Source organism: Polypterus senegalus, chromosome 10, assembly GCF_016835505.1.
Source record: "Polypterus senegalus isolate Bchr_013 chromosome 10, ASM1683550v1, whole genome shotgun sequence".
Lineage (NCBI taxonomy): Eukaryota > Metazoa > Chordata > Cladistia > Polypteriformes > Polypteridae > Polypterus > Polypterus senegalus.
Window position 1 is genome coordinate 63,297,637 of NC_053163.1, and position 288,358 is coordinate 63,585,994.

General features: G+C 38.2%; 3 protein-coding genes, 1 long non-coding RNA gene and 1 other non-coding gene across 8 annotated transcripts; 2 read left to right on the forward strand and 3 right to left on the reverse strand.

Annotated features, from left to right (window-relative positions):
- Window positions 1–30,239: 30,239 nt before the first annotated feature.
- Window positions 30,240–120,274, reverse strand: LOC120538180. The gene is made up of 3 exons (XM_039767626.1): window positions 120,250–120,274; window positions 111,654–111,710; window positions 30,240–32,404 (listed from the first exon to the last, which is right to left on the reverse strand). The coding sequence occupies exons 1-3, from the start codon at window positions 120,272–120,274 to the stop codon at window positions 31,821–31,823; spliced, it is 666 nt and encodes a 221-aa protein (XP_039623560.1). The 3' UTR covers window positions 30,240–31,820.
- Window positions 120,275–124,312: 4,038 nt separating this feature from the next.
- On the reverse strand, window positions 124,313–126,331 carry LOC120537147 (BTB/POZ domain-containing protein KCTD12-like). Its single transcript, XM_039765851.1, has 2 exons — window positions 126,283–126,331; window positions 124,313–126,177 (listed from the first exon to the last, which is right to left on the reverse strand). Exon 2 carries the CDS (start codon window positions 125,412–125,414, stop codon window positions 124,557–124,559), a length of 858 nt encoding a protein of 285 aa, XP_039621785.1. The 5' UTR covers window positions 125,415–126,177; window positions 126,283–126,331; the 3' UTR covers window positions 124,313–124,556.
- Window positions 126,332–141,959: 15,628 nt separating this feature from the next.
- On the forward strand, window positions 141,960–233,440 carry LOC120537148 (exocyst complex component 1-like). Of its 4 annotated transcripts, none has more exons than XM_039765853.1 (17): window positions 141,961–142,339; window positions 146,759–146,886; window positions 161,673–161,832; window positions 172,150–172,349; window positions 183,360–183,575; window positions 185,604–185,736; window positions 188,751–188,860; window positions 194,333–194,482; window positions 194,998–195,100; window positions 195,352–195,473; window positions 195,683–195,784; window positions 204,504–204,562; window positions 207,370–207,601; window positions 208,271–208,454; window positions 224,672–224,796; window positions 229,953–230,144; window positions 232,665–233,440. In XM_039765853.1, the coding sequence occupies exons 1-17, from the start codon at window positions 142,216–142,218 to the stop codon at window positions 232,821–232,823; spliced, it is 2,499 nt and encodes an 832-aa protein (XP_039621787.1). In that variant the 5' UTR covers window positions 141,961–142,215; the 3' UTR covers window positions 232,824–233,440. The 4 variants fall into 4 exon arrangements, with proteins under 4 accessions (XP_039621788.1, XP_039621787.1, XP_039621786.1 ...); XM_039765852.1 differs by having other exon boundaries at window positions 141,965–142,339; window positions 224,672–224,871; XM_039765854.1 differs by lacking the exon at window positions 232,665–233,440 and having other exon boundaries at window positions 141,960–142,339; window positions 224,672–224,933; window positions 229,953–230,138.
- A 7,396-nt stretch (window positions 233,441–240,836) lies between these two features.
- On the reverse strand, window positions 240,837–241,024 carry LOC120538413. Its single transcript, XR_005635457.1, has one exon. It is a non-coding gene; the product is annotated as a U2 spliceosomal RNA (small nuclear RNA).
- Window positions 241,025–252,992: 11,968 nt separating this feature from the next.
- On the forward strand, window positions 252,993–263,330 carry LOC120536230. Its single transcript, XR_005635074.1, has 3 exons — window positions 252,993–253,107; window positions 261,840–261,948; window positions 262,799–263,330. It is a non-coding gene; the product is annotated as an uncharacterized LOC120536230 (long non-coding RNA).
- The last annotated feature ends 25,028 nt before the right edge of the window (window positions 263,331–288,358 follow it).

The window sequence follows — 288,358 nt, forward strand, 5'->3', positions numbered from 1 at the left end:
TACCTTAATATATTCATCCAATCAGCTTATTGTTCCTGGCAGAGCTGTTTAAACTGAAATTTCAATCAGATTTTTGGAGCTTAATAATCCTGCAAATGTACACACCAGCTACTGGGATTAGTCTGGTGTGTGGCTTTTCTTTGTTGGTATATGCATGTTTGCAGCATATTTCTATGCATGCAGAGAGATGTGGGAGGAGGGGACTGTAATGTTGAGGTGGGGGTGGGGGGAGTGAGATTCCTGCATCAAGTTCATTTTTGCATATCGTGCTTCCCATCCCTTTATAGATTATGACAATTCTCAATTCTCAACCCAAGTAGATGTGATGTACAGGTTACAAAGGCAGCACTTGAAACATTTTATTTATTCAGATATTAATTTAAATCAATAAATGCAATGCTGACTCAAGCAACATTTAAAAACTGATTTGAATAATAAAATTCTTTTAACCTCTTGGGGCAGTGTAAGGAAATATTAATGACATAAATAAAAATGTTTGCATAAATAGCAAAAGAATCAAAATCAATTATTGTTTGTTAATCTTCTACACACAGAACCCATGTGGACTATGGATTTGTTTTGAAATCAGACAATTTAACTATTAGTTTCCACTAATACTTACCAACATGGTCATGCACTCCACAAAAAGAATGAATGCCATCATACACATGCGTATGGGAGGCAGCTTAAGGGCTCAAAAGAAGGCAGTTCCATGCCAAACCAGGGGATGGCAGAGTGCACTAATTCTTTCTCTTTTGTCCCTACAGACCAATCACGGGAAATTCTGCCTGGACTCGATGACATCACTTTCCAGTTCCGGGCCAGATGAGGCCACTTCTGGCTCGGGGCCCAATGATGTCACTTCCGGTTCCTGTCCAGATGACGTCATTTCCCCTGTCTGACTTTAAAAACTGCCATATTCCTTCTGCCAAAAAGTTCTGTTTTGGACAACCTTTCATTTACTTTATGGAACTACTGACAGCAGTCACACAATAAATTCTGAGGTGTATAGAAACATCTTATCTACTCAAGTTCCAGTGAATTCCTCCAAATTCATTGGGCAATGTTTCATCGAAAAAGATAATAATCCCAAACATACTGCTAAGGCAATACAGGAGTTTTACAAGATGTTTCTGTAATCCTCAGAATTCATTGTGTGACTGCTGTCAGCAGTTCCATCATCAATAAAGATAACTGCTTCAGTACCTGTGGCAGCCATACATGCCAAAGCCATAATACCCCCACCACCATGATGAACAGATGAGGTGGTATGCTTTGGATCTTGGGCAGTTCTTTTTCATCTTCACACATTGCTCTTGCCATCACTCTGATAGAGGTTCATTTTTGTCCCATCTGTCCACAATCCATATCTGCCTCCTGAAGACTGTTTCTGATCTGTCGGACAGCCATTTCGGTTCTTCTTTACCATAGTGAGGATTCTTTGGTCATCAACAATGGAGGTCTTCTTTGACCTACCATTCTCTTTGAGATTACTGAGCTCACCCGTGTGTTTTTTCTTCTTAATGATATTCTAATGATTTAGGCAAACCTAAGGTTTTTATGAGGTCTAATAGTTTCATTCTTGTTTTTAGTCTAACAATGGCTTCTCTGACTTTCATTGGCACAGCTCTTGTCCTCATGTTGAACAATGGAAATTTCATTCACTAAGGGTAGAAGCAAGCCTAGATATCTTATGAAGCAATGAAACACAACTGAGGAGTTGGAATCACATGTGATGCCAATTGGCCCAAACAATATGGAATGGGAGAACCATGTAGAAAAAGTGTTCTTATTTCTACATGCTGTGACCAAAATGTATGCAAATACCCATAAATGAAAGTCTGCATCACATCTGAATTGCTTGATTTGTAATTTCAAACTGTGGAGCAAAGGGGTAAATCAAGACAAAATGTGTCTTTATTCCAAACATTCTGGAGGGCACAGTAGCTACTGTAGAGCCACTCAGGCAAAGTCACTTTAGAGATGCTAGTCAACCTAACACAAGCATGTCTTTTAGATGTACAAGGAAAGTAGAGAGCCATACTTGGATAATGAAACAACATGAGAGCCCAAACCAACTGTGACTGGGCTAAGGGTCAGACCTCGGTCTCTGGACCGGCATTAACACTAATAGAGAGGCAGATTAGATAGATAAGGTACTGCATCATAGATAGATAGATAGATAGATAGATAGATAGATAGATAGATAGATAGATAGATAGATAGATAGATAGATAGATAGATAGATCTGTTTGCTAATTCAAAATATTTTTTTTCAAATACATTTTCTCAGATGCTTATTTTTTACAAGGGCAACCTGGTGTTAAGTTGATCAATTTTATTTTTGCAAAATAAATTAATTATATAACAACACATGTTTATTTTAATTAAATTTAAACTGGTTTTATATACAGTACATCATATCACATTATACTTTCAAATCATGACATTCTGGGTTTTTTTTTGTAATTTATGTCCTCCACCTTCAACACATTTTTATAGAGAAAATAATTTGTTAAGTATAATAGATCACTTTCTCATTAATATTTAAAAAATATTTAAAACTGAGTACTTTCTTATGTTTTTTAATTTAATTTTACATTTTTATTGAATGTCCAAATCTGTTCTGCCTATAACAAAAACTAAATCTCTTTGGTATAATAAAACAAGTATGAAAACTTTGTAAAATTCACAAATAGTGTAACAGCTTAACATAAAAAATGAGCCGAGTCAGCAATGGGTTTTCTTTGGAGAACAATGCCAACACTTTAAAACACAACAGTCCTCCCTCACTGATGGTTAGGCAGCCTGTCTTACTGTGCTCAGAATGTCTAATGAATGTTAAGGACATATTTTCATTAGAAATGAAATGTGACAAAAATATATTCATAAACATAACTGAATTTATATTTCTGTCATGGATACTGCATAAATACATTTTATAGCAAAATGAACAGGGCTTACAGTACACTGGAAAAAATACTGGAATCCCTCATCCCATATTAATTTTCACTTCACATGCATGTAAGATTTTGTCTTTCATAATTAACCTTTAGCCCAAGCTTCCCCATTGTAAACTGGCCATATCGGATTTGCTTCCTCACGACTAGTTCAGGTAAGTCACATTGAAGTGGCTCTATTCTATGCCAGGCATACACTGAAATTCTATCTCTATTGTATGATAGAGTCACCAGTTGCCTATGTGCTCAAACTGTATGAACACATTCAGTCTGATTGACACACCACAATGTAAGTGCATAGACTATACATTTAAATGGCTGAAACAGACAACTTTGACCATTGACATTTTGCAACTGAGCTTTACCCATTCGACAAAATAAATAAATAAAATATGCTCACAGGCTTCTCAAGATTTGCTGAACTGTGCTCTGAAACTACAAAGAAAAGAAAAACGTGTAACTGGACAAATGGCTGGTTAGGAAGGTGTGAACAATACGTTTTGTCCATTTTATGAAGAGAATTGGAGGTACGTCATCTATGTACAGTAATTCACCATTGTTTGTGTTTATTTCAGGTCCTACTAATAAATGTTTTCTAAGATTCTTTTGTCATTGGCCATGTAGTTACAGTATACTGTGTGTGTTTTCATATAAGGTGAACATAAGCATTAATTACAAGAGCAGTACCCAATGTACAATGTCCAACAACTATACCACAGTATACTGAAATACAATACTAATCATTTCGTTCTGATGCTAATAGCTGATCTCATCAAAGTTAAATTCAATATGCCAACTGGCTGACCTGTTGAAGCAATTGTCATACAGATGAATGATATGAAAGGGTTTCTTGAACTTCTACACATGTGGTTATTATTGTTTGTTGGCACAGGTACATTTGCAGCGGTGGTTTAATAATGAATTTTGAGAAATCTGATGTATACATTATGACGGGAAGATATGTCCCCCAAAGTAAATGGCATGACTCTTAGTATACAGTAGTACAACAAGGCATTTAAACAGCACATTTCCAGTAACTGGGAAAAGCAAAGAGTGAAGGCATTTACATTAAAGGACTTTCTATCGGGCGTCTTTTTTCCAGTCACCCCTTTGCAAATAAAGGCATGTGCATTAATCAAAATGCCATTTTAAATGAGGCGCTTTGATTTGGCACACGCGCAGTGCTAAGGAAGCTGAAAAGACAGCCAAGAGAAGGAAGGCATTTTAAAGGGAATTGAGTTTATTTAGGTGGTGTTAGGTTTAATTAGGTTTTGACTTATACAGGTTGTTTTCCCCTTTAAGGAAATACAGTTAGTTTCATCTAGAAGCAAGGTAGCCCAAGGGGGAAAGGACATCGTCTTTATAAGGGTTGAGACATCGTCCACTAGGGGTCAGTTAACCTGACATAGGGAGAGAAGAAAATTCAAAGAAAAGGTGTGGTGTTTACTGTAGGGAAGTGCTGATGAGCCCTCAGTAGTGAGAAAGTGGCTCAGTGTCTGGCTTCTTGAGTGGAGTGTGACAGACTACAATCAGTCAGTTCAGGGTCCTGATTTTTCTGTAGGTTGAAGAGCTGAATTTTGAAAGACTGCATCAGAGCCTTATTTTTAAATAATGTTCAGGCAGGTGTTTTTAATATAATTTCATTGATTTTATTAAAATCAAATAACACTCCATACAAATAAACTCAAGATTTACAAAAAAAAAAAGGTTTGAAACAAATCAACCCCACCCCCGAGAAAGAGAGCTAGGCCAGCAGAGTAAAACTTTATTCTAGTAAAAATAAGTAAATAGATAAATTAATAAGTAAATAAAGATAAATGGAGTAAAAGAGGAGCGAGAACCAGCTTCCTCAATTTAAATGCTTATTCTAAAATGTTATTGATTAGATTCTGCCAGGTTTTGAAAAAGTTTTGCACAGATCCTCTAAGTGTGAATTTGATTTTTTACAGTTTCAAATAGTATATAACATCAGTTACCCACTGACTTAAAAGGGGAGAGTTAGGAGTCTTCCAGTTGAGCAAGATAAGTCTGTGTGCCAGTAGTGTAGTAAAGACAATTACAGTTTGTTTGTCCTTCTCCACTTTAAGTCCATCTGGAAATACACCAAACACAGCTGTTAGTGGGTTAGGAGGGATTGTGACACCAAGGCTGTCTGAGAGGCATTTAAAGACTTTGGTCCAGAATGATGTTAATTTGGTGCAGGCCCAAAACATGTGACCCAGTGAGGCTGGAACTTGATTGCAGTGTTTGCAGGTTGGATCATGCCCTGGAAACATTGTGGACAATTTCAAGTGAGAGGGATGTGCTCAATGTATAGTTTTGAGTTGAATAATTGTATGCTTTGTGCATATGAAGCTTGATTGAATTCTGTGCATTGATACTTTCCACTCCTTTTCTGAGATGTTGAGTGAGAGATCCTTTTCCTACTGTTTTTTTGGATATTTGAAAAGTAGGGACTGTATAATGGTTTTACATATTATGGAAATGCTGTCTGAGTCCCCGAGACTGATCAATACTTTTTTCCGGCAAAGAGGTAAGTGGGAGGTGTGGAAAATTGGGCAGGTTCTGTTTAACAAAGTTTTTAATTTGAAGGTAGTGAAAGAAATTTGTTGCTGGAAAGTTAAATTTGCAGTGTAATTGTTTGTAAGATGCAAAGACGTTGTCTTATGTACAGATCTCTAAGTGATTTAATCCCAAATGTTTTCCAGGCATTAAAAACTGCATATGTTTGAGAGGGTGGAAAAAGGTAGTTCTTGTGCAGAGATGCCACAGGTAAAAGCTTCTCTGTCTTAAAATACTTCCTACATTGGTTCCATATTCTGAGTGAGTGAAGCATAATTGGGTTGATTATATATTGGTGATAACTTGCATTTATTAGGGTGCATAGCAAGGAATATAAAGAAGTACTACAGGATTTTATTTCTGTTGCAGACCAAGCCTGTTTATGTTCATCTACAGTGGTGTGAAAACTATTTGCCCCCTTCCTGATTTCTTATTCTTTTGCATGTTTGTCACACAAAATGTTTCTGATCATCAACACATTTAACCATTAGTCAAATATAACACAAGTAAACACAAAATGCAGTTTTTAAATGATGGTTTTTATTATTTAGGGAGAAAAGAAATCCAAACCTACATGGCCCTGTGTGAAAAAGTAATTGCCCCCTTGTTCAAAAATAACCTAACTGTGGTGTATCACACCTGAGTTCAATTTCCGTAGCCACCCCCAGGCCTGATTACTGCCACACCTGTTTCAATCAAGAAATCACTTAAATAGGAGCTGCCTGACACAGAGAAGTAGACCAAAAGCACCTCAAAAGCTAGACATCATGCCAAGATCCAAAGAAATTCAGGAACAAATGAGAACAGAAGTAATTGAGATCTATCAGTCTGGTAAAGGTTATAAAGCCATTTCTAAAGCTCTGGGACTCCAGCGAACCACAGTGAGAGCCATTATCCACAAATGGCAAAAACATGGAACAGTGGTGAACCTTCCCAGGAGTGGCCGGCTGACCAAAATTACCCCAAGAACGCAAAGACGACTCATCCGAGAGGTCACAAAAGACCCCAGGACAACGTCTAAAGAACTGCAGGCCTCACTTGTCTCAATTAAGGTCAGTGTTCACGACTCCACCATAAGAAAGAGACTGGGCAAAAACGGCCTGTATGGCAGATTTCCAAGACGCAAACCACTGTTAAGCAAAAAGAACATTAGGGCTCGTCTCAATTTTGCTAAGAAACATCTCAATGATTACCAAGACTTTTGGGAAAATATCTTGTGGACTGATGAGACAAAAGTTGAACTTTTTGGAAGGCAAAAGTCCCGTTACATCTGGCGTAAAAGGAACACAGCATTTCAGAAAAAGAACATCATACCAACAGTAAAATATGGTGGTGGTAGTGTGATGGTCTGGGGTTGTTTTGCTGCTTCAGGACCTGAAAGGCTTGCTGTGATAGATGGAACCATGAATTCTACTGTCTACCAAAAAATCCTGAAGGAGAATGTCCGGCCATCTGTTTGTCAACTCAAGCTGAAGCGATCTTGGGTGCTGCAACAGGACAATGACCCAAAACACACCAGCAAATCCACCTCTGAATGGCTGAAGAAAAACAAAATGAAGACTTTGGAGTGGCCTAGTCAAAGTCCTGACCTGAATCCAATTGAGATGCTATGGCATGACCTTAAAAAGGCAGTTCATGCTAGAAAACCCTCAAATAAAGCTGAATGACAACAATTCTGCAAAGATGAGTGGGCCAAAATTCCTCCAGAGTGCTGTAAAAGACTCATTGCAAGTTATCACAAACGCTTGATTGCAGTTATTACTGCTAAGGGTGGCCCAACCAGTTATTAGGTTCAGGGGGCAATTACTTTTTCACACAGGGCCATGTAGGTTTGGTTTTTTTTTTCTCCCTAAATAATAAAAACCATCATTTAAAAACTGCATTTTGTGTTTACTTGTGTTATATTTGACTAATGGTTAAATGTGTTTGATGATCAGAAACATTTTGTGTGACAAACATGCAAAAGAATAAGAAATCAGGAAGGGGGCAAATAGTTTTTCACACCACTGTATTTGTGTCCATGTCAAGGTTTTTATAGTTTGTATGTTTGCTGCCCAGTAATAAAACTGAAAGTTAGGTAGAGCCATGTCACCTTCTGCCTTAGGTCTTTGTTGGGTTTGGATACGTGGATGTTTTGAATTCTAAATAAATGAGGTTATGGTTGAATGTAATTCCTTAAAAAATATCTATTGATGTATATTGGAAAGCTTGGAAATAAAAAGAGAAGCTTAGGAAGGATTTTCATCTTTGCAATGTTAATTCTTCCAGCTAAAGTGATGAAGGATTGACCATCTTTGCAAGTCTTGCTTAATTTTTTCCATGATGGCAAAGTTTTGTTGATAAAAAGCTTTAAGTTTACTCGTGATGTTTACCCCTAGATATTTAAACTGATCTGCAATGATTAAAGGGAAGGTGTCCAATCTAATATTGTGTGCTTGAAAATTCACTGGGAAGAGCACACTTTTATTCATATTGATTCTGAGACCAGAATTCTTTTGAAATTCTGTTAGTTCTATTAGGATTGCAGACACAGTGTATTGTGGATCTTATATATACAGTACCGTATCATCTGCATATAGAGAATAGGCAATCCATTACCGGGAGCCGGGGATTCTTGGACATTCTTCATTCCCACATTCCCGGGAATTAAACTGCTGTAATTCCCGGGAAACTGGGAACAGCCAAGCTTGCATATATAGCATGTAAAAGTGTAAAAATCGATCAAGAAATAACAGAGTTATAGTTGAAAATAATTAAGTGGCACAGTTTTATGGCCCACGGTGTAGTGTTTTGCAGATTGATTCTGTCAGCCAGCAGCAGTCGTCAGTCACCCGGCTCCGACTAAGACTGAGTACAGTGGACTGGGAGGAGTCTGCACTCTGCAGCTCACGAATGCCGGGACGGAGCAAACTTCAATTACATCTGTCAGACAACAGCTTTGAACAGCAACTTGAAATTGCAATGCGTCAGTCTGTTGCATCCGCATTATCTGTGCCAAGAAACTTGCCATCACAGAATGATGACAAGAAACTGGATGCATCAGTAAAAGCTGAAATGGCAGTGTTTCAGAGCAACGCAAGCACGGGCATTGTTTAGAACAAGTGCGTCAGTATCTGATCAGGTAGATCGCGTTGCATCCAAAAAAATTTTTTTTAAACGTTAGTCTATCATATATCTTCCCTATGGCATTTGCCACTTGATTGACATACAGGGCAGCCAGTCTGAGATCTCTTTCCTTCTAACACACTGGTCATCCCACATGCACCCATACAATCAGATTGTGATTCAGACTACGAATGCCATGAATGTAATTACCCCGATCTACATGCTGTCAAATAAACGAACCACACGCTGTGGCGCAATGTAAAGGGCGAAGCACGTGTCGTGTACTCTTTGCATTATTTGACAGTAAAACTATGCAATATATATATTGTCATGCACGCGCGAGTAGGGGGCCACGGACGGAACTTAATACGTTCGGGAAGACATATGCCAGCAGGGAGTGGCGGAGTACTAACCTTTCTCCTTTTTTTTCTTTCAGAAGAGAAGACGCACTGCCGCCATGAGCCTCCCTCCTACAACTTCCCGCAGTATGCTACTTCCCCCCCTCCTCTGTCCACTACTCATGACGTCATCAATCCCATCTTCCACCACGGCTCCTTCCCAGAATTCCTCCACTTCCGGCCCCTACTACATAAATGTCTGCCAACGGCATCTTTGTTTGTTAACCCGCTAGAAATATTGTTTTCTTGCACACTGACCTGTTTTTTGTCTGACTGTGGATCATTTTTCAGTATATGGGGCCGGAAACCCCAAACCTTTATGTTGTATTTTGATTTCTCTTTTACAATACATATATACAGTAATATATATATATATATATATATATATATATATATATATAGCATTTTAATGTAGGTAGATCATTTCGACCTGGTCATTTTAAAAGTAGCTCGCAAGCCGAAAAAGTGTGGGCACCCCTGAACTAGATACATGTACTTATATGACAGCATGAACTGCTTGTAGATAAGGTTAGTCTTTTATTGGTGTCAACATATTGCAGTTGTTGTTTTAAAAATAAGTGTCGGTCGTTCTAAAACTGTTCACATGTGAGATGCCCCTGCACTGTGTCATCCCCGGGCGCCCGGGATTCCCGGGAATAACATGCGGGATTCCTGAATTCCCACGAATGGATAAACCTGTCCGGGAATGGATTCCCTAATAGAGAACCTTTCTGTTCCAGTCCTTCTCTGATAATTCCCTTTGTCTCATAAACATTTCGACAATGAATTACCAGTGGCTCAATGAAGGATTGCAAAAAGCTGTGGTGACAAGGGGCATCCTTGTCTAGTACCACATTCTAGTTTAAAGTAGTCTGAATTAATGTTGTTAATACAAACTGAAGCTTTTGGATTGGTATACAGCAGTTTGATCCATGCATAAATGTAGGTAGTTCCATTCAACCATGTCAAATGCTTCTTTAGTGGAGTGTTACAGACTCTAATCAGCCAGTTCAGGGTCCTGATTTCTCTGTAGGTTGAAGAGCTGATTTTTTTAAGACTGCATCAGAACCTTATTTTTAAATAGTGTTCAGGCAGGTGTTTTTTTTTTTTTTTTTTTTTTCAGGACTGGGAAAATTGCCTTTGGGGATAAAGCCTTATTTTTGGGTATTTTGTGTTTCTCTGCTTTATTTTTTTAGAATGATTTGTCTGCTTGAAGACATTTGTGGATTATTTGTTTTCTTCTAATTTGTTTTTTTGTGCACTGTATAAATTCCTGCACCAGATTTTTTTTTTCAAGAGACTGTGATAAATATCTATTTTACTTTTATCCTCTCTGCCATAATATTTTATTTTGATTCTGCCTGTGTCAACTCCCAGTCCTGGTCAGTCCCGAACTGCTAACAGGAAACCTACCCCTGTAGGCAGCCTGTGACGGACATCAGAACATTGGCTCGGGACTGCTCACACTGTAACACAGTCAATTGAAATATCTGACATGACAGAAATTCTTCCGATTGTATTGACAGACCAGTCATAAGATGCAATGGGGCATTGCAACCCCTCTCATACTGAACATGAAATGACAGCTTAAGCTGATGAAAATAAAATTTGGTGACTGTAAAACGGGATTAGAATTGTACAGAAATTACACAGTGTTTGCCCTGCCTTACTGTTTAATGTAGTTTCTTTGTTCATATATGGCAATGAAAGTTTGAGCAATTTATTATTGGAGTATAGCTGTAAATTTGTGCAAGAGTTCTGAGCCTGTCCTCAATGAAGAACATGATACATAAATAAACTAAATGTGAGGCTTACCCATACACTAAAGCAGAAATAAAAGAGATACCTAATAAAAAGAAGTAATAGTATACTTTAAAATATGGTACCTGTTGCCATGCATGTGTGTCAGAGGATCTCCTTACAGGCTCTGTCAATGTACGTGATAACCCACCGAGATGAAATGTGGTACTATCACTAACATTGTCTAGTCCTTCTGTTCCCACTGCACTGAGTAATCACCCACTAATTTTTTTGTCAGTAAGGCTTTGACATCATGGATCAGAAGGTTCATACTAATTCAGTGTGAGCAGGAACACCCAAGAATAAAACTGAATAAAAAAAATTCAAAGTCAAGCGCAACACTCACATCCACTTTCACAGTTTTCCCAGTCTCGTTCGTGCACAAGATCTGACACGGTTTTAAAATAAAGAGGGGGTGTAACACAAAAAGTTTGTACCACGTCTTTATCTGAAAACGGGGTCAGATCGGAAGGGTGGAGGTGTGTATCTGGAAGCTTGAACGTGAGTCAGACAATAAAACCCCCCTCGCTTCTCCTGATATGACTCTAAGTAGCAGCGCCAGCGTAAATTCACAACCGATCTGACGCTGTTCATTTTCAAATAATATTACATTAGTGTGATGATGTTTTCTGATTAATTGTCTACCCAATGTCCCATATATTTGTCTCTTAGGTTTTTTTCTCTGTGCTGCATCAACATCGTGCACCAGAAGGGGTGAGCTTATTCAGTGCAGCAGGAAAACTCAATAAAAAAGAATAAAAAAAAATAAAGTGATGTTGAGATACGAAGAAGGCAGATTCACCAGCATTTGTATGTCAGCTTTTATCCCTCCAGATCAGAGAATGTCCAGTTCCATTGCTTCAAAACACTACTCGCATCTACAGTTATTCCCAGTTTCAAATAAAAACCAACAGTGTCAGATCCCTAGGGCAGTGTATGTATGGTGATCGTGACTGAGAGAATAAAAGTGAAAAAAAAAGGTAAAGTACGGTACTATAAATGTATATGGTCTGTTACAGAGGCAAACCAAATGTGTGTGTGTACAGTATAATATTAACAATAAGAGCAGCTCACTACTGAAAACAGCAAATACAGGAGACAGTCAGGATCGAGCCGGAAACTCTTGATTACAAGTCAGCAAATCTTACCGCTACTCCACAGAAGCTGTTGCATCATCCTTGAACCTTTTGTGAAAGTGTTTATTTGATCTTTAGACTTTAGGCTTCACACATTCTATAGTTTATGCCTACATTTTGTAACATTTATTACTAAAATATGAAAATGTTTCTGTTTTAACAATGTGTTTACACAGATTACTGTAGAAACAGAACACACATGAAATGCATGTGTTCCAAATAACAATCTATTATTTCCACTTTAAAACTCCAGCAGTTCACTCACTCGCACATAATCAAACACGGCATGAGCTGGGAGAATTTTGTGAACTTTCTGCGACGGTGGGGGGATGGAATAGCCGGCTGCTTGCTGCTTGTCTTAATCGGCACATTTACAGGACAAAAGACGCTGACGGAGAGGTGCAAACAGATTTAAGGTGGGCAGGATTTACAAGTTTTCTCATAGGCTCTGGTAATTCTAATGTTACATGCATTCATATTATATACTAGCAGAATACCCACGCTTCGCAGCGGAGAAGTAGTGTGTTAAAGAAGTTATGAAAAAGAAAAGGAAAAATTTTTAAAATAACGTAACATGATTGTTAATGTAATTGTTTTGTCATTGATATGAGTGTTGTTGTCATATCTATATATATATATATATATATACATATATCTATATCTATATATATATATATATATATCTGTATAAGTTCTATTTAAATTTTAAATATAAATAATTTTTATTTAGTCGACAGAAATATGTTTGGTAGGAATGAAAGGTAAATTTAGTCAGCATTGCATAAATTTTTCTTCACCATAGAAATTTAAAGAGTAAATTCAACTTACATTCCTACCAAAGATATTTCTGTCGACTAAATAGAACCTACTTATATCCAAATTCGAGCTATTGAGCTGTCGCCTGCCTGATTGGATATGTCACCCTCGCTTCGCTCTTACTTTTTTACCGTTCATGTAATCATGGCTAGTCGCGAAAAAATTAGAACATGGAAGGAGGATCACACTGAGTATGGCTTTACCAAAATAATTATTAATAGCGAATAAAGCATCCATTATTCATAAAGCTTTAATTGGTGATCTTTTTTTCTGTGTTAACCTCATATTTTTTCATACTTCTTCTCAAAGCAAGGGCGTGTGAGGGTAAAATGAATCGGGAAGCGCTGATTAATATATATTGAATATACTGAAATAGTTTTACTGTCAAATAATGTAAACAAAACGCGGCACGTGTTTCGCCCTAATTCTGGGCTCATCAGGCGTACACACTCACTGCACCCCTCTCGGGAATTGAACCTCGGACGTCAGCGCTAGAGGCGAAGCCTCTCGTGTTGCACCACGGCATGTGTTTCGTTTATTTGACAGTATGTAGATCGGGGTGTATATATATATGCTGTTGTGTTAAAGTGTAGAAGGCTGCATGCGTAAAATTTTTCTTGTATTTTGGGGCTCGAGGAGCGTGACAAACATCAGGTTTTCATGGTCTTGAAATCTGGTCTGTGTCCGGCAAATAATATTGTCCAGAATCTTGGCATGGAGTTGTTCATAGTGCATTATGGTGCGTTCAATGGCGTCGTAGACTTCCTCATATCGGCTTCTATTCAATCAATGGGTCTGAATACGGTGACGTTGCCGTACGCCTGCTAAAGGGCCGTACTGACTTCAACTCAAAATCTGATTGGTTGAAGTCCGTCCTTTCTCTTTGCTTTGCGGTTCTCTACTGTTTTATTGTTTGTTTATTACGATTGTTATAGTTATTGTGTAGCTATTTTAGACTTAGTTTACTGTTCAGATTCCTTTATTTAATCAGCAGGCTCTCCGCTATTTTTTTGTTCCCTTATTACGATTATAGTTATTTATTGATTCCCTTCTTTGGCTGACTGCCTGCCTATATAAGGCATTCTGCTGTGTTTTTGTGAGGCAGCCTTTACACAGCTTCTCCACTGTTTTATAAACAAATGCCATATAAGGCCGTTGTTTTTTCTTGCTTCGCCAACTAAGCAGCCTTTTTATTTAATCCACAGGTTCTCCGCTGTTTTATTGTTGGGAGCGCTTCCTTCTTTTCTACGTACTGCGGTCAAAGTCAGTTCACGTGATTACGTAGGAGGCGTGATGATGTCACATGCAGCTCCGCCTCCCCACGGCCATTGGGCTAACGTCCATTACAGTATATGGAGAAAAATAGGTTCCAGTTATGATCATTACGCGTAGAATTTCGAAATTAAACCTACCCAACTTTTGTAAGTAAGGTGTAAGGAATGAGCCTGCCAAATTTCAGCCTTCTACCTACACGGGAAGTTGGAGAATTAGTGATGAGTGAGTGAGTGAGTCAGTCAGTCAGTGAGTGAGGGCTTTGCCTTTTATTAGTATAGATACAACTTATGGACTAACAAAGACATTTTAATCGGACTGACACAAAGACAGACACACAGACACTCTTTTATTAAGGTGGATATTTAAAGTGTAAAGTCATTGCAAACTATGTTATTCTTTATATTGTGTTATATTTTAAAACCATTTTCTCTGTTTTTTCTTTATTAAGAAGGTGGACAAGTAAGTATATTGAAATTTCCATTTTAAAATAGCCAAAAAACTGTCACTTAAATGTGAACAATTATAGCAGCAATGCTTACTTTAGCAGTATGTTCAGAATAATTATTGTTTCATATGGTACTCATACTACATACCTCCTTTAGTCAGATGTTTGAAGTGAGCTTTTCTGGAAGGATGTAACTCTTTGATGTGACAGAAGCTGTAATTCTAAATTTAAAGACTGTTTATATTGTATTACAAATCAAATAAACCACATAGCATCTATTATTTTCCCATAAGTACAGGTAAAAAAACTAACTGCAACAATTATATTTTATAAGCTAATAAAAGCCAAATGTTGCTTCTCTATATGGCTCCCTTGAATCACTAAAAGCAGATAATCATGTCAATTCTACACCAGCAACAGCCAGTAGTTAAACAAACACACTATAAACAAAATTTCTGAAACAGACTTAATCTCCTAATTGTGAAGACAAATGCAGAGCTTAGATTTGACTCATGTTTGCTAATCTGAGATCTTATTGCTTCACCACTAGTATGCACTACAGAAGTGTCACAGGATCGAATATACATTTAAACAGTTAAAGATAATAACAAATAATTAATACAGCTCACAGCCAATGGTATTTCTTCTTTAAGGGTTACAGGTGAACATCCCTTCCTGAATTTGTGCAATATAATGTTTAGCTTCCATTAGTCATTTAAATTATAATAACCTAAACTTAAGTTTTTTTGACAATTTTTTATTTTATGCCTAATGTAATTACTTGTCTACAAAAAATACTGTTTTGTTTGTAGTATGTGAAATTGCCTTGCTGCCTAGTGCTTAAGCTTGTTCTTTATACCATTAAATATATGTCCATATGTGCAACCTAAACTTTCAGGTTTAGTAAAGGGGCTTGAAGATCACCGCAGTATTAAAATTAAAGTGAACATTTCCATTTTATGTTTTTTCCACTTAAAGGTATGCAACACATGCCAGCAAAGAGGTGGGAAAAGTTCAGTACCATTTCCAACCTTTAAAGCACTCAGAATAATTAATAAAGAAAGGAAATAGCAGGCTTAAGTAAATCGTAAGATATTACTCTGCATCTTGATTTTCATCCACTGCTGAGGAAGACCATGCTAAAGTTGAAAAAGCAAAGTAAGCTTACCTGTATACATGCACTGTCCACTTACTTTTGAAAGAAACCAGTATACTGATGCTCTTGCTTAAAAAAGAGTGCAGAGTCCCATAGCAGAAAGAGCAGGTTGTGCGTAGAAAATTGTATTTTTGTTTTCAGTTATTTTCTGGTCTTACATTGACCAGCCTGCATGATGATAAGTGTTGCTACTGGATGTGCAGTGTGCAGTTCAAGCATGCAGTGTGTGTTGTCTGTACGTCATGTCTATGTTTTTGTGTCTTATCCTTTTTAACCTCAGAGTCACTTGATTGTAAAGTAGACGTGTTGTTGTTTCATTTCAGGCAGTTCCTAGCCAGTCGACTTTCCAGTGTAGTGAGTAATTATGCGGCTCTTAGTTTGCTTAATGTTTAAATTTATATTTCTATATTTTGTCAGATGATGATAATGTCAGAGCGTATTACAATGATTTCATGGCAAATGAGCAAGACCAGGCCCCATCCTTCCATTGTTGGACTGATTTTTGGTGACCTGAAAGGTGTGTGAGTTTGTATGTCTTGCTAGCTTTAATATATGAGGGACTAAAACGATTAGCCAGGTAAGTTCATGTTTATGTTTATGAGGCGTCTGTATACATTCAGAAAAATGTTAGTATGGCTTACCATGCCAAAAAATGTCACTGTCACCAAGTCACTGTGTGTCTTGAGGTTTTTATTGTTATGTTCCCTAAACTCAGATCTGAAGTATGAGTATGGGTTAATGATGAACGTTGTAAATTTAGCTGCTATCTTGATAACTTGAAAAGGGTTTTTTAGTACTATTTTAGTTTCTACGGTATGTTTAAAATTTTTATGTGTATGTACATTAAAATTCATTTGATATATAGTATATGCTAATGTCAGGGTCTTTATTTTGGGGGCATTTTTAGGGTTTTACTTACCCTATAACATCAACCACATTTGTAGTTTGATGAGCTGTATCTCTTCTGTACCATAACCAAGAAGTTTTAAAATCAAATGTTTTTGTTGCATCTACATAAACTTTCAGCATTCTGGTAAAATATAATCTACACTGTCTAAACACACACTGATTGTTGACTCTTCAGTACTGGTCACGTGACTGTGACAGTGCTACTTAACCTAATTAGCTTTACATTTTTTCTCAAAAAACATGTAAAAATTTTTGCATTTTTTGGCTTGAAAAATTACATTTTTATTAAATCTCATCTTTCTACTGTAAAATGTGCAACATGCTAAAAGTACAAAGTCAAAAGTGTAGAAAGTATAATAATGATATAAATAATAATAATAATAATAATAATAATATGAACAGTACACTGCACATATGTCACTTTCAGAATTAGTAGAACCACTTCGGTTTCACTGACCATTTCAATTTCACTGCTCAAAGACGAATTCACCTTGTCATCACTGGTGATGAGAAGCGTTTCTTACAAGACATCATCATCAGGCTAGGAGAAGGTGCATCTGCACCGTTGCCCTGATCACACTTGGCCCTGACGCTTATGCAAGATATGCTTATACCATTGCCTGAGTAACACTCGGCATTAACACTGCTGGCACTTTTACAGCAAGAGTATAACTTCGAGTCTTACGTGAGATGCATCTACAGTAATCCCTCCTCGATCCCGGGGGTTGTGTTCCAGAACCCCCCGCGATAGGTGAAAATCCGCGAAGTAGAAACCATATGTTTGTATGGTTATTTTTATATATTTTAAGCCCTTAGAAACTCTCCCACACTGTGTATAAATATTCTCCACACAGTTATACAGTAAACCCTCGTTTATAGCGGTTAATCCGCTCCAGACAGATAAGTAGTATTCTTTATTTATCAATCTAGTATTTTCGCAGTTAGAGCATAGAAAATCTGTTTACAACCTTCTAAATATGTTTGTTAACATTATTAGAGCCCTCTAGACATGAAAGAACACCCTTTAGTCAAAAGTTTAAACTGTGCTCCATGACAAGACAGAGATAACAGTTCTTTCTCACAATTAAAAGAATGCAAACATATCTTCCTCTTCAAAGGAGTGCCGTCAGGAGCAGAGAATGTCAGAGGGAGAGAGAAATGTAAACAATCAAAAATCAGTAGGGCTTTTAAGTAAATGAAGCACCACGATAAATCGGCCGCAATGAAGGGATCAATGTGAAGGTAGTCTTTCAGCATTTTTTACAGGAGCGTCCGTATCTTTTAAGCAAACAGCCTCTGTGCAAACAGCCCCTCTGCTCACACCCCCTCCATCAGGAGCAGAGAATGTCAGAGAGAGTGAGAGAGACAGAGAAAAGCAAACAATCAAAAATCAATATGGGCTGTTAGAGCTTTGAAGTGTGCAAAGCACCACGCGGGAAGCATATCATATATCATTGAGTTTTATTTAATACGTAATACGTGCTCTGATTGGGTAGCTTCTCAGCCATCTGCCAATAGTGTCCCTTGTATGAAATCAACTGGGCAAAAAAACTGAGAAAGCATGTACCATAATTTAAAAGACCCATTGTCCGCAGAAATCCGCGAACCAGCAAAAAATCTGTGATATATATTTAAATATGCTTACATTTAAAATATGCGATGGAGTGAAGCCACGAAAGTCGAAGCGCGATATAGCGAGGGATCACTGTATACCGTTGCCCAAGTGACAATTAGGACTAATGCTTGTAGTACTGTTTTTACTAAGAAGAATAAAAATTGCCTGTAACTACCAGCAGCCTCTGCAGTATTACACCATTGGGCAGATTCAGATGGCACAAAGGTTGCTGGGAGGAAGGATAATTAAATTTGTTCTTTAAAAAGGAGCCAAAAAGTTGCAGAGGGGATTGTGATCAATAGTCTGTATTTGACTCTACACATCACACACACTATTAGATCATAACTTTAACTACCAGCTTCTTCTGAATGTACGTGCTGTCCTGTGCCTCCTTGTCCGTGTGGTTTCATCTTGGTTGGAAATGTCTTTGTCTGGGGAGCACTCCAAATCATGCCATATCTTTATGCTGCAAAGGAAACCTGGTAGGACAAAACTTTATATTTCCTTTAGATGGCCATTCACAGGTTTTTATTCCACACATCTTTGTCATATGCAACTACTGTACTGGACATTGTTGGTCTTTATTGCTGGTGTTAATTGTTTAAAGAGTAGTGTCTGCTGTTTAATTTGGTTTCATGTATATAGTGTATGTAAATAACTATTGCCTATGGGAACTGCAGAGGGCTTTTATGCATGCATTTTTTGTGTATTATTGTTTTTTTCTCTTCATTATTTGATTAATATATTCATTATTATTTATTGATTCATTGAGCTGTTTATCAGTGTCTCTGTGTGTGAGTGTGTGCATGTCAGGTCAAGTACATAGGGTCCACCACTATCACACTGTTACAGAGAAAAACGTTTTCAGACAAAATGTTGAGATTGGCTTTTTAATTATTGTGTCCATCCATTCAAGCATGGTCGCACAGTGGCAGCACTGCTGCCTTACAGTAACGAGACCAGAGTTCATGCCCCAGGTCCTCCCTGTATGGAGTTTGCATATTCTCCCCGTTTTTGTATGGGTTTTCTCCTACAGTCTGAAAACATGCAGGTTAGGTGGCTTGGCAACACTAATTTGAACCTAGTATGTGTTGTGTGTGTGTGTGTGTGTGTGTGTGTGTGTGTGTGTGTGTGTGTAAAAGACACTGGTGCCCTGTCCTGGGTTTCTTCCTGCCGTGTGCCCTATGCTTGCTAGAATAGACTCCAGCATTCTCCATGCGTCTAGTTTCCATTTAGCAGGTTAGAAAATAACATCATGACCAAGTTGTTTTGTTTCCAAGGACAATTTACCGTGAGAACAGTATATCATTAAGAAGAATAGAGTTTTACAGTTAGCCTTTTAAAGGTGCACCTGTATGAATGTCTTGTGCCAGGTTATTTTATAGAATCAGACAGTGTTCCATGTAATGATCTGGGTGAAAGTTGTGTATTAAATGGGTGCCAGTTTATAGAAAGATAAGCTATTTATGAACATGGTTAAACCACATAAGCACAAAAAGAGCATAACAGAATTTTGTGACATTGTGTGTGCAAAATTTATGCTGACTTTTTACTGTTTTATCACACCTTTTACCAAGATTCTAAATTTGATTTACATTTGAAACCCCTCTAAAAGCAGTGATTAAAAAAGAACGTGGTCAGGAAGTATGTTGAATTTGTGCAGCTTGAGAAAAAGCAGCATGGTCTTCAACATTATTTATCACAATTTTGTTTAGACAATTTGGAAATTTTGTAAATAAGAATCTTTGTATACATATTTCACAATACAAGGTACCTGTTCTTTCTTGAGATTTTATTTCCTGATGTACAGTGCAAGAAGGACTGAAGCACAATGAGTTATGCCTGAGTCAATGAGGACTGATGTCCTACAGTATGTGTGACTTAAGCAGAGCACAGTGCCCTTTGAGGTTGAGAGTTAAAACTGCTGGTGTCAGCTTTCTTTCCCAACAATATTTCCCTTATTTCTTTAGTTAGGAGCATACAGAGAATGTCACTAAAGAAAGTTCATTTTTGCTTTTGTTATACATTTGACACAAACTAACTGGTGTGTTTGACTAGCATATATGAAATGACCTGGACATTTTTAATCACTTTAATATATTAAAGTGGCTTAAAAATAATTTTATAATAAATCAATTAAAAATCTTTATTTTTTTGTCCTTTGTATAAAAGCTTTTATTAAATTCACATACACTGCAAGTTTTTTGGAAGTGAATGGTCTGTGCATGACTGCAGCTATCAACAGATTTTCCCTGATAAGACATGGTATTTGAACGAGTCTGTTTACTTTAAACATCCATTTTCATTAATGTTATCAAATTCTCCTGAGCCAAGTTAATGAGCCCCAAATGGTTTGATGACATACCGTACATCTCACTAATCAAACAAAGTATCACCGGCTTCATTCAAGGGTTTGACAATTGACAAGTCTTTACCTGTTGTCACAGATGGCCAGGGTCCTTATCCGGCAGGCTGAGGGGACTGGGGGAGCAAGCACGGACAGAACAGCACCTCCCCCAGGACGCTAGATGGCAGCCTCCATGGGTGGTAGTGGTGCCTCAGATTCCCACAGGGCTCCATGGGAGATGGAGTTCTCTACAACCCTGTTGGAATCCAGGGGTGCTGCCAGGGGATGCTGCAGTTGTTCCCGAGCCCATGTGGCTGGTTCTTCCACCACACCCAGAAGTGCAGCTGGAAATAGGTCATCAAGCACCTGGAGCACTTCCAGGTGGGATATAAAAGGAGCCAGCAGTCACCATTCTGGGAGCCAGAGTCGGGAGGAGGGGACTAAGCTTCCTGGAGAGGAGTGGAGGAGAAAGAAGGAGAAAGTAAAGTATTGTTTAGAGGTGATTTGTGCTTTGGACTGTGTTTTGGGCTCGTGGGGATGGGGGAAGACGTTCCACATGACCGACGAAAAATAAAAACCATTTGTTGTTTTTATAAGTGTGCTTCCCGCGTCTGTCTGTGTCGGGTTAAGCACTGGTAGAGTGGCATTGTCACACTGTGAAACCTTCAGAGACCTGCGAAAAAATGTTCAGCCTTCAGCAAAACATTTATAGAGCATCATTAACCGAAGAACACATAATGGGCAAATCTTCTTCGGCTGCTCCATAAACCTTCTATTAGGCCTTCCTCTTTTCCTCTTCCCTGGCAGCTCTATCCTTAGCATCCTTCGTCCCAATATACTCAGCATCTCTCCTTTGCTCATGTCCAAACCACGTATTCTCACCTCTCTGACTTTGTCTCCCAACTGTCCAACTCGAGCTGTCCCTCTAATGTACTTGTTTCTAATCCTATCCATCCTCGTCACACCCAGTGCAAATCTTAGCATCTTTAACTCTGCTACCTCCAGCTCTGTCTGCTGCTTTCTGGTCAGTGCCACCATCTCCAACCCATATAACATAGCTGGTCTCATTACTGTCCTGTAGACCTTCCCTTTCACTCTTGCTGATACCCGTCTGTCACAAATTACTCCTGTCACACTTCTCCACTCATTCCACCCTGCCTGCACTCTCTTTTTCACCTCTCTTCCACAATCCTATGTACTGTTGATCCCAAGTATTACAACTCCCTCACCTTCACCAACTCTACACCTTGCATCCTCACCATTCCACTGACCTCCCTCTCATTTACAAACATGTATTCTGTCTTGTTCCTACTGACCTTCATTCCTCTCCTCTCTAGAGCATATCTCCACCTCTCCAGGGTCTCCTCAACCTGCTCCCTACTGTCACTGCAGATCAGAATGTCATCAGCAAACATCATAGTCCAGGGGAACTACTGTCTAATCTCGTCTGTCAACCTGTCCATCACCACTGCAAATAAGAAAGGGCTCAGAGCCAATCCCTGATGTAATCCCACCTCCACCTTCAATGCATCTGTCACTTCTAATGCAGACCTCATCACTTCCCTCGTACATATCCTGTACAACTCTTACGTACTTCTCTGCCACTCCCAACTTACTTATATAATACCACAGCTCCACTCCAGGCACCCTGACATATGCTTTCTCCAGGTCCACAAAGACGCAATGCAACTCCTTCTAGCGTTCTCTATACTTCTCCATCAACATCCTCAGAGCAAACATCACATCTGTGGTCCTCTTTCTTGGCATGAAAATGAGTTACCATAATTATAAGTTAACTGTAAAATTTAGAAAAAGTTTCTTCTTTATCCTCCCTTTCTTATTTGTATTTATACAACTTGCATCTAGCAGCTTACCATTCCTTTTTCATTTTTTTATTCCAAAGTTATACAGTATATTTGAAACCTATAGTATTAGTTTGTCATTTTGGTTTTATGTTTAAAGAACTTTAAACGTCTTTAAGCAATAAGATTGTTGGTTTACATCTCACATGCATCATTAATAGAACTATGTAATATGTATTTTTATTCTGCAACTTGTTAAATAAATGTAGAGGTGCAAGTAAAGCTCTGTTATCTTAAAATTGTATGATTACTGAAAGTCCAATTTAAATTTTGCATGCAATGCTGACCAAGAAAATGAAATGTATTCTCTTGGGTTAACTGACTTTTATTGTTCCCTTTACACATTAAGTGTAGCATGTTTCTGGTTTAATTTAGGATGAACTAATTGCGAACTAATAATGTCTCTCTTTCTCACAGTAGCACCTTCTCAATATCACTCTTAGGTATTTAATAGTGTAACCAGTAGGGGATGGACCGAACACCTAACCCCAAGACACAATCACACCCAACACAGTCATGGTTTCAAATATTGTTCCTTTTATTAATCATAGTACCTTAATAAACAAATCAAAGTAGCACAAATGCAGATACGTATAGTTCCTCCTCACTCCTTCCACTTCTCCAAAGAGCTTCATCCTCTGCCTCCTAGTGTTGACTCCCTGATCAATGTGAGTTTACTTCTTTTATGCTGGATCCAGGAATACTTCCAATGCCATAGCTTTCCATGGCGGAAGCCCTTCTGGGTCATGAGGAAGCTCCTCAAAATAAGGAGGTCTTCTGCCGGAAAATAAGGAACCCAGCAGGGCTGCTCTTCAGAACTACAGGTCACACGCAACCCTACAAGTGTCCAACTTGGTTAAACTACATAAGCACAAAAACAGCCTAAAATAATTTTGTGCCATTGTCCATGCAAAACAATTTAATACAAACATCACATTTCAAAATTTGCTTTGACTTTTTAAGATTTTATTAACCTTTCACCAAGGTTTATAAATTGATTTATATTTTAATTATTGTATCAATTATTATATTTGACATTATCAGTGAGTCCTTGGCATTTTTGCAACTTGTGAAAGAGCTGTATGGTCTTCAACATTATTTATCCCATTATTTTAGACTAGGTACCTGTTCTTTCTTGAGGTTTTCTTTCCTGATATACAGTGCAGGAAGGACTGAAGTACAATGACTGATGTCCTGTGTGTGACTTAAGCACAGCACAATTTGAGGTAAGCTTGAAACAATCTGTTGTACTTCCACAGAGAGCAGCCAATGACAACTTCTAAGCTAAAACTACTAGTGTCAGTTTTCCTTCCCCAATACATTTCCCATATTTTTTATGTCAGCAGCATACAGAGAATGGACAATGCCAGAGAAATACTGCCACCTATCATACTGGGGGATGATTTGTCTTTGATAGAAGGACTCCCCTAGTCCTTACATTAGTCTTCCTTCCTAAATGGGTTTAGAATTAGAAATCGTGTTTACCTCGCTGTACCTTCATCCATGCTGTCTGTTATTCCATTTGGCCTCCAAGCTAGGTGAAATGTTCTTCATCTCAGTCAAGATGCCTGTCCATCCATTTTGGCATCTACAGTAGGAACAGATTGCATACAAACAGTATATACATACTTACATACACACACACACATATATTGTCCTCAATTTGACATAGAGCAAAAGACTTGCATTTTGAAAGGGAGTGTTGGCTTTGCATTTCAACTTTCTATATCCAAAAAATCAGTGGTTGGCCGTCAGGGCCTGCAAGGCCTTCTCTGCTGGCTTAAAAAAATATCTGAATCACAAACTGATGTTAATTATATTTTGTCCATGAATACTTATTAAATAATTCCAAATAGTCTGTCCGCTTCCTTTCATAGCTTTTCCGATGGAGTCAAAGTCAAAGAAGCCTTCACAATCCGTTCTGCAGGCCCTCTAACACGAAATAAATGTCGATTAAACTGTTGCTTCAACCAATCAGATTTTGAGTTGGTGTCAGTAGGGCCCTCTAGCAGGCGTATGGCAAGGTCACCGTATTCAGACCCATTGATTGAATAGGATGGTGTAATAGCTATTTTGTCACCTCGCAATGGCTGAAGGAGAAGAAGAAATAGATTTGGTGGCAGATTTACTTTTAAGGCCAATTTCAAGATGGACTTTGCAAGAAAAGCTGTTAAGAAAGGTCGGACAACTCCGAAGCTAGCTAGCCTGTCACAACCAGGAAGAGGCTTTGTCCGCAACTTTCAGGTTACCAACTACGAGCGGTACCCCTGGCTCACAAGGTCCGAGGAACACTGCAAATTGTATTGCTGGGAGTGCTTGTTATTTGCCACTGATCGACATGGTGTTTGGAGCCACACTGGGTTTGTAAATTTGACTTGCCTAACCAAGGCAGCAACGAGACTTCAAAGCACTGCCGGACACTTACAAGCAACAGTGCTTTCCAAAACTTTTGGGGAAACCAGCTGAACGAGCAAGTGTGCAGGGAAATGGAGCTCCACAATGAAAAGGTGAAGAAAAACAGAGAAATCTTAAAAAGACTGATAGACTGTGTCATTTTTTTGGGCAAACAGCAACTTTCATTTCGGGGACACGATGAAAGCGCGGGATCGATAACAGAGGGAACTATGTGGAGTTTCTTTCTCTCATTGCTGACAGCAACACGGATTTACATTACCACCTGTCCACCAATAAAGTGTTTAGTGGGACGTCGGGTAAAATACAAAACGACCTGATCACTGCTATTGCTTAAGTGATGGGAGAAGAGATAAGAAGTGACGTTAAAAAAGCACCGTTCGTCTCTATAATGGTGGATGAGACGACAGACGCGAGAAACGCAGCGCAGCTAGCACTGGCCCTGCGTTACATAACGGGCACAGGTGTCAAGGAGCAATTTGTCAGATTTGAAGATGTTATCAGTGGGAAGCGAGCCAATGACATTGCAGGTCTTATCATCAGATTTTTGTTGGAAAATGAATGTCTGGGTAAAGTTGTGGCACAGTGTTTTGATGGCGCAGCGGTCATGTCTTCTGGATTAAATGGGGTGCAGGCTAAAGTTAAAGAGAGAGCACCTTTGGCTTTATTCATACACTGCTGTGCACATCGGCTCAATTTAGTACTTACTCAAGGGTCCTCAAAGCTTAAAGAATCCAAAATTTTTTTCTAGATTGCCTCGGCACACACAACTACTGGACGAAATCTGCCAGCGGCACCAACATGGTGGCAGTACACATCCAGAGTGGTCAATACGGTCTTTGAGAAGAGAGATGCTCTAAAGGAACTGTTTCATCACATTCTGGAGCATCATGACGAGTATGATGAGGACACAGTGCGCTGATGGATTTAAAGCACGTCTGGATGATTTTGAGTTTTGTTTTTTGCTTTACACATTCAATGGCATTTTTGAGTATTCAGATGTGCTCTTTTCAGTACTACAGGACAAAAAACTGGATGTGCAGTTTTGTCTGGCTAAGGTAAAGGAGTTCTGTGACACCGTTGAGTGAGATAGAAGCCGATATGAGGAACTCTACGAGGCCACTGAATGCACCACAGGCGCTCCGAGCGCACGAAGAGGTCAAGTGCAAGATCCTCGTGTGCACTACCGCCAACTCCATGACAGGATTCTGGACAATATTATTTGCCAGACACAGACCAGATTTCAAGACCATGAAAAACTGATGTTTGTCACGCTTCTCAAAGCCCCAGAAGTTTCGGGAATACAAGAAAAATTTCCCGCATGCAGCCTTCTCCAGTTTAACACAGAGCCACGGTGCACTTTTTGATTTGTCTCACTCTGAAAACATAACTGACTGTAATGGTTGCCATGGATGATTTTGCAGGAAAATCTCCCACTGATCTCCTTGACTTCCTTCATCAGAAAAATCTGAATGAGAGCATGGGGTAGCTGTACACATTGGTATGTTTGGCAGTGACCATTCCCTTGTCCACTGCTTCTGTCGAGCGGACATTTTCAGCCCTAAAGCGAACTAAAACTTATGCCAGAAATATGACAGGGCAGGTTCGACTTTCAGCATTAGCTTCGATGACGATAGAAAGGGACTTTTTGATGGAACTGAAGCGCACAGATAATCTGTACGACAGAGTAATTGAACTGTTTTTGAGGAAAGAGAGGAGGATGGATTTTGTTTACAAATAATCTACATTTTTGGTGAGTAAAATGTTGCAATTTTCCTAAATAATATTGCAAGTTTATGAGTTATTATTGATGTTTTTTATGTGTGTCGCAGCTGTAGCTGCAGTAGAAAGGAACTTTGTTCACCCCTGGTTTGTCTATTTAATAAAGGCATTTATTATCCGCGATGCAACGGCTCTTTATAGTGTACTTCTGCATATTAAGATGTTTTTTATAACCATAAATTAGTTTTTGAGGGGCCGGTTGAATCAGACGGAGCACTACTGAAGGCCTAGGTGTGAAATGCACGGTCCGCCACTGCAAAAAATATATTAACTCACACAGTTAGTCCTAATGCAACAGAGTACGCTGCAGAATATTTAACCTGTGCATATGTCTTATATGAATAATGCATCTGAAAAACCTAAATGGTAAAATGTAACTGAGCTCCAAATTTAGACATATTATCATCATATCAGTTTGAACAGCCCTCTGAGTCATTCTTATTATCAAAGCCTATCATCAGCAGAATTTTATTCAGTGTTCACGAGCTCCTGCTCTTGATTCAGCATTTCGGCAGCCCAAGCCCCTAATGAAATACTGTTGCTTATTTTATACCTGTCTGCAAAAATAAGGTTCAGTGTACTTCAAAGCATTTATTGTTGCATTTTCTGTAGCCGCTTCTGTATAAATATGTCCAATTGCCTTGCCAAAGCACTTATGCTCCTGCGCAGTTTTTCTGCATCATTACTTTCATGCTTTCATTTCTAATCCTTAGAATGAGTAATATTTCAGATGAATACAATCTACATCACACATATGCATAGAAAAGCAAAAGAAAAGTAAACAGGATACTTAAAATGAAATAAACATGATAAAATGTTGATTGCATCAATATTAAGTTCCTGTGTCTGGCAGTTTTATATTAATTCAGGGCAAAAACAAACAAAAAAACATAACACCACCACCGATCTTTGTGTGGATTATTTTTTTACGTAGTTACCTGAAAAGAAACTCATAAAATAATAACCCTTGAGCTTTAGTGGAAAAGTCATTAAAAAAAATATCAAAAAGAATAGATCTTAAAAGCTTTTCAAATGCCACTAAGACTGCTGACTCAATACGTAAGAAGTGGAAGCTTCATCATGCTGCCCTGACTGTCCCTAGAAACAAGGAGACTACTGTGAGGAGAGTGAATGCATTTAAAGAGATTCAGGGTTTTGTGACTGAGAGTGGAATAATAGGGTATCATTCACCAGTGTCAAAAGCAATACATAGAATACTGTCAGAAGGGCAGAAAGGAAGCCATTACTTCACAAATATTTAAAAGATTCACTGTAAGTTGTTACATAGCTCACTACTGATCAGCCTCTTAGAGTGAAGCACCACAGAGGTATCTTTTATGCCACATGGATGGTCCTTTGCAGCAAGAGTGAGGAGAAAGGTTGAAATATAAATTAAATATGGGCAGATCAAGCTGCAAGCAGCTATCACAGTCTTGTAAATATACAAGTTACTTAAAACATAAAAAATACTGCTCTTACCCTTATATATATATATATATATATATATATATATATATATATATATATATATATATATATATATATATATATATATATATATATATATATATATATATATGTTTTGTAACTTGCAGGTAATGGTAATGCAGATAATGGTAATGATTCTGTATATTGCCCCTGTGCACACTCTTGTGGCCTCTGGGAGATGTCATCCATATTCAGAAGAGGCAGATATGGTTTATTTGCGTTCATGTGTTTAACCATCTGGTGATCACAATGTATGTTTATGGATATTTCTATGCCAGAAGATGTTCCCTTCAACCTTGAGGTCATTCATCATACACAAGGTGACGAGTCCTGCACCACTGTTGGCCTTTATTCCTACTGCCTCTGAACTAATGACTTACTGCCCTTTTTTATCTTCTTCTCCTATTCAACACTTGTGAGCATTAAAATCAAACATGAATAGCTTCCATGGTACACTGTTGAGGACAGTTTTAAGCCGATCATTGCTTGCACTGATGGCAGGTACATACTGTGCCCTCCATATGTTTGTGACAAAGACATTTTTTTGATTTCCCCCTCTGCTCCACAGTTTAAAAATCAAACAATTACAAATCAAACAATTAAGGCATAATTAAAGTGTACATTGTAGACTGTCATTTAAGGGTATTTCCATATATTTTGATCACACCATGTAGAAATGACAATGGCAGTCATAGTTAGTGTTTTATTGCATATTCCTTGAATTCAATGACTGCTTGAAGTTTGCGATTCATAGACATCATCAGGTGAGAATTTTCTCTGGTGATGCTCTGCCATAGGGAAGACAGGGTTCAAGACTTGATGAGGAAGACCCAGAGAGACAGAAGTATTTTATCTTTTTATTTACTTTCATACTATGTGTATCTCTTCATTGTGTTTATTTAGTACTCCTTAGCAATGTTTAACCCAGGAAAAAAAAGACAAGAACTTTGTATTTTTGTCAACAAGAAAAAAATTCTATTATGTATAACAGAAACATGTAAATATAAAAATGTCTACATAAATAAATCATAAAATGTTTGTCAAATGTTCATTGCTTTACTGATGCAGATTTAGTATTTTTTCTTATTGTGATTTTTCGAAACAGTCATCAACACACAGCTTGATGTTTCAATCGGGACAGTAGAAGAGAGTTTCTTCGCACACTTTTTATATTTTTTCTATTGCCTTTGCATGAGAGATAAGAATGTCAGTGCCTGATCCACACGATGGACATGCCACTTGTGTTATTGCAAGGCTTAGGGACCTCCACATTGGCCCTGACATGAAAATTCACAGTTGTCAAATTATGAAGTGTACTTTGGGGACTAACGTCTTGCACTTCATTGCGATTATTTTACCTTTATGCTGTGCAGGTACTGTTGCACCAGAGTGAAGCTTCATGCTACTGAATTCACCAGGCATATGACAGCGATTCAATCGTACAGTGTCATATCATGTGTCACTTTCACTTTCTGTGTCAATGTATAATGACCAATTCACTTCATCATTACTATCACTCAATTCAAGGAATGGTTCAATTTTACTTCATTCTAAAACTGCCTTTATGGTTTTTTCCTTGTCACTGTGTTTTATTCTGAAGGCTCCGCCCCATTCATAAATATTGATGAGTTACCTTGGAGTTACCATAAAGTGGCAGGAAGCAGCAAATTAATTATTTTGGTCACTAGATTGAAGCAGAGTACTGTCCTGAGAGTTATTCAGGCTTAATACTATAAAGTGTATCAATCCACCTCACCACGAGCCTGACTGTAATTGCATAGAAGTCCGAGTAATGCTCGTGGTTGAGGCTAAGAAAGTTAATGAATAAACCATGTGGTATATTTTGCACCTTTGGAAAGGTCCCAATTATCACATACATTATTAATAAAGCACATTATACAGTATGTTTGTTTGATATTACATTTTAACTTTAGGGTACTTTAATAAAATTCCCTTGACTGGTTGGTAAACATATACACTGCCTATAAAATGTAGTCAACCCAAATGAAGTATTCACATTTTAAAACATTGAATCACGGGGCATTTAATTTGCCATTTCTGACATTAACAGAAAAAGACTCTTTAATGTGAAAGTGAAAACAGATTTTTGCAAAGGGATCTAGATTAATTACAAATATAAAACACAAAATAATTGATCACAGAGGAATTCAACCCCTTCAAGTCAGTATTTAGTTTAGATGCACCTTTGGCTGTCATAACAGTCTTAAATCTTTGTGGACAGGTTTCTATCAGCTTGCATATCTGGATATTGCAGTTTTTTTTTTCTGTTATGTTACTTGGAGATCATAAGTGAGCAGCCTTTTACAAATCCAGTCACAATTTCCCAGTGAGACTGAGATCTGGACTCTAAATTGGCCATCTCAAGATATTAGTATTGTTGTTTTTTTTAGCCATTTCTTTGTAGCTTTGGCTTAATGCTTAGGGTCATTGTCTTGTTGGAAAACAAATCTCCCAAGGCACAGGTATCTTGCAGACTGTATCAGGTTCTCCTCCAGGATTTCGCTGTATTTTGCTGCATTCATTTTACCTTCTACAATCACAAGCCTTCCAGGACCTGCTGCAAAGAAGCATTCTCACAGCCTGATGCTGCCACCACCACCATGTAGTGATGTTGTGTTTTTGATAATGTGCAATATTCGACTTAGGCCAAATATGGAATTTAGTCAGATTGTAAAAAAAAAACTCAATTTTGGTCTCATAGCCCTTATTATGCTTCCTCAAATATAATATCATTATTCCAAAGTTGGAAGAAGTGGCCGGGGAGAGGGAAGTCTGGGCTTCTCTACTTAAGCTGCTACCCCCGCGACCCGACCTTGGATAAGCGGAAGAGGATGGATGGATGGATAGATATTCCAAAGTTTCTACGTCACCTGTTTTTTAAAGCTTATCCAATATGCTCTATAATATTTCAGCTGTACAGTTTATATGCATATTTTTTTCTGCCAGGATCTATAGGATATTTTTGGTTAACCATAAGGTTAAGGTTTGGTTTCCATAAGGAAAATGCATTTTCTAAATACACTTTATTATAAAAATATTCTACAAAAGTTGTGTCTTAATATCTTATTTATTTGGAAAATGTATTCAATATTAATACATGTTAATATTGTAAGAGATAACTAATTGCAGGAGCAATCAATCAATTAAAAATTATTTTTAACAAATATTATGCATGGCATTATTGTGCAAGCTTGGATATGCTAAAGGCCTTGTCTTACCTGCTTTCATTTAGTACCTGTAGTATATTTATTTTCCACATTCAATAGAGTATTTATACTTAGAAAATACCAATGCATGTCTTTATTTTTTTCTAGAAGCATATATTGACCTTATTGTTTCTGTGTCATAATGCTGACTCTTATGTGTTTTACTTACACACTACTAACTCCAGTTTGCATGTCAAGTGCACTAGTGTAATGTGTGAATGCATACAGTATATGCTTTACATTACTTACATTCAATACTTTTAAAAAGGCTATAATGACAATTCTTTCAAATGTAATTTGTAATATCCTTGATTCCTTTGTAACAGAATATTTTTGCTACAGCTTTTGATGAACTGAGGTATTTCCATTAAACAGCTAAACTATTTCCTGAACATTTTATTTGGTTAAGAAGAGGGTTTTATTTCCCCTGCAAAGTTTGAAAACAACTGTTTTTTATAATACATTTTATAATAAATGACGCACAATGTATGTAAATTGTGTTTAAATTTTGCATTTCCTGTCACCTTAGGCATTATACTTTTTGAGCAGGTCACTCTGCCAGTGCCGTTTTCGGTCTGGAAAAAGTGTTGGTATTTTGATCCTCTTGAAATCCTCAATGCATTTTTTTAATTCCTCCTCCAAAATCCTTTTCTCATCAGCCTCAGGTTCATCGGACCTTGCCCCATTCTCACAATTCTGATGACGTTGGCTTGATTCCTGAAGGTCTGCTATACCCTTTTCTTGTCGACTGTTACAAAGTTGATTCAGTGGAAGAGTAGTAGGCCTGATTGGATTTCCTTGCAAAGAGGATACTGTCTCTCCAGCTCTCCTGGCCATTGTATTTGTTTCTGAATGTGACTCTTGTTTAACTGGGGATGCAGGTGGAGGGAAAGGGGATGAAAGCTCTTCCAAGTTTTCCATTTTCAAGTTGGGAGAAGTTGCTAAATTTTCAGGGCTTGGTGGTGGCGGCATCCCTAAAGGGCAATCATTCCAGACATCCTGCACCACGCTGATCTCACACTGGCTCTCTAGGCTTGAAATGGAATTCTCATTATAGCCAGTAGTGCCAGTATCCAAGCTCTTCTGAGATGCAGTGATTGCATTACCTCCTGCAGAATAAAAAAAAAGAATAAACATTTGTTTTAATCCTTTCTTGCTCTTGCAAAAATTTAAGATACAAAAGTCTGGTTCATATTTGCAAGCTTTATTTCATTTGTGGACATTTCAAAACCTTGAGGCAACCATAAGGCCAGGTAAATCAGCATGTCTGTTAACAAAGTTTTTACAGCCTTGACTGGACAATCTTCATGAAAACCTTGTTTGACAATGAAGAGGAGGCTAATGTCGTGATAGTTCTTGCATTCCTGGTTGTCACTCTTCTTGTGGATGGGCGCAACGATAATTTTTCTCCATATGAGTAGTACTTGTTGCGTGTGCCAGATTGTTTGAAAGAGTGAGTGAAGTCATCACAGCAAGCAATCTCCCTTGGGCTTGGTCACTTCTGCAGTGACTTGGTCCTCTCCTGGCGCCTTATGTATAAACAGTGCATACACACAAAAATGTTGCATATGCCTATTTCCACGCTCATTTCAAGATGTACAGTATAAAAACTAAACTTGGCATAAAGCCACACACATTTTCACAGCAGCCTCACACCATGTGTACACACTTTTGTGTTCAGTTTTACAAATTGCTGGCACCCAGCATCAAAGCAGTGTTTCTGTGGCCTTTTTTTTCTAGATTCACATTCATGACGTGTGATTTATCAAATACACTGAAATTAATTGCATATTGTTTTCTAATTTAAGGCACTTGATTGTAATCTGTAACAATATAATACCATATTCTACTATATAATATAATAGTGCACAGAATGACCAAACTATTCCAAATACCATAGCTGCTTTAGTGTTGTTACTCTCATTGCACCATTTTTATTTGTGTGTGGTATCAGAACTGCAAAGGTTGTTTTGAGAGCACAGAGGATTACAGCTTACAGCAGAGGATACAGCTTCCAGCCCTGTGATACATTTATAGCACACTCTGCTTCAGGAAAGCCACCAGCATAGATTCCACTCACCCATGCCACAGTCTATTTGAACTTCTCACATCCGGCAAACGCTTCAGAGCCTTTCCTGCATAGACCTTGAGGCTCAGAAACAGTTTCATTCCAAGACCTATAAACGCACTCAATCAGTCCATCAAGTGCTCCCGGTAGAACTGTTTGTACTTACAATTATATCATTGTAACCTTAACTGTAATATTGCACAACCAGAATCACTTTTTGAACCACTTGTACTATTTGTACATGTATATTGTACTTATGCTTTCACATTTTTATCATACTATTATTATTTATCATTTTATAGGAAAATAAGTTTATGGAGGAGTTCCATATTGAATCTCATTGTTCCCTACAATGACAATAAAGGAATTCAATTCAAATCGAGTGTGCATATTAACAGATGATGATGACTGGCTTTTAAGTTGATTTAGATATCCAATAGCTAGGCCCTGATGGCTACCCTGCAGAGTTTTACAAGAAATTCTCCGCTCAGCTAGCTCCCCTCCTATTAGCAACATTTACAGAAGCCAGAGATAACCAATTTCTTCCACAAACCTTTTGCCAAGCATTAATCACTGTCTTTCCAAAACAAAATAAGGACTTATTACAATGTGCATCATACAGACCAATTTCACTTCTGAATAACAACGTTAAAATACTCTCTAAAATCATAGCCAGAAGGATTGAGAAAGTGCTCCCCTCGGCAATTTCATAAGACCAAACTGGATTTATTAGGGGCCGACACTTATCTTCAAATCTTCGACGCCTGTTTAATGTAATATACTCACCAACTAAATCAAACACCCCAGAAATATTATTATCATTGGATGCAGAAAAAGCATTCGACATGATTGAATGGAAATACCTTTTTACTACATTGGAGAAGTTTGGGTTTGGCCCGAACATTAGTGCATCAGTTTGCATCAATAACATTTGCTCAGACTACTTTAAACTAGAACGTGGCACAAGACAAGGATGCCCTTTGTCACCACTGCTGTTTGCAATTGCCATTGAACCACTGGCAATACATTGTTGAAATACTGATCAGATAAAGGGGATTAGCAGAGAAGGACTGGAACAGAAAATCTCATTATATGCAGATGACATGGTACTGTATATATCGGACCCAGAAAATTCTGTGCCTGCAGTCTTAGCAGCACTCACAGAATTTCAAAAGATCTCTGGTCTCAGAATTAATCTGAATAAAAGTGTACTCTTTCCAGTGAATTCTCAAGCATATAATATTAGATTAGATACCCTACCTTTTATCATTGCAGAACAGTTTAAATACCTAGGGGTAAACATCACAAGTAAACATAAAGCTCTTTATCAACAAAATTTCGCGTCTGCATGGAAAAAATTAAACAAGACTTGCATAGATGGTCAACCCTTCATCTCACACTAGCTGGAAGAATTAACACTGTTAAGATGAATATTCTTCCTAAGCTCCTTTTTTTATTTCAAAACATCCCAATATACATTAATAAATCATTCTTTAAGCAATTAGATTCAACAATAACCTCATTTATTTGGAATTCAAAACATCCACGCATCAAAAGAGCGACCCTACAAAGACAAAAGGCAGAAGGCGGCATGGCTCTACCTAACTTCCAGTTTTATTACTGGGCAGCAAATATACAGGCATAAGAACCTGGACACAAATAGAAGAACATACACAGGCTTGGACCGCAATAGAAGTAAAATCCTGCAGTACTTCTTTGTATTCCTTGCTCTGTGCTCCAATAAACACACGTTATCGGCAATACACTAATAACCCAATTGTGCTCCACTCACTTAGAATCTGGAACCAATGTAGAAAGCATTTTAAGACGGAGAAGCTTCTATCTGTGGCACCTCTGCAAGAGAACCACCTCTTTCAACCTTCACAAACATATGCAGTTTTAATATCTGGAAAAATTTGGAATCAACTTGCTTAGAGATCTTTATATAGACAACGTCTTTGCATCCTATGAACAATTACATTCCAAATTTAACATTCCAGGCACATTTCTTTCACTATCTTCAAATCAGGAACTTTGTTAAACAGAACCTTCCAGATTTTCCTCATCTTGCACCCTCATCCATGCTGGAAAAATATTGCTCAATCTCAAGGAATTAGACTCCATCTCTACAATATATAAAATCATTTTACAATCCCTTCCTTTCAAAGATCCAAGAGGACACTGGGAAAAGATCTCTCAATTAATATATCAGAAAAGGAGTGGAAAGTAGCAATGCAGAGAATTCACTCGAGCTCCATATGCAAAGCATACAATTATACAACTCAAAATTATATATCGAGCACATCTGTCTCGACTAAAACTCTCCAAAATGTTTCCAGGGCATGATCCAACCTGCGAACGTTGCAACCAAGTCCCAGCCTCACTGGGTCACATGTTCTGGGCCTGCACCAAATTAACATTATTCTGGACAAAAATTTTTAATTACCTTCAGACAGCCTTGGACTCACAATCCCTCCTAACCCATTAACAGCTGTGTTTGGGGTTCTTCCAGATGGGTTTAAAGTGGAGAAAGACAAACAAATTGTGATTGCATACACTACACTGTTGGCACGCAGACTCATTCTGATAAACTGGAAGAACCCAAACTCTCCTCTTTTAAGTCAGTGGGAAACTGATGTGTTATATTATTTAAAATTGGAAAAAATCAAATACTCAGAGGATCCGTAGAGACTTTTTTCAAAACATGGCAGGATCTAATCAGTAATATTTTAAAATAAGTTCATAAAGCACAGATAATTTATTAATTTAGGTATGTTTACAAGCCTTACATTTTACGCTGTTTGGCTTGCTCTCTCTCTCAGTGGTGGGGATCGATCTGTTCTTAACTCAATTTTTCTTTTTGTAAAAACTCGATTGCTTTGTATGGATTGTAATAAAATTAATAAAAATAAAAAAGAGCTATACTCTTGGAGCTGTGTGCTGTTAGAATACTAGAATGTATATTTGATATCATTTTTATGATGAACTGCATTAAAGTATGTATATTACATTTTACAGATAAATTGTTAACTTCTTTTAAATAAAGTATACTGTTAATAATTAAACATGTGGGGGTCTGGGTCCTGAATGCTGGCACTTAGCTCTCCCGGATGCGGTAGCACGAGGGAATGAATTTCATCCAATTTCCATATGGTTTCCCCAGTTTCCTGGTTCTGGTCACCTCTGCTGTAAGGACCACTCTCCCCCTTTTACTGCCTGGCGTGGGACCATCCTTGGCAGAGATTACTGTTGTCAAGTTTTGAACATGCAAAATTGCATTTGATTGATTCTACTGTTGTCATAAGGTTTTGAGCATGCAAAATTGTTTCCCTGCTCTCTTGCCCTCCTGCCTAGCTATTATTTACATATAATTCAACTTCATCTGGGAGAAATCAACAATCATCAATCCAATTATTAACTAACCAATTAAATGAAATAGCCCTTAAACAAAAAAAGCACAACCATTCAATACAATAATGAACTCATTGTGCAGGAAAAAGAAAAAATCTAGTTCAAACAAATGTGAGTAATAATATTATAACAAAGTAAATAATTAAAATTATAATTAACAAACAAGAATCATTCTGTTTAACACAAGTATCAAAAATATTCAAACAGGTGACAGTAATTACCAGTGATGAGTGAAACAATTCACATGAAGTTAAATTAACAGATAAACCCCAAGTTTTGCTTTGCATTTCAAGCTATTGCCATAAGAAGTGTTTTCATACATTAATTCTGCATGTATCTCCCTGTTAATTATTATTTAAATCAGGCATGTCAAACTCACTACCATTGGTGGGTCGCTTCGTTTGCCATACATGCGTCAGCGGGCCGCACTGTAACAAATACTATTATACTATTATACAAAGTTACTGTAGCTTTCTTTCCAATACTGAAAACTTAAAAAAATGTAACACTTAAAGTTCAAAGAAAAGCAATTTATTTCTATACACTCTCCGTACAACAGCGTGCAATTAGAGTCTTAGCCTCTTAGCTAGGTCCTTATATTATTATGTTATATTATTATATTATATTCATTGCTTATATAGGAGTCTTACAGTGTGAGATCTATTTCTTTTGTCCCGACACTTGGCATCTCTTGTTAGTAACCAGTTCGCCAATATCAGGCTTGAAATCTTGTGCAGCTGCAACTTTTATGAGGGATGAAAGGTGCTCGACAATAAGTCTTGAGCGTTGTGGGGTTTTGGTAGCTTTCATTAACGAAAACAATTTCTCACAAAGGTAAGTGCTTTTGAACATAGACAGTACTCTCAATGCCAACTTATGGATCTGCATATATGAGGGTGGCAGATAAGCATACAAGCCTGGCTCACCAACTTCGTTGTATATTGCCTTCAGAATAGAATCTGACTGCAGTTCAATTCCATTTGGATATTCTCAGGCGCATTCTCAATGTTGTAAGAAAACAGCGCAAAGTCCTGTTCGTGTGAACTAAAATCACGAAAACGCTCACTGAATTCATTGCTCAGTAATTCAAGTTGGAAAAGAAATCCTCCAAAAATCTAATTTTACTTTACTAAGTTTACTTCAAAGTTTATATTGTAAAATAAGCCGATATGCAAAAAGACACCTGACCTACACTAATTTTACAAACTCAAAATTACAAAAATATGTTAATAAAGAACTCACCAACTTCTCATGTCCACTTCAGATCTTCAGCTATAGTCTGCACAAACTGTTCGTTACAATACTAGCACAAAATTACATAAAACTAGAGCAAAAAAAACGTGAAAATATGCGAGCTATTACTACTAGTGATGGTCAGTTCCTCTCAGTGGCCAGTCTCAGCAGCCCAGCCAGTAATGTAGCCTAGCAGGTACGGCTCTGTCTCATGACGTCCCTGGGCAGAGAAAGAATCGGTGGCCCCTTCCCCCGCCAATGTCAATATGGTACCTTATGCACGGTGGATGGCCTCGTCCGTTGCGGACACTGCATAGCCGCCTCATACTCATGACACGCTTCTATATGTGCGTATCCATAACTTGAAAACCAAGTGCCGGCCAATGATATTCTCATTACGGCAGAACGTTATAATCTATACTAATAAAAGGCAAAGCCCTCACTCACTCACTGACTGACTGACTGACTCACTCACTGACTCATCACTAATTCTCCAACTTCCCGTGTAGGTAGAAGGCTGAAATTTGGCAGGCTCATTCCTTACAGCTTACTTACAAAAGTTGGACAGATTTCATTTCAAAATTCTACGCGTAATGGTCATAACTGGAAGCTATTTTTCTCCATATACTGTAATGGAGTTGAGCTGGATGGCCGTGGGGGACGGAGTTTCGTGTGACATCATCACGCCTCCCACGTAATCACGTGAACTGACTATCAACGCAGTACGTAGAAAACCTGAAAGAGCTCAAAAAAGCGCTGAAGAAAATATGCATTATATAATTGAGAAGGCAGCGAAACAATAAGAAGTGAGCGACTGACATAAACAACCATATTCATGAGTGCTGCTACTTCGGAAACAAAGCACGGTGTAAACCTAAAGTTTAAATTAAGTTCATAGACAGGCTGCCGCTGGTGTTTGTAATTTAGTGCCTGCCCATATAAGGCTGTCCGTCAGCGGCAATCCAATAGAAACACTGCCGCTAAATATTCACGGGTGAAGGACTGTGCTTATGCAGAGGAAGATGAGATGGTCAGGGTGGTGTTTGGCACAAACTCAGCGAAACTGCGAGAGAAACTTTTAAGTGCCGGGTCTTAGGTAACTTTAAATACAGCCGTGGACATCACACGAGATGGCACCAGCACAGCTGGGAACCTTTGATGCAAGAACACCAAGCGGCTCACGTGAACTGACGCAGTGCACAGACAAAAAGCAACAGTTCCAAAGAGTGCTGAACAAAAACCGAATTACACAATTGAGAAGGCAGCAAAAAAATATGAAGCGTCTGATACATACAAGCATATTCATAAGTGCAGCTACTGCGGAAACAAAGCACACGGTGGAAAAAGTCAATGTCCCGCTAAAGGAAGACAGTATAAAAAAAAAACCCGTGCATGCAGTGTGTCACATCACAGATAAAGAGGAAGACGAGCTGTTTATTGATGCAGTAAGAAACGAATCGATGAATGAAACCTCTTATCTTTACAACGATTGACAAACACGAAATGTAACTTGAACACAACACATCGTACAAATACGACCCTGATTGAAACAAATAATGATGACAGCAATACTCAATAACACTCACAAAAAAATTACTGTATATTGACAATCATTTTACGTTATTTTTAAAATTTTCCCTTTGCTTTTTCATAACTTCTTTAACACACTACTTTTCCGCTGCGAATATATATATATATATATACCCCGATCTAAATACTCTCAAATAGACAAGCCACATGCCGTGGCGCAATTTTAGTGGCTTTGCCTCTAGCGCCGACATCCGAGGTTCGATTCCCGAGAGGGGATGCACTGAGTATGTACGCGCACTTCCCGATTCATTTTACCCTCGCATCTCCTTGGTTTGGGACATATGAAAAATTATGTGGTTAACGCAGAATCATGTTACGTTATTTTTAAAATGTTTCCTTTTCTTAGCACAAGCACAGCTGAGAAGCTTCGATGCATGTACTCTATAACAAAAAATAACGCATTTAATCACACTTTCAATTCCAAGCAAAGGGGAACTTTTGTCAATGCATGATTTCCTGGTACATGGATTACACTGATGCACACATCACAGCTACAAAAATGTTAGAGTCGGAATAAAGCGCGTTCCTACGACTGATCGGAGGAAAATTTCATTTCAAAAGACTACCCGAGCGAATCCTTGATAAAAGGATGGTTTTGTGCACATTGAAAAGCAAGCAAAATTAGATGCATTACAGAAAGCGGACTTTGTGGCTCTTACTGGGGATCATTGGACTTCCGTGACCGTTAGTAATTCTAATTACATCTAATTACAAAATGTTCAATGATCACACTGTTTTAGCCTAATGTACAAAATAATTTTGGCTAAGGTTACTCAGAGTTTAAAGATTAAGTTGGTCAAATTACCTTTTATGTTTCTGACTTATTTTTTTAAGAAGAAAAACTGCACTTTATGTTGAAATTTTGGTTAATATTATTTAAAGAAAATAGCATTCTGAAAATGTACTTAAAGTACTTAAACTACCACTTTATTTTTAAGTCTGCCCAATTTTAACCAGGGATGATATTTTTGTTTCTGTTTTGAATTCATATGCAGTTTAAAAACATTTTTTTTCAGAAATTAAAAGAGCTTGAGTTTACAATATTCATGTCCATGTCTATTATTTGATTCTGTCGCCCACTAAAACCCTTTTAAATTAAAAAAAACATTTGCGATTTGGGGCAAATTTACGTGTGCGATTACATACGATTAATCAAGATTAATTATTACACAGCCTCTAATTAATTGGATTAATTTTTTTAATCGAGTCCCACTCCTAATATATATATGTAGATATGCTGTATGTATATGTGTATATATATGTATATATATGTGTGTGTGTATATATATGTGTATATATATGTATATATATATATTTATATGTCTATGTATATATATATATATGTATATGTGTACATGTATGTATGTGTGTATATGTATATATATATATGATGTATATATATATGTTTATATGTGTGTGTGTGTCTGTGTGTATATATATATAAATATATATATATATACTGTATATATATATATATATATAGTATCAATAGGAAAGCAAGGTGTAAAGCTTAAGTTTAAATTAAGTTCATAGACACGCTACCGCTAAATATTCGCAGGCAAATCCACAACTTAATACCAGGAATGCCTGTTAAACATCTTAGATTCACGAGTAACCATTTGGGTAGTGAACACTTCGATGAATGAAACCCGTTATCTTTACAACGGTTGACAAACACGGAACTAGTGATATATAAAATCCACCAAAAGTGCATACATTCCTAACTGAAGAAAGTGAGGTGGAGGGTTTAGAAGTACTGCCTTTACGTGTAGTTAGTTTACCCGTTGAAAAAAAAACAATAATGTGCATTACAGTGGGCTTAAGTGTGTCTTTGTGCGAAAATTAAACAGGAAAGGTAAGACCAGCAGTGAATCAAAACCAGAAAAGCAGTTCTATCTTTTAAGTACGCCACATTATTAATCTAGAAGTCATAGTGAAGAAAACCAAAACAAAAGTCAAGAACCAGAAAGTTGGAATAGCAAAAGTTATGTTTGCATGAAGTTACTTTTTTGAGGATCTGAAAACTCGAATAATGATGTTCCTGATGCCCATCTCTTTATATTATCTTGTCAATTATATTAAGCTTGTCCTAAAACAACACATCGTAATGATGGTAACTGAACATGGCAGCACTCACAAAGAAACAATGTTGTGGCAAGAACGGTACAATTATTTTCATTATTATGATTATTTTCAGCGATTAATAAAAATGAGTACAGAGAATCACAACACACAATGTCTAATTCATTGTTAATCATCTCAAATTCCTCAAAAAATGTAAATAAATCATGAGTAAACATAAAAGCAAGGGTGCCAGATGAGAGTAAGCTTTTGCTCTTCTTTACGTGTGAGTTTGGTCCCTTAAAACTTGAAAAGCAGTAAACATTTAAAAAGGTAAATAGATGGGATCGTAGTGGTATCAACATTACATGCAATGTCTAAGAAACTCTGCCAGGGCAAATTATTTGATGTTCTAGATAACCTTTTGCAAAGATAAGCAAAAAGTGACCTTTTGGTTTCTTGTTTGCTTTTAATTATTTACAGAAAGTTGGATGCATTTATTATTAATGTGTGTTTCAGTTAATTAGTTTGTGATATTTACGTATATATGATGGATAAAAGGACAGAGTTGTTTCCTGCTGGATTTTTAAGAGTCCAAGAATTGTTATGTGTTTGGTGAGTTTGCACTTATTTTACTTTAATCATACTCTCCAGGATTTTCTTAATAGCATAAGAGTAGACTTACCTTGCAACAGTATATAGAATTCTGTCCATAGGGCTATATCTTTAGCTGATTTGGAGAAAACTAAGAGATGGTAGTAGTTTGCACTCTTCTGTCTAAAGCTGACTCCATGATACCTACGACTTCAGGGACTCGTCTGACAAAATTTTTAGTAGCTATTCAGTGGATCTTAAACTAGATTGCTTAGGAATGAAAATGCTAAAATGCTAAAATGTTGTAATGTACATTATAAGCTTACTTGTTGATGCCTTATTCAGGGATGATTCATACCTGAAGTAAGTAGCCCTGCCATGTTTATAATTGTGGATGGTTCAGTGTTCTCCTGTCTCATTATGTGATTCGCTCAAGTCATTTAATTTCACAATTTTTCATTTACAAATCAGAATATGTTACCAAAAAGCTTGTAATTCATTTTGGGATAATGGTCACAGTAGGAAAAAAAAAAGGATGACAGGCTACCTTTTAATTGTTTCCTTTTTCATTTTGAAGAATGGAAATGTACTTTTGTTTAATATGACTAATGAAGAGAGTAGTTCATCTTCCACACTCACTCATATTCTTTCTGGAAACCTTCTCACTTTCTAAGCATGCAATTCTGTATCATAAATCTTTTTTAATGTCATTATGCTTATGCTACACATTAGTTTCCTTCAGTAAGTTTAGTAGACCTGAGGATAATGTACTCTTCATCGCCTATTCTGAAAAGGCATTTTTGGTTGAAATTAGCAGACATTCAGACTTACCAACAGATATGCATTCAGTAACAAAAAAAGTTGTTCTAACTAATAGTGAATTTGTATTCAAATTGGCACACAAAACTTTTGAAATGTAAGAAATATAATTTGGAGCTAAGTTTGAATTTATTGGTGCAGATGATTTATTTGGCATAATTATAATTGGGGAAATCCACATTACTGGTAACACATGTTTCTCAATTGATAGCGCAAAGTCATAGAATGCCAAATAGTGTACTGTAGTACGCCAAGTCTTTGTACAACTGCCTTACTAGAAGATGCAGAATCCTGGAATATCCCACAAGCCTCTATCAGAAACAGGTAAGCCCGTCTAGGAAACTGAGCTGAGATAGCATATGTAAGACTGTAGCGGGGCCACATAGTTAGTGTTTAAATGTCAGTTCTGAGTGCGTCTCTTTTCATTGTCCCGTTTGCTGTTTGTATGTGTATCAGTTAATGCCGTCCCCGTAAAGGAGGACGGATGATGGAAGGAGACCACAGCCGCAAACCTGGAAAACACCTGTTCTTAATTAATCAATCACAGCCGTCACAGACTATTTAAGTAATCAGGTGGGAGGAGAAGAAAAAAAAAGACCGTTTTGTTTCAACAACGTTTCAACTTGCTTGCTGTTTCTTCACATCGCGCCTTTCACCAGTTTGCTTTTCATTTTCCGGACTGTCTTTCAACCTGCATCTGCTGAGACCCCGGGGTCGATTCACCATCCACCATACGCCGAGGAATCACGGTGAGGTTGCTTCAATCGCCGGGAAAATCAAACACCACAATTGCCGCTAGTTCAGTCATCCGTATTCAGGACATTTTTTATATTCGGACTCAAGTTCACAATCATTCTGTTTATTAGTCATTTTGTTGTTCGTGTTGTGTGTTATATGTTACAGGGACAAGGGAGGGTTTTTGTATTTATATTTGGTGCTGTCTTGTTGTTGCTGGGGTGGAGGGATATTTATATTTATATCTGTTTTGTGGCATGTCTTGTTTCATTTAATACATTTAATCCATTTAATTTTACATCCTGCTTTTGTGTACTTCCATTTATACCGTCGATTGTGGGGAAAAGTTTAATTGTGTAGAAGTACGGCTTTATAGTTAGATTTCTCAGTAAATTATCCAGGCCACAGATCTTGGAGGTGTGGATGGTTGTGTCCAAAATATGAATAGAAGGTTACATAGAAAAGAAATAAGTGAAATTATTTTTACTATACTGGTTTTTCCCTAGTGTGTGCTTGGTGTGTGTGTGTGTGTGTGTGTGCCCTGCCCAGGGTTTGTTTCCTGCCTTGCGCTCTGTGTTGGCCGGGATTGGCTCTGGCAGACCCCCGTGACCCCGTAGTTAGGATATAGCGGGTTGGATAATGGATGGATGAATGGTTCTGTTACTATATTTGTTGCTTTTTTCATTGTTATTGTTCATTTTAGAGAACTATTCATTGAGAGTTAACCTTGGAATTTGATTAACTTAATCATGTACTTGTTGCATAATAGGCTGAAGAGGGCTTAAATAATGAGATGTTAAAATAAATACATAAAATATTATTCATAGTATAATCTGTATCCAACAACTAAAGATTAAAATATTTTAATCTTACCAAGTTCCATGTATAACCAATGTTAATAAATCGCCTAAATCTAAAAGGGTTTTGTGGATTTTCAGTATAGCTTTTACATTTAAAGAAAGTTCTAAACTATAAAATGTTTAAAATAATGTTTAACAATAAAACAGAACATCAGTTTTTAGTTGAATGCATTTTCATTTCAACAGTTTTTACCATAAAAAGTGCATAGTGTAAGGTAACTTGTTTTTAAAATGAAATTAACTGTTACAATGAGTTTACATAATATGATTTCCACATATTCACAAAAGCAAACTTGAATATATTCATCTTATGAATCCACTTATTCCACAGCGTGAAATTAAAACCTATCAAAGAAGTATTGGGTACAAGACAGGATCCAGCTATTACAGTCCAATCACATACAAACACTCGCACTAAAGCAGTTTAGAGTAAACCTGCATTCCTTTAAAATGTAGGAGAACATGCTGACTCCTCATGAACTGTGCCAAATCCAGGTATTAATGGGATGGGTCCATCATCACTAGGGAGGGCGGGGATCCAGGAGAGAGAGGTCTAGTCATCTTAGACAAGTCAATTTTGTAGTTGTCATGTTAATAAATGGAGACGGAATGACGACATCTAAGCTAAGTCTACAATACAGAGCACTTGTACACTTAACAAAATTGAATGTGATCACAAAATATGTTGGAAACTTGGCAATTAAACAGTCCCTCACCTAATGTTTCCAATTACACTTGATTATGACCCATCAATAATAATTCCAGCACAGGCTACCAAACATGGAAAAACTGATATAAGAGTACAGCCTGGAAGATTATATAATGACTGAGTCATTTTACATTTGCTGTTGCTCACAAAACATCCAAACAGTGACACAGCAAATTTAGATTCACTATTTAACCTAGTAGAGATGTCTTTGTGTTTTGGGTGAAAAACCAAAGCACCATTGTGTCCAGCAGCCATACCACATGCACTTTAGAAGGGGTCATCTACCTGAAGCTAAGCATATTCTTCACTCTTCACTGGACGGGAGACTATCTAGGAAAAGCTTGAGTTGCCTGCTAGTTGAGGTGTTGGTGAGGCCATCACGGGGCACTTACCTTATTGTCTGAACGTGGATCCCAATGTCCCAGTGCAATGATGGGGACATGGTGCTGTAAAAATGGTGCCATCCTTCAGATGAGACATAAGACCAAGGTCCTGACTCTCTGTGGTCATAAAAGCATCCTGATGTCCAGGCTAAATATCCTGTCATGGCCTATTCATTCTACCCCCCTAACCATCCCCTATCTCTAATTGTCTATTTCTCTCTCACCACTTCACCAACTAATAGTTAAGATGTGGTGAGCATACTGGAGCCAAAATGGCTGCCGTTGGTTCATCCAGGTAGGTGCTACACATTAGTGGCTCCCCATTCACTATGAAAAGGGCTTTGAGTAGTGCATTATATTATTATAATGCTCATAAGGTGCTTTATAAGATTTAAGCAGTCCATGAAAAACACACTCTGCTAGTGATTGTTATTGATTGTTTTCTTATGTGTTGCTAGGTTGTAAGTGTAAATCAATTTTGATATTACATGGATCTTTTTAGGAAAAAAATAAGCAACACAGTTTAATGAGGAAGCACAGTTTAATGGTGGGCATTATATGCGTTATGACTTCTGCCCTATAGGTCCAATGACCTTGGTTATATCCCAGTAAGGTTACTTTCTGTTTAGAGCTGATGTGTTCTTCTCAAGTGTGCTTGGGTTTTGTTTTAGTATTCTTGTTTTCCCTACATTTCAAATATGGTCATTTCATTTCTCACCACTGGCTCTACACTCTTCCTGATTTGTGAGTGTGGGTGTGTGTGCATGACTGTGTCCTCTGGGTCACTTACGTACTGCCCTGATTTGTTCTAGCCATATCTCACATGATGCCAGGACAGACTCTGGCTATCTGGGACCCTGTATTGATTTAACTACTTTATCAGACTGATATTCTATCAAGAATCTGCTTATTGCTAACTGCTAACTGTTAGCTGATTTAACAATTTTCAGATTAGTATTAGACAGAGAAATGTTTGTTTTCAGTTTAATTTGCAGCCTTCATTAACTACAATATTTCCTTTATTTTCTCAGTTGTTTTGTACCATAGAGAGTGTTCATCAGCCTGCCCTATGAAAGTTTATAAAGCAAACTATCTTTTAACTCCAGTAGAAAGAAACTTTACTTTACAATAGTAAACAGTACAATATTTTCACAAAATAATTTCTGGAATAAATCTTGCAGTTTTAACAAATCAAAATCCCTTCTTGTCACTTTAATGATCTAAAAGAGGTATTTACACATGGAACCTCCACATAGACTCTAACTCCTGGGACACATTAAAGAAAAATCATGCACAATCTGGACAGTATTATGGCAACATAGCCAATTTTACCTGCTTATCTTATCTACAAATGCCTGCTTTTTGATTTAGTAATGTCCTTGGCCATACAGGACTATTGGTTCATAATTTTAAGCTAGTTATTGGAAAGTATCAAGGTTGGCATAAATTGTCAGCCTTTATTAACTCTTGTATGGGTTTGAATGCCATTGCTTATTGACTACTCCAAAGTTCAATTATCTACCTCGCTTTCAAACCTTGTTCAGATAAAGGCATCCTAATCTGCCTGCTATAGAAATATATGTGCTTACAATAAATAACTATACACCAGTCAGCAACTACATTAAAATCTCTGACAGGTGAAGTGAATAACTTTGATTATCTCCTTACAATGGCACCTGTCAAGGGATATGAAAAATTTGGCAGCCAGTGAACATTCAGGCGATGTTTTAGACACAGGAAAAATAGACACGAGTAAGGATCTGAGTGACTTCAACAAGGGCCAAATTTTATTTGCTAAACAACTGGGTCAGAGTATCTCCAAAACAGTGGGTCTTTTAAGGTTTTCCCAGTATATAGTGGGTAGTACCTACGAGAAGTGGTCCAAGGAAGGACAACTGGTGAATCAGCAACAGAATCATGGGTATCATTAGGCCATATTCTACTGGGAAAGCTTGGGACCTGGCATTTATATGGATGTTAGTTTGACATAAACCACCTATCTAAAGATAGTTGCAGATCATGTACACCCCATCATAGTAATGGTATCCCCTGATGGCAGTGGCCTCATTCAGCAGGATGATACGCCTGCCACACTTAAATAAAAATTGCTCAGGAATAGTTTGAGGAACATTACAAAGAGCTCAAGGTGTTGAATTCCCCAGATCTCAATCCTGTTGACCATTTGTGAAATGTGCTACAAAACCAAGTTAGATTCAGAAAGACCCCACCTCGCAACTTACAGGATTTAAAATACTTTCTGCTTATAACCATATGATAGATGACCCCTTCAGAGATGTTTCAGAGTCCATGCCTTGACACGACAGAGCTGTGTTGGCAGAACGAGGGAGACCTGCACAATACAGGGGGTCCTCGGGTTACAACACAGTTCCATTCCTACAACAGTGATGTAACGTGAATTTTGGTCTAAGCTGAAACACACTCTAGCCTAAGTCACTTACCTATCCTAACACACTGGCAAAATCACAATCTAGAACATAAAAACTCAACTAAGCCACAGAAAAAGGAAAAGGACATAAATATACTGTACACTGTACTGTAGTAACAGTATCTATTCCTTCTGATTTCTTTACAATGTCTAATTTCACTTCCATCATGATGGCTTTCCTCTTCTTCAAAGCACTACCACCTGAAGACTCTGACTTTCATTTAGAAGCCATGATAAGGGCCAAAAAGTCACTAAACAGAGCAACACAAACAGAACACTTGCATGCAACCAAACAAGTTTGCCAATTCCCACACTCAAATGGCATGTATGTCTGCTGCGCGCAACCAAACTAGTTCGCCCACGTAGACTGCAATTACAATGCTAACGGCATAAGTCAAAACAGTCACGCCTCAATTTTTTTTAAGTTTTTATGGGAGTGAGCGTTGTAAACTCGAAATGTCGTATGTCGAGATGTTGTAACCCGAAGACCCCTTGTATTTGCTGCTGATGTTCTGCCTGATTGGTGTATATTATATAATGATTTACTCAATGAGAAACTACTTCAACATTTTTATTGACCATGTTTATCAACACCATATTTAGCTAGCACTGGCCACAATGAACTGCTGTAAACCTTCCAACTATTTTGGTAATCTTCTGCTGTCTGCTTTCTGGTTTTTTTTTCTTCATTTTTTCAAACTTACACTTTCCCTTTTCTCTAGAAGCTTTTACCACTTCGATTGCTGTGGAAAAGGGACCTGAATTTGGATATTGGATTATATATTTAGTATCTCAGTATATCCAATATATTAATTTGGAATCTGTGTACTGTACTGCTACAAATCTAAAAAAAAATGGCAATGTCAAAAACCATCAATAATTCAAGAGAAAAGGAAACTTTTTTTTTGCAAATATCATACTTGTGGCAGCAGTACAAGTAAAGAAATTGACAAGTAAAGGCAGAGTTCTCTCTAGAGTCTGGCCGTTAAACTCATTCCTCGGTAGCAGCCAATTCCATAATTAGGGATCATGTATTAATATTATTGGAAAACACATTTCTACATAATTCTGATGTGCTCTCACCTGTTAAGATTCAGAATACGTGGTTGCTAATTTTAACTTTATTTTTAATTTCTTATTTTTTATTTTTTTCAGCAGGCATCATTTCACTGAGACATAAATAAATACACCAGCAAACAGGGTCCCATTTGTACTTGTTGGCAATCATCTTAAAATATCTGCTTTAATAAAGGCTTTAAAGGAAATGAGGCGAAAAAATAAACAACTGAGAAACTATTTGATGTTTTGAAAATGCTCAATATAAGAAATGTCCATTTTAAAATCTAAAAATTGGATTCTAATTAAAAATGATTAGGGAGAAATCCTATAGCCAGTGCACCTCTGGAAGAACTAAGTGATAACACTCCTGCTTTCAGTAGGCTCAAACCTTAATTAAATGTTACTTCCTTCTCTCAGTATAGGAATTCACATTAGGGTTTACTCATTTAACAGGAGTTTAATTGCCATTAACTATGTTTTCCTGAACTTACTTATTATAATTTTTTTATCGTTTGGTTATTTAGGGTATTATTTGATAGTAATTACACAACTGGAAATCACTAGGGACAAATCCTAAGTACCACACACCCCCATACCTGACAAAACTTTGGGTCCCACAGCCTCAACTCCTGCCACCAGACAGAACCAGCCTAGAGACAGAGACATACTGAATTAAAGCATCTTACTTAACCAACTGCTGATGTTTATTTGTGTTTATTGGACATCCAATCAAATCTAATAACTTCATTACACTAGCCGAGTAGAGAGCACATACTATCCATCCATTATCCAACCCGCTATATCCGAACTACAGGGATACGGAGGTCTGCTGAAGCCAATCCCAGCCAACGCAGGGCGCAAGGCAGGAAACACACACACTAGGGACAATTTAGGATCGCCAATGCACCTAACCTGCATGAAACAAAAGCAGACACGGGGAGAACATGCAAACTGTGTCTCCTAACTGCGAGGCAGCAGCGCTACCCATTGCGCCACCATGCCGCCCGACAGCACATACGACATCAGTAATTTTCATTTGGATTTACACGAAGAGCTGGCGAATGGGGACAAACACAATGTAGCGGATCGGTTCTGTAGAGCTACAAACCTCTCTTTAATATCATAACTCGACCAACTAGTGTCAGCCAATCGGGTCAGAAAACACAATAAGAGGAGAAATACAGGAGAATAATAATTAATAAATCAGCTGTCCTTCTTTACAGATGATCCTGTCTTGCTTTTCTCTACACAGATTCATTAACAATATCAAGCTAACCATGAAGCTAATATAGTTAGTTCACTATGTATGGGCAATCGAGATAGCAATATGAGGTGTATAGCTGGTTTAATTTCATGAATCCTCTGGGCCTGGGCACAATAGGCACATTCAGGGATTTATATATGGAAATGACACTGAAGTACCTTTCCTGTATAGTACTGTTCATGCCCCTGCTCTTTCTTAATTGTTACTGTTAAGATACAGATAAGAATTACTCCTATTAATTTTTTTTTCAAATGATCTGGCCTTTTTCTGTTTCCATTCTGGAGTCAGAATGACAATGAAATGCATTTCTGTCATACACTTTAAAACATTAGTCTAACTTTTCAATTCCTTCATTTTAATTCACTGTTTTCCATGAAGTGTTCTCTGTAAAGTACGTACAATTTGTGATTTTTATAGGAGCCGAGTGCTACAAAGTTGACATACCTTTACCAACCAAAATCTTAAGTCACTATGAGATATTAAAAGATAAGAGAACCCAATCACAAGATGATTGAAAATATATTAAGATTTTTTTTAATTTCCATTAAGAAATCAATGCACCCTGCTGCTAATTCAAATTAGCACCATATAGGACAAAAACGATGGAATCCAAATAAAAGGAAAGCTCTGACTGGAATGAAGCCATGAGCTCATACTATGGAGTAAGAGGACACTAAATCTAAGGATAACAGTCAAGATGGAAAGAATATGGTAACTTGGGGCCATAGAAAACAAGAAAGAATTAACTGAATGTGCAGAATGAAGGTACATTATAGGGCTTATTTGTAATAATTGCTACCGTATTACTTGTAAACTAGTTAAAACAAGTATCAATTGCCTTATTACACAGACAACTACTGTATAAGTGGTAGATGGAAAAAGTTATCAAGCTGTGTACCTTGTTGAGAAAAAGATGAGTACAGCTATTTTGAGTTAAATGGTAAAGTTGCATCAAAACTGTTCAGTTTTACTGATTTTGCTACTGACAATCTGCTTCTGATATTAACAACACCCACCTCTGCTCCTTCACAGAGTTTGCTTGTTTTAGCATTGCAGTGGTCTCAATCGCGGCTCCTCATGCAATGATCAAGACAAACACTGCACATAATCTATGAGTGGCCAAGTATCACAATGGTTAGTGCTGCTACCTCATATCAATTTGTTAAAAATGGTTTCTTTTTACATACAGAGGTGCATGCAGACATGTACAATAAATGGATTTGGGTAGTTCATGCTTAGAAATGCTATTTTTAGTAAAGCAAATATACATACAAGTTAAGGCATACATACATGCATTTCAGGAACTACATAGCTTCATTAGTAGGTTTTAATTCCATTTTACAGTAAGCCAGTTAATCTAGGTTTCATATAGTGTGCTGCTTTGCAAGGTAAGCCCTGAATTTGATTTTCTGCTTCTCCAACATCAGTTAGGAATTTCTGCATATATATATGTGTGTGGATATTCAGATTTTCTCCCACATTCAAATCCAATGCTTTATTATCCAATAGGTGACTCTAAATTCACTTTGCATATGTGTACCCTACACTGTAACTAATCAAGCTCCAAGTATGCATAAAACGTGCAAATTCTAGAGTTATACAGAGGTGTCTGAAAATTCCAAAGAATTACCCAGCAGAGAAGATGTGGCCCTCAAGTTAAGAAGGTGCTATTTTGGAAAAAATTACTGCTTCTTCCCCATTTATTGTTGCTGTGTAATTACTACTGACTACTGATTGATTGTTGTAAGCAGTGCAGAAACCATGTTGATTGTATACAAATGAATTTTTTCACACTAATGTTCACTTCAAGTGCAAGTACTGCACTGCATAATGCATTTGCTCTTTAAGGTTACATAAAGTCAAGATACAAAATACAACATAAACAATGCATATCAAGTAGTAGTGAGATAACACATATAATGTACAGTGCTCAGTATCTGACTGATATGGAGGTACTGAACATACATACTTACCAACCTGGTGTAACTCTGGCATAAAGGAATATATACCTACTACTAAAGGAATACTAATATGCACTTAGTTAATTCAGAAAGAACTTTTCAAGGTATTTATATATTGTAAGTATATTTAGTTAAGATTGCAGTGCAAGTAATATATGACACTTACAGAGGAAGTGCAACAAGTATGGAGCAGTGAATCAGTATGAATCTGGAGTAACTTTAAAGCTATAGGACACCATAATCATCCAGCCGTCTAGAATAGACTATTTATAATAAACATCTATCCATCTTTAACTCTCCTTAATCTAATTTAGGTCTTCTGAGGGATGGAATCTGTACAATGCAGCATGTGTCGTAAGGTAGGAAACAGCCATAGATGGGTACATCACTCGGCTACACTTGTGCATACATCTCTATTCACCTGGCACTTTCCTAGATGCCAATTCACCTAACACACATATCTTTGAGATGTGGAAACAAAAAATAGACTACCTGAAGTAAAATGTATAGTGACAGAGAAAAAACATGCAGACTCCACATAGATAGTAATTGTGATACACCAGTAATACACATCATAATGCCAACTTATTAAACTTTTTTAATCAGTGATGTGAAACAAACTTTCCTTTATGGGTGTAGTCTTATTAAATATTAACATAAACGTGTCTAAAGAATAATATCTGTCTCTCTTTTGCTAATGACTAATGAAATATTCGAATTTATTCATATTTCATTAAAGTGCTTGATTGATTTACAGGTTTTTAAAAAATTAAGTGGCACTGATTTAAACATTAAGTAAACTGAGAGCATAGCAACCACCCACTTCTCAGGAAAACATTTTGGCTAACTGCCTAAAGTTTAGATTTACAGTAAATGCCTTTGAAGTGAAAAGGGACAAACCGTGAAAGTGTCTGGTGCTGTCCACTAGCAGCACTAACCACCACACAGCTAGACAAAACAGAGGCATCATGTAGCTGGTAAAAAAAAAAATTCTGAAGTGATGTAAGGTCTCTCAGGTGGCGGTGAGCACTATGAAGTGGTTGTCCTCAATGACGTCTGATAGTCAAGATGCTGTTCACCCCCCTCAGCATAATGTATTGTGATTCATGCATTACTGATATTGAACTGCTTTTAATTATTCTGGCTACCTTTAAGGGATTAAATGATAGGGGATGTTTTAATATTTCTTTGTTAGACATGCATTGCATAGGTTGGACTGGAAAAATCTCAGATTTGAAGTGCAAGTATGTGATATAAGAAAATAAAAGAAATAAAAAGGTGGTCCTTATTGTAGTGTTGAGATCTCCAATTACAAAACTGGAAAGATCAAGCTACAGTGTGCACATACACAGAATACTGCCCCACCAATCACAAACAGGCTTGCAATTTCACATAAAGCAAAAAAAAAACCCAATGCTTTTCTGGATAAGAAATTAAAGCACATGTTAAAAAATTGGAAAAAAATGAGTGTTGTACCTGTATAAACAATCTTATATATAAACGTCTACGCGTGGAAATGTGTGTGTCGCTTAGCCACTAACATCGGCAAAACAGTATCCATTTTACTTTTCCTCCCTCCGCTAATGTACAACCGATGCGGCAAAACGAATCCTCCTTGGAAAAAGATGCCCAGAGTAGTTCATTTCAATTACCTGACACATCTACATGTCAATTTTTTTTTCTGACAATTTCAATAGTTTTTAGTACCCCAGGCTTTTTACAACACAGGCTTACACAGCTTGTTCAATAATAAGTTAAATTACTCAGGGAGGCGTATTACTTTTCACAAGATCTGGTGAGGCTCTGCCCCACTAGGTCTTTAATGCAGAAACACTGCTATGTACAATAGAAAAATAATGTGAAACATGTTCTTATCTTTAGAAGGATAGTCACATTAGTCAATCTTGAAAAGTAGAAAACATAAAGGGACAATTAACTGGAAGTCAGAAAGTATTGCCATTTCAAATTAATCTTAATCAAAAAAACTCAATGTGCCTCTTCAAAATTATACCCACAACATAAATAAAAAAGACACATTTCTTTAATATAAACTGCTCAAAAAAATTAAAGGAACACTTTGAAAACACATCAGATCTCAATGGGAAAAAGAAATCCTCCTGGAAATCTATACTCATATAGACTGGGTAATGTGTTAGGAACGAAAGGATGCCACATCGTTTGATGGAAATGAAAATGATCAACAGAGCCCTGAATTCAAAGACGCGCCAAAAATCAGAGTGAAAAAATTATGTGGCAGGCTAGTCCATTTTGCCAAAATTTAATTGCAGCAACTCCAAATTGTACGCAGCACTTTGTATGGCCCCTGTGTTCTTGTATACATGCCTGACAACATCGGTGCATGCTTCCAATGAGATGACAGATGGTGTTGTGGGGGATCTCCTCCCAGATCTGGACCAGGGCATCACTAAGCTCCTGGACAGTCTGAGGTGCAACCTGGTGGCATTGGATGGACCAAAACATAATGTCCCAGAGGTGTTCTATTGGATTTAGGTCAGGAAAGTGTGGTGGCCAGTCAATGGTATCAATTCCTTCATCCTCCAGGAACTGCCTGCATACTCTCACCACATGAGGCCAGGAATTGTCGTGCACCAGGAGCCACTGTACCAGCATAGGGTCTGACAATGGGTCCAAGGATTTCATCCTGATACCTAATGGCAGCCAAGGTGCCTTTGTCAAGCCTGTAGCGGTCTGTGTGACCCTCCATGGATATGCCTCCCCAGACAATCATTAACCCACCACCAAACTGCTCATGCTGAATGATGTTACAGGCAGCATAATGTTCTCCATGGCTTCTCCAGACCCTTTCACTTCTGCTCAGGGTGAACCTGCTCTCATCTGTAAAAAGCACAGGGCACCAGTGGTGCATCTGCCAATTCTGGTATTCTATGGCGAATGCCAATCGAGCTGCATGCTGCTGGGCAGTGAGCTCAGGGCCCATTAGAGGACATGGGGCCCTTGGGTCACCCTCATGAAGTCTTTCTGGTTGTTTGGTCAGAGACATTCACACCAGTGGCCTGCTGGAGGTCATTTTGTAGGGCTCTGGCAGTGCTCATCCTGTTCCTCCTTGCCCAAAGGAGCAGATACTGGTCCTGCTGATGGGTGATGGACCTTCTATGGCCCTCTCCAGCTCTCCTAGAGTAACTGCTTGTCTCCTAGAATCTCCTCCATGCCCTTGAGACTGTGCAGGGAGACACAGCAAACCTTCTGGCAATGACACGTATTGATGTGCCATCCTGGAGAAGTTGGACTACCTGTGCAACCTCTGTAGGGCCCAGGTATCGCCTCATGCTACCAGTAGTGACACTGACTGTAGCCAAATGCAAAACTAGTGAAGAAACAGTCAGAAAAGATGAGGAGGGAAAAATGTCAGTGGCCTCCACTTGTTAAACCATTCCTGTTTTGGGGGTCATCTCATTGTTGCCCCTCTAGTGCATCTGTTGTTAATTTCATTAACACCACAGCAGCTGAAACTGATTAACAACCCCCTCTGCTACTTAACTGACCAGATTAATATCCCATAAGTTTCATTGACTTTATGCTATACTCTGATTAAAAAGTGTTCCTTTAATTCTTTTGAGCAGTATAGAATGATGAATATACTGTAAGTACTGAATAGTTTCATAATTGTTTAATCTTTGTTTAAACTTGAGAAGGATTTAGTATGTAAATCAAAGCAGAACATCCCAAAATTAAGACATGCTTATCTTTTTCTCCAGGTTTTGTTTGAATCAGGGTAAAGTAAGTCATGCTTTAAATTCTATCCAGTTATTTAGATTAACTCGACTTTGTCAATAATTCATGACTTGCTATCTTACAGAACTTAATTGGCAAGCTACTGCAGATAACTTTCACATGATGCATCAGCAGCAAAGTGCAGAGCTTGAAATGAGCCTGTCAGGTATGAATGTAGCGAATTGGATGTGAGAGATGTTCTTGAACAGTAGGTCCTTTCCTCATGTACTAAATCATTGATTTCTGTAAAGCACATTTTGCACTATACATAGCACACTTTTGTTTCATCTTGGAATATTTATTTAAACATAATTTATGTAGATGACAAAAACACTGTAAATGATAAAATTGCAAATTACTCTGAAACGGGTTAAGATTACAATTACAGATAATCATGCAAACTTGGAAAATTATTTGAATACATCAATGAATATGACAGTTTACAATAAACATGGGAAAATCATCTTTTTAAATACAGTGCTATTCAAATGAAAGAGCAGATTTCAAAAAATTATTAAAAAAAAAGTATAAGATAGAAACACATCCTGCACATCACAGGATAGAGGAAACTTCAAAGTTTGGTCCTATGGTCCATGAGGTTGCATGCAACCAACATGAGCACTACTGTATGTGCAGTACAACAAACCTCAAAATGGTAGACCATTTCTTGCCACACACAAGTCAACTGGTACCTAGTTACTGAATTCACTGCTTCCTCAAATCAATGTCGCAAATCTTGAAGATTAGAAGGCATAGGTGGAACAAACACTCTTTCTTTAATGTACCCCCATAGATAAAAATCGCAAGGGGTAAGATCTGGAGACCAGGGTGTCCATAGACGATGAGCATTGTTCTGGAATGGTGTCGCTCAGGTAACGCCAGACCTCCAAGTGGAAAGGAGGCGGAGCACCATCTTTCATGAAAATGAAGTCATTCGAATCTTCTTGAAGTTTAATTCTTAAACTTTGAACTTTCCTCTATCCAGTGATGTGCAGAATTTGTTTCTGTCTTATGCAGTTTCTTTGAAATATTTTTGAAATCTGCTCTTTCATTTTGAATAGCCCTGTATAAGCAGCACCAAGGTATATTTTTTTGCAGTTTTAGTTTGAAATTAGAAAAAGATATAATTAATTTAATTTTGAACTTGCCATGAAAGTCATTTAAAGACTAGCGATCATAATAATTTTTTTTTTTTTTCCAAGTTTAGCTCAGAGTCTTGAACTATAAAATGTATTCCATATGGAGAACACAGATAGTGATATGTCTGGGTGAAAATTTATTTTAAACTTATACAAGCCAGTAGCTTTACTATCATAGCCGAGCAAGTTACAAAAAATATGCCAGTGTAACTTACTTAATCTTTCTGTCACTTTTGTAATGTTATAAGTGCAGTACACCATCTCAGAAAACACACCTTTGTTCTATTGTAGTTTAGCCCCTTTAATAGACAGTTGAATCTTAAAAATGTGACTCATGGCATCCATGCAGCATGCATCCATAGGATGACAGCATAATGAATATGCCAAATTCTTTTTGGATCAAACTGATTTTAAAAGTAAACTTTTCACTTGTTACCATTAAAAAGGTCACCAGTTTGCAGGTATAAATTTGATATCACGTGTTATATTTAAATCTTATGAATTCTTATGGTCCAAATCAGTGGTTGTCAGACTTGCTCGTGGGGACTCACAGTAGCTGCAGATTTTTGTTTCACTCAGCTTCTGTTTTGAAGTGGACTCCTAGCCTAATTAAATGTTTTCTCAGTTTCAAGGGTTTGGGTTCAATGTTGAAATTACAAAAATAAGTTTGCTAAATATTTATTTAAAATGTACTAAGCAATAATATAGGGATAATGGAGTTTATTGATTTTTTTAACTTCTTAATATTTTCATCCTGATTTTCATTCTGCTTTTCCAGATGTTCTGGTTATTTAACACATTATTTACTAATTACACTAAAGTAGTGTAATCATTCAGTGTTGTTTGCCAGAGTATCGGCTCTATTTGTTTTTAATTATCATTATTAGGATAAAATGAAAGAAGCAAATGATATAGGGTAGAATAATAGGAAAACAACAAAAGAGTTAAGCATTTAGAGCTATACAGAAAATACAAATATTTATCATATCATACTGCTGTGCTTTTCTGAATGCAGAATAACAGAAGAGAAACAGCTAATTAAATGAGGTCAGTTATTATCAGGGATTTGGGTACCACTGGTCCAAAGGGATAAAACATGTTTATTAAATTGTTAATCTTACAGAATGTGATATATTAATTTTCTTTAGGTCATTACAGTGTTATGTTATGACTTTTCTTTATATTCATTGCCTTTGTTTGAATAAACAACATATCACAATACAGTCAAGGCGTATAGAATATTATGTATTATTGACCTCATTAGACCATAATGTTTGATGCACACGGACTGGTTTGCAGATAACTGTGATGAGAATTAGCCCCTCTAAATCTAAGATCGTAGTCCTTTCCTGGAAAAAATGGCTTGTTTTCTGCAAGACAAAGAATGAGGAGCTGCCCTTTGTGGAGGAGTTCAAGTACCTTGGGGTCATATTTACAAGTCTGTATAGAGATGATCATAATACTGACCATTCTGCAGGCTGTGTTGGTGACGTGAAAGTTACTCTGGTAATAACTCCATCGCGTATTTTAAATGTAAGCATATCTAAATATATATCACAGATTTTTCTCTGGTTCGTAGATTTCTGCGGACAATGGGTCTTTTAATTTATGGTACATGCTTCCTCAGTTTGTTTACCCAATTGATTTCATACAAGGGACGCTATTGGCGGATGGCTTAGAAGCTACCCAATCAGAGCATGTATTACGTATTAAATAAAACTCCTCAATGATATACGATATGCTTCCCAAGCGGTGCTTGAATGTTTGCTTTTCTCTGTCTCTCTCACTCTCTCTGACATTCTCTGGTCCTGACGGAGGGGGTGTGAGCAGAGGGGCTGTTTGCACAGAGGCTGTTTGCCTAGAGGATACGGACGCTCCTCTAAAAAATGCCGGTTTATCACGGTGCTTCTGCATACTTAAAAGCCCAAAAGCACATATTGATTTTTTGATTGTTTGCTTTTCACTCGCGCTGCTCCCTCTCTCTCTCTCTCTCTGACGTTCTCTGCTCCTGACATGCATTCCTTTGAAGAGAAGATATATTTGCATTCTTTTAATTGTAAGAAAGAACTGTCATCTCTGTCTTATCATGGAGCACAGTTTAAACTTTTAACTAAGGGGTGTTATTTCATGTCTAGAGGGCTCTAATAATGTTAACAGTGTGGAAGAGTTTATAAGGGCTTAAAATATATAAAAATAACCATACAAACATATGGTTTCTACTTCGCGGATTTTCATCTATCGTGGGGGGATCTGGAACGCAACCCCCGCGATCGAGGAGGGATTACTGTATCTAAATTATAAGTTACAATGAAACTAACTGGTCATTTTAAAGGCCAAACTAGTTAAATGTGGCTGATAGAAACAATGTTAATTTAAGCCAAAGTTTTAACAATAATAATAATAATACATTTTATTTTTCTATTTTACTGTTCCCATGCTAAATAATCATGCCTTAGTGATTAATGGTTAGACAGTTCATAAAACATAAATCCCAAAACATGTAACAATATTCCAAATGAATACAATAATTTCAAAATAAAGAATAAAAATCAAAAGAAATATAAGCTAAATACCAAAACTAAATAAATAAAGTCAACCCAAATAAAGATCCAGTCTAAATTTGCGTAACTATTGATCAACTCAGAAAGCAAGAGTACGATTTGATGAAATAAAAGAAGTCAAAACAAAAAATGACAAAAATAATAAACTTACAAAGAGTAACAGAATAAATGGGGCAGATAAATAATATGAGCATGGAATACTAATCCATCAGCACTCACGCCTTATATATGCCATATTACAGGAAGCCTGAATTGCTACATCATCAGAATACCTTTCACTGCTGTCTGCAGAACAGGAAGGAGCTGGATGTTTGGGGAGGAGTTGGATGTTAGGGGGCAGTGGATGTTTGGGGAGGAGTTGGATGTTAGGGGGCAGTGGATGTTTGGCGCTTTGCTGAATGTTGGTGTCAGGTAGATGCTTATTTGCAATATTGCACAGAATCTATGCTCAATTTTTTCCACACATTTACTTTATCATATCTAACCTACACAACTATAATATCACTGTCTAGACAATGTAGGAAACAACAGCTAAAGTATCAACCAACAGCTAAAGCATCAAATGAAACCCTATTTTACTCAGAAAGATAATCATGGAGTTATTAGGAAATTTTCAAACCACAACTGTAGTTATGTCGACTTACAAAGCTGGGGTAATATATATTAGGCAACTGTTGTTTAACATGTACGATCTGTCTGCATAACAGGTGTCTACATAATGTGTGTTCTCTTTATCAAATCAAGTATTTGTGTTATAATCTGGAAAGTAGCTACAAATAATAAAGTGTACAGCATGCTACATCTTATACCATTGCTAATGAAGCATGTACAAAATTAATGATATATAAGCTGTTTAAATTAATTTTAAAAATCACGTCATCTTTGCTAGTGATCACATTGCAATCCTAATAGTTTATAAGAAACTGTCCATCCATCCATTTTCCAACCCGCTGAATCCGAACACATGGTCACGGGGGTCTGCTGGAGCCAATCCCAGCCAATACAGGGCACAAGGCAGGAACCAATCCCGGGGAGGGTGCCAACCCACCACAGTTATAAGAAACTGGTGATAAAAAAAAAATTATAATTACAATTATAAATATATTCTTTACATTTTTGCTAACATATAATGATCACCCTTACACTCAAATGGAGACATTCATATCTCACAGCAAACAAGACCATTTATTTCTTATAAGATAAATATTAGGTGACAGGTGAACTCGTTATTGAGAAACACTTGAAAAGAGCCAGGAGAAGGACAACAAGACTAACAGAAATAAAGTACATGCTGTATGATATTTGATTGATTTGAACAGTTGTAACTGTATTACTTTAAAAATAAAAGAAACACAATTAATGACATGTTTAAATGTTTAGTACCACTGTAGGTTTCAGGAAGAAAAAAACAAACATAATTTGTTCGGACAATTACTTTATTATCTTGCCTGAAACTTTTGGGGCTCCACAGGATTTTTTTCATCATCTTATCTTCTCACATGCTTTTCTTGTTGAGAGTTGCAGTGGCAGCAGGCCAAGCAGGTGTTCCTAGACTTCCCTGTTTCGAAGTACATATTTCTCTTCCTGGGGAACTCCCAGGCATTCCCAAGACAGCCAAGAGATAAAATTCATCCAGTGGGGTATGCTTGGAGTAGCTCTAGGGGCCCAGCGCACCTCAATTGGCTCTTCTTGGTGCCGAGGAGCAGTGACTCTACTCTAAGGCTCTCCTGAATTGCTAAGCTTCTTACACTGTTACTCAGTGTAAGCCCAGCCACCCTGTGAAGAAACCTAATTTCTGATGCTTTTACTTGCAGTCTAATTCTTTCAGTCATTACCCACAGCTTATAGGTAGTTATCATAGGTGAAGACAGAGATGTAGATCAGCTGGTAAAGTAAGAGCTTTGTCTTTAGACTCAGCTCCTGCTTCCCCGCAATGGACCTGTGCAGCACCTGAAAAACAGCTGCCTTCACTCCAATCTTCTTGTTGATCTCAAGATCCTTTTTCTGTCACTCATGAACAAGATCCATAAATACTTGAACTTCTCAACTAAGGGCAGTTGTTACCACTTCACCTGGAGAGAGCAATCACCTCTTTTCTGATAAAGAATCTTAACCTGAGACTTGGATATTCTGATTTTCATTGTAGCCACTTCACACTCAGCAGCAAATTGCAAATGCAAGACAAAGATCACAGTCAGAAGAGGCAAAGAGTACATCAACATCTGCATAAAGCAAATAATGCTACCCCTAGCCTCCCCACCTACAAACTTTTATATTTGTCGCTCCGCCTTGATGTCTTGCCAATGAAAACCACAAACAGGAATGGAGATAAGACACAGTCTTAACTGAGTCCAGCACCCACAGTGAATGAACCAAACTTAATGCCAAATATTCAGACACAGCTCTCGACGCATTCAAATAGGGAACATACAAGAACGACCTTGTTACCACATACTTCTGCAGCACCTTCCACAACACATGCTGAAAGACATGGTTATATAAGTTTTCCAAATAAATCAACGAAAAACATATAGACTGGCTATCACTCTCCTGTACCCATCAGCAACTGAAACAGGAAGAAGAATTGTCTTCCACAGAATTCACATTATTCCTCCTGCATCATTGGCTCAACATTGGACAGAATCTTCCCTCCAGCACCCTTGCATATGCCTTAAGTTCAAGGCTGAATACTATGATCCCTCTGTAGTTTGAACACACACCCTGATTCCCTTTCTTAAATATGGGAACCACCACAGTTGTCCACTATTCCAAGGCTGTTTTACCCACCTTCCACTCAATGTTAAACAGACAAGGTAACTATACTTTAAGCATAATGTTGCTTTCAACTTTGCTGGTTGAAATTCATTTACCCCAGCAGCCTCACCGTTATGGAGTCCTTAGACCACCATAGTAACTTCAGTAACAGTAAAGAGATCTCCCCCACAAGACATGTCCAATGTTGCCTCCTGGTAGGACAGCATGTCCAGTGGGTTGAGGAGTTTCTGCAAATGTTCCCTACACTGCTTGACAATTTCTCCTAAAGAAGTCAGTACCTCCCAATCCCTGCTTAATACAGTCTGAGTAAGGTCATGCCTTCCTCTCCTGAGGTGTTGAAATGTTTGCCAGAACAATCTCAAGGCTATCTGATAGTCTTTCTTCATGGCCTCTTCAAACTTTTAACATACTAAAACTTTTGCTTCCACACCCACTTTTGCAGCAGTGCTCTTAACCTGTCAGTATCTGTTAAACGAATCAGGACATCCCAGAGATTTCCCAGATGGCCACCCTCTTCTCTCTGATAGCTTCACTCACCTCACTTGTCCACAATCAGGTCATAGGGTTGCTGTCATGAGATACTCGGACTCTTTCAAGACTACAATTTTTAGCAGACTTTTCCACAACTGAGGTTTTAAACAGAGTCCATTCAGACTCAATATCCCTGACCTCACTCTGTATATGGGATAAGTACTTTCAGAGGTAGGAGTTTAACTCATCTATCTATCTATCTAAAAGAAGACTCAGCCAGACATTCACAGAAAGCCCTGCTTGTCTAGACTTCCCTGGTCTATCTAGCCTAGGTCATTTCAATTCCAACTCACTGACAAATGGTGCTCATTTGACAGCACTGCCCCTCTCTTCGCCCGAGTGTATAAAACATTTGTATAAAACACGACACAGCTACAAACTATGTCCTCAACCTGAAGCCAAGGTTCTCTGGTACCAGGTACACTTATCAGCCACATTATGTGCAAATGTGATGTTTGTTATGGACAGTCCATGACTAGCACAGAAATTCAATCACAACTCCCTAATCTGAGTCAGATCCAGCAGGCCAATTATCCCTAACACTCTCCTGCAGGTATCTATGTCAACCCCAACTTAAGCCTTGAAGTCATACATTACAAGTCAGTGGTCACCACCATTTCAATTACTTCATCAACCTTCTGTAAGAAGACTGAATACTCTGAAAAGTTGTTTGGTGCATACACACAAACAACCCTCTCATCCACTGGAGAGAAATCGAATTTCACAACCCTTGGCCTGGGGCTTGTGTGTATCCGCAAACTTGCCCAAACGTCTTTCACACAGGAGAACTCCAGATTAGGAAAGTACCACCCTCGAACAAGAAGCTTGTTTCCAGAATTCATGCTATGTATGGTGGTGATACCAACTATATCTAGCTGGAACATTTTCACCTCCTGCAGCAGCTCAGACTAATTTCCCACCATGCAGGTAATATTCCAAGTTTCCAAAGCCAGTCTCCATTACCAGGGTCTAGTCTGTCTAAGTCTTTCCTTCCTGTGCCTGCCAGTAAGCTGGCATCACACCCTATTACCACCGTTCGTCAAGCAGGTGGTGTGCCCACAAGAAGGCAACCCTTCAACAAGTTATATAGGTTGCCTGACCACCAGATATTCACTGGAAAACAACATCTCCAAGTCTAGCTCCAAAAACGATACTCGATAACCCTATCTGGGGAGGAGTACACTGTTTTTTAATTCATACCTACGTGAGGGTCATTATGAACTATTCTTTGCCTGACCTTTCAGTCAAAACCTGTTCTCCAAGGGAGACCCTTACAGGGGCACAAAGCTGCAGATGACCTAGCTCTGAGCATCACTAAGCACTGATGGTGTATCACCAACATTCAGCTCCTTCCCATGAATCAGACTACAAAAATCACCAACATCCAGTTCCTTCCTAAAGATCCAGCTCCTTCCCATTATGCAGGGTGCAGTGAGGGCAGTCTCACATAAGGCAAAAACCATAGTCAAAATACAAAGAAATTCTGTTAGGAACATAATCAAAACCAAGGGTCAAAAATGGAGCAAAATCAAAGTAGTTCAGCGTAGTTTAAAAAGTTCAAAAGCCAAAAATGATACTTAATGCTAGACCTAGCTTGAAAAAAAAAAACAAACACCAAGAAGTTGCTTTCTTTATCCAAATGAGGGATAATTCACAACAGAACTGCTAGCATATTTATATCCCACTTCCGGTAATGTTAGGAAGGTGACAACCATGGTCACATGATACGGTACTATCATTATGTAAACAGAATGAAATGAAAATTAAAACTTTACCAAAACAAAACAACAAGAAGGGAAAAATACGTCATAATTAATTGTCTGTTAACAAAAATCACAAAATAAGTCAAAACAGATGTATAAAAATATTTCAATATGACAGGCTCAACATACAAATAACAACACAAACTAAATTAACTATAAATGAAGGCTAAAAGATTATTAAAGAGGAAAAAACTTAATTAAAATGATGTGATGAAAAAAATCAACAAAAATATTTTTAGTAACAAAACTTACAAAATAATTCGCAAAACGGTACAGAATAAACAAAACAGAAGAAAAAGCCAAGGATGAAACCATGGCCAAACCAATTACACTCAGACTGTTTCAAGTTTAGTTGCTGTCCGTAAGCATTCCATAAAGGGGTTGGCACCAAAAAGCACATATGATTGTCATGGTCATGAGCTGAGATGGCCATGTGATTTGGCATGCAATGTTATAGTGGGCATTAACCCACATATGAAAGCAGGCCAGGAATGGCAATCTGTCTTATGCAAGAAATAGCACTGCATGATTCATCTGTATTGTTGTGGATAACATAAGGAAGAATTTCAGAAAGAAATTTAAGGATATTTTTAAAAAATCTGTAGCAGCCAAATAGCTATTGTTTTCAACAACATATTTATGTCAATGAGACAATATATAGTCTCTGCCTGCATGAAAAATACGCCAATAATCTTTAGCTAAAGAAAACAAAAGTGAACCATCTCAGTTGTTATGTCTGCCCAAAGCAGGAATCAGGAAAACACAAACAGAGCAATGAAACTGAGTAGCACACATGCAAGTAGATAGTCAGGGAGAGATAGAAGTCCAAAGTACAGAAAAATAAATTCAAAATTCAAACTTGAATGTACTAACACTGAGATCTGCTTCGAAGTGCCGTATAGCTTCTGCTACAGTAAAGAGAAATATACAAAATAGTCAGAGATTCAATACTTAAATATCTCCATTCCCTAACCACCATCTTATATAAAGAAAATGTGATGACACCACATGCTGTGGTTCCCTTTAGGGAAATAATGATTCAATATGAGCTAGTTAAAGGTTGTTCTAAGAACAGTAAAAAAAATAAATAAACAAAATTGGTTGAAATGACTCGTAACAATCAAATAATTTAATTCACTATATCAATGACTACATTTTCATTTTGTTAAATGCTTTGGGAGACTGAAACATTAAACCTATGTCATGCATGTGTGTCTGTGGATCACCCTCCTGACTTATTCTGGGTAAGCAGTACCTTTTCGTCCTGAAGATGAGAAAGGGATCTTACAATGTCCTGGAGTGAAAAGGGCTGGTCAGCTATTTAATCTACTAGCCCATTTGATGTCCGAAACAATGCATATACTTTGTCATCTTCCACAAGCCCGGGCATGACAGAGAGGAAAGTGGCTACTCCCGGCGCTGTCTTTGAGCATCGAAGAGCTTAACTTTGGGTACACAACCTTCACATCCAGACAGAGTAGTGAACTGGGAGCCGCCATCACTTCCATTAGGGTTGTTGTTGACCTGAAGCCAGGCCAGACAAAATTTAATTGCACACGACAAAGTGACTTCATCTGAAGTGTTAGATTGGGAGTGGCCACACTACCACCTGTAGGCTAAGAGGTATAAATGGAAATTCAGAGAGATGTTAGATCTGGGAGTCATAGATGAATAGCATAGTGCCTAGTCCAGCCCCATAGTGTTAGGCCCTCAGCTTGATGACAGTTGGAATTAGTAACATCTTCTGTCGGCTTAATCAAGTCTCCCGTTTCAATGTCTACCCATGTCTAGGGTAAACAAACCCCTGGAACATCTGGTAATCACCAAGTTTCTGTCCACCCTTGACATGAGGAAGTGCTATGGGCAAGTGCCAGTGATAGAATCAGCAAAGAAAAAACAGCACTTACCATATCCAGTGGCAACTGACAAAACTGCGTCCTTCCTTTTGGATTGCTTGGGGCTCCAGTGACCTTCCAATGTCTGAGAGACAGATTGTTAATGCCCCATAATGCAAATTGTACTTCCTACCTAAATTACTTGGTAATCTATTCAGTGGTAGAAAGGAGCACCTGCAACACATCTTCAGCATCCTCCATACTATTGGTGACACTGGCCTGCATGATCAATCCCAAAAAAAAATATTTCAGGCTGGGTGAAGCTAATTAACTGAGCTACATGGATGGTGGAGGTGTGTCAAGCCACTGTACTCAAGGTTTCTGCCATTCATGACTGCCTCAACTGAAAACTAAAAGGCAGGTACAGGCTTTTCTAGGACTCACGGGTATTACTGGAGTTTCGTACCCCAGTTTCATGAAAGAGGCAAGCCTTTGACTCTTCTGATGAAGAAAACAGCACACAATAATGTCATATGGACTCTTAATACTGAGGCTACATTCTGTGATCTTAAAATGACCTTTACGTCAGCTCCTATATTACTCTCTCCTAAATTCTCTTTATTTTATATCCTCCAGACTGACACCTAAGACATGGCCTTGGTGCTGTGTTAGGACAGGTTGTAGATGGAACTGAACACTTGATTATGTACTCCAGCCATAAACTCTTGTACAGGGAGACAAGGTACATGGTGATTGAATGGAAGGCCTTCGCAATCAAGTGGTCAGTGACCCAGCTCCAGTACTAACTCCTGGGAAATGAGTTGTGTTATGCTTGCACAAGGACTCTAACCATTGGGTTACCCGCAGGTTCCTAAGTCCCCAACCCTTCATGTTCAATGTACAACATAGATGTAGGACCTGCCATGCCAATCCTGATGCCTTCTCCTATACCCACGACCTCACAGCTAGGTGTGTGTCTGTGGATCACCCTCCTGACTCATCTTGGGCAAGCAGTCCCACCCCAGGACAAGAGGAGATGCTGTTACTAATGGTATTGTCTCTTTTTCTTCCAGCAGCCAGGAGAAGACACTGAGTGTGGGCAATTGACTCTACTCCTTCTGGATAAGAAGGTGGAGTCTCATTCTGGACCACCACTCGTGGGAGAAGAAACTCTAAACCAGACCTGATCTGACAAAAATACTATGGGCATTTCTGTTTTGTTATTGCGCCATTGTGCACCATTTTTGTTTATTCCAACAATTAGTATTAAATCGGGTGACCCGGTTGGCACCCCAACATTTCTTCAGTCCAATTTTTTCACGTTACCACACCTAATATTTCAGGTAGTTTGGACCACCTTCAGTTTGCATAGTGTGGCATTCATGGATGTGCACTGAAATGGCTTGTGTCCTACTTAAAAAATAGATCTATGTTGGTTAATATAGGTGATGATTTCTCCTGCCCAGATCTGCACCTACAAGGTGTACCAGAAGGCTCTATTCTGGCCCCCTTATTATTTGGCTTATATCTGCTGCCTTTGGGGTTTATCAAAAACGTGGTGTCAATTACAATTGCCATACTGATGATACCCAGCTTTATCTTAAAGTTAGCCCGGACATTGCTTCATCTGTAAAAAAGCTGATGGAGTGTATTGATGATATTAAATTTTGGATGACGCAAACCTTTCTCCAACGGAATGAAAGCAAAACTGTGGTTATGATCTTTGGCCCTACTTCTTTCCCTAATTAAACTGGTACTCAGGCTCACTGACAGCAAAAAATCATAATGATGTCAGGAACCAGAGTGTAATCTCTGAGTCATTACTAAATCTCAACAAACAAATCTCCACGATGGTAAAATCCAGCTTTTACCAACTGAGGAAAATTTCAAAATTAAAATCCTTTCTTTCACAGAAGGATTTGGAAATAATGATTCATGTTTTTATTACACCTCAGCTAGATTATTGCAATTCCCTATATGTGGGATTGCCCAAATCTGCCATGTTATGCCGTCAACTGGTTCAAAATGCAGTAGCCATATTTCTAACCAACACCAGAAAAAGAAAACAAATCTCACCTGTACTGGCCTCACTACACTGGCTGCCAGTGATATTTTGGATTCATTTTAAAATGTAATTGTTTGTTTTTAAGGTCTTGCCCCAAAATACATCTCCAGTCTCCTTCATCCCCTCTTGGGAAGGAGGGCTTTGAGGTCATCTGCTCAACTACTTTTTACAGTTCCAAGATCACGACTCTTTGCAGTTGTTGCTCTTAGGCTTTGGAACTATCTGCCGCTCCACATCAGTCTTCTCCTATTGAGGTTTTTAAGTCTCGGTTAAAAAACTACTTTTTTCTCTTCTGCCTTTCTCTATAGGTAAGGTCATTGGGATGGGAATGATGAAAATTAAATAGTCATTAACAAACTGCTTTACATAATTGTTTGCTTTACAATTTATGTGTCTTATATGTTCCTTTGTACAGCACTTTGGTAGAACTGTTGTTTTTAAATGTACTTTTAAAAATATATTTGACTTTGACTTTAACTTTGACACTGCTTGTTCCAGCAATGTGGTACAGCAGTCCGGAAAATAAGCAACGAGTAGGAAAGCAGACAGAGAAACATGTCTATTAACTAACAAAAGACTGAAACCAAAGCAAAACATGCTAACCAAACATATAGCCAACAACAGAGAGCGAAGATCTGATTCCTTGTAAACAATTACAGTTATCACATCAGATATCTGAATTGTGAGGTATCCACAAACATGGATACAGGTAGAGAGCAAACACACATAAGCTATAACAATAGCATAACAATAGTGAGCCACGGCTATAAGAAAACACACATAGTGGTGCTGATGAAAACTAAACACAAAATGGCAACATGAATAATATGTCATAATAATGCCATAATAAAAAATTATCAACCAGGTATATAGTCTGAAATTGTATTTAATGTATGGTGTTGTATTTATTGTTTGTTGCTAATATTATTCTATTGTCTTTGCTCTGTGGGAACTGTGAGATTAGGAATTTTCTTGTACTGTGCACACATGGCCATACATTTCAACATGAATTTCCCCTTACCTTTGAAAAGTAACACTAACAGCACTAAATTAAGGCAAAAAGTTTGTTTTTTTTTTCATTTCTACTTTGGGATGATTTATTATCCCACATATTCTGTTTGGGAGTACAGGGACTGAAATGCAGTTCATGACACACCTCAACATGGTTGCCATCCTATATAAAAACTAATACTGGCCATTGGAATATGTAGAGAATGTCACTATCAACATTAAAGGAGCAGTCTCCTTCTTATATACTTCTTTTGTGTTAAGAGTTCATTCAGTACAGCCTGACATTATTGTGGACACCCAAGTACTTGAGGCATTGCACTACCTCCATATCAACTACCTAAATATTGCTGGTTAAAAAAAATAGAATGATGGGCTATAACAACTGTTACTTGATACTTATTGCACTCTAAGATTTTCAACAAATGTACTTTATTATGAGTTATAATTTACCAGGATACATTATTATGAGTTATAATTTACTGGCAACAGCTAATCACAGTTTTGAAATGAAGGAATATAAGATACTCTTTGTATATAAAATTCTATAGTTTGCAGAATTTAATGTCACAGTGGCTGAAAACCATACACTATGCTAATTTTACATAAAGGTAGCTGTTTATTTAGCACTGTTACTGTATGTTGTATAGAAACATTTTATTTGATTGCTATCAAGGCTGTCAGAGGTGTCATTAAATTTTAACAACATGTAGCTGACTTGTATTTGTCATGCATTTTGCTTAAATCAGCAATGGTTATGGTATAATAAATACTGAACACTGATTAATGCATTACATATAATCAACAGTGACTGTTATAAACTGTGATTCTAAAGAGAATTAAATAAAATATTAATGTCAATAAATAAAACAATGTGGCAGCAGTAAAAAGCATAAACTGAGTCAAATCCATGCAACTTCTCTGTCACAGATGTTTTTTATTCAGCAGTCATGGTGCACATCAGAACGAATAAAATTGTTGAAGACAGGCTGACAGTTAGGAAATTTCTAAATGAAATGCAACGAATTAGATGGAAAGTGAGAGGTCCAAAAAATATTACGGTCTTCTGTCATTTAGGACAGATAGTGCAAGGAATTAAGACAAACAAATGTGCACTTAAAATCTCATACAATATAAAGTGGTCTAATTTACATGAGGCCCGATGAATTATTTTGAAGCTGATTATATATTTAATTTGGTTAAAAGGATGAAAACTACTACTATTACTACTATGTATTACTGCATATATGTATACAGTATAAATATATATATATATACATTGTGTGTAGATATGATATATACATACTGTATATCATACACTGTGTATATATACTGTATGTATAAAATGTGCCCACCATATGTACTTTTTTCTCATAATTTTTGGCAAGTAATTGTTTATTGATTTTCTATTACAAATAAGAATTAAGAAAGTACTCAAACTGTAGGTCTAAAGTTCATATATCAATGAAAACCATTTCAAAATATGATACCCCTTCTCAAATAACACAGTATGCAGTCACAAACCTTTCAAAGTACTGTATTTACTACTGTCTTTTTAAAAATCACACTCAATATGGCCTTTTCAGAGACACATGTAGAGGTCTAATGAAGTAGCATTTTCAGTTGTGGGAAAAAAACTACTCAGCAAAAATCCTGAAAGAATTGACTGTTTGGAAAGTCAACAGTGCGTTTTAACTATTAAGTACGTAGTAGATACACTATAAATAGTGTCACAGATGTCTGGGGTTCTTACCCGGCTGGGAGGCCTGAAAGGACCGGAAGGAGGCTTTAATAGCTTCCGGGTCATGAGGGGACAACCGCCCTGGATTAGGAGAAGACCATGGGAGAAGAAAGAAAAGCTTCTAACCCATTGGGATCTATGGCCACCGCCAGGGGGCGATGTAAGCCTCGTGGGACTTGGAAAACTGTCACTTCCGCCACACCAGGCAAGATGTGGCCGTCATCAGCCACCTGGAACACATCCGGGCGGGAATAAAAGGGGCCACCCTCTTACACTCGAGGAGCTCGAGTCAGGAGCGGGATCAGGACGAAGCTCCCAGGAGGACATTGGCGGCCAAGGACTGAGGAAGAGAAGGATTATTGTGGTGATTTAATAGCTGTGTGCATTGTGTGTTGTTCGGGGCTTTATTCCTGTGATTATTTGATGGAAAATAAACGTGTGACTTTTATAAAGATGTGGTTTCTGACTGGTGGTGTCCGGGCTAGTCTCACAATAATTACTATTGTGCATTGTCATTTATACTATGTACAATTCCCCAAATCTTCAATTTATTTTGACTTTTATTTTATTACAGACAGTATGAACCAAAATATTTCATGTTTTGTCTGATTAACCTCATTTCATTTGTTTATATTCATCCATTCCTGCATTTCAGGCTGGCCACACATTCCAAAAAACGTTGGAATGGGGGCAAATTACGGCCAGTAACAAGGTAAAAAAATTAAATAAGGATGTGATTTCAAACAGATGTCAACATAAAATGTTCATTATACAACAACAACAACATTTATTTATATAGCACATTTTCATAGATTTAATGGAGCTCAAAGTGCATTATATGATGAAGAAAGAGACAAAATAAATAAGAATTAAAATAAGGGAACACCAATTAACATAGAATAAAAGTAAGGTCTGATGGCCAGGGAGGACAGAAAAAACAAAAAAAACTCCAGACGGCTGGAGAAAAAAATAAAATCTGCAGGGGTTCCAGGCCACAATACCACCCAGCCCCCTCTAGGCATTCTACCTAACATAAAAGATCAGTCCACATTGTATTCAGGGTTCTCATGGAAGAACTTGATGATACTGCCTTTGAATAATAGAATGGCATACAAAGCCACACTTCTGGTGAAGTGAAGGTTTGCATTGTATTTTTGCTTTGCTCTTGTTAAGTCTACCATGAACACAGGAGTCTTCCAGAAAAAAAAATGTGAGTCCATAAATGTATTATTTAAATGTAAACTATCAGGCAATTTGTGACAACAGGCCAGGTAGCCCAACACAGCTATGCATTTCTAGGCACCTAACTTTACCCATATTTATCAAGAATCTCAGAATTACTGCTATAAATTGCAGTAAAAGTCTAAGGTAAGAATCTTTCCTACCTGAGAGTAGGGCATTCAAACTATTTATGTATCCTACACCTACTTCGAAGTAGAAGTTTATGTTTGAGAATGAATGACAACCTCACACGGGCACTGATGAAGGCGTTTTGTAGTTTTCTTGGATATCATGATGATGCTTTGTAATTTTCTGATACTAACGCTAACGCTTTACCACAATAATAATATTCAAGTAATATTTAAATAATATAATAATAATAATATTCAAAGTAGTAGGAGAAAAAGAATGTAGAATAAAATAGGATATTGCACTATGCTGAATGTAATTGTTGCCACATCACAGCAACATTAAGAACAAAACTGCATATATCTATAGTCCTCAGGAGGGTTGGTGGTTGTGATTTTGTTAATTTTTTTTTATGGTGTAATTTCTCTGTTTTGGGTGGTTATTACCAGTACCAGTATGCACTGGTGTTTTGTTTTTTCTTTTTTACTACATTGCTACAGTGATATTTCAGTTCTGATATTAATTGTAGTTTTAGTTTTTATTTTATTTTATAAAATTAATTTTTAGTTTTATTTCATTCTAGTTTTCAGTGGAGTTAACAATTTGTATTTAGCTCTGCGTTTAAAATTTTAGTTTTTATTTTATTTAGTTCTGGTCTTTTTACATAATATTAGTAATATTTTAGTTTTTTTTTTCTGTTGCAAGACCACAAATACTGGCCTACACATATTCCAATGCAAGTTATGTTTCAGTCAACAAAATACAGTCACAGTTCATAATGCCGTTAAACACAGCTTGACTATCAATAATTAAACAGATTATGTGGCCTAATGAGTATAGTCAGCAAGATCAAATGTTTCAACCCAAGAAACCTAATGTGCAAGCACGTTACTGTTAAGCTTTAAACAAGCATGCACTTTGAGAGATTTCTTAATTTTACAACGACACAGATAAGTCGCACAGTTAAAATACTCACTTGACCAGCATCTGTAATGCAGGTACATAGACGAGGTCCTCGGGCATTGGCACCAGCGGACTGTATGGCGATGATTTCTGCTACCAGTACTCAAGCTGGTGAGACACTGACTCCTTCAGAGTCAGATTTACAAATACATGAACCCAAAAGAGTAGCTTATTCACTGTTCACCTGGTAGCATGCAAATTGACTACTGGTTATGTGTCAAATCTCGTCAGCATTCTTTACAGACAGATAGGTAAGGTACATAGTTGGCTAAGAAAGAACGTTTATAGCGGTGAGAGAGCGCATTTGTTCCGCACACTCCATGTATTCTAAATTTGCCATTGCAATTCCTCAATTCATACTTATTCAATACAAATGAAAGTACAGAGTGGTGAACAAAAAAACACGGATTTCAATTTTGACCTTAATTGAAATATTTAGTTGTTTTAAAAAGCTTTTATTTCTGATGCTTTAATCATTTTTAACACAGACTGTTCAATAAAGGATAACAAGAAAAAACAAAATAATATTTTAACGTCAATATTTAGCTTTTAAATATTGTTTTTTTTTTCTTAGTCTGATCCCACTTTTTATAAAACTGAAAACCGTTTATGGTCTTACCTTTATTTGTAAGTGGAGTCCATGATCCTTTCCTTCTCCACGAAAATCTCCGTCACTTTCTTGTAAAAGTCCTTGTTTTCCTTTAGTTTTAAAAGTCTTAATGTTCCATTTTGGCAGTCAGTTTGAACAAAAAATAAAAATAAATGGAACGCTGCAGTGCACTTGACTTTCTGATATTGCTAACTTATTGGCGCCAAGCAGCAGCAACAAGCACCTGTTGGTCTCACATGCGCCCCCTTCAGTGCAGCACGGTACTGTCTGCTTCACCTTGTGCTTTCTCACTGTGGTTTTACATCCGATCATCAAGACTAACTATGTCACACGCATTCATTAAAGACTGTGAAAAGTCAGGGTGTATAATACATACAGAGAGACAGCCAATTGCATGCATCAACTCAGTGTGTGAGAGGAAGCGCAGTCTGAGTTGAGGTGAGGCTCGTCGGTGCTACATCTCGCGTTTCACCACTGTATTTGAACAGGAAATGTTCCAATTCAACGATTTTGACTACAAAAATTATCAAAATTATAGCACAGACCAGTGGATACATTTATTTTATGTTATCATTATTAGTTTTTTTTTGCTTTTCATGATGGCCCCTGACCGCATGTCCCTGGCGTGCAGTCATGGTGCCAGAGAAGTGCTGAGACTTCAACTAAGCACTAATCCAGCTGGTCCTGCACTGAAACTCAGATACTCTTATTTTTTTTTTTTTTTTGCTATATTTGTATCTATTATTATCTATTTTCACGCATTACTTCCTCGCTTTCTACCCGCAAATATCTGTGCAAAACTCGCCATCATCAACCACACATGCTTACTGCTTCAACCCGACAAGCCAAATGCGCACAACAAACAAATAACAGTCCTTTACGGAAGTTGCACCACGTGACTCTAGTAAGCCCAAGTCACAAGATCACCGCATAGTGAACAGCACAACTGAACGCTCAGGGTGACTGAACCGGATTGAACGAAAATGCGATTGCTGTTTTTTTTTTTTTTTTCGTTTTTACTCAGTTTTCATTCTCATTTTAGTTTGTTCACATATCACTAATTTTTATTTTTATTTAGTTTTAGTTTCTCTGTTTTTTTATTTTTTATTTTTAGTTCTAGTTCTCGTTTTTGATTTGAACATATCACTGCATTGCTATCACATTTGTTATTTGAAACTTTTGACTGTTTATTTTTATTGATGGTAAGTAAAAATTTGATCACACAAAAAAAGAATAAAACTACAATGATCACTAAAACGGAAAGAAAGAGACAAACACAGCAAATGAGAGTAAAGCTCATTTATTTAAAAATGAATGTACTTTCAGAAGACTCTCCTTTACGCTGTTGAAGCCACAGGAAATGCCTTGTAAACCAACAGTTACTGAAACTAGCCATGGCTTGAGCTATTTCTGAAATTACATTCACTTTTTCAGTGTCCCTGATCATCTTCCAGATTTGCACAATGTAGATATGTGCTATGAGGCAGGCAGAAGGTTTAATAAGAACAATTTCTTAGGTTACAGGCTCATATTAAGACATTCACAATAACCATCAAGATCTTTCAAATGCACACACAATTTTGATAATCTAGTAAGACTATACAGGAACTGTAGAGGGACAAACTTAATAATAAATAACATTACAAAAAAACAGAGATATCTCTATCCCCCTTTTCCAACTTCATTATGCTCACAGTTATGAACTTCAAGATTTAAACTTACTAACCGTTATCGACATATACAATTGTTATATTTCACCAATTGCTCCCAAGACATTAACTCTTAATATCAATTACAATGCTGAAATAACTAAAATGGAGTGTAACAGCAAAATGTTACTTCTCTATTTAAAACATGTTTGATTATAATTATAATTATGTTTGAAACAACATGGAAATGTTATGACATAAATTATAAAATGACTGAAAAATAAACATATTTAGTTCAAATATCTAATTTCTGGTTTCCAGGTTCTCCCATATCTGGTGTGGAATACAGATGTTGAGCTCTGAGCTTTGTCGGTCTCTAGCATTAGTGTTTGTGGTGGTGGTATGTCTGGGGTTTGCTGTGTGTCAGTATGTTGATCCATAGCTTGATCTTAGTTGAGAACTGGCTGTTGCTGAAGAGCTAATACTGACATTTTGCTGTTGTTCTGGTTCTGATATTGGTAATAAGTGTTGGTGATTTTGTTTATATTCTTTACCTTCACAATCCACGATGTAAGAACAATGTATGTCTTTCATGTGACATGGTGCTGATACATCACAAGTGAGACTTACTAGCTCGATCACGCCGTAATATTGTAGTACTGGTGGGCTTGTAATAAGCGCTTTCAGTTTGTGAAAAGTTTTCTGCTAGTGCTGTGCCCAGTTCCAGGAGAGCTGATAAAAAGATGCAGCAATCTCACTGAAACTGGAAATTAATTTGCCTAGATAATTTGTCATGCCCAGAAATCACTGCAGGGAAAGCTTATCCTCTGGCGTGGGCATTTCACTGATGGCTATGATTTTCATGGGGTCACATCTTGGTGGTCAAACAACAGAAGAGTCGACTTTCATAGAACAAATAATACGCAAATTGGCAATTTTATCAGTGAACAGTTCTGCAAATTCTGAATAAATGTCTTTGGGGAAACTATTGCTCTCTGCTAAATCAACGTGGTATGCTTCTTTGCTATATGTGACCATCCTCATTTTTAAACCGTCAGTAAGTCCTAAAATTAATTGAACAGGTTCATGTGCCACCACAAATTTCAATGAGCTTGACTTCTTCTCAGTCTGGCAGGTAAGTGTTACACTACCAATGGGGACAATTTCTGCACCCCAATAAGCAACAAGTCTAACTCTCTTTTTCTCTCTTTATCAGTTTTAAGTTTCTTTCATTCACTTTCACAGTGCAGTATGCCTCATCACTGACTTTCTGCTTTATATTAAGAGAGTCTAAGGGTATATCATCATCAGGTTATTAATGGTGAATGTTTCTTCAGTGTCACTGCCAGTGTTTGATTCAGACATCTCTGTGTTTACTTGCTTATGTGGACATCAATGCTTTAAAGATTTACATAGTTTTTTAACATGATTTAATTTTTTGTAATTGTGGCACTGCTGTCCACATGCTGGACACTATTCACGTTTAGCTTGGTGGCTACCTTCTCAGTTTCTGCAGTTCACTATTATATTTATTAATGAGTTAGTATGCTGCTTCACATCTCATTTCACATAACGTTTAGTTTTTCTTCTATTTTTTATCTGCACTGAGTCCACCTTGGCAGTTGCTGTATTTCTGGGAATGGAGAGTAGTTTGTTATGTTGCTCCATAATCTCACTAATCGGGCAGATTCTGATTTCCTTGGATAGTCTTGGGATGCTGTCTCTTAACATGTCTCTTAAGAGTTCTACCCACCTGTGTTGGCACTAAAAAAGAAGGCAGAACACACAACAACGCCTCTGAATTTTCACCACTCACAGGAAAGACTATGCTAGTAGTTAAGTAGTTAAGGATAGAACATCTAGCATTGAGTCACATTTCATTCTGTGCCTTTGATTTTGACTCAGTCCTTGTCAGGTGTAGAGAAATGTATTAGATTTCAGAATGCCAACTTTGCTGGCATTACTAAGCTTCTGTCTATTCCCAAACAAAAGATCTTTGTAATCTCTGCCTCTCGCAAAATACATTGTCCCCTTGGACAATACGTGATGTTTAGAGATTTCTCTCAGATCCACACATCTCTTGAGCTAAATGCTGAATAAGGCTTAGAGTTGTGATCTCCATATCAAAAAGAATTCAAAATACAAAACAAGTCCAAGCTTCAATGTTATAACAAACTACAGCAGAGAGTGAAAACACTGAATCTAAACATTAAGGCTGAAAAAATAAACTACACATATTTTCAGTGCTGCAGTGGGCTGGTGCCCTGCCTGGGGTTTGTTTCCTGCCTTACGCCCAGTGTTGGCTGGGATTGGCTCCAGCGGACCCCCAAGACCCTGTAGTTAGGATATAGCGGGTTAGATAATGGATGGGTGGATATTTTCAGTGATTTCACAATGAGAACAGGCATTAAGTGTTGATTTAATATTATAAAATATTCACTTTAAAATGCAGAGGCACAATAGGAAGCTTGTTAAAAACTTCACAGACATACACAAGCTACTTGTATTATAAAACCAGTGCATATTAGCACGCTGTGGTTTCCATTCTCATCTTAATTATATTTCAGAATATAAATTTATAATGTGTTAACTGGCCTTTTCTTTTCATGATTATTCTGAATGTGGTTTTGGTGGTAAAACAAATTATCACCTTAGCATGGCTTTTAGGAAATTGACGTGTCATTACCATTTCTTTGGTAATGGCAATTTCAAAATATTTTTCTACCATTTCATTTCTTTACCTATATTGGATCCTAGATTAGGAAGACTTTAAGTTCATAATGTATTGATGCCACAGCCTCTTAATAAGCTGTCTATCTAGCTAAACATTAGTGTACATTAATAAACCTTTGAGCACAAAATAATGGCGCAATATTGTTTAAATATTTATACTATGTCCACTGACACCAATAAACAGCAACACATTTGCTAGGAAATGCATTTCAGCATTTAAATGAAGTGTCTTAAACTTGGTGTATCACCCTCCTGAGTTGAAGTTCCGGATCTTCTAAAACTTAATACCAGTGGAACTGATGTTGTTTAATTTAATGATACCTACAAATAATCCCTGACATCCACCTTTTGTATCCACAGAGGAATAGTAAACATTAAGAAAATGCTACTGAACCCATAAAAGCTCTCTCTGTTTTGGTTTTTGTCTAAACAACCTTTGGAACAGAACTTAAAATGAAAAGGAATGTAACTATCAAAACGATTACTTTCTTAACATTATCATAAAATATACAAATAAAGCTTTTTTAAAAAAATTCAATTCAACATGGTGGTGTATTTGTAAAATGCGTACATATTACCATTTATTTCTGAACTATTGAAAATAATATCAACAACAACAACATTCTTGAGCCAATATAGGATAATTGCAGGGTGCCCAGGCAATACCACAGGCAAGATGGAACCACCATGGATATGCTACCAGTCCATCATAGGGCCCACTAATGTATAAGGACAAACCCACAAAAGGACAATTTAGAATAGACAATTAAACTAATATACAGTACTTATTTTATATAGGGATATGTGAGAAGACATTGAGTAGCTGGGGGAAAAACCCACACAGACAATTGGAGAAAGACCAAACTCTACACAGACTACAAGCTGGGCACATGTCTCAAAGCTAAGACACTGGATCCATGAGAAAGCACTATTAACTTTGATTGAACATTTTCTTTCATGTGACAAATTACTATTCTGAAGTGATGTATCATGTCAAAAAAATGATATACAATTTATGTAATAAAAATGTCCAGTTGCCATCAGTTATTACTTATTGTGCAATTAGACATGCACATTTAATTTTTTTTTTTTTACTGTGCATCTAAATCTAGCAGGCATAGCTCATGCATTTGTGAATGGAATAAGCAGTCTCAGAATTTTAATTGATAGAGAAACAGTATTTATTGTCTATATAAGAATGAATTATCATATTAGTATTGTATTATTTAATTGCGTTAACAATAATGAACTATAAAGCTTGCTGAGTGGGTTGGTGAGACAAGAATGATTCTTCACTTTCCAATGAAAGGTGGATTGAAGAATTTAAAGAATATATACTACATGATACAACTATACCTAAGAGTAACACAACTGCAAAAATTCAGGCTCTAAAAATAACAGGGACAGGTAAGTAGATATGAGAACTCCTCTGCAGAAAGGCTCCTGGCAAATATTGCTCCAAAGTATGGTTAATCTTTACTTTATTTTATCATTTTTTGTGTATGGTGTTTCCTCCCAATTTGCAAAGGTGGTGGACAGGTTGACAGACAAGATTAGGCAGTAGTCCCTGAGGACTATGATGTCTGCTGATGACATTGTGATCTCTAGCGAGACTAGGGAGCAGGTTGAGGAGACCCTGGAGAGGTGGAGATATGCTCTAAAGAGGAGAGGAATGAAGGTCAGTAGGAAGAAGACAGAATACATGTGTGTAAATGAGAGGGAGGTCAGTGGAATGGTGAGGATGCAGGGAGTAGAATTGGTGACGGTGGATGAGTTTAAATACTTGAGATCAACAGTACAGAGTAATGGGGATTCTGGAAGAGAGGTGAAGAAGAGAGTGCAGGCAGGGTGGAATGGGTGGAGAAGAGTGACAGGAGTAATTTGTGACAGACATATATCAGCAAGAGCGACAGGGAAGGTCTACAGGACGGTAGTGAGACGAGCTACGTTATATGGGTTGGAGACGGTGGCACTGACCAGAAAGCAGGAGACAGAGCTGGAGGTAGCAGAGTTAAAGATACTAAGATTTGCACTGGGTGTGACGAGGATGGATAGGATTAGAGATGAGTACATTAGAGGGTCAGCTCAAGTTGGACAGTTGGGAGTCAAAGTCAGATAGGCGAGATTGCATTGGTTTGGACATGTGCAGAGGAGAGATGCTGGGTATATTGAGAGAATGATGCTAAGGATAGAGCTGACAGGGAAGGGGAAAAGAGGAAGGCCTAAGTGAAGGTTTATTGATGTGGTCAGAGCGGACATGCAGGTGATGGGTGTAACAGAACAAGATGCAGAGGACAGAAAGATATGGAAGAAGATGATCTGCTGTGGCAACCCCTAATGGGAGCAACCGAAAGAAAAAGAAGAATATATATATATATTTTTTTTAAGCCTGAATCACAATCTGATTATTAGATGGTTACCTACCAGGTAACGCTTGTGGTTGGTCGGCCAGTTGGCAAAAATATACAACGTCCTCTCAGTTGCAAGAAGCAGCTCATTGATATGTGATACAAAATCTGCCAAATAATACAAAGAGTACACAACACGTGTTTCACCCTTATTGGGACTCATCTGGTGTAGGGTCCAACACATGTCATGTACTCTTTGTATTCTTTGGTAGATACTGTATCATATATATTGTGACTGATTAAGGGCCTCTCGCTCCTTTGAACCCTCAGACCACACGTCAGACACCAGGTAAAAGTCCAAAGATGAATATTTATTATAATAATAAAGTGCACAAAGCACCCTCCTCTCCACAATACTCCAATAACAATAACCAGTAATCAAATAAACAATAACCAATCCTCCACTCTCCCAGACGCTTAGCCACCCTGCCTCCTAACTCAGCTCGTCCACCTGGGATTTCCCAGAGTTTTTTATAGTCCATGACCCAGAATTGTATGCCCCTCAGTCCATGTACCTTTCTATTACTTCCGGGTCAGGTAAAAACTCCTTTTCTTCATCCCGGAAGCACGTCATTTCTTCTGTCCATGTGACACGGACGTACTTCCGGGGTGTAGGGAAAATAGTCCCTGGGCCTCCCTGCAGCGACTGTTGGAGGCCCCCATGGTATCCAGCAGGGCTGTGCATTAAAAGTCCACTGTCCATAGTTCCCTCCTGGCATTCGGGGCATCTCCTTGCTGCAAGGAGGGCTCCATCTGGCGGCCTGAGGGTATTGGCCAGGATGAACGGCTGGCCATGTACCACAATATATATAAACATAGATAGATAGATATCAAAGCCAAAAGTCAAAGTGAACTTTATTGCCATCTCAACCATATACAAGTATACAGTGTCAGGGATGCCAGGGGCCATGACCCGGCCGGGACGCCATGAGGGACCGGATGTGGGTCTGTGCCCACCCTGGATCACGTGGGGGTCGCCTTCCCGGTTGCTTTGGGGGCCACAGGTACAGGGCATAGATGCTCCACCCTGTAGGGGCCCGTGGTCACCGCCAGGAGGCGCCCCAATGCCTAGTTACCCCAGCACTTCCGCCACACCAGGAAGTGCTGGGGGGAAGAATTAGGACGCCGCCCGGAGAGCTGTCGGGAGGACAGCTGGGGCTCATCCGGGGACTCTATAAAAGGGGCCATCTCCCATCATTCGAGGCTGGAGTCGGGAGGCGGAAGGACAAAGCTCAGAGGAGCTGTGGAGGCGGCCCGAAAAAAGGCATTGTGGCCAGGACTGTGTGTGATTGGGGTAATTGTGCACGTGACTGGGGTCTGAGTGACCAATGAACTGGGGTCTTTGTGACCATATCATTTGTATATAGTGTAAATAAATGTGTGGTGGTTTGATAAACAACATGTACGCCTGTCTGTGTCCGGGCCGGGTTCACAACAGATAGACGAAATTGCGAAGCTCAGGGTCCACAGTTTAACAACATGATGTGCAGATAATAAATTAAAATAGAATTAAAATTTAAAAATTAAAACACAAACAAGACAAGACATTGTGCAAAGATAGGACAAAGAAGTAGCAGCAATATTGATATGTAAGATATGTAATATAATAAATAAATAAATAATAAATAATAGATATAGATAATACAGAAATTATTAGTGTATGATAATAGTTGTTTAAAACGTGTGTAAACAATGACAGGTCAGAATGTTTCACAGCAGAAGGATATCAAGAGTGTCAAAATACTTAAAGGTCAGTATGAGATTTTCAGTTCTATTCTACATGCACAATCATCTTTGCAGGACAGTGGTTTTCATGTATAAAAGTTCTGTTTTTAAAGGTGGTTGAGGCTGTGTGCAAGGTCCCGGGGGCAGCCTGGTGTTAAGGAGTCTAACAGCTTGGAGGTAAAAACTCTTCTGCAGCCTGGTGGATTTGGCTTTGATGCTGCAGTATCTTCTCTTGGATGGCTGAAGTGTGAAAAGTCCATGTGAGTGGTGTAAGGGGTCCTGCACAATGCTGCAAGCCTTGCGGACACTGCGTAAAATATGTCCTGTAGTGAAGGGAGAGGCACCCCAATAATGTTCTCTGCTGTCTTCACTATCCTTTGCAGGTGCTTGCGGTCGGATATGTTGCAGTTTCCATACCAGACAGTGATGCAGCTGGTCAGGACACTCTCCATGGTGCCTCTGTAGAACATGGTGAGGATGGAAGGGGGAAGATGTGCTCGCTTCAGCCGCCTCAGGAAGTGTAGTCTCTGCTGGGCTTTCTTGATTAGTGATGAGGTGTTATGTGTCTACATAAGTTCCTCAGTTATGTGTACACCGAGGAACTTGGTACTCCTAACAATCTCCACATCTAAACCATTGATGCTGAGTGGGATGTGGGCAGGACGGGATTTTCTGAAGATATACTATATATATATATATAGTGGTCCAGATCTAATTATGCAATTTTCATTATGCTATAACTTATTAAGTTTATTACATAGAAAATCACCCGAAAAATCCCTGAGCATCGAGAAGTGTGCGAACTGAAGACGTGAAGAATTGTCTTTGCGCCGAACTGGAATCTACCCTGCATAAATCAAAGTCATCCAGACGATCTGGATCTACAAAATTAGATCTGAACCACCCTATATATATTGAATTGACCAGGTGCAGAGTGTAATGGAAGAAGGCACTTGCACCAAGGTAAAAAAAAGTGCAATGTAACATACAAATGAAATAATACAAAAAATGATAATGAAACAAAACTCTCAGGACAGATGGTCTATTTATTTACTCCCCCAATGTTACTGGCCAAGGTGGACCCCCTATTTATCTCCAATTGTGGCTTCAGTGGACACCATCATAGACTAATGACTGTAACTGAACATTCTGGACAGTTCTGAAACACGCTGCATTCCTGCATTCGCCACACCACAGCTATTCTCTACACTCCTGCAAAATTTGGAGGTGCAGAAACTAAAGAAACATAGTGTGAATATGTAAATTGCACAGAGAAGGCACTCTAATCGTAAATCTATGTGGAAGCTTAACATACCACTAAATCTGTCGTCTTCCTTCAAGCTGGTTTCATTGGTATTTTGTCTGTACCTTTTCTTTTGCTTTTATTAAAACCATTTGTGGAGGTTAGCTAAACAGTGTTGCTCAGTGCATGACTTTATAAAGCTTCACGTCTAGCTTCAGATTGCCCACTCTTCCTAGTTTGGAAACACAATACATCTTTTTTATTTTTTTCTTATGATCTTCTTAAACACAATACTGGAAGAACCTTTTACCAGTTGTGGTCTGCTGTGCCGCAGTTGAGTAGATTCCTGTAAACAGGATCTTTACATAAACACCAATCGAATTCACACTGCCAGTCACAGCTGTTTAACTGATTGTTGGACTCACCAAAATCTTTCCAAGAACACTGTGTTTTACATGCAAATCAGTGGAGAGTGGTATCTAGTTTGTGCTCATTGCTGTTGGGATGAGATCTGACTCCCTGCTGCCATGGCCATCAAAATGCAAGCACAGAAAAAAGAGAGATGGAAGAATAAGTAGTATTTATAATAGAAACATTTTCGTGGGTAATCTTAGAACTAGCTTGCTTGATGTCTGAAAATGTTGCTGACTAAATGGTTACAAAGAAAAAGGTGTTGATAATTTTTTCTACTTACCTCGTTAAATGGCTTTAGCCTCCATTTAAATGAAATCGATAAGTGTTATGCTTCCCCATGGCTGCTTTCATAGAACATATAGTTATGCAATTACTTGTCCGTTTTATTATAATTTGCAGCAATCATGACAGTTTTATAGCTCCTGAACTGCTGAAACTGAATAATTTGAATTATTCAGGTCATCTCCATCACTCAGATTTTAAACATCTTTCAAAAGATGATTGATACTTCTTGAGGACAAAATCTCTTAGTTTTTAGTCATGCAGAAGCTCTTTTCTTATTTTGGAGTGCATGGTAAGCATGCACAGCTTCACAAGCTATTTTCAAATACCAGACCTGTTACTCTGTGTATAGATTTTGCGCATTTTACCTGTGTTTATTCGTGTTTTCTCCAGATATTTTAGTTTTTTTTCTACATCCCAAACATATACATTAATAATTTATTTGTTGACTTTAAACTAGCCTGGTGTGAGTCAGAATGGCTGTAGTCACAAGTAGGCCATGTGATAGACTGGCATCCCATTCAAAGCTGGATTCTGGTTCTTACGTAAAGCTGCAAGGATAGACTCCATGTTGTACAACCTTGTATGTGAGTTCAGAAAACTAATGGGTGAATGTTTCTTGTACTTAATAAAGTGGAAAGAAATAATTCTTTATAGGCCATGTTTTATTATTTTCATAATAAAACTCAAATCACTGATGCCAAACCCACCCTGCTGTCGTGTACTATATTCAGTTATGATCTTATGAAACTCACTTCCACACTATTTCATAGTTTTATTACACTCCACTCCACTGCACAAAAAGATTAACTTTGTTTTTTGAAGTCCCTTATTCGATTGTAAAGTCTGTCCATATTTTGTAAAGTCTATCCAGATCTCGATGCCAATAAAGCCCTCATCAACCCTGCCCTGCCAATAACAGCATTCAAGCTGGGGGAGCCACGTCTGAAGGAGGTTGAGGAGGTCATCAAGGCAGCCCGATCAGCTTCCACTCTAGGCCTGAGCGGCGTTCCCTACCTTGTCTATAAGCGGTGCCCTGCGCTTCTCCAGCACCTATAGAAGAACTTGAAGGTGATCTGGCGAAGAGGGAAAGTCGCTGACCAGTGGAGGTGCGCTGAGGGAGTGTGGGTCCCTAAAGAGGAGAATTCCAGGAACATCGACCAGTTCCGAATGATCTCCCCGCTGAGTGTAGAAGGAAAGGTGTTTTTCAGCATCATTTCCAAAAGACTGACAGAGTTCCTCCTCAAGAATAACTACATCGACCCCTCTGTCCAGAAGGGGGGGATTTCTGGAGTCCCTGGCTGCCTGGAGCACACAGGTGTGGTAACTCAGCTGATCAGAGAGGCTCATGAAAACAGAGGCGACCTTGCTGTGTTGTGGTTGGACCTGGCCAATGCCTTTGGGTCTATACCACACAAGCTGGTTGAGCTTGCACTACATCGCCACCATGTTCCCAGGAAAATCAAGGATTTGATCCTGGATTATTATAAGAACTTCAGGATAAGGGTCACTTCTGGGTCAGAAATATCAGACTGGCATCAGCTTGGCAAGGGGATAATAACAGGGTGCATCATCTCAGTTATTCTCTTTGCCCTTGCCATGAATATGGTGGTCAAGGCAGCCGAGGTAGAATGTAGAGGGCCCCTGACTAAGTCGGGTGTACGACAGCCCCCAATAAGAGCCTATATGGATGATCTAACCAACACGACAACATCAGTCCCAGGGAGCAGGTGGATCCTACAAGGACTTGAGAGACTCATCACATGGTCAAGGATGAGTTTTAAGCCTTCCAAATCAAGGTCCATGGTGCTGAAGATGGGGAAGGTGACTGATAAGTACCGATTTGCTATTGCAGGAACAGTCATCCCATCCATCACAGAGCAGCCGGTCAAGAGTTTGGGGAAAGTCTTTGACTCAAGTCTGAAAGACACAGCTGCCATTCAGAAATTCATGCTTGGGACATGGCTCACCAAAATTGATAGGTCTGGCCTGCCTGGTAGGTTTACAGCCTGGATCTATCAGCATTCAATCCTGCCCCGGGTCCTATGGCCTCTGCTGGTATATGCAGTCCCATTTTCAACAATTGAGTCCCTTGAAAAGAAGATCAGCAGCTTTCTTCGGAGGTGGTTTGGACAGCCTCACCAGCGCAGCACTGTATGGAACTAGGAACATCCTGTAGCTACCATTTAGTGGCCTCATGGAAGAATTCATGGTAGCACGCACCAAAGAAGTCCTTCAGTACAGGGACTCCAAGGATTGTAAGGTGTCAGCAGCTGGCATTGAGGTGAGGACAGGCAGGAAGTGGAGGGTGGAGAAAGCTGTGGAGGTGGCAGATTTACACCTGAGACAGAAGGCTCTGGATGGCACTGTGGCAACAGGTAGAGCAGGTCTGGGCTACTTCCCAAAGACCCAGGTCGGCAAGGCCCAGGGCAAGGAGAGAATCCATCTATTCCAGGAAGAGGTCTGAGCAGGGTTGGAGGAAGAGAGCGTGAGCAGGGCAATAGAACTCCGGCAACAGGGTACGTGGACAAGGTGGAAGAGTACTCTCCAGCGAAGGATCACATCGTCAGACATCATGCAGGGAGATTTCTTTCATGTCCAGTTCCTGGTGCAGGTGGTCTACGATGTCCTGCCAAGTCCAGCAAACCTTCACGTCTGGGGAAAGAGCGAGAAATCATCCTGCCCACTTTGTTCAGGATGAGGCTCTCTAGAACATCTACTCAGCAGCTGCCCTAAGGCATTGGCAGTTGGACGCTACCTGTGGTGCAATGACAAGGTGCTCAAGGCAGTTGTTGAAAACCTGGCTGCAGCCATCAAAACAAGCAAACTCCTCCACGGCCCTAAGAAGTCAGTTACCATCGTTAAAGCGGGAGAGCAATCCCAGGCAAAGGCAGTAACAACAGGCCTCTTTCACACAGCCTCTGACTGGCAGCTGCAGGCTGACTTGGGAAACCAACTAAAGTTCCCGCAGCAAATTATAACAACAACACTCCGGCCAGACATGATCATTACATCTGAGGCCTCAAAACCGCTGATCATGCTGGAACTGACAGTGCCCTGGGAAGAACATATTGAGGAAGCTAGTGAGAGGAAACGCGCCAAGTACCAGGAGCTGGTACAGGAGTGCAGGGGCAGAGGCTGGAGGGTACTCTATGAGCCCATAAAAATTGGTTGCAGAGGGTTTGCAGGACGCTCACTCTGTAGAGTCCTCACACAGTTGGGCATAACAGGAGCGGCCAAGAAGAGGGCCATTATATCCGCAAGTGAAGCCTCAGAGAAAGCCTCAAGGTGGCTTTGGATGAAGAGGGCCGATCCGCGGATTGCTACTGGGACAGAAGTTGGGGAGTGATCAACCCCGGCTGGGTCGCCTGAGTGAGGGTGTATGATGTTGCAAGACCCAAAACGCCCGATGACCTCAGGATACATCACTGATGATGTGTCCCAGTGCATCCAGGTGATGTTTCTTATATAGTCCATGAATATATTTATTTATATTATTTATTATATTTATTTGAGAAATTCCAGTCTGGCTTTCGCACTGGTCATAGTACAGAAACGGCACTAACACGGGTTGTAAATGACATTCTGATATCCTCTGATGAAGGAAATTCCACTGTAATTATGTTGTTGGACTTAAGTGCAGCATTTGACACCATTGACCATTCTATTTTACTGCACAGGCTAGAAAACGATGTTGGGCTTACAGGCCCCGTGCTCGCTTGGTTCAGTTCTTATTTATCAAATCGATTCCAGTATGTACAGAAATGTGCAGACAGTACTCCATCATTATACACAGAAGTTGAATATGGTGTCCCCAGGGCTCAGTACTGGGACCTTTACTGTTTTCACTTTACATGCTTCCACTGGGATCTCTCATTAGGAAACATAATGTTAATTTTCACTCGTATGCAGATGACACCCAGTTATACCTTTCATTTAAATCAAATGAAGTTTCTCCGATGTTGTCTTTAATTAGTTGTGTTAGTGAATTAAAGGAATGGATGAATGAGAACTACTTGTCTTTAAATACAGATAAAACAGAGATGTTAATTGTTGGAGGGAATGACGCTGATCACAGCAATATTTTGTCGTCATTTAACTCAGTTGGAATCCCAATTAATTTTACTGAATCAGCCCGCAATCTAGGAGTTATCTTTGACTCTAGCATGTCATTTAAAGCGCATATTACAAAGTCGTCCAAAACATGTTTTTCCATCTTAAAAATGTTAGGAAATTAAGGCGCTTTCTAAATAAACAGGATTGTGAGAAATTAATTCATGCATTTATCTCTAGTAGGATTGACTACTGCAATGCGGTGTTCACTGGCTGTTCAAACTGTTCTTTATACAGCCTCCAGTTAATCCAAAATGCTGCTGCAAGAATTATTACAAGAACAAGAAAATATGAACACATAACCCCAGTTCTTAAATCTTTACACTGGCTCCCAGTTAAGTTCAGGGCAGATTTCAAAATCCTCCTTTTAACATATAAAGCATTAAATGGCCAAGGTCCGGCTTACTTGTCTGAACTTATCATGACTTACAAACCTGAGCGCACATTAAGATCTCAAGATGCCGGTCTGCTTAGGATTCCAAGGATTAATAAAATAACAGTGGGAGGTCGAGCTTTTAGTTACAGGGCCCCTAAACTGTGGAATGGTCTTCCTGCTTCCATAAGAGATGCCCCTCGGTCTCAGCCTTTAAATCCCGGCTGAAGACTCACTACTTCAGTTTAGCATATCCTGACTAGAGCTGCTGATTAACTGTACATACTGCATCTCTGTTGTTAGTCATTAGCACTATAACATAAGTAACATGATAATTATATTTGAATACTAACCCTCACCTATTCTGTTTCTTTTCTCGGTACCCAAATGTGGCCATTGGTGCCACGGCCCACCTGCCAAGTTGTTTGCCTGCCTATGGTAAAGTCATCCCTGATGGAGGATCACAGGAATCATGGGAAAGAGGGGTCCTTTCATCGAAGCAACGTTTCAGCCGTGGCATGGCCAAATGGGGAGGCAGCTAGATGGATGAGGTCTCCAGGACTCTAAAAATATCCAAACCTAATTATGTCATATCATCTACTGTTAAACCGTAATTCTAAAATTTTTATTATTATGCTGTCTTAAGGAATTGTTCTGTTCTGTATATTGTATTGTATTGACCCCCTACTTTTGACACCCACAGCACGCCCAACCTACCTGGAAAGGGGTCTCTCTTTGAACTGCCTTTCCCGAGGTTTCTTCCATTTTTCCCTACAAGGTTTTTATTGGGAGTTTTTCCTTGTCTTCTCAGAGAGTCAAGGCTGGGGGGCTGTCAAAAGGCAGGGCCTGTTAAAGCCCATTGCGGCACTTCCTGTGTGATTTTGGGCTATACAAAAATAAACTGTATTGTATACTTATAACGTCCATCCATCCATTTTCAAACCCGCTGAATCCGAATACAGGGTCACGGGGGTCTGCTGGAGCCAATCCCAGCCAACACAGGGCACAAGGCAGGAACCAATCCTGGGCAGGGTGCCAACCCACCACAGGACACACACAAACCCACCCACACACCAAGCACACACTAGGGCCAATGTAGAATCGCCAATCCACCTAGCCTGCATGTCTTTGGGAGGAAACCAGAGCGCCCAGAGGAAACCCACGCAGACACGGGGAGAACATGCAAACTCCACACAGGGAGGACCTGGGAAGCGAACCCGGGTCTCCTAACTGCGAGGCAGCAGCGCTACCACTGCGCCACCGTGCCACCCTATTTATAACATAATTTGGTAAAATATTTGATTACAGCATGTAATATTCCAAAATATTTTTGTCATGTTTATGAAAAACACATGATCAACCAGGTATGATTAACTGATTTACAGTAAAGGCTCCTATGCCATCATTTTTTTTAGATGAAGACAGTAGGAAGACACAGACATAAAAGGGATGCATTCATGAATTAGCGAGGAATCTTATTGTTTTCATATTTTGATATTTGTTTTAAGTTATTTAATCACTTACAGTGAAATATTTTCAAGCATTCCTACCTGTGGCTGAAACACATTTCATAAACAGAATACATTTTTTCTATAAATAAATCATTAATTTTCATGATGTATAATCATATTTGGTAGTGTGCTTTGACATTTCTGTTATAAATAAACTAGAAAAAATGAAAGAAATAATATAGGGTCCAGGGACTTCTTCTTCTTGGTACTGTTGAACCTGGAGTGAAGTATTTTCTGTGCTACTAATAAATAAAACAACAAATGATCTATTGTGCTTTACTCATCAGTCACTTGCTGCATATTTGTTTGTGATGGACGTATTGTATGTAGCATTATTACTGTCCTCTGCAGAGGAGAATGGGAAGGGAATTAAATGGCCAGAACAGTGAAATTACTAATCTGCTTACAATTTTAATGTGCCCAGTTTTGAGAATGTGTCAGTCAGCAGCATTTTCTCGTTCATCACAGTGGTTCACATTTTGCAAAGGAACCTTCTATCAGATCTACAGCTTAAGTCTAAGGAATTCCAGTTCATATCAAGTTAAGGCATTTTCTATGCAATAAAAATGTAATGACTCCATGTAATGCTGGAAATGTAATGACTCCATATTGAAGTCATCTGTAGGATTGTACAGCAATGTTTGTTTTCATTTAAAAGAAGAAAGTTATTTAAATTCTGTGGTGGGTTGGCACCCTGCCCGGGATTGGTTCCTGCCTATTGCCCTGTGTTGGTTGGGATTGGCTCCTGCAGACCCCTGTGACCCTGTGTGCGGTTTTGACGGGTTGGAAAATGGATGGATGGAAGTTATTTAAATTCAAGATATAGTATATCTGCATTATTTTTTATTTCTCTTGAAGTGTGGTAGAGTTAAGTACAGCTTCATTAAGCATTTGAAAGGAATGACTTCTACCACCCAGAGTTAAAAAGTACTGCATTAATAAATTTGCAAGGATTACAAATGAAAGATTTTATTTATGCTTAAGTCCCACTTTCTCCAATTCATATTCAAAATGAGCAGCAGCAACTGACATAAAGCAAGAACTAACTCCAAAAAGGATGCCTTTCCATCACAGAGTACACTAATACATGTACACGCTGTCACTAACACAAGAACAATTTAAAAGCCAGCAAACTATACTACACATCTGCATACAGCAGGGTGAAAAATGCAAATTATTTAATTTTTTTTTTTCTCCCCGAACAAAGTAAAAAATACAAAATAAGAAATAAGTCAGTGCCTGCACACTCAGTCTTCCTAAATACAAGGTTTTGCTTCACTTATCCACTTAAAAGCATTTCAAATACAGCTCTCTTTTCTGTCTCCTCCTTCACACTTCACTGTGCAATTTTCTACCTACCAGCAAAACCCTCCTGAAACTAATCTTGATATACTAGTCTTACTGAGCTCTTGCTATATGCTGCCGCTTTTTGTTTTTCTTCAGTGTGGCATAAGGTTAATGACAGACACAGCATTTGTTATTATAGTGATTGTGGGTGTAATTACAATAGCCTGAATCTGCCAAAATCTGTTGCAGCTCCAGTTATTGCACCCCATTTTAGTTTTTTTGTTATATGTTAAAAGGAGTATCTGTGCAGGAAGCCACTTCAGCTGATTTATGTGGTTACGGACAGAAGAACCAAAAAGTATCTTATGTGGGTGTTATTACTGCTTGGAAAAAGAAAACTGGCTTCTGGTACACTTTATGTGATTATTTGTTCAAGTCAGGTCAAAACATTCTAAAACTTTTTCTGGATTAGAAACCATACAAAATTGTATTGCTGCATGGTACAATTGATCCAATCTTTTGCACAATGCTGCAGGGATAGAATTAGAGGGAGGATGAAAAAATATGAATTAAAATGTAAAGACTCTGACAATTTGCATCATCCAGGGGAAGAGTTACCAACTGAGACATTCCATCATTCAAATCAGCATCTTCAGAGCAAGCTGTAGGGGATCTTATTAAGATGGAAAGCCTGCCAAAAGTATATGAACTGTAAGCCAGCTCTCTAAGGACAGAAAGCTACCTAAAACAGCAATGTAAAGTACAACAACAACAATTTACTTTTTGTATTTGCCTTTATTGACAGCCCCCCGCCCTCCAACCATGACTACATAAAATGACAACTCCCTCAAATAAGTTCGTAGGTACAAAAAATGGAAGAAATCTTGGGAAAGGCACATGCAATGGGTGTCAAAAAATGGGATACACAAAACAAAACAGAACACAAGTAATCCTCTTCACGGGGATAGATGGCCAATCTATCACTGCCACATCAGGAACACAATACAACAGTACCAACTATTCCAAAGTCCATTGGCACTAAGCGCTGGCAAGCACAGCAGCAGCAAGGCGCTACAATATGTTAGCAATTTGTTTAAAAAAAGGTTTAGCCTAATAAGTATACATATACATTATACTAGCATCTACTGAAACCATCAACATTTTTAATTATGCAATGTTGATATTTTATTTTGGCTACTCCTACGGTAGTTATACTTTTCCATAGGCAGAGCATGTGCTCATTGTTATTGGCCCGTATTTCCATATATAATTAATTTGCTCTCCAGGAGGTAGATATGAAAAAAGAAAAAAAAAAAAACTTCAAAGCCTGGGCGCATAGTTCTGAAATTCATTATAATGTATAAGCTAATTAAAATTACAGGTCTTGTAGTTTGAGAATTGCATGTCAAATCATGATTTTATTGTGAAATCAATTAATTGCACTACCCTAATTGCAAATTTAATTTATTTACATAAATGGCACACTCCTTACATGAAATCAAATGAAAACCCTGAAAAAAAGTTGAATACTGAGTATTTTCAGGAACAAATTGGAATAACCAGGCAGGGGTGGGAATTTACATTTTAATAAAGATCTTACTGTACAAAAATATGAAGAAGTAATTTCATGAAGCTGTTTAATGGTTAAAAAAGGACATTGGTAAACAGAAATAAAGTATTGTGAGTGAATGAGTATGGGCCCATGCATGTACAAGAAATATGGAAAGTCTCTGAAAAGACACAGTAGTGGTGTAGTTGGGGGAAGATAATAGTGCTAGGGAATTTTAATTGTCTCCTGGAAAACTCAAAAAAGAATAGATTCGAATTGTGATGATAAATGATTGTGAACTAACATGTACAGAAATAGAGAAAAGAGAGGAAAATAGAAACAAGATAAAGAATTATCAAAAATACATATATTAAGCCAGTTTAAATCTTGTTACTGCCAGAAGGAATCCTGTTCTGTTGGGCCCTGGAGCAAGACCCTTATCCTGAAAATTGCTCCAGGGGTGCTGTAAAATGGCTGACCCAGTTTCCCCTTGGGGATTAACAAAGTATATCAAATTAAAAACCAAATTATGTACATAAAAAATATAATGTAACAAATTGTGAGCTTTACACTGCTGTAAAGTAAGCAAGAAAGAGAACAATAGAGGAAGCATGGAATTTTTAAACCACTAGAGGGTAAAAAAAGTTGTACATGATTGTGAAAGTGAGAGATTTTTTAAGGACTGGTGTCAGCATTGGACAGAATGGAGGTAGCTGATAAAGGACATACCGTATATACTCACAGATAAGTTCTCCTGTGGATAAGTCGGGACTTGATTTCACCATATAATTTCTGGTACAGTGGAACCTCGGTTTACGAGTGTTTTGCAAGACGAGCAAAATTTTTTAATAAATTTTGACTTGATTAACGAATGATGTCTTGCAATACGAGTAGTATGGATACACTTTGTCTGCTGAGCGTCATGTGATCACAACTGAGCTGATGGTTCTTTTCTCTCTTGCGCGCGCGTCTCTCTCTCTCTCTCATCTCTCTCGCTCTAATGCCGTCTCTATCTCTTTATCTCGCTCGTGTGCACGTCTCTCTCCTTATCTCTCTTGCTCGCACTGTGTGTCTGTCTCTCTCTCCTTATCTCTCTCGCTTGCGCGCGTCTCTCTCTCTCTCTCTCTACTCTTGAGGGCAATCGTCTCCTATTCTCCGTCTGAGTCTGTGTGCCTCACTCATATAGTCAACATCCGTATGAGCGTATACTGTTTACTACAGCATTGTGACGACTGTGTGTGTGTTTGTGAGCGCGTGCACGTGTGTGCTGTGAAGTGCGAGTCCCCATCTTGCGCCCCAAAACACGAAGCTGAGTCTCAGTACTTTAACAACACCAGCTTTATTCAGCTTGACACAGCAACAGCGCTGTTATTTATTGTAGCTTATAGCATGTCTGCGATCTTTTTGGATGCGCTTATATGGTGAACTGCTACAGCGCTGGGAGACTGCGATTGCTTTGGGACACTTTTCCGAGTGTCGTCCCGTTGGGTGGAATCCCACATGAGTTTAGAAACTCACTCACACCATTCTTTTTAAAAGGTAAAGTGCAGGTTTGTTGTTTTATGTATTTTTACTTTATATTTTGTATTAATCATTTTTATATGAATAGTTTTGGGTTGTGGAATGAATCATCTGAGTTTCCATTATTTCTTATGGGGAAATTCGCTTTGATATACGAGTGCTTTGGATTGTGAGCACGTTTCCGGAACGAATTATGCTCGCAAACCAAGGTTCCACTGTATTTTATAATGTCGACCGTATAATTTGAATGTGGAAAATTCACACTATTGGTCCAAGAGATTATGATATGCTAACGCCCACCTGAGAGAGCAACCATGGAGCACACTACCTTTTTTTTTGTCATGAGTGCGGCATTGCGCTGCATCAACGCGTGCTCCTAACCTCTCTCTGTTGTGCCTACGTGACTACACGGTAATACCCAAACTATTCCGAAGCACTGTTTCCATTGATTTGTGTTTTTTGCATGTCACACCCTCATACACCTTTATCATAAGATCATCCCTTATTTACGATGGAGCATTTGATCAGAAGAAAATATGAGCTGGTTTTAAATTAAATGTTGTTGAAGTAGTGAAAGAAATTGGTAACTGCACTGTTGCAACAAAATTTGAAGATGTAAAAAAAAAAAAATTAAGTGTTGCATTTTTGAATGGGCGTATAAGTCGGGGTCTGATTTTATGATTTTTCAAGTTTCAAGACTTAATTTTGAATATATACAGTAAATAAAATAAGCAGGTAGATAAAATAAGCAGGATAAAATAAAGCATTAGTGTAATTTAGAGCACCCTTGAACTTGGAAATCATGGTGGGGGCATGGATCAAGAAATTAATTAAATCTATAAATTAGAGAATTTCTTTATAAGGAAGGAAGTTCACATGAAAAAAGTTGTAGAGAACGAAAAATATTCTAATTTTTTCAAGAAAAATACATACATAGGAAAGAACTTTAGTTTAAGGAGATCACAGGAATATTAAATATGAGGAGGAAGAGGACAGGATATGACAAATAAAATATACATTTTATGGAGAGCTATAGTTAGAAAAAAATAAAAAACAAGGAAGAGCTGTATAATCAATAGAGGGGTCTGAAAAAACGGAAGGAAGAGAATCTCAGAGACGGAAATTGAGATTTAAAAATGAAGGAAGCTCTAAAATTATGTGAAAAAGGAAAGCACCAGGTGAAAACTGATTGCCAGTGGAGTTTTTTTCTTTCCTCATATTTTGATGAAAAATTAAATAAGAGCTACTGAAAAATACCATGAACATTATCCTAAACAAACAAAATGAAAATAATTAAAAAAAATTTAAACTTGCTATATTGATTCTTCACTAAGGTTCTAAAATATTGACAAGAATGCTAGAAAATAGTCTGGACAAAGCAGTAGGTGGAGTGATCTACCAGGGTCCAGTATCTGAAGCCCCAGAATGACCAATGGTTGTAAAATGAACAGTATGTTTATCATGTGATAAATTATGTGGAAGACACTGTGGAAAGTAAATGTAGCTGTATTACACTTGGACATTGAAAAAGCTTTAGATAATATTGGCACATGAGTATATTTGACGGGTAATGGAAAACAAATTCCAAACAAACCTTTAAGATGGATAAGGACAACAGAAAACAAACTAAGAGTGAATGGGCAGATGTGTTAAGCAGTAAAGGTAAGCACCGGGTAAGGCAAAGGTGCTCACTATCACAAGTACAATTAATTCTCTTGATCTGTTTGGTAACAGAATAAGAAATTATTCTTATGCAGGAGTAATATCAGAAAGCAGGAGAGAAACATGCACAAAATGTATAGGATATAATATATATATATATATATATATATATATACAGTGGTGTGAAAAACTATTTGCCCCCTTCCTGATTTCTTATTCTTTTGCATGTTTGTCACACAAAATGTTTCTGATCATCAAACACATTTAACCATTAGTCAGATATAACACAAGTAAACACAAAATGCAGTTTTTAAATGATGGTTTTTATTATTTAGGGAGAAAAAAAAATCCAAACCTACATGGCCCTGTGTGAAAAAGTAATTGCCCCCTGAACCTAATAACTGGTTGGGCCACCCTTAGCAGCAATAACTGCAGTCAAGCGTTTGCGATAACTTGCTATGAGTCTTTTACAGCGCTCTGGAGAAATTTTGGCCCACTCATCTTTGCAGAATTGTTGTAATTCAGCTTTATTTGAGGGTTTTCTAGCATGAACCGCCATTTTAAGGTCATGCCATAGCATCTCAATTGGATTCAGGTCAGGACTTTGACTAGGCCACTCCAAAGTCTTCATTTTGTTTTTCTTCAGCCATTCAGAGGTGGATTTGCTGGTGTGTTTTGGGTCATTGTCCTGTTGCAGCACCCAAGATCGCTTCAGCTTGAGTTGTCAAACAGATGGCGGACATTCTCCTTCAGGAATTTTTGGTAGACAGTAGAATTCATGGTTCCATCTATCACAGCAAGCCTTCCAGGTCCTGAAGCAGCAAAACAACCCCAGACCATCACACTACCACCACCATATTTTACTGTTGGTATGATGTTCTTTTTCTGAAATGCTGTGTTCCTTTTACGCCAGATGTAACGGGACATTTGCCTTCCAAAAAGTTCAACTTTTGTCTCATCAGTCCACAAGGCATCTTCCCAAAAGTCTTGGCAATCATTGAGATGTTTCTTAGCAAAATTGAGACGAGCCCTAATGTTCTTTGTGCTTAACAGTGGTTTGCGTCTTGGACATCTGCTATGCAGGCCGTTTTTGCCCAGTCTCTTTCTTATGGTCGAGTCATGAACACTGACCTTAATTGAGGCAAGTGAGGCCGGCAGTTCTTTAGACGTTGTCCTGAGGTGTTTTGTGACCTCTCAGATAAGTCGTCTCTGCGCTCTTGGGGTAATTTTGGTCGGCCGGCCACTCCTGGGAAGGTTCACCACTGTTCCATGTTTTTGCCATTTGTGGATAATGGCTCTCACTGTGGTTCGCTGGAGTCCCAAAGCTTTAGAAATGGCTTTATAACCTTTACCAGACTGATAGATCTCAATGACTTCTGTTCTCATTTGTTCCTGAATTTCTTTGGATCTTGGCATGATGTCTAGCTTTTGAGGTGCTTTTGGTCTACTTCTCTGTGTCAGGCAGCTCCTATTTAAGTGATTTCTTGATTGAAACAGGTGTGGCAGTAATCAGGCCTGGGGGTGGCTACGGAAATTGAACTCAGGTGTGATACACCACAGTTAGGTTATTTTTTAACAAGGGGGCAATTACTTTTTCACACAGGGCCATGTAGGTTTGGATTTTTTTCTCCTAAATAATAAAACCATCATTTAAAACTGCATTTTGTGTTTACTTGTGTTATATTTGACTAATGGTTAAATGTGTTTGATGATCAGAAACATTTTGTGTGACAAACATGCAAAAGAATAAGAAATCAGGAAGGGGGCAAATAGTTTTTCACACCACTGTATATATATATATATATATATATATATAAGAATATAATAACGTTTGAGTAGAGATAGGTGGGGAATAGAGAGAATGAAAGGGAACACAAAAGTTCTTTGGGATAAAAGCTGAAGTTAAATAATGAGTTTATGTTTGTTATTGGGGTAAGGGTGAAAGTAAAAAGAAAGAAATAATAAGATTTCAGGAATTAATTTTGGACACACTAATGGAAAAGAACATTGCATAATATAAAAAAGAGAGCCCAAATGACGACTATGTGAAGCAATGCAATTAACAAGTAGAAGAAAAAATTTTGTCAATGAAAATAATGTCATTTCTAATGGTGTTAAATATGGTATCAGTGATTATATTGGGAAAGAAAATAATAAATAATACAGTAAGAAATGTGTTTTATTACCTATGGCATGGAAGAAAAGTGAAAGGATGAGAGTAAGGGAAAAAATGATGAAAGCACAGATTAATTTTAATGAAATATATGTTTACATTGTAAACATGGTAATAAATGGCAAAGCATATACTGTATATATTGTAAGTGCTATAGTGGACCTTTGCCCAGCCGAGAAGCCATAACTGGGGCTGGATTATTATCGCAGTCAAGGGGAAACATTTAGTGGATGGACGGGGGGAGGTTGTTTATCAAGAGCAGTTCCAACCCCAGTGAGATAAATGGCAGTACTCCGCTGATGTGGACGCAGTGTGGATGCCCACAGGGATCAATGGGATTCGCAGTCCTGTCTGGGTCCTTGGGTGCCATCAGAGGGCACTGCAGGGAGAAGAACTCTGTATTTTGAGGGAATTCCATTTGACCCAGAAGTGCTTCCATCGGGCTATGCCCTGGCACCATAAGTACTCCCAGGTCCAACATAAAAAGAAGCTTTCCTGCCTCCTCCAGTTGAGTCAGAGTCAGTTAGTTAGTTGGATAGTAAATATGACCTCTATATACTCGGATTTGGAATATTACTTTGAATCTGTCCTCACACCTACACACCCACAGTAGCCTTCTCCTCAAAGGCTTTGCTTAGCACATATAAATATCTTTATCACGCAGGTCAGTTTGAAGTCAGCAGGGAACTAGATTTATTTGATGCTGCCAAATGATTTGCACTGCACAGAAAAGTCTCCTAACATTTCAACTGATAATAATATGCTTGCTCTTTCTTGTTGCTCTTTCTTAGATCTTTGGAAAGACATTTTGTTTGTTTATTAAAAAATCATAAGTAGTGGATAAATTCTGAAACAGATATCAATAATTGCACACTTTTTGATTTATACATTTACTAATTATTGTAGAGTAGACTAGTGTATAAGACCTTAAGATATAAAACACAGCATTGTTGGTTCGGTCTACTAATGACTTTATTGTGTAAGTGTGTTCAAGTTGCTTAAATTGTCAGTTTCCAAAAACCTGGACTATAAATCAATTGCACTATATATTTACTTCATGACCATAACAATGTCAGTTGCTTGGAATTTTATTTTGCACTAAGCAGGCTATACAGTATATTGCTATTTACAGAGTCACTGAAAGAAATTTATTTAAGGTTTTCATGATCTATTCACTGTGGTGGGCTGGCGCACTGCCCGGGGTTTGTCCCTGCCTTGCACCCTGTGCTGGCTGTGATTGGCTCCAGCAGACCCCCATGACCCTGTGTTAGGATATAGCAGGTTGGAAGATGACTGACTGACTAACCACTGCAGTATATCAGATACATCTTATAAATAATGTTTTGTAAAGACAAATGATATATCTTAAGAAATTTTTTTTTAATTCTTTGAATACACAAGACTCCAAGTTAGCATGCTGTAGTAATAATAAAAGGGTGCAATATGAACAATCCACAATAAATAACTAATTCCACTATATTGTTGCACAGATAGGCTTCATTTGAGCATTTATTCCTCCCAATATTTTAGTTAAATTTGAAACTACTTCTTAGCCACAGTGACTTAGGAAGAGTACAATCAGCTCAAAGACACTGGTGAGAAACTTTTCTATTACCATTAACATAATATTTTATTTTATTGTTCAAATAAAAGATGTAGGATTTTTTTCTAAAACTGAACTACAGAAAATTAAAAAAAAAAAAGGATTTGATTGGATTGGCTGTGATGGAAAAATGCCATTTCAAGGTGCTGTTTACATCTGCATATATGACTGGCATCCATTCAGCTGTTTATTCCTTCATAGAATGGATCTGCTGACATGGAGTGGGATTGCAAACTGCCAATGGTGAAGCTACACTAAGCCTCCAAACATTATTTACTGGTAAAGTCTATAAATTATAAAATCATTACTAGGATAGCATTTTATTTTATTGCAAATTTATTTTTAGTCAGAATTTCAGATTGTCCCTAGTGTGGGTGTGTGTGTGCGCCCTGTGGTGGGCTGGCACCCTGCCCAGGGTTTGTTTCCTGCCTTACGCTCTAAGTAGGCTGGGATTAGCTCTGGCAGACCCCCGTGACCCTGTAGTTAGGATATAGCGCGTTGGATAATGGATGGATGGACATAACATAAAAAATGAAAAAATACAAAAAAACAACCTTAAAGAAGAAAACTTTTGCCAAGTTTGACAGAATATCCAATTACTGTAGTTTTGAATAGTTCTTGCTTCAGTATTTTCTTTTCTTTCGATTTTGTTATCATCTCACGAACTTCACGAGTTTACTCTATATAGCAGAACCAATGTATTTTTTTCACACTGCTAGCACGGATTAATGGCGAAATCTATTGATAATATCTCCTAGTGTAGAGCACTCTGTATTAAGCCTGACTGGACAGAGTTGGCATGAGTATATTAGGTGATCTCTTGGGTAATCACTTTGGTACTTCTGGCCTGAAATCATTCCTTATTCTTGATTCTCACCTTGCCATTCTTTCCTCTTGCCTTTTCCTCCACCTGCCACTCACTTGCTCAGCTCCAATGGGCTGTTGGGTCTTACTCGTACTGTATTTCCTCTACTTAGTCATCCTGTTTTCTTCAATGGAAGCTCTTGTCCCATTTAATAAAGCAGTTAAAATAAAATCAGTTTTAGTCCTCCAACATACAGTACATGTTCCTCTCATCTTTCTGGGGTCATGGGATCATAATTTATCCTCACTCTATTGCTGGATACCATCTTCAAAAGCATTAGATATTTCCTGATGAACTCTACCTTCCAGCTTAATCAATTTAAATATGTGCATAGGTTTAACCTCTCAGACTACACCTAGTGGACCTTTGACCATATCATCTGTGCCATTTTTGACCCATCAGTGTCTGTGGCACATATATGCTCATGCTTATCCCCTTGTTTTATGTTTCTGATCTATAATTTATAACATAACTTCAGTGATGTTGTCACTTGCAGTTCCTTAGTTAGCACAGTTCTCATATTGTCTTAGATCTTTCACGCCTTACATTCTCTGGACATTGATATATATTAATCTGCTTGGCCACAGTAGCTGATAAACTGGTCTTTGCTCCCAAAAGGAACACTTCTAAAGCAGTCACTTTGAAGGACCAAGTGTCATCGATCAACCCTTCTGTCTTCACTCACAGACCTGGAGGGCTGCAGAGGCTGCAGGTTTTCCTTCCAACTAGTTTTCTAATTAGAAGACAATCCTTGCTGATAATGCAACTTGGTATTTAACTATTTGGTTTCTTAGCACTTTCATTCATCTAAGAGAAATTTAATTTTTCCTTTTCTGAAAATATTATCCATGTGTTTTGAGGACCTAAACAGTCCTTCCAATTCCCCTCTTATTTATTTCTAAACATTTTTTTAAACGGAGATACTCATGGTGCATAAACACAGATTTTAAAGGAAGCATGTTAGCTGGGGAGCTGCTGCTTTATTGGTTATCTGCATTTCATTATTAATTAATGTCTGCTTAAGAAAACAGGCAAAAATGTAAACATAAATGCAGCTGCTAAAAACTAAAAGAGTAGCTAAGCATACTAAAACATAACAGGGAAAAAAACTTAAATTAAGCCCAAAATACTTACTGCTTGGTTGAAGTGAAAACCTGCAGCCACTGCTGACCTCCAGGACTGCAATAGAGGACCTCTGATCTACAATGTAATTAAAATTTGTCTTTGATGAATGAAAGTGTTAACAAGGCTTAGAGTTAAATACCAAGTTGTATTATCAGCCAGGACTGAGTTCTAATTAGGAAACTGGCTAGAATGAAAACCTGTGTCCACTGTAGCCCTCCAGGACAGTAATTGAGGACCCCTGATCTACAGCTATCTGCATAAAAATGAATCATAGTGAGTCTATTCAAATCTTGAGTTCTGTCCTTCCAAAGTAAAATCCTTTATTAATCAAAAATCGTGATGCAATTTACAATACAATTTAATTTTGTTATAGCCCAAAATCACACAAGAAGTGCCGCAATAGGTTTTAATATTCCCTGCCTTTTGACTGTCCCCCAGCCTTGACTCTGTAAGAAGAGAAGTAAAAATTCCCAAAAAAACCCTAGTAGGGAAAAAATGGAAGAAACCTTGGGAAATGCAGTTCAAGGAGAGACCCCTTTCCAGATAGGTTGGGCGTGCAGAAAGTGTCAAAAAGAAAAGGGTCAATACAATACAATACACAGAACAGAACACAAGAAATCCTCAATACAATATAATAGTAAAATAAAAATATTACAAGTGCAGAGCAGAATATGATAGTAGTAGCAGTAGGGTATTTATTTAAATAATAATATGATGTGGTGGTTTCCCTAACTGCATGTTTTGGTGAGGTGACTTTGCATCACCACTGTTACAGGTAGTATGGTGCAGAACTTGGGACAGGAAAGAGATACATATTGGGTGCCATATGGGTTTGTTATTTCAGTAACACTTTTATTTATATACTGTTACATAATAAGACCTCATAAAAGGCTTATTTTGGTCTTCATAACATTCACAAAGAATCAGTAATGTGGTTATTCAACATTGTGCAATGTGGCATTTTTGCAGCTTTTGACAGGTTGGTAAAATTATTTGTGAATATGAAGGATTCATATATATTATACTGAAGTATGCATTAATAAAAGAGATAGGTCTCAATTAAGGCACCTCTGTCCATTCCAAATTGAAGTTATTTTAGTAGTCAAAATTGAACAGATACATAACCACTTCACTGATGCTTTGCAAGTTTTCATAAGTGCAAAAGATGCCTTTGTTAATGTTTTATAACATAACAGCAAATTAGTAATAGATACATTTTGTTACTAACATTGTTTACATACAAACATGTCTTGCTATTGCGTATATGTTGATTATTTTTGAATATGTTAATGAAAATCTGATCACAAAAAAGTTTAGCAAAGTGGTTTGGTGGAACACCATACTGGCTGTTATATAGATAGAACACAATTTCAACTAAGTAGTTTTCTAATTTCTGATGACAGGAACAAGAATAATTGGTCCATAATTACTGGCACTCATTTTCTCTCACTTCCTGTTGATGACTTAAGTGAGATCACATTAGGCTTGAAAGCAAAATTTTAAATTAGTACAACAGACTTAAATACCTCAATCTAGCATCCTCCCATTCTCTGTCTCTGCATGCCTAATTTAGGGATGGGAGAGGCAAAGGAGTGTATCTTGTCAATTTCAAAAACATGGCAAGACCTAAACCTGGAAAACTGACCAGTCAGTCATAGAACACACTTGTTCGCTAAATAATACTCATTAATACCAGGTAATGTTGGAGTCATCAATTAATGTTCCTATCTTAGAGATGTGTGAGAAAACTAAGATATGCACAAAAAAGCCAGACAGACACATGGAGAATGATAAAAAAAAAATATACAGTGTTTTGGCTTGGGATTTGAACCAGGAACTGTGTGGAAGAATGTCTAAACATTGCAATTACATTCAGGGGTCAATCAGTTAGATCTTCAGTAAGGAATTACTTTTGGACTGTTTTTTTTTCATATTTAGTTAAATAGTTCCCTTTTGGGCTTAGTCACACCAAAATGAAAGGCTTGTACATTCTTGTAGCAATCAAATGCTCAATTTTTGTTTCTCTTTTTCTACATGAGACACAATCACAGATAGATAGATAGATAGATAGATAGATAGATAGATAGATAGATAGATAGATAGATAGATAGATAGATAGATAGATAGATAGATAGATAGATAGATAGATAGATAGATAGATAGATTACGAAACACAGTGTAAGATGTTATTATCCTTGGGCAAGAACGTACAATAGGTTCAGTTATGTGTGTCGATAAATGGTGAATGGTAGACTTAGAGAAGTTTGTAGAATATTGGGACACATCATCAGTAGCGTTCCTCTGGCTCATGGGGTGTTTCAGCCTTTCACACTATACACCCTCACTAGAGGTGGCCAGCTATTGGGTGATCAGCCCTAAGCTTGCGTCCCATGCCCAATTAGTCATGAGAGTCATTTTGGTGTCAAATGACTGACATCTCATGGACCTATGTATGTCAGCCTAAGCTTGTTACTTGGAGGACCAGCAGGGGGCATTCCTCTTCATCCAGAGCCACTGGCTACTTCTTTCTGCTGCCTCTGATGCAGCGTTGATGGCTGCGCACTGGCTCTGGCCCCTAATTCCCAGGTCTCTCAGCAGTTTGATGGTAGATGTTGCCATCTGCATCCAACTTCCACTGGGCAAACTTCCACGGTCCAGCCGCGATGTTGCGCTTCAGCAGCTAACTCAGCAGAGCGTAGATATTTCCGTTCGTATGCCTCATCCACGGAATCCTCCCAGGGTACGGTGAGCTTGATAATGTAACCCTTCCTTAAGGAAGGGGACCAGAGCACCATATCAGGTCTCAAGGTAGTAGTGGCAATCTCTGGAGGAAACATCAGCTGTTGGCCAATATCTACCAGCAGTTTCCAGTCGCATGCTAAGCACAGCTGGCCTCTCTCCAATGGTGTGGAGTTGCTCCTGTTAACTGTAGCACCTTCTTGGACAAAGGCAGTCGTCCATGGGTGGTTAGATATTGGTGGGTAAAGGGCATTGATGAAAGATCGTTTTTCCTCCATTGTGGACGCAAGGCTTCTTTAGGACCTGGTTATTGCGCCGAGTGTATCACCCTTGGGTGAGACTGATCTTACACCCAGTGAGTATATGCTGGAGGGAGGCTTGCCTGGAGCAAAGGGGACACCCTGAATCTTCAACGTCATAAGTGGCTCTGATGGTAAAGCTCAGCCTCCTCACCTCCATGACCCACACATCGTTCCAACTAAGCTTCCTCCTTTCGACACTGTCCCACCGTGCCCACTGCTCCTGTTTGCCAAGGCAGACTGCCTTTGCCCACCTTGCAGCCTCCTCCTGACGACGTACTTCCTCCACCACCATCCTCCTCCGTGCTTGAGCAGTGGCTTTATTCCAGGCTGGGTGGCTAGTTGTATGGCCAAAGCCTCCTCATCCATGCTGAACATTCCCCACAATGTCAGCATATTTGAGAGCTGATATTGCCTCCTTCACTGCTGTTGCTGGTCTCCATTGTTGCTCAGTAGCAAAGGTTGGTGCATTGCTCCTCAACAGTTTATCCTGAGAATCATTCAATGTCATCTGCAGTCATGTTTTAGCGCACTTGTACTCTTCTGTGAGGCTTGTGAGGGGCAGCTTGAGGACACCGTCTCCATAGAGGCCTATGGTGGTGAGGCACTGCGGAACTCTGAGCCACTTTTTAATGTAGGTTGTGACTCCTCTTTCCAGCTTCTCTACTATTGAGATGGGGACCTCATAAACTGAAAGGGGCCACAATGCCCGGGGTAGGAGACCAAACTGGAAGCACCAGGACTTTAGTTTCCCAGGTAGCTGGGTGTTGTCGATGGGCCGTAGACCAGTATTAATGTCCTTGCACAGTTGTTTCACCTGTTCTCTGTTTTTCAGGCTTACATTGTAGATGAAGAACCTCTGGTCAGCAAGCACTCCCTTTACCACTGAGAAGCTGCACAACTTAGATGGCTTTACCTTCATCCGGGCCCAAGTGATATTCTCCTCCAGTTTTCCGGGCAATCTCCTGGCACAAGGGATGGTGGTAGTTAGGGTGGTAATGTCATCCATGTAGGCTCTGGGGGGAGGGAGGCGCAGACAAGGGCTGACTCGTTGCCTCCCTACAATAGATACTTTATTCATCCCAAAGGGAAATTCACATGCTAATAGGAAGCTATTGCACAGATGATTCACAAGTGTTATCATCAAGGATTAAGCAAAAAATATACCCAATAGAGCCAAAGTTTCTGATCTGGTTTTCTGTTACCAGGTGGGTTTTTTCTTCATTCCATTCCTTTTACTGAACACTTAGAGCAATTTTCTGTGTCATCAGGAAAGAGACACATAAATGGGACCAAAGGTCATATAAATGGCAAGGTGATACCAAACATCACGGCAACCGTTGTGATAAATGTCATTTGTAACAGTTGCCTTATATGGTATGTCCACAAAATACCACTTCTAGATGTATTTGACTATCTAGTAGGTAAATAAGTTTGGGGCAAATCCTAAACAAGATATAGAGTCCCAAAACACTCACTGTATCACCCCATAGTCACAGAGCTTCCTAGAATACCAAACAGTTAATCTTTCTCAAAACTCTCATATATGCATACACCACAAATATGAAAATAATGAACTTTAAAGGAGCAATGTGCTTGATACAGACTATTTAAGTGGAATTCCAGATGACAAGATGTAGGTTAACTATCAAAAGAGATTAGCGAACAGTCTCAATACTGTAAAACAGAATCTTTTGTCTTACAAATTGCTCTCTTGATTCTCTATTGATTCCAGTCATCACTTAGCTGACCAAGCACCATGTCATGCCTGATAGTTCCATTGTGCTCCTAACAAGCTTTCATTACATTTGTAGTTTTTCTGGAGAGGCATGCTTACAAAATGAACAACTACAAGATTTTCTAGGCCTTATCTAAAATGTTACAATAAACATTTAGCCAGCGTAACTAGTGTTTTCTTTTTCTTTGTTTTGTCTGGATTGATTGTGAAGTAAATGGTGTAATATTTTATTAGTTCCAGCTGTGTTACATTAAGTACTGAAATCAGCCTCAGTTATTATGCTTGTGGTTATTCGTGTTTTTTTGGAATACTATGTAACTAACTAGTATTAGGTACACAATATTTGATTTATTTTTTCTACCAAAGGTTAATTTTATTAACAGGGAGTGTGCTGTAGTGGTTAAGACTTTGGGCTTGAAAACCTCAGGTTAGGGGTTCAAAACCTCCAACTGACACTGTGACTATGAGTAAGTCACTTTACCTGCCTGTGCTTCAATTGGAAAAACAAAAGGAATGTAACCAATTGTACCTCAAATGTTTAAGTAGCCTTGGATAAATGCATCAGTCAAGTAATAAATAATAATAATATTCTTGAACATGCTATACAAAATTGTTTACAAGTAAAACATTTCTGCACAGATGAATTCCTTCTCTTTCTTGCTTTTCCTAATGACTTGGCTTTTGTTGACAGTCATTCCAAAACAAAACTTTACAGTAAAGTGTATTCTTTATAGTTGAAACAGGTAATCAGTAGAAACGATGTGAAATTTGAGTACATATTACTATCACTACTATATGTGTAAGATTTTCATTTGTTTACGTCATTCGCTCACACATAGTATTTCGTTACATTTTTTTTGTCACTTGTATGTGTTCCCCCTTTAAATTCAATAGATATGAATGTATATGTAAAACAGTGTTTGAAGCAGATATGCATAGGTGATAGTTTCCTATGTGTTACACTGATGTATTGATGTGAAAAGGAAGGAGTATGGAGCAGGGGCTTTAACACAAATTCTGTGGCTACTGATTTAGAAATTCAGGTGCTACTGTCTATGTTCGATGCTGGGGTATTGCATGATCTAAGTGCTGTGGTCACAGAGCCTGAGTGGGGTGGGGGACTCCACTGATGTTTGCAGCACTGTGATCAAAGGAGGCCACAAAGTGATCACATTTCTCTTTTCCTGTCAAGGCCATCTTCTTCAGTCATATGTCCATCTTATTGGTTAGTGGTGGTTAGTGGCCTGTCAATCGCTTCTGCTTCATCATGCTCTCAATGCAGCAGAGAGCATGTCAGTTAACATAATATTAATAAATATTGACAAATAAAAGATTATTAAAAAATAAAAAAAATGTTTCAGATAAGGAAGATAAAAGTGTTTGAGGTACGTTAGTTATGCTCCCTAATATGTGGGCAGAGGGTGAAGGCATGTTGCATTGATTGGCACACACAAATAAAAACATCACTGTACTCTTCACACATGACTAGTGCTGATTGGCCACATTCAGCTGTGTTCATCAGTGACCTTGTTCACCAAATATGTTCATGGAAATTCTCAGTGCAGCTAGCTTAGATAAACATTGATTTCCCACAGCCCCTTGATACTTTGCATCATAGAGCTTTTACAAGAAGTTTCTTGTATTCATCCTGTAGGATCACTCCCCAAGCTGCCTTGCGCATGAGTGATGTCATGACCCAATCCAGCCCAATTTGCACCCTGCATTTGTTTAAAAAATGAAAAACTTGCAGTATTCTCATTTAAGTGGTATATTAGCTCAGCATAATGATATTATAAGTACTGCCACTGGATATATAACACTGATCCCTGTGTGCTCCCTCAGTCACTAGCTGCAGGCAGTGACACATGGCTAATTAGGCATGTGATGTTTGGTTTAAGAGGGTTGGTGGAGAAGTACAAAGAAGGTCAGAAGGAATTGTATTGTGTATTTGTGGGTAGGTGCGTGTTAAGAGAGGAGTTATGGTACTGTATGAGGGAGTCTGGAGTAGCAGAAAAGTATGTCAGGGTGGAATAGGATATGTATAAGGACAGTGTGACTGCAGTGAGGTGTGCAGTTGGAATGAAGCTTGATTCAAGGTGAGAGTGGGATTACATCAAGGATCGGCTCTGAGCCGTTTCCTGTTAGCAAATGCTGATGGACATGTTGACAGATGATGTCAGACAGAATAATCCATGGACTATGATGTTTGCAGATGACATTGTGATCTGTAGTGAGAATAGACAGCAGGTTGAGGGGAACCTGGAGAGGTGGAGGTATGCACTAGAGAGAAAAGGAATGAGAGTCAGTAGAAATAAGACAGAGAACATGTGTGTGAATGAGAAGGAAGGAGGTGGTGGAAGTGTGTGAATGCAAGGAGCAGAGATGGTGAAAGAAGATGAATTTAAATACATGTGCTCAACACTCCACAGAAGCGGCATATGCAGCAGAGAGGTGTAGAAGTGAGTGCAGGCAGGGTGGACTGGGAGGAGAAGAATCACAGGAGTGATTTGTGATAGAAGAGTCACTGCAAGAGTGAAAGGAAAGTTCTGTTAAACGGTTGTGAGCCCAGCTATGTTGTATGGTTTGGAGATGGTGACACTGACGAAAAGACAGGAGGCAGAACTGGAAATAGCAGAGTTGCAGATGCTACGATGTATCGATGAGGGTAGATAGGATTAGAAATGTGTAAATTAAAGAAACAACACAAATACGACAGTTTAGTGACCAAGTGAGAGAGGCTAGATTGAAATGGTTTGTGCATGTGCAGATGAGGGATGAAGGGTACATCAGGAAAAGATTGTTGAGAAAGGAACCACCAGGCAAAAGGAAAAGAGGAAGGCCAAAGAGGAGGTCTATGGATGTAATGAGGGAGGAACTGAAGGCAGTCGGTGTGGCAGAAAATGATGAAAAAGACAGGGATAGATGGAGACAGATGATCCGCTGTGGCAACCCCTAAATGGGAGCAGTCGAAAGAGGAAGAGGATGGACTGACACATATTACAACATAAAATGACTTGTCCCAGACCATGCTAGTTATAACTGAACTGATACCCAAGTTATACAATGTTAAATGTGTTCCATGTTTAATAAAATTATTTAGACAGAGTTTAACATTTTATGGCTATTCACATTTCATGACTTCTGAAAAAAAAATGGACTAACTTAATGCTTCAGCTACTTTAACACCACATCTGATACAAATACAAGATATATATATATATATATATATATAATATGTCAGAACACCAATGCTACTTTGTATATAGTCATGTAAGTACCAGACTGCCCGTCTACTGCTGATGCAAACTATCATAGCAGCTGTCATCTTAAGACATAAAATATGTGACATCTCAAATGAAAAAACTAATAAGGATGATGTTTAATTGAAACTGCTACTTCAGAGAGATCTATATATGTTTGACATTTTCTATGGTTTTATCAGCTATGTCTTAAGCAAGACTAAGGGAATATAAAAATATAGAGGACAATACATTTCAAGCTCCAAAATTAGTATTAAACATTCTAACAACAGCAGTCATGACATGCTGACTTGGAAGATCAATAATACTTGATTTCAGATTGTATGCAATAATTTCATATGTGATTTTCTATACATTATTTTTTTTTAAATACATCAAATAAGAATAACTACCATTTAAGGTAACACAGAATGTCAACTTCCTGTCACTTATCACCCTCCTCCCATCTGGGAAGCGACTAAAGTTCATTTGGACACACACCTCCAGGTTCAGGAACAGTTTCTACCCAACTGCAATCAGACTCATGAACAATCGGTAACCTTATGCCACCTCCACTGCTACCTGCACATATACTTCTGCCACTGTCACTATTTATTCATAGGATTCTGGTTTTATTTATTTATTTATTTATTTATTTTCATTTATTTATTGTGTTTGTGTTTTTTTTTGTGTCTATGTTCACTGTCTGCGTGGGCACATGCAAGCAAGCATTTCATTGTACATGGTACTTGTACACATGACAATAAAGAATTGAATTGAAAAAAGAAAACACGATTCAAAAACAATCAAACCCAATTACCTGATATAATAAGGTGCTGGTTGCTATCCTGTAAATCTTGGGAAGCTGTTATTTTACCTGTTTAAGGAAAAGAAGACAGTAATAGCTCTGTAAACAGTGATACCGCTAAAACAGAAGAACAGTTATTATATTAAGGATAGTATTTTTCTGTAATACCATATCACATTTCAGAAGAAAGTACAACACAGTAATAAAACATGTATCTATTTCTTCAACACATTTTTGATTATTGGGTCATAGGAAGATGTAGCTTGCCCTGGCAGCATCATATTAAAGTTTGGAACTAATCATGGATAAGAACACAGTCCCCTGTAGGACACATACTGAGACAATATAATGTCACCTATGATCCTACTGTAAAAAAGCACATATTTTACATTACATGGCATTACCTAGTGAAAACACATGTGGACATGCTGAACATACATATTTCAAGGTAGACTAGGAATTTAATCCTGGAAATACATCAATAAATTAAATGAAATATAATTGTCACAGATAAATGATCCTTCTGTTTATGCTCTAAGTTGTTATTACCATACCAGACGAGCACTTGTATTCATCTATATAGGAACATACTCGCTCACTTCACAGGCCACAACAAACCAGCAGAACATACACAAAACATGTTGTCACTTTTTTTCTTTGTCATGGTAATGACAAAAACAAATAAAACACTATCATCCAGTTCCACTAAAATAGCTCAATGCAAGATTGCTTTCACAAACTATAGTGTAACAGGTCTGATGCTGTATTATTGTTATCACTGTGCTATCTATTCCATAACAGCTTATAGGGCAAATTTCCTCTGTGAATTCCTATTTAATTGTGTATTAGTATAAGAAGATATTACAGGGTGGTCCAGATCTAATTATAGAGATCCAGATCGTCTGGATTACTTTGACTTATGCGGGGACGATTCCAGTTCGGCACGAAGGCGATCCTTCATGTCGTCAGTTCACACATTTCTCAATAGTCCGTGATTTTCTATGTAATAAACTTAATAAGTTATAGCGTAATGAAAATTGCATAATTAGATCTGGACTACCTTATATAATGAGCAAGCAGTAACAAAGATACTACTTTTTCCATATTACTTTAAATGGATGCAAAATTCTGAAAAATATATAGAATTACTAATGTAAAAAGCTATCCTGTTTGGACTACTAGGTGGTGCTGGGCAGACAAATATTTTTTTCACACTGGCCACATACAGTCACAGTGTACAGTGCAATGAGTTCAGTGTCTTTTTAATAATGCATTTAGTTTTGTATGGTGGTGGTGGTGGTGTAGTGACATGAATTGTGAAATCAGGAAAGCATGGTCTCAGATATGAGCCAAACTAAAGAAGAATTTAATAAATGGAGTTAGAATACAGCATGTTGTCCTGTTAAAGCATGAAGAAGAGCAACCCTGAGGGTGGTGTGCTCTGTATGTGTAATGGTCGTCCTTCAAGAGCAATGAGTAGGAGTACCAGAAATGAAGAGCAGACAATTATGACTGATGAAGGGCAGTCCAGAATTCAAAAACAGGGTTACCACTTTAAACATTGTAGATGGTAAGAACTGTACTCTCAAAGCCAATGGCAGGATTGGGGACAGCAGGGGTCATTAGGTGGGCTCTATTCTGATATCATTATTACATATGCAATGGCTCTTGACTCTAGAAGCGATTCAGGGATATGGCCGGGATTTGGGTAGAAAATCACTTTTTAGATAGATAGATAGATAGAAACTGAGAAGAATTTAAGAAGAAATTTAATTTTTTAGTTTAATTAAGTATGAATATGTGAGGAGAAGATGGACACACAGTCAATGGCAGGAAGGATAAGAGGCCACAGGTCAAGAGTCTACAAAAGAAAGAAAGAAAGAAAGAAAGAAAGAAAGAAAGAAAGAAAGAAAGAAAGAAAGAAAGAAAGAAAGAAAGAAAGAAATGGGTACACTACCCTGCTTTGCAAACATGTTCTTCTACAGCAAACCCCAGAGAAGCAGTAGAGGATGCTTTGTAATGTTTTTACTGTCGTATTTCAGCTTTTGTTTATATAATAAATCTCTATTTTTCAACCTTTAGGATTCATTGGTGTTATTCTGGGTTGGTGGGTCTCTACTAAAGCACCTCCACTATTTACACTATATATTCTATAGTTGTCTTTGACTCCAATGAGCACACTGTAAGCAGTGAACATATAGCCAAGCCCAATTAGACCAGTTTTATTTATCTTGTCCAAATAGTGACTTGCCAACTAAGAGATGACCAAGGAATCTCTAATTTTACAGTAGAAAGTTGTTCACATTTAGCCTAATACATTTTTTCAATGATAATATATTGCTTACAGCTCCTTATTGAATGTCTGTAAGTGGTTATTTTTTGGAAACATTTTTTTCATTATTTTGTATGTGACCCCTGACAGATAAAATTTACATAAAGGGATAAAGTTGCAGAAATAGGGTAAATCCATCCATTATCCAACCCGCTATATCCTAACTACAGGGTCATGGGGGTGTCCCAGAGCCAATCCCAGCCAACACAGGGCACAAGGCAGGAAATAAACCCTGGGCAGGGCGCACACACACACATACACCAAGCATGCACTAGGGACAATTTAAAATCGCCAATGCACCTAACCTGCATGTCTTTGGACTGTGAGAGGAAACTGGAGCACGCAGAGGAAACCCATGCAGACACGGGAAGAATATGCAAACTCCATGCAGGGAGGACCAATAGGGTAAATATGGCCTGAAATTGTAAATAGCATTGCAGCTGAGAGTAAAACAAAGTGGTAAATATGGCTATGAAATTTTCACATTTTGCAAACTTCAGTAACATGCGATTTAATATTTTGAATTTGGTGGCTAGTTAAAAACTGAATAAAATAGTTTCCATAATATGTGACCATGGACTGCCGAATTTTGGCTTTTTTATTTTTCAATTCATATCATGGTGAATGTGATGTGATAGAAGATGAGACCAATATGACTAATTGTGGGATTTTATTGCTTATATAGCCTCACACATGCAGTCTTGTAATGTGGTCATTTTTCATTAAAACTGCTTTTACAGCACAATTTGGGAATAGTAGAAATAATTGTGTATGTCAACCATAGCCAACAGAAGGCAAACAGACAGTGATTATGATCATTCTGCATTATATTAACATACTTCATCATAAGAATATCCCTATGATGGGCTGTTAACCCATCCAGCGTTGATTCTTTCCTTGCTTGTTTCCAGTTGTGTCTGGAGAAGGCACTGGCTCTCTACAAGTGATTCTGAACTGAAGATGTAAGAAAGAAGTAAAAAGAAGTAAGAAAATGGATGGATGGATGTTGAAAATAAGAAGAGTTCTATTTTTTCAGTTGCCAATTTACATGTTCACAATCAAAAATAAATAAAATATATTCATATTTATATAGGAAATTAGTCTATTTGACGGAAATGCCAATATTTTTTCATTTTGTATATTAAATATGATTTATTGCTGAAACTTTTGTGGTGTCAATTTAATTTTTTTTACATATTTAATCATATTTAATAATGTCTCCTTAATTTCTGATCTAATATGGAATTTAAAACTTGAATGTGCACAACCAACTGCTGCATTTTTAATATACTATATTATTATATATGTTTAAAAGTAAGCTACAAAAGGACTCTGGTGTGGAGTGCTTTAATAAAATTTTACTGAAGTGAACAACCATTGCGGTTTTCTGGCGCCCTGCCCTGAGTTTGTTTCCTGCCTTGCGCCCTGTTTTGACTGGGATTGGCTCCAGCGGACCCCCCGTGCCCGTAGAGGTTTAGATAATGGATGGATGGATGAAGAACCATTTAGTTCGTCAGTTATTTTTTCCAGACAACATTACTTGTTGCATTGGTTATGATTTATCTGGTACTACATGATTTGTTGCATTATTTTTATGACGTGTGAAAAATAATATTGCCACTTACAGTAATGTTTTATATGAATTGCTGGCTTTTGTATAGCAGCAAGATTACTGTAAAAAAAGATGTTCACTTTGTAAATCACTGTTTATTTGGTATTTTCTTTTTGCCTTATATTGCAAAAAAAACAAAACAAAAAGCTATGTGATGAACTGGTGCTGATTAACTTCCGTGTCTAGACCTCTACTTTCATGGTACAGAAACTGACCGGCCCAGTTATGTCAGCCTGAGATGTGGCACAGCATAAATGTTATAAACAAGGCAATAAAATAAAGTTCAATTTACATGTTGCCATTCCATTCATTCCATTTACATGAAAGTGTTCCATTAAGATAAACAGGCATTTCATAAATGATTATTTTCCACCTTCTTTAGTAAGTAAGACCTTTATGTGCCCAATATTTTGAATCGAAATCTCAAAAGGCTCATGTAAACAGCATGGTGAGTTCTACAGTGCAGTTGATGAAAATGGAGGCAGAACTGTTTGTGAAGTGTGAGCTCTTTTATAAACACTCACATTCCCAAGATCACTGATCCTGTACAGGATCGGAAAGTAATGAGCTGTAAATCTACAAAACATCTTATAAAATAAATAATTAATTTTCCATGATCACTCTATCCCTGGTAAGTTTTGATTGAATGCCAAAAGTCTTTTAACTGACATTTAGAAATCTGATTAAGACAAATTATTTATGCAGTGGATAAAAGACAAGTACAAGTTAGTGTCTTATGTACAGTATAAAAAAAACATTTTACATATGCAAATCATACCTCAATCAGTCTTTTAAATATAATAATATTGGCAATGGCACAATAATTATAATAAACCTCAATAAATCAATTTAATGTATGTCATCAGAAGTAGTCTACTACTAGAATATCCATGACTTGTTACCATAGCATCAAATGTTCTTCCTTATTTTCATACACAGTACCTCGTGTGCAGTACAGTGAGTTCAAAATACAGTAGTAAATCATTTAGGTAGCAGCCACCTCCAAACAGAGGTTTCAATCTGTGAGCAATAAGAAGAAACTTACACCCAAAACTGGACTTCTGGAGTTTTTTTTCATTTTGGAAACACTGTGTGTCCTCTTCATAATTATTTGCAGCAATTTGTTTATTACTTGTTAGTTTTGCCAAATCATTTCATACACTATATAGTAATGTAATTTTTCCATAAGTCAAAAAATGAAATAGTAAATAGTGCAGTAGAAAACAGATAAAGAATAAAATGTTAATTTCAAAAAGAGGAAAAAAAGTTTGATTAGTATTGCACACCATAATAATACGATGTCTTTAGACATACTTCTGTAGAGTAACCATTTTTCACTGTCCAATAAAGTGCATTGCATTTGTCAAACATAGCATAATAATTTTATATGTCATATTGATTTTTAACTTGATCCTAGATTATTGAAAGTTAAAATAAGAAAAATTAAACATTATCACAGAAAATTTTAGCATGTCCACACATGTCCACACAGGTAACTGTCTATTTTGCTTTTCAGATGTGCCATACAAAGTTTATTCAGTGTCATCCACTAATTCCACAGGATGAGAACAGGAGTAATTTTGCTATCAGCAATTTACAGGACTCTGTTTACAATGTTTTAAGCTAAATAAAATTATTCCTTCTGTTTATAAGTTGAAATAATAAGGCTCCTTAAAATCTCACATAGTCTAAAGTCCTGCATCTGAAAATGTACTCAGAATCGAGTCAAGAAAGATATGGTAGTATATGAAGTAAAATCATAACTCTGTTGGCATCTTATTTTATCTAGGCGACCTTTGGAAAATGTTCCATTAGTCAGTTTAGAAACTGGTCATGATGGAGATAATTTGAGTCGTTTTGAGCATTTATTTATTCTTCTTTCATAGTTCTGAGTTTTCTGACTTGGAATGCTGGTTTCCTTCTACAGGCTAAAGAAATTTCATTTGTTTGACTGTCAAATTAAATTAGCCTGGTTAGTGGAATTACCCCTGTTGAGTCAATGTCTGTGTTCTGCTTACTGCTGTTGGTACAAGCCCCTGCAAACCTAACCAGTAAAATGAAGGTACTGGCATTGAACTCATAAATGAATTAGAGATAATAAAAAGTATTACATCTTTATCATATTTAATTGCAAGTAAATCAATAAATAAAGAGAAAAGCATTGCATATAACTAAATGAAATAACCAAGCCAACACATTTGCCAATAAAATGCCAGTTAGTACTAAGACAAGCTGGAAGACGGGAAATGGAATGATGCCTGTTATTAAATGAGTAATAACGTCTGCTTGCATTGTTCATAATCTTCATTAATATAGGTAAGATAAAATACATTAAATTTTAAAGTACTGTTCTCAAATTCTATGCAGGTTAATGTCAACTGAATGTATAAAATTTGTAGTTCAAGTCACAGAAAATAAAACGGATCCCTGCACTGTTTCTAACTAATAAAAGCAGATAAGGTACACAGACAATCCTTTCTTACAGAGGCATCATACACATACTCCTGTAATAAAACCATGTAGAAATTTGATGGAGACCAATATGATTCATCACAAAATAGCTTTATTTTTATTAATTTTTATGCAGGTCACATGAGGTGCACTATGCCGTAAACATCAAACAATGTCCTATTTGACTATTTGGCACACATTCATGCACTTAAGAATTTTTTTAAACAGATATGGTATCTGCAATAGATTTTTAAAAAGGCAAGAATTCCTTGCAGCTGTCAACCTTTGTTTTGGCAGATGTATAAACAAAAATTATATTTAAAAAAATAATAAAAATGTTTCCAACAAAGTCATTTATTCTGTTAAAGCAATATATAATGAAAAAAATACAAATGGCACCAATATAAATAAAATGAACTTGTGCTTTTATGTAGTTTGGCAATACTAATGTATTGTAATTTCTGAAAACATGCTTAAACTTTTATTAAAGACACCTTAATTTTTCGTGGTACTTTTTTAAACACATACACAGATTAAACAAGCAAGATGCCAGTGAAACACAGTCTTCATTATGTACTATTCATCACTGATACACTTCCCTCTAAAAGATATCTTGCGTTTATTGGTGTGTTGAAAAACTTCAATTACTAATTACACTTCCAGAATTTACTGTAAATATTATTATTAAGTAAAGACTTGTGTAGGCACATACAAAGAATATATGATGCATCTATCAGATATGCTGATTTTTGCTTCATTATCTAAAAGACCAAATTATGAGTTAATTTCAAATGGCAAAATCGTGGACTCAGACTTTTTAACTTAACATCAATTAATCAACCAAATATCTATATTTACAGATCTGTAGTTACTGTGCATGCATTTGTTTAACATTCACATTTGAATTTCAAGACTTTGAAAACTAAAGGTTTTAAATTTAAGACTCCAAAAACTGAAGAAGCCTTTAAATCAGTTCAAAACATAGCCTCATAATCAGTGATAAATGAAAATCTAAAATTTTACAATATTTACAAGTAGGCTTATTTTACTCACAGTGTATACGATAAAGATATTGAAAAATATGGCTGAAATATGTATGGGAAATAACCACATTAGTCAGTTTGAAGTAAATCACAGACAATATACCTCCAAAAACACAATAATTGTGATCTTCCCAAATTCCTACTTAATTTTTAACCCTTTGAAATTCCACAACATTCTACAATTGGGTACATTTACATCTAAGGGATATATGCAAGACTACATATGTTTAAAAAAAAACACTTAAGATATTTTGCTCAAAATTTTGTCTTCCTTAACTGGAGGGAACAATAAAAAGCTTAGGCAGCTTTTTAGGAAGACATTTACAATTTAGGTTAACAGACTTAAAATTAGTAACCAAAGAGAACTTACTTTAAATCTGATTTAAAGCGAAGGATAAGAAAAATTCAAAATTCTATTCAAAAATTTAACAAAAAGAATGTGAAAATATGATGCAGGTTTATATAGCTACAAGCTCGTACATACACATACATTCTGGAGATTTTATTTTTCCAAATACGTAATGCTATGCCTTTTTTAGATTCCTTCTACAGATACATTTAATTTTAACATACACGTAAAGGGACATATAAAGTACCCTGTACATATAAGGAGCAAGAACCTCCTCTTTAGTAATTATAAGTCAGGTTTCCTGTGCTGTTTGAAACACCCAGGGAGCGTAACACTTTTAAGAAGCAATTTACAGAGCCCTTTCTGTTTTTCAACTGGTGTGATCACCTATGGCATGAACATAGGGTAACATTGGATAAAATGCCACTTCTTTGACTCTCAACAAACGGTATGAATGTTTAAGTTACATTAGGCAAACAATGGTCAAAAAGATGTCAATAGGTGAACATATATTCTATTAATCAAATGTTTTTCTGTTGCTTTTGTGTAATTTCTCAAGCAAATAATTTCCTCTTTCAAAATGGATTCTAAGTTCAGTCCTGGGTACCCTGCAGCTTTAAGTTTTCATTCCAAACACTTTCTCAAATCAATGGGTCAGTCTTTCTTCTAATTGTTTAACAGGCTAGCATTTCTTCTTCTTCATTTATTTTGCATAACTAAAAATGTATTAGTATTATATTTACTTATAAAATACATTCAGAAACATGTCTTTTTGCCACGACTTAGTGCTTCAATTTTTTTTTACCAGTCTTTTAATTTACCTTTTTCTGTGGAGTTTTCTGCCATGACTGAATCCACATAAAGCCAATGAGTGATGAACAATGCAGACACAGGTGCACTTGAATAGTACAGTTGAGCAGTTTTCTCAGTGCCATATTTACTTATGTGCTTATTAGTATAAAATGGTTTAAATAATCTGAATATTAAAAATGTGAAATCTTAAAAAGAAAGAAAAGCTAAACTGACTTACCACTGTGTAAAACACTTTAAACACTTGCTTGTAATGAAATAAAAAAAATTAAGCAAACCCATTTTGCAATCCTGCAGAAATGTCAGAAACCAAGAAATAACAGCTTGCTTAATAAAACACGTACAGTAGAAGGTTGGAAAAACACCTGCCGTTACAGTGGTCCCCATGACTGAATTTGAGAACCATTGACTTAAGCCTTTTCCTATTAATTGGCACAAAAATGGAACATGACAATAAAGTAGCTGAACCCCTTTAGTATTTAGTAATTTGAAAGCATGTCATTAATTGTTAATATTTTAATATATATAGTATAAATCAGCAAATGCAACAGAAAAAGGAAATCTAAAAAGAAAAAAGTAAAACAATGGTATGTGTTTAAAGGTGCAGCAAAAAAAAATAATTTCTGTTTTTTTTCTAAATGTAAAAATGTAAAAGGTAAGAAGTCAGCTAATTAAATAATTAGATCAATTAGACGTAAAGGTGACTCCTTACTACTATGAATGAAATCCTGCTCCACAGTGGTACTCCAGGACAGAACTTGAGAACTACTGCTGTAGTCTTACATATTTACCATTTTTTTCTATTTTGTAATCATGTTAAAATGCAGACATCAATTTAGTAAATTTAATATATTCCAGCAGCACTTTACATTGTCTCTTATTACCTAGTAATTACCTGTCAAAGAACACTGTAACTAGGCATTATTACTAAATATGTAGTTCATAACTCAAGAAAGGCAACAGAAAATTATGGAATCAAGTATAGAATAAGAATGAGAAATTCATATAATAAAAAGTTATGCAGTAAGTATATAGTAATACTGCCTAGTTATTGTGCAATTAACCAGGGTTGTTTTTATACCACGTATGTGCAGTGCTGGAGCATTTAAAGAAAAGTGTTGCCATTTTTACTATTAATTCTGTGATCTAATGAATTTCATAACTCCTGCATTTAACTGAACTCCATACTGATTCAAGGTTAGACATACAGTATTGTGCTTTTTACAAAACAGATGAAAAACTGTGTTGCTTTCTTTTCAGCATCAATGTTCCAAATTGTTTTTGTCTTAAGTAAACAATTAAAATATTGATTAGCTCAGAAAAAAATTAAATACACTTGACACATGTAAAAGTATATTTTTAGGCAAAAAGGTATTTAAAAAAAAATGTACACAATTATTGCCAATTGCCTGTGCTGTAGAACTGATTTTAAAAGCATATAACCAAAAAAAAAAAAACACAATTCTATGGTCTAAAAGTCACAGCAATTATTAATATCTACGATAAATTTCTCACTATGGCTTAATTTTCAAATCACAGATTAAATATAGTTAGTCAACTGTGACTAGTTTAAGATTCTGGCTAAAATTAAAATCAGTGAAATAATTAAGTATTTTGTTAGAGATGTATCTTTCTTTGAACTAGTTTTATTAATATTTAAAAAACATACAATATAAGACATACTGTAAATTCAGTGCATTCTACTAATTAAATATCAATTTCAAAAACTTGGCTTTAAAGTTACAATGGATAAAATGTTTTTGTGTATCTCAGTCTCATTCAATTGTGAACAGACAGTGTGCTTTAGTGGCTAAGGCACTGGAGTTTAAACTACAAGGTTGCAGTTATATCCCTACCTCCAATTCACAGTGTGACCATAGGTGAGACACTTAACCCACTTGTGTTATGTTTTCCAAATATGTCCTCAAGTGTACTGTAGATGAGGTATGGGGTATTCACTGTTGAAATTATTTTACATAAAAATAATAAATGGAAGCAACACAGATGTGCCTGCCTGCCTTACAAACTGCATGTTTTAAAAGCAATTAACATCCTCAAAAGCTAAGTTTATTTTGGGAACCATTTCATTGTGTAACCATATGGCTTTTCGTTGAACACATTGCCACCATCCATGTGGATACTGAATTTTGCTGTAGAAAGAGGCCACTTCCTTGTGTAATGCAAAATATAAATTGTGTTTTTTCTGCTACCCACTTTGTGCACTGCTAATTTCAGAGATGTAGTTGGTTATAAGTATAATTTAATAACTGCTATTTGGTCTGATTTTTTTCATATGCAAATCAATAGTTCCGTTATCTATTTGTTTTCTACAGTCCTGAGTACTTTTTTTTTTTCTTGGCAATGTACTGTATATGAAAAATGTGTACATAACACATAAATTAATTCAGTTAGAATGTCACTTAACATAACACTGAAAGAACCAACTTTTCATTATCTGTATAGAAATTAAAAAGGAAGGAAGTCAATAATTCTAAAACATACAGTAATTTTACATATTTAAACATGTAACTTAATGATTTCAAAAATCATATAAAAACACATTGTTCCAAAAATAAACATAACTTGTAATACAGTAAATTCTAACTATTGACCATTTTAAAAATATATATATATATATATATTAAAAAACAAACTTTCCATGAGCAAATGGTAAAAATACAGCTACAGGTTGCTCTGGAATAGCCATAATGTCACATAATAAAAATATATTTAAAATGTGCTATTGAATACAGCACTTTCAAACAGATCATTTGTGCTAATATGCTTGCGCAGGAACAGTAAATGAGGTTTTTACAAGAGCATATTCTTTACTTAATAAGGTAACTTTTACTGTTAGTATATTTTGACATTAATCAAAACTGTTCATATGCTACATCTTAACATGTCTTTAAACTATTTCCATTTTAAACATGGCCATTAGAAATACACAGGTGATAAATCACCGCTATCTTTTGCATGTTGTACAAGATTAGATAAGAGAACATCACATGCTATTTATGTCTTCATTCCTTTAGCTTATGAGGTGAAGAGGATAAATCTGTTTAAGATTAGACTTAAATAGCATGGTGAACTAAATTAAAACACACATTTTAAGGTGAATCAGACAAAAGTGAAGAATGCTTAATTCTGTTTTTCAGTTATCATAGCATTACCAGGTCTTTATAAATTGACTAACAGTTTGGATTACATTTTTCAAAATGTAATAAACTCAATAATGTTAGATTTCTTTGCAGCAGATGTTATTCTTTACATATTTTCAGTTCAATTTGTTAAACGAAATCTGGACTTACAAGTGTGAAAATTACAATTCATTTTTGTAATTTAAACATAACAGCTTTGACACCTTTTTTAGCTTTTTAATATATATGAAAAGTCACTATATAGATAGATAGATAGATAGATAGATAGATAGATAGATAGATAGATAGATAGATAGATAGAAAATGAGTAAAATGTTTGTAGAAATATTTTCTTTTGCAAAATTGTCTACACAAATGTGCATTGCTGGCACTGCAAACACTTAACAGGTATTTTCATGGCAGATTATGACAAAAAATTGATGTGTCACAATTACCACAAAATATATGACTTATACCATGTAGTTGGTTCTTGCTTACTTTATGACAGGATGGCAAGATCTAATCAATAATTCTTCACATTTGTCACTAACATGCAATTTTAAAAGGAGTCCTTAACATTCTGTATTCGTAATGGCTTTTAGAGGTTTGCCTACAATTGTCACCTTATATTTTGATCATCTGTATTTCAACCTTTTTGATACCCTTAGTTATAAAAATACAAGATGGTGATTTATTTATCTGCACTTCAAAAGCTGAGTGGTCAGGTTTTTACATAGGTATAATTAAATGTCAAAATATGTACAAGATAATTGCCTTTAGTGTTTGCTGCACTGAAAAAGGTCAGAGGTGAAGACAATACTGGGAAATATGTATGAACAGTCTTTTTTAACTTATCCTCATATCTACAAACATCTTTTATAGCATATATATATATATATATATATATATATATATATATATATATATATATATATATATATATATATATTATAGCATAAAAGAGTCACTTTAAATTCTCTTCACAGGATAGAAGAAGCAGCAGCTGGTCAGTAGTTAGATGGCTGCCAGCAGAGCAAGCTGAGTTTAAGCAGAAGGGTACCACATGGGACTCTGGGATACACAAGGGTAAATGTTCTACTTCTAATGCAATGAAACCACCACAGTAACCACGAAAATCAAGACGGGGTGGGTTGGGTTGGGAAATACAATATTTGTGCTCACTCACGGTAGAAAACATATTCGGTGTAACTGGTCCAGATTTTGTCATCAGTTTGATCATGGGCAAAAGCACAAGTGCCCGTGGAGTTGCAGGCGACCATATGGAAACCAGCATCAGCTAGCTTGTCAAAGGCTTGCTCCAAGAAGGTGAATTTTAGGTAGTAACGGGAAGTATACCTCTCAGGTGGGCGATCTGGGTCACGGCTTTCATTCAAGGTATCGCCAAAAACTTCTTTAGCTAGAGAGGTTTTGCCACAAACCATGATCCGGGCTACACGTCTGAATTTTGCATCAGTCTGACTGTCACGCCCCAAAGTATAGGAGCCACGGTACCCAATAGTGATGAAGCCGGAACGTCGTGATTCAGAACCAACTCCTGGTGTTAAACTTGAACATGCCATGGAACCCAATGATGCAATGTTCCTAGCTGTATCTGCATTGGGTGAAGACTCTTCTGGGTCACTTTGACAGGCATCATCACCAATGGAGTTTTGCTTACTTATTTTAGGGGTAAGCATTTTCACCAGCTCTGGCAGTATAAAATATTCAGCTTCTCTCTGCAAACGACTGCGTTCAGGAAAGTGATCAGGGAGCACCAACTGCTGGTCCCGCATGTAATCTAGAATGTAACGGAACAAGAATCCATCTCGGTCCACAAAGAAACGGCCTTTTGAGTCCCTAGCAAGAGTCTTGATGTTCTTTCGGCTAAACATCTCCCAAAGCAGGGAGTCTGGAACACTTGTAAGAGTGGAGTAACGAGTAATGTACACTTGCCCACCGACATTTAATTCAATTATTTCAGGAAAACCAGATTCTTCTCCTGGCAGGCCACAACTGGCATTATCTGGTAGTGCCATTTTGACTTCACTTTAAAAGAGCAGCTAGGGTTATGTTAAGAAAGCACCTCCAGTATCTCTGACAATATGTTGAAATGAAAACAACAGCAGATAAATTTACCAAGAAAATGACAGTATGAAGTGAAAAAAGAAAATATCCACAATTTTAGCCTACTGGCTGCAAAACAAAATACATGATTAAAAAAAGCAAGTTAAAAAAAAAACCTTTATGTTCGTCATTTTAAATGCCTTGCGGATGAAGGGATAGACAAAGTCACACCTCCTCCCAAATTTAAGATATTACTTTTAGACTTCAGCAGATACGCCTGCTTTCACTGCAGGAAAACTTCAAGCTGAACAAATATCGAGTGTTTTTTTTTTTTTCTCACCTGTAATTTATATGTTCATTTAATAAAGGAATTTACGTTTGTGCAAAAGATCAATTAAAATCCATGTAAAATCTCCCTTTTCTCACAGTATACTGTACTGAGTATTAATGCAAAAAGCCAAAAAAACACATAAAACCTTCCACAGAAGAATATCCTCCTTTTCTGTATGAAAAAAGAAAACACCGCAAATAAAAAAAATGAAACTGCAAAAAATTCTTCCGGCACAGTTCAACGAATACCAGCCTCGAGCAGAAAATGAAACCTGCGAAACAAGGCTGGTACAAAATGTGAAAGGAGACCCACCACCCCCTCCTTCCACTTCTGTAGTCCTCGGATTTCTTTAGCTTTGGGAGCAAAAAGACGAATCCTTTTCATAAAATAATTCACCCTCAGCCCTGAAAAAAATACATAAAAAGAAGAACAAACATTTTCAAAATCAATTGTTAATATTCTTTAAGAGACGATAAGTGCGCTATTTTCCTTTCTTTCAGCGGCTTTACCTCGCAGGTTGCTCTTTCCCTGAGCTCTCCTCTGTTTTCTGCTCAGCTGGGCACTGGAGGGATTTTACACTTCTTATGATCGCTCAACTCCGCCCCCTCACGGCCTCCTAATGACGTCACGTGGCAGCCGTCGCCCGCCTTGACAGACACACACTTGGCTCACAGGAGAAACAGAAGGGGCACATGTTCTTCTGATAGCGGAGCTATATAAGCATTCCCGAAAAAAAGAAAGAAAAAAGAAAGCTAAATTTTGTCATTTCAGGTGCGAGTATGCGGTGATAGTATTTTTTTCCTTCTTATTATTGAGGTAGACACTTAGGTCCCTTGTAGCGACAATTACATTTGACTTCTTAAATGGTTTCACTCTTAATTTCTGCCAGCCATTTACTTATGAGCTGTGAAGAAAATCCTTTTTAATCGATTATGATGGGAAAAAAACAAAAAAAACTTTTCTGTTCGAACGAGTCCAACCAGTAGTTATTACATTCTATAAAGGTTTACATTAATAGAAATTGTTATTGTTATTATTAACAAAAACAGTATTACAATGATAACATATAAAATGTATGACTAGATCATGGAATGCAAATGCAATTTGCTAAACTTTTATTAAAACGAGTAAGTATTGATAAATTGAACTCTTAAACACAATACTGCAAGGCACATAAAAGCCTGTTACAATCTAAATATCACTAATGAAAGAAATCATGTACTGCATTATTCTTATTCTTGTTTTTGCGTGGGTAATGCCTAAAGCTGGCTAAGAATGACCACATTTTCATAAGGTGATAAAGTGTTGTTTATTCTGAAATGCATGAGTAGTACATATATAACCGTCAGTAGAAAGTGATGTATTAAACTGACACTCCTGATGAAGGTATAAAATCTGAAATGTTGTTTCCTGATGTTTTTATCTATATAAATGTTAATAACTTTACCGTTTTTGTACAAAAAAATGTGCTTTGTGGAATATCCAAAATACTTACAATAATGCTGATTATACTAAAAGGTATCAAGAGCGGCGTTTGTGGGTGGTAAGTGGGGCGTCCGCCCCAGGCCCCGCGCCTAAGGGGGCTCCGCTTTTGAGGTCCGCGTGTCCCGCTCGAGCGGATTTGTATGTTAACATTATTTGTATTAAATTTGCGCGCAAGTTTATACAGTCCACACATACCGGTAACTGCGTTTGACGTAACTGGCCCCGCGTGGGGTTGGTCAGCCCCAGGCCCCTTACACCCTAAGGGTACCTCTGGCGTAAATTATGTATAAAACAAGATGGCATGCTATAAGAGACTATAAGAGTGATAAAACGCTGTTGCCCCAGCAGAAAGCTACAGCAGTTTGGAGGGAGCGTTACATCTAGATATCCCTTTGTTATTTTAAACCTGCAACCCCAAGCAGCAGTCTTTCTTTTTTTTTTTTTTTTTAGTTCTTTCTTTTTTACTTTAGTGTTATTTATTAAAAATCGTTTAAGTGTAAGATGGCTCAAGGCAAAACAGAAATATTGTGATTAAAGGCTTTTATCAGAGAAGAGTAATAATAAAAAAAATAAAAAGAAAAGTATATACACCAAATTTGATTTGGATTGTTTTTTCGTGTTATTACAGTGGCCTCTACTGGTTATTTTCAATAGAAAACAAGTAAAGTACCCAGTGTGAAAAGATTAACTTAAAAAGACAGCTTTGATCTAGAATGGTGAATAATAATGATATAGTTACATTTCAGAGTTAGTGTGTAAATTAAACAAGTTAGGCAATATACACATTGCGTGACATTCAGGTGCTTTAGGAGAATAAGTTAACTGATATGAAAGGTGGAGTATTTCACATTTTATTTATCAGTTGTTATATTTTTAAGAAAAAGATATGTAACAACAATTCATATTCAAAAGTAACAGCGCTAGGTAAAAGCAATTACACATTCTTTTTAATAGCTCTTTACATTGTTAAAAACGGAGAACAAACAGGCTTATGGTGGCTCAATAGCTTTCATAAACAACAGATTGCAATTCAAGTGTTGTGAAAATGTCATCGATTGATGTATGTAAGAGGTAGAGGACCTGTGACTAACTGTTGTTCAATTTTTGAAACATTTTTCAAAGTATGCGCAATTGAGTACTATGTAACAATTACCATTTGAAAAATATCTATTAATATAAAATAACCACTAGCATAAAATGTGTATCAGTATTAGCCTATGAAAGGAGAAAAGCAACTGAAATAAGTTTCTAGTTACCAATATTAGTTGAAACATAGTAATTCGTTAAAATTATATAAATAATAAGTTGGAAAGGAACTGAATTAATGCGAATGGACAAGAAGTTCAGGGGCTTGCCCAGGTTTTCCATGTATAAATGGAACTGAAAGACCAGGGGCTTAAGCCATTGATAATTCCCACCTCCTGAAGCCACTGTCCACGTCTAAGCCCGTCTTATGTTTGTATCATTTAGGGCGGCTGCCCCTTTCCTGTAATATTAATAAGTTCAATCAGCATTTAGCCACAGGTTGATAACTTCGGCTATTCACAATAATAATTTGCAGATAATATTGTTAAATAAATTCAGTCGTATATATATATATACAGTATATATATGCTTGTATATTTGCCTTCTACTTTCATTTATTTCCAGAGAACTGACTTTTTTGTGCTTTGTTAACTTAACCTAAAGCAGCAGGAGAAGGGCGATGCTGCAGAAGCTGTTTGCTTGCGTAGGCACGCTTTGCCTGGCGTTGGGCATCCAAGCAGCTGTCAAACGAGTTAAAGAGGAAAATATACAGAATATACAAGTTCAAACAACCGTTTTCTAGGTAAAATCGAAACAGCAGACTAATTCTTATAAGTATCACAGATATTTTCTCCGTTTAAAGTATCTGTTTGCAAATTCACCAAATCTAATCAATTGGAAATGTTTAAATTTTAAAACTTCCTTCATTGTGATATTTTTACTTTTTCTTGCTAAAACTGAACCGTCTAGACAGATTTCTTTAAAGATTAAGTGTGCACACCTCAACAAAACTGGTGAACTATGAGCCTAGTTGTTTAATGCAGACAGACTTACAGACAGACTTTTGCACAGATGGACTTTTGTGTAGATGCTGCCTTCATGCATTATACGCAAACGGGCATTAAACAAAATATACATTTTAAATATCTGGTCAACCTTTCTTTAAACTGTAACCCACGTGCAATATTTGTTTTTATGACACATAAAACTGCGATCCAGAAGTTACTATTTTATGTTGCTTATATTTTTATGCAATGTGATATTTCGGAAAAAAGTGATGAGAAAATAAATAAAAACATAACAATCTAATGAAACATGCACCTTTTCATCACTATATAAACTTCAATATAAGGAGTGAGAAAGGTGTCACTCTCTATTGGGAGATACCTTTCTGGAGCACAGGGCTATTCCTAAGGAAATTATGAAGAACTCCAAATGCCACACAGTATACTCTTCTCTTTTTAGAGGGGAGGCCTAAGAATATCCAGAGGAAGACACTCTCAGCTGAGCTGATGGTAATGCATAAGTGTTTGCCCATTCCATGAAAGTAACTACTATAGTGTGAACTCCTCCTCCTGGTCAGCAATATAAAAGGAAATCAGCACAATATATTAGAAGTTCCAAAATTATACTTTACTCTATTATTTAGAATGGAGAATACTCTTAAATAGTGCATTTTGTGTTCTTTGTATGGACTAACTGATGCAAAATGTTGTGATACAATTGTTGACAAAGTCAAAAGGGAGTATCACTCTTATTCCTTATGTAACTACATTGGTTTCCTATAAAGTCAAAGTCAAAGCGAACTTTATTGTTATCTCAACCATATACAAGTATACAGATAGACGAAATTGCGATGCTCAGGGTCCACAGTGTAATAACATGAAGTGGTTAATAATAAATTGAAAATAGAATTAAAATTTAAATTTAAAATTAAAACACAAACAAGGCAAGATGTGCAAAGACAAGACAAAGAAGTAGCAGCAATATTGATGTGTAGCAAGCAATATGAACATTGATGCAATGTATGGTATTTGCAATCTAGATGCATAAATATAGTCAATAGATATATAATGTAATAAATAAATAATAAAACAAAGATATAGATAATACAGAAATTCTCAATGTATGATAATAGTTGCATAAGACATGTGTAAACAATGACAGGTCAGAATGTTTCACAGCAGAAGGATATCAAGTGTGTCAAAATACTTAAAGGTCAGTAAAAGATTTTCAGTTCTTTTCTACATGCACACTAGTCTTTGCAGGAAAGTGTTTTTAGAGGTGGTTGAGGCAGTGTGGAAGATCCCAGGGGGCAGCATGGTGTTAAGGAGTCTGACAGCTTGGGGATAAAAACTATCCTGCAGCCTGGCAGATCTGGCTTTGATGCTGCAGTATCTTCTCTTGGATGGCAGAAGTGTGAAAAGTCCATGTGAGTGGTGTAAGGGGTCCTGCACAATGTTGCAGGCCTTGTGGACACTGCATTTGTAAAATATGTCCTGTAGTGAAGGGAGAGGCACCCCAATAATGTTCTCTGCTGTCTTCACTATCCTTTGCAGCCGCTTGCGGTCGGATATGTTGCATTTGCCATACCAGACAGTGATGCAGCTGATCAGAACACTCTCAATGGTGCCTGTGTAGGACATGGGTGAGGATGGAAGGGGGAAGACTTGCTCGCTTCAGCCACCTCAGGAAGTTTAGTCTCTGCTGGGCTTTCTTGATTAGTGATGAGGTGTTATGTGTTCACGTAAGTTCCTCAGTTATGTGCACACTGAGGAACCTGGTACTCCTAACAGTCTCCACATCTAAACCATTGATGCTGAGTGGGATGTGGGCAGGATGTGATTTTCTGAAGTCCATGATTATCTCTTTTGTCTTGTAAACATTGAGAGATAGATTGTTGTCTTCACAACATGCAGACAGCTGTTCCACCTCATCTATGTATGCTGTTTCATCATCCCTGCTTATCAGTCCCAGCACTGTCATATCATCCTCAAACTTGATGATGCGGTTGGTTTTGTGCGTGTCTGTGCAGTCATGAATCAGCAGGGTGAAGAGCAGTGGACTAAGCGCATAGCACTGCGGCGCTCCAGTGCTCAGTGTGATGATGCTGGAAGTGTTGCAGCCCATCCAAACTGACTGGGGCCTCTCTGTCAAGAACTCCGGGATCCAGTTGCAGAGGGTGGTGTTCAGGCCCAACCTGCTCAGTTTTACAACCAGATTTTGAGGGATGATTGTGTTGAAGGAGGAGCTAAAGTCTATGAATAGCATCCTGACATATGTGTCTTTTTATCCAGATGTGTCAGGGAGAGGTGAAGGGCAGAGCATATGGCATCCTCAGTTGACCTGTTTGAGCGGTATGCAAACTGAAGAGGGTCAAGGGAGGCAGCGAGATTAGTCTTTGTGTGACATGAGTAACCTTTCGAAGCACTTCGTGATGATTGGTGTGAGTGCAACTGGTCAGTAGTCATTCAAGCATGTCACTGATGACTTCTTCGGCACTGGTATGATGGTGGTGGACTTGAAGCATGCTGGGAATGACAACTGGCTCAGAGATGTGTTGAAGATGTCTGTGAGGACACCAGCCAGTTGACTGGCACATTCTTTGAGCACACGACCAGGTATGTTGTCAAGTCCTGCAGCCTTGTGTGGATTGACTCTGGATAGAGTCCTCTTCATGTCAGTTATGGAGAAACAGAGTACCTGGTTAGTGGAGGGAGGTGTTGCTTTTCTTGCAGGCTCTTTGTTCTGTGCCTCAAACCATGCAAAGAAGTTGTTCAGCTCATCCGGTAGGGAGTCATCACCATCGCTGCTGTGTGGGTTGGGCTTGTAGTTTGTAATTGTCTGAATGACCTGCTACATATGATGTGTATCTCTGGTGCTGCTGAAGTGTTTGTTAATCCTCTGCGCGTATGCCCACTTAACTCTCCTTATAGCGCTAGACAGGTTGGCTCTGGCCACCCTGAGGACGGCCTTGTCTCCAGATCTGAAGGCTGTGTTTCTGATCTTGAGCAGCGTGTGCACTTCTCTTATCATCCAGGGTTTTTGATTGGCTCTTGTGGTAACACCCTTGGTAACAGTAAAATCCTCTATGCATTTGGAGATGTGGGCAGTCACCGAGTCTGTGTACTCCCCCTGATTGATGGAGTCACCATCCACAGCAGCCTCCCTGAAAATGTCCCAGTCTGTCAATTTGAAGCAGTCTTGGAGAGCTGAAACAGCACCAACCTGCCACACTCTGATGTTCTTGCTGGCTGGTTTAGTGCACTTCAGCATGGTCTTGTATGCAGGAATCATAAACACGCTGATATGGTCTGAATAGCCAAGGTGGGGGCGGGGTAGGGCCTTGTAGGCATCAGGAGTGCTCGTGTAAACATTGTCCAGACAGCTTCCCCCTGTAGTAGCAAAGTTCACATTCTGGAAGAATTTTGGGAGAACTGAGTTCAAATTGGCATGATTGTAGTCTCCAGCAATAATGAAAAATGCCTCGGGGTGTGTTGTTTGCAGTTTGCTGATGAGCTCGTACACGCAACTGTATTCCCTCAGCAGATAGAAAGGCCGGCACCTTACCGATAAAATCTCTATCAGTGGGGAACAGTGTTGCGTAACTGAGGCAGTGTTCGTACACCTCTCTCTGTTGACATAAACATACAGTCACCCCCCCCCATGGGTCTTAACGGACAAAGCGGTGTCTCTGTCCGCTCGGAAGATGGTCAGTCTGTCTAGCTGGATGGCTGAGTCTGCAATGTTTTCCTGGAGCCATGTCTCAGTGAAAATAAAGATGCAACAGCCTCTTATTTTCCACTGCTTGGCCCGCTGCAGCTTTATGTAATCCAGCTTGTTGTCTAGCGATTGGACGTTCACAAGCAGAATGGATGCTATCGCAGGTCTGGTGGGGTTAGTATTTAGCCTTGTGTTAACACCACTGCGTTTCCCTCGTTTCTGCTTCCGATCACTGTGCTTACGTTTCCGCCAGCTCAGCTTCTCAGGCTGCCGAAGTAAGCAAAGGCTGCAGAGCGTCTCTGTCACCTCGCTGGATATTTCGGCACAGTTTCTTTGGAAATCAAATATAAGCTTTATTAATGACTTCAATATGCTTTCATTAGTTTATATGTCTCTCTATGATTTAGCTCCTGAATATAATAGAAATTGTTTACCCCTATATCAGCCCGAAGGAATTTCTTTATTCCAGATGTGCTTCATTTTCTCTAGTATCCTCTACTCTTAGAATATACTTTTTAAATTTCATTTAACATATACTGTTATTGTTTGAATTTTTATGATCTGGACCAAAGATATCAGGAGTGCCAAAACACCCCTTTCCAACGACCTCATGACCTCCCATGCTCTCCCAATCTGTCTAGTGACTTCAAAGGAAGAGTCACCAGAGACACGAATGTCACTGCTGAGGTAAGTAAACCCCTCGACAAGGTCAACACTCTCTCTACAGACAGACACAATGCTGATGGCTGTGCCAAAGAGGTCACTAAATACTTGGATGTTGGTTTTTATCCAGGACATTCGCAAGCCCAGATACTCAGACTCCTTGCTCAGTCTCTTGAGAGCCCCAATCAGATCCTCCATTGACTCTGTAAAGATCACAACATCGTCAGTAAAGTCAAGATTAGTGAATCTTTCTTCATCAACAGATGCCCCACAGCCACTGGACTCCACGACTCTGCTACACACCCAGTCCATGCAAGCATTTAACCGAGTAGGAGCACACCCCTCACGAACATTACCTGCATTGTGAGAGAGCGTCAGTTATGGCACTACAGCCATGTGTCACAACTCCCCGATGGTGATCCAGCTCGCAGGATCCTCACTGTTGTGGAAAAATCCTCACAGACAAAGGGATAATGCACAAACTCCACACAGACAGTGCATGAGCTTTGATTTAAACCCATGACTGAAGATGTGAGGCAGCAGCACTAATCACTGCACCATAAAATTATGTGCCACAATACTTAGTGGAATAGAATGAATTTTCATTGGTGGGCAAAAAGTGTGACCTGTTTGTCTGTTCATCTATTTAGACAACCTTTTAACTCCAGTTTAACTTTTGTAATACATATAGAGGAGGAGGCTGGAAGCACACCCACCATACGACAAACCACCTTGACTGGGACCAAAGTGCAATGGGTGACACCTCAGCACCACAGTGGAACAATGTGAGGTTTTTTATGGTGGCTGAAGTGCTGATCCTGCTACCACCCCCAATTTGTAAGTTGGAGGACATGCATGCATTGCTGGTTGCAGATTAACATTATACCCAGGACGAAGCAATTAAAAGTTAAGGGCCTTGCTCAATGGAGTAGAGTCACTTCTAGCGTTTATAGGATTCAAACTGGCAACCTTCTGATTATCGATACAGATCCCTAGCCTCAAAGTCACTACTCCATCTTAATATCTCCATGCATATATACATATATGTATATATTGTGTTGGATGGCGGCCGGCACCATTACGCGGCCAGATGCCTCTGTAATGGAAGGACAGGAAGAGATGACTTATGAAGGGCACGATCTCCCCCAAACTGTTAATTGGCAGCACCCCTGGATTGCAACGACACCTCAGATTTCCACAGGGCTGTATGGGAATTGCTATTTGTTGTCACAAGTCAATTGGGTTCTGTGGATGCCACCAGGGGGAGCTGTGGGAGCCGCATAGCCCTATCTTATCTATCGTAGCCCTATTCCACAACACCTGGGAGTAATTCCAGACCTCTCTAATAAGCCACCTAGAATTCTCCCAGGTGCAGCTTGAAAGGGGCCAGCTGCCTCACAGAGACAAGCCAGAGTTGGGAGGAAGAGGCATGAAGTTTGCCTGTGGAAGAGTGAAGGCAACTTAAAGAGAAAGAAAAGGGGAAGAAGAGTGTTGTGCTGCATTGTGTCATTTGCACTAGTTGTACTGTGCATTCCTCTGGGGAGTGAGAGTGCTTCTCCACTTATAAATAAACGTTTTTGAGCAGAGACTTGTGACTGTTGTGTTGTGTGTTTGGGGAGCTGTGTGCCCCCAGGTCATTACAATATATGTATATATGTATATATTGTCGTGTATAAAAAGACTTCCACAATGGACAAAGAGTTGGGGACTGTCCCCATATAATGTCCAACAGACAAAGTAAAGAAATTAATGCAAAAATAGCAATCAATGTACTTTTTAACAGCAATTGACAACAGAAAATACAGTCATGGCATTTTTATAATGTAGTAAAATGGCAGTTGGAAATGATGTGGCAGGAGATGATGTTGCAACTGCAAGATGGATGTGACATCATCAAAAGGAGACCGGAAGTGATGATATGGCATAAGTGACGTCATCTTCAGGAGACTGAATGTGATGGCATCAAGATAGAGCTGGAAGTGACGTCATCAATGGGAACCTCGGCATATCTGGTCACCCGGTCTAACAGTATCCGGCTTAGGCATATAACGGGGTGTTACGCATTGGCTCAGCCTGTCTCCAAGTCCTGTGTCTGATGCATCAGTCTGGACGATAAAAGGAAAAGAAAAGTTAGGAGATTTTAACACAGGTGCTGACATCAGGGCCATTTTCAACTCACGAAATGCACACTCAGTTTTGTCGTCCAAGACCACTTTAAAGGTTTTCTTTTCTTTGTTGAATCTGTTAAGGGCAAAGCAATCTCAGAGAAATGAGGTAATAAAATGGCGGCAGTAGCTCACTAAAGCCAAGAAAGCATGTACTTGCCTCTTAGTCACCGGACAGGGCCACTTAAAAATGACATCAACTTTGTAGCATTGTGGTTTAACCGTACCTCCTCCCACTAGATAGCTGAAATATTTTGCTTCATTTAATCCAAAAAAACATTTCTTTGGATTAATATGAAGTCCAGTGTCCAGCTTGTGCTAGGGTTGAGAGGACAGTTTTAACCTGCAATACGTGTTCCTTCCAGGTACCAGAATAGATAACAACATCATCCAGATATGCGGCACTATATGAATTGTGGAGCCTTAATAGTGTGTCTACCAGATGTTAGAAAGTTGCTGGTGCCCCGTGCAACCCAAATGAAAGGACCATGTATTGCCAGTGGCCACTAGGAGTACTAAAACGGTTTTCTCTTTGATGGAGGCCTTTAAAGGAATTTGCTAGTACCCCTTAGTCATATCAAGAGTAGTTAGGAATTGGACATTACCTAGTTGTTCAAGGAGATCATCTACTCAAGGCATTGGATAAGCATCAAATTTAGATACTTGACTGAGACATCGGAAGTCATTACAGAACCTCCATGTCCCATTGGGTTTTGGAACCAAAACGATAGAGTTGGACCAGGGGCTGTGGCTTTCTTTAATCACACCCAGTTTCAACATACAGAGCATCCGGAAAGTATTCACAGCGCATCACTTTTTCCAAATTTTGTTATGTTACAGCCTTATTCCAAAATGGATTAAATTCATTTTTCCCTCAGAATTCTACACACAACACCCCATAATGACAACATGAAAAAAGTTTACTTAAGATTTTTGCAAATTTATTAAAAACTAGCAAAATACCCGCACTTTGCAGTGGCGAAGTACTGCCTTAAAATTTTTATTAAGAAGAAAATTAAACCTTTTTAAACTGAGGGAAAATATACCAATAATTATTTGTTAAGGATCTCTTTGTATACCACATTGTGAGGTCGGTTCTCCGGTTGTAATATGACCAAGCTGTGCGCTGAGCTTACTCTTGAGCATGCAACGTACAGTTGGCCATGTGAACAGTAATCTTGTTTCAAATCTCACAGCTTGGATTGCTGCTGTCATAATCGGTTTGAGATTCATGGTTTGTTTCAATTACGACAGTATTTGTAGGACTTGTGTTGAAGTGACATTCGGCATCTATCAAGCGTTGTAAGTATACAACCGGTTTCATCGATAACTTCACATCCAGCTTTTGAGAGTTTAAACATTCATAAACATCAAAGTGTCCACTACTCAAATCGTCACCTGTGAATCTAAGATGATTAAGAGGCATTGGCGGTTGTCGAAAGGTGTAAAATATTTGGCCATTTCAGTACACTTGAAAGCGACAACCGAACAATTCAGCGGCAGCCATCAACTCACATGCAGAACCATAGGTGAAGGGCTTAAGCATTTCACTCTTCTAGTGCTCCTGTGTAGTATAAATATCTCCTGTGCTGTCATCAGTCCACACCTTGAACCTGTCCCAGTCAATCAATACATAAGACACAATGTTCCTCCGGCTATCAAGAGTGAGCCTGATATGGCCGTGCAATATGTAACAAAGAGAATGGAAAAGGTAGGTGCCATCTCCGGGCATGGAAACCACTCGGTAAGTGACAGTTCTTTGATCAATGGTGATCACCTCGATAGACATGTTAATGGGGAATGCGGTTGGAATGATAAAGGAAATGGGTACCTGAACAATGTAAAGTAAGTCTAAAATACCCAAACAATAACTATAATCATAATAAATGAACAATAAAACAGCAGAGAAGCCGTGGATTAAATAAAAAGGCTGTAGTTATCAGCAGGGAGACGTGAATCCCGTGGTGAAGCAAGGAAGGGAATGTAGAGACTGGAGCGACGGACGGCCTTATATAGGGCCCAACGCCGCCTCACATGGTGACCGAGCTGCAGGCTATGGACGTATATATGTAAGTAAGTAGGATTCAGTTAGCGTTGGGAACCCGCATACCAAATTTCTTGAAGATGGGCCCATAAGTAACAAAGACTGTTGAAAAGTTCAATATGGCGGCCGACAGTGGCATCATACCACCGAAATAAGTACGTACATTGGTTTTGGTTAGCGCAGGGAAGCCACCTTCCAAATTTCGTGAAGATGGGGCCATAAATAAGAAAGTTCAACATGGCAGACGTTGTTGACCGTTATGACCGTTACGCGTAGAATTTCAAAATGAAACCTGCTTAACTTTTGTAAGTAAGCTGCAAGGAATGAGCCTGCCAAATTTCAGTCTTCTACCTACACGGGAAGTTGGAGAATTAGTGACATTGGAAACTTCAATATGGCGGCCAACAGTGGCATCATACCACTGAAATAAGTACGTACATCGGTTTTGGTTAGCGCAGGGAAGCCACCTACCAAATTTCGTGAAGATGGGGCCATAAATAAGAAAGTTCAACATGGCGGATGTTGTTGACCATTATGACCGTTTGCGTAGAATTTCGAAATGAAACCTGCTGTTTAAATTTTGTAAGTAAGCTGTAAGGAATGAGCCTGCCAAATTGCAGCCTTCTACCTACACGGGAAGTTGGAGAATTAGTGATGTTGAAAAGTTCAATATGGCGGCTGACAGTTGCGTCATACCACCGAAATAAGTACGTACATCGGTTTTCGGTTAGCGCAGGGAAGCCGCCTACCAAATTCCATGAAGATGGGGCCATAAATAAGAAAGTTCAACATGGCGGACGTTGTCGACAATTAGTGAGAATTAGTGATGAGTGAGTGAGTGAGGGCTTTGCCTTTTATTAGTATAGATAAAAAAATCGAGAAAGCACATGTACATAAGTATTCACAGCCTTTGCAATGAAGTTCAAAATTGAGCTCAGGTGCATCCTGTTTCCCCTGATCATCCTTGAGATGTTTCTGCAGCTTAATTGGAGTCCACCTGTGGTAAATTCAGTTGATTGGACATGATTTGGAAAGGCACACACCTGTCTATATAAGGTCCTACAGTTGACAATTCATGTTAGAGCACAAACCAAGCATGAAGTCAAAGGAATTGTTGGCATTCAGGACATGAAGCACAGAATCGTCGGACCTCCTCATTTACATCAGGCCAATAATATCGAAAATTAATTCTTTCTAGAGTTTTTTTCAGTGCCTAAATGGGGACCTAGGAGGTGGGCATGTGCTAGCTCACATTCTTGCTGCCAATAAGTATGCAGAACTAAGAGCAGTGACCTCATCTCTCCCTCATGTTCTGCCACCCGATACAAGAGTTCATTTTTAATAACAAAGTAGCGCATTCGTGGTATAGGATCGAGAGATGGATGTCCATACTGTAACTGAAGCTACTGAATTCCTTGCAAATTTTAATCATCATTCCATTGCTCCCTTTTAACGGAGGACGGTGTAAGTTTAAACTGACATGATAATACTTGAATTGGATCCCTTCCGACCTCAGTGGAAATAGTTTCAGTCCATACGGGCTCTACAGTCATTGTTTTAGCTTCGGGGGAGCCAGAAGATCCTTCCACTCTGTCACACTGAGTCCTAGTGGCCATCGTACAAGACGTGGAGGCAGTTGTATTATTGTTATTCTCATCTATTACCAATCACAATCTTTTATCAGGGGGAGTTGTGTTCATACCGTTTTTATTATTAGACTAATCACGCCCTAGTATGACTGGAAAGGGAGGATCCGGTAAGACCACCATTTTAATACTCTTCATAGAGTTCTCCACGAAGACAACACAGGATGAAGATTTATAATAACATATCTCCCCATGTACAGTATATATCTCAGCCATTGTTGCGGCAAAACATAACAGTAAGCAAAAATAGATACTGTCTATTACTCCTGGAATCAAACATAGCCATCACCTTATACTCATTGATTATTACTGCCTCTGTGTATTGATGAGACAAAGGATTGAACACAGCACAATACCGCTCCCCCTTGCTGATCGAGCAATCCATGGGCTCACCAGGAAGGGTTCATGCGGTGAAAAGGTGCCCAACCTCCCCACACTTGAAACAGTTGGGGAGGCTGTATTGTTTTCCCTTAGGTTGGACTGGAGACTCTGGAAGTCATCGGTTGAGCTCAGGGACTGCACCAAGTACCTATCGAACTTGGCACAAAGACTGCTCTGACCGCTCCAACTTACAGACCACCCAATGCCTTTCCACTACCTCTATCAAGGCATCCATGTTATCGTAGCTCTGCTTCCAGACCTGTTGGGCAAGATTTTCGGGGAGGCTATTTACAAACTTTTCGTTGGCCAAAATTTCAGCCACCAGTTGGGTGGAGTTGATGTCTGGCCGTAGCCAGCACCAAATCTGGCCCAAACTTCAAAGGCCTGGGTGCAAATCGGCCTCTCTGGGTTGAACTGCCACTCCCTCCAATCCCCTGCCTGCTGTGCCGGAGATACACCGTAACGTTTATATAAACGTTTATATACTTCCACCTTGACGGTATTGTAATCTGTGGCCTGCTCCTCAGTTATGTCATAATAAGCCTTCTGTGCTTCGTCCCTTCAGATAGGGTGCTTGGCCACGCATTCCGCTTCGCAGTGCATTTGAAAATCAAAAAATATTATTCTAAATCATCCCCCTTAGTCAGAAAAGTTAACATAGGAGGAAGAGACCGAGCAGTCTGACTGCTGCCGCAGCCCGGTCTTCCGACTTGCCAACGGAGTCTGGGGTTCTCCCATCGGGACCTTGAGGGTGCGCAGTTCCATCATGATGGTGGTCAAGCTGTATTTAGGTCCTGCTCCTCTTTCCTTCTTGAGCAAAATCCTGCCACCTATGCTAATGATCATGAATAAAAAGACTTCCACAATGGAAAAAGAGTTGGGGACCGTCCCCGTATAATGTTCAACAGACAAGGTAAAGAAATTAATGCAAAAATTGTGATCAATGTACTTTAAGCAGCAATTAACAACAGAAAATACAGTCATGGTGTTTTTGTAAATGAATAAAATGGCGGATGGAAATGATGTGGGAGTAGATGACGTTGTAATGGAAGTGATGTTTGCCGGCCATCTTCCGAACTCGGAAGTGTGTGAGGTAAGTTATTTTTCTTCTTTTGGTCTGATGAGCATTAAGAAAAAGGAATGATAAGAAGCACTGGTGAGCTCAGTAATCACAAAATGATGGGTAGGCCAAGGAAGACCTCCACTGCTGATGACAGAAGAATCCTCACTATGGTAAAGAAAAAGACCCAGACATCTTCAGAAGGCAGATACCTGTATTTACGTGTCAGAGATTACCATCTGCAAAATGCTTCATGAACAGAAGTACAGAGGCCACACTGCAAGATGGAACTCACTAGTTAGCCACAAAAACAGGGTGGCCAGATTACAGTCTGTACTGTACTTAAAGTACTTAAAATAGCCAGCTAAATTCTGGAAAGAGGTTCGCTGGAAAGAGAAGACAAAGATTAACCTGTATCAGAGCGATGGCAAGAGCAAAGTGTGGAGATGAAAAGGAACTGCCAAAAATACAAAGTATACCTCCTCTTCTGTTCATCATGGTGGTGGGGGTGTTAAGGCTTGGGCATGCATGGGTTCCATAGGTACGAGTACACTTCTGTTCATTGAAGATTTGACTGTTGATAGCAGCTACACAATGAATTTTGAGCAGTGGTGTTTGTAATGTGGGGTGCTGGAACGCCATACACCCTACTCAAAAAATTTTAATAACTCAGATTAATTAGGTAATGCAAAATAATCATGAAATAAATGTGTTTATTTACACAGTTTGCCTGGTGTCAGTGCATGTCAACATCCATTAAAAGCTGGTTCTGACTTGAATTTGTATAATTTCTGTGTGAATACCTATATCTCTATTTTCATACAGTACAAACAGGTTTAATGTCAGATGTTATTTTCTTTCACTGCTGTTTACCACTTCCTTAGCATATGTAGTTGCAGTAGAAGAAGCATAAGCTTTTGTTTCACAGAGAGCCTTCAGTGACTTAACCAATAAGAATTAAAGATTTTAAAAACCACTTCCTGGTACTAAAGTTTTGAGGAATGAAAGAAATCTGCTTGAAACTGTGCGAATAATTTGCATGATTTATGGCTTTTTATCTGCTGTGAAAATATTTTTGACCTAAGTAGTAATAATATATATTATTAACTACAATTGTAATCTTACAGCAGGTTTCAAGCAGAAGTGTAACTTAATGAGTGACATGTTAATACATTAAACATTTCTACATTTTTAGTTTCATTTTACTTAATTCATTGTTTGTGATTTTGTGCTTTATCTCCTGTATTCTGATGGCCTCTATTCGGAATTGTCTGCAACGTGAGATATTCACTCCTAAAGAAGAAAGACTTCTTGGAACAATTCAGGTCTGGAAAGCAGGCAAGAGAAGGAAGACATCAATTTTATGTGCAACAGGTGAGAGAATATAATTCTTTGTTAATTTTTTTTCCAAAAGGGTAAGATAAATATTCAATTATGAAAAATAGGCAAATGTTTTTTTAAAATTCATATCTTTATTTTTATGTGTTGTACAGTAAATACTATTTACATTGGCTTAGAAATTAAACCTTGTTAAACTGCATTGAGGTTGAAAGAGCATAACATAACATAACATTTTTTTCTTTAATTTCATGTCAGTATTTTTCATCTGACTTGTCAGGTCACTACTGTCTTATCGATACTCTATTTTTTTTATAACTTTCTCCTCTGCATCCAGTATGTTCTGACAATATGCCTGCCTATCTTTCACTAAAAAAAATCACACATTTTAGCTAATTTTGGTCTCTGCTTCTTCTAAACTTCTGGACATCTTGTTTTCTCTTCTCTTTCACACTGAAGGCAAATTCACCTAAACTAAAAGTAGAGTCTTATAATAGAAGGAAATGTTACCACAGGTACTAGATAGATGTGCTTGGAAACCAGTTTTGCTTGTGCTATAGGGGAATTAGAGGTACCCCTGTAGTTGGTTTGAAAGAGCTAATCAAACATTTGAATTGCTCTAGCAATACTTACTGATGTAATGGAATCTAATATGATGAACATCTGGCAGAATTTAAATGGAAATTACAGATTGTCCCAAGTGTTCATAAAATAACTTATGAAAAAAGTATCACAAAGCAGATACAATTAATACTTTAAAGTGCAATATTGTCACAGTATATAATTATGATACAAATTTATATGTAAGATTAACACTGCTCTAAAGACACTTCAAATTTTCAAATGTGAAATGAGGTATTGGTGGTAATGCTCTGCTTCCTGTTGCTTCAAAGCTTAAATGTCAATGTTTAAAAATAGATGCAGGTCGATCTATCAATGTAATTTTAAGTGTCACATATCACTCTGAAAATAAAAGTTATCTGTAATTACTATGCTGCTGCTAAAAGAAACATTTCAAAAATTGAACAGTAATTCTTGCTATGATGTTTCTTCTTACATTTGGTAAGCGCTATATACTGTAACATAAATGCCTTTAGATTTATAACTGACTTTCTCTTACATTTGCGAATAGTTTAATACAAGTTGGTATGGTGGTGTAGTGGGTAGCTTTTTTGCTTTACAGATCCAACATCATGGGTTCACATTCCACACCCAGCCATGCATGCTGCATGTATATCTTCACTGTGTCAGTGGTAGTTGTCCTCTGGGGTTCTTCAGTTGGTTACCCACCTCTCTAAAATGTGTACGTTATTGTTGATTGGCAATTCAAAACTATCCACGAGTGCATGGTTGAGCCCTGCAGTGAACTGGCACCCTTTATAGATCTGGTTCCTACGTTGCCTTTGAGACTGCCATGATAGCCTGTGACTCACCGAGACCCTGAAATGAATAGAGAAGATTTTGAAATGTTGTCTTATTTTCCTTTTAAATTGGAACATCTAAAGAGGTACCTTTGGTTTAGAAACAAAAACAAAGTTCTACATTAACTTACTTACAAATTTCATAAATAAATATTGTATATTGTTTCATTTTAAATTCTGAAAAAAAGGCTAATCCAGAAATAAAGCTCTTTCTGTCCTTCCATCTATCCATTCATACATGTGTCCCCTTATGAATAACCCATCCAATTATTAATCTTGTAATCTGCTTAATCCAATTGTAAAATGGAAAGGGGACCAGAGCTCATTTCAACAATATCTGATGCAAGGTTGGCACCAGCCATTATAGGGTGCCGGTTTATAGAAAAAAACATACATTGACAAACAAGCATTTTCTCAGGTTGATCAAATGTTCAAATGTTAACTCAAACGTATTTGGTTTGTGAGAGGGACTCCAGAGTTTTTCACATTCAGAACATGCAAACATGGATTGTAGCCAGGGTAGGATTTGAAACCAGTCTTCTAGAGCCATCTATTTACATGACACGTGTGAACTGTAGATCGGAACATAACAGAGAAAGGCAGTTCCAGAAAATATCTGCCAGACATCTTAAATAACCGAACTGTGCATCTTTTGAGAAAACACTAAAAATGTAAAAGATTGGAGAACTTCAAAGTCAAAAAATAGGGCTGAGTCTGAAATTTTAAACATATGGTTCCAATTGCCTAGCTAAGTAGTTAAAAGAAACACCATTGAAAACTAAATTGAATATTTTTCTGGGCTTTATACCTTATTCAATTAAAATTTTTTCTTATATCCTATCTCATCCTTGTCAATACACTCCATTACAGAAGTAATATTTGAAAAATCTGTAAGTGACATGACCTTGTGTTTTTATAGTCTGAAGTATACAGAGTGAACATAAAAGGAAAGAAGACATTCCTTTATGGTGCTCCCATTTTGCTCACCTCCACAAGGTGCAAGCTGCCTGACAGGTAGTCCATTATCTAGGACACCATAAAGCCATACCCTTGCAATTCCCTGTGTTTACTCTTGACAGAAATGCCTGGATGGTATTGAAGGCACTGGAGAAATCAAAAAACATAATCCCCACAGGGCTGTCAGTTTTGTCCAAACGAATAAGCCTCATTTCTCCACTCCAATCTTTATTTAGTAGGCAAACCACAGTGGGCCCAAGAGGTCTTTTCACAAGTGGACCTCATAGAGACATCACAGGTCTTCATGGTATGAGATGTAAGGGCCAACAGTCTGTAATCATGTGAAAAGGCACCTACCTCCTTTGGAACTGAAATAATATAGGATATTTTCTTCAGCAGTGGTACTGTAATTTCTGGAGCTGCAGCATAGTGACAGACTGTACAGGTACAAGAGGACACCACAAAAGTTGGTCAACACGGGCCTGAAGTACTGTATGAATTACTTCATCTGGTCCCGTGACTTTTCTTGTGTGTAGCCTCATTATTTGTTTCATCATTTGTTCACCAGTTATAGAAAGCTTATACTGACAGTCAGATGTAGACTCATAACTGGCCATGCCAGTTGAATTGGCAGGAGTAAAATATGTTACAATGAAACTGATGAATCTGTAGGAATGATTTTGGGTTACTGGCTACAGAAAGAAGGTGGTGATGGGAAGGAAAATCTATTAAGATAGGTTCAGGATGTTGTGTTTCTGTACTTTCCCATCCAGCACTTTCATATCTACATTACAACAACTTTATAATGATTTACTGTAACTATTATATTATCTTACAGCAAAGTCAGAGGTTTTGCTGATGTTGCTTACAGAGGTAGTTTGGAACTCTGTTGGGAGTGATGTAACAGAGGACTATCAATTTTTACAATCTATGCGTTTCAGACTCAGCAGCAACACTGTGAGTTTCCGTGGTCTACCACTCTGTAGCTGAGCTGTTGTTGTTCCTAGACAGTCCCACTTCACAAAAATAGCACGTACAGTTGACTGGGGCAGATCTAACAGAGAAAAAAATTAAAATACAGTACATACTTGTAGGAAAGGTGGTATCCTATGACAGTGCTCCTTTAAAAGTAACTGAGCTCTGTAGCATGAACCATTCTACTTGTTACCGATAGCTATGGCTGAAATATCTGAGCTCAATTAATCTGAATGTCCATATGCTTTTTTGGTTATCTATCTATCTATCTATCTATCTATCTATCTATCTATCTATCTATCTATCTATCTATCTATCTATCTATCTATCTATCTATCTATCTATCTATCTATCTATCTATCTATCTATCTATTGTAAGGGTGGCTGGGTAAGTAGACAACTCGAAAAGTCAAAGAAAGATTGGGGTACCACCCTGGTAACTATCTATGTATCTATGTCATAAAACTTTTACATAGCTTAAATAATATTAACAAAATTGCTACCTGTCCTGTGGTCCTGTGATCCTGTGACTATGCCATATTAATTATCCCATCAAACAGGTAAGAAAAGTTGCACTTTAGTTAGTATAATGCACTCAGCGAATTTATGACATACCTTTTAAGAAAAGTAATGAGTTACCCCCTGAAAATAGCTAGCACTTTTGTTCCAGGGTGATTTTCAATATATCAGGTTTCTTTGAGACATCCATCTGTAGCCTTTCTTGTCCTTTTCACTTTAATGCTATAGTCTGAATGATTGCATTGACCTCAGGTAACAGCAACCTCACATCAATCATTTTGAAAGTGTCCTTCTGAATTTTGTAAAGGTGCTGCAATTTGCTATATATCATCCATATGGTTTAATATTTATAATAGGTGACACATGATTAAAATAGTTTGTATTTTAGATAGAATGTTGCGCTCTGTTTTTGTAATTATTGTAAAGAGTTATGTATATTAAGACCCTTTATATTACTGTATAATAAAGTACTTAATGTTGCGTGTCAATCCTTCATTTGTTAAGAAGCTTGGTAATATGGAAAATTATTTGCTTTTAGTATTTTACAATGTTTGCTTTTATTTATTTGTCTATTTATTTTCAGTCTCATCAGAATGTCCTGTGCAGGTTTCACTGGTAAAGGTGAAGATATCTGATCGAGGGCAGTACAAGCCATGTATTTACTGGACGCTGAGGAATATGCAGCTGGTAGATGGGAAAGATGCTGTCAAGGTCAGGCAAATATATTATATTACTACAAAGATAAGTGAAAAAACATTGATTATGTAGCTTTTGGTCCACAAACAATTACTAAAAATAAAAATGTTATGAAACTATCTTTGAGAAAACAAAATGCTACTTATTTTGTAGGTAATGATAAACCATTTTATCCTTCCCCTTATTTTCAGTAGACTGCTGGTGATACAGTTACTATGCCTAGCTTTGTATGTATTTTTTATATTTGTTGATTTTGATTCATGGTGACCTTTACACATAGCAGAGATAAAAAAAAAATTAATAAAAGCAAATATTAGATAATAACATTCTTTAAACAAAATTGCACAATACTGATTGTTTATGCTTTTATTCAATTCTGACTGTTTTCAATTGCAAAATACTTTATTTTGCAAAGCATACATGAATAGGAGTACTTTTGTTTTAAAATGAACAAACAAAGGCTGCTGGAATAATTAATGCTGGTATATTGAGAAATAGAGGCAATATATGACCAACACCGTACAGCAAATTCTTATTTATTTTAAAGTTAGAGAACACTGAACAGAAAATAATTACACAGAGAAAACAGGAAGCACAAACATTCTACTTTTATTGATGTATATTGATGTATATTTTGACTACAGACTTGCCCATTTCTGATATTTTCTCCACTCTGCTCAGTTTTCATATATTACCCCAACAGTTTGAATTCATTCATTCACTGACTCATTCAGACTTTTACACTTCTTGATTAAATGCATATAATAGGGAATGTTTTCATCAAAAGTCCTGATGCAGCCATACTGTGTTATCTCAAGGCAGGTAGAGCTATAATATCACTGAGGTCCAGTGTTCATAAATACAAATTCAAGGAACTGATCCCAAGAAGCCTCAAATTGGACACCAGCACAACTCATGTCAGAATCAGAATCAGAATCACTTTTATTTGCCAGGACTTAATGTACAGGATTTTGACTTGATAGATGTGCTTATAACAGAACACAACATCAAATACACATAACATAAATAGCATAAATTAAAAGGAAAAACATCATACAAGTTTGCACATGCACACATATAAATGTACACACAAACACCCACTCATACAGTATCTGACATAATGTATGAATATACAAAGAAGTTAGGCTAGGTTACTGGTTTGAGAGGGCTATGGCTCTGAGAAAGAAACTCCTGAGGTGTCTATTAGTTTAAATCAGGGGTTCTCAAACTCGGTCCTGGGGACGCCTGTGGCTGCAGGTTTTTGTTCCAACCAGATTCCTAATCAGTGACAACACCTGATAGCACTGATCTCATTTAATTAGCTGGTATTATTTATCTTTTATTCTACATTCAGAAAAGGATAGTAGCATGATTTTTACATTTACTGTATAAGAAACTTAGAAATATTTCTGTTTTGCTATGGATTTAAATGCTTAACTCTCTTTTTATTATATTTTGCCCTTTCTCTGTGCAGTTTGCTACATTAATTAAATCTTAATAATGACAATTAAAAACAAGCAGAGCAGAAATCCAAGCAAACAACACTCAATCGTGAAAAGCTGCAACTACTTTAGCGTCAGCCCCACAAAGTAGTAAATAACGGATTAATTAAACAATTAGAACACCTAGATAAGTAGAATGACAATCAAGATTAAAATACTGTTAAAAAGAAAAACATACAGAAAACTGCTTAGTACATTTTAATAGTTTTTTCTTTTTTTTTACCAAGCTTAGTTTTCTAATTTGTATATTGTTCCCAAAACAGGGAATCTGGGAAACAACAGTTCACTTAATTAGCCCAGGAGTCCAATTAAAAACACAGGCTGGTTGGAACAAAAACCTGCAGCCACAGGGGTCCTCCAGGACCGAGTTTGAGAACCCCTGTTTTAAATTGACCTGAAATGCTTACCAGAAGGAAGTTTATGGAATAAGTGATGAGCTGGGTGAGATGAGTCAGTGGTGACCCTTATGACATGGTTAGTGACACAAGATGTATACACCTCTGCAACAGATGGAAGGGTACAGCCAATCATCTTCTCAGCAGACAAATAATGTAGGTGGTGTTAAGGTCCCAGCTGAGAGTGTGATAGTTGTGCCCACAAATTTGAAAAACTCCTCCATATTGACTGCAGAATCATTAATTTCTAGTGAGATAGGTTCTAACTGCTGTTTGTGAAAGTCAATCACCATTTCCACTATCTTGGAGGTATTGCACACTAGGTTGTTGGAAGCACAGCAAGATACATAATGAGGCACCTCTTTTTTATAGTGTGTTTTACCGCCATTAGTAATTACACCAATAATGATGGTGGCCTCAGCAAACTTAATGATTTTAACTGGAGGATCAGTGGACCTACCATCATTGGTGTACTAGGAATAAAGTAGGGGGGAAGGTACACAGACTTGAGAGGCACCTGTGCTAATATGGAGACTGTCAGAGAGATGGAATTCCCCATGAACATATTGTTTCCAATTTACCAGAAAACTGCAAATCCATTTACAGATGGAAGGATTCAATTCAGTGTATAGAAATTTAGTTAACAACAGTGCAGGAACAATGGTGTTAAAAGATGAACTGAAGCCAACAAACAGTATTCTGGCATAAGTTCCTTTACAGCCCAGATGCTCCAGTACAAAATGAAGACCCATGCAAACTGAAGAGGGTCAAGAACAGTAGCGGTAACAGACTTCATATGAGTTAGAAAAAGTTGTTCAAATATTTTTATTAGAACTGAAGTAAAAGCAATAGGCCTGTAATCAGAGAGGCAGCTTATTTTATCACTTTTGGGAACATGAACAATAACAGAAGGGTTTGAGCAATCAGGTACAGTACACTGTGCCAGAGAATGGTTAGAGATGTTTGTGAAGAGGGGAGTGAGCTGCCTAGCACAGTGTTTGATTGTTGCAGGTGAGACAGAGTCACAACTAGCTGACTTTTTGCAGTTCTATGTTGAAAACAGCTTCCAGATGTCATATTCTTTTATAGAAAAGGGAGAAGAGGGGTGAGGCTTTTGTAAAGAAGTGGCTGGTGTTAAAACCACTTCAGAGCAGAGCGATTGTAGATATTCAGCACCTTGTTGTTCAAATCTGCTATTAAACTTGTTAAATTTGTCAGGGAGGGATGAATCTGAGTAAGCATTGGGAGACGTCTTTTTCTAATTATAACAGACTGAAGGCTTCTCCATGTAGAGGAGCTATTATTTGCTGAGAACTGAAGCTCCAGTTTATTTTTGTGTTTCCATTCAGCATATCTGAATTTTATGTGCTTTTTCTTTCACTTGACGAAGTTTCCTTAGTTCTTTGGTGAACCATTGTTCTAAATCACAATTGATTCGCTGGGAATGCAAACCTCTTCACAGAAGCTAATATAAGAAGTAACATTGTCAGTCAACTCGTGAATGTTTTCACAAGCATTTTTGAATCTGTACAGTGTAGCCAATCTTGTAATGATTCAACTGATACATCAGTCCCGGAACTGAATCTTTACTGGCTTAGGTAATATTAGCTTTTGTTTATAAGTGGGTAGCAACCATAGCATAACGTGATCAGAATCACCCAGCGGCACGTGAGGCAAAGCCCAGTATGCATCTTTTATGGAGCAGTAGCAGTGATCTAAAGTCTTCCTGTCCCTGCTGGGGCATTTTACAAGATGTTTGTATCTGGGAAGCTTGATGGTTAGGTTTGTGTTATTAAAGTTGAGGATTTTCAGAGGACTTCAACAGAAAATATTACTATATTCAGTTGACATGGTACTATATATATCAGACCCACAACATTCTGTGTCTGCAGACCTAACTGCACTAGTAGAATTTCAAAAGATATCTGGACTCAAAAGTAATTGAACAAAATTGTGTCCTTTCCAGTGAACATTAGATTGGACGCCTTCCATTTTATAGTTGCAAATCAGTTTAAATACCTAGGGGTTAACATCACAAATAAATATAAAGCACTTTTTCAACAAAATGTTCCTGTCTGCTTGGAAAAATGTAAACAAGATGCGCATAGATGATCTACCTTACATTTTGCTTTAGCAGGGTGAATTACCACTCTCAATATGACTATCCTCCCTAAGCTTCTGTTTCTATTTCAAAACATGCCCATATGCATTGCAAATCATTTTTTAAGAAATTAGATTTAATCATAACTTCTTTTATTTGGAATTCAAAATATCCACACAGCCAAAAGGTGACATTACAATGACCTAAAGCAGAAGGTGGCATGGCTCTACCTAATTTTCAGTTTTATTGCTGGGCAGCAAACATACAAACTATAAAAACCCGAACATTGACACAAATAGATGAACACACACTAGCTTGGTCCGCAATAGAAATACAATCCTGCAGTACTACTTTATATTCCCTGTTTTGTACACCAGTAAATAAAAGACATTGTCAATATACTAACAACCCAATTGTTCTTCATTCACTCAGAATATGGAACCAATGTTAGAGAATATTTTATCTGTGGCACCTCCACATGATAACCACCTTTTTCCACCCTCTCAGACTTACACAGTTTTTAATGTATGGAAAATGTATGGGATTAAATCATTTAGAGATTTGTATATAAATGATGTCTTTGCTTTCTATGAACAATTACTCTCCAAATTTATCATCCCATCAACACAATTTTTCCACTATCTCTAAATCAGAAACTTTTCCAATGAAATCTGCCCAATATTCCTCATCTCCCACCTATTTCTATTCCAGAAGAAATATTGATCAGTCTTGAAGATTCAAACAGCATTTCTATAATATATAAAACCATAAATTCCCTTCCTTTTGAAGATCAATGAGAACAGTGGGAAAAGGATCTCTTATTCAACATTTCAGAAATGAAGTGGAAGGCAGCCATGCACAGAATTCACTCTAGCTCCATATGCACAAAGCATTCAATTATTCAAATTATTCTATCAAGCACATCTATCTCATTTAAAATTGTCTAAAATGTTTCCTGGGCAAGATCCGACCTGCAAACAATGCGATCAAGCTCCAGCCTCACTGTACCACGTTTTGGGCCTGCACCAAATTAACATCATTCTGGACAAAACGTTTTAAATGCTTTTCAGAGAGTGTCATAATCTCTCCTATTCCATTAACAGCTATGTTTGGTGTACTTTCAGATGGGCTTAAAGTGGAGAAGAACAAACAAACTGTAATTGTCTTTACTTCACTATTAGCTTGTAGACTTATCTTGCTCAACTGGAAGAATCCTAGCAGTCAGAGGGTTCATAAGTGGTAAATCCGTATGTAAATGTCCTTGATGAGTTGAGGAGAAATTAAGTCCGAGCCCAATAGATAGGAGCTCTTCTTGTGTGTCAGTAATCCTCATATTGTTGCAAAAGGCAAAGTTACAAGACAAAAACAACAGACACATAAGCAACGACCAAACAACCGTGGCTGTCCTGATCGGCGCCATCATCAATGTCAACTAGACAATCCATCCATCCATTATCCAACCCTCTATATCCTAACTACAGGATCACGGGGGTCTGCTGGAGCCAATCCCAGCCAACACAGGGCGCAAAGCAGGAAACAAACCCTGGGCAGGGTGCCAGCCCACCACAGGGCATGCACACACACACACATACCCCCCAAGCACACACTAGGGACAATTTAGAATCACCAATGCACCTAACCTACATGTCTTAGGACTGTGGGAGGAAATCAGAGTACCCAGAGAAAACCCACGCAGACACGGGGAGAACCCTGGAACCTGGGTCTCTGAACTGTGAGGCAGCAGTGCTACAACTGCGCCACCGTGCTGCTCAACTAGACAATAAAAACTGAAAAAAGTCACTCTTACAATCTCTTATATTCTTTCACTATATGGGAGCTTAGTTCATTATTTCACAGAGCATGCAATCAAGTGACAAGACCTGACCGGATGTTATAAGCATCCATCCACTCAGCTTCCTAACCTGCTTATCCATGGAAGCTGAAAAGGGAAGGGAAGCTGAAACCTATGAACAGGGCATCTGGGTATTGCAGGGTGAACACACACAAACACTCGCACACACACTCGGGACACTTTAGCAACACCAATCCACCTAACGTGCATGTGTTTAGAATGTAAAAGGAAGATGGAGCACCCATGAAAAACATGCAAACGCTAAACAAGGAACACCCTGGTCTACTTAATGCAAGGCAGTTGTGCTTATACTGTTCTTTCAAATAATAATTAAAAAAATTAAATAAATAATAATAATAATTCATCCATCCATCCATCCATTTTCCAGACCCATTTATCCAGGCAGGGTTGAACAGGGTGAACACACAGACTAAGGCCACTTTCGCAATGCCAGTTCACCTAAGTTTAAACAGCTTGAAGTTTACTACAGATGTATTAACATAAGCAGAATGGTAGCACGGAGCTGTCATTACTGCCTCACAATGTCAAGTTCTAAATGGAGCTTACATGCTCTCTCCATGTATTTATAGACAGATCGGTAACAGAGAAATATCAGTGAGTTTACTTAGTCAAAAGTGTTGTCCTCAGTTATATTATTACTGCATCTTCTTCAAGAATGACTAATCACGCATTAAAAACTTAAATAATTTGTTTATGGTGCCTCAGATTTCTGATTTTTTTCTTTTTGTATTGTGGGCGCGCATGTCATTCCAATGAAAAGTGAGGCACCGTTTAGGAAAAATAATAATTTGATTTGGGTTTGCATCTATCAGGCCATTGCATAACATAACCAATGAAGAAACAGAATTGCGGGAGTAAAAGTAGGATAACAGGCTCAATGTCAATACTCCATCCATGTTTGGTGCGGCAACAAGAAAAAAGACCAAAAAATGCACACTCACCATTACTTTTGTTGTCACAAACTTGCCTCAGAAATAAAGAAGGCAGATTCTCTTAAATTGAAAACTTTTCTATATGTAAGTGCAAGTTTTCATTAAGTTTTAAGACTTTTCTTCACAATGGGAATCCTGTACCTTCTAGTACATTCTAAAATGTAACAGTGGGCTACTTATTTTTTTAAATGTATAAAATACCCTTCATTTCAGAATGCAATTTCATGTGGGAAACGAATATATACTATGATTATGATAAAATAACTTTGACTTGGAAAAATACCAAACTTATCCTTTGTCACAAGAACGAGACATAAACAGATAAAGGTTTGGGGCAGCCACTCATATAATATGGTATCCTGGCTGCAAAGTCATTTTTTATCAAATCAACAGCACTGATGTGCATCCAACTGAGTCCAGAACGAGACTGAGGGAAAAGGGGAAAAGGGCAGGCTTTTAAAGGGGAAGACAGGAATTGAGGTCATAAGGATCGGGCACGTGTTCTTCAGTCATTGGATCAAACTCGAACGTGACATCCGAGGGGCCGGAGCTGGTAAGGTCTACTTCCATTGGCTCAGTCCGGGAAGTGACGTCAAGAGAGCCAGGTGGAATCTCCCGGGAATGGTCAACAGGAAAGGGAGAAAGAGTCAGTGCACTCTGCCACATCCCGGCGTGCCTCAGAACTGCCTTCACTCAAGCCCTTTAGCTGCCTCCCATGCACACTCCCATGTGTGTGATAAGGACCCCCCCTTAGCCCAGACCCGTCAGGTCGGGCGACCCTAACCAAGAGGTCGTGAACCCAAGAAAGAGCATCAGCGTTGGCATGGAGAGAGCCTCGGCGATGAACGAGCGAAAACTTATATGACTGTAGGTCAAGAAACCACCGGGTGACCCGCGGATTCAACTCCTTGTGCAGGGCCATCCACTGTAGAGGTGCATGGTCCGTGACAAGGGTGAATTCCCGGCCCAACAGGTAGTACCTAAGCTGAGTAATCGCCCATTTTATCGCCAAAGCCTCCCTTTCCACCGCTGCATACCTGGTCTCCCAGTCCAACAGTTTCCGTCTCAGGAACATGATGGGGTGTTCCACACCATCGACAGTTTGGCTCAGCACGGCCCCCAGGCCTGTGTCCAAAGCGTCCTTCTGGAGGATGAAAGGCAAAGAAAAGTTAGGTGCCATCAAAATAGGTGCGGACGTAAGGGTCTGCTTTAAGTCACCAAATGCAGCGCCTGTTTCAGTCCATACCACAATGTTCGGGCCCTCTTCTTTGTTAAATCAGTCAAGGGCGCCACTCCGAGAACCGGGTACAAACCGGTGGTAGTACCCGGCTAACCCGAAAGGCTTGGACCTGCTGCTTGGTTCGCGGACGGGGCCATTTCAAAATGGCATCAACTTTGGAGCACTGTGGCCTTACGGTACCCCGACCCACCAGGTAGCCTAAATATTTGGCCTCGCTCAATCCAAAGAAGCATTTCTTGGGATTAATCCGGAGCCCGGCCTCACCAAGTGTCCGCAATACCGCTTGGACATGCTGTAGGTGTTCCCTCCATGTGCTGGAATAGATGGCCATGTCATCCAAGTAGGCAGCACTGTATGAGTTATGAGGCCAGAGCACTTTGTCCACCAGACACTGGAAGGTTGCTGGAGCCCTGTGTAACCCAAATGGAAGGACACAATACTGCCAGTGTCCGCAAGGGGTACTAAACTCGTTTTTTTCCTTCGTAGAGTCCGTTAAAGGAACCTCTCAGTACCCTTTTGTCATGTCCAGTGTGGTCAAATATCGAGCCTGTCCAAGCCTCTCGAGGAGGTCGTCCACTCGTGGCATTAGATAGGCATCAAATTGGAAGATTTGATTAAGCTGACGGAAGTCATTGCAGAACCTCCAACTCCCGTCAGGCTTACCGACGAGCACAATGGGGCTTGACCAGGGACTATAACTTTCCTCAATCACACTTAGTTCCAGCATGCGCTTGACCTCAAGCTCCACTTCAGCCCTTTTTGCCTCGGGAAGACGAAACGGGCGTTCTTGGACAATAACCCCGGGCTCTGTCACAATGTTGTGCTCAACCAGAGAGGTCTCTCCGGGTTCTCACTGACTACCTCCGAACGGTCCGGATAACTGTTTCCAGCTCCTACCGTTGTATGGGACTTAAGTCCGTACCGAAGTTAAGGCTGTGTGTGTGAGCGGAGAGTGAGCAGGGCTGGCCAGAGGAGGGATCGGGGTCCCTGTCCTTCCACGGTTTCAGCAGGTTCACATGATAAACCCGCTTCGGCCGACGATTGGGTTGACTCAACAAATAGTCAACCAGTCCCTTCCTCTCCTTAACTTCGTAGGGGCCTTGCCAATGGGCAAGCAATTTAGAGTGGGAGGTAGGCACTAGGACCACGACCTGATCTCCCGGGTGGAACTCCCGAAGAGACGTGCCACGGTTGTAGTACCTGGCCTGTGCTGCTTGAGCCTCTTCCATGTGACTTTTAAGGAGAGGCCGAATCTTTCCAAATCTATCACATAACTGCGCGATATACTCTAATACCTTGTATGTTTGTAGAGGGAAGAGCCTCTTCTTCCCATCCTTCTTTTAGAATATCTAATATGCCCCGAGGTTGTCGCCCATACAGTAATTCAAAAGGAGAGAACCCCGTGGAGGCTTGTGGGACTTCCCGATAGGCAAAAAGGATGAGGGGAAGGAGCTGATCCCAGTTCCTTCCATCCTCGCTGACCACCTTATGCAGCATTTGTTTGAGAGTCTGATTAAACCTTTCCACTAATCCGTCAGTTTGAGGATGATACACTGCGGTCTTTAAATGCTTTATTTTCAGTAACTTGGCAGTCTTCTTGAATGTCTCCGAAGTGAAGGGTGTCCCTTGGTCCGTCAAGACTTCCTTGGGGATACCCACGAGCGCAAAGATGTTTAGTAATTCCCGTGTGATGGCTTTAGAGGTAGCTGAGCGCAACGGAACAGCTTCGGGGTACTTTGTAGCATAATCCACGAGGAATAAAATGTACTTGTATCCTCGGGCTGAGGGCTCTAGGGGTCCGACCAAATCGACCCAAATTCTGTGGAAGGTAATGTCAATTAAGGGTATAGGAACAAGAGGAGCACGGTCCCATCTAGGAATTTGTCACAGTTGACACTCCGGGCAGGAAGCGCAAAGCGACAAACCTCCTCATTGATCCCCGGCCAGTAGAAACGGAACTTTATCCGCTCCAGGGTTTTCTTGGTGCCCAAGTGGCCACCTAGGAGGTGGGCGTGTGCTAGCTCTCAAATCTGCCACCGGAAGGTACGCAGAATTAGCAGTAGCTTTCTCTCCTGCCCATCAAACATTGCTACACGATAAAGAAGGTCATTGTCTAACACAAAGTGAGGACCCTGTGGCATGGACTGGTTTGTACGCTGGCCGTTGACTAGGACCCCTGCATTTTTTGTAAATTTCAGGGAGTCGTCACTTCACTGCTTCCTTTTAAAGGAGGCCGGCGTCTCTCTAAATTGGAAGCGTAAAAGGAAGAGAGGTCTGCACCGACCTCAATGGGCATGGTTTTCTCCCGCTCCGCCGCGGCGTTGGTGGATGACGTGTCAGCACGCGACGGCCCGGGAGTTGCCACGTCACCCAGGACGGCCGCTTCGTCTCTCTCTGCCGGTTGATTACACGGCGTGGAGGCAGATTGGGACAGCTCATCTCCATCCATAACGAGGCCCATATTAATCCCGGGAGTGGTATGTGTCTCACCGCTTTTAATTTTAGACAAGTCCTGCCCTAGTATTACCGGGTGTGGAGGATCAGGAAGGACCGCTACCGGTGAGTTTGTGAACTGATCCTCCATAACTGATGACACAAGCGGCGGACCTGTACCAGCGGATTTCTCCGTGGACACAGGTTATACCGGTCTTAAATTTTAGCCACTGTTGCGGTTGCACAAAGCAGCGGGCAACAATGGAAATGTTGCTGCCAGAATCAAACAAAGCTGTGGTCTTGTGTCCGTTGACGATCACCACGCCAGTATGTGGGACCGCCAACTGATTAGCCAGAGCACACCAACCCTTCCTCGCCCTCCACCTGCATTCCTCCTTGCCTCCAAGCGGTTTGCGTGCCTACGGCACCGCGGATGCCAATACAAGCTCTGGGTTGTACAGGGAGGGGCTAGGTCTTGGGACGTACCCCGGCTGAGTTCAACATAAGGACGGTTCTGCTCCCTCAGTGTGCGAGGCCACCCTTTGTGTCTCCAGAAGCTCTATGAGCTCTTTATGGTTCTTAAACTGCTTGCCCCAGACCGGCTGGATGAAGCCATTGGGAGGCGTTTTCAGGAGCAGATAGCAAGCTACCTGCTCTATTATTTGGTAGGGCTTGTTTTCAAATAGCCGTAGCCACTGCCCTACCATTGCCCAGAAGGACCAGGCTTGTTTGATGGTCGGCCGCTCTGGGTCCAACCTCCATTTTTTTATTTACTCACCTGCCAGTCTGGGGCACCCCTAGGTGGTAAACGGGGCTCTGGTTTCACAGGGAGGCAGGCACTCTCCCCCAAGAGAGCATACTGAGCCCCTTTTGCCTCCCCCCTCCGGAGCGGCCCAACTCTGTGAGCCCCACCCGCACACTCCTTGGCCTCTCTAGGTGGCCTAGTTATGCGTGCCAGGAGCGGAGCCCGCACCAGGTCTCGCTGAACCACGGGACACCCTCCCTGCCTGAACACTCGACCCCGGTACGCTCCCACCTGGGTGTATTGCAGGTCCTGTCCGCTTCTCTTCTGAGACTTCTCCATCCTGCCGACTACGCCAATGTCACAAGAACGAGACATAAACAGATAAAGATTTGGGGCAGCCACCCGTATAATATGGTATCCTGGCTGCAAAATCGTTTTTTATCAAATACACAGCGCTGATGTGCATCCAACTGAGTCCAGAATGAGACTGAGGGAAAAGGGAAAAAGGGCAGGCTTTTAAAGGGGAAGACAGGAAGTGAGGTCATAAGGATCGGGCACGTGTTCTTCAGTCATTGGATCAAGCCGAAACGTGACATCCGAGGGACCGGAGCTGGTAAGGTCTACTTCCATTGGCTCCGTCCTGGAAGTGATGTCAAGAGAGCCAGGTGGAATCTCCCGGGAATGGTCTACAGGAAAGGGAGAAAAAGAGTCAGGGCACTCTGCCACATCCCGGCATGCCTCAGAACTGCCTTCACTCAAGCCCTTTAGCTGCCTCCCATGTGCACATGTGTGACACCTTTAATAACACTGATCTTGGACTTTACGTTTTGTCTTATATTACTTATTTTACTTTTTAATGTTCTTAACCCTTTTTGTTTTAGCTTCCACAAGATCTTAATATGCTAACTTTTTCAATATGTTTTAATGCATCAATGAGTTATCAAATGTGCTTAATTCAGCTAAGGGTTACATGTGGGAGACAGCAGTTAACCATACATTCATGTCTGTGGGTGAACCTTGCAAGTAAATGCTGGCTGCCTGAAGTAGTGTTTAAAAGGTGTTTAGAATGATTTATTATTAAATATAGTGTTTTTAGAAAGTTGAGAGGCATTGCTTCATTCATTCATTCACTTGTTGAATTGCAAATATTTGAGATGTTAACTCTTAGGTAAAATGTAATGGCAACATGACTTGATTCTTCAAAGGGAGCAACCAGCATACCTTCCACTTCTGAAGAATAATATGCACCCACGAGATCTATCACTTTTTAAAATGGATTTAATTGATTGTTGGAATCCACAGAAAATACTGTATCTTTATGCTTCCCAATGTCAATATATTTTTCAACACAGGTGATGCTTTTATGAGATTAGGGTCAGAGGCATAATTTCTGTGTGAAAGTTTGCAAATTCATGATGCCAGAAAATATTTCTCAAGAAATAACAAACATACAGCATTTTACACCATAGTTTAGCTTACATTGCAATGAGTTAATGTTTTTTCCTAACTAATTTCTTTCAACCCTTTCTTTAAATTTTACAGTATTGGTAAATCCTGATTAGAAGTTAAATAACTCAGATTTATTATTACAATTTAGAAATAAATCATGCATATTTTATTTGGGTTGAATTCAAGATGTGAAATTCTATTTATTACTCATAAAGCAATGCACGGCTGATAAATTGTCCTGTTATATTTTTGGACTTACCAGAAACGACTGAAATACATTAGGTGTCTTATTTTTGGACTTACCAGAAAGGACTGCAATGCATTAGGCAGTGATTTGCTGTGAACTACATTTTCTGACTGATACTAAATATTCTGTTAAAATGTTTTAATTATAGACTGGCACTCTGGCCCAATAAGTCAGACAAATTATTGGAGATCCTCCCTGGTTCTAAGTTAATATCCTGGCCTTTTCACTACTTTTTTGTATATTCTCTCTTTGTTGGCATTGTAATATTTTGGTCACCTTGATTTTCTCCTACATCACAAACATGTGCACAGAAGGCTGATAGTTGATTATTATTTGTGTTGTGTGTGAGTGTTTGGATTAGGCTATGGAATGGAGTTTTTTTCACAGTTGTACAGCCCAATGCTGTAGAGTTAAGCTGTGGATACCTGAAAATTTATAACAGAAAATTTCATAAAAAAATCATGATTAATACATTTTTAAGAAGAGAACATAGTATTGTAGCTCTTTAGCACACTCCTCCTACAAAAACACCTAATAGTAAAACAGAACCTTTTCATTGTACACACACCTGTCACACAATTGTCAAAATAACATAGTTTAATTTTAGTTACATTTTTTATTTGTATGTCAAAATATAAAATGTAACCTTGTTATTTTTTTCCTGGGCACAATGGTAGCGCTGCTACCTTGCAGTATATGGAATCCTAGGTTCACTTTCAGTGCCCTCCCTGCATGGAGTTCACATGCTTTCCCCATGTTTCCTCCGGGTGCTCCGGTTTCCTCCCTTGTGTGTCTGTGTGCGCGCGTGTATGTGTGTTCACCCTATGATGGACTGGCAGCCTGTACACGGATTATTCCTGCCTTGCACCCTCTGCTAGTTGAGAAAGGTCCAGCATTGCCTAGAACACTGTGCAGGAATAAGCAGGTTAAAAAATGACTGACTGACTGTTCTCTTTTTCTTTTCTGGTGGTAATGGACATCCTGGTCTGGTTCCACATTATAATTCAAAATAATCTGAGGTTATATTATTAGTACAGCCTTGTTGACTAGTAATTTAATCCATTCAGATATATCAGAATCAACATTTATATTTCTTAATTAGGGTAAATAGATATCCCATTTCCATTCAAACACATTTTCTGCATCTATAGATAATAGAACCTCTGGAGATTTAGATTATGTAGGTGAATATATTATATTGAACAAGCACCAAAAACTGGATACTAAATATCTGTCTTTAATAAATCTGGTTTGAAATTACATTATTACTATAAATCATTTTGCATAATACTAAGAGTTTTTACTAGATTCAATATCTGTTTCAAATATCATTTAATATACAGTAGCTTTATATACTGTAGCGACGGACGACACTGGCTTCCCAGGAGACTCTGCTGCGCTGCACCTAGAATTAGACTGTTCATTTTGATTTCTTTCATGTTGGGTTTGAAACAGTAGTGCTTAATGTTGGCGTATACCTTTTGGCAATGGGATTGTTTTATTGAAGTTTAAAGGGGGATTTGAGTTTGCCTACCACCACTAACTGATACTGCCTGGTATTGGGACTAAAGAAAGGGCGTAATTTGAATATTGCCGTTTGTAGTGATTGTATTACAACATTACCAGTATTAAGAAAAGAGTAAAGAAAAAGTGTTTTCTTGATAAATCGAGTGTCTGTTTGGCACAATACAAAGAAAAACAGTTATGAATAAAATTGCCTGCAATACTCCAATGATTTTGTGATCTTTTTTTGCACTGTTGTAATTTCAGAGTTCTCTAATTTACTCTGTGGAAACTAACCTTAACATCACTTGCTAAGAATGTACATACATAAAAAAAAATGTTGTTTATTAAGTTTATTCTGGATATTTTTTATCTTTTTAGGAAACTTGTGAATTTGATCTGCATTTAGACAAGGTGTACAAGTGGGTGACAAATACCTTTAAAGAAAAAAAATCTTTTCTAATTTGCCTCTGGAAGCTTAACCAGCGATACCTACAAAATAAAATAACGTTTGTCAATATCAACCCTGAAATCCTTGAAGGTAAGGAGTTTTTAAGTAGTGGAATAATTCCAAAAATGTTTGTTCCCTCTCTTGTAAACCTTTATCTGTATGCTGTCAAAATAGAAACTTTATTGTCAATTCACACTGTTTTCTAAATCAATTTTATGAGTCCATTTTGTCCAGTGTAGGGTTTTAGCAAGCAGAAGCGAATCCTCTCTCACACCTAAAAAAATTAGGAAATCAGTATAACTGCATGTTCTTGGGCTGTGGAAAAAACCAACTCACATAAAGAACTTACAAATTCCACACAGAAAGCACTCTTGTTTTGACTCACTTCTTGACTACACCAAATAGGCTTATTCGGATCCTGGTTGGCACTCTTTAATTCTTATATAGGTGTTTCTGTGCAAAACTTTGAACTCAGAGGGGTTACCATCCTTTTGCAACAGCGTTGTCATGACAGCGCCATGTCCATATCCATTTTCCTTCTGGCAACCTCTTGTCCACTATACATCCTATTGTAGTGAGCAATAAGGGATCACTCCTGAACCATCCCCAAACTCAAAAAAATGTCATTCAAAGTAAGTGGAAAACATCTTTCCTACATAAAATGAAGTCCACAAGGAGAAATGAATATAGAGAAATCAAACAAAATCCTTTAACCTCTTTGAGCCTTTCTGTGTAGGAAGTTTATCTAACAGTTGGGACTGCTGGTTCAGTTTGCCACCATTGTACTGTTCCATTTCTATTTTCTAACCACCCATTCTTTTCTTTGCTCCTTCCAATCAGCAAAGTGTTTATTTTCAACTTGACTCCTGACAGCACTCTCTCCGTGGCGCTGGTTAATGAGTCAAACTCCTGCCTTGAACATTTCTACTTTACTTTCCCAGCAGGCAGGCTGTGGTGTTATGGGTCCACAGCTGTGCAAAGGCCAGATTTTTTAAAATAAATAATCACTGCTCTCGCGGCGGCTTAGCGAGGGGGGGTTGGGCCATAGCAAGCCACGGGGCGATCTGTGGTGTGGGCGTTTCTCACCGAGTGCACAGGTGAGGGACCGCCCACATACAATACAATACAATAGTTTATTTTTGTATAGCCCAAAATGACACAGGAAGTGCCGCAATGGGCTTTAACAGGCCCTGCCTTTTGACAGCCCCCCAGCCTTGACTCTCTGAGAAGACAAGGAAAAAATCCCAATAAAACCTTGTAGGGAAAAAGGAAGAAACCTCGGGAAAGGCAGTTCAAAGAGAGACCCCTTTCCAGGTAGGTTGGGCGTGCAGTGGGTGTCAAAAGTAGGGGGTCAATACAATACAATATACAGAACAGAACAATTCCTTAAGACAGCATAATAATAAAAATTTTAGAAGTACGGTTTAACAGTAGATGATATGACATAATTAGGTTTGGATATTTTTAGAGTCCTGGAGACCTCATCCATCTAGCTGCCTCCCCATTTGGCCATGCCACGGCTGAAACGTTGCTCCGATGAAAGGACCCCTCTTTCCCATGATTCCTGTGATCCTACATCAGGGATGACTTTACCATAGGCAGGCAAACAATTTGGCAGGTGGGCCGTGGCACCAATTGCCACATTTGGGTACCGAGAAAAGAAACAGAATAGGTGAGGGTTAGTATTCAAATATAATTATCATGTTACTTATGTTATAGTGCTAATGACTAACAACAGAGATGCAGTATGTACAGTTAATCAGCAGCTCTAGTCAGGATATGCTAAACTGAAGTAGTGAGTCTTCAGCCGGGATTTAAAGGCTGAGACTGAAGAGGCATCTGTTATGGAAGCAGGAAGACCATTCCACAGTTTAGGGGCCCTGTAACTAAAAGCTCGACCTCCCACTGTTATTTTATTAATCCTTGGAATCCTAAGCAGACCAGCATCTTGAGATCTTAATGTGCTCAGGTTTGTAAGTCATGATAAGTTCAGACAAGTAAGCCGGACCTTGGCCATTTAATGCTTTATATGTTAAAAGGATGATTTTGAAATCTGCCCTAAACTTAACTGGGAGCCAGTGTAAAGATTTAAGAACTGGGGTTATGTGTTCATATTTTCTTGTTCTTGTAATAATTCTTGCAGCGCATTTTGGATTAACTGGAGGCTGTATAGAGAACAGTTTGAACAGCCAGTGAACACCGCATTGCAGTAGTCAATCCTACTAGAGATAAATGCATGAATTAATTTCTCACAATCCTGTTTATTTAGAAAGCGCCTTAATTTCCTAACATTTTTAAGATGGAAAAACATGTTTTGGACGACTTTGTAATATGCGCTTTAAATGACATGCTAGAGTCAAAGATAACTCCTAGATTGCGGGCTGATTCAGTAAAATTAATTGGGATTCCAACTGAGTTAAATGACGACAAAATATTGCTGTGATCAGCGTCATTCCCTCCAACAATTAACATCTCTGTTTTATCTGTATTTAAAGACAAGTAGTTCTCATTCATCCATTCCTTTAATTCACTAACACAACTAATTAAAGACAACATCGGAGAAACTTCATTTGATTTAAATGAAAGGTATAACTGGGTGTCATCTGCATACGAGTGAAAATTAACATTATGTTTCCTAATGAGAGATCCCAGTGGAAGCATGTAAAGTGAAAACAGTAAAGGTCCCAGTACTGAGCCCTGCGGGACACCATATTGAACTTCTGTGTATAATGATGGAGTACTGTCTCCGCATTTCTGTACATACTGGAATCGATTTGATAAATAAGAACTGAACCAAGCAAGCACGGGGCCTGTAGCCTGTGCAGTAAAATAGAATGGCCAATGGTGTCAAATGCTGCACTTAAGTCCAACAACATAATTACAGTGGAATTTCCTTCATCAGAGGATATCAGAATGTCATTTACAACCCGTGTTAGTGCCGTTTCTGTACTATGACCAGTGCGAAAGCCAGACTGGAATTTCTCAAGTAAATTGTAACGCGTAAGGTGTGACTGAAGCTGACTGGCGACTACTTTTTCTAGTATTTTAGAGAGAAATGGTAAATTTGAAATAGGTCTGACTTTTTAAGTAAAGGTTTAATGACTGACACTTTTAGTGCATCAGGTACGGTGCCATGCAGTAATGAACTATTGATAACGGTTAGAATAGGCGCTGCAAGAACATCCATTGCACTTATTACTAGTTTTGTTGGCACTGGATCTAGGGAACAAGTAGTGAGCTTCATTTTAGTAATTAAAGTTAAGACTTCCTGGTGAGTTACAGGATTAAAATTACTAAAGTGCTGAATGCAATGTGCGGCAGGGTCTGTTGCCATTTGTTAATTTAGCCACTGCTCTAAAAAGTACCCTAGGATTTTTATTATTGCTATCTATTAATGTAGAATAGTATTCTGAGCGAGCTTTAAAGAGGGCTTTTTTTATATTTATTTACACTCTCTGTACATGCAATTTGAAAGACATGTAGCTTTGTTGTTCTCCATCTGCGCTCCAGTTTTCAACACTCTAATTTAAGAGCTCGAGTATTTTCATTAAACCAGGGAGAGTTTCTATGTGCTTTGATCACTTTTGTTTTTAGGGAGCCACTGTGTCCAGAGCATCTCTCAAGGTCACATTATAATGTGATATTAGCTGATCTAAATTGTTTTCCATGTTTACATCTGATGTTAACTGATCTAAATGGTTTTCTACAATTACACTCGACTTACTCAAGGTATCTATAAATTTTGAAGCAGAATTATAATCTACGATGTCACACTGTCTTTGTTTTAATCTGTAAATGCGTTGGCAAGGGCAGGACTAAATCAAATGTAATTAAGAAGTGATCGGAAATAACTACATTTAATGGAGTAATATTTAAATTTAGAATTTCAACTTTGTAAGTTATAATTAAATCTAATGTATGGTTATGATTATGAGTTGGACCTTTGACAATCTGACAAAATCATACTGAATTTAACAAATAAGTAAAACATTTGCTAAAAGTGTCAGTTTCCACATCAATGTGTACATTAAAATCCCCCATCAGAACTACGTGATCATAATTTATAGCCGAATCATACAGAAGGTTGCTAAATTCAGTCATGAACAATGAATATGGCCCTGGTGGTCTGTAGACTAGCACTATAATTGTGTTGGAATCTGTTTTAATATTTACAATGAATGCCTCAAAGGATGTAAAGTTGCCTAAATTTTTAGGAGTGATTTGCAATTTGTTACAATGAATTATTCCAAGGCCTCCTCCTCGACCAGAATCTCTAGACTTATGAAGGAACGAGTATCCATCTGGTGACGCCTCAGCTAGGGGAACAGTGTCATATTTACTAAGCCAGGTTTCAGTAAGAAACATCCGTGATTGTTCCCGTGGCTAATGTGCTGCAGCTGCTATGGCCCCTCGCTATATAAAAAGAAGCGCAAGTCGGATAGAGGGGGAGAAAAAGAAAGATCAAAGGAAGAAGAAAAAAAAAGAAAAAGAAAGATGGAGGTTGCAGAGAAGAAGGCAGGAAGCAGGAGTGAGAAAGCCGGTTGAGAGAAAGAAGGAGAGTAAGCAAGCGCAGGCTCACTCTGTGTACGAGCAGCTGGGAGAGGCGAGCCCAAGTGAGGTGTTTGGCCGGCACCTGAGGGCCGAGGGTAGTGGTCGCTCCTGCTGAGCGATTGTTTGGAGCAGGAGTGACCGAGAGAAGGTTGGCTCGCCACAGCAAAGACAGGTTTCGGAAGGTTGCAAAGCCCAATGGGAGAAGCAGGGGAGCTGCCAGGTAAAAAGACACCGGACTTTGTGTTTTTAAAGGATTGCTTCCAGCGTTGTTTTAACCTCGTTTTAAAGGATTGTTTTTTTCTATTTATTGATTTTATCTCCATGTTCTTTTTATGGATTATTTATTAAACTTTATGAAAGCACTGCAGTTTATTTTGAACACCTGTTTTGTTTGGATTTCATTTTAATAAAAGCACTATGCACCTTTTTGAACCATCCCCTTGCTCAAATGTTGTCTCATTGTCTAGCTCATCTCAGTGACATTATCGACGGTGTTGGGCTTCCAAATATCAGATGGGAGCGTGGAGCCAGAACCCACATCGTCACACAGGCCCATAGTGATAACATTGACACCTAGCAGGTAAACTCAATTTCAAGCTAGTGAGAGTACATCAGTTTGTACTACTATCCTTTTTCATATGCCCCAGATGTTTTACCATGCTGTTTTACTTCTCATTTACACTATGTAAAGATTAACCAGGCCACCCTTTAATTATAGAGGAAATGTTTTTTACTGGTAGTACCTGTTCGTGCCAACATTTTTCCAATCTCCTGTGATCTATTTATTTTCCCAGAACAATTGTCAACTAACTTGAAACTAGACCCTGTTTATAAAATGCGGTGGCCAAAAATACAGTGCACCCAACACTCAATTAACTCTCTCGATTGCTCAACTTACACTCACTTACTTTTTTCTCTACCTCTCTCTTTTTTCTCTTTATCTCTGCCATTTCAGCTCTTACTAAAGCTCACATTCCATCTGTAAGTTCAATAGGCAACTAGCCAAGGGGTGTGCTTATACCTCATACTGAAGCTATTTTTGATTATTGTGACTTATATTCGGATCTTTAACATGAGAGTACAATACTGAGGAAGGAAATGCTACACACTGCTTAAAGAAAACTATAACATTGTGTAAAAGATTGGTTTACATGTCTGGAACAGTCCATAACCATGTTTGTAGAGATGCGATCACCACTTAAAAGAGTAATAATGAAATGCAGGAAATAAGTATACAATTAAGTCACTGTCCCCAATCTACTGCACCTCATCAAGAGAGGCAGATGTGTACAATTGTATATTTTTAACTAAACCAAGAACTGTATTTAAAATGGGCTTTTCTGAGTTTGCCAAATCAAAAAATCCAATCATGATGTATTGCTTTTCATGGAGTGGTTTGAGGCATTTCTGTCAGAGAGATCCATGATCAGGAGTTGGTGGTTAGCCATTTGAAGCAATTGCACAGATTGGACATTTTTTATTAGCATTCTGATACTGAAGAGAAATTAATAATGGTGGTTCAGGTCCCAAAACAGTGTATATGTGATTATATTTACAAATACAGTGGAACCTTGGGTCATGACCGTAATTCATTCCAAAACTTTGGACGTGACCCGAAGTAATTTTTTTTTTAATAAGTTTTAAACACGGGGAAAAAAATGAAAATTTGAAAAATCCATAATTTAATAAACATCCAAGAAAAGTAATATTGCAATAATTCACACTACAAACTGCTTGCTGTAAACACTTTTTTTTAATGAGTTTTAAGCACAGGGGAAAAAATGAACATTTAAAAAATCCGTAATACAAAAACTAACCATAAACAACTATGAAAACTAACCTTGCACGAGTTGAGTTCTGGCATGAAGAAAGTGAGGAGGAACTGGGTGGAGAGGAGGTTACAGTTTTGAGGAAGAGTCTGGCTCTGCGATGGAGGGATGTTCTCCTTCAGGTGTTTTCTCTCTTGTGATTTCTTGGGTTTCTTGTGTTTTTAGCTGTTTATCAGACTTCGCGAAATAGCGGTCTAATGTGACATGCCTTTTCCTATGCATGCAAATTTTTCGGAAATGCGAGACGGCATTGTCGTTCATTATGTTGATCACTCTGTTTGTAACTGCTTTGTTAGGGTGGTTCTTCTCAAAAAAATCCTGGCACTTGTTCCATTTTTCCATGATGGCTTTTATCGCATCACTTTTTATAACCACCCTTTCCTCTTCTTCCTCTGAGGACTGCTCCTCGGTGAGCAACCTATGCTGCTCCTGCTGGAGTTCTGCTGGCGAATAGTCCTTTGGTGTACAGCTTCTTAAAATTTTAAATAACCTGCTGGTCCATGGGCTGCAGAAGAGGAGTCGTGTTGGGGTGAAGGAACATGACCTTAATAAAGTCATACTCCTTGACCATATCGTCAACCAAATTTGGAGGGTGTGCCGGTGCATTGTCCATCAGAAGAAAGCATTTTTTAGGCACATTATTCTCTTCAAGATATCGCTTCATGGCGGGAGTGAAAGCCTCGTGCAGCTATTCCAAAAACAAAGTCCTTGTGACCCAACCCTTCGTGTTTGCCCTCCACATTACGGGCAGTATGGCTTTGTTTATATTGTGCTGCTTGAAAGCATGAGGGTTCTCAAATTGATAAAAGAGTAGCGGCTTGATTTTTACGTCTCCACTAGCGTTAGCGCACAGCAAAATGGTTAAACTGTCCTTCATTGGTTTATGGCCGGGCATAGCCTTCTCTTCCTGGGTAATGTAGATCCTCTTCGGCATCCTCTTCCAGAACAATCTAGTCTCATCGCAGTTGAACACTTGTTGCGGGATGAAGCCTTTGTCCCCCACTAATTTTGTGAAATATTTCACAAATTCTTTTGCAGCTTCAGCATTGGAACAAGCAGCCTCTCCATGCCTTACCACACTATGAATGCCACTTCTCTTGTGAAACTTTTCAAACCATCCTCTACTGGCTTTAAATTCCTCACTTTCACCACTCGTAGAAGGATAGTTTTGCAGCAAATTGCCAGGAATCTTTGCTTACGCTATCCCCTGCAAGTTGCTTCTCACCACACTAGCAACAGTTTTTCCACCTCTTCCAGCACTTGAGGCCTCTGCCTGGTTAACACTGTGACTCCTTTTGCAACATCTGCTGCTTTAATGACCTCTTTCTGCTTTAGAATAGTCGAAATCGTAGATTCTGACTTCTTGTACTCGGCGGCAAGATCAGTAACATGAAGACCACGCTCATACTTTTCAATAATTTTTCTTTAATTCGATTTAAATTTTCTTTGAACCTTTCTTCTCAACACTCTTCACTTGCTTAGAAGCCATGGTTAACTGCAAAATTAATGCAAAAGCACATAAAATACTGTAGAGAACAAAGAGTTCACAGCGAAACAATACACAGGGAGAGACAGAACACTTGAGGAACTTATCGGCGCGTAAGAACTGGAAGGGAAACGAAGTAGAACACAAAGAGTTCACAGCGAAAGCACGCACGTGCCAGCATGCACGTCTGACCGAGAACAATGCAACATGTGCAGAAATCATTGATGCGTACAAACGAGGAAGGGAAACTGGCTTGTTCGTCAACCAAGTGTGTGGTTGTGAACAGATGCAAAAGTTTGGCGAACTTTTTGGTCGTAACCCAATTTGTAAGTGGTCAGAGACGTTCGTGAACCGAGGTTCCACTGTATAGTGCTCTATATCAGTAGTTGTAATTTGGACTTGCCAGAAGAAAAAGAATTTGCAGATATTTTAAATGTATGCAACCTGTGTTGTACAGTGATCTGAGGGGGCAATCATGGCTTCTTTAGGAGACTTTTTAATAAAATATGATCACTGTCAAGTGAGGATTAGGCAGCATCAAAAAGATCACTGGCTTAAAGTTAAACAGGCAAGTAGCAAGAGAAGTAAGTAAATGAAGCTAATGAAAAATGCAGAAAGGCCAACCAGAAGCAATAGTCACAATGTTGTAGAGTAAGCCAACATTCTTGACTGTATCAGTATACCACTACATCAGGTGTTGGTCAGGTGACACAATGATTGACACAGGGATCTTGTACACATTAATGCACCACAGTCTGAGGGAGGAACCGGCATGGTCCAGGGAAAGACAAGCATCAACTAAATACGACAGTGTTTGCATTTACAGATGATTAATATTCATTTTGAAAACAATGGTAAGTTTATTTCAGGCTTTGCTAACATCTCAACTGAACTTTGTCACCTCAATAAGAAAGAGACTGAGTGTAAATGGATCAGGTAATGTCAGGAAAGTATAAATAAGCTTAAACAGATGTTCACATCACTACCTGTCCTCATACAACCTGCCTTTAACTTGCCTTTTCATTTCCATATACTGTACATACAAACAATGTAGGAAAATGGTAATGTTAACTCAAAGGAAGGAAGTTCAGCAACAAGATGTAAGGGTTTTAGGTGATGATGAACTTATTCAGTTTCAAAAAATGAATTTCTATGTGTAGTATGGGCTGTTGAAAAAGTAGACATGTCCAGGAGGGTATGGAGTTTGTAATTTATACTAATCACAGTATATTGATTTTGACTTTAAAGTCCTCCACGTCAGTGTTCCAGTTGAAGAAATGGATCCTAAGATAAAAAAGTTTAAATTTGAAAGTTAAATGCAGAAATAGCTGTAGTAGCATCAAGTCAAATTTTGCTATGAATCCTGGAGGTGAAATGGTGCCTTTAAGTTGGAAAGTATAGACCCACATTTCTTTGTCATTTGGAGATGCAGGTTAAGTGCTAGTATGTCAGAGGTTAAGGACTAACCAAGATACTTCTTGTTAAGGTTGTACCCAGTTCATTGAGAAGCAGGAGGCATTGCTTTAAGGATTTCAGAACAGAAAGGGTAGTTGAAAAGATCTACTGGTCTTATCTGAAATATTTTCCTTTAAAATCCATTTGCAACCCTTTTGGGACAGATGATAACCCTACTGTGCAACACTGAGAACTTCTTTGTGCAGCCCCAAACTCCATATTCAGAATTAGGCATGTTCCTTATGGAAGAAATGATTGGTTTCCTATCAATATAAAGATCCCCTTTGGAAACCATCAGGCTACTTTTTGTCACCAGTGGTAACCAAAGCATTTGAAATGGCCAAATTGAACCTAATGAGGGCTCTGTCAGTCAGCAAAGGCAAAAGTTATTTTTAACGGTATTGGGGAATTATTTTCATTAACTGACACAAAAAATCAGCAATATCTTGTAGACAAGCGTTTATCTATTAGGTGTTATCCAAATATGTTGTTTGAGGTTGAGAACCACAAATTATTAGTAACTCTTTAAAACTCTGTACATTGTTTTGGATATCACTTAAAAACACCACTACAGCTTGTCGTCCATGATGGAGTTATTGAATTGAATTAAAAATGAGTATTGCATCTTTCATAAACACTCAGAATCAAGAGTGAGGCAGAAGACTCTTATGATTTTGATTGTATTGTCTGTATTGGATTCAGACATATCTCTTTATTATAATTTTCAGAGTTTACAAACTCACCCCTTACACCTATGAGCTACTTCCAGAAATTCCATATCTAAACAGAACAGTTAATACAACTAAAACTATATTTATGTGGACAATAAAATAAGTGTTTTTACACAATGAATATGTGCAGAGTTCACCAAAGCCAATCACATGTGACCCAATATAAAAATAGTAAAAATATAAAACCTATACTTTAGTATATTTCTATAAAAAGTACATTTAAAAGTCACTAATTTTGAAGCCATAGAGAATGTTTTAGGATTTTTACTATACCTAACTTTGATAGGTGTTATTAAGAGTAATTGCTATTTTTAGAATATTACAGAATTAATTGTGCTTGAATTAAACATTTCAGACCTTGTACCAGAAACTCAGGATCCAGAAAGTGGAGAAACTGGAGAATCAGACAGGCAAGAAGAATATGAAAGATATCAAGAACTGTTAACTAAAGAGACCACAGATCTTGAGAAGCTCATGGATCAATGTGAGCAGGCAGTGGCTGACTCTGAGGCGTTTGTGCAAATGCTAACGACAGACTTGCAAGTTCTCGATCAGGTATTATATAATCATTGCTAAAGTTTTCTTATTACTTTAAATATTTTGCACACATAGGCTGTTAATGGCACAACTTTCACTAATATTGCATTTTCATCTTCCTTCACAATGTCAATGTTCACCTAGCATTTACAGCAGCCTATGCCTTAATGAAAATTATTTTTAATGAGGTGACAGGTCAATTTCAGATAAGGTTTCAAAAGGCTGATGCTACATACTATAAGAACGGGCCATCTTTTAATCTTAAAGAGGCCACAGATCTTGTGAAGCTTATGGAACAATGTGAGCAGGCAGTGGCAGATGCTGAAGTTGATTAGAGGAAATTTAAAATGGAAGCCCTAGAGCCATGGGGCTTCAAATAAATAATCCATAATAAATTAATGTTCCCATGTTACCTATTATGGGTTGCTTAAATCATTTAGAAAGCATTAGTCCTGAAGCAATATTGAACTCTTGTAGCTTTAGAAGCACCACTCCAAGGTTTCCAGAGGGCATTCCTGACCTCTGAATCTGTGTACAGCTTAAATGTATTCCAATCAGTGCTCCATTGAGCTTACAGTCAGCATGTGGGTGTTACTAGAGCTTGACTGCATGGTGTAATTAAAGTCAGATATTGAAGAAAAAATAAATGATTGAGTATTTGCAGGTCTTTTAGATCTGCAAGCCATCCCACATGCAGACAACAGTTCAAGACCTGTAAAGATAGGCCCAAAGAATAACCAGGATTATGGTTATTTTTTATTCTGTTTCACATTCTTTTTATTTCTTCCCATGTGTATTTTGTCTTGATGATAAAATATTCATTTTCACAGCTTCTTAGTATTACAGCTTTCTGTCTTCTACAATGTGTATGTTATTTTAAAAATCTTTCTTCACCAACTAATAGAGCGGACATGAATGTAATATCATTTAGTACGTATGTTATTGGTTGAATTAGTTCATCTGCTAAATCACATAGTTTGTTCAGTTTGACAAAAACATTATCACGTCTTTAATAGGATATTGCAATCAAATTTTGTGGATACATTAATCCCATATCTAGAGATGATATACACTTTGTGCTCATTGTTTGAGGGGAAGGTTATAATAAATAAATGAAGTAGTACTGTAAAAACCTTACAATTGCATTACGCTGGTTCAGAAGCTGCATGGATGTAATTTTATGAACAACAGATGTGTTGAAGAAAAAATACTTCAGAATAATTAATTTTTATTATTCTTGATATACTGTTCTTTTTCACTTTGAAATATTTTTACAGAAAACATTTAAGTTCGTGAACAGCTCTGAGATGCACATAAGACACACCCTTTGAAAAGAGTTCTGGTATAAAAACACACTATATATGGAGTGTTATACATTACTGAAAAAACACATTTTATTCATTTATGTAAGTTTATTTTAAAATAGTTGTTTCTGTAAAAAAAAAAAAGCTTATCAGAAGTGGAAATGGAAAGAAAAACAGGAAATGAATGTGTATGCTTCTGTTAGAACAAGAGTAAAACCACAAACCTACAGCAGTAAATAAGAACAGGATTTAAACCGGGGGTCAGGTTTACTTTTTCATGAAAACAGTATTCTTTACACCACATTTAATCACATTTTGTAAATGAAGCCTGTCTCTAGTTTTTAATTTTTATTTTATAATTGTACGTCAAAAATGTACCTCTAATTTTAGAGATATTTTTTTAATCCAAAATTGTATTTTCTTTTAAATTCATATTGTTTCTTCAGAATATTTTTTTTCTATTATTGGAGTGCTCTGATAAATCTCATACAGACACAGGGAGTTTATGAAAATCCACATAAAGATGAAGAGTATTGTTTTGTTCATCATACATTTCCTCATCACAAGAATACAGCTATTTTCCCTATGGCTGTGAGGCACCACCACTGTACCACTGTGATTCTCAAACCAAGTGCCATTTCAAAATAACTTTCTTCCATTCATCTGTTTTTTGCAAACAGTTTTTTCCAGTAGAGTGCTGTGGAGAGGCGGAGGAATTTACCAGCATGTATAAAGAAATAAACATGCCTGTATTTGGGCCTATGCCCATGACAGGGCACGCTCAAGTACACTTACGCACTTAATTCTCCAGTCAGTCTAACTGCGCTTCTTTGTGCTTTAGGAGGAAAAGCAGTTCTCCCAAAACTCTCTCTCTCTCTTTAACTCTCAGAATAAAAACACACAATATGCAAAACAGTATTCCATATATTATGCTGATTTTGTTTTTTTTTCTTATGTACAACAATGTAGCATGATAGGCTATTATTATTATTATTATTTTTTTCACGGTGGCGCAGTGGTAGCGCTGCTGCCTCGCAGTTAGGAGACCTGAGTTCACTTCCCGGGTCCTCCCTGCATGGAGTTTGCATGTTCTCCCCGTGTCTGCGTGGGTTTCATCCGGGTGCTCTGGTTTCCTCCCACAGTCCAAAGACATGCAGGTTAGGTGCACTGGTGATCCTAAATTGTCCCTAGTGTGAGCTTTGTGTGTGTGTGTGTGTGTGCCCTGTGGTGGGCTGGCGCCCTGCCTGGGGTTTGTTCCTGCCTTGCGCCCTGTTCTGGCTGGGATTGGCTCTAGCAGACCCCTGTATTAGGATATAGCAGGTTGGACAATGACTGACTGACTGAATACTTTAATTTAAAATATTACACAAGTATGTAAAAAACAATTTTGTTGGTGTTAAATATTTTTGGACTCTTTCCAGTGCTGGCTTCTGAATTGAGCTTAGTACTGCTAGTACATTAAGGTATGGTTACCTCTATTAAAATAAACAATTCTGTTAAAAGAAAGTAATATATCCATAAATGTTTATGAGAAATTGTCCAGTCAGTTCAAACTGAAAAAGTATCTACACTACAGAGTACTGTATGTGGAGTTGTAATGTACCCATTGACACCCTGTCCCTTTTTGTATCACTTTAAACATCATGCTAGTCTCACAGAAGCATGTGAACTCCTTAGAATACCCAATGTGAAATATTCATTCAACTTTTTGGTACAAGAAACCTCTGTTTACATCTCTTCAGAAAATTTATTTTGATCTACCTACAGTAAATTAAATGTGTTTGATATATGGGAGAAAAACAGGTGTGGCCAGGGAAAAAAAAGTCTTCTGGAGCTATAGTATAAGGCAACAGTCACTGTACCCCCATGTCCAGACCAAGCTGAAAAAGTAAGAAACAGCTGACAGTTTTGGCTGTTTATATTGACTGAAATGTCAGATCATGTATGCACCTTATTTGTTGCTGATTAGCCCAAGGCTGACAGGATTGTTACGGTGTTTTGGCTGCATCATTAGCAAAATGTGCTTCCGTCTTGACATGAGGCAGCAGGCTTGAGTGGCTCTGGGATTTAATATCTCTATGTATAGGGTTTTGTTGCCATGTTTTTTTATACGTTGTCTACTCCTTGTACTGTGGATGTCGTTACAAAAGTTGAGATAGTTGACATAGTTAATTCTAGGTGTTTTACACTCAAGCTAAATAAAGCAATAAATACAAAGAATAATACTATTTAAAACTCTGTACTACTCTATATTAGTTATTACAGAATATCAAAAGCACATTGAAACAAATTAGTCTTTAAATTCTTCTAAAAATAGTCACTGTCAAAGAGCTTCAGACAAGACAGATTGCAGGAGCTTGTTCTATAGGCGAAGACCAAAGGAATAACAGGCCTTGTCTCCCATTGTCCACATTATCACCTATGGAACACACAGAATGCAAAGAATTAACTGATGTGGTAAACAAGTCTCAAAGATATTACTGCCATTGTCCCATCTATATTTGTAAAATAGGAGCCGGATCGTAAAATGGATCACTTCTTCAATCAGTGCTAAGACGATAAAGCTGGAGTTATATGAATGAATGTTTGAGTTTTTATTAAAACACGTGCAGACTGTTTTGGACATACTGTAACCTCGCAATGGTCTTTCCTGGAAGGCCAACAAACAGAATTACGATAGTGCGGACAAGATGTGATTAAAGCAACTAACTTCTTAGCATCATGAATTCATAGAAAAGGCCTAATTCTTGATATATCTTGTAAGTTCTGGACTAAAGTGAAATGTGACTTTAAAATGAAAGTGTAGAATCAAATTTAACCCTAAGATGTGTAACGAAGGAGAAAACAGGAATGAAGTGACCATCAATACTGGTACTGTATGTTTTTGCTGGTACACTGGCCCTTTCCACTTGACAAGAAGAGCATGCAAGTATGTATAACCTCCTACATATTGCTATTTAACTGCAAGTGATTATTATTTATCCAGTGCTGAATATCATAAAGACAACAAGTGGCTTGAGTTTGTGGAACAAGGGCACTCAGAGTGGTCTAGAGATAAATCTGAGTATCATCAGCATAACAGATTTATCCCAAGGTAACAAATAAATCAAAATTAAAATGGAGCCAAGTACAAACCCCTGGAACTCCAGAAGGAAAACAGCTAGATTTTGAGTGATGTTTCCCAATAGCAACAAACTCCTGCCAAACTGTGAGATAACTATAGAACCACTTACATGGGGTACCAGAGACTCCAATGTCTTTCAAATAATAGAGTAAAATGACATGATCTAAAGTATCAATAGCCGCAGTTAGATCCAGCAAAATAAGAAAGCTTGGTAGCCCTGAGTCTGCAGCCATGAGAAGATTGTTTATAACCCTCATGTTGAAAGCAATCCTTATTTCAAAGAAGGGCATTCAGTCAAAATGATCTCAAATCACAGTCTCTTCAAGGACAAAGTTAATATGAGTCATTATTAGTTATTTCAACCCTTTCACGACTGTTAGAGGAAATGTAATTAGGCTTGTTTAATCTGATTTCTGTTCACAAGTACATTGCTGGTGGTTTTCTTGAAGTATTGGAAGTACAATAGACAAGGAGATTACATTTTCTAAATACAATACAATACAATTTATTTTTGTATAACCCAAAATCACACAAGGAGTGCCGCAATGGGTTTTAACAGGCCCTGCCTCTTGACAGCCCCCCAGCCTTGACTCTCTAAGAAGACAAGGAAAAACTCCCAAAAAAAACCCCAGTAGGGAAAAAATGGAAGAAACCTCAAGAAAGGCAGTTCAAATAAAGACCCCTTTACAGGTGGGTTTGGCGTACAGTGGGTGTCAAAAAGAAGGGGGTCAATACAATACAATACACAGAACAGAACAAAACCTCAATACAGTATAACAGTGGTTCTCAACCTGTGGGGCGGGCCCACCTAGGGGGGCACGAAGTAACAAAAAGCGGGATGCAAAAATGTAAAAAAAAGAAAACAAGAATCAAAAATATGAAAAAAACATCTGTTGAAACCAAAACAAATTAACTTAAACTACATTCTGATACTAGAACAATAAATATAGAGTTAGATAAATGTTGATAAAAGCTAAGTAGGTATAATAAAATATGCATCTACATTTCAAAAAAATGTTAGCAGGGGCGTGATTAAAACTGTTACGAAAACTCAGGTCGCAAATACTTAAAGGTTGAGAAACGCTGCAGTATAAAAATACATAAATAAAAATAAAAATAAAAATTTTAGAAGAACATAGCAGAATTTAACAATGGATGACATCACATAATATGATTTGGATCTGTTTATAATCCTGAAGACCTCATCCATCAAACTGCCTCCCCCATTTTGCCATTCCACAGCTGAAACAGTGCTGTGCCAGCCAATCCAATGAAAGGACCTCTTTTTCCCATGATTCCAACGATCCTCCATCAGGGATGACTTTACCATAAGCAGGCACAACAACTTGGCAGGTGGGCCATGGCACCAAGTGCCACATTTGAGTACTGAGAAGAGAAACAGAATAAGTGAGGGTTAGTATCAAATTATAACTATCATGTTACTTATGTTTTATTTCTAATAACTAACAACAGAGATGCAGTATGTACAGTTAATCAGCTGCTCTAGTCAGGTTATGCTAAACTGAAGTAGTGAGTCTTCAGCCGGGATTTAAAAGCTGAAACCGAAGGGGCATTTCTTATTGTAGCAGGCAGACCATTCCACAGTTTAGGGGCCCTGTAACTAAAAGCTCGACCTCCCACTGTTATTTATTAATTCTTGGAATCATAAGTAGACCGGCATCTTGAAATCTTAATTGTCGCATTGGTTTGTAAGTCATGGTAAGTTCAGACAAGTAAGCCGGAACTTGGCCATTTAATGCTTTATATGTTAAAAGGAGGATTTTGAAATCTGCCCTAAACTTAAACGGGAGCCAGTGTAAGGATTTAAGAACTGGAGTTATGAGTTTGTACTTTCTTGTTCTTGTGATAATTCTTGCAGCAGCATTTTGGATTAACTGGAGGCTGTATAAAGAACATTTTGAACATCCAGTGAACACCGCAATGCAGTAGTCAATCCTACTAGAAATAAATGCATGAATTAATTTCTCAGAATCCTCTTTATTTTTATTTAATTTCCTAACATTTTTAAGATGGAAGAAACGTGATTTGGACAACTTTGCAATATGTGCTTTAAATGACATGCTAGAGTCAAAGAGAACTCCAAGATTTCGGGCTGATTCAGTAAAATTAATGGTGATTCCAACTGAGTTAAATGATGACAGAATATTGTTGTGATCAATGTCATTCCCTCCAACAATTAACATTTCTGTTTTATCTGTGTTTAAAGACAAGTAGTTCTCATCCATCCAGTCCTTTAATTCACTAACACAACTAATTAAAGACAACATCTTCATTTGATCTAAATGAAAGGTATAACTTGGTATCATCTGCATACGAGTGAAAATTAACATTATGTTTCCTAATGATAGATCCCAGTGGAAGCATATAAAGTGAAAACAGTAAAGGTCCCAGTACTGAGCCCTGTAGGACACCATATTGAATTAAATGGTCTGTGAACAAAGGCAAAATACTGCCCATTCATACACACCTATAAAAAGTAAATGATAAATATTATTAAGAAAATTTTCACTTTACAATACTGTTTAGGCCCATAATATCCAACCCATTTTCAATGAGGCACAAAATGCATTCAAATCTGATAGATTTATCATGCTGTTAATAATGTATACATGAAATAAATATAATTATATGGCATTGTACTTTTAAAAAGTCAAACCAGAATAATGTTCTCATATTTCTTTTCCTATTTTCTTTAAAACTCACAAAAGACAAGAGTGAGTAGCGTGAATGAAATTATGAAATTAAGGTACAGATATATAGGGTGCAACCAAAAGGTTTTTTTTTTTCCTGATAACATGTTAAAGGATGTACTTTTTTTATTTCTACTTAATTTTACTATATTTTACTTAATTTTATTTAAAATTTACAGATGTACAATTTTTGAGGTTCTTAATTAACATTGTGGGAGGAAACCTTCACTAACTATTGAGAAACACATGCAAACGCAAAGATAATGTTCAAATACCAAAGACAAGCAATTGACAAGCCATAATTTTAACCCACTGAACCAATTAAGCATTAACTAATCATTTCTTGCACCATCAACTATATTTTAATGATGCTAGAAAGTATTTTAGGTAACGGAAACACAGCTTTACTCTTCAAAATTATTTGTCCAGCCTGTGGTTTGACTTTGCTGGTCTCATGCAAAATTTTTTTTAATTCTTTTACTTGTCCCAAAAGGGTTAATAATTATTACTTTTGGCTAAACCCATTCTTGCCTTTAGAAAGAATCAAATGTTGTCTATATATCAAAGTATACAACATTGAAATTAGCTGGCAGATATTGCACTATGCACATGTTAAAATAGCATTTTGTTTTTTGTAACACAATTATTTTGTCCATATTGTCTGTTGTTTTGTGTCTACTTATATTGATATTTAATATTTATTAAAACAAATAAGGCCATCTCAGGAAGTACTTTCCTGGAAAAATGCAAACAAATTATGATTTTTTTTTAATTTTAGAGAAGCTGTCGAGTGCCTAAAAAGATGAAAATAAATACACAAAAAAGAAAAACTAACCACCGTTTCCTGTTTATGAAGCATCTAAAATATGTTATCTGTTTTACTCACTGGAGAAATCAAACATTAAATATTTTGATTTAATGTTACTAGAAACCTGTATAGTAATATTAATATTAATCCCTTGGATGGATTTTTCCTAATTTCATATTTTCCATTTTCATTAACAAATATGTAATGCATCCTTAACATAACTAACATTTCCATAGTAGTTCCACTTAAATGTATATAAATTTAACAATGCTGCCAAACAATATTATATCAAATTAAAGATTTTTTCTGAAATTTGTCAGTAAATTTTACTAAAGTTGTAAGGAGAGAGAGAAGAACCATCAGCTCAGTTGTGATCACATAACGCTCAGCAGACAAAGTGTATCCATACTACTCGTATTGCAGGACATTGCTCGTTTATCAAGTCAAATTTTATTAAAAATTTTTGCTCGTCTTGCAAAACACTCGTAAACCAAGTTACTCATAAACCAAGGTTCCACTGTACATCAGTTGGGATTTACAGGCAGGCACAACGCAGCCACCCAAGTTTAGCATCTCCCTTTCGCTTCATCATTGCTTCAACACTGTTGTCATTATTGTGCATATTTTATACAAGTAGCATATGCCTGTCTGTCATGTTTTGTTTCGTAAGCCGTCTTGGTTGGGGTCCGAGATTTCAAAGCACTTTTTCCTTTCATTATTTAAAACACTCGCACAGATACCCGCATCCTTGCCCTGCTCCGTCCCGCCCCGGCTCATTGTACCCGCCTCACTCGCTCCCTCCCATGACAGATTCTTCTCAAAAGCCGAGTTACCAGAAAGCATTGATCGCAACCACAGTACGTCCCATTTTTTCACCTCATGAGACGCTGGTTTATCATTGACCGAAAGCCGCCCGGTGATTTCTGTTATTCCGTATTGGCAGCATTTCATTAAAGGGCGATCTGTTTCAGCAAGGACATTAGGGCTGTTTCCTGAAAGGATGTTATGGAGGAAAAGACTGGAATAGTGCTGTTTCTTCTGAATGTTTATCAGGAATTAGAATGATCAGAATATCCCTGCTTCACAAATAATGGGTGTTTAACTGTTTTTTATAGTAAAACTGACAAAACCACACACATGCAAACAGAAACACACGCACACCCACACATACATGCATGCACACACACACACACACACACACACACACACACACACACACACACACACTCAAACTCGTGGGTCGCACACACTACTCAAAAAGTGTATCTGTCAGAGGCGATCATTTTTTCCACCCCATAAAACGTTAGTTTGTCAAAGATAGAAAGCAGCGCGGTGATTTCTATTATTTCTTATTGGCAGCATTTAATTTAAAAATGATTCACATCAAGAAGGTGAAAGAGTTTCTTATTTTGACAGGACAATCTTTTTTTTAGGCTCTCCTGCTATAGACAATGTAATGCCAGCTCATTCTTTTGGTGATTCATCCCTGGCTGATCTAACTTGTTCAGCAACTTTGCAATAGCAATGTGCATGCAGTTGGCCACTCTGATTACATTTGCAAAAACCATTGCCCTTTAATGTTTCCCAGTTCAACCACAGTGTAAGGAAATCTTATCTATGTGGATGACAAGCAGATAATACTATTCTATACAGCTGGCATGGCGTAACTCAGTGATGCTTGTGAAATAACTAATTGGTCAGCAAGTTCATGTTGAGAAGCTCCTGTGGCTAAAAACCCAAGAGTTGATAGAACTTTTAAAGCAGCAGTTAGAGCACAATTCCTCAAAGTCTGCCTTTGTAAAGCCAGCACCACTTCAGCACACCACTCCAATAGGATAGCACTTGGAAATCGAAATCGACTTAGAAGCCAGTCATCATCATCTGTAAATATGCACCATCTTCTAATTCTTCCATTTGCAATGTCTTCTAACAACAGTAAAGCAAGTATGGTACCTGAAATAGTTAGGCCATTCTCTGCACCATTAAATTGTTACGGAATGATTATAATCAAATGAATTCAATTTGTAAATTTGCTACTAATTTCTGAGTATTTTATAATGCTCACGTCATGGATGTGAATGTGAAAAAGGAAATGTAAAAGACAGAAATAACAGCACTGCTTTGACGCTGGGTGCCACCAGTTTGCAAAACTGAGCAGAACAGTGCATAAGAAAGGTGTGAGGCTACCATGAAATTGTGCTTAGCTTTACCCCAAGTTTAGTTTTTATACATCTTCAAGTGAGAGTTGTAAACAGGCATACTCAATATTTGTGTGCTTAGGCAACGTTTATACATGAGGCTTTGGTTTTTACATCAGACTCAATTATTGTTTCTGTAGAGTCTGTACATTCTACCCTTGTCTGTGTGTTTTTATCCAGATATTGCAGTTTATTATCTGCATCTAGAGAAATTCATGTTAAGTTAATTGGCATCTTAGAACTAGTGTGTACACTGCTGTGTACACTAGTGTTCCATGTAATGGACTGATGCTCTCAGTTTCAGTTCCAAAACTGTGGTCCTGAGCTGGACAAACTGAGTAGTGATATGGATAGAAGATTTGTCAAAAGTATTTGAAGGATAATTACAGTTGTAAAAGAAAACACAATGACAGGAAAAAGGTTTGGGGATTCACCCCTTATATTGTCATTAGTGTCAATTAAGGAAGTGATTCTCGATAGAGAAACCTCAAAGGACTGAGTCCAAAATGCGACTGACTGGGGAAGGCAAGTGGCTGGCTTTGTAAGTGGTGGGAAGGAAGAGGATGGTCCAACGGGGCACAGGCAGAAGTCAGGTCAGTAGGAGGGCATGGTCTGGAGAAGAAGTGGAAGCTGGTTGGGATTTAGCTGGTCTTTCTTTCTGGGGATCTGCAGAGGAGGGAGAAAAGACATTAGTGCACTTTGTCAACCCCTGACCCGGCATTTTACCTTTAGTTAGGCCCATAGACTGTGCATGTATGTGACACCCAGAAAAGAAATTATAATTAAAAGGGAATTGAACAGAAAACTAATATTAATTGTAGAAAATCTTTTATGTTTTCTTTGCCTTATGTTTCAAACTGTTTTCTCTTCTTTTATTATGCAGGCAAATCTTAAAGAGATAATAAATTCAGAAAAGCAAGTACACCTTATTGTCCAATTGATTGAGGAAGCCCTTAAAGAGTCAGAGCATCTTGAAAAACAGCTGAGTGCTCATGAAGACCTCCTGCATACTGTTAAGGAGCACATGGATAATATCCACCAGTTGCAGATTATTGACAGAAATCATCAAAAGCTATATGAAGAAGTGATATATTTGGTGGTATGGCATATTTATTTCAGGGTTTTAACTAAAAACATCACGATGAGAAACAAAAATCATTATTAATGCTAGTAATACTCTTGAAAAGTTTGTGTTAATTTACTATGAAGAAACAGGCAAACTAATCAGACCATTTCAGCAGATTACTCTTGATTTGACACAACATAAACAAGGTTATAATCTTGTTTACTTTTAAATTAATTTTAGGTATACCTTCTTATCCTGGTGTTAATTCTACTTTAGAAGGTATCCAGAAAAGTGTCAGAGTTTACATTTATTTAGTATATGTCCATGATCTGTTCATAAGCCTATGATTAAAATCAGATAATGGATGGGGCAAACATCTGCAGACTCAAAGGTTCCCAAAGACTATACTTCAAAACCAAAACTTCAAAACCATACACATGATGGACTGAGTGGTTTCCTCTTGTTTGTATGAAACATCACATTTTCTTATGATTGTTTTTAAACTAAGTAGGTCAAAACACCAAAGGGAGGAGACACCTGTCCAGATTTATTATTATCAATACTGAATTTACTATATATATATATATATATATATATATATACACACTAGGGAAGCCCCTCTGGTACCTTTAGTGCCCAAACCACCTGTTGCCTTCAGCACCTCGACCTTTAGTTAACTAAATCACATAAATACAAATATTGGTGTTATGAATAGATAATTTTTTTTTAATAGTTGTTCCTGTGGAAGAAAGTTTACTCAATCAAAAATAAAAACCACGACTTTCTTGATATTTTAGTTTATAATTTAAAATTGCAAGAATAATCTGAAAATCTAACAACACCACATTATTATTATCATTTTGATAAATCCTGAAAAGAATGATACCAAACATATATATTTAAAGCGTGACAAAAAACATGACATAAAATCGTTGCACAAAATTGTTGCACTTTTAGGCTTAGGATTTTATATATTTAGAGTAGTATATGTTTTAAAACTATTAGGAAATCATTGCTTCATTGTGTATTGTGATCATTACACAGTTTTACTGATCATGGAAACAAAACTTACAACTTCGAAATGTATTTTAACTGAGGAAGAATTTAAACAGGTGGTGCAAAATCTTTAAAGAAAAACAAGATGAAATATTAGGTATAACTGTTAAAGAGCAATGTGGTAAATTTAAACATATACATCATACAGTGGAAGACAAATTCATGACATAATCTATTAATTTTCATAGAAATAAATTGCAGAAGAAAAAACAGATGTATAATGCATACAGGACAAATAGCTTCATTACTAGCCGTAAACTATACTGTATGAACATGATACAGCACCAGTTACAAAGAAAATTAAAAGAGACATTTCAGTCTTTTAACACTAACAGGATGGTTGAAAAATAAATAAATTAGTGAAAAATTTAGCAATTACTTAGAGAGAAATATTATTAGGATTGAAAGGGGTAAAGTCTAATACAATGCAAGAATGAGGCACCATTTACTAAAGACGTTATTGATTACAAATATAAAGATTTAACCTGTATTTTTTTTAAATTGTATTTTGCCGAAATGCCATGGTAATAGATTTAATGCATGTATCCCCTCATTAGAACTAACAAGTTTTTGAAGCACCAGTAACACATTTCCATATCAATCTGAAATGCCAGGACACAACCAGTAGACTATTTTTTCCTCACTTCCCCACTCATAGTGTCATAAAATCTTTACTTTATGTGTTATGTGTGTATTAGAATGACATACACAGTTTCACCTCATATTCATTCACCACAGATTCACCTCTTTAGGTTCAATTGTACAATCATGTCAAAGTAAGTTATTTTTTATCCTTATAAACCTTTGTGAAATACGTAAATAAAATGAGTCTAGGTTTTTAAATTTATTTTAAGCAAACTAAATATCTTTCACTATCTTTTTTAATCACCTCCAGAACATATTATCACCTTTTGTTTTTGACTGGTATGTCTAAAATGATATAGGATTCATTTTCACCACTTTATTAGGTACCGTTGATGATACTTCTTTCTGTACATTTTCCAGGAAAATTTGACACTCTCTGAAGAGCATGCATGGATTTTAAATAATGGAAATCTAGATGACCCTAAAGATTTAGAACTCTGCATAAAAGCAGTGCAGGCTTTGTCTGGTTGCTCAAGCACCAACTTGACTGCTGGTAAGTTTACACCTTACACTCAATTAGTTTACAAAATATGCAAAATAACAAGAGAGATGAATATTTGACATTAGAATATTAGACGTTAGCATAGTCTAGACAAGAACAGGCCATTCTCTGTTCCTATCCACTTAATAACATCAAGTCTAGTTTTGAAAGTTCTGCTGTCTGTGGTTATCTGTGTAAAGAAAAACTTCCTAATGCTTGTGTGAAATTTACCCTTTACAAATTCCAATTGTGCCCCTGTGTTCTTGATGAACTCATTTTGAAATAACAGTCTTGATGCACCACACTAATTCCCTTCATTCCCTTCATGATCTTCAATCATGTCTCCTCTGCATGTTCTTTTAATTAAACTGAAAAGGGTCACTCAGCTGTTTTAGGTTTTCCTCATAATTCATCCCCTGTAGCACTGAAATCAGCCCAGTCGCTCTTCTCTGGACTTCTTTTAGTGCTGTTATGTCTTTTTTGCAGCCTGGAGACCAAATATGAAAACAGTACTCCAGATGAGGCCCCCCAGTGTGTTATAAACAACAACAACAACATTTATTTATATAGCTATACAAACAGTGTAGCTCAAAGTGCTTTACATGATGAAGAAAAAGAAAAAAGACAAAATAAATAATTAAAATTAGGGAACACTAATTAACATAGAATAAAAGTAAGGTCAGTTGGCCAGGGACGACAAAAAAAAAAACTCCAGATGGCTAGAGAAAAAAAAATCTGCAGGGATTCCAGGCCATGAGACCACCCAGCCCCCTCTAGGCATTCTACTTAACATAAATTACCTCAATCAGTCCTCATTGTATTCAGGGTTCTCATGGAAGAATTTGATGAAGAAGCTTAAGCATAACCTCCTTAGAACTGTACTCTGCAAATTGCGCAATATAACCTAACATTCTGACTTCCTGACTTCAGACCTTCCCATTGTGTGTTATGATTTGTTTCTCCTTCTCCACTTTAAGCCCATCTGAGAGTACACCAAACACAGCTCTTAATGGGTATAATAGGATAATATTTGTCAGTTTTCAGTTTTGTGAAATTTCCAAAGTGCACAGTGACTTCCTAAAAGTGTGTGTCAATGGTTAATACTGTATACAGGTATGTACTCGCTAGTCTCCTTAATAACTTGAGGGTAAATATTATCTGGTCCTGATGATTTGTTTGATTTCAGCCTATTTAATGTCAGCAGTACTTCTCCCTCTACAATTTCCAAATCACTCAGTACCTCCTTAGTAGTCCCTTTTACCAGTGGGAGTTTATCCACTTACTCACATGTTAAGATCTAAGAGCATCTGTTATTTCTCTGCATTTTTTAATTCTGCTTTACTATTCTTGATGCACTTAACCTCCTCCTTGACTGTTCTTTCACTACTAAAATACTGAATGAATCTCTTTGAGTCGTCTTTCATCTTATCTGCCATATTTCTCTCTAACAGCCTTTTAGCCTCCCTAGTATCTTTCTTAATGGTTGTCCTCATGTTCTCATATGCCCTACGGTTCATATTTGAGTTACTAGTCTTACTGTATATGCCTTATATGGATGTTTTTCCCTTTGCAGCTTCTTTTTCAACTCTTTATTAACCCACAACAGAGTTTTTTTTAAGCTTCCTACTAATTCTAAGTTTAGGTATGTACTTGTCCTGCATTATATGTAAAGCATTTTTAAACCTGTTAAACTGCCTCTGCTGTCTCCGCACTTAAACGGTTATCCAAATCTATCCTTCTTAGACTTTGTCTTATCTCTTCAAAATTTGCCTTACCGAAGTCAAACTTAATAGTTTTAGTCTTAGCAGCTGCACTGTTCCAAAACACTTAGAGCTGAATTATATTATGGTCACTTGACTCTAGTGGTTCAATCATCTCTACATCCTCAATTCTATCCTGATTATAACAAAATAATAAATCTAGACAGACTTCACCCAGCATTGGTGCTTTAAAATACTGTGTCAAAAAACATTCACTGATTACGTCAAAAAAACTCTTATGCTCCACTATTTGCAAGGTTATCCCAGTTAATATTCAGGTAGTTAAAATCCCTCATGACTATAATATCCCCCTGTAAACTTGCCTTTGTAACATTACCAAAAAGATGGGCATTGAAATTATTGTCTGCATTGGGTGGTCTATAACACACTCCCAAAGTAAGGCCTCTTTTTCTAATGCTTTCCAGATGGAGCCACATGTCCTGACTAAGGTGGGGCTCATCATCCAACTAAGGAGGACTTGCATTTAAATTCTGTTCTTCTATCTATCTTTCCTAAAAATGTGTACCCTCTATGTTATACTCATCCCCATCTTTGTTATTTAGCCAGGTTTCTGTTACTGCTTTAAAATCATTATTATTCTCCTTTACATTCAACTCCACCTCATTTGTTTTATTTCTGATACTTCTAGAATTAAGGCAAGCTATTTTTAATCTGTTACTCATTATACTTTTATATTTAAACATAGATAAATTCAACATATTATTAATTTGACCTTCCAGTTTTAGCCATGGGTAAGATTCTCGACTATAACTAAAACAGTAGAAGTTACATTTGAATAGATAAAGACATGCAACAGGGAGTTTAATATTGTATTCATATTATACAAGAAGCCCTGAGAAACAGCACTTGTTTGACTGTGTTAAGTGATACAGAGACCAGAAAGTACAAGCATAGTATGTAAAAATATAAAGAAAATAATGTTTGATTGACAAGGTTAATAAGTAGATCGTGATAAAAATGTAAACAGAATCACATTATGGTGTTTATTATGGAGTAGACTGAAATGCAGAACACAACATTGTGAAAATGTTATAAGAAGGAGTGCTATGTATAGAAAGCTTGTGCAGAAAACAAAAATTTGACCTATATTTAAGTAATCTAATATGTTTAATTCACATGCTACATAGTGCAAATTAATGTTATAATTTTATGTTATTACCTACAAAACAGAAATATGAATTATTTGAAACAGATTAATTTCCTTACATTATGTTATATCACATTTTGCTATTTGTTTCATTCCAGGTCATCGTAAGCTTCAAGCTGTAGCCGAGCAATTAATCAAGTTTGAGAGCCTGAGACAAAATTTTGAAAATCGTTTTGTCAATCACATTAATAAAATGATTGTTTTACAGGTAGGAGATAATGTTATGCTGTCAACAGATAAAAGTTACTGTACATGTAACCAACAATGGACTTGCACCAGACCACTTTATAATCACCAATTAATGCAAAGTGCATTTCTTTGAGATATGAGAACAAAATTGGAATACCCAGAGACAACTCTACATAGACAATAGTGCAAATACACACACTGAGTAATTTAAATTTTAGAGTGATACATAAAAACTATTTTAGTAAAGAAAGAAACAGAGAATGGAAACAATATTCTCAGCTATAAAGTACTTATTCACTAGATAGCAGGTTCAGATGGCATAAAATAACATCTAAACTAACCTATTTAAACTTTATTAACCCTCTGTAATTAATTAATGTCTTTTATATTGTATCAGTTCAGAGTTTTGTTATATACTGTATATATAAATTCTTAATTAAGTGTTCAGTTTCTGTTAAAATTAGGTAGTTTGCAATTGATAACTTAATTGTTAATTTTAAAAACTTAACAAACAAACATTTGTGGCAGTGCAGAGATGAAAGTATGTTGAGGGTGAGAAGAGATACAACCGGTCACTATTCTTCTGCTTAGTAGCTGTTTACTGCTTGCTAGTACACACTACTGACATATTTTATTCTCAGGTTTCTCTCATGGATTAGCTGATAAATTACTACTGCTACTGCTGAATCAAAAAAAATGTCCTGATATTTTGGTGATGGTGCTGCTTAAATTTCTCCCATGCTCAATAATGTTCAATCTTTTCACCTCCATCTAGCTCATTTGTTGTTAACAGTTTTGAGTCAAAAACACATTTATAGTTTTCTTACTTTCTTAATAGTATGGTAGCTCTACCATAACCGTAGCTCCTTTCATTTTCGGGTTTCTATTTTATAGGCATACTCAGCATTTTACTCTGTTTACAACTTTGTTTTATCAAAGTTCACAAAGTATTACATTACAAGTTTCCAATGACACACCGGTTTTTACAAGTTGGACACCTTTGATTAGAGTACCAGAGATCTCTTAGTACATACAGTGTATTAGTTGCTTCTAGCTCTGTCTGTGTTATCATGGTAAAAACTGTACCTTTAATAAGAGCAATTCACTTGTAATGTAGCATGTTGTTATAGTTTTCTTATGGCTTTGTTGTATACTGTATTTTATAAGTTTAGTTAATTTGTTGAAAAAGACAAGCTACAACAGTGTTTGGTTTATACCACTTTTATTGATAATTTTAAAGCAAAATCCAACAATATACTTCAATTATGCGCAATCTGGTACAAGGAATGTGTAGCCTTTGAAAAAGCAAGTTTAGAAAATGAATGGATGCAATATCTTTTACCCACGAAAACAGCACATTTTTTGGTGACACCTGTGATCTATCTGCAGAGTGAATACGAGTTTATACAAATGGTCGGGCTGACCATTAAGTAATTTTGTAGTTAATGAAGGAGTATACTATGATGAGCAAGAGACAGAAATAATAAATACAGAAAAGAAAATGGTATTATTTAAAATAAAACTGCGCACCAGCCCTATTTTCTGTGGCACAGTGCTGTTAAAACAATACATCAGTAATCATGTTTATTTGCTTTTATCCTCACACTGCGCAAAGACAGCACTTCCTAGTCCATTTTCTCCATTTGTGCCTCTGATAATGGGAATATCTGACGTGTGATTTCTGACTAAGGTTTAAAAATTTTTATTACCTGATGTCACACTAGCTACTGCTTTTCAGAACTGCCACTAAGGATATCCAACAGTGGTCCACACTTCTCTCCTAAGCTATTACCTCCCTTTATTCTGAGTGTCATCTATAGGATGCAGTGCTACTTTTCCAAATTGAATCCTACTTCAAACTTTCATTCTGTTCATTTATAATCAATGAGCTTAAATGCAGAAAGATACACAGACAAATCATTTTTGGTCTAACACAAAACATAACAAACAAAGTGTCATTATCTATTATCTAGCAAATGTAATAAATTACACTGTTCACATTAAGCTGCACATATTTGTTATAGTATTCATATAATGATATCTGTGTAGTATTATTTTTAGCAGTTCCATAATTAATTCTGGAATGCTTGTCAACTATAGAAAAATAAATGTCTGTGCTTGTTTATGCTCCAGTTCTGCTTTTCATACAGTAGAGAGCACAGCATTAACTGAAAAGTATGCTTTATTCAAGTGGGATTTTTGCAGCTGTTATATTTACATCCATTTGAATGAATAGCGTAGGTGCAATGCCTGATTCCAAATTAATGCCATTATATTAGGTTCTCAAGTATTCTTACTCTGAAATGAAGTTGCACCTGTGACTTGAGGTTTTGTTTTGTTTATGGTTTCAATCATTAGCAATGCTTACTTCAGGAAAACCTGCTTACATAAGGATTAGGTCATTATTTAAATAATCATTTTTAATTATGCACAGCTGTTGCTAGAATCTGCTCTTGTCACAGCAATATCTTAAAGTACTTCAGTATATTATTGAATTTTAGACTTTAACGAGCATCCCGTAAAAATTTGGTTTGTTCGTTAATTTGTACATTTGCCTGTAGTCATTTCTGTTTTGCACATTTTAATATTAAACCTTAATGTAATGCCAAAGATCGGATATATCTTTAACATTCCCTGTCTTTGCCTCAAACAACAAATGACAGATTCACAAAAAACACACCATAAATCCTTTCCTGTTATTGATATACATTATACTACAGTATACCTCATAAGCAGCTGCTTTGGGCCCCATAGCCACTAGAGACCCTTCTAGCATATTAGTCATTCAACAGAGTTTGTTCATTAGTGAGATGCAATCTCCCAAATTATCTTGCAAGTTCAATAAAAATAACGTACCCATTTGGTGTAGAGAGAAAGAAGAGAGAAAGGTTTGAACATCTTTTTTTCAGGTTTTTAACAGTAAAGTTGTTTTTTCTTTCTTTTGGCTGGAAGTTGGAGCACAAAGACAAAGTGAGAGGTGCTGGCTCTGAGATAGTTTTAGTAGGGAAGGTTTGTCTTTTCAGCTTGTTGTCTGTAATATAATATAATCTGAGCCTTTAGAAGCCATTAGCAGCTTTCAGCTGGGGTTGACACTGACTGCATTTAATTTATTATTGTAATTTTGATTATTACCTACAAATCACTTGTTATTCCTTATATTGTTTAAGTTATTTAAAACATTCACACACTATATCTAAAGTGATTTTTCTTTTACTATCGTGATAAATTAATTATATTGTTTATCTTGAATTTCAACTATATTAGGAAAACTTGTATTGAAGAAAGTGGATATCAAAGCACATGCATATAACTAAAAATAAGTATTGATTCATTTTTACACTTCTGACAAGTTATTCACTCCTTTCTTTGAATTCAAGTTTAATTTCACCATCAGTTTCTTCAAATGCAAAGCATACTGAGTTAGGAATGTATGGTTAAACTTAACAGTGGAAAAAGTATGATGTTTTACTGGTAAAGTGCAAATAAACTGTGTTTTACAACTTCCACAAGTTGTGGAAGTTGTGGAGCATGCACTGGTACAGTGCGTTACCGCACCCACTACATGACGAAACAGCTCGGAATCCCGTTTGCCAACCCCCGAGGCAGACACATGGTCCAGTCCTACCCTCCGGAAATGACCCTCTATCTGCCACAGCCAGGTGTTATGTGGCCTGGTCCAGCCACTTGGGTCCCAAACAATGAGGATCTTACGAGCTGGATCACCCTCGGGGAAATGTGCCACATGGCCGTACTGCCGTAACTGATACTCCCTCGCAATGCAGGTAATGTGCCTCATTTGGGACTCCATGAGCAACCGCACACAACGTCAAACCCAAGGATTTTCCAGATAGAGACACAGTACCAAAGGAGTCCAGTCTTCATTTCAGGTCACTGGATAGTGTCCATGTCTCACAACCATATAGCAAGACAGGAAGCACCAGGACTGTAAAGATTTGGACCTTCGTCTTTTTACATAGATGGTGGGAGCACCACAGATCCCTTTCTAGCAACCTCATGGCCCCCAATGCTCTCCCAATCTGTCTACTGACTTCATAGGAAGAGCCACAAGAGACTTGAATGTCACTGCCAAGGAAAGTATACCTCTCGACAAGGTCAACACTTTCTCCGCAGACAGACACACTGCTGATGGCTGTCACCAAGAGGTCATTAAAGGCCTGGATCTTGGATTTTATTCAGGACACTCACAAGCCCAGACACTCAGACTCCTCGCTCAGTCTCTTGAGTGCCCCGATCAGAGCCTCCATTGACTTTGCAAAGATCACAGCTTTGTCGGCAAATTCGAGGTCCATGAATCTTTCTTCACCAACAGATGCCCCACAGCCACTGGACCCCACAACCTTGCCCAATACCCAGTCCATACAAGCATTGAACAGAGTAGGAGCAAGAACGCACCCCTGATGAACCCCAGAATCAACTGGGAAAAACACAGAGGTTCTGCCTCCACACTGCACAGCACCTACAGTACCAGTGTATAGGCCGGCCATGATATCCAGCAGCCTCGAGGGGATTCCGCAGACCCTTAGGATGTCCCACAGGGCAGCTCGATCAACTGAGTAGAAAGCTTTGCAAAAATCGACAAAAGCTGCAAAGAAATTCTGCCGATATTCGCATTTGTGCTCCATGAAAACTCAATTTCCACACCCTTTGCATAAAATTTTGAAAACCTTTTCAAAGCCTCTATTTTAAAAGAATAGTACATCACTTGATTTTATTTGAACTTTTAATGTTAAGAGAACAAATAATATAATGTGGCATTTCTTATTTTATATATTTTTTTATTTTAGAAGAACAAGGATGATGCATTATGTTTTGAAGATAAAATGGTTCCATTTTTTATTTGATTTATAATTCTACATGACTGGTGCTTGGAAAGAAGGCTTTAACTTTCTAAAGAGAAATAAAATGAAGAACAAAAACAAGAATCTGACAATTATAAATAGTGAACTGTTACTTCATGGTGTTTATTAGTAGTTATGCAAATTGGACTATACAGTTTTAAATACTTATTTTACAAATGATAGTTCTATAAAAAAAAGTGCCTACACCCTTTCAGAATGTATAGTACTTTGCATATCATTTGAAACTGAATGATATTTGAAATTCACCCATGTTGTAAAAATAGATAAATCACAGCTAAATAAAGCTAAATGTTCATAATTTCATTTAAGGTTTCTTGCTTTTTGTCCAGTGTCCTGGGCTTAAATCAGATCATATTGACTGTCTGTGTGGAGTTTGCAAATTTTATTAACTCTGCTGGAGCTTTCTCCTGGTATTCAGTTTTCCCCCCCATATTGCAAAGATTATATTGGGCTAATTGTGTTGTCAGAGTAGGCTTATATTCTCCATGACCTTCATGAACTCCATGAAATACTGTAATTGTACAAGTAGGAGAAATCGATCAGTTATTTGCGAGTGAATGTGTGTTCTCCATCAGAATATTAGAATTAACAAATTTATGTTGTTTTTAAAGGGAATGGACCAAGATTTTATTCTGGAAAGTGATATTGATAGCCTGGTTTTGATGAGTCACTCTGCGCGTCATCGGAAACTAATGTCTTTTAAACCACTCATGGAATGGTTGAAAAACAATAATCCAGTCATTTTCAATGATCTACTCATGGTAAGCAAGCTTACATTTCCTTGTTAGTGGTAGTATCACTGTAGTGAATACAAAGCATATCGACAGTATTGCTAATAAATATGAACAAAAAGGAACTGCCATTAAAGGTTGTGTGGTCCAGAATAAAATAGCCAAAAGCAGGTTGTATTAAACCAGAAACAGTAAGTCTTTGTCACATTCATCTACTGACTCTAGACTCAATTACTCCCTCATAGTAAGAGGGTAAAAGTTGTTGAGATTCACAAAACTACCTTCATTCTTTGTTCTGAATACAGTATTATTGGACATTATAGATTTTTAACTGTTTCACAAAACCGTTAAGGGATGGAACAACTTAGTAAATTGGTAATGGTGGATAGACCATCTTCAGTAACTGTGTATTTAAAAATGCTTTCACTAATGTAAATGTCAGTGCTCTAAAATAAATTCTCCTTCTGTATAATGCAGGTTCTGGTTCTTTACCTGGAATACTCTACACCATCAAAATACTAATGAGATCTCGATTTGTATTGTAGGTTTATTCTGAAAGCCTTGGAAAACTTTATGAACGGCAATTGAAAGAATTTTTTAGTCTTGCAAGATTCAAAGTCACTGGAGCAAAGGAAAGCAGACGTTTCTGTAAGTCTATAATGATCGAGTCCTCTTGATTATTTAATTGTATCTTTCAGAAACTAAAGGCTAGAACAGCATGTTGTATCCTAAATAAACTTCCTTTATCGCCATGTACCAAGTAATAACAAACAATTCCTATATTTTTTAAACAATCATAATAATATCTGCTATTTCTGCCTTATACCTGCTTCTTTGTGTGTTTACCTTTTAAGTGAAGTACATTAGAAAAATGTGTTTTCTAATATACATTCATCTAGCTTTCCCAGATACCACTGAAAGAGGTTTACCACCTTCTTCAAACATAACATGGCCAAAGCTTAATTTCTCTGTTCCTGACCGCCTTGAAATGGATGTAGGTCGCAGAGAATTAGTGGACAAAGTAAGTAATTTCTGTCTATAAGATTATCTTCTACAAATACAGTACATACATGTGAGAATATTAGGTTCAGTTAATGGATTTTTTTCTTCATCTTGAGGTGAAATGGTATAAGTTTTGTTGTAAAATGTCTTGTGGTAGTTTTCACTTTGAAAATGCTTACATAATATCAGTTGATTAATTGATTGATTTAAACCACAATTTTCCAACAGGTTTTAGAGCAGGTGCTTTCTCAATTAGAGCATATGTGCATTGAAGAACAAGAATTCATTATTTATTTCTTTAATGTGGAGAGTACAGAAGATGAGAGTGAGGTAGGTAGGGATTGTTTACTATTGTAATGTTTCAAAGTTTCTTTAAAAAATCAAAATTTAGAACCCAATATATTTCTGAAAGAGAATAAATATTTGAAAAATGTTATCAATATTGGAGAATATTTAAAGTATTGTATTATTCCAAAAATGTCTCAGGTATCTAGCTCTGGGTCTGTTTTAGAGGAATTCTCAGTAATGCTTTTTGAAAGATCTTCTATGGCCATTCTCCCAAGGATGCAGCACCAGATCTTTATGTTCCTAATGGACAAGGTTTTCTAACAACAACCTGAATTGTATAAAAAGTAATTGTCCACCAGTTAAATCAGTGCAATTAAAGATATAATTAATTAAAGAAATTAATCAGGTTGAACTGATTAAAGCCAGCCCTATTCAACATAAGCAATAGTTAATCTTTTTATTCAGGAAGTCACAATGCTTCCTTAAAAACATATAAAGAACTGTATGCTTCTCTTACTTCAGAAGAATCAGTGTCATGACTCCACAATCAGATAGACATTGGGCAAAAGTGGGCTTCATTGTCAAGTAGCAAGGTGAAAGCTAATCTCTAATCAAAAAGAACATAAATGCTCCTCTCTCATTTTCACAGAGCACCTGCATGGTCCCTAAGTCTTTTGGGAGAATGTTTTTTGAACAAATTAGGTAAAAGAAGAACTTATTTCATAACATGGGTCCCAAGCAAACACCGCATTTCATAATATGAACATCATATTATTCTCTCAATTTGAAATTTCTTATTGAGAAAGTCAGATCATCAGTCTCTGTGCTGGTGCTGGAGCTAGACAATAGCTGAGTCATGTAGGAAGATGAAAAATAAATCCACACCAGAGTGGCTGCAAAGAAGCAAAATTAAAGTTTTGGGATGGCTTAGTCAAAGTGCAGATATAAACTCAATGACAATGCTGTAGCAGGACCTGAAACGCGTACAATTTTTTAAAAACTAAAACAGCTCTAGTTTAAGTCTATGATAAAATTCCTCCACCGCAGTGTGACAGACTGATGTTGAATTATATAAACCATTTGGTTGCAGCTAAAAATGGTGCAACCTGTTGCTAAGTGTAAGTGTATTACTTCTTTACACAGTTCCAGATGATGTTGGATAACTTTGTTCGTTCAATAAATGGCTTAGGTAAAAAACAGCTATGTGTTCACTTTAGTGCCACTAATCTAATATTAGAGTTTGGTTGAATACTTGACAACATTCGGCTTCAAGATGTTGCAGCAATAGAAGAAATTAAGAAAGGGCAAATACTTTTTCATTGTATGATATATAGCATGATGTATCAAGAATGCTACTATCCTCCCCCTTTTTTGCTCCAGCAATTCTGCTGGATAAGAATGAACCATGGATACCAACTTTATGGGTCATCTTATTTTACCTGGTCAAAAGGCCAGTATAAAGGATAGTCAGGAAGGAGGGGGGGGGGTGTTTTCTGTTCCAACCAGGCAGGCATGGAGGGGCACTGTGGCAGTAGGTGCACTGGGACTGGCATCCCAGAAGCAATGGGTTGGAATCCCTTACCTGGCTAGGATGCCAGCATAGTGGATGGGTGACCTGGATGGAGAAGCATACTGACCTGGATTGTGAGCAGTCCTTCTCCCAGTCAGGAGGCCAGAAGAAATGTGAGACAGTGGGAGACTGCATTCCATGCTTAGTTTGTCCCCTTGTACACTTGCTGGCAGCATCCCTTGTGGTGAGCCCCTGTTTAGATGCCCACAAGGCAGCATGAGAAGTGCAATTCCATAGGTTTTCCATGTTGGATTCATTGGGTACTTCCAGTGGGAGCTATCGACAGATATATCTCCTGTTCTAGAGTGGCTCTACTTGACCCAAAAGTACTTCTGGGAGTCAAAGGTTTAGGCACTAAAAGTATTCCTGGGTTGATTTAAAAGGGAACACTCATATTGCATGGATAGCTGGAATTTGATTTGGATGAGAGACAACACTTTCCAGGGAGGGGTGAAGAAAAATGAAAAGAACAAGAAGTATAGGGAAAAGAAAAACGTAATGTACTGGAAAGGAACCCTGACACAAAGGTGTTTTTTCATGAAAGGAATGATTTGATCCTGGGACATTTTCTTCTGTAGTTGCGCCAAAGAGTTGTGGCTCAGTAACACCCCCTTGTGTACTATATATGCACCATACGTGAGATTGAATGCTGCTGTCTACAAGTCAAATACACTGTTATATGGTAAAGTTCTTATTTGTAAGTATGTAAACTTCAATGATAAATAATGGTAGAAAGTACAATACAGTACTGGCAGTGCAACTGCTTTGTATACAAGAGGCATGAAATACACAAGTTGTGTCAAGGAAGCTATTGCATTCGCTACATCCGGTTATGGCTGCTATGTCTCAATCTCCAATCTGGATTTTTTAACTCTATTATAACCTTGTGGGACCATGGATGTATAGGCAAACAGACATTATGTGGTGCTGTGCTTTTCAGATCTTCCTCCCTTTTTCTGAACTCCCAATCTCTCAACACAGGCTCCCTTTATACTCGAGTGGGCATATGTGCCTTAATTACAAAAACTAGTGTGCTAATGAGGAAACCAGCTGAACCATGCCTGTCTGTACTTGAATGTATTCATTGATGAGGCCAATTCAATCATCAACACCCTGGGGGTGCTCCACCACAGTACTGCACATACCTACACCCCTCAGAGCCTTAGCACAGTTTTTAAACTAAATCCTACACACTGCCTGGGACCCCTAACATGCTTTGTCGCAAATGGATTCTATGATGTGTAGGTCAACATGGCATGCTTTTGTTCATTTGCTACTCTGAAATGATGGAATGGTATGCAATATAATTTTAGAAAGATTTACTTAGGGATATTTTCAAAATGACAAAAAAACTAAACTTAAGCATACACGACAAAAATCAGAACTGTATCCACTAGTGAGTTGGACAGGTGATGCTCTGGACCAAACATGTAAGTACAGTCAATTTGGGTATATAATATGAATGCCTCCTAGAAACATCATATGTAACTTATAATGGGCATAGCAAACTAGGAATAGACCCAGGAAAAAGTCCCTAGATGCTGAGGTAAAACTACTTCTCTTTACCTGGCTGGGAGTATCTGGGAATTTCTGACATACTGCAGGATACTGTTAATTGAAAAAAGAAATCTGGACTACTTTACTAAACTTGCTACTGCTGCAGTCTTACTAAGACACACATTTAAAGAAGAGTGCAGTATGTTTCTAATTTGGGAAGGAACTAATCTTGCTATTTTATTTATGTATCTATGTAAACCTTGAACTAATTGTTAGTATCTGCATGGGTTTTCTTTCACATCTCTAAAGATCAGACTACCTAGTGATTGTAAATTAGCCTGATATTTATTTTTTGTGAGAGTGCTCTATGATGAACTGGCACACCACATAGGATTGCTTTATATTTCACTCTTAAAGCTGCCAGGACAAGCTATGGGTCCTCTGTGACCCTTAATAGGATTAGTTTGATAATGTTTTATAAATAGTATATTTATCTGTAGTATGCACTTTATAGCTTGCTTAAAAATAGAGATTAGCCCTAGTAACTGAGAATAAACCAAACTGACCAAGGATTGCACTAATAAATTTGAAACACAATTCTGATTCAGACCCAGAAGAACTTTTCCTCTTGGACTGAGTAGATGCACATGGTGTCAGCTGTATTTAAGTCTTTCAAGCCACACTACAAATAGGTTGAGTATAGGATAGTGATTGCCGTCCAGCTCCCTTTCAGCCAAGGAGAACGGGGAAACTAGTTGCAACTGGAAGGCTAGGACATTGGTTGAATTATATTCAGATATTTGGGTATCCTAGTGCCTGTAGAGGATTCCTGAAGCTTGATGTATCATCTTTGATTTACTTCTAAGTGAGGGATACAGTGTTAAAATTTGTCAAAAATGTGTGTGCTGTTGTTAGTTGACATACCTTTCTTATTTGATTCATACATTTCACTAGTGCAATCTTCTGCAGTTTCTGCAGTGCCATCTATAAGTTTAGTGGGATCAAGTGTATACATGAGCACAATGTTGGATACATGGTCCTAGCCATCCAGGGAGTGATAGAGCAGTAATACGATTTGATCCTTGATCAGGGATAAAAATAACTATGTTGATAACAGCAGCACACACACAACCTCTCACTTGAACTTTGTCCATATTTTGTCACCAGTTTTTGCTTCTTTGAAGAAGAAATGTGACTGTGCTAATCAATCAGTTTTTAAGCTTTTTTTAAGCTTGCATTCCATAGTAATACTTTTTCATATAATTGACCTTAGGTAATCATCCCCTTATTAATATTTGACATAACCCCTGGTATTTTCATGATCAGATTCTGCCCTCTTATAAAATCTTTTCTTTTAAACTCTGTGGAAGGATCTAAAATCTTGACAACAAAACTATACACACTAATCTAAAAGCTAAGATAAATACCCTGGCATCTCACACTTTCCATAGCTTTCTTGATTTAGCTCTTTTTTTGTGATAGATGGATAATTGCACAATTCTTTCTCCACTCTCTGAAATTATAGCTGGAAAAAGCATTTTTAGGAAAGCTCCCTTACTGTACTATAGTTGGCCCAGGTGTCTTTGCAATCCTGGGGCTCATGTATAAACAGAGTGTACACAAAAAATGTTGCATAAGCCTTTTCCACGCTCACATCACGATGTATAAAAACTAAACTTAGTGTAAAGCCACACACATTTTCATGCTAGCTCAATCCCTGGCGTACGCAAGTTCTCTGCTTGGTTTTGCAAACTGGTATCCCCAGTGTCAAAGCACTGCTTTTGTTCCAGTGTGGTTTCCCTTTCTTTTTTATCAAATACACTGAAATTAAACACATATTGTTTATAGATAGTATATAGTTTAAGGCATCTGATTGTAATTGGCCTGTAACAATATAATGGTCCACAGAATGGCAAAACTATTCCAAATACCATAGCTGTTTTAGCGTTGTTACTCTCACTGTACCACTCAGAGTATTTATATCACTGTATCTGAGTGTGGAATCACAACTCTACAGCAGCTGATCAGAAAGAGAATTATCGGTATACAGCATCAAGCACATGCTACTTCAGCCATGCTGTCTGTTTGAACTGCTCTCATACGATAAACGCTTCATAGCTTTTCCTGTATGTACCTCGCAGTTCAGAAACAGCTTCATCCCAAGAACTATAAACGCACTCACTCAGTTCAAGTGCTCTTAGTAGATCTGTTAGTACAATACCTCACTGTAAACTTGCGATACAGTTATAATATCGCACGACCTGAACCACTTTATAAAATGCATATTTACATATGATGATGAAATGCAGCAAAATAAGTTTATTACATTATACAGATAAAATGTTAACATCATTTAAATAATCTATTTTGTCAATAATTAAACATGTGAGGACATGGTAGCGCAGCATTCAGGGATTGTTCCTGCCTCGCTCTGTATGCTTGCTGGGACTGGTGCGACACTGGATGGATATGTGTATAGAATAATTAAACATGTACAGCGATCCCTCGCTATACTGAGCTTCGACTTTTGCGGCTTCACTCTATCGCAGATTTTAAATGTAAGCATATCTAAATAGATAGATTTTTTTGCTGGTTCACGGATTTCTGTAGACAATGGGTCTTTTAATTAATGGTACATGCTTCCTTAGTTGCTTTGCCCAGTTGATTTCATACAAGGGACACTATTGCAAGATGGCGGAGAAGCTACCCAATCAGAGCACGTATTACATATTAAATAAAACTCCTCAATGATATATGATATGCTTCCCATGCAGTGTTTCGCATACTTGAAAGCCCAAACAGCACGTATTGACTTTTGATTGTTTGCTTGTCTCTGTCTCTCTCTCTTTGACATTCTCTACTCCTGAAGGACGGGGTGTGAGCAGAGGGGCTGTTTGCACAGAGGCTGTTTGCTCCTCTCAGAAATGCTGAAAGACTACCTTCACATTGCTCCTTCCTTGCAGCTGCTTTGTCTGGCGGTGCCTCGCATACTTAAAAGCCCAAACAGCCCTATTGATTTTTGATTGTTTGCTTTTCTCACTCTCTCTCTCTCTCTCTCTCTGACATCCCCTGATGCACACTCCTTTGAAGAGGAAGATATGTTTGCATTCTTTTAATTGTTAGATGGAACTGTCATTTCTGTCTTGTCATGGAGCACAGTTTAAACATTTGACTAAAGGGTTTTATTTCATGTCTAGAGGGCTCTAATAATGTTAGAAAATGTATTTAGAAGGTCGTAAACAGGTTTTCTATGCTCTAACTACGAAAATATTCGATTTATAAATAAAGAATCCTACTTCGCAGAAATTCATTTATCGTGGCAGAGTCTGGAACGGATTAACCGCGATAAACAAGGGTTGACTGTACTACCAAGGTATTTCAATGCACTTTAGAAGTTTTTTAGAATCGGCGTTCTAAGCTCACAGATGGCTTAACATCTATTACAGAGCTGATTGTGTGGCGATTGGGTACATGGAGAAAGAAAACGAAGGACAGGAATTGGAGGCTATTATATTTGAAAAGGATAGAACTGGTGCAATAAATTATTTCATCGAAGGTTGCTCATGGTGCAGCAAGCATCTTGCGTGAGGCAGGAACAATCTCTGGACGGGGCGCCAGTTCATCACTATCACTGCGTCACCATGTTCCCATGTTTAATAACATGCTTTAATTACTATCATCATGAAAATAATATCAATTATACATTTCAGTATTTAAATTATTCAGAGAGCTGTAATATCTTGAATGTAATGGATACTGTGTCCTTTCAGCGGAATAGAAAGCCCATTTAAGGATCATGTAGTGATTCACACATAGAGCACATAGGAGAACACATACAATACAAATGCAAAGCTACTTTAGTTACGATGGTATTTGAGAAACTATTACATTAAACGATTTTAAGATGAAGTTTATGATGTTCTTCTTTAATAACAAAATAAACTACATGATTAAAGTGGAAATTTCGAGATTAAAGTTGACATTTTGAGCTTTTCTCCCACTGTGTCCCTATTTTTTTTTTTCTCTGTACCCTAATAAGCTTCCATATGACACTCAGACAGTGGGCTATGACTCGCCTTTTCACGGCGACTTTGATATCTGACAACTTCTTTTTTATTTCGGGCACTGTGTGACTTTGTCATCTTGAGATTTCAAGTTTCTTCTACACTATATGTCACTCGATCAACTTCTTTTTGTTGCCTATACCACTGTTTAAACCAACAAACAATATGTTTTCTTTGCCTCCACTTGGTACTGTATTCACTGAAATTCTTCTATTTTCCCCCGTGCTTTTGACATTGCCTTTTCACAGAACGCTGAGCAGGCGTGTGCACGTGCGTTACTTTTCACGATGACCTGGATTTATGTAGCAGAAGAACGTGGAAGTTGGCATATATACAGATTTATGCATCTGGATTTTTTTGTGCGTACACACATTTCCACTTTTGTTCTTACGCCATGTTTTAGTGTGAACTCTACGCACGACATTATGCATGAGGCTCCTGGACCCTGGCTTCTTTTGAAGCATAAAGGGTGGCAAGGAGCCATGTCAAGGGACGGCTAATCAACGGGCATAGTTTCCCACTTGATGCTGGTCTAGTGTTATCTATGATGGCATTTTTGTCAGTGATCAACCCAATGGGATATTTTCTGTTTTGTATAATGTTAACTTACTTACATTTTACAAACATGAAGAGAGAGAGAGAGAGAGACATAAGGACATCTCTTTACTATTTGTAAGCAAATGAATATGTCTGCATTTTAAGGCTAAAAAATACCCAAAGGGAAATTCAGCATTTGTGAGGTTATACTTACCCTGGAAGTTTATTAGTGCTGGCAGGCACATGCACTCATCTTAATATAGTAATTGCCATTAACCAGTGAGGCAAGTGTACAACATGACCTGATGTTACCAGCACATTGATTTAAAAAGTAGAGAGGGGCTAAGTAGAAGGAAGGAATGATATTGAAACAAGGAGAAAGAGAACAAGGCAAGAATAGGTGCAGGAGTAGGAGCAGGAGTCTCCATAGTGTCTTGTAAAAGAAAGAAAGAAAGAAAGAAAGAATAGTGATTTACCATGCAGGAAAGGTCTGCTGCTCAACTTCAAGGAGCAGTGAAGGTAAAATAAAGAACAGTTCAGATTGAAGCAAAGACAGTGAAACTGTGTGTGAAGCAAAGTGAAGCAGCTGCAGTTGTGTGGGGGGCTAAAGCCACCTTGGCTGTAGGAAAGTTAGAGTAAAGGAGGACAGAATTGTGCGTGAAGCTAGGTGAAATCCAGTCTCTTGGGAAGGGTCCATACTGTGTAACGATGCTTCTAAAGGGACTGGTGGATACTTAGTTTTATTTGTGTTTTTTTACACAGATTTTATAATAATATTCTCTGAACATAACTTTCTGGTTTCAGGAGGCCCTCACATTTTAATGGAAGAAGTTTTAATGTATTTATTTCAAGGACACTATTCCTTTATTAATGCACTGTGGACACTTTAATTCTTATTTTGGTTTTAATAAAGCTCTTTGCACCTTAAACCTTGTTTTTCTCCTCATTTGCTGGTGGTCCATCCTCAGTCATGACTTACAGGTGCCCTGACAAAGGATCTGCTATGGCCCAATGGTATAGGGCATCACTATGCAATAAGTATAAAAATATGAAAATAATGTTACACTAATGATTAATACTATATTGCTCTTAGTTAACAGTAAATGCCAATGATTGTGTAGCAAGAGGACACAGAGACTCATTTGATGACAGGTAAGTAAATTGGGATGAACTGGATCTTTCCAGTACAAAAATGGTTACAAGACCCTCAGAAGGTTTTATAAACCATCATTTGGGTTTTAAGTGTATTTCTTTTCTTAGCTATATTTGAAATGTTTTTGTTTTCCTTATATTTGCTAAGTTTTTAGCATTTACATTTCTTTTTTCAGTGACTATTTAATGAAGTAAATATTTTGAAATTAACGCTTATTTGAAATGGGATGTTGCTACTGTATGTCACTCTCAGGTCAATATTTAATTGTACTAGTGTACTACTAAGCTCCATGCTACTTTACTATTGCAGTTAACATAATGACATGTAAAACTGTTAAACCTTGAAAAATTCACAGTACATTTTGAGAATTAAAATAATTTATAACTAGAATAGTGCCACCCAGAATGCATGTTTTTGGATAACCTAATCATTTTTGTTGAGCCTTTTCCACTTTTTAATAAAAGATCTTTCAAAATTAAATTTTAAATATATTTTTATATATTTAAAATACATTTTGAGATATCTGAAATGCATTTAATACTTTTTCAGGTACCCCAAAAGAAGTTCCGAGATCCCTCAGATTTTCTATGCTTAGACACCCAAATTGATTTTGAGATGTCACAAAATTAGTTCTTGTAAATTTCCTGTTTTTCAATAGGACTTCCTGTTTATATCAAGGAAATCATTTTCAGATATATTGAATTGTATTTAAGATATATCTCTGATTATACAGGAAGCACCTTTGAGACATCTTTAATTGTATTTTAGATATCTCTAAATGATATCTTCCTTTCTTTTAAAAGGCTTCTTAAGTATTTCACAACGTCTTAGACAAAATATTTCAAAATTATTTAGTCACTGAAGCATCATTAATATTTTGCATGAAACATACTTTTATATCTATAGGCTCAAGTGAATAATTAGGTGATCAATCAGTGCATGAAAAAGAAATAATGGCTCACCACCTAGTCTAGCATCAAGGAGCTGTGATGTGTTGAAGTACACATTAGCACACAGCAATTTCTGCAGTCTTTTTTTTTTTTTTGATCAAGTGGGATACATGCAACTCATTTGGTAAGGCCTGGTATTCACCAATAATTAGTAAGGAAATATTTTTTCCAGTGTGTTAAGAATAACACTGTCCCTCCTTCCTTATTTTCTTCTCCATAATAGATGATTAATTTGCAAAAATAAAAATACAATATATTTATTCCTTTCAGATAACTGTAAATTAAATATATTACTTTGAAGTGTAAATGAACTTAGCAACTTGAAAGCCATCAGATCCTGAACAGCCTCACCAGCTTCAAGTCCTTTTGTTACATTTTAGGCACCAGACTGAACTCCTTATTATCTGGCATTTAAGTGGTCAATCAGTAAGTCGTGCAGACCTTAGAATTAGGTCATTTTGATGCCTTTGCGTACAATGGCTAGGATGAGGATTAGGACCACCTTTTGTACATTGTAATAGGCGCTATATAGCGCCCAACCCTGCACAGACCACGCAGAGGCACGTGTACAAAACACAGGCTTTATTCGTTTTTTCTTCAGCCGTGGGGCACGTCTTCCCCGTATCCCACAGGCCCAACACAGTCCCCAAAACACAAAGCACAAACTTAAACAACCTTTCCTCCCAGGCAACCTCGTCCTCTTCCTCCCGATTCTGGCCACAAATGAAGGGAGGTTGCCTGCTTTATAGCCCACCCGGAAGTGCTCCAGGTGCCTGACCAGCTGGTCTTAATTGCACCTCCGGGTGGGGCTGGTAAGTTGTCCATTGTGGCGGCTGGCTCTCCGCAGCACGCCCTAGCGGCTACCCCATCTCCCAACCGGACTGTGGTGGACTCCATGTCCCATGGAGCCACGGGGAAGACTGAGGAAGGACCAACTGCCAGGGAGGCTGCCCCCAGGCGCCCCGGGGGAGGCATTGCACTGTCCATGGTGGCTCCCCCGGGACGTATGCAGCAGAGGCGTCCAGGCCAGGCATGGGACCCGGCTGTCCGTCACAACATCTAAAACCAATTTTAATGCTCTTACGTATCAAACTGACTGAGAGACTCTAGAAATGAATGGTAATAGATTATGTCTAATTTTAATTGAAACATTATAGGTTGTGCCATGGTGGTGCAGTGGTAGCACAGCTGCCTCACAGTTAGGAGACCTGGGTTCACTTCCCGGGTCCTCCCTGTGTGGAGTTTGCATGTTCTCCCCATGTCTGCGTGGGTTTCCTCCCACAGTCCAAAGACATGCAAGTTAGGTGGATTGGTGATCCTAGTGTGTGTGCCCTGTGGTGGGCTGGCACCCTGCCCGGGGTTTGTTTCCTGCCCTGTGTTGGCTGGGATTGGCTCCAGCAGACCCCTGTGACCCTGTAGTTAGGATATAGCGGGATGGATGGATATTATAGGGTTTTTTTGTAAAGGATTATACTTTAATGATGTTAACCAATATGCACATTATTACCCAAAAATGACTCCTATGTTAAGTGCCAACAATTATAAACATTAATCATGAGGATGTAAAATGAATTATTTCTAAATTAACCTTTGAAGCAACAAATGTTTTACAAAATGTCTGCTTGAACACCATCTCATGATACAGTACATAACTAGTATATTATATAATCATATGAAAGGATGCCTATATTTGCAGATAGATCACTTGCATAATAAGCGACTTGTTCAGAGTCATACTATGAGAGTGCAGTTTAGGGAACCTGCAATCTTTCTATTTTCTGCCCAATGCTTTAGCCAGACAAAACTGCCTAATATGTGACAATTTAGTAAGCTCATCTTTCCTTTCATTCTTACAGGAAAGATAAGGCTTCAAGCCTTCTGATAAGAGGAGTCTTTGGCTGCATTGAAGCAGACATGTTAAACTTTGTTAACTTATGTGATAAAGTAGAACTGTTTAGCTGTCTACATGTATTACTTAGGATAAGCCAGCATGTGAATAAGATTCAGAACAATCCTTGTGCATCATTCTTCTGCAAAGTGCTCAAAATCTGTTTACTTCAGGCCAAGCACAACTTCCATCAATTAACTGTAGGTATTTCATTCTAACTGTAATGTTATATAAAATCAATAACTGTAAATCATTAATTATTGACACAATTGCATACAAAAATACAGTAAAATAGAAATGAAAAACATGATATGTACATAGATGTTTTAAATATTATGAATAACATTTTACATTTGCTTTAAAATATAATGCCAAACTATTCTAATAATAAAAGTATACAAAGTAAAATGTCATATCTTCCTTCAGCCAGTATTTACTGTACTTATAATGCAAGCTTGACAAGGAGACATAACTTGTATTGATTTACTTTTCAGTTCCTGGAAGAATGTTTGCTGTAGACTTTGCAAATCTATTATGCAAAAATTATTAGTATAATAATATAAGATTGGTATAATGAGCCTTATTTGCCACTCTACATATTGATGTAGAAAGTGCAGTTTCCCAGGATTTACAGGTTCCCTGGAGCAGGTTTATGGTATTTACAGAGAACTGGTGGTCCTGTCCATAAAATGCCCAGGAACTACGTATTAGGAAAACGTTGGTTTTCACCTATACTAAATATCAATGACTTTCAAAAAATATATGATAAAATAATTAACATACTTTGTTGTGATATTTTATTTATGATAAAAATGTATCTTTTCATATCACCTAAAATATTAACACTATTCAAAATGTTATTCTTTCAGGAAGCTCAACGCAAAGATATTGAGAATGCAAAGATAGCAAAAAAAGCAAAAGTTGGTGTTTTGCCATTTGTAAGTCGATTGCAAGAGTTTCTTATTCTTACAGAAAATGTTTTTCGAAATGCAGAAGAGCCCCGTGATCTGAATGATGCCTACTGCAAGCTTATTACTGCAACATTTAACACCAGTAAGTAATACAAATATTTCGGTGGCCTTATTCAGTGCAATATTCTACATGGTTAATATTAAAATATTGTCAAAAAAGTGGTATGATCCATAAATGTAAAAAAAGGTTTTATTTGACATTTTTATGCCTTGGAAGAACAGATACATTTTACTGCATTCTGTACACCACAATTTGACTGAACTGGTATAAAATATTTGGTGCCATCAGTTCTCCACCAAATCCACTTAAATACCCTGCTTCTCTGTTAATAGTCCTAATGTTCAGTGTTATGTTTTGAAGTTGAAAGTTACTGTTATGGCCAAATGAAAAAATGGTTACTCCTCTGCAATATATCTTCTTGTTTCTCGTAAACTTATTGTAGTTTTCCCTAGCTCCACTAGTGCTGGAATATATTTCGAATCAGCTAGAGTTTTTTTGTCCATGATACGTTCAAGTCTCTTTTCCAATTTATATTCTCCTAACCTAGAACCCAGTTTTGGTGCAAGGCTGATAACTTCCACAATTTACCCTAAATTATGGCTGGCCATTTCATCTTTTAAATCTTCAGACAAACCACTTCTGAAGATTGAAATTAGTATTAGCTCATACCACCTTACATCTGTAGCTAATGATTTAAAGGTAATTATATATTCACTGAATCTATCATTTACTTATCTACAGTTTAGGAGATAATTAGTAGAAACCCCTCCCCATTTAGGCTGATCAAAGATAACTCAAATAACTGTATGAGTTTACTGATCAAACTTTAGCCTACTTTTTGTCCATCAATCTCTCCCCTTTCTCTTAACCCCTTTCATGGAATACCATTTTCTCCAATGTCAAATACTGCTCCAGAAATCCCAACTATTAGATTGACCAAATCAAAATTCTACAAAGACTATATCCTACACCCTGTAAGTATTTTCTGATGGGTAACCACTTTGACAGTGTATAGCAATTATGTCGTATTAGTGTACCCAACACTTTTTTCCAAATGTTGTAGCATTGCAGTGTTTCTTAAACTATGGGTAAAAGGGGACATATCTGTGATGGGTCGCCACTTAATTGTGTGGTTAACCAAGTTTGTCTAAGAGCAAATTCTGTATCAAGTGATAAACCACCTACTATTTATTGTACTATCTAGAGCAGTGTAGCAAGTAAAACAATGGCATTGATGCATCATGGAGAGCTTTTGATTCTGTGGCATTAAAATATTATAAACATCCCCACCTTTCATCTCAACCACAGTGAAACAATCAAACTGAGAGGAATGACAGCAGAGACATGCATAAGAAAGGAGGAATGAAAGATAGGCTTGTGAGGTGAAGCGACTGTGGCAGAAGGATGTGGTGACTTTTGGAGATTTGTGAGCAGTGAATCAATAGAGTGAGGGTATATATTATGCCATGGCTATGTTTTATACAGTACTACCCATTCCCCACAGCTCCACCGGCATAGTAGTGAAACAGGAACAACGTTCAAAAGTAATAAACAAAAAGATATTGCTATCTAAGTGGAGGCAAGTTATGCTGCAAAATGCAAAGGTAGACAGTCTCCCCAGTCCTGATGTCACACTTCCCCCTCCATCGGCCTGCAGACTCTGCCTCGGATTAAGATAAATGAATATATCACTCCTGCAAGCAAACTATGATTCTTAGCACGATGAAAGAAGTTGCAAAATCAACTGGAATGTTCAAACAAATTCTAGAAAAAAAATCCAAACTAAATCCGTTTAGTAGTGGTCCTCTAATGAAAAGCGGACAGACAGACAGACAGGCAGATGTTGGATTTTACATATAGAGATAAAGTTTCAGTGGTCAATGACAACTGGTTGGTTCCTAAATTTGTATTTACCTTTGCAGCATACATTGAATCTAAAATTGCAACTGAGGTGTAAAGAGGACTTTGATATTATTTTAAGTTTAACATACCTTGGTGAGGAAGAATTCCTTCTTGTTGCACTATTTTAAAGTAGTTCAATAAATGACAATCTGCTAGTATTGTGAAAGACATGTTTGTTTGGCTCCTGATAACTGCAAGAACACCAGAAAATATGAAAAGGGTAAAACAAGCAGTAGACATTCGGCACAATGTTAATCAGTAGATTTAAACATTTCCAACTGCACTGTTTGCTGAATTATTCAGCAAGGTTTATCCTATCACCTGTATAAAGTATTCATGGTGTATATATATATATATATTTAGGAATAATTTACCTTTTCATGTTTAATTTAACTGTTACACTAAATGGAAATCAGAGTATTTTAAACTATTTGCAAACACATTTAGAAAAATGTATTGTTAATGATGGAGCTCATTTAAAAAAATTTTTTTAATTGTTTAAGACAAGGTAAACAAACTGCATTGATTACTTATTTTTTACTACTTCATTCCTTAACTGGAGCCATGAATCACATGTCAAAGTTAAGTGACCTTTCATGATATGCTTTCAGAAATCGCCCTCTCCTTGCACCACACCCAAGGAGTTTTTCTCCTAACTTTACTCAAGCTTAAACTAAGCATTTCCATTGGCAGTGATTCACCGCAGAAATGTATTCCGTTGTTTTAGGTGCAAGCTCTGGGGAATATTTCTACATGCAGTTTGCATGTTCTCCCCATGTCATTGTGGGATCCCACTGGGATCTTCAGCTTCCTCCCACAGTCCAAAGACATGCAGGTTAGGTGGACTGGCATTGCTGAATTGGCCCTTGTTTGCGTGGCTCTGTGTGTGGGGGCTGTGTGATTGTGTGTGCAGTATGTGTGTGTTCATCCTGTGATGGGCTGGTGTCCCATTCTTGAATCATTCCAGCCTTGCACCCTATGGTTAAAGGGATAGTGGTCAGCTGATGCATTACCCTCTTCTGAATAAACTGATTTGGAATATGGATTTTGCTTTAACAAGACGTTAGTCTCCCACTTTTTTCTTTTATTAATATTTATGTAAGAAAATGTTTGGAGAGAAACAAAAACATTTACTTCTTTATTATTTTGCTGTTGTTATTTGTCTATTTAGAACTCCGATGTCATGATGAAAATAATTATCTTCTTAGGTCCCAGTATAGTACTTATTTTCTAATTTGGGTCCTCAAATTAAAAAGTTTAAGAATCTCTGCTCTATTGTATTTTCCTTTGGACAAATATATGTCAGGGTGGCACAATGGCACAGTGGGTAGCGCTGCTGCCTCGCAGTTAGGAGACCTATGCCCACATGTGTTTCCTCCGGGTACTCTGGTTTCCTCCCACAGTCCAAAGACATGCTGGTTAGGTGCATTGGGGATCCTAAATTGTCCCTAGTGTGGGCTTGGTGTGTGTGTGTGTGCCCTGCAGTGGGCTAGCACCCTGTCCAGGGTTTGTTTCCTGCCTTACACCCTGTGTTGGCTGACATTGGCTCCAGCAGACCCTTGTGACCCTGTAGTTAGGGTATAGCGGGTTGGATAATGGATGGATGGAATATATGTCATCTTTTATCTTCATTTCTTTGTTTGAGTATTCCTCATTTGCCTCAAATTTTCCTACTTTTAGACCTTTCTGTGCTTCCTCTTAAACCCTCGCAATGAAAAATATTCTGTGTTGGTACTCTGGCATCCAAATTAATTCTTGCCTCCCACTAGAAGACACCCAAGTTTGTAACTGTGGCCATTTGGCAGTCATCTATACTAATAAAAGGCAAAGCCCTCCCTCCCTCCCTCCCTCACTCACTCACTTACTCACTCATCACTAATTCTCCAACTTCCCGTGTGGGTGGAAGGCTGAAATTTGGCAGGTTCATTCCTTACAGCTTCCTTACAAAAGTTGGGCAGGTTTTATATCGAAATTCTACACGTAATGGTCATAACTGGAAGCAGTTTTTCTCCATTTACTGTAATGGAGATGAGCTTCAACGCCGTGGGGGCGGAGTTTCGTGTGACATCATCAGCCTCCCCGTAATCACGCAGTACATAGAAAACCAGGAAGACCTCAAAAAAGCGCTGAAGAAAACATGCATTATATAATTGAGAAGGCAGCGAAACAATAAGAAGCGGCGAAAGTGACATATACAACCATATTCATGAGTTCTGCTACTTCGGAAACAAAGCACGATGTAAACCTACACTTTAAATTAAGTTCATAGACAGGCTGCCGCTGGCGTTTGTAATTTAGTGCCTGCCCATATAAGGCCGTCCGTCAGCGGCAATCCAATAGCAAACTCCCACTAAATATTCAAGGGTGAAGGACTGTGCTTATGGAGAGGAAGATGAGATGGTCAGGGTGGTGTTTGACACAAACTCAGCGAAACTGCAAGAGAAAGTTTTAAGTGCCAGGACTAAGGTAACATTAAATACAGCCATGGACATAGCATGAGATGGCACCAGCACAGCTGGGAACCTTCGATGCATGTACACCGAGTGGCTCACGTGAACTGGCAGTGCACAGATAAAAGCAACAGTTCCAAAGAGCTGAACAAAACCGAATTACACAATTGAAAAGGCAGCAAAAATATGAAGCGCCTGATACATACAAGCATATTCATAAATCCAACTACTGCGGAAACAAAGCACACGTTGGAAAAAGTCAATGTCCCGCTAAAGGAAGACAGTGTAAAAAACCCGTGCATGCAGTGTGTCAGGTCTCAGATAAAGAAGAAGACGAGCTGTTTATTGATGCAGTAAGAAACGAATCGATGAATGAAACCTGTCATCTTTACAACGATTGACAAACACGGAATGTAACTTGAACACAACACATCCTACAAATACGAACCTGATTGAAAGAAATAATGATAATCAAATCCTTGATGACAGCAACACTCAGTAACACTCACAAAACAAATACTGTATATTGACAGTCATGTTACGTTATTTTTAAAATGTTCCCTTTTCTTTTCTAGCTTTTTAACACACTACTTCTCGCTGCGATACGGGTATATATATATGTATATATATATATATATATATATATATATATATATATATATATATATATCACGATCTACATACTCGAATAATGGATACTTTATTCGCCATCAATGATTGTTTTGGTAAAGCCATACTCAGTGTATTCATTAGATGAACGGTAAAAAGTAAGAGCGAGGGAGGATGACTTATTGAGGCATGCAGGCTGTAGTGCGTCAACTCTATCTGAATTGCGATCACATTTGAAAAATATATCTTTTCAAGTTCTATTTAGTCCATATGTGTCAAACTCAAGGGCGGGCCACATCCGCCCGGCGTGTAATTATATCCGCCCGAGATCATTTTATATACTGTATTATTGTTATTAATGGCCCGGGTATATGAAGCGCTGGTAACACAATAAACTACAGATCCCATAATGCAGCGCTTCAGCTGCCTTGCCGAACACTTACCGTTAATCAAGTCTAGCTTATGATGCTGCAAGTTATTGCGAAGCTAGCTCACACGATGCTGAAGAGAAAAGTTGATTCTGAAAATAGAGCCTTTAAAACCGATGGGAGGCTGAGTATATGTTTACTGAACCCGTGTGTCTCATTTGTGGAGCTAATGTGGCTGTAATTACAGAATTTAATCTAAGACGGCACTATGAGACAAAACATCAGGGTAACCTGAATGCAATGCAGAAGATACAGAAAGCAGAAGAATTAAATAAGAATCTGACACTTCAGCGGACGTTTTACCCGTGCACAATCACAAAGTGATTTCAAGTGAAGCTGCTTTTATGGGAGACACAAATGCACCAGTGCAATTTGCCCCACTTTCCCTGTTGCCAAGTAATGTTAAACCAAGTCGTCACTACGGTGTTCCCAAACGCACTTTGCTGATAAACTGAGCGCACTGAGTTTGCACGGCGCTTTGGTGACTTTGAAGAACAAAAAGTCCGTCTACATGCGGCTCGAACCTTGTGCATGTTTGGTAGCACATATCTGTGTGAGAAGCTCTTCTCAGTGATAAAGACTAACAAAACAGCACACAGGAGTCGCCTCACTGATGAGCACCTGCAATCCATCCTGAGAATCTCCACAACACAGAACCTCACACCAAACAGAAACGAACCTGTGGCCAAAAAGATGCCAGGCGTCCAGCTCTAAAATGACATATGAGCAAAGACAACTGAATGATTTGATTTGTTATTGCTGAAAGGAACACATTTTATTTATATTTCTAGGTTTTGTTATGCAGCATGTTCATATTTGAATTTGTATAATTTTGACAGGATATATTTTTATGGAGAGCAAAATCTTTTGGGATATTTAAAATCTAAGTTTATTTTTTATATAAAATTACATAAGAGTAAAGAAATTTGAATGTTTGTTCTTTTAACGTTTACTTTATTTCTAACTTGTATAATTTAGACAGGATATATTTTTATGGAGAGCAAAATATTATAAGTTGTTTAAGGTTTGAGTTGATTTATTCACGAATAATATTCCTGTCTGTTTTACCATTCCTACCAAAGATATTTCTGTCGACTAAATAAAAATTCCTTCTATTTAAAATTTAAATAGAACTTGAACAAATACGATAGTTCATAATATCCACGCAGACTTGCACGTAAGAGCGGGAGTTATCCGTTTTAACAAGCAGCATATTGCACTGATACGAAATAGCTGTGTGTGCATATATGTAGGTATATGTATATATATTTATATATGTGTGTGTGTATGTATATATGTGTGTCTGTATATTTATGTGTATATGTATAGATATGTATATATATATGTTTGTGTGTGTATGTAAATATATATATATATATATATATATATATATATGACAGCAACACTCATCACTCACAACAGTGACAAAACAATTACATTGACAATCATGTTACGTTATTTTCAAAATGTTTCCTTTTCTTTTCATTGCTTCTTTAACACACTACTTCTCCGCTGCGAAGCGCGGGTATTTTGCTAGTTCTTTTATAATTTAATCAGTCTGCATCATGAATTAATGCTGCTTCTTGCAATTTGATGGAAATGTGGACTACTGCTGTTCAGATGTTTCAATTCAGGTGTCTTGCAGCCCCCTCACACTTTTCAGTTTTTTGTTTACTTTCCTGTTGTGGTTTGATTTTGTTCCTTTCACACTCTTCTTCTTCTTTGGCAACTGCTTTATCCTTAAAGATTTTCTCCTCGAGTGGCTGGGATAGACTGTGAAAGGGTGTGTTGCATTTTTTTCTCATGTTTGTTTTTTGTTATACTACATCTATTATTTTATTTTTACAAAAATATATCAGCCTGCACTATTAAAAAAAAACTTTTTTTCCTCTCCAGTAAATCTTGCTGGGTGTGGTATTTCCATTTCCTATGCTAAAGAAATAGGTGATGTTTCAGGCACTTGGATGCAGAAACATACCAAATTCAATTACTAATTGGTACACAAAAGCAGCTAAACCATTGTGTAGCCTTTTGCTGATATCTGACCACAAAAAATACTCTCTTCCTCTCAGGGCTATTTGTATTATGGCTGGAAGATATAAAACTGATAAATCCAAAAATGGACAAAAGCTGTAGTAATCGGTTTATAAAAAGCCAGTGTGGTAAAGCAAAAGAATAGTCAAAAGGACTGAAAAATATCTGAGCCAGAAAGTCTTAAACATAGTGAAAACATCGGAGAAAAATGGGATGTCAGAATTACTGAAGTAGAGGTCCTGAGCTAATTGTCCTTCCCCAATTTATCAATACACATAAATTATTTTTACATTCAAAAGCTTGGATGCTGTCTTCACTACAGCACCATACTTTATACCTGATTTTTCCAATTACATCACGATCCATTCACGTCTTTAGCAGCCAGGTGCCATTATTATCAGACAAAATGGCCATGACCATTGGAAAACATCCCACAATCCTGTTAAAGAAAATGCCTCTATGAAGGCAAAAAATAGTTAAAGTTACTGTAAATGCAAAAAACGCTACTGAAAATACATTTTTGCAGGGGTGGCACAGAGGTAGCTGCCTTGTAGTAAGGAGACATGGGTTTGCGTCCCAGGTCCTTCCTGTGTGGAGTAGGTTGAGCTTGCAGTAGTTGCCAAAAAAAGGGGGTAAATACAATACAATACACAGAACAGAACACAAGTAATCCTCAATACAATACAATAGTGCAATAGTTATATTACAAGTACAGAGCAAAATGTACGAGTATACAATATCACATAATAGGATTCAGATTTGTTCAGAGTCCTAGAGACCTCGGCCATCAAGCTGCCTTCCCCCTACTGGCCATTCCATAGCTGAGCCTGTGCTGGGCTGGCCAACCTTCTGAAAGGACCCTTCTTACCAATGATCCCAGTGTTCCTCTATCAAAGATGACTTTTTCTTAGGCAAGCAAACAACTTTGCAGTAGGGCAGTGTAACCAAGTGAGTACCGAGAAGGGAAACAGAATAGGTGAGGGTTAGAAAAAAATTATAACGATCATATTACTTATGTTTTAGTACTAATGACTAACCACAGAGATGTAATATGCAAATTTAATCAGCAGCTCTAATCTGGGTATGATAAACTGAAGTAGTGAGTCGTCAACTGGGATTTGAATGCTGAGATTGAAGGGGCATCTCTTATATTAGTGGGCAGACCATTCCACAGTTTAGGGGCCTTGTAACTAAAAGCTGAACATCCCATTGTTATTTTATTAATTCTTGCAAATATAAGCAGAGCAGCATCTTGAGAGTTTAATGTGCGGTCTGGTTTGTAAGTAATGATAAGTTCAGATAAGCAAGCCAGACTTTGGCTTTATATGTAAAAAAGTAGGATTTTGAAATCTGCCCTAAACCTAACTGGAAGCCAGTGTAAGGATTTTAGAACTGGAGTTATGTGTTCATATTTTCTTGCTCTCATAATAATTCATGCTGCAACATTTAGAATTAACTAAAAGCTGTTTAAAGAACAATTTGAACATCCAGTGAACACCGAATTGCAGTAGTCGATCCTACTAGAAATAAATGCATGAATTAATTTCACAGTATTCCTCTTATTTACAAAACACCTTAATTTCCCAACATTTTTAAGATGGAACAAACATGTTTTGCACTGTTTTGTAATGTGAGCTTTAAATCACATTGTAAAGTCAAAGATAAGGCAGAGATTGTGGGCTGATTCAGAAAAATTAATGGTAATTCCAACAGTGTTAAATAATGACAAAATATTGTTGTGATCAGCATCATTCCCTAAAAATAATTCTCTGTTTTATCTGTGTTTAAAGAGAAGTAGTTCTCTTCCACTCATCTCTCTCGTTTAATTCACTAACACAACTAATTAAAGACAACATCTGAGAAACTTCATTTTGCGTAAAAGAAAGGTATAACTGGGTGTCATCTGCATATGACTTAAAATTAATATTATGTTTTCTAATGATACATCCCAGTGGAAGCATGTAAAGTGAGAACAGTAAAGGTCCCAGTACTGAGCCCTGCAAGACACCATACCTCACTTCTGTGTATAATGATGGAGTACTGTCAGCACATTTCTGAACATATTGGAATCAATTTGATAAATAAGAACTAAACCAGAAAAGGTCATTGACTGTATGCCCAATGCCATTTTTCAGCCTGTGTACTAAATTAGAATGGCCAATGGTGCCAAATGCTGTGCTTAAGTCTAACAACATAATTACAGTGGAGTTTCCTTTATCAGAGGATATTAGAATGTCATTTACAACATGTGTTAGTGCCGTTTCTGTACTATGACCAGTGCGGAAGCCAGACTGGAAATTCTCAAATAAATTGTGAAGGTGTGACTGAAGCTGATTGGCGACTACTTTTTCAAGTATTTTAGAGAGAAAGGGTAAATCTGAAATGGGTCTATAGTTATTAAGAATGTGTCGGTCTAGGTCCGACTTTTTAAGTAATGGTTTAATGACTGACACTTTTAGTGCATCAGGTACTGTGCTATGAAATAATGAACTATTAATAATGTTAAGAATGGGCACTGCAAGAACATACATTGTGCTTTTTACAAGTTTTGTTGGCACTGGATCTAGGAAACAAGTAGTAGGTTTTAAACTTTTAAAATGAAAGTTGAGATTTCTTGTTCTGCTACAGGATTAAAATTTCTGAAGTGTTGAATGCAAGGCGAGACAGGGCTTGCCAGGCTACTATGATGTTTGCACTGTGATGCTGAGATCTGGGATCCTATATTTTAATTTTCTCAATAAAGAAGTTCATAAAGTCTGTACTGCTAATGTCTGTTGGTATTTTGCACAGTAGACCTGAATTCCCATTTGTTAAATTAGCCACTGTTCTAAACAGTACACAAGGATTTTTATTATTGGTATCTATTATTTTAGTGAGCTTTAAAGAGAGCTTTTTTATATTTGTAATGCTCTCTGTCTATGAAATACCTACAGCTTTTTTGTTCCCCATCTGCACTCCAGTTTTTGACATTCTAATTTAAACCAGGGAGAGTTTCTATGTGCTTTTATCACTTTTGTTTTAAAGGGAGTCACTGTGTCTAGAGCATCTCTCAAGGTCATATTACAATTTGATGTTAAATGATCTAAATTATTTTTCACGTTTACATTTGAACTTAACTGATCTAAATAGTTTTCCCCGTTTACACTTGGCTTACTCAAAGTATCTATAAATTTTGAAGCCAGAATTACAATGTAGATGCCACATTGTGTTTGTTTTAATCTGCGAGTGTACTGGTAAGGGCAGAACCAAATAAAACATAATCAAGTAGTGATCAGAAATAAATTCATTTAATGGAGTAATATTTAATTTTGAATTACAACTTTGTAAATTATAATTAAATCTAATGTGTGGCTAGGATTATGAGTTGGACCTTTGACAATCTGACAAACTCCCACTAAATTTAACAAATAACACATCAATGTGTACATTATAATTCCTCATCAATACTACATGATCTGAATTTATAGTCAAATTAGAGAAAAGGTTTCCAAATCCAGTCAAGAACAATGAATATGGCTCTGGTGGTCTGTAGACTAGCACTTCAATAGTGTTGGAATCTGTTTTAATAATTAAAATGAATGCTCATAGGATGTGAAGTTGCCTAAATTTCTAGAAATTATTTGTATTTTGTCACAATGAATTATTACACGGTCTCCTCCTCAACCTGTATCTCTAGATTTATGAAGGAATGAGTATCCATTTGGTGATGCCTCATTTAGGGGAGCAGTGTCAGATTTACTAAGCCAGGTTTCAGCATAGAACAGATTTTGTACTTAATATAATATTATTTACCAAAGCAGCTTTACATCCTAGAGAGCAAATGTTTAATAAGCAGCATTTAAAATAGCATAGTTCTTTCTAAACTGGCGATATATTATTTGTGTTAATGTGAACTAAGTTACTCTTACATGTGCCCCTGGTTGAGGGACTGGTTTTAGCTCTTGGTCTAAGTATACAACCTTTTTATAGGTTATCAGGTAATTTAAAGTTTGCATGATGATTAAATTTATAGGATGCCCCAAAACAGGGATTATGGGTAACAGCTACAGGATAGTAACAGGTGGGATAAACAACAGCCTGTGATTTAAGATTACAAAACTGTGGTCTGGATTGTGCTCTAACCAGTCAGCCAGGCAGTTTTGCAGCCATATTTTAGGATAATACAAAATATAACCTCCAGATAGACTGAAGACCATCTCTCTCTTGGAAAATCCAGGCATTTGCCAAAAGTCATCCCAATTGTTGACTAATACTATGCTTTTATTTGCAAACCAGGTTTTTCGCCAGCAGTGAAGGGAACCCAATCAGCTATAAATCACATTCCCTCTATATAATCTAGGTGAATTGGTGATCCTAAATTGGCCCTAGTGGGAGCTTGTTGTGTGGGTGTGTGTGTGTGTGCACCCTGCGATGGACTGGCACCTTGCGTAATGTTTGCTTCCTGCCTTGAGCCCTATGCTAGTTGGGATAGGCCCCAGCAGACCCCTATGACCCTATTCAGAACAAAGTGGGTTGGAAAATGACTGAATGAGTAACAATTCTTCAGATTATAAAAGGTTAATGACAGTTGGCAAAGACAGCTGGAAAAATAAAATAATTATTATTCTTAAATCACTTATTTAATTTTGACTGGTAGAATTTAGGTAAGGTTTATGGTAAGTAACCCTAGTATCAAAAACCAGATACCATGTTAACTCAATGTCCTATTAATGTAACGTTGGCAAGCAGTAATGCTATATTAATAGCATATTAGAAAAGCAGTGTTTGTTTTTTGGCAAATTAAATATTGCTGCCTTGATCTTCTACTTGTCTGACACTGTAATAAAACAACACTTTTTCTGTTCATGATAATTTTGTAATTAAACATTTTGTTTCATGGCTACATTCCTTTCCAGCTTTTAAAATTATATTTACGCATACAGGCTGGAAACATGTTTATGTTTTTTTACTTTTAAATTACTTCCATCACTTACCTTGCCAGTGGTGATTTTACCCTTTAGAAAATATCCTTTCCTTTGTGTTATATATGCGAGTTGTCTGGTGGACAAGATGCACAAATGTAGCAAAATGAGAAAGGGACTTGTTACCTTGAACAGAAGATGAAATGATAAAAATGGGAGAAGCACTACAAAAAGTTAGTTTAAGGGCAGAATACCTACTTGTTGTCAAAAAGGCAGCACATTTCCACATTTTGGGAGAATTGTGAACATACAGCTTTTTGAACACATTTGACTGTGAGTGGCATAGAGTATATGCACATTCTTCATTTAGTTCCTACTAGTACTAGAGATGATTTTTTGTTTAACAGAAGTTCATTGCATCACTTAGCCTTTACCTCAGTGCTTCCCAAACTTGGTCCTGGGGGGCACACTGTGGCTGCAGGTTTTTGTTCAAACCAGCTTCTGTTTTTAATTGGACTCCTGAGCTATTTAAGTGAACTGTTATTTCCCAAGTTCTGTGTTTTGGGAACAATACAGAAATTAGAAAACTAAGTTTGCTAAAATATATACTGTATATACAGTATATATATACATATGTATTGTATATACAGTATATATACAGTATATATATATATATATATATATATATATATATATATATATACACACACACACACATACACACATAGTATCCATAGTCTGAGTCTCGATCTGATTGTATGGGTGATTACCTACCAGGTAACACATGTGGTTGGTCTGCTAGTCTGCAAACATCCGCCACGAGCTGTCTCAGTTGCGAGAAGCAGATTATAGAATGTTACATAGTTTACTGTCAAATAGTGCAAAGAGTACGCTACACGTGTTTCGCCCTTATTTTGGGCTTATCAGGCATACACACTCAACTGCACCCCTCGCGGGGATCTAACCTCGGATGTCAGTGTCAGAAATGAAGTCCCTTTATGCTACGCCACGGCATGTGGTTCTTTTTTTTGACAGCCTGGAGATCGGAGTAATTACATTCATAGCATCCGTAGTCTGAGTCTCTATCTGATTGTATGGTTGGTTACCAGGAGAGTACACATCCCTTCTAGTATGACAATTTCTGTCGAATAAAAATATTACGCTGTGTCCACATCCACCTTATTCGCCGGATCTGGTGCCGTGCAACTTCTGGTTGTTCCCTACATTGAAAATGACCATGAAAGGCAAACAATTTCTATCCATTGAGGACATCCAGGCAGCCATGACAGCCCAACTAAAGGCACTCTTGAAAGAAAACTTCCAGAACTGCTTCGCAAAGTGTCAGGAGCATTGGGATAAGTGCATTTGAAGTGGAGGAGAGTATTTTTAGGGCGACTAGTAGTTCTAAATATTTTACTATAATAAATATTTCTTTTTTTAAAACATTCACCATATTTTCTCATCACACCTCGTGTGTGTATATATATATATATATATATATATATATATATATATATATGGGGGGGTGGCAGAACACATGCTAAAGAGGTGTGGTCTGATCAGCTGCCGTTTTTCTGCTGCTGCTACCTTGCTGCATGTTCTGCTTGTCCCACCGTACATCAATCATTTAAAAGCCTGTACTGCAGCTGTCCTTTTGTCTCGCTGCCTTGTCTCGCAGGACGTTAGAGTGTCTCTCGTGGGACGTCAAATTGTCTTTCGAGAAGATCACGTATCATCTTCTTCCAAGCCTTCCAAGAGTTTTTTATAATAGAGATATATATTAAAATGTACTAAGCAGTTATATGGGAAAAATGTGTTTTTTTCATCTTGATTTTCATTCCACTTTTCCAGTTGTTCTAATTGTTTAATTAATCCATTATTTACTAATTAGTGTGTCTGATGCTAAAGTAGTTGCAGCCTTTGATTATTCAGTGGTGCTTGCCTGGGTGTCTGCTCTGCTCATTTTTAATTGTCATTAATAAGATACAACAAAGGGGGAAAACTGCACAGAGAAAGGGCAAAGTTAAATGAAATTAATAAAATAAAGTTAAGCATTTAAATCTATAGCAAAAGCAGAAATATTTCTAAATATCTAAAAATATTTCTAAAAATCATGCTGCTGTGCTTTTCTGAATGTATAATAAGAGAAAAAATGGCAGCTAATTAAATGAGCTCAATGTTATCAGGTGTTGTCAGTGATTAGGAGTTTGGGAAACACTGCTTTACCTAGTGTCACAAAGAACTACTGCAATGATTAGGAACTTTAGTGACATCTGGTGGAGGAAAGATTACAAAGTAGGATTAATTTTCAGCCCATTCAATTTTATACAATAAAAGCATTTCATAGTGCACTTCAATATGCATACCTGTTTGTTCAAGTATTTCACAGATTATGCAAACAGATTAGAACCCCAAGAAGATATTTAATATAATGTCACAACTGAAATGATATCACCTGCAGTTTTCACTGGCTGTATAGTTATGAAAATAACTTTTCTGATTGTTTGCATTTAGCATCCAATGATCACAGAAAATAATCATAACTCATAGCAATTAACATTTAAATTAGTTGTAAAAACTATTTGGTTACCTTGTAAATTAAATGTCAGTCATTTGCCAACCCGCTATATTCTAACACAGGGTCACGGGGGTCTGCTGGAGCCAGTCCCAGGCAGTAGAGGGCGTAAGGCAGGAACAAATCCCAGGCAGGGAGCCATCCCACCACAGGACACACACACACACACACACACACACACACTAGGGACAATTTAGGATCGCCAATGCACCTAACCTGCATGTCTTTGGACTCTGGGAGGAAACCGGAGCACCCAGAGGAAACCCATGCAGACATGGGGAGAACATGCAAACTCCACAAAGGGAGGACCTGGGAAGCGAACCCAGGACTCCTTACTGCTTGTAATTGATAAACTGTTTAAAAATGGTAATCAGTTATGCTAAACCAAAAGTATTGCAAAAGTATACTGTTATGTTGTGTGATACTTCACTTCATAAATACACACAAACTTTTTCTGTAATGGTGCGGAGTATCCAAACACTCATTTCTTTATTGCATTCACCAACAACAACACTCTAGTGTGCACCACATAAACTGTATATTGCTTGGTGCCACCTACTGGTTACTATCGGCATTCTGAAACATGTAGTTTAATACAATACATAACATATACCAAATGTATTTATTCAATTTTGTAATAGCTCAGGATTTCAAAATTATTGTTATATTACAATGTACTTTGTAAGTAATGCAGTAATATTTTGGCTATAATAGGGACAAACTATCGTATAGTAAATTTCATTGTAATTTGCTAATTTAAAGCAAAAAATGGTAACACTTTACATTAAGTGTCTGTAATTACACTGTTAATACTATGTAATTACTTGTATAAGTACAGTGTAACTACAAGTTATTACTCTGTACTTACTGTGTAATACAAAGTAACATTACCCTGTATAGTTAATTACTCAGTTGCCATTGTTATTCCACAGTTTGTATAATTACAATGTAACAATTTATCACTGATCCAAAAAAAGTGTACTTACATAGTTACATTGTATCTGTACTTTCAAAATGTAATAAAAACATCAGGATATATAACTACAACTATGTAACAGATGTTCCATGGTCTGCTTGAAATATCATCAAAAACCTATGCAGTTATCACTGCAGTTATCCATTACAATAGTCCAGACCATGGAACATCTGTTACATAGTTGTTTTTTTGGATCAGTGATAAATTGTTACATTGTAGTTATATAAACTGTGGAATAACAATGACAACTGAGTAAATAACTATAACGTTACTTTGTATTACACAGTAAGTACGGAGTAATAAATCGTAGTTACACTGTACTTATACAGGTAATTACATAGTAGTTACAGTGTAATTATGGACACAGTACAATTATGAAGAATAACATAACTGTAATGTAACTGTTTACTCTCTCTCTTTTAGTTGAAAACCTTTCATCACAGTCTCTGAAGACACCTTCTCAAGTGGTGATGATAGAAAACTTCTATTTTATTTTTAACTTCCTTTCTGAACTGAAGATCCCTGGGCTGGACCACAAGCGGAAGGAGGCAAAGAAAAAATACACACATTACCTGAACCTTTATGTAACCACTAATCTTGGCCTTCCTTTGGAAAAGCTCAATGTATGCGCACCAATTATCCTATCCCATTTACTGAGACTTCACAAAATGCAGAGCTTTAATGGGTATACATTGGTGATATCAAGATTAGTGACATATTTAATGCATTTTTTAAAATCATTTTAAATAAATCTTAAGTCATTTTAAATAAACAAATAAAAATTAAGCAGTAAACCAAGCTTTTTCTTACTATTTTATGTTAAAGTGAGCAGCATCATAAAATAATTTATAAAGAATTTAGAGAATATTCCTCAACATTAAAAAATCTAATATAGAATAACATAAAATTCGCCAAACTGGTTAATCTAATTTAGGACTGTAGAAGATTTAGAGGTTATGTATGATCAGACATATTATTGTTTGGACATTTGCCATGCAGCCAGCTTAGGCAAACTTTTTATTTTCCCAACACTGCACGATGCTCACAAAGCTGCAGCTGCCATAACAAAAAGAATTTTCACACATACATACTGTAAGCTTACTCCACCTCACATTTTACATTGCTGCCCAATCTGCTTCGAACATATGTGATGTTCCTATACTATTAGCACGCCACGAGTTTAAAAAAAAACAAAAACTGCAGTATTGTTTTCGAGGGGTATATTAACTGATCGTAATGAGAATATCATTAAAATACTTAATTGTTTGCATAAATTCAATGTGCATTTTGCTTTCATTTCTGCATTACGCTTGTTATGTTCCTCACTATGTAGCACAGATCAGGTACTTACAGGAATAGCCCCCTGAGTATACAACACTGATCCCTTAAATCACCAGTTCTGCTGGTACTCGAAAGCTCAAGCAGAGAAGTGCCAGAACAGAGTAGCGCAGTAGCGCAAACTGATCTTTGAGATCTGACTCCCAAAGTCCCTGATCTCTCATTGGCCACGTGTCAGGTTCACATAAGGGAAATAAGAGCAGGTCCATGGCTTTCAAACCTTAAAGATTCCCTTCTCCTCCAAGAGTCAGAAAATACATGGGACCCTGTACAGTAATCTATACCAATAAAAGGCAAAGCCCTCACTGACTGAATGACTGACTGACTGACTGACTAACTGACTCAATACTAATTCTCCAACTTCCGGTGTAGGTAGAAGGCTGAAATGTGGCAGGCTCATTCCTTACAGCTTACTTACAAAAGTTAGGCAGGTTTCATGTCGTAATTCTACGCATAACGGTCATAACTGAAGCCTACTTTTGTACATATATACGGCCATAGCCTGCAGCTCAGTCGCCATGTGAGGCAGAGTTGTGTCCCTCATTATCACACCTCCCACGTAATTGAGTGCCTGCCCATATAAGGCCGTCCGTCGGCAGCAATCCAATAGACACGCTGCCGCTAAATATTCGCGGGTGAAGGACTGTGCTTATGCAAATGAAGATGAGATAGTCGGGGATAGACTAGTGTTTGGAACAAACTCAGTGAAAGTGCGAGAGAAACCTTTAAGTGTCGGGTCTTAGCTAACATTAAATAAAACCGTGGACATCGCAAGATCGCACGAGATATCACAAGTATAGCTGAGAACCTTCGATGCATGTACTCCGAGCGGCTCACGTGAACTGACTGTGAACGCAGTACGCAGAGAACAAGGAAGAGCTCCAAAGAGCGCTGAACAAAAAACGCATTACACAATTGAGAAGGCAGCAAAAGAATATGAAGCGAGTGACGCATACAAGCATATTCATAAGTGCAGCTATTGCGGAAACAAAGCACGGTATAAAACTTAAGTTTAAATTAAGTTCATAGACACTCTGCCACTGGCATTTCTCCTGCCTACGACGAATACGATATTTGCGAGATACAAGTTTAATGAGAAGACGCATTGCCGGGTCTGAGCTAACATTAAATATTCCGTGAACATCACAAGATAGCACAAGCACAGCTGAGAACCTTCAATGCATGTACTCCGAGCGGCTCACGTGAACTGATTTTCCAGGACTGGGAAAGGTAAACCCGTTCATGCAGTGTGTGATGTCTCAGATAAAGAGGAAGACGAGCTGCTTATTGATGCAGTAGAAAACAAACAACCCTCTGACACTGAACAACCCTCTGACACTGAACAATCCTTTGTACACATATAAATAGGAAAGCAAGGTGTAAAGCTTAAGTTTAAATTACGTTCATAGACACGCTGCCGCTAAATATTCGCAGGCAAATCCACAACTTAATACCGGGAATGCCTGTTAAACATCTTAGATTCACGAGTACCGATTTGGGTAGTGATCACTTCGATGAATGAAACCTGTTCAAAAAACTCATTACACAATTGAGAAGGCAGCAAAAGAATATGAAGCGAGTCACGCATACAAGCATATTCATAAGTGCAGCTACTGCGGAAACAAAGCACAGTGTAAACATTAAGTTTAAATTAAGTTCATAGACAGGCTGCCGCTGGCGTTTGTCATGCCTACGACGAATACGATATTCTTGAGATACAAGTTTAATGAGAAGACGCAGGGTATGAATGAGACTTTTGATCACTTTGTAACGAAGTTAAAATTGCTGTAACAGAGTTAAAATTGATGGTGAAGAACTGTGCTTATGCAAACGAATAGGAAGGCAAGGTGTAAAGCTTAACTTTAAATTAAGTTCATAGACACGCTGCCGCTGGCGTTTGTCATGCTGAGAGACTGTGTTTGTGGAGGGATGGACAGTTAAGGCAGGTGGGGGAGTCATGTCATCATCTCCCCTCCCATTCATGTAATTTCATTCACTTCATTTCGCTCCGAGCTGCATTCCGCTGAGCTCTGCAGCTGATGCGGTCTTGCTGTTCTTTTTCCTTAGTGTTTAGTCCTCTCTCCTTTACTGATTTTTTATAAAGGAGAATTGAGACCTGAGAGACTGTGTTTGTGTGTTTGTGGAGGAATTGAAAGTTAAGGCGGGTGGGGGGAGTCACGTCATCATCTCCCCTCCCATTCACCTCATTTCCTTCACTTCAATTCGCTGCAAGCTGAGCTCCGCTGAGCTCCACAGCTAACACGGTCTTGTGGAAACAACTTTGTGACGCTGCCGCCAAATACTCACAGAAAAATCCACAAGTTAATAGACATGCTGTTGCTAGAGTTTCTCCACACTCTGAATCCTCCAGGCACTCCTGAGCATAATCTAATTTTGAAGGTTGGGACACCAATAATGTTACTGAGAAACTTTGTAACTGCATGAGACTTCAGGTCACGTGTCTGCAAAAGAACCTAATTGAAGCAACTATTTTTACTGGCAGTTGCTCAGGGGAGAGAGTTTTTATTCCTCACATCTCCGGTAAACCCTCTGATCTCCCATTTCAATTCAAATGCCTCCATTTTCCAGTAAGGCTCTGCTTCGCGATGACAATTAATAAGTCTCAGGGACAGACCCTACATAAGGTTGCCACTGATTTGAGGCAAAATTGCTTTTCACATGGCCAACTATACTTTGCATGCTCAAGAGTAAGCTCGCACAGCTTGGTCATATTACAACCGGAGTGCTGAACTGACAACGTGGTATACAAAGAGATCCTTAACAAATAATTATTGGTATATTTTCCCTCAGTTTAAAAAGGTTTACTTTTCTTCTTAATAAAAATTTAAAAGCAGTACTTCGCCACTGCGAAGCGCAGGTACTTTGCTAGTAATAATAATAAAAATAAAAGGTTTATTACTGTTTGCAAGGCGTTTCTATCTTACTGACAGAAGCAAAAAGTGCAAAGCATCTGCACAGGTAAATCGTAAACAAAAAAGACTTGTCAGCTGCACCTTGTGCATGCTGGTCGAAGCATGACATCAAGAAATGCTGCATGGCACATAAGACTGGAGCCATTGAGAGCAATGATATATATATATATATTTTATTTTTTTATTTATTCTTTTATTTTATTGATTTTATTTAAATCACACAACATTCCATACAAATAAATCAATTTTTACAAAAATAAGATTGAAAACGAATCAACCCCACCCCTGAGAAAGGGAGCTAAGCCAGCAGAGTAAAACTTAAAGCTAGTAAAATAAGTAAATAGATGAATTAATAAGTAAATAAAGATAAAAGGAAAAGAAAAAAAAAGGAAAAGGGGGTGGGGTGGGAGAATCTGCTTCCTCAGGGCTTTAAAAGCTTATTAAAAAATGTTATTGATTAGATCCTGCCAGGTTTTGAAAAGGTTCTGCACAGATCCTCTAAGTGCTAATTTGATTTTTTCCAGTTTCAAATATATTACCCACTGACTTAGAATAGGAGAGTTAGGATTCTTTCAGTTCAGCAAGATAAGTCTATGTGCCAATTGTGTAGTAAAGGCAAATACAATTTGTTTGTCCTTCTCCACTTTAAGCCCATCTGGAAGTACACCAGACACAGCTGTTAGTGGACATGTGGCGATTGTGACACCAAGGCTGTCTGATAGGCATTTAAAAATTTGGTCCAGAATGATGTTAATTTGATGCAGTCCAGAACATGTGACCCAGTGAGGCTAGAACTTGATTGCAATGTTTGCAGGTTGGATCTTGCCCTGGAAACATTTTGGACAATTTTAAGCGAGTCAGATGTACTTGTAATATAATTTTGAGTTGAATAATTGTATGCTTTGCACATATGGAGCTCTAGTGGATTCTGTGCATTGCTACCTTCAACTCCTTTTCTGAGATATTGAGTTAGAGATCCTTTTCCCACTGTCCTCTTGGATCTTTGAAAGGGAGGGACTGTAAAATGGTTTTATATATTGCAGAAATGCTGTCTGAGTCCAGAATACTGATCAATATTTCTTCTGGTATATAGGTGGGTGGGAGGTGAGGAAAATTGGGCAGGTTCTGTTTAACAAAGTTTCTGATTTGAAGGTAGTTAAAGAAATGTGTTGCTGGAAAGTTAAATTTGGAGTGTAATTGTTCATTGACTAAGTGATTTAATCCTGGATGTTTTCCAAACATTAAAAAATGTGTATGTTTGAGTGGATGGTTATCATGCTGAGCAGCCACAGATAAAAGCTTCTCTATAATGTTATCTTAATAAAGAAAATATTACTCACAAAAGTAGTCCTGTTAAAAGTTCCTAAAATAGTGACAAAAAAGACATATCTGTACTTGCCTTTTGCCAAAATGTTCTTGTTTCAACAATTCAGGAATTTTTTGAGGGAGTCAAAACTCGCATGGCCCAGGGAATTAAAGAAGAAGAAGTTGGTTTCCAGATGGCCTACAACAAACAAGAACTGAGGAGAGTTATTGAGAGATATCCAGGAAAGGAAGTGAGAAAGTCTTTGGAAACATTATACAAGAATAACTTCAAACACCTGTCAGATCCATATCTACTTCAGGTGAAGTATTCAAGATATCACAAACTACATGGCATTTTATTTATGTACCAGTATTTAAATGTGCTAATTGAGTGTATATAAAAACTATATATTAGATTAGATTAGATTAGATAAACTTTATTATTTTCAAGGGAAAATTCACAAGCTTACAGTAGCAGAAACATAAAAACAAGGAAGCAGAAACACAGAATAAATAATACGGCAAATCAATCGATATGTAAATCTAAATAAATAAATGCACATTGTTCAGATATTTCACTGTAATATTTCAAAACAAACTTAACAAGTGCCCTGAAATGCCAGATAGCAATGGCAGAAAAGACCTCCAGAGGCGCTTCTTAGCACACCGTGGAGGAATGAGCCTGTGGCTTAAATTGCAAACAAAGAGTGTACTTGACAGGATGGAGGGGAGTTTTCATGATGGTGTCCGATTTTGTCATAATCCTGCTTTCTACAACAGCTTCCAGTGTGTCCAGGGTTCGTCCCACGATGATGCCAGCTTTCCTAATAAGTTTATTTAGGCATTGTGTTTCTTTTGAGCTCAAGTTGCTTCCCCAGGAGACCACAGTGTAGAACACCACACTGACAGAACATTTTTTTAAAACATTATTTTGGTGGTCAGTAAAGGGTTGATTTCAAGCAAGTTAAAAATATATGAATGCCATAATATATGGGTTGTTTTGGAGACTTAGGTAACTACTGTCAAAGTTGAGACATTTTACTTTACCTTTTACTTTATTTGCTTTATGAGAAAGAGATATCACATTTTTGTTCATGATATAGCATTGTGAACAATGAGTCCTACTTGAAAATAACAGAGATAATAGAATGCAGTTACACACATTACTTGAGTAGATAGAATACAGATTTTAAATGGCATTTACAATATCATTTAGATTAAAAAAAAATGAATGTAAAAGTACATATTTTGGATAAAAGAGCCTTGATTGAAAACATATTCTAAATCAAGTGATATTGTGGAGGGACTATAGCTAGTTCTAGTTCATATTTCTTAAAAATAAAATATTTGAAAGACATATTGAATGGAAAGGTAACATCATTGATAAACCTCACTCTAAAAATTATGATGATAATGGCATTAACCATTATGGATACCAGGTCACTGTGGTGCAAATTATAGTATCTGGGAAATATTGAATCTTTAAAATCTGCAGATGCTGCAGCCTTGTCTATTGTAATGTAAGAACTTAGTACATGTTTGAATTAAAGTTATGACTGTTGACCAATAAATGAGGGGGAGAAGTTCTTCAGTTCAAAAACTCAGTCCCACGGGAACTGCATTTCTTATTTTTGATGCATGTTGATTTTCCTGGAAGTATCTATTTAATGATATTTTAGGAAAATAAGCTGGTGTTTGTGACCATGCAACTGGATAAGTGACACGTGAATTATATGACACAAGTAGCGTGAGATTCTCATTTTTTCCCCCCCATGAACATTTGTCATATCCTTTGCTATCTGTTCTCAATAAAAACACGCAATACACATTTTTTCTGTTTTATCACTTTAAGACACATGGATTAAGTTACATATAAAAAAATCATTTTAAAGAGGTTTCATACAACAGTATGTTTCTAGAGGCACCTGGGTCCATTTTTTTTCTGCCATTGCTTTGCTGTGTATGACTGAATCAATTGGTGGCATGAAGAAGAAGCCTGTATGACTTGAGTTTGGTAAAGAGTATCTTTTCTATTTATAAAAACAAAATGCTAATCTCTTTCTGGGTTATAATTTGGCATATCTGAGTAAAAACATTGTTTTTCAGTATAGAAGAAGTTTGAGTCTATAGAAGTGGACAGTAAACCCCTGACATCTTTCATTATTAGTCACTATTTTCTGTTTTACACTTGTGAGATCGGTTTTTGATTACTTATTCATTATTAATAATGACTGCCATATTTAGATTTTGTATATAAAGTGCATATTTTTATATTCTGGTCAACAATTGCCAAAAGAGGAAGGTGGGTGAGGTTGCCATTTAAAGGACATGTAAATATTTAATTATGCATTGACAAAAGAATAAAGACAGATATATGCTCTCAGAACATGTAAATACTTAATAAGGAGAGCATCTACATGTTCTGAGATCATATGTCTGTCTTTATTCTTTTGTCAATGCACAACTGCATTCCTTTTTTATTTAGGTAAACATTTTTCACTGTTCATGTCAATGACTATTTTTTTTTTCTATTTTTTTCTTCAAAAAAATAATGTTGAGTTTTTAAAGATGTGAAACTTGTGGAATAAGTTTCTCAAATTACTATTTGTTTGTCCCTTTTTAGTGTTCACATGCTTTTTGTATATTTCTGTTTACATTTCTGCCTTAGAAATAGGCAGGCATCAGCATTGCTACTGTACATTTTTGAAAACAATTTGCATTTCAAATAATTTTTGGACCCTAAAAAGTCATGCCATTTTTACTTTTATTACTTTTATTATTTTTTGTATAAAAACCCTTTGTATCTTATTTAACTTATTTTTTCATGGTTTACTCTAAAGGTGGTGTGGCGAATGATGCAAGATGACTTCATTCGTCAGTATCAGCAGTTTGTAGAGCTGATTGAACGTTGTTATCCAGGGTCTGGCATTACAATGGAATTCACAGTGGAGGATCTTCTAAAGTATTTTTCTGAACTGGACTGTTCTGATGTGTCATAATAGAGAGTAAAGCTACAAAAAACTGTAACAGTACAAGCTATAGTATATGAAGTTTTTCTTTTGTCAGGCAGCTGAATGTATGAAGTATATGTAAATTAAAGCTGTAAGAGCCATAGAAAATAAACATATGGATAAGGAAAATTACACTTGATGATTTTAATCTAAAGAGTACATTAAAACCTTTTTGTTTATATTTTTTAATATACACAATACTTTTCTTTATCAAATTCATTACTTGATTTAAGTGAGTAAATATATACTGTGTAATACTTACATAGTATTGATTTAAGGCAGCAAGGACTTGGGTTCAATTGTTGACAAAGCCACTTTTTTTGTGGACTGATTGTGTTTTTCTGTGTACAAGTGGATCTAGATTCTCCTGTTTTAATCAGCACAAGCAGCCCGCTATCCCATCCCCCAACAATGCAGCTGAAGTGAGATGCAAAATCCTCAGAGCTCAATACTGTTTATCTGGGTGTGTTGTTATATCGTTATTTGGAATATATACATTTCATGTTTGTTCCATATCTACAATGATTTGGATAAATGTAGGATGGCAGGAAATGCGAGACAAGAAATGTTGAACACATAACTAAAACAGAAAGTTTTTTTCATGTTGTAGTAATAATAAAATGTTAATGTGAAGTGTATAATATGTGAGGACTGAAGTTCAAATATCGAATAAACACTTTCACAAAAGGAATAACAAAACAAGTTTGCCTTTATTGAAAAATATTACCAAAGGAAAATAAATTATTCAATTTACATGTTGCTGCCAATATGTAAAAACTGAAGCCTATTTATCAATCACATGGCTGGGCTTCTAGTAAGAATTGCTGCTTCTAACTTAAGAGGTTGCAGGTTCAATCTAGGTCTTCCCTGCATTTTCCATTTTGACTAGTGAGCTACTATTATTTTTACAATTATATAATAAAAACATACATTTGATTTGAGTCTGTAACTCCCTTTGTAAAATTGTATTACTTGTAAAAGTTAGTTTTTTTTATTATTACTAGCCGAAGCCCGCCGTAGCATATGGCGGTGTAAGAATAGGAACGGAAAACGGTGAGAAAGGAATTCAATATAACAAAGGCTTAGGAAACCATATCGACGAAAATAACAAGGAGCAAAACCAATGCCAATGGTCGAGAGAGTACCTTCCTGTAGCAGGCTACGGAAAACATACATATATAGATAGACGCCACATTCACTGTGTTGCCCAGTCGACACGATAAGTAAGCGCGTCCGCCCTATTGCGAGTGGTAAACGTGCCATTTAAACTACAGTAATACAGGTAGACGTGGAAACCGGGTTTTCTGATGAAAAAAGAATAACATTTTAAACAGTATCGTTTACATACAACAGATTTTGGCGAATCATTTAAATGCAATTATTTATATCCATTTATATACTAATAATGGCAATTATTAAATAATAATAATAATTTTTATTATTAAATAATTCCTCCCATATAAGTAACATTTCTCTGTCTGCGTTCTTTCATCTCCGAAACATTTCTAGATTTCGTCCTGTTCTTACGCAACACAGTACTAAAGTATTGGTTAATGCCCGAGTCACCTCATATATAGATTACTGTAATGGTATTCTATCTGTCATCCCACAAAAACGTATCCATCGCTTACAATTTATTCAAAATTCTGCTGCCAGGATAATAACCTGCTGTTTTAAATCCACTGAACATACTACACCTATTCTCTCTCAACTTCACTGACTCCCTGCTAACTACAGAATACAATACTAAATACCACTCTTTACATTCAAAGCTCTCCACAACCTCACTGATCTCCTACAGACTGACACTCGTCTCGCTCACTCAGATTCTCATCTGCAGCTCGACTTTCTGTACCACACATCAAACTCTGTGCTATGGGAGCTCGAGCGTCTCTCATAGTACTCCTCAACTCAGGAATTCTCTTCTCTCTCATATACATCAGCTCGATTCAATAACACATTTTAAAACTACCCTCAAAACTTATCTTTTGAAACTGGCATACCATTTGTGAATTTTGCACTGTTACTGCCAGTTATACTTGTTTTTTTTGCTAATTATTGCTGTTTGATTGAGAGAGGTGGTGGACGTGGAAGTAGGATTAGAGATGGTGGGCGGGGCTCTGTCGCTTGCCCTTAGTTAGAGTTGGTGAGCGGGCTCCGTCAGGGTATCTCATGGTCTTAGAGTTGGTGGGCGGGGCTGTGTGAGTTGGCGGGCATGGCTCTCCGTCTTGCGTGCACTCTCTGTCCTGCTTGTGCTCACTGTCTTGCGCGCCCTTAGAGAATAATTATAGAGATTATTCAATTTTATTCTTCAGTCATGTTCACATGGTACAAAAAATTTGCCTCTTCTTCTCTGAGTTGATGGCATTTATCTCCATTCTTTTCACAAGAGCAGTGATAAACACAGTTGGTGTTGTGGTTGATTCCTGCTCAGAACTATTTATTGTTGATGATCAACACTCATCAACACTAGATATCTGGACCAAGATTATTCAGGAATGTTTTAGACAAGACTTACTAATTGCAGACTAACAAAAACTATTTTAAACAACAAATTTGTTTGTCACATTCAGCAGAAATTTGCACTTCATTTTTTTAAAAATATTTTAGCATTATATATAATACACTACTGTGGCTGTTCGTTTGTCCAGGATTTTAAATCACCTGTAGCTCGCAAATCGTTTGACCTATTGACCTGAAATTTGGTACACATATACTACATAATGTCTACTATCTGCTTTCGGGGTGATGATTGACCTCCATTGTTATTCCTCTTTTTAATTTATTTTATTGTAGAATCAACTCTCAGCAGTGGCCAGCAGGGCAGCCATGTGGCGCATACGTACGGGCACCATTCTCATCCCTACCATCTTCGCCATCACTTCCCCTACCTCTTCATATCTTAAATCATTATTGTGGCTGACTGAAGACTTAAGTGTTGCCCAAGTGAAAATTAAAGAAAATGTACTAAATAATTGCAATACAAACAGTGACTTAATCAGTTTAAATGCGAAAAGATGCTGACGAAAAAAGAGAAGCGGGCCGCTAGGGTGGAAAAAAGAAGAGCTGCTCAGGAAGGCAGCAAGCACATCAACCTCTGAGCAAACGAATACTAAACGTACAGAGAAAGAGCATTCATAGTTTTCATACTCAAGTCAAGTGTATTCACCGTTGCTGGTTTACATATATTTAGGTTATATCTATATATATCTATCTATATCTATATATATCTATCTATATACTATATCTATATATCTATATATATAAATAAAATTCTATGTTCATTTGTGTCATCAATTACAATTAACTAATATGCTACAGTCTAATACAATCTTTAACTATTACATTTTATACTTTATTTTAGGGATGCACCAAATTTTCGGCCGAAATAGCATTATCAGTTTCGGCCGAAACATAAGAAAGCGCCGAAAATAAAAGCTGAAATTGTCGCCACGCCTCTCCCATCCTCCCGTCTCGTTCGCGCTGTCATTATGCATCAAACACAGAGTATGTCGGCGGGTTTGGAAGCACTTCAAAGTTTCAGATGAGGACAGCAAAGTTGCAATATGCAACATTTGCTCTGCAAAAGTTTCAAGAGGGGGTTCAACAGCAAAGACATTTTCGACTACAGGTTTAATACACCACCTTAAGTCAAGACACGCAATTGAATTTGAGGAATACCGTCAAACAACGTTGGTTAAAACTAAGCCAACTAGCACATCAACACCCTCGGTTGCCACATTTTTTGAAAAAATTAAGAAATTTGCAAATGACAGTGCTAAAGCATGTGACATAACAGAGAAAGTAATGGAATTCATTGCTTTAGATGACGAGCCGTTTTCAGTCGTGGAGGACATCGGATTTCATAGGCTAATACACCACATTGAGCCGCGTTACACACTGCCAAGCAGACGGTATTTTGCAGAGACCTCTCTACCTGAAATGTATGACCATGTTGCAAAACATGTTCATGAGCTCATGACCACAGATATCTCTGCTCTAAGTTTTACCACAGACATATGGAGCTCTGACGTTAGTCCAACTAGCATGCTCAGTTTGACAGCGCAGTGGATAAACGCGGAGTTTAAATTGCAAAACATTCTGCTTCATGCACAGGAGTTTGTCGGCTCACACACTGCAGCAGCAATATCCGATGCTTTGGCTAACATGTTTGAAACTTGGAACATAGACAAGTCTAAAGTGCATGTGATTGTGAGAGATAATGCACGGAACATGATAAAGGCTATGGATGACAGTGGATTAAAGAGCATACCTTGCATGGCACACACGCTGCAGTTGGCTGTGAATGAGGGAGTGCTTAGTCAGCGGAGCATATCAGAAATCACAGCAACTGGGAGAAAAATTGTGGGACATTTTAAGCATTCTCCGCTTGCTTATTCCAGACTACAAGATTTGCAAAAACAGTTTGGGATGCCAACAAAATGACTACAGCAAGATGTGGCCACTCGCTGGAACAGTACATACTATATGTTGCAAGGATTACTTGAACAGAAGCGGGTTTTAGCTGCATACATGACAGATCACGACCTGCCAGCAACTTTGAGTGCACATCAGTGGATGTTGGTGGAAAACATTGTCTCTCTTCTCGCCCCGTTCAAACAGTTAACCAAGGAAATAAGCTCAGCTCAAGCGTCTGTTGCTGAAGTTATTCCACTGATCGCAGAACTGAAGCGCCTGCTTGGAAAAGAGGCGGAAACAGATCATGGCGTAAAAACAGCTAAAAAAAACTCTACTGGAGGCTGTTAACAAACGCTTCCAAGACATTGAGTCCAACCCTCTTTACGGCATTGCAACAATATTAGATCCACGCTTTAAAGACCATTACTTTGACGATGAGAAAAGGCAGGATGTACGCGAAATGGTGCAAACAGAGCTTACGGCTCTTGAAACCTCTGGTGAAGCACAAGCGCGACGGGAGAACAGAGCAAACTGTGCCTGAGAAACGGTCACGTACAAGTGATGAGGCGCACATTCCTTCGCTTTCTGATATGTTTGACGAAATTTTACAGGAAAGCGTCCCAACCCACAGCGGTGTAAGAGCAAGCGCAGCCTCACAAGAAGTAGCAACCTATCTAGCTGAACTACCCATTGGCAGAAGTGACAATCCACTTGACTACTGGCACGCGAACAAAGATCGATTTCCTTTGCTTGCATGGACTGCGCGCAAGTACTTATCTGCCCCAAGCACCAGCACAGACAGTGAGAGATTATTCAGTGCAGCATCTCATGTTCTTGATGAGAACAGAAATCGTCTCTCCAGCCAGAAAGCTGAACAACTTTTGTTCATAAAGAGAAATCTGCCAATTTTGCTAAAATAAAAGCAGCCTAATTTGATGTTGTTTACAGTTAAAGGTTTGATTTATTTATTCTGTTATTGTAATGTTTTGCACAGTAATTTAAAATTGAAGTAAAACGTTTAATGCAGGTAATATTTTGCACAATTCGTAAAGGCACTAAAAGCTAGCACAGACTGAGTGATTTTATTCAGTGCAGTATGTTCTTCATGAGAAGAGGAACTGTGTCTTCAGCCAGAAAACTGAAAAACTTTTGTTCATAAAGATAAACCTGCTTCTTTTGCTTAAATTAAAAGCAGACCAATTTAGTGTGTATAGTTATGTTGTTTACAGTAAGACGTTGGATTTATTTATTTTTCTTCTGTTTGTGCACTGTTGTTTGGTACGGTAATTTAAAATTGAAGTAAAAAAGCAGCTAGCATTTTTTTTGCACAATTTTGTTACAGAAAGAAATTTTATTTAGTTTTGTTATTGTTAAACAGCCTTATTACTGTTATTTATTATCAATAAAAGTTTGATTGCTTAATTAATTTGTAGTTTTTTTAATACAAACAAAAGAAAATATTTTAAACATGTTTTTTTAATGAAGCCATTTTCGGTTTCGGTATCGGTTTTCGGCCAAGTGCATCCAAAAATTTCGGTTTCGTTTTCGGCCCAGAATTTTCATTTCGGTGCATCCCTACTTTATTTACATAAATTTAGGTTATATATGTAAAATCTAGTGTAATCTATTACACTATGACAGTCTAGATCAATCTGTTATATCAGTTACAATAAATCCATTGGGTGAGAGATGAGTCCTGTGTGCTCCCTGTTGGGGGTTCTCCTCCATCAGGGTCTGCATGGCTTCGATCTTTCAAAGTGTTCAGGATAGAGTAGTTTCTGAGTAGGCTGCAGAGAGCGAAGAGCATTACCTCCGACTTCCTGCAGTGGATCTTTGCCCCTGAAGCCACAGATCATGACGATGTCGTCCATGTAGAGTGAGCATCTTGTCTCTCGCCTGTCTTGTCCTGGTGTGTTGTTCCCTCTGATCTCTGGCCTTTGTCTGATGCATTCTGCAAGCGGCACTATACAACAGACAGAGAAGAGGGGAAAGAGGGAAGCCTTGTTTGACCCTGGACAGGACTGGGAAGGGCTCAGTTTTCCAGCCATTTACCAGTATCATACTGGAGATGTCTTAGCACATAAGGCTGATGTAGGAACAGAACATCTCATCCATGCTGAACCTTCACAGTGCCCCAATCATGATCCCAATCGTGGAACACACTGTCAAAGGCTTTCTCTTGATCTAGGCTGACCAAGGCCGCGGTGACGCGGTGTTACTTCATGTAGTGTACAGAGTCTCTGATCTGGGTAAATGACTTGTCCATTCACCTTTTTTAGCCAGTTAGCTATTACCTTGCCCCGGATCTTGAAGTCCACATTCAGGAGGGTGATGGAGCACCAATTTCTCAGCTCGCATTTGTCTCCCTTTGTTTGTACAAAATCATTATCATCTCTTCTCTCAATGATGGAGGCATTCTGCCCTAAACCTACATCTCCCACTACAGCTCCAACAGGTCTGGGCTTATGAGGTCCCACAGCGCAACATATAGTTAGGCGGGTAGTCCTTCACAGCCTGGGGTCCTGACAGGCCTAAAGGATCTGGCGGCAGAGTGCAGTTCCCCCAGTGTCAAGAATATGTTCAAGGCTGACTTACCTGCGGGGTTCACGGTTTTGTTTATACATGCTAGGAATCTGTTGGTTGCATCTGCTTCAGTCATCTTTGGGGAGTAGAAACTACTGCAGTAGTCCCAAACCACTCCCCTAGTGGCTTCCTTCCTGGTCCTGCCAATTCCTTCTTTGTCTCGCATTTCCCTCAGGGATGTGTGGCAATGGTAGAGTTTCTTAAAGAAGAAGGAGTTGCACTTCTCACCCTTCTCCAGGTTTTCCACTTTAGATAGGAAGACTGTACACCTGGATTCTTCCTTAAAGTGCCTTCTCAGGCCCTCTCTGGTCTCCTCCAACTCACATCTTACGTCCCATCCACACTGGTGAAGCTGTTGCAGGTACCACAGCTCTTTCTGCAGTCTACAGAAATCCCTTTGCTGTTGCCACTCCTGATGCCTTCCTTTGGCCTGAAAGAAACTGCAGAGTTTAATTTTAACAAATTCCCACCAATCGTAACCTTCTGGAAGGTAATCACTCCATGCTGTGTATGCATTCCTTAAATCCTGCATGAGGTCTTCCCTTTCCAGGAGGCTACAATTCAGTCTTCACAAACCCAGGCCAGCTTATTCAAATGTCAAAAGCATATCAAATTTTAAAAACTTGATATGAAATTTCAAAAGCTCAATATCAAATTTTAAAAGCGTAATATTAAATTTTAAAAACTTCATATCAAATTTCAAAAGGTCAATATCAAATTTTAAAAGGTTGATATCAAATTTAAAACAGGCGACATCAATGTTGTAACTGCTGATATCAAGGAAAATGGATAAAATGTTAAAACAGCCTGGCATACACCAGAAGCCATGTAAACAGTACATCAATAATTTAATTTAATGAAATGTCCGGTAACTTAATATCATAGAGACATTGATTTGACGATCACAAATCAGGCCAAACCCATGCCCTCAATTAAGTTTATTATCCTACAGCTAACCAGGCCCCAGCCATTAATTGTCTGGTTTTACACTGGTAAAGGAAGAAGTTCACCTTTCCTGGAGGTATAACAATTACCGGTCAATAAATGGTGTGGCCAGAGCAAACTCCTATTCCACATTCTTGTTCCAAAAATTAATTTCATATATGGTTCCTAGATAAAGGACATATCTATTAAACGGATAAGAACAGATTTTTAATTTTATTTGTATCAAACCACAAAAATAAAATCTCTGTCAAAGAGTCACAACAATTCACAAATTTCAACCTCGTAGACGCAAAGCCCCCTTACCCCCTTACTGAGACATTCAACATATTACATTGAACAACTGCAGGAACCAAAATCTGCTCACGAATTAATTGAGCTACCCTATCTGCTCTTGTAACAAGATAGTCCTCCTGACCAAAATTAAACAACAAAACTCCTACATTCCCCTCAGTAATCACAGTTACTCTGGCACCCACATCCAAGAACCATTTTGCTACAATCATAACATAACACCCATTAGGCACCATTAGGCAAATATCTGTCCACATTACAGCCCTTCCTCCAGCTGAAATGATTCTGTGGTAGAGAATCATGAGCACTGTACAGATCAAATCCTTCTGAAGTGGTTGCAAATTCCGACAACTTCATACACAACATGGTACCCTCCAAGTCAGACAATGTTGCAGGTTCCTTTTGACACTCCCTTCCCACCTCAGCAAGTACAGGAAAATCTGTTAGCATAGATACTTCCACTGTTAAATACCACAGTCTCAGCCAAAACAGACCATTCCACCTCTCCTTCACTACAGGAAAACCCCATCTATCAACGTCCCTTCTAACCCGGTATGCAATATACCTGTATTTCATTCTTCACCATCCTTAAACTCACCATTTGTTTTCTGGATCAACTTCCTCCTGGCCTCCCAAATATTCCACTTGGTCAGACTTAGTAACAACCAGATCAAGAAAAAAAATCTTTCGCCCACACCTTTCCAAACCAACCCGTCACTGGACCATTTCATATGACAACCTTTTTTCTTAGAGCCCTTCCCATTGTTTTTGAAGTAGGATATCCCAACCCTAAATACAAGCGACATTGCAGAATCTCTACCTTCAGCACTGTTGCCTTCCCCACCAAAGACAATGACTTTGCTATCCACAAACCCAGCTTACAACTAACCACCTGTAGTCACTTGTTCAGTTTCACTGGCCACTCTCTTTCCTGGAAAACTCAACCCCTAAAGTAGTAATAGACTCATGACAAACACTAATCCCACACAATGTCTCCTTCCGGTCCCTTCATTTCCCAAAGTACATCATATGAGACTTACTCAATTCACTTTGGAACCTGCAGCCCCCTCATAATCAGTCAGTTTGGACAGTCACTTCTGTATATCCACCTTCACAGTTGAAAACAAGGCCATATTATTTGCATAAATAACAAACTTCAGTGCGACACCATCACTTCCTAGTAAAACTAACCCCCTAACCAATGGTTCTTTTCTGATCTGCGCTGCCACTAGTTCCAAAGAAATAATGTGCAGAGATGGACATCTGAGATGGAACACCGCTAGCAGTGAAGTTATTTAAAAAAAAAAAAAACACGATATCCTGTATTTACTCAGTCCGAGGGGCTCCATTACAGTGTATAGAAGGATATTTAAAGTGACTAGCTGAAGAAAGGCTCAGAAAGAAACATAAAAGACAGCTAAGGCTTCATCTAAGTCTAAACAAGCCTCAAGTTCAAGATACGGCCTGGCACCATCTGACTTGGAACAGACAGGCGAAACAATGGATCTCCTGGGACCTGATGGCACAGCATTGCCTCCAGCTGAGAGCGAAAGAGGGAGCAAAAATGCAAGTGAGTCGGGGCAGGAGACCTTGTCAATTCCAGAAGGTTCCTTGGAACTGGAAATGGCTTTATTTTCCGTATTGTCAATTAACCACCACGAGCCAGCACCACAGTGTCGAACTGGGCTTGCTACTCCACCTGCAGAGCTCAGAGAAGACTGAAATGAGCAGACCGAGCCGAAGGCAACGATCACCTCAATGATCATCTCCATAACTACCGCAATAACTACCACACTCGGGGAGGACATAAATGAGATAAAGAGCAATACAAAGAAGAATACAAGTGATATAAAGAAAGACAATGAAAGGACAAAAAAACATATAAAAGACATAAACATGACAAATGAGAAGCTGTTTAAAGATATTAAAGACTTCTAAGTAATCGTTTCGAGGCAACCTTTAAAGCTATGCTAGACAAAATAGAGGATAAAATATTGGAAGTCTGAAAAGCACTTGATGCTCAGCTTGAAGACGTTAAGCAAGCGTTCATGACATGTATTGAAATAGTCAAAAAATTGTCTTCTGCTACTGATGTAAATGCAACAGCTGCTAAATCTAAATGCAAAGTACTTGGAGACAGACTAGCTGTGCTGGAAGACAGAAATAGAAGAAATAATATCAGAATTTAAGGTCACCCAGAAAACAATGAAAGCCCAAACCTGGTGAAATTTATCGCTAAATTATTTTCTGAAATAATTGGAAAGGACTTCAAATAGACACCAAGATATCAGGAGCTTACCACATACGTGGTTAGAACGCCTCAAAACCTAGAAGCTTCATTGTACAAATTACAATCAAAGATTAATCTGATGTTACTTTTCAGACTGAAAGAAGAGATTATATTTGAAAATAACCTGATTTCTCACCTTCAACAGCTGGTAAGCGCGCTGCATTTTACAGCATTAAACAGCATTTACACAAACCAGAAATCAGATACAGCCTTGTCTATCCTGCTAAACTGAGAGTGGATATTCAAGGAAAGTTTTGGATTTTTAGTTCTTTGGATAAAGCAGAAAAAGAGCTAGAAAAACTGATCCTGACACTTTTTCAAATATGATTGTGAATCACATAGTTTTCTAGCAAGGCAAAGAAGACTTTACCTGCAATTTGGCCTATTTACAGTGAGACTTTTGCCGCATATATACATTTCATACATTTTATTTCCTTTCCTGCTACTTTCATGTTTTAGTTACAATTATAATTGTGTATGTATAGGTGTGTGCATGTGTAGCGGCTTTAGAATGGCTGCTGGTGATTTGGAAGAAGACAGACACAGCAATACCCGAATTCTGCCGTTTATTCTACAAAAGCGTCATCCAGCTTTTTTCTACAAGACAAGCAGTAAAGGGCACAGTCAGCACATGTAACGTCAGGCGCTCTCGGTCTCCTGTAGCAAGCCAAACAATATACCAATGAGGTTGAATCTCCGCTAAACCAAACACTTTTAAAACCCATTTCTGCCGACCAAAAGGGACAACAGAACCTTAAAGCACATCGACAACCACATGGCGTGATGGTTCCATTCAGTTTCATACAGAAAACACTTATTTAAAACTTGTCAACTTATACAAGAGACGGAGAGCATTAAGAAGCGCCTTACCTGCAAAAGCGTCATCCAGCTTTTGCCAGGAGTCTGCTGTACGTTACATGCGCGTCCCGTGGGTGTTGCATCAATTAAAGCGACCCCCCCGCTACAACAGACAAATAGGAACTATATACAACAGATACAATGATTACATTCAAAAATAAACAAAATTTACAATATATATAAAACAAAAGAAGTTCAGTATATATAAAAAAAAAGTTTTGAGAATGTTCACAATAAAACAAACTAACTCAGCCACACATGCATGTATATATCTGCATATATATTAGTGTATGTGTGTGTGTATATGTATATACAGTACATGCATTCTGTATATATATGAATATTTGTTTTTCTTTCCAAGTGGGATTGCTTAACATCACACCCTTGGTTTATTGTACTAGGAGTGTACCATTATATGTTATCTGCATCCATGGGTACTGTTTAACATTATATCCTGGGTTTATTATTTCAAGACTGTTTAATATCCTTTTCTAGTCTTATAGTATTTGGACTGTACTGGCAACAGATATTTGTACTTTATTCCTTCTGCACTGCTGCTTGAGGGCTTGTTTTGTTCTGGATGTGCTCTGTCTCTAGGCATGTCAGAGGATTGGGACTTTGTGAAGTATGGTCTAGCAAAATGAGGGGGTGGAGGTTTGGGGGAGGAAAGAAAGAGAGCAAGCTATTTCTGAGCTATCCCTTTTTATCCCCACAATTGTAAGTACCAACACAACAATAGGCGTCATAGCCATAACTCCTTGCAATATTGTTAATTAAGACTAAGGCTATCATATGTAACAATTGTGAAGAAAACACAGAACACAGTTTAAGGGTTGGGGAATCCATCCCCCTATGCTGTAAGTCTGAGTAAGAACTTGATTGTTCAGTACAACATTTGCAATAAAAAGTTGACAAAAATTGGCAGATACATGGAGCAATTTATGTGATTTGGAACAGAAGTAAGAATGGAGGAAGGGTGACGTCAATGATCTTCCAGCGGAGGTGACGTCATCTGTGAGCAACCGGAGTTGAAGTCATCAGGGTGAGCCAGGAACTATGCGGAAGCTCCACGGATGTCGGGAGGATGTTTTCGGAATTAATTCAAGAATATTCAGAATATTTTATCTGTGGCACCTCTACCTGATAACCAAGTTTGTCCACTCTCTCGAACTTGCACAATTTTTAATGTTTGGAAAATGTGTGGGATTAAATAATTTAGAGATTTGTATATAAATAATGTCTTTGCATCCTATGAACAATTATACTCAAAATATATTCTCCCATTAACACCATTTTTCCACTACCTTCAAATGAGAAACTTTGCTAAATGAAATCCGCCCAGTTTTCCTCACCTCCCACCTATTTTTTATTCCAGAAGAGATATTGATCAGTCTTGGGGTCACAGACAGCATTTTTATAATATATAAAAACTTTTTAAAGTCCCTTCCATTTAAAGATCCCAGAACAGAATGGGAAAGGGATCTCTTACTCAAGATTTCAGAAATGGAGTGGAAAGCAACCACACACAGAATTTACTCTAGCTCCATATGTGCAAAGCATTCAGTTATTCACCTTAAAATCTTTTATCAAGCACATCTGTATCATTTGAAATTATCCAAGATGTTTCCAGGGCATCATTGTGGATGAAAATTTTTAAATGCCTATCAGATAACCTTGGTGTCACAATCCCTCCTAACCCATTAACAGCTGTGTTTGGTGTTCTTCCAGATAGGCTTAATGTGGAGAAGGACATCCATCCATCCATCCATCTTCTAACCCGCTGAATCCGAATACAGGGTCACGGGGGTCTGCTGGAGCCAATCCCAGCCAACACAGGGCACAAGGCAGGGACCAATCCTGGGCAGGGTGCCAACCCACCACAGGTGGAGAAGGACAACACACTGTAATTCCCTTTACTTCACTATTAGCATGTAGACTTGTTTTGCTCAACTGGAAGAACCTAAACCCATCTCTATTAAGTCAGTGGGTAACTGATGTTACGTATATAGTATTTGAAATTAGAAAAAATCAAATTCTCACTTAGAGGATCTGTTCAAAACTTTTTAAAAACCTGGCCGGACCTAATCAATAACATTTTAGAATAAGCATTTATATTGGGGAAAGACTCCTTTCTCTCCCCAATAACAGTTACAATAGCAATAACTTAACAGTTTTGCTCTATTTGTTGGCCTTTCTCTCTTTGATTTGATTTGATCTTAATTTTGCTAAGTTTGACTTCATTGTATGGAATGTTATATAATTTTAATAAATTCAATAAAAAAAATGGAGACAAGGGGCAGTCCTGTCTCACCTCAGCCCCCTGTAACACATGCTCAGCTACCTGTTGACACCGACCACACTCCCCACCCCTCTGTACAGGACCATCCATCCATTATCCAACCCACTGTATCCTAATAACAGGGTCACGGGGGTCTGCTGGAGCCAATCCCAGCCAACACAGGGCGCAAGGCAGGAAAAAAAACTGGGCAGGGCCCCAGCCCACCGCAGGGCCATACAGGACCATTAACCAAAATTGAAACTTGGGGTCAAACCCAAAATTGTTCCAAAATCCAAAACAAAAAGACATTGCTTACTTACTCTATCAGAGACCTTATCCTGGTCCAGACTGGCAACAATCAATGCCCTTTCTCTCTCCCCTGCCAACTCAATAGAGTCTCTCACCAGGACCAGGTTCCACCAGATCAACCTACCTAATACGCCACGTGTTTGATCACTCTTTATAATGTCTGGCAGCACCTTCCTCAACCTCTTAGAAATTCTTATAAAGAAGTGACACAACCCCTGTTGCCATTGATTCCAGCATTCTTCCTTCATCAAAAATTGCTTTATAAACTTTTAACAAGAATGGACCCAAAACCCTTGCTTTCCCCATCAATATTCTTCCCAGTTCTTTTCTCACATGACTCACCACCTCACAATCCAAACCTGCTTCTCTCTTTAATACCCCATATACCTTACTCAGATGCTCTTGGAGCCTTCCAACAACTCCCCTTTCCAAACGCATCTTATGAATCCCATATTCCTTCACAAACAACCCAACTTTCAATTTCAAGTCTACCCAACATTTGAAAATGGAGATACTCTCATGACCCTCAGTAATCCACACTCTCAATAGAATACCCAGGTCCAGTTGAAATTTTAAGTCCTGTAAGTGCTGAATATTTAATTTCCAGAAGCCCCTCCCACATTCAGGCGTCCCCTTCCAAAGTACACTGAACCAAAGAGTGATCCAAAAACCACACTGTGATGATGCAGGTTTCACTCCATGCTCCCATCTCTTTCTTGGGAGGCTCTTGAACCCTACACCGTCGGTAATGTAACCGGATGAACTGGACAATGAGGACACCAATCAAAGCAAGGGGAAGGTGCAAAGTACAATCAGTCCTTTAATTAAAAACAGTGAAGACCAGAACATTGTCCAAAACAATAGTGCACTGCTCAAAACGTCAATAAATAATCCATTAAAAACAGGGTGAAAATGTGGAGGTTAAAATCCCAATAAATAACTCCAGTTAAAACAAGGTTAAAAAACAATGATTGGAAGCAGTCCTTTAAAAGCCCGGTGCCTTCTTTTAGCTGGCAGCTCCCCTGCTTCTTCCATCCAGGCCCTGCAATAGGGGAGTCACCCTACCTGCAGGTGCAGCTGACTTTCCTTCTGGTCTGATAGCCTTCCGACCCCTGGCTCCATATAGCTAATCCGCCAGACCAAGACTTGGATTCCCCAGCGACCAGGGTGCTCACGTTGGGACTCTCCCTCCCAAGCCTCCACAACTCCCACTGCCTTTCACGGCAAGCTGTCCACGAGTTCTTCACAGGAGCAGGAGTGACCTAATCCATCCACCCCTGAGTGCCAGACAAAAATGCTGCTAGGATTCACTTCCCAGCTGCATGCAACTACCAGCAAGCCTGCTCTTCCTGCTCGCTTGCTTGCTCACACTTGCACCGGCTGTCAGCCTTCAGCCTCCAGCTTCCTCTCCTTCCTCCTCTAACCTCCGCTCTTTTTCCCAATCTTTCTTCTTCTCCTCCGCACTCGCACTCCTACTATTTATAATGGGGACATGGCACAGTTGTGGTGATTAGCAGCTCCTGGCATCAATTACGGACATAAGCGATCCCACACCTGTGCACTTCAGTGCAAAGACGCCCAAGCCCGTATCGCACCCGGGAACCACTCCGGCCACACTACCTTGTCCCCTCTTTAATCGGCGATTATTTATTTAAAAAGTGGCCTTTCCTTCTGAGCCACAGACCTGACATATCACAGAAACAAACTACATTTCACCACCAATAGTGCAGATGAAAAAAAACGTAGTCCAGTCTATTGGATGCTTCTCTCATATTACACCAAGTGTACCCAGCTACTCCAACTTTCTTCTTATGGTATGAGTTACACAGGCCAAATTCTCTCATAAGATGTGTCTCCTCATCCTCCACACTAACAGACCCTCATCTCCACTCCTCGGTGAACCTCCTTACCTCTACCACATCCAATCATTCGAAAGTGCCTCTTCCCATTCCATTCTCTCCAAAGAAATGTCTGAACTGTACCTCCGTAAAAAGGCTATGATGTCTCAGTCCTCGACAAAGGGGTTAAACATATGAACCATAATCAGTTTCTAAATCCCTCTTCCACAGGCTTTCCACACAATAGGTTCACTATCCTTTTTACCCTCCATCATCTGCAATACATAATCAAAAATATCTCCAGGCAATCAAAGTCACATCCACATACTTCTCTGTTGAGATGACCTGGAGACATAAAACATTTGCCAAAGGTACCCAAAGAGCCTCCAACAAAATCTGGCATTTGAAAGATATTCTGTCTAAAAACACACCATCAGAATCTGCCACACTCTGCTCAAAGAAGTTAAGGACAGCTGCTCCATTGCCATCCTTTATGTATCACCTTCCATGTTTCTCATGAGAATCTCCAACCCTTGATCTCAGCCAAAAGACGAGAAGCATTCAAGTCAAGTCAATTTTATTTATAGAGCACATTTAAAAATAACAGAAGTTAACCAAAGTGCTTTACAGCTTCCATAAATACTCCAATACAAACAGTATATATATATATTAATAGAAAAGAGTTGGAGGCAGAAAAATGTTTAGGAATGGCCACCCCATGTACTGAAAACTGCAGTTTGAAAACAACAAATATGGTTTTACAGAACAGAGTTTAAAAATGCAGCTCGTTAACTTTTAGGTTCTTGGGTATATATACTGCACAAGCAGGAAGAGGTAGAGTTTCGGGAGGCCGCAAGAGGAAGTGATGTCTGTAGAGGTGGGTTCTGGACCAAATAGGATGTCACTATATGGTCCTGGAAGTGAGGTCTTCAGAGGGAGGAACAGAGGGGTGTTTCTGGGAGGTACAGTAGGTCTTCAGTTGGTCTGCAGAGGGACAAAAGGAGAGAGTATTAGAAGTCAGTGCCAACCCCTGGTCTGGCTGAGAAATTACACTATTTGAGCCATGCGCATGTGTGTGACAATATATACACATCCATATATAGATCCAATTCCTTGGGTTCCTCTCCATAATAGTGAAAGTTTTGGTCCATCTTTTTTTGTCCTTAATGGTCTCTGATATACAGGTTCCTATGACTAATGCTTCTAATGTGGATAATTCTCTATAGATTAACAGCTTTTTTAAATCTGCCTTCTCGAGTTCTGGTCTCCACCTTAGGCAATTCAAATTGAAACTATTGAGGTTATTTTAAAAGCTGGATTTTAAATTTTTTGACTCCCATTTTTGTCTCAATCATTGAGTTCAATGGTTGGTAGTTTATCACCAAGTATTGGAATTGTTAGCAAGCCCATTAAAAGTACAAAGGAAATGATGACTTTGGTTATTTCCACTAAATCTTTTAATATTAGCTTATCTTTATCATCTGTTAGCTGGGATAGTTTTGAAACAACTGAGAAAGAATCTGTTTCTTGTTTTCATTTAGGACCCTGCATCAATTGGAGGATTTAGTTAATCAATTGTTTATCTGTATCTATAACTGGTGAGGAAGAGAAGTTTTTTCAACGAATGAAAAGTGTTTTTCATCCTGAAAATAAATCTGATTCCCCTAAAACTCATAAAAAGACCAATAAGACATGAAACAATTACACACAAAAACAATGCTCATGTGAATATGAAAAAAAAAATTGATCATGGAAGACTAGAATTGAACAAAGGTAGGCATACTCCACTGCACATGAACGCCTCCCCTGGACAGTTAGGAGCTTCAGGTTCCTGGGTGTCCAGATTACTGACTGACTTTTGTGGCCTATCAATAATACCTGTATTGTAAAATGAGGAGGCTGAAGAGCTTTGCGGTAAGAACCATAATCCTGTTAAACAACTTGTGATGAAGAGCCCTTACATGGCTGTTATGCCTTCTTAAAGGAAGGACCAGGGGAGAGAGCATGCATTGGGCATTATCTCTCCTGGAGTACTGGATGGCAGCCCTCCTGGGTTGTAGCGGTCCCTCCGATTCCAACAGGGCTCCATGGGAGTTGGAGTTTGCTATAGCCCTCTTGGGTTCCATGGGTGTTGTAGGGGGGCTGCTGTAGGGACTATGGAGCAGGAATCAGGTGTCCGCCTCACCCGGAAGTGCTTCTGCACCATGCTAACTGCCCACCGGAAGTACTCCTGGGTGCAGGAGTGCTGCCACTGCTCCAGGAGCCAGAGCTGGGAGGTGGAGGACAAAGCTTGCCAGGAGGGGTGGAGGTCGACGAAGAGAGCGAGAAGAGAGAAGGAAAGACAAAGTGCTGAATGCTTTATTATTATGCTTATTGCTGTGGGAAACTCTTGCTTCAGGAGTTTCCCAAATAAAATGTCTTTATGTGTGCTGGACTTGTGCCTTGTGTCTGTTTGTGAAGGATTGGGGAGCTGGTGTGCTCTCGGTGGCCACACACTGCACTATTGAATATATCCTGACCAGATGCATTACATTGTGATTTGGGAAACTGACTAGATAGGATTGCACATGCCTTCAAAGGATCATTCATACTGCTTCTAAAATTATTGGGGCTGACCTTCCACAGCTTCATACCAGCTGCTCCGCCAGAGGAGAACTTAATCCATCTTCTTGGATGAAAGTCATTCAGTCTTCCCCATTTTCACTTCTACCTTCTGCTAAACACTGTGGGGCCTTACTACTTGCTCCACCTGCTGTAGAGACAGTTTCTTTCCCCAGGCATAAGGTCACTGAATTCTTGATAACCTGATTTTACCTCCAGTGTACTATGAATACCTGCTGGTTTGTGTCTAATTCTATTATAGGTTACAGCTGGGCTGCCATCTACTTTTTACCCTTTTTTTCTCCTACTATTTAATACAATTGCTATCTCTGTTCAGTTCTGTTTCGTACCACATGCATTCAGTCATTATCATGCTACTCTTATACACTGTTTCTTTACTCTCTTTCTCAATTTATCAATCATCACATTATTGCCACAATATACTTCCTTGCTCCCCTAATGTGGCACAATGTATAGTTTGTGACAAAAGTTCTGTACTCTCTCTAAGGCTGGAACAGTTGTTAAAGAAGTGAGAGAAGCTGCGTAGAGTGTTTTTTTTTTCCACTAGATGGCAGCAAAGACCACAAGCTGAGGTTGTAGTGGAGAATTAGTCCTGCTTTGTCTTTACAGCACAACATCAAATCCTGACCATTGAGATCAGGAAATAGCAATCCTCTTTAAAATAATCTGACATTTTGTTGATGGTTGGGATTCTATGTAGGAAATAACACAGAAATGAGGTGTGGATTATCAGGAAGATTGAGGTCATTAGATAAAACTTTATATATCTTAAGGGGAATAATTGGCTTTTTACTGAAGCTCATTAAATAGACAGAAATACAAGGCACTAGATATCTCAATATGAGAGGTAATATATAACAGAAAGAGATGGATGCAAATGAAAGGCACTATCTAATAGATGTGATAGGTTCTATATAAGGTGCCCAACAGCATTTTGCACAAAGATGTCAGCAGCAGACCCTTAAATCCTGAAAGTTGTGAGTTGAGTCCTCCATGGAGCAGACTTGAGATCTGAGGAATTTGGAGGACAAGTCAACACCCAGAATTCTTTATCATGGGCGAAAATGGTCTTCATGAGAGCAGGCCACTTTTTTTCATTGCTATATGGTCCAGTTCTGACACTCACATGCCCATTGCAGGTGGTGGGCAGGGGTCAGCATGGACACTCTGAGCTGTCTAAGCTGTGATGCTGTATCTGACTGCTTTCTGTCATATCCAGCATTATGTGCTCCAGTGACTTTTCTGTGTGATTGGAACAGGCAGACTAGTCTTCACTCCCAATACGCATTGGTGAACCTTGGGCACTCATGACCCTGTCACTGGTTCACCGGGTTTTTCTACCTTGGACCACTTTTGGTAGAAAGTACTACTGCCATACTTTGTGTTCTCAGTGGTGGTTTGTTTGTGCACTCCTAATTATCAACAAAGTTGGCAGCTCGTCGTCTAACATGCCCCCTTGACACCTGTGATCATTACTTCTATTAGTGAAATATCTGGAAAGAAACGGGAGAGGATAAAGTAAGGGGTTAAGAACTGGTAATCATGCAGTGGTAACACATCAGCAAGACAAAGGTCAACGAGACACTGCCAAATTCAACCCACAGAATTGAACAACGAGCTCTATTATGGTGCTCATTGATGAATAATTAACAACATTGGCTTAAAAGAGACCCCTGAGGGCAGCTGTAGTTTTTCCACATTTTAGGATTGTCATTTCACCTGGCTGGATCATTTCTGCTCCTAATATTTGTCCTGACAACACAACCAACAGTGAGCTGAACTTTTACAGAAGAATTCAACATCAGTGGACACTAATGAGGGAAGCTAGCAATTTCAAAGGTGACGTTTGGCTTTAAAACTCTGACAAACCGCCTCTGCTTTTTGGTTGGGTGTGGCCTTGATAGAAATGAAGAGCAAAGGGACCAGACTGGCTTTAAATTATTGCTTTATGAATTCAAAATTGTGGGATATGATGACATGATGGATTTATGGGCAATTCTTCTTGGAGTTAAGCTAGAGAGTCATATGCAGTGCTCCTTAAGGTGAACATTTAAGGACCGAGCACAAGATTCCATGGAGGGGGTCTGAGCTTTTACTAAAGAAAGGCAAGTTGTGGGTTCTGTAGGGGGTAGTAAAGTGTGTGCCCTTTTTAGGTGGGGCTGACTAAAGTGTGTGGTGGCTTCATGCTTGGGGTTTAACCTGGGCTTATTAGGGTGGTAGCATGGGTTCCCTGGCCTGCAGGGAGGCCCAAAAAAGTAGTTTGTGAAGCAAGTTTATTGGGTTTGCTGTTGGACTTATTTGTAATTATTTCCTGAAAAGTCACCTTTCAGCCAGCTTAGGTCCACTTTCTTTATCCCTGCACCCATTATGTCAGTGTCAAGTATTCCTTGATTGTGGGATAGAGTGCTATGACAATGGCTGATGATCGCTCCAAAGCAACAAATATGGCATTGTGTCAGAATGGCAAACTAAATTGGTATTTTTGATTTCTTTTAAGCTCAATTTGTGTATTTGGATGCATACTTATTGAAAATTTATCCAGGAGAAGTGAAAGAATATATATTGCAGTGATTGATGCTGATTTGTTGCTGTTTGTTAGTAGCTTGGAAGATGCAGACAGAGGTGAAGGGTTAGAAGTGTTGTGCTTGTGGTTTACTTCATTCTGTTTATTTTCCACATTTTGCTCACTTGTACCCATTGGTGTTATGGTGATTGTTTTGTCTGTTTGAGGCAGGGTCACACAGTGTAGTTGATGGTCCTCTTCGGATGGTTTTTTAACATGCAATCCACTGCAGACCTTTCAGAGTCTTGGTGTAGTAGGTGGGACCCAATTACTGTAGACTTAGGCAGCCTAGCCTGTTGTGTGGATATTTGGTGAGGCGCCATGTTGACAGTTTATCTGGTAGGGAGAGATTGACAGACTTTTAAAAAGGGTTTACTTTTCTTATGGCAGTTGACATACTACATTTTTTATATATAGTTTTATCAATTGCTGCTTTGAGGCTATTAAGGTTACACTGTTTAGATATTCTAATTAGGTGGTGATCTAAATAAAAATTAGATTGTTAGGGGGATTGTTAATGTTTTTATTACGCACTTAGATTTTGATTTATTTTAATATAACTTGTTGTAGCTGTGTTTGTCCCAAATTACCAAAGTTCTGCAGCTTTTAGCTTGCTTCATAAGACGATTCAGGCAATAGTGTCATGCATGTTCAAATAATTCCAGACAATCTTCGTTTTAAGTTTTAGTAAAAATTCAAGGTATACCATTTTGCACAAAAATAAATTGATATTAAAGAATTTCTTGTTTAAGAAATGTTCTGATTAAAGTTTATATACAGTGTCTAATTTATGTAAATGTATTATACAGTCATACTTGAGGTATGTTAAACACTGTCAAACTGTATGCCATTTTCTATTTCTAGACCTACTGTATCTAACAGTCCATGCTAGCAGGAAGACTATTTCCTAACTGGGTTAATTAACAGGCTATATTTTAAATGGGAGTCGTTTTTGTTTTTATGTAGCAAAAAATCTGCCAATGGCTAAACAATTTACTTGACATATCTAAGACAAATCATAAAAAAAATTCTTAAGGATTTGTTAAATGTTTTTGTTTTTTGCTTAAATGTTGTTCATTAAGTTTTCCCCATGTCCCTCATTGACACAGGTTAAGAACAGAACGTAATTATCTTTTGGGGTTTGTTTTTTTGATACTAACCTGCTCTGGGTGGGCTGGTTAGTTAACTCTACACCCACCTCTTTGTTAGAGAAAAACGTGTCATGACATCTTCCCAAGTGTAGATGTTGCTTTCAGGCTTTACTTGGTGCTGCCCTTCACAAATGCCAGTGCTGAGTGATTGTCCTCCAAGGTTAGGCTGATGAAGACTTGGCTCAAACCACCATGACAGACTAAATGTTTTGATTTTCCAACTAAACTGGTGATCCAATTGAGGACTTTGGCATGTCATTTTTCTAACTTGCTGTAACAAAACAAGAACCATGAAGGTTTGGGGTCCACCCTGTATACTTGAGGAAATGGCAAAGTTTTCAGGCAACTCAATAGAGTCCAAGTAATCTTCCAAGACTGAGACTAACAGTGATTTAATACACAGGGAATGTCAGCTTTATAGAGGGCAGGGAGGAAGAGTTGTCTTTGGACCTGCATCTGGTGACACTAGATGGGAGATCTTTTGAGGAGGAACTGGATGTGCGGTTAGGCAGGTTTTTATTTTGTAAAGGAAAAGGTGTTCGTGAAGACTGCCAACCTTTGCTCTGGCATAAGAGTCAGGCCCATCAACTGCCTCCTATACATATGTGAGACCCCTGCTTAATCCAAACCAGGGTCTTTGTGTTGCTGGAGTTTATCCCATGTGGGACTTTGATGCAAAGAAATCCAGAAAGTCCAGTTGTGTGAAGGAAGCTTTTGTTTCTACACGGAGCAGCCTCTGTAGTTTGACATTCCAGCATTTTTAGGCTTTTCCAATTGACTGCAGTGGACATTTCAAACTTTGCTTTGAGACAGTCACAGTATCTGTGCAACAGTGCTTAATGATCTGCTTTGATGGAGTACACTGTCATTTCTTTGTTCACTTTTTCAGATTTTTGCTGCTCATTTTAAACTAAGCTTGTTTAGTCATTGGCTTCACTTGGTATGACTTTGGGACCTTAATAATGTGTGGAGCACTCATTGCTTTGTGCAAAGGTCCCTCCATAAAACCTGTTATCTGGCCCTGGGTGACTTTAAATGATTCTGGGGGGATGACTGTTTGCATGTTAAATACATGGTTGACTTTCTTTTCATCACAGTTGTGGAAGTAATGATTTGATGGTACTTAATTTCTTTGTTCGGATATTGGATGATTGATGGATGTTTGAGTTCTTGTGTTCAAGCTACTAATTTGTTTGTGTACTCTTTAGAAGGCCCATTTGCTTTAAGGGACTCGGTTCTTAATTAAAATATATTATAAGTTGCTAAATCATCTGTACTGTTTGGAGGACCTGCTAACTAAGACTGCTGGGTATGGTGGACACTTCCCCTGATCTGCTTGAATTTTACTTCAAAGGAAAACAGAATATTGTGCTGTTTGACTGAACTGTAGTGATATTCTTAATTCCAGTGATGTGAATGCAAGAAGCTGTGATTCGGTCCAGTAGTGACAATTGAGTAAGGGAGTGCAAGAAAGATGTCTGTCCTAAGCACTGTACACAATGTGGCAACTGTCCATGTACGTGTTAGGAAATGTGGAAATTGTCAAGTCTTGTGTTGTGATAGGATACAGTCATGAGTGTGGTTTACCAAATGCTGACATTCTACCCTCATGTACAAGCAATAAAATATTTAAATTCTTTCTACATCTGCTCAATCAAGGCTGATGTGCGATGGTGACTCAATTGTATCTGTTGATGGTTTTCATGTTGTACAATTTTTTTTTTTTTTCTTTGGCTCATCCCTAGTGGGGAAGCTGTGTTCTGGCTTACATACAACAACAAAAAAAAAATCAAGATCCCACAGAAATGAGGAAATGGCAGTTGTGAGCTTCTAAACATTAAAGAACAAAGTTTGAGGAACATATACTAAAGGTTCACCTGAAAGTCCTGAAGCTACATTGTGATGTAGCAGCACATCCTGAACCAGCTTCTCCTTCCAGGAATTGCCTGCCAGCTTTGTCCATACCCTGGCAGCTGTTGAAGCTGGTAAGCATCTGTTCTACCCCTGTGCCCACTCAGGATGGAATGTGTTAGAACCAACCAAAAATGAGGCCTCCACTCTGAATGCACAGAGGTAGTGCACTGATGTAGCTGAGCAACCTTTATGAAGCTTGCAGCTGCCACAGTGCTATTTTTTTGGGGGTACTCCATCGTAGAAAACCTGTATTGTGCACCTTCTGGCCCAAAGATTTGTGTCCAGATTTCCTGGGGTGGCATGTTCAGGAGAGGATGACCTTTGTCCTCATGCAACAAAGATGTCTGTTTTCCACCTGGGAACACACGAGTCAAGTCAAAGGTGGTGAAAAACTTCCGATCATGGCTGCATTTGTGAAAGGATCTGTGATAGTCATCTCTGGAGCACTTGGACAGATTCTTGGATATTCAATTGAGGGCTTCAGTCACCTGTTTTCCCCTCAGTGTTTGAAGACTGTTCTTGATGACTTTAACTTTTACTTCATTGACAATTTTAATTTGTTCTGGGAGCAACAGTGTTTCAACAGATGGGCTTCATCTGACCAGGCAAAGTGCCCAGGTTATCAAACAATATAGCTAAAGTAACTAGTCTGCTCTGACTGTTTGAAATCCATAATTTGTTCCTTCAAATCTAGCCAAGATGGTTGCTTAATTGTCTGAACAAATGTTTTATATTAAGCCACATGTAAGCAGTAGTAAACTCATTAAAAATGGTATGGTGAGGGATTAATGTCCACGGTCTAATTGATATTCCCGTCATTGCCTGGTGAAGTCATGTCAGCCAGTGACATAAGCCAACTGCATCAGTGTTCTACTGGTTGTGTTTGGTCACTCCATGTCCTTTTTGTTTGTGGTGTAGTATGTAGATCTAGTGCCTTTATAGGTTTGTGGTTAACAGTGTCTGTGATGTGCACCAAGTGTCTGTCATTTTCTGTTTCTGTTAGTAACTTGCTGTTTGATTTGTTTGATCCTAGTTTGTGGTATGAGATTGTGTGAGTAGAATTCATCACTCATCTGTGATTTGTGTGTTCTGGTATTTCCATGTAGAGTGTGTGTGTTATGCATTGTCTGTTTAGAATTGTGTATCTTGTCTTTGTCTGTTTCATGTATTACTGCAGATTACCTGCTTTAGTGGTTGGTGTTTGGTGGAACCGGAGAGCCTGCAGGTTACTTTTTAAACGTGGGCTATAGAAAACTGGAAAACTCACAAATGCAGTCATCTGTATCCTTGACAACTAGCAAGCTAATTCCACTTTTAGCGTATTAAAAATGGTTAACATGTTTTCCAGAGTGGGTAGTGGTCTTACCTGGAGTCTGGCCCCTTCCAATTGATGGTACTGGCATGTTGGATTCTACCAGCATCACTAAGGTTCAGAAGTTCCAAACTTTTATGCACTGTTTGGGTGGTGGTGGAAGTAGAAGGTTAAAGCTGCTAAATTTTTTTTTCTTGTCTAGATATGTGAAAGTTCAAAGACGGTTCTCCTTCCAGACTTGTCTTTCCACCTCTTGTGGCAAGTTTATTTGTGCGATAACCTAGTATATGTCCGCCTTGGTGTCAATCTGTAAAGTGCCTTGATATCTGAATTTTAAACCAACAGCTCATCTGTATTTTAGTAGCTTAATGAGCCTTCATGCCAGCTACAGCGGAGTTGCACTTTTTATAAAACTTCCTTTTCTCATTCCAATGTATGCCACAACTGAACATCTGGCTTAATCTGTTGAGGCTGGGTGCTTACTGGTGTTTTTTGCCTTCTTGCACCACCTCTGGTGTTGGGTAAGATGAGGCTTTGTCACTTATGGTCTGTTTCATATCTGTTCCAAGGTGCATTGGTACATTTGAATTTATATTAAGAGGGACAAGTGAAAACTTGACATGTTTGTTAGTAGTCTTCACTAGTACATTGATATTAACACACAGATGAACAAGTTATGTATGAGGGATGCCAGACTGCCCCTCACACTGGTATTTCACTTTGGGTCGTGTCCACAGAAGTACATACAAGTGGAGTGTAGAATGCTGATCACTTAAGCCACACAGTTACTTGCTGTCTCCAGTACTAACACTTCTGTTTTCTTTGCCACATGCCAACCAACAATGTCTTCTACCAGACTTGTCTTTTTTAATAGAGGTGTGACTTCTCAGCCTTGATAACCCTGCAAGGATGAGCAAAGGATTTCCCATTCTCCAGCTTTATTGAAGAAATAGACATAGTATACAAATGGAAAAGTAATGCCATATTAAAGTAATAAGAGAAAATATAATTCATAGCAAAGTCTGGAGGAATGGAGTCTTAAAGCTTAATAAAAATCCACATGTCAAGGGTGGATGTTGTGGAATCAAAAAGCTGCCCGAGACAATTGGTGTGATGCCCAAGGTAGGTTTTCAGATGTTGCCAGAAAAAAATGTACCTTTACTGGGGCAGATGTCCATGTGATGAATTGGAGCAGTGGCAGGGAGCGGAGTGTCGCACTAAATGAGCCCAATGAAGCTTTCTCTGAGTACAACTTTCATTTAAAACTAGACAGTTCAAATGTCTGAGTGCTGCAGGAGTAATGGTATGTGTTATTTCCCATCAAAATGTCTTTGGGGGAGCAATCCTGGCAAATGTAAGTCTTTGGCAGGAGTTGGAGGAAGGGAGAACTGAATGTCTTACTGGATGGAGAGCATTTCTTGGAGGCTGCTTGAGTGTTAGGAGGAAAAATGACTAAGGTTAGATGGTTTTAGATCATAAATGGCTGAAGTTTCAGAACTTGTGAAGAATTTCTTGCTAGTAACCCAAACTGTCTTTCAACAAAGGAGGGCTTGGACAGTGGCGGCTGGCCAATAGAGGGCGCTAGGGCGCCGCCCTCCCTGAACCACACACAAAATAATAATTATATAAATTATTTAAATGTATAATTATATGATGTGATATATTAGAAAATCTTCTGTAAAAAATAAATGTTTTCACCATCACCATATAACTTCTCTGCCTGTCAGCACGTCTCAATTTCAGCTGAGGGGCGATCGAGATATCGCCCAAAGGAGGCGGGTCTTTGTAGAATTTAGTCAAATGCTGATTCAAGATATAAATATATTTAAGATGTGACATAAAATTTAGCCAATCAGCGTCCTCAAATCTTAACTGAAATGGGCGATTTTTCTGTCGCCCCAAGCAGCTAAAATCAAGGATGGTCTGTAGTGGCGCAATTTTCAATTAACATTACGTGACAATGGTGGACTCAGGTGTTGTTAATTCCGGACACGAACCCAACTCTGTTCAATCTCTACTCCAATATCCGTTTGAGAAGAGAACTTTGGCAGAAAAACTGAAGGTAAAGGAGCTGGGTCCAGATCAGCCTAACCTCTTAATCAGACAGCAGATAAGCGAAAAGGGAAGAAGTACACGCTGAAGCTACTCTTCCAGTTGGTACACCAAAAAGGCCTGGCTATGTGGATGCGTTTCTGCTAATGCCTTATTTTGTTTCCCGTGCTTGTTGTTTAAAGCAACTGGGACAGATCCTGCTTGGACAGTTACGGGAGTGAGAGATATGAAGCACCTGTCCGAGAAAGTAAGAAAACATGAGAACACCAGGACACACATGGATAATTCCGTCAAACTAGCCATTTTGGGAAGAGTAAACATCGCTACTCAGTTAGACGACGGTCACAGGATTGCGATAAGAAAACACAACGAGGAGGTAGATAAAAATCGGTATATTTTATCCAAGATAATTGATTGTGTTAAATTTTGTGGGGCTTTTGAGTTGGCCTTGCGTGGGCACGATGAGACTGACTCGTCGGACAACCCTGGCATTTTTAAGGGTTTAGTGGATTTTGTTGCCTCGCTAGACAGTGTGCTAGAGGAGCACCTTAAGACGGCAACCGTTTTAAGGGAACATCAAAGACGGTACAAAACGAGCTGCTGGACTCCATGCTATCAGTGGTTAAGGATTACATTTTGGAGGAAGTAACTGCTGCTGATTTCATCGCCATTCAAGCTGACGAGACGACTGACGTTTCCACCCACTGTCAGCTGGTGCTTGTGCTACGTTACATCGATTCCAATGGTAACATCCAAGAGCGCTTTTTTGAGTTCTTTACCATCCAGAACGCAAACGCTGATTCCATTGCTACAGCGCTTCTGGACCGTCTAAGTACCATACTACCAGACGGACAAAAAAACAAAGTAATTGCCCAAACTTATGACGGGGCCACTGTGATGAGAGGAAGCACCGGCGGAGTGCAACGTAAGATAATGGAAGTCTGCAAAAATGCTCACTATGTTCACTGCTACGCGCATCAGCTGAACCTCGTCATGCAGCAGGCGACATCACGCATTCCCAGAATCGGCACTTTTTTTTCTGACCTTGGTGGATTTTCTGCCTTCTCCAGGTCACCTAAGCGAATCGCTGTGCTTGACCAAGTGGTTGCACAGACTTCCCAGGGCCTCTACAACACGGTGGAACTTCCAAAGTCGCGCTGTAAACACTGTGTACGAACACAAGGATGACATTTTAAAATGTTTTCAGTTCATCAGAGACTCAGGGAACTTTGATTCCTCAACTGTCAGAGTCGGGGGGGTTTTGTGAGGATGCTTGAAGACGAGGCTTTCTGTTTTTTCCTGGCATTGTTTCACAAGATCATGCCAAATGTAGACATGCTATTCAACCAGCTGCAGAAGAGGAACATTGACCCTGTCTACATTAAGGCAGCTGTCCAGGGATTCACAAACAACATGCAAGCAATCAAATACCCTTATTTACTATTGGCTTATAAAGCTGTTGTTGTTAGAAAGATTTGTTGTCTATGAAATCTTAATTGTGCCTTGCCATTAAAGTTAATGATTGCCTTAGAGCACACCACATTTTTAAAAAATGATTTATTAACTTTTTTTGGACCAGGGACTCGATTCCCTTTCTGTGTGGGGACAGTACATCTGACCAGCAGCACCAGCCCAACAAGCGACTGAGGACCCTGGGACCAGGAGAACAACAGAGGCTAGCTACAGAGGTAAAACACACTCACACAAAAAGAGACAAAGATGACATATACATTATAATTATTGTAATTGTAAAGAAACGGATTGTTAAATACCAACAAGGAAAGAGAGTGAAAAGTATTATATTTTCCCAAAAACCAAATCCAAAATGTTTGAGGTTTAGTTTGGGCGTTATATTGTGAATAATTCCATAAAATGTCAATTTAATTTTGTTTGTAAGCATTCTTGCAGTGACTCTTTGTAAATGTAATATTTTGTGAATATAGTATTTGCCTCTGTGGGTAAGTGGATATAACATCTTTTAGTGACAATTAAAAGGAATTTATATCAGACCAGTCAAGTAGCATAAACCTAGCCACTTTATTAAGATATTAAGCACTAGTTTGACCAACTAGCAGTCAGCCAAACAGTAAACTTAACTTTTTAATTTAACTGACTAAAAAAAGATAGGAACTGTTGAAGAAAAAAATTACATCGCTAACTTTTAAGACTAGTCTAAGAAAACTATGTAGCTGGCCTCAGTATTTAAAATGTATAGACCACCGTTATTAAACCGATGGGCCAAGTCAAGTATAGTGCCAAAAAAGTGCTGATAAGTCACAAGCTGCATGATGATGTTTGTCATCAACACAAATGGGAAATAATTAAGTACATAATATCCGTACATGTAGCAGAAAATAGGTGGTTTATTTATTGAAATGCTACTGTATAGCTTGTTTTGTTTAGTAAACCAATAAAAAGTTCAAGATCAGGAGAAGTAAACACCCTAAAGTACAACGATGAATACTGGAGTTTAAACTTTAATAACAATGTAATGTACAGGTTATGTTCACTCAGAATCACTGTGATAATGTTTTACAGGTATGTGATACCATCCTGATTCATAGCAAGGAGCGGTTCTCCTTCACCCAGCACCTCGTCAGTGCAACATTGCTGCATGGAGAGTTGTTTCCACAACACAGTGTGACGTTTCCTGAATCAGCACTCGAAACAACAGTGGAGACATACCCCATGCTGAACAAGGCCAAGCTCAAAACTGAGCTGTCCCTCATCTATGAAAACCCTGAGTTTAGGGTTGGCAGTGGTGCAGTGCCTCTGTACCAGTTTTTCATTGACAACAATCTTCAAAGTACTTTCACAGAGACTGTCAGTCTTCTCAAGATCATAATCACCACGCCTATGACAACAGCAGAGTCCGAGAGGTGCTTTTCTACTTTGAAGAGGATCAAAACTTTCCTAAGAAACACAATGACCCAGGACCGCCTTAATGCTCTGGCAATGCTTTCTATTGAGAAGAAACTTGTCAGAGACATTCCTGACTTCAATAAGAAAGTAATTGAGAAGTTTGTTAATCAGAAGGAGAGAAGAGCAAAATTCCTGTACAAATAAGTAAAAAAAAAATGGTTGTCCTCAGTTTTTTGTGTATGTATATATATATATATATATATATATATATATATATATATATATATATATATATATATATATATATATATATATACTGAAATAATTGATCAGACATGATTTAATAATGTTCTTTAACTTTGTCTGCATTGCAATAAATCATATTGCTTTGATTTGTGAAGAATTGTTTGAGAAATTGTTTGCTGTACCACAGCCCCACCTCAAAACATTTTCACCAGCCGCCACTGGGCTTGGAATTGACACACTGCTATATGCAGAGCAGAACAATCAAAAATCCAGAATCCCAATGTTCGTTTGTACTCGACTCTTTGTAGCAGATGTGGGTTTATCTGGCCATGTATCAACTTCAAATACAGAAAAATTGACCATTTTTAACTAAATCTGCCAGGGTAAAAATTAGGGAAGATAGGAAAAGCCAATGAGGCCTCATTCCACACACCAATATATTCTATCGGGAACCTTGAACTGAATGTGTACCCCAATAATGGGAGATGGAGAGATGAGAGTAACAAATAAGCATTGCTGCTGTTAATGGTGCTCTCAATCATGGATGTAATTCTCTGGAAACGTGTTAATGTCCAGATTCAGGTGCCACCTCCAGCTGGAGAGAACCTAAAAGTAATTGTTACTGGTGCAGTCATGAGGAGACAATCCTCTCTGTTCAAGGTACCCTTTATGGCCATTAATGCTGACAGAAGAGCTTAAGGCCCATTTTGAGGTTAAAATCCAAAATCATGAACCGCTTTCAATGTGTAATGACAATCCAAGTTTATATTTGCTAAATGATCCTTTGCTAAAATTCAATGGGTTGTGAGGGTAAACCACCCCATAGCCTGCACCAACCTCAGTTGGAGGGGAAACCGAGAACAAGCTGGATTCCCAGACACCAGCACTCCATCTATCAAGTGGAATGAGGAGCCAGTCAGCCAAAAGCATTAAAGCTGTGCTAGGCAATGGTGAATCCTATCAGTTTAAATGTGAAGAGGTGGTCTGAACTATAGTTTAGAATGGTGTGGCTCACTGTCATATTCAGTTACCAGAAGGGTTGCTGGATTTAAGAGACGGAGGATCGCTTGACATGCGGAGAGCTGTGCAGTAATGAGCTGCAACATTAAACAAGACGCACACAGCATACAGCTCAAACAGCACTCACGGTCAGTCTGCCATGTATGGCCATGCAACTCCAAGTGCAAGGTCAGTGGTCGCTGCTGCTTTCATGCAGTTAGGAAAGGGAAAGGCGAGTATGTAGTCCTCTTGAATAAATATTGGAATGGATGAAATCCAGTGCTGGGGTTCCGAGTGAGAATTGATAAAAGCTCCATATCTCATAACTGTCAGTTTTGTTGGCCAATGATGGTGAGGTAGAAACCTTAAGGAAGCCTCAAAGATTTGGAAAGGCCATATCTAGAAAGTCCCAGGTGTGTGTTGTAGAATAAGCAAGTGGTTCAGGCTGTTGCCATACTGTTATAATCCAATGTACCATTTTGTAGATGGACTGTCAATACCTGCAGTAGCAGATTAGACTTTGCTTGGAGGTCATGTGTATTTACTCTTCATGCACTTAAAAGATGTGTGGGATGGATTCCACTCCTCAAGCTGAGTTGCTTGAGCATTTGTGGGTAGTCTTCATGCACACAGAGCCTGCCACTGAGTAAAGACAAGCCCACCTGTTTACAGGGGTGAGTCGGGGACTCGGTCTCAGATTTGGGCACTTCACACTATGACCAGCTTCATGAGTGTTCACATGGCCGACTGCCCCCCAACTCAAAATTATGTAAGTGAAGACTGACTAAATATCAGCAGTTCCTGGTATGCAGTGATTAGTACCCACCAAAACTGGTCCAAGGAACAAAAATTGGTGAACTGGTGGCAGGGTCATGGGCATCCAAGGCCCATTGTGCATGGGGAGCAAAGGCTAGCCTGTCTAATCTGATCCCACAGATGCGCTACTGTTGTATACATTGCTGAGAGAAAGATGTCGGAACACAATGTTTCACAGCATTCAAAGTCCCAAAGCTGACCCCTGTCCACCACTAAAAGTGCCTATAATGGGCATGTGAGTCAGAACTGGACAATCGAGCTGTGGTGGAAGATGGCTTGATCTAATGAATCCTGTTTTCTGTTGGATCATATGTATGGCTCCTGTCTGAGGAACTGGATTGTTTAGCGATTCCCTTCCAGGGTCTTCACCACCCCTGCTAGCTTCCTGAGCACTTCGTCACATCACCTGAAACAACCGTGTCAGGTGTGGTCTTGGAACTTGATAGACAGTGTTGAAGAGAAATGTTGGTCCTGCAGAGGTCACAGGCCTGTTCTGTGCCAAACCACTAATGGTTGCCCTTATCAGGAAGCTGTAACTTCCAAACATCTGCCAAGGTGATTGCATGACTTGTGACTAAATCTCATACTGTTCTTGTGCTACCTTCACCTGATGCTTGTCTTGCTCCATCCTAGCAAATTCAGTGACAATCGTATCCCTCCTCTTGGTTGACTCTGGACCACCAGCGTTTAACCTGAAATGCATTGATCTGCTTATAGCTGCATGTGATGTGAACTATCTTGTGAAGAATATTATTCAGCAAGCTTGAGTGTGCTTGACAGGCTTGTTTGGCTTTATTTAGCTATACCTTTTATGGATTCTAAGTGCTTTCCCAGTTTCATTTACATATTTTATGACTGCTCAGAGCACCTGCTGATAGGTTACCTGAATGTGTCAATTTGCATTTCTCCCAGGGACCCACTTGTAATGAAACATCACTAACCTTGGACACTCATGGATTCTGAAGACCGAGCAAGGAGAAAGAGCAGGGAGGTGAATCAACTAAGATGGTGGGCTTCAAATAGATAGAAGCCCCAAGGGGAAATCTGGCTTTTCACAGAAGCTCTAAGTACATGAGTATATAAATAGGTACATAATAAATAAATTAAATAAAAAAATATACACACACTTTGGTCTGACAATACACCATAACGACTACAATGCAAGAAAATTGAAGGGGGGGTGGCAAACCTCTGACTTGGCACTACTTCTGTGTAGTGTTGACACATTTCTGCTGAATAATTTGTTGGCTGAAAGTCCTCATTGTTAGTGTGTCAGGATGAGCAGTGTTCACAATGGCTCTGTTTTGGATTGGTTTAAGTTTTAACCTGTCTTGTCAGTTTCTGTATGCCCTCGGAATCAACTGAGAAGGCATGTTTATTATTTTCTTATGTAAACACAACAGATTAAAAAACCTTGAAGTTTAAAGTTCATTCTGTGGAACTTTAAAGCAGCTGAATTTCTGGATGCAGAAGGCCATCTGTGCCTGTCGTCAGCTAGTATTTGCTTGTTAAATGCTCATTTCAGTACAGTTTTTCAAACCCTTCATTAGCAAGCTACACTCTACTGTTGCATGCAACAAAATAAAAATATCCAACAGTATTTCATTGTCTAATAGACATGTTAAACCCAAAGGAATGCAGAGTGGACTTGAAGGTGGGTGGTACACAGCAGAAAAATGGACACAGACGTGACAGTACTTTATCAACACAATAAGCTAGCAGCTTCAGAGAACTCAAGGGCAATCCACCAAATGGGCTTGGGGACTAAGACTTCATGAAATTCATGATCAATAAAACAATCTCAGGAAATGTTGCAAGGCTTATTTTTTTTTTTTTTGCACATCTGTTTCTGAATTCTCATTTAAATTACATATACATCATTACAAAATGGTAAATTGTGAATAAACAAAATTGAAATCTCATTTGTTGCCACCTTTTTGGTTAATGACAGGATTTTTATAAACCTTGTTGCTACATTTACCTGACCTGTTTGTTGCAGAATGGTAAACGGCTATACTGTTGAAAATGACAAGACTTAATAAAATACCACATTTAAATGATTATGCCATTTGTCCCTGTTGATCGTTTAAGACAGCAAGGAAAAGATCATGTAATGAAAATAAAGTGGGTTACATGATAATCAGTTCTAAAGTTCGGATTTTAATTCGGTAAATCTTAAATACTAAAGTGATGTAACGCACAAGATAAAATGTTCCCATTGGGACCCTCTAGGATCAGCCCTGGTGTGCTGCTGCTGTTGCATTCAATGTCACTTTCAAACCAGCAGCGAAAAACAATTCATGGGAAGAATCTGCTGGTCATTTGAGATGACATGTCCTGATAGCATGAGGATGTGTGTATAATAAACAGTAACATGTTAAACACATTCAGTTGCGCACCACCATAATTACACCTTTTATAATGGTGTTTTATTAGTAGTAAGATATTAAATACAAAATGTTCAGAGTATTTTGCAGTACAATAGAAATGTGCCTAAAAACTGCAAAATCTAGTCTGGCATTCTTGATTTTCTAGCCGATGTTTGTGGTTTCACTTGGTGCATTAAGTCTTTCCATCAACGCTTTGTTGAGGCCATAACATACTTCAACATCAGTCTGTAATGAACTGCCACAGTGCCTCTCCCACTCTCCTTATAGCAGACTCATTTCCTTTATCTCATTAAATCTTACTTCTTGATCAGCTGCTGTAAAGGCCTCTACTATTGGCTAAATGTTCTATTTCATGACATTCAATTTTTCCACGTTGTCCCATAACACAAAATACACCCCGTCGGCTTCACGCTTAAACTCTCAGGTGCTCAAGCTTGAGTTGTTGCTTTCTGCTCTTGTGACTCAATGTTAAGCTATTGAAGGTTTTCAAGACCTGTTGACTCGTGGTTTTCTTCAGCAGTACCTTACAAAGGATAATGCTTATGACTAGCGATGATTTTTAAAATAGTACATGTGTCTGATAAGAACCGTTCATTTAGATTTGTACTGCTTCTTCCCTCCCTACAGGTTCATAATGCCAAGAGCCATTCAGTAACAAATCCGAATGAATGCACAGAAGAGCACAGTGGTGAGTGAGTTATGATTTGAGTTTGTATTCAGATTTCTGATGAGGGACACAAACATTTGATTACCCAGTTGGCTTGTCATGTTCACTAAAAGGTAACAATCTGTGTGTTTTGCATCTGTAAATACCTATTTCTTAAAATATATTGCATTGTTCTGCTCCTGTAATCAAAATAAAATTAAACTCGTCATCCCAGGATATTTGTAGGCCTTTCTAATATCCGTAAAATAACTGATGCAAACTTCATGTCTTGCAACACCTACCTCTTAGATCTACCATTGATCCACTTATGTAAACTTCACAGCTCATGTAATTGAGAAGACATGTTGGTCAATTTTTTTTTTTTTTGCAGTGGGTGTGTTAACGTAAACATTAAATGTTAAACAGGACAGCATATAGAGACACCAAAGCCAAATAACCCTAAATCTCGTCCTGAGGGCTGTTCCACGAAGCGAGCTAACCTCAAAATCCAGGTTTATTTCGATAATCCCGGTTTAATTTCTCGAAATTCGGTTCCACGAACGAGGCTAACCTGAAGCTCCGCTTAATTACTATGTCAACATATGTTCTTGGACAAGCCTGCTCCGTGGCAGGTTAGTTGTGAAGCTTAGCTTAGCTTGATGAATATGATTGGACAAGCCATGTGATGTCACAGCACGACATTCTGCAGGGCTGGGATTATTCTGCTGTTCACTCCCTCTTTCGCACACATCGACCCTCCAATATAATTACAGATTACATGCAGGCGATTCTAAATACTTAGAGTATAAAATGACAAGGAGTGCATTGAAGGCTTTTACATGAATAACCATGGCGTGCCCATTTATTCATAATCCAGTTGATGAGGGAGCGAGGCTCATACGTAGAGCTTTAAGGCAACAGGTTCCACAATTGCTTCGGCCCAGGATAGATCCGTTGCATTTTGCAGATTATTTATACGAGCGCTATAGATTTAGTAGACACAGTATTGCATATTTGTGTCAGTTATTGGAACCTTACATTTCTAAACACACGTCGCTCTAAAGCCCTTACGGTTGCACAGTCTTTGTGTATCGCTTTGCGTTATTTTGCCAGTGGTTCATTTCTGTACAGTGTGGGGGATGCTGAACATTTAAGCAAAGCTACAGTGTGCCGTGAAATCAGGAAGGTTTGCGTTGCATTAAAGTCCTTTTTAAATATATTACCTTTCCTGGCCACGAGGAATTCTTGCCATTAAGGAAACTTTCTTTGGAATTAATGGTGCTTAATCTTTAAACATCTACTCATTTACAACACATAAATCATTACCTGATAAGTAACAATTTAATTTGTCAGGCTTTCCTAACGTCATTGGAGCTATTGACTGTACAGACGTGAGGATAAAGGCTCCAGCAGGTCCAACAGAGCCTGATTACATAAACCGCAAATCATATCACAGTATTAATGTACAGGTAAGTACTGATATCTCATTTATATACAAGAGGTGAAAGTGTAGTCGTCCAACATTAGCAATGTATGTCATTACCATTTCCTAAAATGTTTCAGATGGTATGCACTGCTGAACATCTAATTTCAAACATTGTGGCAAAATGGCCAGGATCAGTACATGATGCTAGAATTTTTCGCGAGTCTTCACTGGCTCAAAGCCTCAGACAAGGCAAGTCAACTAAAATTCACAAATATACTATAGTTTATTATACTACAGTCTAATGTGTCTACTTTCCATTATAGGAATTTTTCCTGGTGTGCTGCTTGGTGACAAAGGATACCCATGTCTACCGTTTCTTCTCACACCATATACAGATCCTGCAACACAAGCAGAAAGACATTTCAACCATGCCCATTGTAAGACAAGGGCACACATTGAAATGACATTTAGACAGTTAAAATCCAGGTTTAACTGCCTGCGGCATCTCAGAGTTACACCAGACAGAGCGTGTGACATTGTAGTAGCCTGTGCAGTTTTGCATAATGTGGCAATACTGCAGCAGGAGCGTATGCCAATAATGACGCATTCTTCACTTGCTGCCTGGACCTTTTCGTTCCACTCATGTTGCTCCTGAATCCAAGCATTAATAATTATATTAATTACAATTATATCACTTTTTATCCAAGATGAACCTATATAATTAACATGCTGTCCTGTTTATCAATGTGTTAACCTTAAAGTACCTTACAACTGGTAACAAAATGCATATGTAAAAGGAAATTTTAATGACTATACATTTTGAAGGCTTGAAACTGTTCTCATTTAGTTGTTAAATAGTTTGACATCCTTAACACAAGTTACTAAAATCATGTTCTTACGCATTTAACTTGTCAGCTATTTTTTGCCATGCAGCCTCACGAGCTTTGATAATACAGCTCATGTTCCCCTTTCTAGTTATTATATTTTTTTTAGTCCTCCTATGTTTGTAGTAATTCTTGCTCCGCCTGCGAAAAAAACGCAGCACTTAGTTTCCATTCTTACTTATCCAGCATCAATTAACAAGGCTGCCTTTTATATCGCGTGGACGCACACGAGCCTTGCTTATCAAGCTTTGCTTGAATTAATGGAGATGAAATACACCTGAATTTTGTTCGTGGAACTCAATGAGCCTGAAGTGAACTGTTAGGCTAACTCAAGCGAGGCTATTACAAATAATCCTCCATTTTATAAGCTCGCTTCGTGGAACAGCCCTCTGGTGCTATAGTGAAACAGCCAGACAACTTTAGTTTCCCTTTAATGGAGGCATGGCTGGATTCCAAATACAATCAACCTTTTGTCATCCTGTTATGATTGTAGACACTTCTAATATCATCTGTTTAAAAAAAAAAAAAAAAACACACTTGCCTCTTAAGATATCTACCACTGATCCTCTTCTGTAAACCTCTTCAGTGACCTCAATGCAAAGTAGCCCTCTTCTCCTTCTGGTGTAATGAAACACCACTTTCTTTAGTTTCTCTTTCATGGAGGAATGACTGGCTTCAAAATGCAATCGAATTTCTCATCCCAGGATGATCATAAGCACTTCTAATATCTGTAAAGTAACAATTGAGATTCCTGTTTCTGGTCTTGCAACACCTATCTAAGATGTCTAGTATTGCTCTGCCTGTGTGCTTATCTTTGCAGTTAAAAATCAGGACTTGAATGATTTCCTAGTGTTGACCCACATATCCTCATTCATTTATTTCTTGTTGGGTTTTGACACTTGTGTGGTTTTAAATAAATTCTTGATGTGCGTTTCTCATATGGCAACACCCGTTTCTTAAAATGCTTAGCATCGTTCTTCTGTAATCGTCTGCACAGTTAGAAAACGGGAATTGGGGGGTGACATGTGCATAAACAAGAAATAATTCAAGTATTTGTTTCCATTGAATAGGCATGACTGAGTTCAGCATAAAATCCAACTTTTCATCCCTGAAGTATTTTAGGCATTTTCAATATTTTTTTTTAAAGTGCATTTAATGTCTCACAGCAATAAATGTCTTAACTCTAGCAGTGCTCTGCTTCTGTAATAGTCTTGATAGTTAAGTCAGTGTTTAATTGAGGGGAAGACATTTTGGTTAATGGCAGGAAATGCTTCATTAAGCTCTGTTTAAACCCTTTTGAGTAAGTGCAAACTTTTAAACGGGACAAAGTGAAGAGTCCCCCACAAACACACTGCCTGATATCTTCACCCGTTTAGAGTGATAATAGAGCTCTTTCTTTCCTAGGACAAGCAAAATTAGAATGGACAATGGATGTTGAGATGGAATGTTAAAGAATTCCGGGCACTTGAGATCCAGATTCAGCAACCCCTGATCAGATGGACACACCTGAGGGAACTGAAGGCTCTCCTGCTTGAGTCCTCCTTGGCAGCCAAAACTGTTGCAACTTATTGCGATTCAGCAACTTTGACTGCACGCTGTGCCACTCACTTTCAGGGCCAAGTGAGTTTTACCCCTACTCCTTTTGGGAATGAGGACTACCACAATGATTTCACAGCACTCCTTTCCATGAAGGAGAGGAATGCAAGCATCTTCCTTTTGGGCCCCTTGCCTCTGGCTAGAAGATCAGATGAGTACTACAGTCCTCTGCTGGCTTTAAACAACTGGTTGAAAGGCTTCTGTGAGGGACAAAACATTGGGTTGATAAACAACTGGGATCTGTTTTGGGAGAGGTGCATTTCTTCAGGCTAGATGGTCTGCATCCTAATAGAATCGAGGTAATTTTAGTCTCTTGATTACTTACAAAGTAATTGTAAGCCATATTCTTTCCATAATGCCGTGCTAGGATATGATAACTCTGTAGCAGTTCTTCCTGAAATGTGAACTGCATTAACACTTTAATAACCAACCTTAGTCTAAATGTAAAACCTGGACAATGTGGCTTAAATGCGAATAATTTAATTACCATTTCACCTCTAGATGTGCACTGGATTAAAACTATAACAGATTAGAGTGGGGGTCCAACTTTTTTTTCCCCCTGAGAGCTACTTTTACAAAATGAAAATGGCCAAGAGCTACTCATGTTTTCTAACATGTATTCTCATAGCTTATTTCAAACTGAATCAGCTTGTTTTCCCTGAATAGTTTGTAAATGTTGGTGTCCACAACTCTCATTCTTCATTAAACCATCACAAAAAATATCCAGTTCACCTGCATTTTGTATGTTAGTATGCATTGTCTAGTGTATCTCACAATTGAATTAAAACATGAAACTTGTTTTGTTATACCCCCTTTATTTGAAAACCGTGTCAGATCTTGTGCGCAATGAGACTGGGAAAACTGGATGTGAGTGTTGTGCATGACTGACTGTGGATGTGAATTTTTATTCAGTTTTATTCTTGTGTTCCTGCTCACGCTGAATTAGTATGTGCCTTCTGATACATGTCAAAGCCACTCTGACAAAAAGACTTTGATATATGACATTTGGAATAATTCATTTTATGACCTGTATTGTACATTTTGGAAAACGTTGTTGCACTAATGCAACATTATATTCCTTTGCATACCTTCATGCGGTTGTAGTCATGACATGACTGCATTTGTGGTCCCCCAACCCTGCACCCGATCTCCCGATCTTGGCCAGTGTCCATTTGGCTGCATGTTGGTATCTAACTCCAGGAGTTGCAGAGAACAAAATAGTACAGACAGGTCAGTTCCGTGCTATATACAATCAGATTCAAATGTTAACAGGGTGCAACATTGACACATTTGCTATGAATGCTTCGGTGGAGCAACGGTATCAGCCGTTGACTACTAATCAAAACTTCACAGATTCGATCCCCGACGAGTCCATTTTGAGAAGTCAGCTGCTTTTATTCTTACCATTTTAGAATAAAAACATTTGATTTCAGCCTGTAACAGGTGGTGTAAATGTATACTTGTAATGGTTAGCTTTGTTTTATTTTTTCAGTTTCATTCTGTCGCTTTCATGATCCTACCCTATATGACCTCAATCCCCCCCAAATGACACTGCTGTTTTCACATAGACACGCTATACTTGTGACTTTAGGCTGTAGGAAGTACGTAACTAAATCTAAATACATTCGATCAGGCTTTTATGTAAGTAACATGTAAATGTTGATGTACAAGTATAACGAAAACAAGTGCACTTTTATTCAAGACTATAACTGAAGGAAAAAAGCAAGTTACAGTAGGCGGTTAAGTGGTGGACATAACTGGGAATTACTGTGAATGTGCATGGTGTTTCAGATAATTACAAGGAATTCTTTGTGGATTTCTCTGATGTAGCGAGAAAACCTGACACACACAGATGAATGAATTGTGCTTTATTATTTTGAGCAGACACACTGCAGTGGACACTGCTCTGTCATGAAAGAGGTGGTTGTCCCCTTCGGAGGCTTTGGCTCTGCTGCAAGAAATGGATGATTGCAACTCAGAAGGTGGCGAGGAACTTATTTTTGATAGAGGAAGACGAGACAGACACGGGAGAGCCCAGAGAAAGAAAAGAAGCCCTCCCTGCAAGAATGTCCAGTCCAACATAAGAACAGCACAGCTGCACCAGGCATAAAGGCAAAAGATGGCACCATTTGGATACAGCAAGAAGTTGGGCATTGACTTGCCAGTCAATCTGTCACGTCTTTCAGCAAAGCAGCTGGACCTACGGAGCTCACCATGGTATTGTGCAAAGTCCTGTTTTCAATGTTTTTGATGGTCTTTATATGAAAAACATTTTTGTTATATAAAAGCTGCATTGAATGTTTACCTATTTACCTTTATTTACTTCCTACAGCGTAAAGTAACCAGTAGACTGCAGAGCTTCCTGTGTTTGATTGACATAGGTATGTTGACAATTGGAGACTGCATAGTCCACGAAGGTCACAGAGCAGACCCCAACTGGAGCCTCTCCCTCTCTGAATTGATGGCATTTATCTCCATTCTTTTGACAAGAGCAGCGATGACTACAGTCGGTGCTGTGGCTGATGCCTGGTCAGAACTATTTGTTGTACCGGCAATCGGACTATCACGCGGCATTTGTGCTTTGACAACAAACTGTGCAGAACATGTGAAAAACAGATTTGCTGCAATTTTGTATGTCTGGCAACATTTTGTTGAGAACTGTGTTCTGAGTTACAACCCAGGGCAACATATTACTGTTGATGAGCAACAGTTCCCAATCAAGGCCCATTGTCCTTTCTTACAATACATCATGACCAAGCCTGACAAATTTGGCATAATGTTTTGAATTGCGGCAGATTTGGAGACAAAGTTCATGTGCAATGCCACTCATTTAGGAAAACATCCCAGTTGTCCCACAGGAGAGACTTTCAGTCTGTGGTCATAAAGCTTATGGAGCAGTTTCTGGACAAAGGCAGAACCATAACAGAACTTCACGTCACTTTCGCTGGCTATTAGACTGCTGCACCGCAACACAACTCTGCTTGGCACCATTAATAAAGTGCGACAGGAACTTCCACCTGCAGCTAAAGTCAGTTCACAATGCACCATGATGTGGAGATTGGGCAAGATTGAAAAAAAGTCGGACTACTACCACATGAAGGTATGCTAACGAAAATATACGTATGACAATGTTTTCTGGTACTATTCTGGTCATAAAATTTCTTCAAAATGTCACATTTGTCTCTTATCCCTATTGTGGCGTTGACATGGACCAGAAGGCGTGTACTTATTCAGTGCGAACTGGAACACGCAGGTGGCCAGTTGCTGTATTCTACAACATCTTTGACCCAGCAGCGATGAACACACGTACTGTACAAGGCATGCATGGGGTCCACTGAGAAGAGTGTTCATTGCTCACCTTGCAGAGGAAATTCGTAGTCGCTTCTTACAGGGAAAGGCGATGGAAAAAGAAAAGATGCAGCATCAACAAGCTTCAGTTCTAAGACATCTGCTTCCCCCAGGGAAGAAAGTAGTGTCAGGTGCTTGTTCAGTATAATAAGAACCATAGCACAGAGGTGTGTACACTGCAACAAGTACATATGTTGTAAATGTAGGAAGGGTGGTCCTTGGGTGTGTGGGAACTGTTAATATTAATGTGTTTTTATATAGCACAGAATGGAAATCAGCAGTTAGCATTGTACCACGCAAGCTGTTGTATCAACTGCCTACTGTAACTTGCTTTTTTCTTCAGTTATAGCCTTGAAAAGAAGTGCACTTGTTTTGTTATACTTGTACATCAACATTTGTTACTTACATAAAAGCCTGATCGAATGTTATTTATTTGGATTTAGTTACGTTCTTCCTGCAGCCTAACGTCACAAGTATAGCGCTTTATGTGAAAACAGCAGTGTCAGATTTGGGAGGAGGGGGCGTATAGGGTAGGATTGTGAACGTGACTGAGTGAAACTAAATAAAGAAAAAAAAAAAAAAAAGCTAACCTTTACATGTATCATACATTTATACCTGTACAGCTGTTACAGACTGAAATCAAATTGTTTTTATTCTAAAATAGTAGGAATAAAAGCAGCTCACTTCTCAAAACACTTGCCTGGGATCGAATCCATGAAGTTTTGACTACCAGTCAAACTGATACCATTGCGCCACCGAAGTGCTCATAGCAAACATGTCCATGTCGCACCCCAACGAGTGTTTTTCTGCAATTATATTTTTAAATAAAAGCGCACTTGTTCTGTTTTCACCTTTTTGTGAAAGTGTTTCTTTGATATTTGGACTTCAGGCTTCACACATCATAAACTTGTCTACATTTTGTCAATTACTAAAACATGAAATGTTTCTTTTTTAATGTTTACTGAACATGGATTGTTGTAGATACAGAACACATGAAATGCATGTGTTCCAAATAATGATATAGTATTTATAAAGTGTCGTTTTGCTTGACTTCTCACTCTATCTACTCCAAGCAACTGACACACAGGTAAACCGACCTGAGCTGAGAACTTTGTGCCAGTGGGGAATGCAATAGCAGACTGCTTGTGGTTTGCTGCTTCTCAACACATTTTAAAGGACAAAAGACACTGACCGAGAGGTGAGAAGCAATTTAATGTGGGATCTGTTTTTCGTAAGCTATGGTAATTCTAGTGTTAATGACAAAGCATTAGTGCTGTCAATTTATCATTGACGACAAACTTGATATAGTGTTTAACGGAGACTTGGCAAAAACCGAATATCTACGTCTCACGGAGGTGACATCTGGCTTCACTTTCCTCACAGAACCTTGCAGCTCAAGACCAGACGGACTTGCAGTAATTGTCAGAGTGGACTTGCACATCAAAAAATCACAATTGATTGTCTTTAGTGTCTGGCTCCTAAACTAATAACGGAATCCGAACCTGTTCCACTCATTGTTGTCTTCCAAAGTACAATGTGTCCTTATCTCATCTGACCGAACTATTAACCCACTTATGCTCCTTTTCCCAGAGAGTTATCTATCTTGGTGACTTCATGAATTCCTATCCTTGGTGGACTGTTTTGACTTGACACATGTTGATTTTCTCCACCCACTCTGGTGGATATATATTGGATCTGATCTGTCCTTCTGGACTATCTTGCCAACATTTACAGCACTGATTTGGGACCATAAAGCAGTACTTTTCACTGTCATCTCTCCCTCTTACCTGTAAATAACAATTCTTACAGAAACCTTAATATCTGTCCCTCTGTTCTTTCTGGGTCCATTTCTGATCTTTTTCTGTCTTCACCTATTCCATCAATACTAGATAGTCTTGTTGACCACTAACTTAGCCCTTCATTCAGCATTAGATAAAACAGCTCCTTTAAAACATGATTTCCTTTAACATTCAGCTCCTTGACAACCCAGGAGTCTTGTTCTCTGTAGTTAAACTACTTGAAACTGCATCTGGCCCAACCACCTCTTCTACTGAAGTCTGTAAAATTTCTCCACTTTTTCCGTAACAAAATTAAAGATCTAAATAATTCACCCAACATAAATACATCCGCTTCTTTCCCTGTTCTCACTCCATCCAGCTCCTTTAAGTTCTCACCAGTCCCATCTGCTTTTGTTAACCTGCTTTTTAAGATGAGGCCAACTACTTGTGTACTGGTCCCCATCCCCATAATACTTAAATCCTGCCTTCATGTCATAATCCCGACTATTACAACAATAAACTGATCCCTTGACACTATTTCCCACCTACCTTTTTTGACAAAAGTTCTTTAGTGTGTTGTAGCTTCCCAACTCGCCAACTACTTCTAATAATTTGATGTAGTCCTTTCTGTCCGGTTTCAGAGAACAGCACAGCTGTGAAACTGCTCTGCTACGGGTAACCAATGATTTGCTTATGGCAGCAGACTCTGGACAAACCAGCATATTAATTCTATTAGACCTCAGTGCAGCATTTGAAACTGTCAGGCATGACATTCTACTGTCCAAAATGGAGGACATACTGGGTATCTCTCAAACTGCTCCCTAGTGGTTCAAGTCCTATCTGACTGATAGGCAAGAGTTTGTTAGTCTTAGGAACAGCAGATCCAGCTCAGCGCCAGTCACACAAGGAGTTCCTTGGGGCTCTTTCCTCAGCCCTTTTCACTTCTGTATTTATATGCTTCCCCTTGGCCATATTCATAGCTATGGACTGGGTTATTTTTATACAGATACTCAATTCTACTTCAATGTTAAAAGTGGAACTTCATCAGAGCTTTCTCAGATCATAACCTGCCTCAGTGAAATTAATACCTGGATGGAGCAGAACTCTTTTTAAAATTAAATTGCAACAAAACTGAACTCGTGCAAATTGGGACTACAGTGCAACTTAATATAATGAGCTCCTTCCCAGTCCATTTTGGCAGTGATCTCATCAGACCTGCCTCTATTCCAAAGAATCTTGGTGTCATTTTTGATTCCTCCCTTTTTTTTATTCCGCCCACATAAATCGCATTAAGAAACATTCTTTCATCTCCATAACACATCTCATGTTTGCTCCTTCCTCTCCTTTTCTAATGCTGAAAAACTTGTCCATACTTAAATCACATCCCACTTCAATTATTGTACTTTGTAATTCCCTACTGGTAGGTACCCCTTCTAATCTTATATCACAGCTCCAGCTTATTCAAAACTTGGCTGCAAGAGTCCTTGCTCGAATCGGCAGCAGCGAGCACATAACATCCATCCTGCTCTGCCTTCACTGGCTCCCCGTGTCTTACAGAATCGAATATAAAATTCTACTAATAACCTACAAAGCCAACCCCTTAACGCGCACACGTACCGGTCCCGGGACATAACAGCGTTTTAAAAATGTTACATTAATGTGTGCATGCCCATCTGCCATGCATCTCGACATACTACCCATCAAATGAAACTTCAAAGTCTCGTCTTACCGATGATATAAACCATTTTGACACACAACAACCACAGCACTGACACTAAAGCCTTTTTTACAGAGAAGTACATACTTTTAAGAGTTGACTTTCCCTACCTTTGAAGACCCCCTGCAAGTCAAACATCAATATTTCCGAGCAGTATTGATCCCATTCTGTCCGTAAGGCTCCAGCGAATATAATCCAGTAAAACGATTTACGTCCAAAACACACGATATATTCTCAAAGGGACAAAAACTCCAGAAAACGTTTCATAACTTGAGACCACCTACGTAATTTTTTTTCATTTATATTGATCATATCAGACGTAATTTGTTTCTGTCGGCGATAACCATGCTACTGCATGAAACACGGAAGTGTTAGCTTCTGATCGACACCTAAGTTGGCCAATTACGACGGGTCTGGGGTTGACTGGCACCTCGTATAGCCAACGAGTGTCACAGACAGCTTGAAGGATGACGTAAAGCTCCAAACCCTGGTAGAATCTACCAGTTTGATTGGACACTGTGACTGACCCTCAAAACTTACAGCCAATGAGCAGCCGAGCATTTTGATATGTAACTTGCCATACTAACTTGTAAACAAAACGATCGGAGCTGCGCGAAGGTGGCATTTGTGCCAGTCTGCAGAGTTGGTGCGTGGTTGTTTATTGTGATTTCGCCAAGTTTTTTTGCATTTTAAATATGAATAAAAGTAGAAGTTTAAATGTAAATACGCTCGATTAAATAATAGATGCATGTATGCGCTTGAAAGTATTCAACCGCCCACGGACGCCTAATGGCAGAGAGCGACATGTGCCACGCCCTTGTGATTTCTGCTTGCTAGTGATTGCTGCCATCAAGTGGCACATGGAAAAATGCTGAGCTTTGTTGTAACAGTTTGTAAAAGAAATGTATATAGTTTGTGTGCATTTTATAAAAAAAAAAAGTAAAAAATATAAATATATTTTTGGCCCATAAGACTTGTATTGACTATTTTACATAGAAATGTGTATTTTTTATTGTTTTTATTATGGAACATGAATTTCCATAACTAATAGAGTGACACTGTGTGTAGATATAGATTCCTTTAGGTGTAAGCTTTCAGTAGAGCCCTCATTGATATATGTGGGTTGAAGCATTCAAAAGTTATTACACTTTTCCATACGTTCCAAAATGTGGATAATGGTCCCTCTAAAAAGCCCCTGGGCATGCCCACATAAAAACTGGTGTAAAAAATGTCATTTTTACAGGTATTCTTTTCAAAATAATGAAATTTGAGTAGTCAACAAGTTATTCTGTTGGTACATAGTGTGTTTCTGTCCCCACCTACCTACTGCAGCTTTATTTTCCTTTATTTTCATAAAAAAACTTAGGCGAGAACAAAAATTCGGTTTTTTTTTTTAGTTCTAATGTGCATAACCTTTGATCAGTCACACCTACAGTGATTCTGACTACTAAGGGTGAAACTAGAGAATGTTACCTTTACAAAGAGACCAAACATGTGTTTATACTCCAGATAGTTCAATAAAAGCAATGATTCTAATTTGGAGAGGTCGAATTACAAGCGATTTAGCAAAAATGACCCTGCTTGATAAGGGTTAAACGATCTTGCGTCAAACTACATCAGTGACCACCTGCATCACTATGTGCCTGTCCGCCCACCAAGGTCCTCTGATTCTGTTAATCTTGTTGTGCCCCACACTAATCTACACTCCATGGGTGACAGGGCCTTCAGCTGTATAGCGCCCAGACTCTGGAATGACCTACCAAAATTAATCGGGTCAGCTGACTCCATGAATTCTTTTAAAAAAACAACAAAACTCATCTGTTCAGGAAGGCTTTTAGCTCTACCTGACTTTATTACGCTTCTCCACTATTACCTCTATGTCAAGATGCACATGTAACCTGTATGTGTGTGTGCTAGACCAATTATGTTGTCTGTTAGGCTTTTCTCTGAATTTACTATCTTTTCATTTATTTATCTGGTTTAGTGCAATGCTATATACTGTATACCCTGCTATTCTTTCTTAAACTCTGAAGTGCCTTGAGCATGGGAAAGGTGCTATATAAATGTATTAGTATTTATTATTATTATGATTAGGCAGGTGTATGGTGGAGTGTAGCTACTTAGTTTCACTCTTATAGAGTCATTGAAATGTTCATCTGTCAATCTTGTTCTGAACTTTGATTTCATGACATTCATGTCAGAAAAGGAAGACCCAAACAAAGCAGACATTTTCAGAGCTGCTCGGTGAAGATTCTTATAGTTATCTGTCTCTACTAAGCTCCAGAAATGATGAGAATGCTGTTGAGACTTTAACTGCACATTATTTTGAGGATTAACTAATATATGTATATATAATCCAATGTTTGTCTGTATGTCTGTCCACTTTTAACGAGAGAACTATTTAACGGATTTAGATTTTTATAATTTTTTTTTGCAACTTCTCTCATTTTGCTATATATCATAAGTTCGCTTGTGGTACCGATTTATTTGCACGAATCCGAGATCCACGCAGCGGGCTGGGGGGTAGGGGCCTTCCTCACTTACTAGCCAGCTTCGGAGCATGTTCCTTAACTCTGCTTAGCTAGCAAACAAGACAACAATTGAATTCAACTTTGTTCGATATTTAAAATAAAGTGTTAGGTCTTGATGTGTATGAGTCATGATATTCTCTTAAGTGTATGCCACATTGAAAAGAGAATGCAATTTAGATTGTGGATGGTGATTTTGTGTTAAAAGGATCGTGATATCATTTTTTGGAAAGATCGCCCACCCCTAATTTGACTAATCAAGTTTTCAAATTTATGTAGGATTCATTATACCTTTGGCGAGCTACTTGGAAAGGGGTTGCGAGCTACTGGTAGCTCGTGAATGAAGTGTTGGAGACCCCTGGATTAGAGATTAATAAATCCGCACAAAGCGGCATTAACACAAATAACTTAATTCAATTTAGAGCAGCCGTAACCGACCTCAAGTTCAGCACTGTTCTTCTGAGACATTAAAAATGGCCTTATTAAATGTTATAGTGTTAACCAACAAGAGATTTTACATCAACAATCTTATTAGTGATAGGAAAATCGACTGTAAAGCATGCGGCTGTTTTACTTGAATTTGCACTTCTAAATTACAGCTTTACTTATTCAGTTTGCCAAGGTAAAAAAGCATTTACTTGAGCCAGTTAAAGTGTAAAGATGCTGGCTTTAGTACGTTCGCGTCTTGAGTATCTTGCCCTTGTTGTTCAAGGAGTTTCTCAGTCTCTAATATTGTCCTTGTGTAGACCTCCTATATATTGTCTGTCTTTGAGGAATTCTCCGGTTTAGTGTTAATTATAACTGACAGGTTCCTAATTGTTGGCAACTTTAATTTTTATATCAATAGCCAGTTTGACCTGAAAGCAAAATTTATGAACCTTCTGCACTTTCAGTCTGAGCCAGCCCACACATGGGGATCACACACTGAATTTAATTACTAAATGATTAAAAGTTGACGTGAGGCAGATCGTGGATATCGATATACAGACCATTTTTTTCTTATTTCCATGTAGAAATACTGATAGCTACCACTACTAAGTGTATTGTTAAACACTGTTTTGACACATTTGCAGTTTCAGAGTTTGCCAGCATTCTAAATTCAGTCTGTTTGTAGTGCTTACTACAATAGTGATAATGTAAATAGTAAGGTGGAAAATATTAATGCTAAAGTGAGAGTTGCTGCTGACATAGTTAAATCTGAAAAGAGTTTAAAAAAAAAAAATTCTCCAGCACTATTATACAAAAAGAGTGCCTGATTTATAGTAAAAAAAAACATACTGGGGAGCTGAAAATAAATGGAGAAAAACTAAATTGATAGTCCACTATGAAGTATTGAAGGCTAAAATAGTTCATTTTGAGAGGCAGTGCTGCTTCTCTACTAATCGTGTGCTTGACATAGTAAACTCATGATTAGATACAGAAGTCGTCCCTGGCTGTCTTAAGATTGCTGTTACACCTCTGTTCAAGAAAAATCTCAACTCCAGTGTTTTTGACAATTTTAGACCTATTTCTAACCTGACTTTAGTAAAATTCTAGAAAAGACCGTTATTAGATGGCTAAATGATCACTTGAATAAACATGCTATTAACAAGTTTGTCAGGTTTTAGAACAAATCAAAATCCAGAAACTGCACTGGTTAGAGTAGTAAATGACTTGCGGGTTAATGCAGACAGTCTATCTGTTCTCATCCTCTTAGATCCGAGTGCAGCATTTGATACCATTGATCATTATATTCTTATAAATTGCCTTACTCAGTGGGTGGACCTCTCTGGCAATGTCTTAAATTAGTTTCTGTTTTAAGAAAAATTCTTTGCTTGTTGTGCTAAATATAGACTATCATGTGCCTTCGAAGTATATGGTGTTCCACAAGGATCTATCCTGGATCCAATGCTCTTTTCGATTTACATGCTTCCACCAGGTCAGATTATCTCAAGGCATAACATGAGCTACCAAAAGCCATGCTGCTGTTTACACAACTATTTATCAATAGCACCTGATGACCCTGAGTCTTGGTTCACTGACCCAATGTCTCGTGTTTCTGAATGGGTGAGTAGTAATTTTTTCAAACTAAATAAGGAGAAAACAAATCTTAGTATTAGGAAAAAATGGATATAGTGGGGGGAAAATTTATTGACTCTGACCTAAATTTTAAATCGCATATTAATCATTTACCAGGACAGCATTTTTTCACTTAAGGAATAAAGCAAAAATTAGACCTCTTATAGATGCTGAAAAACTAGTTCATCCCTTTGTTAATACTGACTAGATTACAATAACCCATTCCTTTCAGGACTACCCAGAAAAGACATCAATCGGTTGCAACTAGTGTAGAATGCAGCTGCCAGAATCTTAACTACGAAAAGAATCCAAGCAAATTTCTCCAGTTTTGTGTCATTACATTAGTAAACCCATGCCATTTAGAATTGACTTTAAAATGCTTCTTATGGTTTACAAAGCCTTTAATATCTGTCCTATATTTTGGAATGCCTGTCACCTTACACTCCAAGGCATAACCTTAGATCTTTAAATGAGTGTCTGCTTATAATTCCAAGAGCTAAACTTCAAAAAAGTGGTGAGGCAGCCTTCTGCTGTTTTGCACTTAAAATCTGGAGTAGCTTACCGATAAAAATTCATCAGACGTGTGTGTGTGTGTGTGTGTGTGTGTGTGTGTGTGTGTGTGTGTGAGTGAGTGAAAACTGCTGAAAACCCATTATTTTAGCATGGCTTTCTCATAGCTACATTTAGGTGTATCCCTGTTATGCTATATGTGCATTAAAGTATCATTTTCATTAAGGCTTTGCAATTTATACTAATTCCTACTATTCTCTGCTGTTTTTCTGGTTTAAGGTGGCATTCTGCGCCAACACCTCCTGATCAAGGCACCATGCTGTCCCTACATTGGATTGAAGGCAGTACCCCAGATGTCCACATGACCAGTATCTAATTCTTTCATGTGAAGACTGAATGCTATAAGTACTGATTTAGATCATTTAAGTAGAATGGCCAGTGGTGGGTGGGAAGTCTTGACCTTGGAACCCCTGCAGATTTAGTTTACTTCTCTAGCCCATCAGGAGTTTTGTTTTTTCCATCCTCCTGGCCATCTGACCATATTTTATGCAATATTAAGTAACAAAGAATCTTTTTTGTTTCACATCAACCTTCATCTTGTAAAGCACTTTGAGCTACACCATTTGTATGAAAATGTGCTATAAAAATATTGTTGAGAAACAAGTTTTGCGTCTGGCACCTATCTCAATGTCTAGCATCTCTCTGCTTCTCTAATCATGTGTACTGTTAGAAAATAGGTATGAATTGAGAGAAGACACGCAGGTCAATGCTAGCAAATTATTGATTTATTGCTAAGTTTCATCCCTTGTGTGTAAATGTGAATGTGTCCTGTTAAACAAGACAAAGTGAAGAGACGCCCACACAAAGCCATAAATAGTCTTCTCTTGGAGCAATGAAGCAGCCACACAACTTTCTTTACATTCTCTTTAATGAAGGTGTAACTGGCTTCAAAGTAGAATCAAATCAAATGTCACCCCGACATTATAGTAGGCACTTGTAATATCCATTAAAAAAAAAAACCAAACTTCAGAAGCATGTATCCCATCTTCCAATACATATCTCTTAATATATCTATCGATAGACAGATACTTTATTAATCCCAAGGGGAAATTCACATAATCCAGCAGCAGTATACTGATACAAAGAAACAATATTAAATTAAATAGTAATAAAATGAAATTAAAATAAAATTAATGTTAGCATTTACTCCCGGGTGGAATTGAAGAGTCGCATAGTGTGGGGAGGAACGATCTCTCAGTCTGTCAGTGGAGCAGGACAGTGACAAAAGTCTGTCACTGAAGCTACTCCTCTGTCTGGAGATGACACTGTTAAGTGGATGCAGTGGATTATTCATGATTGACAGGAGTTTGCTTAGTGTCCACCTCTCTGCCACAGATGTTAAACTGTCCAACTTTAATCCTACAATAGAGCCTGCCTTCTTAACAAGTTTGTCCAGGCGTGAGGCGTCTTTCATCTTTATGCTGCCACCCCAGCACACCACCGCGTAGAAGAGGGCACTCGCCACAACCGTCTGGTAGAACATCTGCAGCATCTTACTGCAGATGTTGAAGGATGCCAACCTTCTCAGAAAGTATAGTCTGCTCTGACCTTTCTTACATAGAGCATCAGTATTGGCAGTCCAGTCCAATTTGTCATCCAGCTGCACTCCCAGATATTTAAGGTCTGCACCCTCTGCACACAGTCACCTCTGATGATCACAGGGTCCATGAGGGGCCTGGGCCTCCTAAAATCCACCACCAGCTCCTTGGTCTTGCTGGTGTTAAGGTGTAAGTGGTTTGAGTCGCACCATTTAACAAAGTCTTTGATTAACTTTCTGTACTCCTCCTCCTGCCCACACCTGATGCAGCCCACAATAGCAGTGTCATCAGCGAACTTTTGCACGTGGCAGGAGTCATATTGGAAGTCTGATGTATATAGATTGAACAGGACCGGAGAAAGTACAGTCCCCTGTGGCGCCCCTGTATTGCTGAACACAATGTCAGACCTGCAGTTCCCAAGACGCACATATTGAGGTCTGTCTGTAAGATAGTCCACAATCCATGCCACCAGGTGTGAGTCTACTCCCATCTCAGTCAGCTTGTCTCTAAGGAGCAGAGGTTGGATGGTGTTGAAGGCGCTAGAGAAGTCCAAAACATAATTCTTACAGCACCACTGCCTCTGTCCAGGTGGGAGAGGGATCGTGTAGCATATAGATGATGGCATCCTCCGCTCCCACCTTCTCCTGGTATGCGAACTGCAGAGGGTCGAGGGCGTGACGGACCTGTGGCCTCAGGTGGTGAAGCAGCAGCCGCTCCATGGTCTTCATCAGATGTGACGTCAGAGCAACAGGCCGGAAGTCATTCAGCTCACTAGGACGTGATACCTTTGGGACAGGGTGATACAAGATGTTTTCCAAAGCCTTGGGACTCTCCCCTGTTCCAGGCTCAGGTTGAAGATGCGCTGTAGAGGACTCCCCAGTTCCAACGCACAGGCCTTCAGCAGTCGTGGCGATACACCATCTGGACCCGCTGCTTTGCTGGCACAAAGTCTTTTCAGCTCTCTGCTCACCTGGGCTGCTGTAATTGTGGGTGGGGATGTCTCACCTATGCTGGTATCAGCAGAAGGATGGTTGGAGGATGCAGTACTCGGAGGTGAGAGTGGGTTACTGTGATCAAACCTATTAAAGAAGTTGTTCATTTGGTTTGCTCTCTCCACGTCTGTCTCGATGGCGGCACCCCGCTTCGAGCTGCAGCCAGTGATAATCTTCATCCCATCCCACACTTCCTTCATGCTGTTGTTCTGCAACTTCTGCTCCAGCTTTCTCCTGTACTGCTCTTTCGCCCCTGAGCTGGACTCGAGTTCCTTCTGCACGCACTTGAGCTCATGCTGATCACCACCTTTAAAAGCCCTTTTCTTCTGGTTCAAAAGGCCCTTGATGTCACTTGTAACCTATGGATTGTTGTTAGCATAGCAGCATACTGTTCTTACTGGAACTACAATGTCCATACAGAAGTTGATGTAATCAGTTGTGCATTCAACAGCCTCTTCAATGTTCTCACTATGTGACCCAAGCAATATATCCCAGTCTGTAGTTCCAAAGCAGTCTCTCAGAGCCTGCTCTGCCTCAGGGACCACTTCCTAAATGAGCGTGTAGTTGTAGGTAGCGCCTCACTCTTGGTTTGTATTGAGGCTGAAGCAGAACCAGGTTATGATCTGCTTTCCCAAGCGCAGGCAGCGGAGTGGCTGTATGCGTCTTTAACGTTTGCATACAGTAGGTCGATAGTCCTGTTTCCCGAGTGTTACAATCCACATACTGGGAGAAGGCAGGTAATGTTTTGTCCAGCGTTACATGGTTAAAGTCTCCAGCGATTAGCACAAGTGCCTCAGGGTGCTGCGTTTGTAACTTAGCAACTGCGGAATGGATGATGTCACTCGCCATCTCCGCGTTCGCTTGAGGGGAAATGTATACAATAACAGCAATCACGTGTCCAAACTCTGGGCAAGTAATATGGGCGCAGACTTACGGCCAACAGTTCGATGTCCCTGCAGCAAGTGGAGATTTTAACGTTTACATGTCCTGAGTTGCACCACTTTGTATTGACATAGAGAGCGAGTCCTCCTCCTTTCTTCTTTCCACAGGTACTTGCGTCTCTGTCCGCTCTAACTGTGCTAAACCCGGGTAGCTCCACGTTAGCATCTGGGATGATAGACGTTAGCCACGTTTCACTAAAACACAGCAAGCTGCATTCTCTGTAGGTTCTGACATTTTTCACCAGCACAGCCAGTTCGTCGATCTTATTTGGTAGTGAGTTTACATTTCCCAGAATCACAGAAGGCACCGACGGTTTATAACGCCATTTTCTCTCAAGTTGTCTCGATTTAATCTTATCTTTTGCACCGCTCGGCTGCCCGATATCGTCTTCTTACCTCGTCAGGTAAATAAGGAACCACACCGGCATAAGCATTTCTTCTCAGTGCTTTAAGCTGACTACTTGAATAGGCGATTCTCGGAGTGTAAAAATCCATGTCAAATAGTAAAAAGTGTCCAGGGAGCAATTCCACATAAAAGAAAGTGGTAGAAGTGATCAGTGAAATAGAAAAATAGAGATAAAAAGGTAAAAAGATAAAGTCATATACGGAGCTGCTGGAAAGGCTGCCACTCGGATGCAGCGCCGGAAATAGAAAAAAATCATCGGTCTGCTTCTGCAATTGTGTGCACAGTTAGAAAACGGGAACTAATTGAGATAAGACACTGCTCAATAAGAGGAAATGGTTAATTTGTCGCTAAGTTTCA

What these genes read in the sequence shown, in the direction of transcription:
- LOC120538180 (XM_039767626.1), bottom strand. Translation starts at nt 120,274, where the DNA reads ATGGCAGAAAACTCCACAGAAAAAG. An exon ending in AGAAAACTCCACAGAAAAAG is followed by an intron (nt 111,711 to 120,249) that starts GTAAATTAAAAG and finishes TTCCTTAAACAG; the next exon opens with GTAAAATAACAGCTTCCCAA. An exon ending in CCAGCACCTTATTATATCAG is followed by an intron (nt 32,405 to 111,653) that starts GTAATTGGGTTT and finishes TTTATTCTGCAG; the next exon opens with GAGGTAATGCAATCACTGCA.
- LOC120537147 (XM_039765851.1), bottom strand. Translation starts at nt 125,414, where the DNA reads ATGGCACTACCAGATAATGCCAGTTGTGGCCTGCCAGGAGAAGAATCT.
- LOC120537148 (XM_039765852.1), top strand. Translation starts at nt 142,216, where the DNA reads ATGGCCTCTATTCGGAATTGTCTGCAACGTGAGATATTCACTCCTAAA. An exon ending in AAGCACCAACTTGACTGCTG is followed by an intron (nt 185,737 to 188,750) that starts GTAAGTTTACAC and finishes GTTTCATTCCAG; the next exon opens with GTCATCGTAAGCTTCAAGCT. An exon ending in AGAGACTCATTTGATGACAG is followed by an intron (nt 204,563 to 207,369) that starts GTAAGTAAATTG and finishes TCATTCTTACAG; the next exon opens with GAAAGATAAGGCTTCAAGCC.